This window comes from Saimiri boliviensis, chromosome 1, assembly GCF_048565385.1.
Source record: "Saimiri boliviensis isolate mSaiBol1 chromosome 1, mSaiBol1.pri, whole genome shotgun sequence".
Taxonomy (NCBI): domain Eukaryota; kingdom Metazoa; phylum Chordata; class Mammalia; order Primates; family Cebidae; genus Saimiri; species Saimiri boliviensis.
In genome coordinates, this window is record NC_133449.1 from 267,221,635 (window position 1) to 267,481,783 (window position 260,149).

The window sequence follows — 260,149 nt, forward strand, 5'->3', positions numbered from 1 at the left end:
ATAGGGAAGCCACTGGTTAACAGAAGTCGACTGCTGATAGGCGGGAATGGGAGTCCAATTGTAAGTCCCACAGGGACTGTGCTATGGTTTGAATGTGAGTAGCCCTCTACCAGATTCATGTGTTAGAACCTAACACTCAATGTGACAATATCAAGTGGTGGATCCTTTGAAAGTTGGTAAGTCATAAGGGTCCACCCTCATAATTGGGTTTAGCATCCTTATAAAAGAGGCTTAAAGAAGCCCCCTTGCTCCTTCTACCATGTGAAATCACAGCAATAAGTCACCAGCCCTTACCAGACACTGCATTTGCTGACACCAGTTTTGGACTTCCCAGCCTCCAGAATTGTGAGCAATAAGTTTCTTTTTTCTTTCTTTCTTTCTTTCTTTCTTTTTTTTAATGAGACAGAGTCTCGTCCTGTTGCCCACACTGAAATGCCGTGGTGCAATCTCGGCTCACTGCAACCTCCGCCTCCCTGGTTCAAGTGACTCTCCCGCCTGAGCCTCCTGAGTAGCTGGGATTACAGGTGCTTGCCACCTGGCCTGGATAATTTTTATGTCTTTAGTAGATATGAGGTTTTGCCACATTGACCAGGACAGTCTCAGTCTCCTGACCTCAGGTGATCCACCTGCCTTGTCCTCCCAAAATGCTGGGATTACAGGTGTGACCACACCTGGCCAATAAGTTTCTATTATTTATAACATACCCAATCCAAGGCATTTTGTTATAGCATCCTGAACAGACTGAGACAGCAACAAACAGGGTTTTGCAAGAACAGCTGCAGATACAGAGTTTATGGTAAAATGGTAAAATCTCTTAATTTAAAATTTTTGACCCAAACAATTTTAGATCAAAAAAAAAAAGAAAAAGAAAAAGAAAAATCCATGAGCTTCATTCAACTTCAATACTATAGCTGCCATTCATGGCCTCTGCTTTATATATAAATGAAAACATTGTAACTCAAACTATGTGGTTGGCTTAAATTGCAATGGAAGGGTTAAAAGTTAACATTATAAAAAATATGAATTCCTGGAGGATTTGTGTAGTTGATGAAGATGGTTGTTCTTTCCTCTTAAGAAATGAATATGATAAACACCAGAATAATTTTGAGACCAGCCTGACTTCACATTAGAAGTGTTATATCCCATGATGATCAAAGACTTGTGGCCTTTTAAATTCAGGAAGGGAATAAGTCAACTTACTCAAGCAAAGACATAATTTTTCCTTAACCTGAAAGCATTAAATAGATTAAACCAGTTTAAATGCTGCATGATAGAAGACACATTCTACAACTGCAGGAAAACAAATCAGTGTCTCCCAAATACGCTTGAAGGTGGGTCCCGTGGATCTCCAGGGGCAGCACTAAGTTCTGCCATACCGTGTAAACAATGAGAGATGTTGTGTGCCTTTCAGTCTGAATGGAGTGTGGTGTGTTGCTCTTGGCACCACATCCTCCCCATGCAAGAAGTTCTGGCACACAGGATTTCTGTGAATCACCTGATCTGCCCTTGCATTATTAGTCAACAGGAGGCAAAAGATACGGTAAAGAGGCCAAGGGAATAATCACCCTCCCATTTAACACACTAATCTGTTTCTCTAATGGGAAATGTCAAGGTAGAAACTAGCTTAAACTCACCCTGTTTCTACCATATGGAGCAAAAGTTAGTTTCATGATTTCAGCCAATAAAGGAAGTGCACAGGTCTGGAAGAGGGCCTGAGAAGGGCCAGGAGGTGATGATGGCCATGGTTTCTTTGGCAGGAACTGACGATGCACCCAGCCTGCCAAGCCTCCCGGCAGCTGCTCTGCTCCTCTCAGCCCTGCTGGTGGCTTTTCTTCCTCCATAAGGAAACAATTTTTCCAGCACGCCATATGCTGGCCAGAGAGAATCTACCTTCCCATTAAAATTTTTTAAAAATAAAGAACAGTGGATAAAAGGTTAATTTCTTAGCTTTGGTTTCATCTTTTTCAGTTTCTAGCTAGGTCACCAGCACTACTGATGCTTTATTCAGAGGGTGTGAGTGATGAGGTTTTATTGCCTCCAAAAGCACCTCTACTCCCTCTGCTTCCTGCCTCCCACCACTCACTACCCACCCTAACCACATGCTGGGGAAAAAGGGAAACTCTGGAATAAATGGATGGCTGAAATAGAAGTCAGTGGGATGGAGAGCTCCTGTATGTGGTGACCTGAGTCTGCGTTTCTGGCCTAAAAAAGGTCAACCGAAAGGAACAAGGTCAGGAGGCAGTAGCTCAATAAGAAAGATAAACAATTTGTTCCTCTGCTCCTCCTCCTCCCCTCCGCTTCTCTCCTCCTCTTGCCTCCTTTCCCCTCCCCTTCCCCCGTTTCCTTCTTTCTCTATTCATGAACATTGAAGATTAATGTATGTGTAATACCTGGGAGAAAAGAGCATTTGAGAAGCATATACTCACTTCACAGGTGGCCTATCTTGGCCCTTTTGGTCCCTATGAACTGGATTTCCAAGGTGTCTCTGGTTCCTCTTTTGCCTAAACAAGATCCTAACCCTAGCCACACCCCACCTTGGGATGGCATTAAGTGGAGCTCCCCTGTGCCTCTGGTCCTGGCTGGAAACGCGTTCCACAAAACCCCCAAACATTTCCTTGTGACATGAGTGAGCAGAACACTGCTGTGACTGCAGGGACTTCATTGTCATTACCAGCAACTCCTTTGGCTCCAGAGAGGACTGCAGGTTTACAGAGCAAACCTGCACAACACCCTGTAGATGGCAATATAGGAGGCATTGTTCTCTCAGAAGCATGGCCCTGAGGCTGGAAAATGTCCTCTACCTGTTGCATTTTTTCTGTGTAGGAAGTGTAAGAGAAGGGAGCAAATGACAAGCAAGAGGCATGGCTGGCTCTGACCAGGCTCCTGCTTTTCATCTGAATTTTAAAAGTGGAATTAAACAATAATAAAGATAACGCTGTAGAAAATCTCTTTAATGGCACATGAACCCATCATGTCAATATTTTTTTTAATGACTGTATTGTGGGAAGGCTGTGTTTTGATGCAGGTGGAAAAGCCAGCTCAACCCTGATGTATAGAACACAAGGACACTGGCAAGCAGATGCTATGACTGAAGCCATGCTGTAGCCAGGCTGGTCTCTCACTCAGCCACCCACAGAACACCTCGTGGGTTTGCAACTTAGCTTTTCAGATATATACAAAGGATCTGGTTTCCTCTGGCTCAGAAGGAGACATGACTGGAGGCCTCTGTTCCACAAAATAAATTTCCAGTGTCTGTCACTTGCTAGACAGCCAGAGAAGCTATGATGCCATGGGAACTGTTTTGCCTGGGCCCAGTTTTGTGACCTGGGAACAGAAGGCTTTACTTCTTTGGGCCTTGATCCCCAAGTCTCTAAATGGAGAAAATTAATCAATAATGGTCAAATATCACAACCTAGAGTGAAAATCACATTTCACTTTAGGACTCAAAATAGGTATCATATGTATATTTTTATTTAACTTAATAATTATAGTTTGCACATTAAGTAAGTGCAGTGAAATATTTTCTGCAACAGTATTATCCTTATTACCTGCAGTATACTCGGATTTTTTTGTGTGTTTCTCTAACTCTTTAATGCTGGTAAGGAGCCATTAAGTTAATTTTATGATCTGTTGAATGGATTACAACTCGCAGCTTAAAATCACTCGTTTACATCACTCATTCATTCAACAAACACTTATTAAACACCAACATGTGCCAGGTTACCAGCGACCATTTTAAGTTCAGCAGTGAGCTAAATGGTAAAAATACCTGTCTCATAAAGTTTACATTCTGGAAGAATGTATATATATAATATAAATAATAAGCTATATAGCATATTATCACATGATACAGTAGATAATATCAGTGCTTCACCCACATCCCTGGACCTCAGCATTCTGGTGCACTCCCTGCTATTTCAGGGACCAGCATCTGCATCACTTTGCCTTAGATCTTTTTCCAAAGTTACAGAATGCTTATTTGCCCACCTTGAGGAGAAATGCCAGGAAATTAACACTCCATTCCCAAACAGCCCACAGTCTATGATTAGTGGAAACTGGCATGTAAATATCCCAGCTCCTTCTCCATTTGAATGGAATCACTATAAGACATCTCCTGAATAAACCACTTACACTTGAAATCCTGGCACAAGGTCTGGTTCTGGGGAAACTCAAACTGAAAGAAGGTGATGAGTGCTATGATATAGAATAATAGGACAAGAGTACAGTGAGGGCCATGGAAGGTCATTTTAAACAGGAAGGCCAGGGAAGTCATCACGGAGAGGAAACAAGTGATATCTGTAAAAGGACCTGAAGGAGGCAGGAAAAGAGACGTGTCAATATGGGAGAGAGGAATGTTCCAGGCAACAAGAAGAGCCAGTGCAAAGGCTTAGGGGCAAGAGTAAGTAGACCAGTGCTATGAACTGAATGTTTGTGTCCTCAAAAAATTCATATGTTGAAGTCCTAATCCCAAAGATGATGGTATTTGGATGTTGGGTCTTTGTGTAGTAATTAAGTTTACATGAGTTCATGAGGGTAGAGCCCCCATCATAGGATCAGTGCCTTTAGAAGGAGATGAAGGATACCACAAATCTCTCTTCCACGTGACGATACAAGAAGGAAGCTGTCTGACCACACAGAGAGCCCTCACCTAGAACATAACCATGCTGGCGCCCTGATCTCAGAGTCCCAGTCTCCAGAATTATGAGAAATCAATGTTTGTTGGTTAAGCCACTCAGTCCATAGTATTTTGTAATGGCAGCCCAAAGTGACTACAAAAACCAGTGATATAAGCAGGGAAAGACAGTAGATTCGTGGGAGAGGTGATCAGAGGTATTTGGTACTATGACTACACATTAGCGATTGAGGGTTGTCACAGCTGGAAATCTCATTCAGAAGTACATCTTTTCACTGAAAGTCAAGACATGTGGTAATGGCAATCAGAGAAACTGAAAGAGATAGCAGTATGCATGCACTGCGTGTGAATATTTCCACAGCCTACCAACACTCACCTGTGATTTCATTAAATTAAGCTTTCTGTATTAACTTGCTGGTTTTCCATTATTAACTAACTCTTATTGCTCCAGGGATATCCTGTAGCTTTTACATTTCTAAGCATTTATTGATCTTACCTTTTTAAATTGCTCTTCCTAACATAATGCAAGACTTTTGGCGTCACTTTCCCCATCTGAAAGATGGCTCCACCCAGCTCTGCCCACAACTGACACCAACATTTCTGTTTTGAAAAGAGCTGAACTATTCCTTTTGCTGGGATCAGGACAGCAGTAAGAGTGGTAAGGAGACTGAGAAATAACCTTTAGCTTGTCACTGGGAGAAGAGGAATCTCCCTGCTTTTCTAGAGTCACATTTTAGAGAGGAGAACCTTCCAGGCTAATTCAAACAAAGAGCCCGTTTTGGCTTGAATTATTTCAGTTATGAAGACTCACTGTTTTGCAAAATGGTGATTTTCATTTTCAAGTTCCATTGATTATAGGGTAAAATCTCTTCACTGGTTTTCTTCTACAATGTTTACAGTTTTTAGTGTTTTCACCTCTTTGGTTACATTTATTCTCAAGTATTTTCTTTCTAGGTTATTGTAAACAAGATTATTTCCTTAATTTCTTTTTCCAATAACTCATTACTAATGCATAGAAATACTGATTATTTCCAGTATTTTGAATTAAATTCCAACAAACTTTCCAAGCAGTTCAGAAGAAACATCTTTTTTGTGTGACAATCCTTTATGTGACTGAAGAAAACCAGCCTACTTTGCCTTCTTTTTTCTGCATCGGATGATACTCAGGTCTACAGAACATTTGTATGTGATGAGATTCCAACACTTGGACATAACTTTGATGACTGGCCTGTCAGCAACAGTATGAACCAGAAAGGTAAGAGCATGCCTTACACAGTTCTAAGTGCTTTTAGTGTCAATTACCTCATGTTACTCTTGAAGCAGTCCTATAAGGTAGGTACATTTATGATTCCCATGTTATACATAGGGACAGAGGTGAATAATTTGCCTAAGGCACATAACCAGTAAGTAGTGAAAGTAGACACTCAGTGGCCAGTCTATTTTCAGCACTCCTGTTACTTACTACCACTCTACTCTGCCTCCTCTGCACTAGCAAACCCATGTCTCATTGGTGCCAGTCCAGACAAAGACTCAGTTCTTTTGGGTCCCAGTCCAGTAATTTTTTCCTCCATATCACATTATCTTGAGTCCAGATAAATCGTCCTTGGGAGAAAAGAGAGGAAGCTTAGGGAGAGAGAAGTAGGAGGAATCAAGTTCCCACATCTAAATCCCAAGAAGAACTGTTGAGCTTTTGCTTCTGTCACTAAAAATAACCTTCCCTATTTGTAAATTAAGTTAGAAAAATAAACATTGGCAAAGACATCAAAGCAGCCTTACTCTAGAAAAGACTCTGGGCTTCTCCCTAATTCCCACACCTCAGGCACCAGTGAAAATAAAGCTCAGTAAAGTCTTCACCTTGAAGCAGGAAGGAAGCAATCACCTCCAGCCCCGGGGCCTTGTCACCTGAGGCTGTTGAAATGGTGAAAATTCAGTGGTGAAAGCTTCCTTTGTTTAGTGTTTTTTCTTCTCAAACTCTCCCAAAATATCTAAGAGGAGCGAATACTTTTAAACTCATTTTATGAAGCCAGCATTACCCTTATACCAAAGCCAGATAAAACGATGAGGAAACAAAACTACAGGCTAATATTCCTGATAAATAAAGATGCAAAAATCCTCAACAAAATACTAGTGAAACAAATTCAGCAGCACACTAAAAGGTTCATACACCATGATCAAGTGTGCTTTATCCCTGGGATGCAAGGATGGTTCAACATTCACAAAGCAATGGATGTGATGCTCCACATTACCAGACTGAAGGATAAAAATCACACGATCATCTCAACAAATGCAGAAAAGGCATTTGACAAAATCCTTCACCCTTTTATAATAAAAACTCTCATCAAACTAGGAATAGAAGAAAAACACCTCAACCACATATGGCAAGCCCAAAGCTAACATCATTCTTAATTTGTGAAAAACCGAAATGTTTTCCTCTAAAATCAGGAAACAGAATGAGGATGCCCACTCTTACCACTTTTATTCAACATAGCATTAAAAGTTCCATCCAGAAAATTTGGCATGAAAAAGAAATTAAAAGCATCCAAATCAGAAAGGAAAGAAAGTAAAATTGTCCCTATTTGTAACAGGGACATCATCACTAATCATCAGAGAAAGGCAAATCAGCACCCTAATGAGATATCAGCTCACATCTGTTAGGACAGCTATTATTTTAAAGATTCAAAAGATAGCAATGGTGATGATGTAGACTAATTGGAACGATGCACAGTGTTGACAGGAATGCAAACTGGTGTGACCACTACAAAAAACTGGATGAAGTTCTTTAAAAAATTAAAAATAGAGCTACCATGGGATCCAGTAATCATACTACTGGGTCTATAGCCAAAAGGATTGAAATCAGGATCTCAAAGAGATATTAACACTCCCATGTTCATTGTGGCATGATTCATAATAGCCAAGATATGGAAACAACTTAAATGTCCCTACATGGATGAATAAAGAAAATGTGGCATGTGTATACAATGGAATACTGTTCAGCCTTGAAAAAAAAAGAGAAAAATCCTGTCATATGTGACAACATGGATGAACCTGGAGGATTTAATGCTAAGTGAAATAATCCAGTCATAGATGGACAAATGTTGCATGATCACATCTATATGAGGTTTTCTAAAATAGACTCACAGAAGCAGAGAGTACAATGGTGATTGCCAGAGGCTGTTGGGACAAAAGAAAGGGGAATTTTGTTCAACAGGTGTAAAGTTTCAGTTATGAAAGATGAATAAGTTCTAGAGACCTGCTGCACAACATTGCATCTATATTTAACAGTACTGTAATGTACACTTACAATTTTGTTTAGAGGGAAGATCTCATGTTAAATGTTCTTATCACAATTTAAAAAAGAATATTCACTATGTATCAGAGACCTCATTAGAAATTTATATGACAGTATGTTCTCAGTCATGCGATTCTTCAGTGTTACAATCTGGTAAGTAGAATTCGTGACAACAGCTTACCCTTATATCTCGTCTAATAAGTTAGAGTTGGAGACGCACATAAATTTGAGTCAGTTTCCCCAGGTGCCATTTGGAGACTTCAGGAAGAACATACACTTTACAGCCACTTGGGATTTAGGAAATCTGGCACTAGAGCAGCACTTCTCAAACTTTCATATGCATATAAATCACTTGGCGATCTTGTTAAAATCAGATTCTGATCCAGTGGCCTTAGGGTGGAGCCAGGGGTTCTCATTTCCAGCAAAGTCTCAGGTAGTGCTTCTAGACCCAGCTCTGAGTATCGAGGCAATAAGAGTCTTCTGGGAAAACATATCAAATACAATTGCCTAGGCTTTTCTTCCCCAGAGACACATATTGAATAGGCCTGCAATGGGGCCTGGAATTTGCATTTTAATGGTCACTTCATGTTATTCTGATGCACAGCTCTGTTTGAGAATTATGGCTCTAAAGCAAAACTCTCTAAGAAAGAAGTATATGCCTAGGTAAACACATAATCCAGTGAGTTGAAGAATGAAAATAATGTAATAGCTATTTGGGCTATTCTTTCTAAGAAAGGAAGAAACTAATCTTTACTGATATTTATTCGCGTTTATTTATTTATTTTTTTTCCTAAGAAAGAAACTAATCTTTACCGAAATTTAGCATCGGGATTGACAAGAGTACCTTCACTGAGTTCTCAAATTAGCTCGACACAAGTGCCGGAAACTACACAAGATAATCTCCAGAATTAGAAAGAGTTCAGCAAACACACAGGGGTTGCCATGGTACCTCCACTGTTTGATTGCCTTTTATGTGCTACAGGTTTTCATCAATGTAGTTTATTTTATAAAAGCAAGACCTTTAGAACATAAACTTAACAAAGCAGGGAGTGAGTACAAAAAGGCCTGGTAACACACAGAAGTTTCCTGTTTATTTCATAAAAAAGTAGTAAAAAAAAGTTGCTGGATTTAATACTGAGTTGTCCATTTCCTTTTACAAAAGATAATTGTTCCCAAAATGTAAATCTCAAATGCATGATGCTGAGTGAAAGAACACTGCATACTGTGCAATTCCACTTACATGGCAGTCTGGAAAACGGAAACCATGGAGAAAGAACAGATCAGTGGTTGCCAGGGAAGGGGTCGGGAAAGCGTTGGGCTACACAGAAGCATGAGAGTATTTTGTGGCGGGTGGGGGTAATGAAACCATTTTACACCTAGACTGTGATGGTTATATGACTTTTTGCGTTTGTCAAAGCTCCTAGAACTATACACTAATGAGCATGAATTTTATGGCAAGTTATACCCTAAAAACATTCACTTTAAAAAAAAAGTGAATAAGTTTTGCTGAACAAGAAGAAAATTTCTACCACTTTTTGTGTAGTGTATATTTTCAGCCATAATAGGTGTTAATATTAAAAACTAAAAATAAACTAAACTTAGAACCAGATCTTCATCTCATCCTGTCTCAAAGTGTTAAGCCAACATCTTTAAAAAAAAAAAAACAGGGAATGCTGGGAAGATGGCCACCTAAGAACAGCTCAGGACTACAGCTCCCAGTGAAAGTGCAGAGGGTGAGTGGACGCCGCATTTCCAGACGAACTCTTATTGCCCACAGACCAGGAGATACCCAGGCAGAGGGGTCGCCAGCATCGCAGTCCCAGCCGGTGCGGCTGTTTTGGCCCCCGCGGGGCTGATTCCGCCCGCGCGGCTGCTGTGACCACGCCCTGTTGCTGCGGTTCTCCGTACAAAAGCCACTGGTCTGGGAGCCCTCTTAGCTGGCGAGCAGAGCCCTGAGACGGCAGAGTTGCCCATTCATCTGAAATAGCGAGTCAGGCCAGGAGATTCCTAGGCAAAAAATCCGCCAGGAGCCGGCGCCGCAGTTCGAGCCGACTCCGTGAGTCGCAGCACGGGAGATCCCGGCGCCTTTTCAACAAGCGACCAGAACGCGGGGTCGTTCAACTTAAAAGAAAAGACTCTGAGTCAGGGAGCCAGGTGATCAGGCTCGGTTGGTCCCACCCCTCCACCCCCAACAACAACAAAAACAAAAACAGTAATTGGAAACCCTCTGGGTTGAGCCCTCCAAACCAAGCACAGCTGAACCGGGACGGTCGGGCTCCGTGGGGGAGGGGCTTCCGCCATTACTGAGACTCTCCACCGCTACGGAGGCAGGCTGCCGTTGCCGAGGCAACCCGCCGTTGCCGAGGCAACCTGCCACAACAGAGAGAGTCCGCCATAACAGAGGCGGGGCCACCATTGCCGAGACAGTTCTAACTACGCCCATATAAAAAGGACTACAGGGAAGAGCTCAGGGCAGCTGGGCGGAGCCCATAGCAGCTCAGCAAAGCCCCTGCGGGCAGGCAGTGGCTAGGCCTGCTGCCAGTTGGGCGCGTCAGACCTGAAAGAAAAATCAAAAAAAGGCAGTAGTGCAACGGAAACTCATAAAGCTCCAACTCCCTGGGACAGAGACAGACAACAGGTGGATAAACCCACAAAAATGGGAAGAAACCAGCGCGAAAAGGATGAAAACTCCCGAAACCAGAACACCTCTCCTCCTAAAAGGGATCACAACTCCTCACCAGCAAGGGAACCAGACCAGATGGAGAAGGAGGGTGATGAAATGACAGAATCAGACTTCAGAAGGTGGGTAGTAAGAAACTACAATGAGCTAAAAGAACATGTTCTAACCCAACGCAAAGAAAATAGGAACCTTGAAAAAAGATTGGACGAACTGCTGATGAGAATGGACAGCATAGAGAGGAGTATAAGTGAATTGATGGAGCTGAAAAACGCAACAAGAGAACTTCGTGAAGCATGCACAAGCTTCAACAGCCGAATTGACCAAGCAGAAGAAAGGATATCAGAGGTCGAAGATCAACTCAATGAAATAAAAAGAGAAGGCAAGAACAGAGAATAAAGCACAAAAAGGAATGAACAAAATCTTCAAGAAATGTGGGACTATGTGAAAAGACCTAATCTACGTCTGATAGGTGTACCTGAATGTGATGAAGAGAATGAATCCAAGCTGGAAAATACTCTTCAGGATATTATCCAGGAAAACTTCCCCAACCTAGCAAGGCAGACCAATATTCAAATCCAGGAAGTACAGAGAACACCACAAAGATATTCCTCCAGAAGAGCAACCCCAAGGCACATAATTGTCAGATTCACCAGGGTTGAAATGAAAGAGAAAATGCTAAGGGCAGCCAGAGAGAAAGGTCGGGTTACCCACAAAGGGAAGCCCATTAGACTCACAGCAGATCTCTCAGCAGAAACCCTACAAGCCAGAAGAGATTGGGGGCCAATATTCAACATCCTTAAAGAAAAGAACTTTCAATCCAGAATCTCCTATCCAGCCAAACTAAGCTTCATAAGTGAAGGAAAAATAAAATCCTTTGTGAACAAGCAAGCACTCAGAGATTTCATCACCACCAAACCTGCTCTACAAGAACTCCTGAAAGAGGCTCTACACATATAAAAGAACAACCAGTACCAGCCACTCCAAAAACACACCAAAGGGTAAAAGAGCATCAACACAATCAAGAAGCTGCATCAACTAACCAACCAAACAGCCAGGTAGCATCAAAATGACAGTATCAAATTCACACATAACAATACTATCCCTAAATGTCAATGGACTAAATGCCCCAATCAAAAGACACAGACTGGCAAATTGTATAAAAAGCCAAAACCCATCAGTGTGCTGTATCCAGGAAACCCATCTTACATTCAAGGATACACAAAGGCTCAAAATAAAGGGATGGAGGAAGATCTACCAAGCAAATGGAGAGCAAAAAAAGGCAGGAGTTGCAATTCTCATCTCTGATAAAATAGACTTTAAAGCAACAAAGATCAAAAGAGACAAAGAAGGACATTACATAATGGTAAAAGGATCGCTGCAACAAGAAGAGCTAACGATCCTAAATATATACGCACCCAATACAGGAGCACCCAGATACATAAGGCAAGTTCTTAATGACTTACAAAGAGACTTAGACTCCCACACAATAATAGTGGGAGACTTTAACACCCCATTGTCAATATTAGACAGATCATCCAGACAGAAAATCAACAAGGATATCCAGGACCTGAACTCAGACCTGGAACAAGCAAACCTAATAGACATTTACAGAACTCTCCACCCCAAATCCACAGAATATACATTCTTCTCAGCACCACATCACACCTACTCTAAAATTGACCACATAATTGGCAATAAATCACTCCTCAGCAAATGCAAAAGAACAGAAATCATAACAAACAGTCTCTCAGACCACAGTGCAATCGAGTTAGAACTCAGAATGCAGAAACTAACTCAGAACCGCACAGCTTCATGGAAACTGAACAACTTGCTCTTGAATGTTGACTGGATAAACAATGAAATGAAGGCAGAAATAAAGATGTTCTTCGAAACCAATGAGAACGAAGACACAACATACCAGAATCTCTGGGACACATTTAAAGCAGTCTCTAGAGGAAAATATATAGCAGTGAGTGCCCACATGAGAAGAAAGGAGAGATCTAAAATTGACACCCTATCATCAAAATTGAAAGAGCTAGAGGAGCAAGATCAAAAAAACTCAAAACCTAGCAGAAGACAGGAAATAGCTAAGATCAGAGCAGAACTGAAGGAAATAGAGACACAAAAAACTCTTCAAAAAATCAATAAATCCAGGAGCTGTTTTTTTGAAAAGATCAACAAAATAGACAGACCACTAGCCAGATTAATAAAAAAGAAAAGAGAGAATAACCAAATTGATGCAATAAAAAACGATAAAGGGGATATCACCACAGATTCCACAGAAATCCAAACCATCATCAGAGATTATTACAAACAACTCTATGCACATAAACTAGTAAACCTGGAAGAAATGGATAAATTCCTGGACACCTGCATCCTCCCAAGCCTAAACCTGGAAGAAGCCAAAACCCTGAATAGACCAATAGCATGGTCTGAAGTCGAGGCAGCAATAAAGAGCCTACCACCCAAAAAAAGCCCAGGTCCAGATGGGTTCACAGCTGAATTCTACCAGACATACAAAGAGGAGCTGATACCATTCCTTCTGAAACTATTCCAGACAATCCAAAAAGAGGGAATTCTTCCCAAATCATTTTACGAGACAAACATCATCCTGATACCAAAACCCGGCAGAGACTCAACAAGAAAAGAAAATTTCAGGCCAATATCCACGATGAACATAGATGCAAAAATCTTCAATAAAATACTGGCAAACCGATTGCAACAGCATATCAAAAAGCTCATCCACCATGATCAAGTAGGATTCATCCCGGGGATGCAAGGCTGATTCAACATATGCAAGTCCATAAACGTAATTCACCACATAAACAGAACCAAAGACAAAAACCACATGATTATCTCAATTGATGCAGAGAAGGCTTTTGACAAAATTCAACAACCCTTTATGCTAAAAACCCTCAATAAACTACGTATTGACGGAACGTATCTCAAAACAATAAAAGCTATTTACGACAAACCAACAGCCAATATCATACTGAATGGGCAAAAACTGGAAGCATTCCCTTTGAAATCTGGCACTAGACAAGGGTGCCTTCTCTCACCACTCCTATTCAATATAGTACTGGAAGTTTTAGCCAGAGCAATCAGGCAAGAAAAAGAAATAAAGGGTATCCAAATTGGAAAGGAGGAAATCAAATTGTCTCTATTTGCAGATGACATGATTGTATATCTGGAAGACCCCATCATCTCAGCCCAAAATCTCCTGAAACTGATAAACAACTTCAGCAAAGTCTTAGGATACAAAATCAACGTGCAAAAATCACAAGCATTCCTATACACCAGTAATAGACTTCAAGAGAGCCAAATCAAGAACGAACTGCCATTCACAATTGCTACAAAGAGAATAAAGTACCTAGGAATACAACTAACAAGGAACGTAAAGGACCTCTTCAAGGAGAACTACAAACCATTGCTCAACGAAATAAGAGAGGATACAAACAGATGGAAAAACATTCCATGTTCATGGTTAGGAAGAATCAACATCGTGAAAATGGCCATACTGCCCAAAGTAATTTACAGATTCAACGCTATTCCCATCAAGCTACCAATGACCTTCTTCAAAGAACTGGAAAAAAAACACCTTAAACTTCATATGGAACCAAAAGAGAGCCCGCATAGCCAAGTCAATTCTAAGCAAAAAGAACAAAGCAGGAGGCATCACACTACCGGACTTCAAACTATACTACAAGGCTACAGTAATCAAAACAGCATGGTACTGGTACCAAAACAGAGATATAGACCAATGGAACAGAACAGAGGCCTCAGAGGAAATACAACATACCCACAACCATCTGATCTTCGACAAACCTGACAAAAACAAGCAATGGGGAAAGGATTCCCTGTTTAATAAATGGTGTTGGGAAAACTGGCTAGCCATGTGCAGAAAGCAGAAACAGGACCCCTTCCTGACACCTTACACCAAAATTAACTCCAGATGGATTAAAGACTTAAACATCAGACCTAATACCATAAAAACCTTAGAAGAAAATCTAGGCAAAACCATTCAGGACATAGGTGTAGGCAAGGACTTCATGACCAAAACGCCAAAAGCAATGGCAACAAAAGCCAAAATAGACAAATGGGACCTAATCAAACTCCACAGCTTCTGCACGGCAAAAGAAACAGTCAGTAGAGTGAATCGGCAACCAACAGAATGGGAAAAAATTTTTGCAGCCTACCCATCTGACAAGGGGCTGATATCCAGAATTTACAAAGAACTAAAGCAGATCTACAAGAAAAAAACAAACAAGCCTATTCAAAAATGGGCGAAGGACATGAACAGATACTTTACAAAAGAAGACATACAGGAGGCCAACAAACATATGAAAAAATGCTCATCATCACTGGTCATCAGAGAAATGCAAATCAAAACTACATTGAGATACCACCTCACACCAGTTAGAATGGCGATCATTAAAAAATCGGGAAACAACAGATGCTGGAGAGGATGTGGAGAAATAGGAACACTTTTACACTGTTGGTGGGAATGTAAATTAATTCAACCATTGTGGAAGACAGTGTGGCGATTCCTCAAGGACCTGAAAATAGAAATCCCATTTGACCCAGCAATCCCATTACTGGGTATATATCCAAAGGATTATAAATCATTCTACTACAAGGACACGTGCACACGAATGTTCATTGCAGCACTGTTTACAATAGCAAAGACCTGGAACCAACCCAAATGCCCAACGATGATAGACTGGATAGGGAAAATGTGGTACATATACACCATGGAATATTACGCAGCCATCAAAAACGATGAGTTCACGTCCTTTGTAGGGACATGGATGAACCTGGAAACCATCATTCTCAGCAAACTGACACAAGAGCAGAAAATCAAACACCGTATATTCTCAATCATAGGTGGGTGTTGAACAATGAGAACACATGGACACAGGGAGGGGAGCACTACACACTGGGGTCCGTTGGGGGGAAATGGGGGAGGGGTGGGGGATGGGGAGGTGGGAAGAGATAGCATGGGGAGAAATGACAGATACAGGTGAGGGGACGGAAGGCAGCAAACCACACTGCCAAGTGTGTACCTATGCAACAATCTTGCATGTTCATCACATGTACCCCAAAACCTAAAATGCAATAAAAAAAAATAAAAATTAAAAAAATAATAATAAAATAAAATAAATAAAAATTAAAAAAAAAACCACATACTTAATCACATTATTCTCATTAAAATTTTGATAACTAATAATTTTCAGGCCTAATTGGTTTTATACTGTTAAAAATAAAATTATTATATTTTATTATTTTAAATAATTTTGACTTTTATTTTCTTTTCAGGAGGTACATGCACAGGTTTGTTACATGGTTATATTGCATGACATTGAGGTTTGGGGTACAAATGACCCTGTCATCAATGAGCACAATACCCAATAGGTAGTTTTTAGTCCTTGCCGCCTTCTTTCCCTCCCCTTCTAGAATTCCCCAGTGTCTATTGCTCCTATCTTTACGTCCATGCGTACTTAATGGTTGGCTCCCACTTATAATAACAAAAATGAGGTATTTGATTTTCTGTTCCTGTATTAATTTGCTTAGGTTAATGACCTCCAGCTGCATTCGTCTTACTGCTAACGACATGATTTGGGAGGTTTTTTTTTATGGCTGTGTAGTATTCCATGGTCAAATTTTTGTTTCATCTTATCTCATTCTTTAAAAATTTCTACTTGCATTCATTCATAATACAGTAGTACATGTATATAATTTATGACTAAAACTATATATGTATTTGGAAAGGCATGGTAAAAATGATTTTACTGCTGAGATGATGAACAGAAAAGTTTGGAGGTCACTTCTCTAGAAAATAACTCTTCAAAATTTAATGTACATATGAACTACCTAGGGATCTTGTTAAAATACAAAGTCTGATACAGCAAGAAGTCTCTCACCAGACCAAATGCTGGCACCTTAATCTTGGACTTCCCAGTCTCCAGAACTGTGAGAAATAAATTTATGTTCTTTATAAATTAAATAAAAAATATGAAGTCTGATTCAGATGGTAGGGGTGGGGTTTGAGATCCTCCATTTCTAATAAGATTATGATTAATCACAATCTAATAAGTTGAAATCATTTGTTGTGGTTTAAACTAATTATCAATTCAATTCACTCTAATCCCTTTTGGGTTCACTCATAGGTTAGGCCTAGGGTTAAAATGATAATTAGTATGATACCAATGCACCTGGCTTTAAGACAGTACTTTGAATAGCAGGACTCAGACCACAGTAGCGTGAAGACATCTATGCAGCCATTACAGAGACTAAAAACTGCTGCATTTGATTCAACAGGCTCAGTTTTCCCTCTTTGAGTCTGGGAGACATGAGTTCTTATCAGTCAAAAGGCCAGCTCTCTTAGCATCTTCCCATGGAGCAAATGATGCCCATTCCCATGCTCATAAAGGCTGGTTGTAGTTAGGTCACTGCTTATCCACCAGTGTGGATTTCCTTAGATGGAAGGACACGTTGTCTAATAATAGCAGTGCCTTATATCTACACATGGTTTATAAGTAACCAAATGTCAACTCATATAAGCCTCACAATGATATTTGGAGGTAGAACAAGGCAGATGTATTATAAACCCATTTGCAAGTGCTATGTGACAGAAGCAAGCACAGTGCCTTCAGAGTTGGAGTGATCAGGCAGAGCTTTAAGAAGAAAGTGTCACGGAGTCTGAAGATCAAGAGTGGGTAGGGTTTTTAGATGAGGGGTGGGAAACAACATTCCAAGAAGAGAGGATGGATTCAGACACACTGTAGGTATTTATTGAGCTACTACTCTAAAGCTCAGTGAAATCAGCAAGAGTAAAGATGTTCTAACTTCATTCTGTGGGAAGTAGATGCCATTAAAAATTTTTAATTCAGGGACTAATGTAATCAGATTTACCATGAAAGCATTTGAGTTTGATATAGGCAAGATTGGTGAAGGTGAGTCCAGCCAGGGGGCTACTGAAGGGGAAGAAGTAAAGAATGATGAAGACACATTGAGGCAATAACAGTGGAAGGGGCAAAAATATTTAAGGACTTTGTCCTAATTGGATATGGAGTGTAATAGAGAATACTGAGAGTTGAATTCATGAAAGAAAGCTTCCATATTTCAAGGCCCATAAACAACTGCATGCCCTTTGACCAAGTTAAGCCTCACCTGGAATTTTAGAAAAAGAAAATTAATTCCCCAAATGCAAAATTTCTTTCTACACTTCCCAAACTATGTTTATTACAGCATTATTTACAGGAGTAAAAATTTGAGAACAATCTAAATGTTCATAATACAGAACGATTACATAAATTATTGTGCAAAAAGATTATAATGATATTGTAAGATTAATTTCAAAACATTGAAGGATACTTTTTAAAAGACCTAAATAGATATATTTCCTGGATGGGAAGAATTAATGGCTTAACAATATCAATTTTTCTCAAATTAATATATAAATGTAATGCCAAAGAAAGATTTTGAATTGAACAAATGGATCCTAAAATTTTATGAAAAAATAAATATATTGCACTTATTAAGAAAATTTCAAAAGGAAAGTGACAGTGTGCTTGCAGTAACAAGTATAGTATTTTTATATTTATGGTAATCAAAACTGTATGTTTTTGGCATACAAATAGGCATCTCAAAGAAAATAATGTCCCAAATCCATATAAATATGTATCAAAATGTAACACATGATATCTGGCAGTAGAAACCAATGAAGAAATTATGAATTTTTTAATAAGTGGTTAAAGAATAGTTAACTGGGCATTCAGGAGAAAATTAAGTGTCTACTTTATATAATAATTAAAGATCAATTTTTAAAAAAATTTAACAGTATTAGTTGCAAAGAAGCAATACAAAAAACCCAAAAGCTGTGGTAGAAAATAACTGACAGATTTGAGTACATGGTTAAAAACTTTTGTGCAATGCAACAGTCCATAAACAAAATCAAAGGAAGCGTGGCAGGCACAGAGAAATATCTGCAATACATTGAACAAAGCGTTAATCTGTTTAATAATAAAAGACACGCCAAAATTTAATTTTAAAAAATACGGACCAGTCGTGGTGGCTCACGCCTGCAATCCGAACACTTTCGGAGGGCAACACGGGTGAATCACGAGGTCAAAGAGTTCTAAACCAGCCTGCTCAACATGATGAAACCCCGTATCTACTAAAATACAAAAGGTGGTGGGTGCTTGTAATCCCAGCTACTAGGGAGACTGAGGCAGGAGAATTGCTTGAACCCAGGAGGCGGAGGTTGCAGTGAGCCAAGGTTGTGCCACTGCACTCCAGCCAAGGCAATGGTCTCAAAAAAAAAAAAAAAAAAAAAAAAAAAAAAAAAAAGTACATCTCAAAAGAAAAATAGGCATAGGATTGAACAGCAACAACATAAGAGAAAAAGTCAAAATATAATAAGCACATGAACTTGACCTTCAAAGCAATCAGAACACTGTGAATTAGAACAACAATGAGCTATCATATTTTGCTTATCAGACTGGCAAGATAAGATTGATAAAGTCCAGTGCTAGCAAAAAATGTGAGTAAACATCATTGGTAGGAGTGGACCTCATAAACATTTCTGGAAAAATTTTGGAGGTTTGCATGAAAATTCAAAATGTTCCTACCCTGTGACTCAGTAATCTCACTTTAGGGCTTTCTCCAACAACATATTTGGAGAGCAATTTGGTAGCTAGCTATCAAAATTTTAATGTTCGTTCTCTTTGAGCCGACCAGGTCATTTCTTTTTATTTTGTTTAATTTTTAATTTAATTTTATTTTTTGGAGACACAGTCTCGATTTGTTGCCCATGCTGGAGTGCACTGGTGCTATCTTGACTCACTGCAACATCCACCTCCTGGGTTTAAGCAATCCTCTGGCTTCACCTTCCCTAGCAGCTGGTACTACAGGCAGGCACCACCATGCCCACTAATTTTTGTATTGTTACTAGAGAAAGGATTTCACCATATTGGGCGGTCTGGTCTCAAACTCCTGACCTTAGGTGATTCACCTGCCTTGGCCTTCCGAAGTGCTGGGGTTCCAGGCAGGCGTGAGCCATCATGTCTGCCAACCAGGCCATTTCTAAATAAGGTACATGCAAAGATAATCCTAGCAGCATGTCTCACAATAAAAAGCTGGAATCACTAAAGACCTAACAATGGAAGAATGGTAGAATGAATTACAAACTACGTAGCCATTAAAAAGGATGAAGTAAATCTATAGTTACCTAGAATATGTGATTTCATTAAGCTTAAAAGAGATAAGTCACAGAAACTATTGCATTTTGAATTTTTAAAATATTTGCATATGCATACAGAGACATGACTATATCCACATATAAAAAAGGAGACAATCACCAATATGTCAATGGTGGTTACCCGCCAGATGGGATTAGATGAAGGAAGGATGAGTGATTTGGAAGGACTATATTTTACTTTATATATAGATAAAGATGTAGATTTCTTTTTAACAGTGCTAGGATTTGGGGTAGTTTCTGACTCTTTGGATATTTTCTGCAGTTTCCTATTTTTTTTCTAAAGAAAGAAATGTGGTTCTCCCACACAAGGACACACCATTCTTTGGAGGACCCTTAGGTTAATCTCAGAAGGAGCCCTAGGCTGCTGTTGCCCATTCAATGCCCCTTTTCAGCAGGAAGTAGCCAGAAAGAGTCATTGCCCAAAACCCCCGAACAGCAGTTAGTGTGATATTGCCACGAGGAGGAATGTGGTAGGAGTTTTTTAGAAATTATTTTAGGCAGACAGAGAGGAAAAGGGGTCCTTGGGAAGTTTTCATTTTTTAAAGCATCTCCAGAAAAGTTTCTGGCAAAGCTCAGTCTTAAAACTAGGCTAACAACCTTTGATATGCAAATGCAGGCTTTCTTGTCCTTGCCCAACTTATTCCTGGCAACATGGTCGTCCCCACATATGTGCGTAAAACATTATGGTGTCCCGTATTTACGTATTAAAAAACTAGGGTGGGAGGGCCAGTTCTTTTTCGGGCTACATAAATGACATACCTAGTAAAACCAATTCCCTGAGCCCTATGCAAATCAAACACCGCCTCCTCCAGTCTCTGCATATATACCTGGCAGGTGTCTGTGGCAGGTGGGGATCTCTCCTCTTTCGGCTTTGGAACCTCCCCAGTGCCCCGGCTCTGTCTTTGTACAGGGGAAGCCTCTTTTTTCTTCCTTTTCCCTTCCTTCTTGCCCCTTCTTGCCTATTAACCTCCTTAAAACAACAACAACAACAACAAAATGTGGTTCTCAAAGAAGAAAAATGAAGTAGCAGTGACCAAACTTTTCCTATTTGCGGAGGAAGAGAGAGAAGAGCCACGCGGAAACCAACAGCGGAATGCCACAGACAGAGGGGAGCCAGGGGACAGCAGGGGCCTGGAAGCAGCACAGGAGAGCTTCAAGAGGAGGAAGTGAATCAAGTTGAATGCTGCGGAAAGCCCTGGAGAGCCCTTCCAGAGAGCAGCCAGTGAGTGGTAGCGATGAAAGCCAGGTGCAAAAGGACTCAAGGGAGCCATTTCCCACGCTGCCTGTGCATCTCTGTACAAAGAAGTCAGAGCCCCATTCTAAACTTCCTGCATTAAAAGCTCTGCAAGTGACACCCAGACACAATACATTGTTTTGTTTTGGTTTTTTATTTTTTATTTTTTATTTTATTTTTATTTTTTTGAGACTGAGTCTTGCTCTGTCACCAGGCTGGAGTGCAGTCATGCAATCTTGGGTCACTGCAACCTCTGCCTCCTGAGTTTAAGTGATTCCCCTGCCTCAGCCTCCTGAGTAGCTGAGACTACAGGCACCCACCACCATGTCAGGCTAAATTTTTGTATTTTAGTAGAGACAGGATTTCACCATGTTGGCCAGGATGGTCTCGATCTCCCAACCTCATGATCCACCCGCCTCGGCATCCCAAAGTGCTGGGATTACAGGCGTGAGCCACCACGCTTGGCCCAGACACAGTACATTTTAAACACTCAGATGATTCTTGTTTGCAGCCGACATTAAGAACCAGTGAGTTAAGGCACTGAGAGGGTAGTAAGTCAGGAAAGCTGGTGTGTGTAAGTCATTCTTCCACTAAGTTTGACAGGTAAAGAAATAAGTGAATTAAATTGTAAAGCCATCAAAAGCGTCAAGGAAGACTCAAAGAAATTGTGGATTGAGATAAAGAAGTCTGTGGGGCAGAAAAGATTAAATATGCAAGAAAGGTAGAGGAAAGGAGAAGGAAAAAAAGGAACTTAATGTTTCTAGACTTTGTTACGTGGCAGGCATTTTACCTATGCTATCACCATTAGTACTCCTTTGACTGGATTTTTGAGATGTATGTTACTATGTCCAGTTTACATGAGAAATCAAGAAAAGCAAGGACCCAAGCCTGTGCCGCTGCATCAGTCTGAGAAGGAAGGTCTTGGAGGAAGTGAACGAATATGGAATCCAGGACTCAGCTGGGGGAGTCAGCTTGGAAAAAAGGACAAACATGTCTGCCGAGACTGAGATACAGAAATGAATTAGAGGAGGACATCAGTATAAAGGCTGGAGCATATCAATGCATAGAGAGAAGGAGGTAATAACAGAACCACTGTGGGGCAGAAAGGGAAAAAGTAGAGGCTCACTGCAGACTTCATCATCTCAGGAAAGCTGGGGCAAGGTAACTCACTGACCATGAGTACTGGTGGCTTTGGGACCGTGCCCGTGTGCTGCACAACAGAGCAGAGAGCCAGCCCTGCCCTTCTTATTAGCAAGGTATGGATTACTCAATTGACGACCAATCTGTAAGCCAGGAGTACAGACAAGGCGAGTGGAAACCACAGGGAGGAAAAGCCAAGTCCCTGTCTTTGGAGCTGACAGTCTGGAGTTACCCAGAGTGATTTTCTGTTTCACTAACTGTTAAATTAGTCTGATTAGAACAGAGTGAACATTTGCAATTACAGAACTGAGCGACCCTTTGCTTTGCAAAGGTCACATAGAAACATTCTGCCACTGAGGCTCTCATGTTGCCCAGTGGTTCTGAAAATAAGTAGAACTTGCATTTTTTCATGGACACCCATGAGTGAAGGTAAACATATCCTAATCATCACGGGAAACATGTGCAGGCTGCGCATGAAAGATGCTTCTCCCATGAGCTAGCAGAACTAGGTGGCGCCTATGGTTTAATTGTACAAGAACATGTTATTGAGCAGAAGCATTAGGTTATTATGCCTATTCAGGTGTTTCTGGGCTTCCAATCCAAAAGGATCACCAAAGCATTATGGGATTTTCAATGGCTTCCTGTGGTTTGTCAGATGCCCACTGCTAACTGTGACTTGCTGCTTATTCCAGAGTGGCAGTCAAATCAAAGGGAAAGCCTCCTGTTTCAATTAAAAAAAAAAAAAAAAAAAAACCGGCTGGGTGTGGTGGCTCACACCTATAATCCCAGCATTTTGGGAGGCCAAGGCGGGCTCATCACCAGGTCAGGAGATCAAGACCATCTGGCTAACACTGTGAAACACTGTCTCTACTAAAAATACAACAATTAGCAGGTGTGGTGGCACATGCCTGTAATTCCAGCTACTCCAGAGTCTGAGGTAGGACATTCGTTTAAACCTGGAAGGCAGAGGTGGCAGTGAGCTGAGATCACGCCACTGCACTCCAGCCTGGGCAACAGAGCGAGACTCCGTCTCAAAAACAAAAAAACTTCAATAACCTTTGTTTAAAATATTTCCTTGGTGGCCCTCTGGGTTACATAACAATTGGATGCATTAATTATTAGTGCATCAAATGACACCAACACCACACATATTCAGGAATAACTATTTGATTCAGGCAGCTGCTATTTGTTTCAGTACTGTTAAATGTGAGGTTTTTGTTTTTGCTTTTATTTTTGTTTTTGCAAGAGAAAAGTCAGTTGTGTGTGATTTCAAGAAAAAGATAAGTCAGAACAGCATGCAGCTCCATTAGAAAAGATAAATTCTTTATTTGTGGAAAACAAAGGAAGTGAGGCTATTTAGGTACCACCAATGTTTATGTATTATATTCATATGGCGGAGAATAAACACAGTGCCCTGGAAGTTTTCGCTTTAGGTATTAAAACAAGAAAAAGAAAGACAGCAAAACGTTCCTGGGTCACTGACTATCTCCTTTTGCTCCTTTCTGACTCCCCAGGCAAGGTGCAATTCAAATCCCTGGATAACCTCTCAAATATTGTCAAGCTGCTGTTCAATGTTAAGCAGAAATAAGGAAAGAAATTTGACACGGATACACTCCACATCTTGGCTGCCTGGGAAAACAGCATCTTTGAGGTCATTCCACTCACTAAGTCATTTTTATTATTGTTCAGTCTGTCTATTTTCTAGTAGAGTCTCAATGAAAGATGTGTAGTCCTAATCATGCAAAGCTGATCTAGGGGGGATCAGTTGTTTCTTCTCATCTTCACAGGATTTGGGCTCCCCCAACTACCTCCGTCGTCTTGTAAAACTGGCTGGCTCTGGACGTTTTGCATGCTGAAGAAAATCACTGTTTTGCCTCCAGCAAGGAACATAAATGTTGCAACACTGACTCCTCCTCTCATGAAGAAAGAGTGAACAAGTGCACCGAGTTGAGCTTCTTCTCACAGAGCCACCGGGCTGGGGACAGCGGAGCGGAGGCTGAAATCCCCAGACGCCAGTCTTCTGGGCTGGGTTTCCTGCCTTACTCGCTCCTTCTCCCTCTTTCTGGATCTTACCGACCGTTCGCCAAACAGCTTTCCACACAATGGAGCTCCACGTCCTCGTGCAGGAAGTGCTCACCGGCTGATTTGGCAGACTTTGGTCCCCGGCAAAAGTGAGTACCCACGGCTAGCTGAGGCTGCCTCCGACGGCGCGCGGCGCGGGCGGCCAATGTCCGGGCTGCGGGTTCGAGGCCCGCGTGCGGAAGGGGAGTGCGGTGGCCGCGGGCTGGGGCTGCTGGAGAGAACACCGACCAGGGGCCAGAGCCGACAGCCGGCAGGGAAGCCCGGGATCCGACCGCGGCCCGCCGGGCAGCCCCTTCTCAGATGAGCTAAAAAATACTCTCAGGTGCTTTGCCTCCACCACTGCCCCTAACCCCAGCTTTTACAAACCGCGCGCGGCTCGTATTCGTCTTTGTCAAAGGCATCTTCACCTGCATCCTTGAGCATGAGTTTCGGCGTTGATTGTGGGAGTCTGAGACTGTAAAATATTTGCGTCAAAATATGAAGAAAAGAAAAATAGAGCGGGGAGGAGGAAGGGGCGCAGACAGGTGCCGTGATGACAGCCGAACTCAGAACTCAGACTCAGCCACCAGAAGCCGCCGCCGCCGCAGCAGCCTCGCGGGCATCCGGCGAGGAAAGTTCGGGGTTAGCGTTCCTCACCCGAAAGGTGGTTGCTCCTCCCCAAAGTCAGCGGGGGTCGGGGCAGGTGAGCAGAGGCAGACGGACCTAGGCCGAGGAACTGCAGCCTGCGAGGCAGCTGGTAGGAGAACAGGCTGGAGGACGGAGGAGGGAAGGGAAGAGGAGGGTGAGGAAAGTCAGGCAAACTCAGGTAACTGGAGGGCCGGCCCGAGTGCTGCGGCCGGGAAAGGCGAGGGCTGGAGTTCCCGGCTCTTTGAGTAGAAAACTATCCTTTTAGTGACCTCTACCTGTATCTTGGGGAAGCAACCCACACTGCCCTAAGAACAAGCAACATAGGGTTTTTTTTATGATCGGACTTGATAATGGTTGCAAATCATTATTATTAATCTGGAGGGATCACTTTGTCTTCATTTGTCAAGTTGACTGGCAAAGATTTCCCACCTGAAGTCATGCTTCTTGACCAAGGAAGTGCTAATCTCAATCCTGACCATTGGCTGTGCAAACTTGGGCAAGATACTTACCCTCTCTGGGCTTTGATTTTTTCTGCAAAGTTTAGGAAATTAATTATTTATATATAAACATATATATAAAAGTTTAATGAGGTAGAAATGCTGAATAGCACAAGAGAAGAGAGATGAAATTTTTAATTTCAGTGGTTCTTAAAATTTGGAGGTTGAGTTTTTAATTTCAGTGGTTCTTAAAAATCCTATTGAGAATTAGCTGCGAGCCCTCTCCCCAGGGGAAGAAGGCATGTATAACATGTACATAAAACTTTACATCCACTCCCTGACAGTTCGTGGATGCTCCCTGAAAGCCATGCCTGAATCTCAGCTAGCAATCCCTTGTTCCTCCTCCTGCATCAAGACCACCCAACTGACACCTTACTGGCGGTTGGGCTGACTGTGGGAGTAATCCACAGCCTTCTTGGGGGTCTGGAGTCAGCCAAGCTGCTGAAGGAGACAGCTCTCCTCTCATGGATGAGCTCCCCACATGTTCTCTCCAGGGTTCCACCAGCCTCTGCCTCCAAAGGACCCCCTCCTCACAACTCTTTTTAATGACTCTCCTAAGGTGACAGTCCTTACCCCTAGAATTTTCAGTCCCATCAACACTGGAGAGCCATTTAAAAAGGATCACTGGCTGAATCAGAATGCTCTTCAGGTCACCTAGCTCGATGTCAGGGAGCCAAGGCTTTGTTTGAAAATGAAGCACTCTTTGCTTCCTGAGGCATAGTATGAGTAGGCAGCCGTATTCTTTTGGACCTCTGTACTTTGCCTTTAGGGGACTAAGGACTCAGATCTCTGGGGACCTAGGTGTTACACTAGCAGTGCCAGCAAGGTACAATCAGAAAACACCCAGGGCTTTGGAGCCCAACAGACTGAGCCTGGGTTTCAGATCCTGACTCCCACACTAAGCAAGTCACTGAGTTTCCCTGAGCTTCACTTTTCCTATCAGCACAATGAAAATAATGCTGCTTTTTTTTTTTTTTATGTTTTTTGGGAGAATAGAAATACTATGTATCATGACTAGCCCATAATCAACAACAAATTGTTATTATTAATATAAATGTTCAATTGTTTCATGCTTTTTAGAACGGCTTACTCTCTCCTATGGGGCTTACATTGGTACAAGAATGAGTAAAATTAGTTCTGGTCTAGCTACGCTCAAAGAGGAATGGTGGGCTCAGAATACAGAGTCGGATTGGCTGTTCCAGTTGTGCAGTGTCAAGTAGAGCACTGTGTATTGCTATCAAGTAAAATATGTCCAGACCGGCACGGACACTTGACCTATCTGTTCTCTTTTGACCCATAACCTTGAATACAAAACAGCTAAAGCTGTGCCTGTTGCTAAAAACAGCCAGGCATGGAAAGAAGTCGTGTGGCAATGTCCATCTTCAGAAACTGTAGAGAGAAGTGTCTCCATTGCCATCTTTCACAGCTTGGTGCAGATTTAGCCAGCTCAGCATATACTCTCTTCCCATGGGGTTCTGGTGCTTCCGCTGCAAGTGGTCAGATGACGTAGCAATTAAAGAAGGAAACATCGGAACCTTAAAAGGAAATTGGATATCCACAAAGTAGTCAAAGATCTCAGTATACGTTAGTGAGGTATTCCTGCATGCAAAGACAACAATATTGATGCCTACTATTTATTAAGTCTTTAAGACGTACTAAGCACTTTCACGCATTGCCTCAATTAATTCTCATAGCAAGATTGAAGGGTACGAGTTATCATTTAAAGCTTTACCAGTAAGGAAACTGAGATGTAGAAACCTACGTACAGCCCCCTCTCCCCGCATCTGCCTAGCTCGGAAGAAGCAGAACCAGGATCCAAGCCCAGGTCTGTCTGACTTTGGCACCCACTCTTTCCACTACCCAGTGCTCCCAAGCTCCCCAATATCAGAAACTTGCATATCACCTGCATTAAGATTCTTCTAAAAGGCAGGAATAGCCAAATCTATAACCACTAAAAGTGGGTGATTTTAAGTGGTGTGAACATATACTTGGCTTGTGATACATATTAACAGGTAGCAACAACAAGGTCACTTATGACAGAATAACATTCCTGACCCTTCCCAAGCCCAGCCATAACACAAGATTGGCAATACCTAATGTTAGCAGGTGAAGCTGGCCCTCTGCCACCGACTTCCTTGGTAATCCTTTTAATTTAAACAGAGCTCTGAAATGTTCATTCTCTACCACCTTTAGAATCAGAACACTACTTACCTTTACCTCCCTGTGCTGAGCATGTTTTCATTCATTTATTCAACAAACATTTGCCCAACTCTGTTTTGTGCTGGGTACTTGATGGCACAGTGGGGAATGAGGCACATAGGATCCCAGCTCTTGTGAAGCTTCTATGCCAGAGAGAGTGACAGAAAACAGTTGGGTGAAAAAAGACATAAATAAAATCATTTCAAATACTGACAAATGCTATGAAGAAAATAGAGGCTGAAGGCTAGACAGTGACAGAGCATGGGAGCGACTTTCAACAGCGCAGTCAGAGAAGACTGCTGTACCAAGGTTACCCTTGAACTTAAACCCGCATTTTCAAAAAGGAAGCCAGCCCTGTGAAAGTCTAAAGAAAGGGCTGCCTTAGCAGAACTCTCAAGAGAAAGTTCTTAAATTGAAGTAAACAAAGCAGTAGAGCTTAAAGTCTAAAGATGGGCCCTTTTGAAGTTGAGTTGTATATAGGGGGAATTATTGTTTAAATGCCTATTCTGCTATTAGGCTATGCTGCATACTCTATATTTATCTTCCCAATAATCTGGTGAGTTCGCTGTTTTTGTTTTTATTTTACAGTTGAAGAAACCAAGACTCTTCAAGGTTAAGGAGCCAGCCCAAGGTTACAAAGCTGGTATTTGAAACCCTTAGTCTATTTCACTCCAAAGCCCACAACTATTTGCTAAGACAGCATGTGACCTTGGAGATAATGTCTTTTGGAGAAAGTGAGGGAGCCAGTAGAAGGAGAATATCAAAAGTATATTAAGTAGCTAAATGCTGACAATGATTTCTCTCTGATGTCCCACATTCCAGTAAGTACACCTACACCTGAACTGTCCAATACAGTAGCCACTAGCGACATGTGCCCGTAGAGCCCTTGAAATGTGACTATTCCATGTCGACACATACTGTAAATGTAAAATATACCCCAGATTTTAAAGACCTAGTATTCCTCCAAAAAAGTAAACCATCTCAATTTTTATATTGATTGTATGTTGAAATGATAATATTTTAGATATACTGGTTTAAATAAAAGACAATAAAATTAATTTTACCTTTTTCCTTTTAATATGTTTTAATGTGGCTTGATAGAAATGTTTAAATCACATATGTGACTCACATTTCCATTGAATAGCGCTGGTCTAGACTAATAAGTTAGTAAATACATGAGAGGAACCTTTTCCCCCTTCCTCCAAACATAACTTCTTCCTCTATTCTTGTGTCAGGCTCCTTCTCATCTGCTCCCATATTCAGTTATTTGGTGAAGAACTAGAGAAAAGAGGTCCCTCTTCCTTCTTTCTCACCCTCATGCTGCTGGCATGCAGGTGATCATTTGAAGTCTGTCACACCATATCACTTTGGGATCTGATAAAATTGACTCAGTGATTATATTCATCACCAAGACCAATCCTCTCACTAAGGAAGATCTCAAGAGGCTTTCAAACATCTGACAACCAAAGGCTCATTTTAAATCTGGATTTAAAGTTTTACCTTTAAATCACTTCCTAATGTATTGTCTTCGTCGTTTTGGGCACTTTGTAAAATCAGATGAGGAGACTTTCATGTTTTGTGCAAAGTTCATTAAATAAGTCATCTCATGCAGTGATAAATGTTTCTCCCTGTCCTCTTGTTTAAAACAGCATGAATAAAAAGTAGTCCCAATTTCCAGAAAGGTTACTCCAGTGACATCACAAAAGACCAATTTTGGTTTCTTTTGTCCACTAGCTAAAGTGACCCTCAAATTTATCAGTGAAGTAAAGATATAATTTGTTCCTGTAATTTCATTTATTTTAAAAAAAATAAAAAAGAGTAGTCAGATTCTGGTATTGTTGGAGAAAGCCTTTGACTTGGGAGAGCAAAGACCTGGATTCTACTTTTGTCTACTCTACGGGTTTGCATGTAACCCTCTCTCTCCCTTCTTCCCGGCAACTTTCTCCTTTACTTCCTGTAGTAAGTTTAGTGTTGATGAGACAATGCCACAAAAAATGCTAATGGTGGAATGTGCTGTACAAACTGGCCATGGTTATGATTGATAACCTGATTACAAATGGCTTCTCTAGACATGTGCCTGCAGGGAGGAATTGCCTTTGTGTAGCTGGAGCAAAAACATTATGTAAGATTCTCTTGGAATTCAAATCTGGGGGAAATGGCAGTAAAGAAGCTGACAAGAATGAATCTTAGTGCATCTGTCACTGGTAAACTGAGTTCTTTCCCTAGTCTGTATCCGTCCCAGAGAGAGAACACCCAATTGCAAAAGGGAAAGCTGGTTTTATTCACTGGCCAGAAATGAAAAATGAGAGATCTCTTGCTCTAGAAAATCACCTAGATTTTCTAAAGCTGGAAGCCATAGGATTGTGAGGAGTTAGATGTAGGGCAGGGAGCTGTGTAAACACGTGCAGGGTGGAAGTCCAGAGGCACAGGCACAGATAAAGAGAAAATGGCGGCAGTTTTCTTCCAGCGATGGGGAGCCCGGCATTGCAATGCTTTAGTGACGTAAACAGAACAAGGGGTGGCCAGTTCTGGTTTGCACCGGTTTCCTGCAGGCCTCTCTGTTTGGCAAAGGATCACCAAGCTACTGAGACATCCCAGGCCATCTGGAGTTCTTTAAGCAAGCGTATCTATAGATAAAGAAACTAGGGAAGATAACAGTTTAAGAAAATAATGAGCTTTCCCAGCTATTTCTCTAGGGCTGCCCTGGTAACATTTCTATATCAACAGCAACACATATTTTTCAGCATTGTTTAAGCCAAGAAATCTATGCTATAGTCATGGGAAAAATAGAAGAATAAAACATGGTTCTTGCTCTGGAGAAGGATAGTTCCTAGTTGGGAAGATGGACAGAAGGATAAAAGACCAGTAGCATGAAAAGAACATTTTCTAAGTGTTTACACGAATGATGCAAACAAAGTTTTGCAATTCCAGAGGCCAGCATGCCCGTAAGCTTTAAAGTACATTAAGAAAGACCAGGTAGCAGATGGGCATTGACGGCTGGAAGCCTAAAGACACATGGAGAGAAGGAGACAGCCACCTCAAATAAGAAAAAAAAATGCACAGTGGTGTGGCAGTGGAAATGTGCATGGGTTGGGTGGTGCGTGATATGGAAAAGAACAGTTGGCTTAATCCAGTAGCTCCAGATCTGAGCTTTACATCAGAATCATCTGGGAAGCTTTTAAAAATTATGGATGCCTCAGCCCCACTCCAGAGCTTCCATATAATCAGTTGAAGACTGGGGCCTGGTCTCAGTGGTGTTTTTGTTTGATTTTGTTCTTGTTTCTGTCTTAATTTCCCAGAGTATTTTAATGTGAAGCCAGAGTCGAGAATTACTGAGCAAAAACCAAGATTTGTATATCATAATCATGGGAAATAAAATGAAAGGAGTAATATTTTAAAGGAGATTAAATGGGCAACCAAGAGTGTGGCCTTTACTTTGTGGAAATTGTGCATACACATACATTTGTATGTAGTCTTTTAAACTCGCAGGTAATTCCTCGTGGTGATTCTATCTATGTGGATGACGTGGCTGAAAGCCTTTGTAACCAGCTGCCTACTCTTGTCCTCTGTGTACTTTGGGGGTGCCCTACAGTGAGTCCTAGCTAAGTGGGGCACAATGGGTATCTCACAGGTGCTAGTTTCCACCAGGCTTTTTGCAATCATTGCCAAGAGCTGTATTACCATGCCTGTTAGTGCCCACATTCGCGATTTTGTAAGCATCTGCGATCTTCCCTCACCTCTCCAACTTTACAAATTGAGAAATGGAGTTTAATTCCTTGCCTTGGACCAGGAGACTAGCTGGTGATAGAGGTAAAATGAGAATTCTCAGAGAGGTGAAATTAGGATTACCAGCCACTGAATTCCTCATATCTTATTAGACTCCCAAAGTGAGTCCACCCACTCCCCTGTTGATGTTAGGATGCTATTTCTTACATGAATGAATTCGTGTCACAGATCAGTAGATGAAGATGACTGATGTACCAACTAAGCTGCCAACACTGTGATTATCTGCATGTCAATAACCCATAGGCAGTCATAGCGGTCGGTCCCGGAGCCCCATCCCTGATGGCTGCAAGCTCTCAGTCTAGTGAAGCTTGGCCTTGCATATTTACAGTTTATCCACACTCTAAACTCTGGGAAGTGAAGACTCTGATTGCCATTCCTGCTGCTCCTAGCTCCACACTTTCTGGCTGTTCTGATTTTTTTCTTCTCTGAAGCTCTTATTCACTGAAAGGATATCAGCTTTTTGCTACAACCCTGAAAAAAGAAGAGACAGCCCAGCATTTTTAACATTTTTAACAGCTTCAATTTTTTTTTTTTTTTTTTTTTTATGAGCTGAAGTCTTACTCTGTTGCCAGGCTGGAGTGCAGTGGCATGATCTCGGCTCACTGCAACCTCTGCTTTCTGTCAAGTGATTCTTCTGCCTCAGCCTCCAGAGTAGCTGGGACTACAGGCACGCACCACCACACTCAGCTAATTTTTGTATTTTTCCTAGAGACAGGGTTTCACCATGTTGGCCAGGATGGTCTTGATCTCTTGACCTTGTGATCCACCCATCTCAGCCTCCCAAAGTGCTGAGATTATAGGTATGAGCCAGTGTGCCCGGCCAACAGCTGCATTCTAAAGAATCCTCTATACATGTTGGGAGCTTCTGGTTTCACTGCCAATGGTGAGACTGGAGGTGGGGGTGGGGGTGCTTCTGAAGGACACTGTGGGGAAAAACCAGAGTCTTGGCACTACTGACTCTTTAGACAAGAAGATAGGTCAATTTTTACCATTCCCAAATGGTTGGATTTTCTTTTCTCTGTTTCCAAATCCCTTATTGATTTAAAAGAGTCTCCAAAAGCTTTAGCAATAGCAAAAAGCAAGCCTCTTAAACACTGTTCCTCCACACTGATTATACATGAGAATCACCTTCCACTGAATCAAGATTCTGGGAAGGGGCCTGGACATTTGTATTTATTTACAGTTCTCCAGGTTTATAATGTGCATCCAGGGCTAAGAGCTACTACAGGCCAGCTATGATCCAAATCTTAATTACTTACTTATATTTCTTCTTTTGCCTTGTTTTAGAGTCTCATGACCCAGAAAACTATCGAACTCTCTTTTTGTTGAGTAGCAATTTCATCATTCTGTTCTTTGAAAAACATGATTTTGAGCATAATTTAAGTTTGCTACTTCTGTAGAGAGACCTCACACTCAGTAGCCTCATTACTACAATTTTCTGTGTGCAATTTAGAAATCAGATTGCCAGACGCTTGCTAATTAATTATGACATAGAAAGATAAAGGTTAAACTTTCCTGCCACCTATATATTAGGTTTCCCAATTGCTATGTTGATCTTTAGTTAACCAATACTTGCTTTCTTGTCTCAGCCATTTTAATGCCAATTAACTCCATTCCTGTTCACACCCTTAATAAAAAGTGTAATTACAGCAGTAGCCTCCAGGGACTGTTGTTGGGTAGGCTTTACCAAGGTAAATTGGCCAAGAACTAACTCATCTGTGTAACACTCTCTCAGACCCTGGAAATCATTTTGGTCGTAGAAGCTACTTAATGTCAGAGTAGGCTGGGGTACTTATGGAATTGGATTTGGAAAAAGCCAATTCCAAGTCATTCTAAATGTGGAAGAACCTGTGATTTCAAGAATGATTCTGGAATCAATTATCCATGGTCCAGTTAAGTCTGAGACATCAATCCTTCTCAGAAGGTTGTATTAAGAACAAAAATAAACCGGATTTTTGTATTAGATTTGATGGAAGAGGTTGGCAGACAGAAGATGATGTAGCACTTTTAGTTTTCTGGGGTGCTAAGATTGAAGGATTAGGAGAAAATAAGAAAAAAAGATTGCAGAGAAGAAGGATGGACAGAGGCCTCCTGTTAGTCAAGTATCATGGGCATCAGAATTTCTTTATTCACTCAACTAATGTTTATGGAGGTTCTGCTTTGTTCCAAGGATCCATTATAGGAGTTGGAGTTACAAGGATGAAGTTCCACTCTAATGTAATTTACATTCCAGTAAGAGGAAACAGATATCCACGCTAAAAAAAATAAATAAATAAAACCCAATAAATAAGTTATTACTATGAAAGAAATGCAATGAGGTGAAGGGCATCGAGTTTGCTGAGGGCTGCTTTCAATAGCTTGTATGACTTGCCCTGTCTGAGGAGGTGGCCTTTGAGCTAGCACATTGATACTAAAGAGAAAAGCATGCGGAGAGCTGGCAGAAAGAAGGCTTCAGGCAGAAAGAACAGCAAAAGTCCTAAGACTGGAAAAGATCCGACATGTTCAGGAAAAAGAAAGGAGACCATTGTGGCTAGGCCTGAGGTAAGAAGCAATGAGAGACAGGTGGCAAAAGAGCAAGGAGGGCCCGAGGTCACGGGGTGGAGTTAGGCGGTCAAGTGCTTTGAGAACTTAACATCCTAACTTATTGGGAGGTTTTCAGCAGGGAAGGAACATGGTTGGCATTCCCTTTTAAAGCTCTTCCAGGCTTTTGTGCAAAGAATGGCTTGAAGACTGAAAGCAGAGTGCTGTAGCAGGCTGATCGGAAGTACAAGCAAGAGGGAAGGGTGAATCATGCCAAGATGGCAGCAGGTGAGGTGGAAGAGGTTGGACTCAGGATGGAACTTGGAGGTAGGGCCAGAATGTCTTTCAGATGAAGGGGGCCAGCGAAAGTGCTAGAAAACCTAGTCCTGTTCAGATGATTGTGCCTGTCCGAGATGACTGCTCCTGTCCTACTCTAGCTTAGACTACTTGTTTTGAACCAAAATAGAACAACATCTAGTGCTATTTAAAAACATTAGGAATTTTAACTTTAACTTGTTTAAGCAGAACAAAACAAATCCCTGCCTGGGGAGAAACTTCTGTTTGCTGCTTTTGCCTCTTAACCATAAAAATTTCATCCTGTCTTCTAAGACAGTTGTGATGGCTTTTGTTGTTTTTCATTACTGTGCTTTTTATAAGTGCTGGAAAGGTCACATTCGCAATGCTAGTTTTTATCTTTTCCAAGTGTTTTGACACCGTGGCTGTGTTTACCAAGGCCTTCCTGCTGTCAGGCGTTTACACGGGGCTTTCTACAGTTGGTCAGTTTCTTCATATAAATGCTAATATAATCACAAGCATTTAGTGAGCACTGACTATATGCCAGGCCTTGTTTTAAGAATTTCATGTTTTAACTCATTTAGTCCTTCCAGCCACCCTTAATAATAAAAAGTGGGTACTCTTATTATTATTTTATAGATGAGGAAACTGAGGCAAAAAAAGAGGTTAAGTCATATGCCCAAGATTACACAGCTGGTAAGGGGTAAAGCCAGGTTTTGAACTGAGTCTGGCTGTAGAGCTCTGAGTTCCTAGCCACTATGTTGTGCCACTTTTCTATATAATTGAAGCTGTCACCTTCAGAAGTAGACTTGTTTCTCCTGCAAAAACACCAGGATACCACTAGGAGGCACTAAAATTGGGCAGGGCTTCCAGGAGTGGGACTGGTGGAGAGATGGTATAATCTAGAGGCTGAATGATCCAGCCCCCTCCAGGAAGGCCTCCCGTCTAAGCCATCTGCCATCTGCCATCTGCCAAGGTGAGATGATAAACCCCAACCTAGGGAGCTGGCTGGTAAAAATTGCCAATACAAGAGGAGTCTTGATGAAATGCCCCCCTTCTCCTCAAATCCTTTTTGGTTAAATATTTAGCAGAAAGTAAGGGTGAATATGTATTAGATATAGATATGTCCTGAGTGACAATCAAGTCATTTAAAGATCAGAGCAATTAATGGCAGTTATGTGATCACAGGGATGAGTCTATCACATCCCTCAGGGTTTGACTCATTGAGTTTTATTTTACTCTTAGCAACTTTTCTGATTTTAATTTTCAAAGGACATCATTGAAACCATAGTACTGTTCATATCTGTGACTTTAATTTTTTTATTTATTTTTATGCATGGTTTAAAATCCACTTCATTTATTTAAAATTCAAAGATACAAATGATCATTCATAAAAAGATGTCTCCCTCTCCTTCCTCCAGCCTTTACAAAAATATACCATGTATGTGAATATGGGCCAGATACCCTTTTAAAGTTATCTCACATGTGAGATGCTATGACTATGTGAAGCCGGAGCCTAGAGACTATTGCTGATCCCCCAGAATTAGCAGCAGTGACTCTTGCGTGGCCCTGGAGCTTCCTTTCTAAACTCTAATATATTATTTAGTGTGGCTATTTGGGGATGAACAGCAGTATTTTCAGAGAAAATTATAGAAGAACAAATAAAATTACACAAGGTGCACACATCTGGGTATTGGTGGGCATGTACTTTCAGTGGTGAGTTTACAAATAATCTAGATAGAGTTAAGTATCAGGTTAAGAGTCCTGGGATCTAAGCCTGCACAGGTTCAGTCTTCTGCAGGATCTTGAGAATGTTGGGCTTCACCTAGGCCCCCAATACTGGTGTGTACATCCACTTTCAGGAGGCTAGAGGTGTACGTTTCTCCCTGCATTCATCTCAGGTCATCACAGACCTCGGAAGTTTCTTAGCAGAAGATGGTTGGATAGATTGGATGTCTAGAAGGATAGCTGGAGTTAAACATCAGTCAATCAATGGAGTTAGATACTCACTGAGATTCAGGAGGAGGATGAGGGAAGGCAAAACTTGTCACCTGAAGGGGAATTCTAGAATGTACTCATTCCACTCATGACATTACCTTACCACCTTCATTTATCACCTGATGTCAAACACAGACTTCTTGGTCAAGACCACTGTGCTGTAAGCTACCTGAGGGCAGGACTGTGATTAATTCTCCTATGTATACCCTGCCCCAGCACCTAACAATGTCTTTTGAATTGGAATGTTCAATAAGTGGGTTAAACTTTTGAAGCTGAATATTTCAAATAATCACAGATTACAGATGGTTAAAAACCAAGTCCTTGTCAGCCCAGCTAGTGCCAAACAAAATGACTGTCCATGTCTCCTAAAGAAATGAAAGTTTTCTAATGCAGGTCTGGACTCAAAACTGTAAGGTGCATACTGTCTTTGATGTTGACCTATGTCCCAGCTTGTCCATGGTCATCTCACACTAACGACCACTTGTGTGTGTGTGTTTCATTTAGAGGACCACACGGAATGGTATGCTAGGACCAAGGAATAAGTTTACCTGCTTATTTCACTTCTCTACTGTCATCCTACTCTGTTTCAGGAAGAATTTCTTTTACTTCTACTTACCCTGCTAAGATGCCCCACATAAGCCCTCAACTCCTTTTCTTGTTCCCCTCACACTTTATTGTCTGTTTTCCTGTCAGACCCCTTCCTCCTCCAAACTGAACCTTCCTAGAATATACCAAATAACTCAGTAAACCATTCAGACTACTATAGCTCAATAAAAGAACACTTCCAGAATTTGCATTTTAATAGCAGTGGTTCAACCCAAAGTCTCCATTGGTGGAAACGTCAGTGTGATTTAGGTGATAGAAAGCCTGTGGGAACCTACAATAGCACCTTGTAGTAGCTTCTTCTGGTGCCTGTGTAATACCGCAATTTCCAGAAGCCTTGTTGATATCCAGCAAAGTGAAAAGAAATCCTTCAGTTCCAGAGTTCTTACTTCTATTTTTTATTTTTTCCTTTTTCTTGAGACAGAGTCTTTTTCTTTATCTGTCACCCAGGCTGGAGCACAGTGGTGCAATCTCAGCTCACTGCAACCTCTGCCTCCCAGGTTCAAGCAACTCTCCTGCCTCAGCCTCCTGAGTAGGTGAAACAACAGACATGTGCCACCAAGCCCAGCTATATATATATATATTTTTTTAGTAGAGACAGGGTTTCACCATGTTGGCCAGGCTGGTCTTTAACTCCTGGCCTCAAGCTATTCACCCATCTCAGCCTCCCAAAGTGCTGGAATTACAGATGTGAGCCACCGTGCCTAGCCCTTACTTCTATTTCTAAATAGCAACGGCTTCCACTCTTCCAATGACCCGAAATTTGCCCTGGGGTGAGAGTCTTTTGTACATCTTACAAATGAGAACTTTCACTACAATCAGACAGACAACCTAGATCACAGCTCTAATTTTCCAGGGGTGAAGCTGTGGAGCAAGTGAGTTATCTCTCTGTCTTACTTTTTTGTCTGTAAAATGAGGCTACTAAAACATACATTCCAGGGTTGCTGGGAGAAGAAGACAAGACAAGGTATGGCTAACACTTGGCACCAAGGAAGCACACAATTCATGGGAGTCATTACTATCAGCCTCACCAAAGAGTTCATGATTTAGCGGGGGACACCAACAAATGGACAGTCAACAGGGTAGAACGCTAAGGGCATGGGGCAAGTGTTGAGTCTGAGCTCAGTGCAAATTAATGAGCATCAGAGGCCCTAAAACATCCTTGACCACTCAGTTCTATTTCACAGCCTTCTTACACTTCGCCAACAAGCCAGCAACATGCTTCTGGTTGGCAGTCCTTATAAAAGAATTAACCTTCTGTAGTCAAGTCTGAAGCTCATACTGCTTACCACATGACAGCCAATAACACAGGGTATTGGGGCAAGGAAGATGACTTTATTTCAGAGAGCCAGCACACCTAGAAGATGACAGACTGATGTACTAAAAAACCGTCTTAAGTTGATAGATTGTTATCCTCCTTTTTTTTTTTTTTTTTTTTTTTTTTGAGACAGTCTTGCTCTGTTGCCAGGCACCATGCTAGAGTGCAGTGGCACTATCTCAGCTCGCTGCAACCTCCGCCTCACGGGTTCAAGCAATTCTGCCTCAGCCTCCCGAGTAGCTGGGACTACAGGCATGTGCCACCACACCCAGCTAATTTTTGTATTTTTTAGTAGAGAGTGGGTTTCACCATGTTGGCCAGGATGGTTTCGATCTCTTGACCTCGTGATCCACCCACCTCAGCCTCCCAAAGTGCTGGGATTACAGGCATGAGCCACCGTGCCTGGCTCAGGCTCCTTTTATGTTAGTGGAGGAGGGAATAGAGATGGGGCTAAGGTCCACAGGTGACTAGTGCATCAGCAGGGATCTGAGGAGGTTGCAGAACTTCTTTGCTCATGGTCAACTGCTTTCCAGGTTGACTTTGTTTCTATAATCTTTAAGATGGCATTGTTATTTGTGTACATACTTTCTGATCCCCTCAAATGTCTGTTTCAAAAGGGAGATGGTCATTAGTTTTAAAGTTAAACTATAATCTAAATTCTTTCCATGGTTAGCTTGGCCTCTGTGCAGGAATGAACAAAGGCAGTTCACTTGTGAGGTTAGAAGCAAGATGGAGTCAGCTATGTGATATTTCTCCCACTGCTAAACATCTGTGAAAGAGCCTCAGGCTCTGTGTTTGTAACCATGGAGAAATTAATGCCTGCATTCCTGGTCCTTTTGAGGGTGGAGGAAGATAATGGTCGAGAAACTCCTCATCTATAGTTGATCCTCAGTGAGTTTTTCCCTTTTCCTGTGACATTGCTTATGTCTTTGGTTGGTTCCAGCAGTGCGTCACACATGAAGGAAAGGCAATGGAATGATCACAGATAGTTTGTTGATTTGTTGCTTTGTACATTCAGCCACAAATGGCACACTTTCAAGGCCATTGTTCTTGCCAACTACTTACTGAAGAGCTAGGTTATGAGCCTTTGGAACCCAAATCTGATAAGTATGGAGGAAAACTCCTCAAGGGAGATGAAGCTAGATTAGCAGAATATACTTTGTCCATTTGTCCCACATTTGATGCCAGCAGGCAAACCAGAGCCAGCTGGGCAGTGTACGATTCCCAGAAATGAGGAAAGGGTAGAATCACCTGTTCTTCCTCTAGCAAAACCAAGGCAAATGGAAGAGCTCAGAAATATATCAGCACCATTAGCAAGAGGCATCATGGGGAAGGCTGGAAAGGTACTGGGGAAAATCACATTGCCAGCCAATGCATAGCTGCCCGCTGGAGGAGAGAGTCTGCAGGCACGCCTCAGCCTGGACAGAGGCCTCCAGGACCGGGGCTGGGCTCTGCAGGAACTGGGCCTCAGGCACTGAGGTCTGAAAACCACCCCAACAAAGCATGTCTGTTTTCATCTGTGAGAGATGAAATGATATGGGTTTTGTGACTCACTAAACCACTGGGAAGGCCAAACAATTACGAAAGCAAGAAGCCTAGCTTCTTCTAACCACATGGAAGGGCCCTCAGACCTGAGCAGCTGTGTGCCACTTGTCAGGGGTCCTGCACCAAAAGGAGCAGTGAGGTTTAGATGCTTGTTATTACTCATTGTTCAGTTTTGGTTCTGTCTATTTATTTCTAATTCTGCAAACATTGTGATTAGTGATGTAGAAAGGAAATGTTCATTTGTGAGCAAAGTGTGTAGTAAAAATTCAATAGTGAAATTCTGAGGAAAAAAATCTCTAAAATAGGTAAAGAAACAGCAATAAAATGAGCTCCAAATATCTTGAGTTGTATTGTTAAGGTGAGAATGAGTAATGTAAAGGAAATAATGTAAAGGGAATGCTTTGAAATCTAAGGCATAATCCAAGTATGACAACCTAAAATGTGGATTTCTTTTAAAGTAGAAATCACATGTAGCTTTGGGAAATCATCAACTGAAGCATAAGCTATGCTTACGGATTCTTGCCGAGTTATGACTAAGACTGATTATGTGAAGACTTGGCAAATACAGGTACAAATGAAAAACTTCCCACAGTGGTATTGCATGGGGATCTCCTTTTACAAAGTGATCATTGATTGGGACTTTTTCACTAATATTCCTTTGGAAGCAATGAATTTTAGATAGGATATGATTATTGCACAATGTGATAGGTAGCTCTGATTATTCAATCAGCTAGGGCATTATTGGGTGGCAAAGCATTAAGCTACTCTGGAATCTTCTGTGTAAGCAGGCAGCTGCTGTTGAGACTTTCTTTTCATGGGTTCTTTTGCCTAACCAATGGCTAGCATTCAGTGGGAGTAGGGTAATGACGCTGAACACTGTTAATGACAGTTGAAAATGAAATGCATTAATGAATCTCATACTTGGACTTGGCTGCTGAGCCAGAGCCCTGTGCTTGAAGAGCTTAATCATGATGCCTCAAAATTAGATCTTGACCCTGAACTGCTGTGGCTTCCTCCCACCCTCAGTTTTGAAAGAAACTTTAAATTCGATAGGGGATTCAACGTTTTACGTGTTTCGTTATGCAAAATGGGAACAATAATGTCCAAACAATGGAATAGTTTTCTATATTGTTCTTTTCATTTAGGAGTATAACTGACATGATTACCAAAGTCATGTTATGATACAGGTATACAAATTAATTTCATCCCGGGGGACTTCACTGGAGGAAACGAAAGGAAGTCCCTGTTTGTGAAGACTATGATTTTGGTTTCTTTCTGAGTAAAGCACTGCTAATCTCTTTGGTGTACAGGAAAGTGTGGTATTGTGTTCTAAAACTCAAAAGCCACAGACTTTAATTTCAACCAATCTTATGACATCATTTTGAACTTCTGAGTTTCATTTCCCAACAATTTCATGTTTCTTAGTAGGTAGGGAGCCCGGAATTGAAAGGCATCAAAAAGAGCTAAATAGAATCAGAAACCTGCTAACTCACCAGCTTTCTAAAATTCAGAAAGTATCTTTAACTTGATTGCCAAACCTCCAAAGACTTGACGATCAAATGACTGGTTAATGAGTATTTTTTCAGACTGTTTACATGATCATCAGAAATTGGTGTACTGGCCAAAATTGTACACCTACCAAGAGCTGTTATCTAGAAAACTTAACGTTCATCTACTTAATGTAGACCTCAAATATTAAGGATGTTTCTAATATATTCTAGTTTAGAGTCAGCAATACTTTTTGTAACCAGTCAGATAGTAAATATTTTTAGGCTTAGTGGGCCATATAGCCTCTGTCACAATTCCTAACCTCTGCCCTTGGCACACAAAAACAGCCATAGACAATGCATTAATGAATGAATGTGGCTGTGTCCCAATAATACTAGACTCTCTTAATGCCAAGTATTTATCTGCTAGAACAACACAAATTAATTTATCTCCAAATCTGTTTAACCTATTAACATTTTAGTCGATATTACATTAACATTTTATGAATCTGTTGCCATGTTACACATGAATTTATCTGAACATTTGGTTAATCCATGAATATGCACTTAATACTACATCATGAGTCTGTTGTCAAGTCAGATATGAATTATTTTTTAAAAACTTTCTTTATTATACTTGCAGTCCATAACAAACACATCTTAAAGTAGCAAGTATCTTAAGTTAACTGTTGGGTTACATAGCAGACCCTCTCCCCTTTTCTTAACTCTTTCTGTGACAAGGAGTTTTATGTTATTATAGTATTGGGAATTAAGTCTATTTATCCTGTCCCTATCTGTCTTCATATTAACCATATTCTGCTATAGCTTTGATATCTGCAGATAGAATAGTTCAAATTTTCCTGATTTGTCCTTAAACAACCTTCACTTCCTCATCCCCTTGAACATTTTATGCCTCCGTCACTGAGTCTCTTCAAGCTTTGTGAATCCTTGAAATGCAGTGACTAGGCTGGAACACAGTGTTCCAGGTTGGTCACATCATCTCTTCCTAATGATGCCCTGTTGTACCCTTTGACTATGGCAAGGAATAAACAAAGTCAGACTCATGAAAGTGGGGAAGGAATTGAAAAAGCTCAGAGAATTTAGGGGAGAGCAAAATGGACTACAGGAAAAGAAAACACTGACTTTTGCAAAATGCTCTAAGCTGGCTACAAATGCATTCCATAATTCTTTAAACCTTAATTGTGACCACAATTAAGCTTTCTTGTGTGTGGGAATAAGAACAAAACTAACATCCTTCTTTGTATAGGAATAATCCTGCAGTAATTTAGAGTCAAGATCTCTAGTTAGGATGGGCGCAGTGGCTCAGGCCTGTAGTCCCAGCACTTTGGGAGGCTGTGGCAGGTGGATCGCTTAAGCCCAAGTAGTTTGAGACCAGTATGGGCAACAGTGAAACCCTGTCTCTACAAAAAATATAAAAAATTAGATGGGCATGGTGGCACACACCTGTTGTCCTAGTTCACTTGAGCCTGTAAGGTCGAAGCTGCAGTGAGTCGTGATCATGCCACTGCACTCCAGCCTAGGTGACAGAGTGTGACCTGTCTCAAAAAAAAAGAGGGAGAGATCTCTAGTTAGAGTTTGTCTCTGATGGATATCAACCATGCAAAGAGTTTACACAAACCACATTCCTTCCATGGGATGAGAAAATCTTGGATATAATTAAGCATAATGAGCTAAATAACTCTAGACTGAGCTTTGCTCCTTCTGATCTGGGAAGATTTACCCTGGCACTGAATTCTCTCCTCTACTCTCCTGACTCAGAGAAAAGTTTACATGAATTTAGTGAGATCAGTTATAGAAGGAACTGTGTATCATTGAAAGTCCTGTACAGAAGTTCAAATTAAATTATATCATAGTCATCTTTGGGAATGATTTTGCAAAATTCATAAAACAAACATCGCTGAAACCCTAAGACACATTGTGCTGGATGCTAAAGGAATAATTTGAGCTGAGTTGTCTCTGCCTACACAGAGCATATACTATATTGAGGAAGGAGATCACAATCAAGTTCAAGTGCATTTATAAGTATTGTAAGGACAAAGAAGAAGAGATACATTATTCCGTAAAAGAATAACCCTGTCGAAGTGATGACTGATTCATGATCAAAATGGGAAAGTAAAATTGCCTCAGTACCTGCAAAGGCACTGAGGTGGGAGGGAGCATGCCAGTATAGGGAAATGAAGAACCCCAGTGTGGATGAGCCAAGTTGACCAAAACATAAGGGCAGCTGGAGAATGAGAAGACCAGGCCCCGGGCTCTCAAGGAGCAATAGAAAGGCTTTGGGGCATTTGAGGTGGAGGGATGGCATGATCTGTGCATAGTTTTTAAAAGAAACATTCAGGCTACTCATCTGAGAATATTGTGGGAGGCCAGCGTAGATGCCTATAGATTTATACAGAGGTTAAGGCAGTTGGTAAGAAGATAAACAATGATGGTAACTTACCTAGCATGCTTTTTAGAAGGCAGCCCAAGCCCATGTACCATCATGGCACAGTGAATATGTGGAAATGAATATTGTACCGCACAGCTTGATTGACACTCCCCAGTGACTTTTAATACTGTAGAATCTCTGGCACATACTTCAGAAGATGAGAAAGGAGTTTTAATTAACCTCTGTTTAGGAACTCAATAGACATAATTATCATTAACATCTACTTGGTATTTCATCTCCATAAATTATTTCCAGTGATAAAGCTAGTTGGTTTATCCTCCAGGACTGTTCAACTCTGAACATGGTCTTAAGTACTCTTTGGATTTCTTCGAAGGTTTGTTTTTCATTTTTGTTGACTACCTCTCTACTCATTTTGCCCCCAGAAAAAGAGTAGTCATTTTTTTTTATCAGTGAAATCTAAGAAAGGCTTATTTCATTTGGTACTTGAAAGAGATGGAAGAATGTAACTTTACATAAGAATATAAATGCCAGCTGTCCGGCATATTATGGAATAGATTTCTAAAGTTGCTGAAAGGTTAGGAAAATGGATTCTTGTATAAGCTTAAAATTTTTATAATTTTTTTTTGGTGTTTTAGAATGAAATAAAATTGGTATCATCCACAATCTCATTACCCAGAAAAAGAAACACTAATATATGGTGAACTATTTTCCTCTCTCATTTTTAAAAAGAATCAGGAATAGATTGTATGCATATTTTTCAAATTCTTTCTAGTTCATGTTATATTTGTATATAAGTAGTAATACATTATTCCTGAAGACTTGCTTTTTAAGCTTATATGCCATTCCAAACTTGTTAGGTCTAAAATAATATTCATTTTCATCTCTTTGATTACCAGGTATAATTGATTTTTTCATATACTTACTACCCTTCATATTTCTTCTTTTCTGGATTTCCTTTTTATGTTAATTATCAAGATTTCTATTTGGCTCTCAACATTTTCTTAATTTTTTTTATCATTAATAGATATTTTTAAATTCTTAATTTTTAAAAAATAAACCCTTTTTATTTTAAAGACATCAATCTATTTTCTATAATACTTATTATAAATATTTCCCCAGTTTGATGTAGGTCTTTTAACTCTATTTGAAGTATTTTTGACAAATTAATACATTTTTGTGGCTTGAAGTTTGTTCATTTTTTTCTTTTGTGATTACAGTTTAGCTGTTGATTCAACAGATACTTGTTGAGTGTTTTGTGTTAAGCACTAAGTGAGACACTAGAGGTAAGACAAAAAAATGAGGTAGAGGTAGTTTTGCCACTTGGAGATTATAATTTAATGAAGGCATAGACAAACAAAACCAAGTCATTATAAAATAGTATATTACAAACGATGCAAGAGGAAATACACATGGGAAGAGGCCTCTGATCTGGACCTGAGGGGCCTAAGGGAAGGCTTCTGGAAGGAAACAACTTTCTAGTTGAGAATGAAGAGAAATGGCAATATGAATTTAGAGAGAGAAGATGGTATATGTGAAAGTATTGCTCAGTGCCCTAAATGTTTAAAGGCCCTCTTTGCCCAGAACATGTAGTGTGGAGTGTGTGTGTGTGTGTGTGTGTGTGTGTGTGTGTGTGTGTATGTGTGGTGTGTGTGTGTGTGTGTGTGTTTGCACATGTGTGTGTGTAGGGGCAGGGCGGGGTGGTGGTCAGCTGTGAGCAGGAGACTCCTGGGGAGGCTGCGGTTGTCCAAGAGAGAGAGATGATGATGTTGGGCAGAGGATGTGTTAAATAACTCATCCCTTTCCATTGGACAAGCAGTGCTTCAGTGTACACTAAGTTTGATTCATAGCATACTACATCTTCCCAATAATCTATTTAGTTTTATTGTTATATCGGTTCTTGGGCCAGCACCACACTGGTTTTGAGTTTAATGAAACATTTAAACTGATAATGAATGCATCCTCTCATCACTTTTCATTTTCAAAATTAATTTATCTATTCTTGCCAATGGGTTCTCCCAAATAAACTCTAAAATGATTTCAAAAGTCACAAAAGTATACATGTGTGTATGTGTGTGTGTAAATACATGTATATATGTGTATGTGTGTTTCTACCAACCATTTTTCAGTTTTGGGGAGAATAATTTAAGATGTTTTTATTCAAGTTGCTGTCAGTAAATATTTTATATTACATGACCTCTCAATACACACACACACACAGTCCCCCATTGGTAATTTGATTGGGAATTATTAAATCAGAAGAACAGATATTCCTTTTAATATTGAGTCAGCCCATTAAGAAACACTGAAAGCTTTTCCACTTACTCCTTTTATACTTCATTTTAAGTCTTCATAGTCTTATTCATATAGGTCCTGCATATCTCTTAATGGGACATTCTTTTTTCTTTTATAATTTTGTTTTTTGTTATGAATGAATTTTTATTTCATTATCTTCTCTCTGGTATTACTGGACTACAGGATACATATTAATGCATGTATATTTACTTTGTATCTGATTATTTAACTGACTGTAATTAACTATAAGTGTTTATAGTTAATTATAAAAGTTTATAATCGTATTGTCTTTAAATAATGATAATTGTTCTCCTTCCAATAATTGCATCTAATTTTTATTTTCTGTCTTATAGCATTGATTGTAACTTCTAATATTAAATAATAATGATAATAGTGAGCATCCTGTCAATATCAATTTCAAGAAGAATGCCTCTTATGCAACATTTTTTAAGTGTTATGTGGAAGCTAATAAAATAAACTTGGGAAAGGCTTCAAATAAAAATTCTTTCTCCCAGGCATTCTTAATTCATATTAACATATTAAGATCAGATCTGGGTCCTTGAGGAATTGCCACACTGCCTTCCACAATGGTTGAACTAGTTTACACTCCCACCAACAGCGTAAAAGTGTTCCTATTTCTTCACATCCTCTCCAGCATCTGTCTCCAGATTTTTTAATGATTGCCATTCTAACTAGCGTGAAATGGTATCTCAATGTAGTTTTGATTTGCATTTCTCTAATGACCAGTGATGATGAGCATTTTTTCATATGTTTGTGGGCCTCATGTGTGTCTTCTTTTGCAAAATGTCTGTTAATATCCTTCACCCACTTCTGAATGGGCTTGTTTGTTTTTTTCTTGTAAATCTGATTTAGTTCTTTGTAGATTCTGGATATCAGCCCTTTGTCAGATGGGTAGACTGCAAAAATTTTTTCCCATTCTGTTGGTTGCTGATTCACTCTAATGACTGTTTCTTTTGCTGTGAGAAGCTGTGGAGTTTGATAAGGTCCCATTTGTTCATTTTGGCTTTTGTTGCCAATGCTTTTGGTGTTTTGGTCATGAAGTCCTTGCCTACACCTATGTCCTAAATGGTTTTGCCTATATTTTCTTCTAGGGTTTTTATGGTGTTGGGTCTTATGTTTAAGTTTTAATCCATCTGGAGTTAATTTTAGTGTGAGGTGTCAGGAAGAGGTCCAGTTTCTGCTTTCTGCACATGGCTAGCCAGTTTTCCCAACACCATCTATTAAACAGGGAATCATTTCCCCATTGGTTGTTTTTGTCAGGTTTGTCAAAGATCAGATGGTTGTAGACGTGTTGTGTTGCCTCTGAGGCCTCTGTTCTGTTCCATTGGTCTATATCTCTGTTTTGGTACCAGTACCATGCTGTTTTGATTACTGTAGACTTGTGGTATAGTTTGAAGTCCAGTAGTGTGATGCCTCCAGCTTTAGAAATAGAAATTCCATTTGACCCAGCAATCCCATTACTGGGTATATATCCAAAGGATTATAAATCGTTCTACTATTAGGACACATGCACAAGAATGTTCATTGCAGCACAATTTACAATAGCAAAGACCTGGAACCAACCCACATGCCCATCAATGATAGACTGGACAGGGAAAATGTGGCACATATACACCATGGAATATTATGCAGCCATCAAAAACGATGAGTTCATATCCTTTGTAGGGGCAGGGATGAACCTGGAAACCATCATTCTCAGCAAATTGACACAATAACAGAAAATCAAACACCACATATTCTCACTTATAGGCGGGTGTTGAACAATGAGAACACATGGACACAGGGAGAGGAGCATCACACATGGGGTCTGTCGAGGGGAAATAGGGGAGGGCAGCAGGGGGTAGGGAGTTGGGCAGAGATAGCATGGGGAGAAATGCCAGATATAGGTGAAGGGGAGGAAGGCAGATAATCACACTGCCATGTGTGTACCTATGCAACAATCTTGCATGTTCTTCACATGTACCCCACAACCTAAAATGCAATAAAGAAATAAAATAAAATAAAATAAAATAAAATAAAATAAAATAAAATAAAAATATCAGATCTATAATAAAGAGATGAGTTCAACTGAGTTTAACCCAGTATTTCTAAAATGTAATGTAATTGACTATGTATTTGTCCCTCATTTAGAAATTTATATCAGTTATGACAGTCAAAATTATAGTAACTTGATCTTTCTTTTTTTAGATAAATAATTTTGATACTTTCTTGTCTTTTCTGTTTGATCTATCTTTTGCCATATGGACTATGATTTGGATTTACTTTTAATTTTTTTCAATAATTTAGAAGCTAGTCACCCTTTTTTTTATTTCTACAAGTAATTACACTTAAGGTTTTCAAAACATTTCTACCCACATTTTTATACTTACCAAAGTTAAAGACATGGTCATACAATTTTCTAATCAACTTCAAATGAAATGGTATCTTTGAATAACCCCATCAAAACAAATTTAATTTAATCCATTTTACTTTCTTCCAACCTTTTTTCAGTTATTTGTAAGAATAATGTAACATTTTTTATTCAAGTTACTGCCAGTAAATGTTTTATATTACATGACTTCTCTTTTGTGAGTTATGTGATCTGTTCAGCAACATAATCCATTTATAATACATTTCTGAGCCGTTCTATGGCCATGTGTTTTCTGTGTCCATAGCTATTGTCTTTTTATGCCATAAATTTCTCATTATTTTACTTTTTAATTTTAATATCTTAAGATCCACCACCTTTTATCCTATTATCCTTTTCAGGCATATAATGTAGTTCATCTACATTTTCAAAAGTACCTGATTCTGTTTCCTATAGTGCCAGTTTTAACCCTGACTGCCTTCAATGGACAAATTAGCACTATTATTTCATTTTTGGCTCCTGTACAACCCTTTTTTATCTAACCCAGCACTCTTTTCCTTCCTTACCTTTATTTCATAAGGGCTACCTGTCCTTTTCCTCAGTATTTTCCATTTCAGTTAAAGATGAGAAACAGTTTTCTGGCATTGACATTGAGATGATGTTTCAGTTTTCTTGTTAGGCAATTTTTTTCACTGTCTAAGCTACTTATTTTTCAAGATTACTCATCTAGGAATGAAAATCAATCTACTTAGATCCAGTATTTGTGAACACTGAGCATATGTGTTGTGTTCTTAAAGCTGTTCAATATGTACTAGGCTATAAATGTTCTGGCCTACAGCTGGAGGGCAGAATGACATGTCCTAGTTCAATATCATCTTCTAACAGGAATGCTACCGATGTAGTTTTCTGCACTGAGATAGGATCTTTTCTTCTTCCATTGCCTATTACCCTGCAGGCAAAATAGAGAACATAAAAAGTTACGCTCTTTGGTATGTTCTTCTTTTAGAGCTTTTTCTTTCTCCCAACACAATCCTGATAGTCCTTACTTGCTAGATGTGTGTTCCAGGATTCAGTTCATCACAGCCCAGTCTTCAAACATTCAATTTCATTGTTTCCTGAGAGTTGAGATTTTTATACAGATGTAGAAGGGATACTCTGCTTGTTTTAAAATGGTTCTAACTGGCAGAGCAATAGCCAGTTTTTAGGAAAGGAATGAACTGTCTCTTTACTTTATTTGAAGAAGCTAACAATTTAGTTTTGTTTCCAACAGCAAATAATATATGGGCAGAATAATTGTAATTCACAGTGACATGGGTAATGTTAGTCGTAACATGTCATCCAAGTTTCTGGCTATGGGCTAACTGTAGGTCTTGGAGTTTGGTATTATCTAGAATTTGCCTTTCCCTCCTCCCCTACCTCTTATCTTTCAGCATAGTTGAAGATTGGAACTTCTTCCCAGAAATCTAACAAATATCTTCTTAAGTCCTTTCCGGTTTTAAGATTTTTATCATTCTACATATTTTTCCCATGAATCTTGGTTGAATTTCTCATTCAATAAAGTCCAAGTTAGTATGAGCAACTAACATGTTTCCCTATTTTACATACATACAGAAATTCAAACACGTAATGAACACTCTTGGCAGCCTGTAGCATTTGTAAATGCTCTCTCACCATGAAAATTCTTTAACAGATAACCAAGTGTCCTGGGGAAGAAGGGTGGCAGGAAACTTGTTATGTTTGTGTCCCTTTCTTCAAAGAGTGATTAAGTATGTGTCTCCAATGATGTGATGTTATCATCTTTGAGTATCACTTGAATTCAAGTCAATATTTAGTGAAACCCTATGATGTATCAGGTGCCTTAATAGAAAGACAACATAGAGATGCATAAGAAATGATCTTTGGCAGTGGGTAATTTGAGGTCCTTCTTCTGCCACTACTGTTGTCATGTATAAGGCTGACGGCTTGAGTCTTTGGAATTTTCTGAAGATTCTCCCAGGTTGTTCAAAAAATCTTTTGATTCTCACAAATTTATTTTTTCCTATTTCTTAGAATTATGGTCTTTATAGCTACTAAGAAATCTTTTGATTCTGGAATTAGATTGCATTATTCCACTGGGGTATAGGATTGGTAAGGTAGGTGTGTCTTGAAATAATAATACTAAATAACTCAGATGCTAAGGCTGAATCTTCAGCACAGTTCTTAAGGTATCCTGTAAGTACCCTCTGCCACTTATTAGAAATCCCAAAGCCTGCTCCCTTAGGAAAGAGGCCCATCCTCATCATGAGTTGCAAGACATAGCTAAACAACCCATCTTCTCACTTGAGTATTACATATTCTCAGGCCAGGATACTTTCCAACTCAGGAGTAAGATAACATTACATTCTGATCTTCGTGTGTGTATGTGTGTGTTTTGTTTTGTTTTCTTTTGAGGCAGAAATTTTGGTCTTATCACCCAGGCTGGAATGCAATGGCACAACATTCTGATCTTCTTTTGAGAGAAAATTTTTATACAACTAGCTTTTGAAATACACATTCTTTTAAGTACCATGAATATATTGCCCCTTACAACAATATTTCTAAGAAACACACATGTCCTTCCCGTGATGATTTTTCTTGTTACCACCAATAAAAATTAGAGCTGTGTTGTTTTTGTTGCTGGGTTGTTTTATTTGTTTGTTTCTTTTTTTGGTGACTACTGTGATCCTCAAAAAAATCAGTCTGACTTTCTCAATCTTGATTTGCAACACCAAGGATACCAAACAAAGATAATGGTTCAATGAGAGAAAGCTCAACTACCTGCCAAAAATATTGAGTACAGTAATGCTGAGCTTTTGGTAAAGGCTCAAAATTCTTATGCTTTCTCACTAAATAAAAAGAAGAACTTTGCTACTAGGAAACCATATTCAAGAAATAAGTTAGTTTCATTAATGCTTTGCTTCTTTACTATGAATTATTTCTCTGTAATGCATGTTTGACAAGTTACTAGCAAAGCTGTGTTACATGAACACAGAGACCCATCAGATCTGTATTCACACCTCCAACCACTGGAGTTTCATTAAGTAGGTTTCTCTACCCCTCTACTTCAGATCACAGATGAGAAGAATGATGTTGGGTCCAAAGTTCTGGCATAAAAAATGATGTCTGCCTTCCGGTGATGATTTCAAATTCAGGGTAATAATTCCATCTGTCTTTCCCTGGCCATGGTAGAAAGCTCAAGAAATATTGGTTCCTTGTTTCTTTTCTTCCATCCAGTTGGTCTTTCTAATTACACACTCAACACAATGTTCTGCTGAACAAGACATCTGCTGTACCACTATCACACCGATATAACAAGATATTTAAAGGTACCTAAAGAAGTTTAGCCGTATTTTGCCAAGATCACAAGTTCTATGGCATAAGAATTCATCCACTTCTCTACTGCTTGTAGAAAAGGACAGCTCAGTCTTTCTGAAAGAATTGCTCTCAAGCAAGAAAGCACTGGAGGTAACATGTTGACAAGGTGGCCTGGTGATTGCTGTTTCTTTCAGAGCCAGATGAAGGAAATGACCATCTCAGGCATTCTCCTCTCCCCAGTGTCCTATGGGAACAAGATTTATCCAGACACAGCAAACCATGAGAAGTAATCAGGGATTTATAATCTGTCTAAGAACAAGGCTAGTGGGGTCATTATGCAACATGCCCCCATTTGATTGTCAGAGGACAGATACTCTATTAACAAAGGAATTTGCACTGATATTTTCAAGGGCACATAATGGAATTGCCATTTGAATGTTTTTCCAGGCTTTCAAAGGACTGTAAGAATGGCCTAAGGCTAAGTTACTTTCACGTCTTTAGTGAGTCATTATATTACTGACAATAAAGTATGTTATAACTTTATTTTAAGATGCCCTCACATATTTTTCAAAAGCAGAAAGGAGACATATTATGATCACAATTCTTAAGAGCCTTAATGAGAAAACAGTAATTTAATCTCTCAGTTACTTAAAAATAACTGTTGCTCACCCACTATGTGCCAGGCTGTATACCAGGCACCAATATGAAAAGGTGACTATTCTCCACTTTCTCTAAGCACAGTCTGATGGAGTGGACAGACATAATGTAGCCATGGCCAGAATGGGGAGCAGTTAATGAACAAGTAAACAGTGAGTAGGGAGGGGATTCTGTGAGAGAAAATAGTACAGAGTGAGTTGCACACGCCTGATATTTTGGGCAATTGCAAATAGTCTGATGAGCAAAACACAAGAAGAAGAAGTGACAGCAAGTATGGAAAATGTAGGTAGGTGTCAGATTGTAAAAAGCTTTGAGTACTGTGCTAAATGGTTTGATCTGTGAATCAGGTAGAGGACTTGACTCATGTCTCTTGACTCGGCTAGATTGCATTTGTCCTTCCAAACGCTAATGGACACCACACTGAATTTGATCAAAGATCTCTCAATGGAAATATGTAAATTGCCTGTAAGAACTAATTGGTAGGTTCTCTTACTATCATCTCCCTCTCACAGATAAGGAAACTGAATTATAAAGAACTCGAGTAACTTGTTCAAGATCACATACCTAGTTAGGTGATCCTAGACAATCTGGCTCCAGAGTCTCTAGTCCTAACTACAACACGTTAGCCTCTCTTTACCTAGAGGCCTTTATGCATTTGTCTGCATTCTACTGATGCTGTCATTGGTAAGTAAAGATTGCCCTCCAGAATAGGTTAGATATTGCTCAGTCTGAAACTGAAAGATTAATGTCTGCGATAACAGAGGTCTTGGGGTCAAGGAGTCAAGGGAATTCAACCTATCATGTCTTCAAATAGCCATTTCTTTACCAATTTTTGGCAATTTGATACCAGATATCTGGAACCAGGCAGCCTCACCCTGTTAAGGGTAAGAAAAGAGTACTAAAAGTATCTCCAAAAATATTAAAGGATATGACTGAGACCTCTGAGATGCTCTAAAGATTGCAATTGTGCTAACTACCCAAGTTAATGGCTGTCAATCTAAGAGAGTTATTATGTGCCTGGTAAATATTGGTGGTTTGGTTTTGTTTAAGTCTTCATGGAGAAAATGGAAAAGACATTGGAGTGTCCAGTGAAGCCAGAGCAGGACAGACAGGTCCTGCAAGTGTTTCTTTAGATGCACTGATATTTATAACCTCCAAACAGGCCTTAAGGCTGTCTTCTTACTTTACACTTACCAAAAGGGGAAGATATCATTTTCCTTGGACACACAAATAATAAATGTACTCTCACAACATCACTCGAATGTTGTGGTTTTACAAATATACCATGTTTTAAATAGCTGTAGCCCTCAAATTCCTTACTAGAGATCAATATTTGTTGGAATTTCAACATCAAAAATTTATTGTGTGGGAAGAGAAGGAGGAGGAGTTACTCCAAAGGCTAGAACCAGTATCTATACCATACTAACAACTCTGCATGCATTATTACTTTTAATCTTCATAATTTTGATTCCTATCTTTATTGTCACCATTTAATGAAGAAGCTAGGATTCAGAGGGCTTAAGTGACTTGCCCAAAGTTACACAGCTTGGTAGAGACAGAATTTGCCACCGAACCTGTGAGTTAAGCCAAAGAATTTGCTAGTTCCATGCAGTTAAAAATTGGAAGGAAAAAGCAGAGCCTTATGAATAGAGTGCCGAGGAAGAAGAAGGAACAACCTGCAGTAAAGGAAAGATCTGTGTTTGAATTCGAAACCTGCTTCCATTCATCTGTGTGATCTTAGGCAAATACGTTAACTCCTTAAACCACGGGATATTTATAAAATGGGACTGGTGCTATTTGGGCTGATATCTTACAGGGGAGGGTACAGTCAGGCCAGGCACACCTAGGGTCTCTCTGACCTGGAAAGCCCTATGTAAAGACATGGCACCATTCTTAGTGTTAGAATTAAAACTACATCCCTGGTGTACTGACACCTCACAGCAATACCCAGAAACCCTGAGCTCTTCCTTCAATCCCATAGTCCTTCCTCAGCTGCCAGGACAGCTTGGTTAAGAAAAGCCTTGTTCTTGAAGAAAGAGAGATAGATGTCCATGAAATTCTCTCTATTTCCTTGCAGTTTCACATTAAATGAAATTAGGGTGCCCTTCACAAAGAATATACATTTGAAAGCCCTCCCACTGGCTGCTGGGCAAAGCAATTGTCAGTCAACAACCCAAGTTGATTGAGTCTCTGCTCTCAGAGTTTTTATATTCTGAGAATGACTAGCTTCCTTCTCTCATCCTAGAGCAAGCAGAGCTTTCAGAGGGCAGGTTCTGGGGCAGTGTGAATTGATAGAATTGATTTGCTTTTGTGTCCAAAGTCACGACTATCAGGAGAGCTGCCATTTACTAACTACCTCCTTGATATTAGATGTATAGGACAGGCATGTTAACTGTATTATTTCCAAACCGCTGAAGTCTGTACAGTATTTTTTTTAGGTGAACTTTTTATTTATTAAGGTTGACTCAAAAGAGATAGAGATCTAAATAGCCCTTCTCAATCTTGGCTGCACATTAGAATTATGGAAGTAGGAGGAGTTTGTTTTAAAAATAAAACCTTAACCAAACTAAACTAATTTATGCACATACTCCCAGATATTCTCATTTAACTGTTTATGTTGAGCATGAACATAAGCATTTTTGAAAGAAATCTCTAAGTGACTGTAATATGCCCCAAAACTTAAGATGATTTCTATAAGAAATATCTTTTAAAAATTGAAAAAGCTGTCTAAGAGCTTTATCCTAAAAAGCACCAGGCCCACTGTTACAAATTCCTTTCACAATGCAACTCCCATAGTGGATGTGATCTCTTTTTTTTATTATTGTACTTTAGGTTCTGGTACACATGCAGGTCATGCAGAATTGTTGCATAGGTACATACATGGCAAGGTGGTTTGCCGCCTCCATACCCCCATTATACAGTATTTTTATCCCCAGTTTACAAAGGAAGAAAGTGAGGCTCTGTGAGACATGCCAGAAAGAACATGCTCTAAACAGCCAGCTCATTCCAAAGTGCTACTTTGTTCAGCTCTACCCCTTTTCTCTTGGCAATCATCAGAGCCACTCAAGGCTTAGAGGATCATGCTGGCAAAAAAGAAATCTTGTATTTTCTAAAACTCACACCCACACTTTGGAGGGTGCAAGACTGAGATCAAACCCAATTCCCATTCTTTTCTTTATGACAGTTAATCAGAGGATTTTTTTTTTTCCTGTCAGTTCTGCTTTTCTATTTAGTTGTGATAATAAATACATTTTTTGAATTTTTGATACCTTGGGGTAAAATTTGGAATCTGTGGAGGAAAAGAGAATAACAAAATGTTATGGGAATTAATATAAACTATTAATTTTCTTTCTCCTCTACACATTTACAATCACTTTATCTGGGGATATCAAGTAGGTTATGTTGTTAACTATAGTACTAATTTAATAATCTGATTTTATTTAGAGAACTATAAAAGATAAAACGTAAAGGGGAAACATTTTAGATGATGGATTTTCTTTCCAATTTCCAATTTTTGAAGAAAGATGTGTTTTTAAAAACTTTTAGGCCAGGTGCAGTGGCTCACGCTTGTAATCCCAGCACTTTGGGAGGTCAAGGTGGGCAGATCACAAGATTAGGATTTCAAGACCAGCCTGGCCAACATGGTGAAACCCCATCTCTACTAAAAATACAAAAATTAGCTGGGCCTGGGGGCGGGCACGTGTAATCCCAGCTACTTGGGAGGCTGATACAGGAGAATTGCTTGAACCCAGAAGGTGGAGGTTGCGATGAGCTGAGATCATGCCACTGCACTCCAGCCTGGGTGACAGAGCAAGACTCCATCTAAAAAAATAGAAAATAAAAAACTTTTAAAGAATTTCTCCTACATTTCACTCCCTTTAAGGTAAATTCATAGCTGTGAAAATGACACCTTGGAAACATTTCTGTCACAATCATAGGAGATAGTGAGAATTATCAATATTCTTAGCCATATAGCATCATAAAGTAGATCACAGTCGTTTCTTTCAGAAAATGACGTTTGTTTTTCAATCAGATGTATTGTCTGTCTCACAATCTAACTGCTTTCACATCTGGAATATCTTAACTGAAAATGTCCACAGCATTACACAGCCTGGCTCACGGGGAGAAAAGAACTAGGGTACACATCAAATTCTGTCTCTCACTCGGCTGATCTGCGTTTCTCATATAGCATTTCCTTGTGCTTAAGAAGAGCTCGTAGATTTGGGAACTGCTTGAGCCTCTGTAACCTTCTGGTGAAGTTGAGAAGCTCAGAGCTGCATTTCTATGCATTTTTCCTTGTCTTTCCTGCTTTGGAGGAGAAGCCCTGCAAGAGCTTCCTGCCAAGGGACCCTGCTTTCTCAGCAGTCAGCTCCGGAGAGCCAGAAATCCATCTTTAGCTCATTTGAACTTGGCTGTTAATCATGCTGTGGTTGTGCTGTGGTTGTCCTTTAAGAGCAAAAGCTTCATGGAGAGCAGATCAGCTGGCTCTGGGGACGGTTTCAGCTTCTTCTTGTAGGTGGATCATCGGCTAACAGCTTACTGAGAGAGAGTTGAGGACATGGGTCTAAAACGCTGTCAGAGCTGCTGTGAACACGGTCCAAGTGACCAATTTTATGACCCAAACCAGGCAGACATAAAGTGTTTTCTAGTGGTGAAGGAGCAGAGAGAACAAAGACCAAGTGGTCGAAACCTATATATATATATATATATATATATATATATATATATATATATATATATTTCAGCAGCTAACGTATGTTTCTGTTTAGAGGACTGGTATCTCCCATTTAACCACAAATTACAAAACATAAGATCGAATAAGATTAAATGTCCAGTTTACTAAATAGCAGAGCAAGGAAACCAAGGTCAGGAATTCAGACTCTTATGTCTGAGGAAAGAGAGCGGCAAAGAGACAACACTGGAAATGCCAATGTCCATTCAATGGAGTAGAAAGAGGCTGCTGCAGGCATCCTCAGAATCTCGCCTTTTGTCCAGTGCCACGGAACCCCGGGAGGCGCTCTGCTTTGCAGCCTCACTGGGAACTGGGGGAACGCTCCGTAGAGTCAAGGGCATGTTATAATAAAGTGCTCCATTTGTTTACTTTGGCAAGCGGAAGATGACTTTACTAAGTGATACTCTGCTGGGGCTCAGGGCCAGCACCACTGGAGTAGGAAAAGGGGGCCCTTCCTGGGACCAGGCTTCTCAATCTTCCTGCCCTCAGCATTGTACTCGGAGCGGCCCTGAGATGTCAACAAAAGGACGACGAACTGAGTCAGCAGTGTTAGCAACTGGCTAAAGTAGAACGGAGCTGCCCAGAATGCTGCCCTGTCACTGGGGAATCTCGGGGAAGCTGAAAGATATTGTCACAGGGATTGAAGGGCTGGGGCTGGCTGGAGGAACGATGCCATCGGCATCTACGTGGCAATACTCGAGGACTGCCCCGCCTTTGTCAGGGCAGGCATCACAGGCGGTTTTCCCTCTAACCAGGATGGGCGTCGCTCCTTGAGCTTGCCAGTCTCACCTCTCCTCATGCCATTGCATGTCCAAGGCATGCCCTCAGGGGACAGTGCTGATCCAGGGTGGCAAAGCCAGGTGGGGAGAAAACCCTGAACCGCATCCTCTCAGAGCTCTGCTGCAGTCGGGACTGTACTGAGGTGCATGCTCGGAGCAGCAGTCGCTGGTGGGGGAGGCTTCCTGGGCAAGTGGGTCTCAGCCATAACCTGAGGGTCCTCTCTTGGGGATGCTGCCAGTTAATTGGCTCATCTTCAGCCCCCACCCAAACTTAGGCCTGTAGATTCATCAATTACTGTATCAGCCTCAAGGACTAAACAGGTGGGAGGAAGGACTGGTGTGAGTGACAAAAGCAGCGGAACTGAGGAGTGTGCTGGCACTTGTACAAACCCAGCAAGAATGACATCTGGCTGAGTCTCAGTCATTCACCTGAGCACCAATCAGGGGTCACTCCCAGATCTGAGCAGTGAGGGAAACCTCCCATGGCGGGTAAGCCTGCACTTGGGTAGACCTAGGGGAGCCGCCAGAAAGAAAGGAGTTGGCCCTGTAGTTGATTAAGGTTCAGAGAAAGAAAAACAAAAACAGAAGATGATCATAGTTTCAGACACTCCCAATGAGCCTGTGACCTCCCCCCAATCCTATAGCCAAGCACGTGGGTGGAGCTGGCCTCACTTTCCCGTTCTCCCACTTGTGACTTTTGATTCCACATCATGGCTAAGATTCTTGGCAAACTGGATTAAACCTTGTATTTAAAAATGAAAATAAAATAAAATGAAAAACAGTTGAGGACAGGAGAAAATGGTTTCCAAGAATCTACACTTCTCTTCCCTGAAATGGAATGAATATTGTGCTCCCCTCAAAATTCACGTATTAAAATCCTAACCCCCAATATAATGGAGCCTTTGGGAGGCTTCATGAATGAGGTTAGTGCCCTTACAAAAGGGGTTCTAGAGAGCTCTCTCACCTTTTTCCACCATGTGAGGTTACAACAGGAAGTCAGCAGTGTGCAAATCAGAAGAAAGCCCCAACCAGAACCTGACCATGCGGCCACCCTGACCTCAGAATTCCAGCCTCCAAAACTGTGGAAAGTTAAGTTATGTGGTTTATAAGGCACCTAGTCTAAAGCACTTTATTATAGCACTGACCTGGTTAAGACACTCCTGAGGCCCATTCCTTTGGGAAAGATCTTGATTAGCCTTCACCTAGCCCAGTTTGCAAACATACTGATGTGTGCTTCCCATGGCAATCTTCACACAGCAGCCTGGGAGACAGAGGAGGGGATTCCGGCCGGAGCAATCTTCCAAGAAGTTAGTTCCTACTAGCCAAGCTTCTTGTCTTACTTTTGCTCATTGAAGGTCCCAGCCTGTCCCCTGCCTAATCGCCTGGCTGATGGACTCAGGCTTTGTAGAATTCCTCTAAGAATCCCAGTTGGTCTTATGGATCCCAAAATGTACCCGCTGTCCTAGAAGCCCCCTTCTCTAACGACATCCAGATTCTGAGCAAGCCGACAGTGCATGCATGAGAATCTTTCATACAATAGGACTATTTTGTATTCCCTTTGCTTTTTTTTTAATGTTATTTCCCCTCTTCACTCCCTTTCCTTTTATCTTACCATACACATTTGTTACCTCCCTGCCTGGAAAGCCTGGTGTCAGCTCCCTGCCTCTTCACAGCTTACAGGATTGAGTCCAAACTTGCCAGCTTGGCCTTTCATGGAGTGCAGGTTTAGCACAGGACTGCCACAGTGTCAGAATGAACCACTCTCCTGCCCTTTACCATTGCAAATATTTCTCCTTATTTTATTTTATTTAGGGAGAGCCGGTATTTCGTAAGAGTTGATGGACAACTTTTCTTACAAACTTGAGAATTCACATTTTTGTTCAAAATTAGTTTTTCCATTTTGTTTAGAGCCTGTTAAAGATTGAGGTCCTCTCTCTGCCCCTTCTACTCCCAGCCAAACCCAATAGACACGTGTGAGCAAGTTGTGCCCTGACCCCAAGTTCCAGCCCCTGGAACCATCTGACGCAAAATGTGTCCTTGCGTTTTCCAGCAAGGAATTGCCTTGCCTACAAAAATACTCTGTACTTTACTATGCAGATCAATGATTAACAGTGGGCTGTACCTTTCACCACGTTGTAAAAGGGTGACTGGGTAGAGCCACAGCATTCTCCTTGTCAGTGTAGGAAATGCAGAGGAGGATGTTACCTCTGGCTACTTGCCGCTAAGACTCCTAACAAAGATGAGGCAGGCTCCAGCCAGAAGTGGGGGTGACGTGTCCAACTGCCTGAAGGCCACAGGTGAGAGACTCAGGCCCCCTTCCTCTCTTCTCTGTCCGTTCTGATTCTCGCCTTTCAATCCCTCTCACCTATGATTGGGAATGGTCAGGGGTGGGGTGTGTTTGGGGTATCAGTGGTAGTAAAAAGGGTCTTATGGGCAGGGCCATGTTGAATAGGAGATGAGCACGGAGACCACGTGTTAGACCCCAGGAGTTCCACGGAGACAGTGTTGCCCGGGCCTGGGATCGAAGATCAAGAGGGTGGCTCAGTAACACACTGGCCCGGTCACATGACAGACCAGTCCTTGGAGTGAACTGGGAAACAAGGAGGCTGCTTTGGCGTGGAGCTGAGAACATCTCCCGATCTCACTGGAAGGCGGAGAGAAGCCGCCAGGGAACCCGCCACAGCCTGTGCCAGGATGACATTCAGGGTGAGTTGAGATGATTTTTTTTAACAAACTTCATTTTTTGCAGCAGCCTTAGGTTTACAGAAAAATTGAACAGAAAGTACAGACAGTTCCCATTATACCCGTTTTCCCCCACAGAGTTTCTTCTATTACTAACGTCTTACGTTCATGTGGGATATTTATCATGATGAACCAATGTTGATATATCATTATTAACTAACAAGTCTGGAGTTTGCATTTGGGTTTACTTTTTGAGTCGTATGGTTCTATGAGTTTTAACAAATGTAGAATGACACTTATCTATCATTACAGCATCATACGGAATAGTTTCACTTCCCTAAAATCACCCTCCCTTCCTTCCTGCAAATCCCTGACAACTGCTGATTTTTTTTACTGTCTCTATACTTGTGCCTTTTCTGAAATGTCATATACTTGGAATCATGCAGAATGTAGTCGTTTCTGACTGCTTCTTTCACTTAGCAATATGCTTTTAAGGTCCTTCCATGTCTTTCCAGGGTTTGGTAGCTACGCTCTTTTTAGCACCTAGTAGTAATACTCCATTGTATGGGTGTGGTGCAGTCTGTTTATCCATTTGTGCAGACTTTCCATCAAGATAGAAGGCATAAGCCATGGAAAGGGTGGATGAAGGGAAAATGGCAAGGAACATAAGACAAAATAGAAGCAAGAGGAGGAAGGTTTTGGAGAAGTGGGAAAACAAGCTAGAGAGATGGGCACACAGGCCTAACCTGGGGTAAGGCAGGGCCTTGTAACCAACACTCAGTGAGAGAGGCAGCCCCTCGCTGACCTGCACAAGGCCTTTCCTGATTTTATAGACAGAGTGTCATGAGGGCAGGAACCATATCAGCTTCATCCTGAGAGCCCAGCACTTTGTAGGCATCTAATAAATATTTATTACTCCAATGAAACCTTCAAAGTCTCTTCTAAAACAGCAAGTTCTCCCAGACACCAGAAGGTAAGTGGCCTAGCAGACCCTGAGCCAGTCATCTAGGGCAGGTGTGAGCTAGCTGCTTATTTGAACCCTCCATGCCACAGGGCAGCATCAAGCTTGCCTGACACACACCTCCTCATCCGGGAGTGCATCACTTTGCCAGCATCTGTGCCTGGCTTTGGAGATGCTCCATAGACAGAACCAGAGCCACGCTGCAGGAAAGCAGAAAAACCAAAGGAGATGCATGCCAATCTAACATGCTAGATAAAAACAGGCGTTCTTGCCTCAGTAAGAATCCAGCTCTCCATGCACTCATCTTCCAACCCAATCACAAGGCATCAGAATTAGACCATCTGACCTCTATGTAACAAGAAGAGCAAGCAGGGTGATTTGGATGCTGTGAGAGGAAGATGAGGTGGCTGTGCCCTCCAGATGTTTACCTTTGGGAGGACAGAACATCTGTGCAACAATAGCAGTAGCTCCCATGCTCTGGTGTGAAAGCCCAGCCTGAGGGGTGCAGCTAGCAATCTGGGTGGTCATGGGTCGCTCTCCAGAGGGTCTGACATAAAGATTGCAGGACGAGCCAGGTGTGGTGGCTCACACCTGTAATCTCAGCACTTTGGGAGGCTGAGGCAGGTAGATCATGAGGTCAGGAGTTCAAGACTAGCCTGATCAATATGGTGAAACCCCGTCTCTACTAAAAATACAAAAATCAGCCAGGTGTGGCGGGCACGCCTTTGTAGTCCAAACTACTTAGGAGGCTGAGGCAGAAGAATTGCTTGAACCCAGGAGGCAGAGGTTGCTGTGAGCCAAGATCATGCCACTGCACTCCAGCGTGGATGACAGAGCGAGATTCCATCTCAAAAAAAAAAAAAAAAAAAGAATACTGCAGGACTAACAGGAACCTGCCTGTCAGAATTTACTAGCTCCGTGGTGCCCTCCAAGCAAAAGAGCTTATTGGTCAGACCTGTGTCTTAAAACCAAGGCCTCCCAAGGCATGGTGTCCATTTTACTTTCTCTGGATGAAATGAAGAGAGAGAATGAACCCAGTAAGACGATAGAGTGCTTTGCTTTGGATCTGTTCATAGCCTACACGTGTTTGTGCTTACACAAGCTGCACAGTCAGCACAAGGGTAGAGAGTTTTTGAGAATTTCTTACCTAAGAGAAAGAACTTGCGGGCTGCTTTGCTCAAAGGTTGTTTTTCAGTGTGGGGCTTATCTACGTCTTGTTCCTTGTCCCCACTGCTGTTTGCATAACTAGCGGAGTTGAGGGTCACTGTAGACAGACACAGATGGTAGACATGGGGGTGGCTGGGCAAGGAATAGCTGCCTCGACACTTTAAAGTCTCCTAAATGGCCTCTCTGAAAAAGAAGGACATGTCCATGGGGAGAAGGGCCCCATGGTGATTCCGTTGCTCCTAATGTGCCAGGCTTAGACTCTTCAAACCACAGGAAGTGGCCCAACAAGTTCCATGTAACTGCAAATGCAAGCAGGAAAAAACCGTACTCAAATCTCAGCACAGCATCAGCCTTAGGGACAGCTCGTCTTTCCTAACGCAACAGCATCTGGCTGCTTCTGCTGCACCTGGATGTCTTCAGGGCAGTTTGTGCACACAGAGGCCCCCACGTAGACCATTAAGCTCTCCATATCCAAAACTTTCTATGTGAAAGATACAGCATCTGTGTCTCACAAGAATCTGTTTTCTTGGGGCATCTGCTATTTGGGAGCTAACCAAAACAGAATTACCATCTTATTTTCTTGCTCATTTGCACTCATGTTTATACATGGAAGAGGCTGATCCTGAATATTCAGGGCAACATCCAGCATTTGGTAGCAGTGGAAAGAAAGAGAAGAGAAAGCTCTGGACTGTGTTCCTCTGTCTGGGAATGTGACTCTCACCTCCCAAATCCTCTCCTCCTCTCGTTCACACTTTTTCTTCCTGACTTTCCAGAACCCTTTTTAGGCTTAGCTCCTTTTATCTTACCCTACACACTTCCTTTCTACCCACCCTGCACTTCTCAGCCATAGACGTTGGAGCACATTTAATATGCTGGAGTAGGGCTGGGCACAGTGGCTCACACCTGTAATCTCAGCACTCTGGGGAGGCCAAGGCAGGCGGATCACAAAGTCAGGAGTTTGAGACCATCCTGGCTAACACGGTGAAAACCCGTCTCTACTAAAAATACAAAAAATTAGCCAGGCGTGGTGACATGTGCCTGTAGTCCCAGCTACTTGGTAGGCTGAAGCAGGAGAATTGCTTCAACCCGGGAGGCAGAGGTTGCAGTGAGCCGACATTGTGCCATTGCACTCCAGCTTGGGCAACAAGAGCAAAACGCCGTCTCAAAAATAAATAAATAAATAAATAAATAAATAAATAAATAAATAAGCTGGAGTCCTTAGGGAATTAAGAGGTCGGGGAGAGAGGAGGGCACAGAGCTGAGGATGGCATGCAGAGGTTAGCACTAGCTCATTCACAAGAAGCCCTGGATTTCCAGGGGCATTAAAGAACGGGTGCTCCTGACAAAGGGTAGAGCCGTGCCCTTACTCTTTGTAGTGTTGAACTGTGTGTCATTCATTCACTCATGTATTCTCTCAGCATTGGAATTGAGCACCAATTATGTAACAGGGTAGGCCTTGGCAGTACAAAGATGAATGAAACATAGCCTTTATCCCCAAGAAGTTTGTGGGTGTGACAGGCACATGGACCAAGGATGGTAACATCAAGCATGATCAAGTTGATGGTTCTGAGGGACACTCGAACCATGGGCCTGCATGAGAGGGCCTGGAACTCAACTGGGCTGATCTTGGAAGAATTCCTCTGGAGTTAATGCCTGAACTTGAAGGTAGAAATGGAAGGAGAAGGGCTCTGGGTACTGTGTTCCTGGCAGAAGGAACCCACTGCAAGGGCAGAGGCACTGAGGAAGCATGGTGGTCACTGGAAAACAGGGGTTCAAGTAGCTGGAACCCTAATGGTACAGCCCAGGGAGAAGTGAGACCCGAGGTTGGGTGGGAGCAGAGCCAAATCTCTGTATCCAAACCTTTTTATGTGAAAGATGCAGTGTCTGCATCTCACAAGGATCTGTGTTCTTGGGGTGTCTGTTATTCGAGGGCTAACCAGAACAGAATTTCCAAAGATGGACTTTGAGGCCAGTTTGCAAGGCTGAGGCTATGAACTACGGAAGGTCTGTCAGCAGGAGAGATGTATGATTTGATCTGCATTGGCAGAAGGAAAGTTCTGGCTGAAATGTGCAGAGCAGTTTGGAGGGAACAAGATAGATGACGTAGAAAACCGGAGGCTGTTAAAATAAAATAGGCTGGAAATGACGTTCCTCAGAAGTTTCTTTCTCCCTGCACACACACCTGGCCACCTCAGACTCCCTATTCGAGGGGAAGGCAGGCTGGGGAGAGAGCCTTCTTGAAAATAACACATCTGTTAATTGCATCATTTCTGTGTAGTCAATGTCTACCGAGGCTTTGTTTTGGTCACCGTAGTATAAAATCCTGATCATGTAAATATTTCCTCCTGATAAAAGTTCACTGTGTGTCTATCACCGTACCAGCTTCCTTACAATATTTGCTCATCACCAGGTTTAAGGACCCGGCTGTGTGTCTCTTCGCCAGAGCCTCTGTTGGAAAGAAGATTCCTCTTTGGTTAGAAGTAGATTCACAGTGGCCAAGATGCTCTAGCATAGTGCAGCAGAATAAGACGGGCTCACTAGGGAAAGATCATTGACCCCTAAAGAGTACACTTACTCTTTTCTGATTATGATAGAAGTATGTTCAGATTAAAAATTATTTCATATATACCCAGTAATGGGATTGCTGGGTCAAATGGGATTTCTATTTTTACGTCATTGAGGAATCGCCACACTGTCTTCCACAATGGTTGAATTAATTTACATTCCCACCAACAGTGTAAAAGCGTTCCTATTTCTCCACATCCTCTCCAGCATCTGTTGTTTCCAGATTTTTTAATGATCGCCATTCTAACTGGTGTGAGATGGTATCTCAATGTGGTTTTGATTTGCACTTCTTGTGGGGCTGACCAATGATGATGAGCATTTTTTCATATGTTTGTTGGCTTCTTATATATCCAAAGGATTATAAATCATTCTACTATAAGGACACGTGCACACGAATATTCATTGCGGCACTGTTTACAATAGCAAAGACCTGGAACCAACCCAGATGCCCAACGATGATAGACTGGATAGGGAAAATGTGGTACATATACACCATGGAATATTACGCAGCCATCAAAAACGATGAGTTCACGTCCTTTGTAGGGACATGGATGAACCTGGAAACCATCATTCTCAGCAAACTGACACAAGAGCAGAAAATCAAACACCGCATGTTCTCACTCATAGTCGGGTGTTGAACAATGAGAACACATGGACACAGGGAGGGGAGCACTACACACGGGTCCGTTGGGGGGAAATTGGGGAGGGACGGGGGGGTGGGGAGATGGGAAGAAATGAGAGATACAGGCGAGGGGAGGGAAGGCAGCAAAGCACACTGCCATGTGTGTACCTATGCAACAATCTTGCATGTTCTTCACATGTACCCCAAAACCTAAAATGCAATTTTAAAAAATCATGAAAAAAAAGACTGCGTTTTAAACACACACACACAAAAATTATTTCAAAGAAAAAGCATCCGATTGTTTAGGCCAAAGCAAATCTTTTTTTTTTTTTTTTTCTGGGGCAAAGTCTCGCTCTGTCACCCAGGCTGGAGTGCAGTGGCACAATCTCAGCTCACTGCAACCTCCACCTACCTAGTTCTAGTGGACTAGAACCTTCTCCTGCCTCAGCCTCCTGAGTAGCTGGGATTGCAGGTGCTCACCACTATGCTCAGCTAATTTTTGTATTTTTAGTAGAGACGAGGTTTCATCATGTTGGCCAGGCTGGTCTTGATCTCCTGACCTCAAGTGATCCACTCACATGAGCCTTCCAAAGTGTCAGGATTATAGGTGTGAGCCACCATACCCAGCCAGAATTACTTTTAAGAATGCAGTTAAGAGGGCACATTCTGGAGCAGACTGTCTGCCAGGTGTTAGCTGTGGGGCATTGAGGCACAACTTAATCTCTTTGTGCCTCAATTTTCACACGTAAAATGGGATGATTATATTGTCCCCTGTACTGGTTTACTGGGGCTGCCATCACAAAGTACCACAACTGGGTGGCTTAAACAACAGAAATGTGTTGTCTTCCAGTGCTGAAAGCAGAAGTCCAAAAGCATGGTGTCTGTCAGCAGGGTTGGGTCTCTTCTGGGACTGTGAGGAAGAATCTGTACCACGCCCGTCTCCTAGCTTCTGGTGGTGTGCCTGTCACCTTTAGTGTTGCTTGGCTTGCAAAGCATCAACCAACCTCTGCCTTCATCGCCATGTTGTGCTGCCCCTGAGTGCATGCATCTATGTCCAAATTTCCCTTTTTTTTTAAAATAAGAACACCAATCATATTAATTAGGGCTCACCCTCATACTCTCATCTCAACTAATTATATCTGCAATGACTCTACTTCCAAATAACATCACATTCTGCGGTACTGGGTGTTGGGACTTCAACTATGAATTTGGGGTGGGAGGGCACAATTCAACCCAAACGTTACCTAATAGAGTTTTCATTGAGAATTAAATGAGTTAACTCCTGGAAAGCTTTTAAAACAGCGTCTGACATTCGGAAAGCTCTCAGTCAATGTTAGCTTGTGCTGGATTTGTATTAGTGTGGCCTTGCCAGTTTTTGGTTGGTCAGGGCTTAAGCCATACCAGGTATATATTTTGAATAATACTCCTGGCTAAAAGGTGCATGATGAGAAGGAGTAGACACAATGGGTTCTGGTTTTTCTTCCCTGTTCTCCAAGCTGTGTACACAGAACCATGCAAGTTGCCCCAACCAGGGGAAAAAACAACTGCCATTTCTTTTAAAGGGGAACCAATAAAGGTCTGTCCTAATGAGCCCACAAAAGCAAAATTCTCCATGTCTGTCACTCACTCAGTGGGCTGGGGTAGAGCCTCCATGCTGAGCTTTGGAGACAAAGCTTCTCAGAGAATGTGCAACAGGGGCTGATCCCAGGTGCCCAAGGAGCCGCTGACATGTGTAAAAGTGTTTGCTCACCTCAGTTCACCTTAGAATTGGTCCTTTAAAAAATAAATACAGTATGTTGATCTTTTGTGTGATGATTAAACAAATCAGATGGCCCAAAATGAATTCCAGGTAAAGAGGAATAAGAGAAAATATCAGAAGGTAAGCTGCTGAAATTAGCAAGAGCTGGACCCGAAGAGCCCGGCTTTCCGGGCATTGCTACTTTCTTCCTAGCAAGCTCCTGATGGTGCTTGGTGGCTGCTCCAGGTGATTGCAGTAGCAAGAGATTAAGGAGACAGCACCTGCTTGACAAAAATGGTTGCTGAACACAATCAGCCAAAGTAAAATTGAGCTGCAAAGGGAAAATGATTAGGGATATACAGGTACCACTGAGGGAGATACCGGAAGGATTTGTGTCCACAGAGAGGTTTTTGTGGGGCTGACTTTGCTGCTGACCCACTCACCACAGAAGCATAGACTCCCTGACTTCCAAGGCCAAGGCAATGCGCTGCTTAAACGGGGGCTCCTGTGCTCCAGCAGGAAAACCCTGGACCGGGAGGCAGGACTCTGATCCTGCTTCCCCAAAGCTGCGTGGCCTTAGACAAGTGGTTTGACCTTTCTGGGCTCAGTTTCTTTGATTTTCTCTATTATTTGAAGGGCTTGGGGTCATGGAAATCATGAATTCTTCACACTGAGAGGAATCTTCGGAATCCTTTTTGTAGATAAGGAGCCTACAGCTGAAAAGTTCAGAGGCTTGCACCCAACCGCAGAGCTAAATGAGGGGCAAGGAACCTAAAACTTCTGCGTTTCAACTCCCACCTGGGACACATTTCTTCAGTAATAGTGAGCCCTTATCTGCTGACAGTGTTAGAATGCTCACATTTACTCCCCATAACACTTTCTTTCTCTCTCTCTTTTTCTCTTTCTTTCTTTCTTCTTTCCTTTCTCTCTCTTTCTCTTTCTTTCTTTCTTCCTTTCTTCTTTCTTTCTTTCTTTCTCTCTCTCTCTTTCTTTCTTTCTTTCTTTCTTCTTTCTTTCTGAGACAGAGTCTCGCTCTGTCACCCGGGCTGGAGGTGCACTGGCACGATCTCAGCTTATCACAACCTCCACCTCCTGGATTCCAGCAATTCTGCCTCAGCCTCCCTAGTAGCCGGGATTACAAGCATGTACCATGACGCTTGGTAAATTTTTGTATTTTTAGTAAATATGGGGTTTCACCACGTTGGCCAGGCTGGTCTTAAACTCCTGACCTCAAGTGATCTGCCTGCTTCAACCTCCCAAAGTACTGGGATCACAGGCGTGAGCCACCATGCCCTGCCGACACCCTTCTGAAGTAGGCGCTCTTATGCCCATTTTACTGATCAGGAGACTGGCTTGCCCAGGATCCTGCAGCTGCCGAATGGAAGGGCCAGGACTTTGCTGGTTTGGTGCTCTTCCTGCTACACACCAGCTGCCTCCAGTCTCCCTTCGATAATCCCAGCCACATGCCACCATGGGTGCTCTGGTGTAGGCTGGCACCAACCCCACCCAGCAAGAGCCAGGATCTGCTTCTTGAGGGCAGGCAGGTTTATAACACTGGTGTGTGCAGAAATGTAGCATTCATCTTCCCAGTGTAACTACTTGTAACTACTTTTCAGTGAATCAAAGAGATGTTTAAGCAAAAACATTGGAAAATCTGTTTAATCAAGGGTGGAGCAAGATGAGTTAGCCAGGGCCGCCCCGGTGCAGGTGGGGTGGGAGCTGCCTCTGCTTCACAGTGACGTATTCATACTGGCTCCCCACCCTTTCCTTTGCCCCATTATCTTTAGTTAAAGGACCAGGCGCACCAGAACACAGGTGCCCTGAGCAGCACCAGCACCTCTCAGGGTTACAGGGAAGAGCCGTTTCCTCTGGGTAAACGGAGGCCTCCATAAGGCATAAATGCCTTCTCTGAGTAAAGAAGATGTGCCCTCTAAGATCTCTCCAGGGTGAATCTAGAATAAGTTGTAGTCTAGATGGCTCAGCAGCGCTAGCCAGTGTAACAGTTAAGTCTTGATGAACATCAGGTTAGTGTCACGCTGAGGGAGGACCTCAAGGAGAGGGAATGTGTACGTGTTACAACAGCACATCCAATAGAAGTAGCATGTGAGCTACAAATGTAACTTTATATTTTCTAGCAAAAAAAAAAAAATTAAAGAAACAGGTGCAATTAATTTTAATAGTAGATCTTATTTGTTTCAATGTATCCCAAATATCACCATTTTAATGTGTGATAATATAGTTATTAGGGAGGTACCTTCCATTCCCTTTTTCATACAAAGTCTTTGATACTCAGTGTGTATTTCACTCTGACAGTGCACCTCAATGTGGTGCAATAGGCAAGGGTCTATGTGGTACAATGGATCCCGTGTCCAGTGTACACTTAAAGGCTATTGATCCATATGTGGCAATTGTCTCCTAGATAGATGAGTCCAGCAAGGCTCAGTGGGTCTCTGAAGTCTCTTTCCACCCTGACCTTTGACAAATTGGAGAACACTCATATAATTGGGAACACTTTTACCTTGCTCCCATAGTCTGAATAGAAACAGATCCAGCAGAATATAATCACGACTCACCCTCCTGCCCACTCCCTCCCCACAAGCAATCAACGGGCTGGTCTCAGATAAAGGCACCTGGTCAAAGTTGGAGAAACGTGCTCTAGTTCCTGGTAGAGGAACTACTAGGACCATTCTCAGCAGTACGTATGTATAGATAGAATTCCTGCCTTCTACTTATGTGACTGTCCCTGCTCAGAGATCCAGAGTTAATTATTAACAAACTCAACAGTGAGCCAGAGCTAGGTCTTGCTGTAAGGCTCCTGTGTTTTTTAGAAGTATATTGCCATGGGGACTTTGTCCCCATTGGGTTCCTCCTCAGGAACCCAAGACAGACACACAAACGTTGAACCCATAATTTTAGTTAGAAAAGACCCAAGCCTAGAACCTCAGGGAACTCATTTGGAAGCTTTTTCTTTTTTTTAGGAAAGTTACCTTTCCTATTTGACATCTAAATCAAACAGATGTTTGGGGAGAATAAAAGCACACTACCTTAGAAGGAACTGTGGTCATCCAGCCAGACTTGTGGAGTATTTAAAGAGAATTTCATTCATCACATAAAATAACTCTAAATAATGGTGAGCTCTTAGGAGACTTGATCTACTGGCTACGTATGCCCACTATGAAATTAACACATTCTGGAATTTAGATGGAAGGAATATGGAAACTGGTCCTTCTCAATGTATGGCTGAAGCATCAGAAATGAAGAGAAGGGCCAAGTCTGGGGAGCAAGATTAAGTACTCACAGGCCAGTGGGCTTCCTCCCGAGGAGAGCTGAGAGCTAAAGGATGCTTCACAGTGTCCTACAAGTTGTCTTTCCAGCAGTTGATATTGTATTTATGCAAAACAAAACTCTCCTTTGTTGCTATAATCTAGAGGTGGCCTTTGGCTTAACGTGCCTAAATATTATCATTCTAAACCAATAACACCTACATTTGTTGAGCATTTTCTATATGTGTGGCACTATGCCAAACTTAACTACCCCATTTCCTCATGTGTAACAGTCAGGTGACTTCACAGCTGCCTTGTGGATACTTGTGTTATTTGGAAGATTGCATAAATACATGTAAAATGCTTAGAACTCTATCACCCCATTTTACCTACAGCTTTGGTGAGTGCCTGCTTTGGCCAAGTAGAATCATGCCCTGTGAGATGAGGAGGAGGATAAGAAACAGGCTGAGTTGACCTTACAGGTAGACATAATAGATGAGGGTCCATGTAGTGCAATGGATCCAATGCCCATGCCTGATTCAGTCATTCTAGTCTGGTAGGATTGTCTGGTTGGTTGTTTTTGTGTGTGTGTGTTTTTTTTGTTCGTTTGTTTCATGGTTTTCTTGAGACAGAGTCTCGCTCTGTCACCCAGGCTGGAGTGCAGTAGCACAATCTCATCTCACTGTGCAACTTCCATCTCCCAAGTTCAAGCAATTCTCCTGCCTCAGCCTCCCGAGTAGCTGGAACTACAGCCACACGCCACCACACCTGGCCAATTTTTTTGTATTTTAGTAGAGACGGGGTTTCACTGTGTTGCCCAGGGGGGTCTCGAACTCGCAAGCTCCAGCAATCCACCCACCTTGGCCTCCTAAAGTGCTAGGATTACAGGCATGGACCACCGTGCCTGGCCGGTTTTTGTCTTGAAAGTTTAAGGGTCTCCCACTTAAATGCGAGTACTCTTCTGAGAATGACCTTTTAATTAGCTAAATATCACAAATTATCAGGAATTCTCAATTATCAGGAATTCCAATTATTCCAATTATCACAATTTCATTATATCATCCCAGGAATCCAAAAGAACAAGGTCCTATAGGGAAGGGCAAACCTTCTGATGCCTTAGAATTCAGACCGTAAGTATGAACAGTCATTTGACATCTAGTCTGATCACTATGAGTTACTTCTATACAAATAAATTCAAGTTATCACAGGGGTTCTTTCTTTCAGTTGGGCACAATACTTTGAAAACTCTTAGGTTCATAATGAGTAACTTGGCAAAAGAAGATGGTAGGGTCCTTTAAATACCATACTTGTTGTGGTTTTCTCACAGAGGCACCAGCCTATAATTCTGAGGTTTCAACACTCTGCTCGGTTGTGGGTTATCTAAATCAAAACTATCACATGCCCACATGTGCATCTGCAGCCGACCACAAATGATTTAACAGGACCAGATTTCACTGGAGCTCTGTGGCCCTTCTCCCAGTGTGAACTGAAGGAAAAAAGCCTGGAGCCTAAAGGACTCCCTTTTCTGTGTCCTGGAAACGGTTGGCTTTGGTTAAGTCAATATGATGGATTCGTTGAGAAGGAGACTCAGGACCTGGGATCATGCCACACTCTCTGGCCCCAGAAGGCACACTACAGGCTGCAGCTTTGTTGGAGGAACTGAGGCTTAAGGCCAGGACATATGAAGAGCCCTGTACCCAGTTCTGTGATGTCTTAATACCTTTGGCAAGAGACATCGGCAACTCACCGGGTGTCCAGTGGGGGGCGACAAGGAAACGGACTGATGAAACCAGAGATTATTTCCCATAGAAGAGAAAAATCTCGAAGGAACGTGGTGGCTATCTGCTGTTTAATGGCCTGTCATATGGAAGCAGGAGAAGGAGATTCTTCTTTGCTCCAAGTGACAAAACTAGGAGCAGTGAAATGAGATTATAAGGTGGCCGAGTTTTTCTAGCAGTTGGAGTTCTCTGCAGTGAGTTGGTGCTCTGCAGGGTGGTGCCTTCTCTGCATCTGATGTGTTCACACCATCGCTGGGAGTAGGGACCGCAGCAGCTGAGGAGTTGAAGAGGGAATACTTTCCACTGGGTGGGAGATTGGGCTGGAGAATGTCTCAGATTGTTGCTAACTATGAGTATGGTTTTATTATTATTATTATTAATATTATTATTATTTTGAGACAGAGTCTTGCTGTGCTGCCTAGGCTAGTATACTCAGCTTCTAAGAGCAAGTGGGAAGACAAAGATCTCCTGAGTAGAAATACTCCTTAAGTCATCTTTCCTGAAATCTTAGTTTGCAACTGAGTCACAAAAATCTGGTTTCAAAAAGTTAAACTTGGAATAATAAAAAGACAACCCAATTTAAAAATGGGCAAAGTGATCTGAATAGACGTTTCTCAAAAAATGTATACAAATGGCCAGTAAGCACAAGAAAAGATACTCATCATCATTATTAACTAGGAAAATGCAAACAAAATGATAATAAGTCACCTCTTCACACTCACTAGGATGGCTATAATAAAAAAAAAAAGACAGGCAATAACCAGTGTTGGCAAGGATGTGGAGAATTTAGAACCCTCATACCCTGTTGGTAGATATGCAAAATGAAATAGCCATTTCAGAAAACATTTTGGCAGTTCTCAAAAGGTTAAAGTTCATTTCTCAAAAAGATAACATTCTTAGGTGAACCAACAATTCCACTACTAGCTCTGTGCCTGCCAAATTGAAAACAGATACTCAAAATTACTTGTACATGAATGTTCATAGCAGCCCTATTGACACTATTCAAATATTTGAAAACAATTCAAGTATCCATCAATGGAAAAATAGATAAACAAAAAGTGGTAATTTATACAATACAGTATTCAGCCATAGAAAAGAATGAAGTACTGATACATACTAGAACATAGATGAACCTCAAAAATGTTATGGTAAGTAAAGGAAACCAGTCAAAAAAGACCACATACTTTATGATTCCATGTATACGATAGATCCAGAATAGAGAATTCCATAGAGACAAAAAGTAGATGAGTGTTTGCCAGAGGCTGGGGATAGGAGGAAATGTGGAGTGACAGCTAATGGTTAGTTTCCTTAGGTGGTGATAAAAATGTTCTAAAATTGATTGTAGTAATGGATCTACAGTCTTGTGAATATACCAAAAACCACTAAACTGTACACTGTGAAAGAGTGAATTTTGTGATATGTAAATTATATCCTAATTTTTAAAATAAAAAGAAAGTTAAACAATGTTAAACTTGGAATTAATGATGTTTTTTTTGAAGCCGATTTGTAACTACTGAAATTAGTCCTTGGTTTTTAGAAAAGCCATAAAAAAAATTGTAAGTGGGAGATGTTATAAACAAAGAGATGGATGAGTCACAGAAAATTGGGAGAGAAACAGATGATAACAAGAAACAGTACAGAGAGACTCAATTGAGTTTTATGAAGTCACTCAAACAGATAAATATAGGGGCGCCATGTGCATGCACATGGGTGTATATGTGTATTTACATCTAATATACATGAAATATAATATGTAATAACTATATATTCACACTGGAAAAATTCTCAAAAAATATACCACCAATGTTAACAATAGCTGTCCCTGTTTAGTGGGATTTGGGGTGACTTGGATCCTTCCCTCTTTTGCTTCTCAGTATCTTCTAACTATGTGCAGTGATCACTGACAGTTGAACAATAACAAGAAGAAAGTGAGTGTGGAAGGATGTTGCTAGAGAAAGTGTATTCTTGATCAGATGGAGGAAGTGGAGGCAGTTTGTGAAGTCTTCCTAATGAATAGTATCCTATTCGAGAAGACCAGTCTTTGCACTGGAGAAAATGCATAGACCAGGGTGGGCATCACTTGCAGAACAGTTTGGCATGGGACTACCTCTGAAATGCTAAGGCTTAGAAGACTTATTCTTAGTAACTCTCCAGGCAAAGTTTACAAAAGTCCTTTTCCTCTTGTTTAGCAGATTCTCCCAAGGGATCTACGTCTACACTCTCCATAAGTCACTATATACTGGACTAGCGCACATCTATCTATTCATCATTGTATTAGTCTGTTCTCATGCTGCTGATAAAAACATAACTGAGACTGGGCAATTTACAAAAGAAAGAGATTCAATGGACTTAGAGTTCCACGTGGCTGGGGAAGCCTGACAGTCATAGTGGAAAGCAAGGAGGAGTGAGTCACGTCTTACATGGATGACAGCAGGCAAAGAGGGAGAGAGCTTGTGCAGGGAAACTCCTGTTTTCAAAACCGTCAGATCTTGTGAGACTTATTCGCTATCGCAAGAACAGCATGGGAAATACTTAACCCCATTATTCAATTATCTCCCACATGTCCCTTCCACAACACATGGGAATTATGGGAGCTACAAGATGAGATTTGGGTGGGGACACAGAGCCAAACCATATCTTTCTTTCTTTTCTTTCCTTTCTTTATTCTTTCTATCTATCCATCCATATATTTATCTTTAATTGAGATATGTCTACAAGACAATCGGTACCTAAAAGTATTGAAAATTTACTTGCTAAGTCACAATATAACTTTAAAACCATCCTTATACCTAACATTATCTGAGCACATAACATTGACTAAGTGAGACCCACCCTTGCCTCTCTGAGCTTACACTCTTGTCCAGTGTGAGCCAGAAAGAGTTGGTCCAAGTAGGGCAAGTTCCATAGGCTTTGTGGTACTCAGGGTGGGCATCTTATCCATTATTTCCTCTTTGAAGCTTCAAGGCAGAGACAAGAAATTCATCCTGAAAGAGTTCACAAGGGTAAAGTCAAGGTGGTTGGTCCCCAGACAGGTCATAGGAACAAGGTTCTGGTCATACAGTAGGAGTCAAGGAGCCCAAAGAGAGGGACCTGAGAGTGGGGCAAGTGGGAGGGATTCATTGCAAAACTAGGTGGAAGACAGGGAGTGATGGTGGATAAGACAAAGGGCAGCATCTACATTTAGGTCTATCATCAAGCTAGAGAATGTTCACAACAGTGTTGTTTGAAAGAGAAAGGCATGGAAAAATCTTCGTCGTCCATCAGCAGGTATAAACAATTTAATTATAGTGTTTTCAAATAGTGAGATTTCCAGCAGAGGAAATTAATAAACCAGAGCTGCATGTGTCAATTTTGAAAATAAACATAAAAACTTACCTTTTAAAGGAATGCTTATAAACAATAATTTCTTTCACATTCATTTCACAATTTGCTTACTGAAGTATCAGTATGTCTTTCAATTGGATGTGATGTGTTTTGAAGAAAGTTGCCAAATATAAAAGAGAAACAGGGAAGAATTTAGCTCCTGAACTGGAAGGTCACTCTTGCCAGAATCCTTGGAGGAGGGCAAGGTTTTGCACTTTGTTTGCCAATTCTTTCCTTAAATTAAGTGCCCTGGACTTCAGGTCAGTCTTCCCCTTGAGCTGTTAAATTATTCTGCCAGATTCTTTCAGCTGAGCTGTGCAGGGTCCTGAAGACCTGCTTTGGCTTCCTCTGCACCAGACTGACTCACTCCCCAGGGAACAAGATCAAGGCTGAGGAAGGGAAAAAGCAGGGCATGATAATGGACCCTATACTCAAAATAATAATTCCATTTTCTCCACCTGTCATTCCACCTTCACAGTGAAGCTTTTCTGGAATCTAAGAGGCTCTTGTAAAAATGAAGCCACTCCTGGGAGGTGTTGAATTTTATCAGCCAACATATATGTGGGTGTCCCTGGCAAGGTAAATTATACCCACAGATGGGCTGGGTTAAGTGGGAGGAGAGTGAGAGGAGACAATTAGAATCACAATGTAGAAGCAGAGGGTGGGAACAAGATGTGCTTTGCCAACGAGTCAAGTTTTCTCAAGGCTAAATTTTCTAGAAAACATCTTAAGAACAATTGCAACATTAGACAAAAAGCACACAAACCAAAACAGAAAAAAATCTGAACAGCCTAATTATCAGAAACCATCTACTTATCCATATGGTTAAAAAGCCAAAATAAATTTATTATATTTTTCACAGAACCGTTTCCTAGGCCGGAACTCGTTTCTCCTTAAATAAATACATTAACACTTTGCTCAGAACAAATAAAGTCCCCTCTAAAACCCTAGAAGACAAAGTACATCAGTAGTAAAAACAGACACCGAGTCTCCACCGTGGCCAGAGATAGCAAGTCCTGGTGAGAGGAGAGAGCTCATGCTGCTGTATCAGCAGGGAGGATGGATTTCTGCTTTCCACAGGGTATGGTCCCTACAGGAAACAGGACGATTTGACAGGGGGGCTTGACAATGGAACCCTTTACAAAGGTGTCAGTAGAATATTCAAAACCACAAGAGAATTTAGTGTCAGGGCTAGCAACTGTAGGGTTCCAGAACCAATCCATGTCAGAAGGGTCAGAGGGCAGGACAGTCACCACAACCCTAGAAGGGAGAGTTCCATAGAAAAGGCCATCTCTAGGGAAGCAGTGACCTTCAGTCAGCCCAAGGTGACAACCAGGCAGCAAGGAGATGAGTACTCCCAGCCTCACTCCTTCCCTTCCTCCAGCCTCCTACGGAAGATCCCTTGTGGGTCAAGTTCATCCTGGAAATGAGAAGGCAAAAGAGCCCCTGGATGCAGTCCACGGAGTTCAGAGCAGGACGCAGGGCAGGAAGGGTTAAAACAGGAGAGGCAAAGCGAGGACGCTGGGCACAGCAGGTCTTCCAGCTCCTGGCCCTGTGGCCCTGTCATGCCTACAGTCGTTATGCTTCAGCCTGAATGTTCGCTGTGTCCTGCTTTCAGCATTTAAGATGCCTCCGAAATAAAGAGGCTGCATCAGGTCTCATAGGACGTGCTTACATTTTCTGAAACCATGTACCTTGCACTGTTAACCTCTTCATCAGTTTACAGGTTCTAGGAGCTAACTTCACAAAGCCGCCCCAGCCCTTCCTGTTAAACAACCTGAGTGCTGTGGCTGGACAAAGAAAAAAAAATACTTTCAATATTGACATAAGTTATTAAATATGGAGTTCAGCTTTGCTCTGGTTTAAGGAGAACTGGTGCTTCAAAATATACACTCAAGTGAGATTTTTTTGCATCACAAAATTATAAGTGTCCACTTTTTCAAAAAGTAAGGTTTCTTTAAAAGATATCACCTAGAGTAGAATTAAGGACTATTCAAAAAATCACAGTGGTCCCTAGGCAAGACATTTTGAGAGATGAACTTAAGCAGGCCCCAGACTCATGTCTTCCAGGTCCTACAACCCAGACATGCCCCACCATCCCATACAGGAAAGTTATCCAAATACTTCCTGTTCCAGTCGGCAAATTCCACTGCCCCAGGCTTCCAGATTTCCTCCACTGCTGGCTTAGCCTTCTTCCTAAACCCCCTCTCCATAGTGTTCTGGGCCCCATTATAATGCCAGCAATGAAAGCATTTCCTTTCCCCTGTCTAGCACAGCCAGGTACATCTGTTCCAAGTGGTCAGTGCCTAGAACAGATGGGCTGCTAAAGAGTTTCACCATCACCTATGCTCACACAGGAGTTACTGAGGTGATGGTCCTCACCTGCGGAGAAGAAAACAAAGGCCACTCTCTAGGAGCCATTAGCTCATACCTTGCCCTGGGCAGGTTCAAGTTTTAGGAATCAACAGACTGAACAACACCTCTATCCAATGGTAAATTTCTCTGGAAATGAATCCAAAAGCCTTTCTAATGACAGATATGGGGACTTTCAAGTTGTTGCATATCAGCAAGGGTTGCTGTCATGATTTGTTTACTCTTTGACTCCCTGGTGTGGTTCTTTTGAGATCTTGAAGTGTCTGCTGCGGTAATTACGGCAGGATTTTTCAGAGTGATTTTAGCATCAGTTAAAGAATTATTGTTCATCACTCATTGATTCTATCACTCAACAAGTTATAGGGGTAAAATAGGATCCTACTAAAACACACACACACACACACACACACACACACACACACACGCACAGGGAAAAACAGCAAACAGAAACAAACCAGGAAAAAGGAAACTAAATTCAGCCTCCAATACTGATAAGCAATTCTTTCCTATCACTATATTTTAAACCTTTCTCAGAGACAGTACTTTGTCCATTTGTTCAATACTTTATTCTTAGTGCCTATTACAGTGCTTGGTACATAGTTGGCCCTCAATGTATTTTTAATTAATGAATTGATTAAATAAACTAGACTCAGGCTTTGACCCTTCTGCTAAATCTATGCTTACAATAGATGTTTTAGGGCATATTCATATTAAATTTTGAAGTCAGACCATCTCATTTTGGAACTTATAGGCAAAGGGGCTTTCATTCTTTTTTTAGAGATAGGTTCTTGCTCTGTCATCCAGACTAGAGTGCGGTGGTATGATCATAGCTGACTGCAGCCTCAAACTTGCTGGCTCAAACAAACTTCCCACCTCAGCTTCCTGACTAGCTGAGACTACAGGTGCACCTGGCTAATTTTTAAATTTTATTTATTTATTTATTATTTATTTTTGTAAAGACAGAGGCTTGCCACATTGCCCAGGCTGGTCTGAAACTCCTGGGCTCAAACTATCCTCCTGCCTTAATATCTATTTTGAAACAAAGAAAATAATGCTAATGAATAAAGAGTCCTAGGAAGAACTGTCCTCTGCTCTTGATGGTCCACTGACTAACTCCAGACTTAATAGTGACCCCCTTCACTTAAGGCACGTGATAAACTTCTAATGATGCTTGAATTCTATTTTCACCAGCAGGATCAATTATTTTCCTCAGATTCAAATTTTGCAACTGAAATGCACAGTGTACACACTGCTGCTTCTATTGCCGCACATAGCATCTATTTTACCATTTCCATTTGGATGATTTCTTACATTATGGATTGTGAGATCACAATAATGTGTGCTCAGTGAAGTCTCTTGACTAAACCAAAATTTACATTTTTATAAACCTCCATGAAACAGCTTTATTTAGTAAGATACTATAATGGTATGGCAAAGAAATTAAGTGGTAGCTTCTGAAAGAAATAACTTCCTCCATCTGAGAGACTGAGCCTCATATGAAAGCAGTAGGCACTACACAGGAAATTCATGCTGTAGATAAATTTGGAGAGGCGCCTGGGGTATTTGCATTATAGAATGCTAAATGCAGACTATGCAGGAAACCAGCCACCTAAGGAGATCTGTATGGAAGTAGAGAACCTTCCAATACTATTTACTATTTTAGTAAATAGTAAGTGGTATTTACTAAATAGTAAATTTGGCTATTTAGTAAATATTAAGTGATGTCCAAAAGACATATAATTCAAAAAGTCTAAGGTAAGAAACAAGATAAAAGCTAACTCTAGTGGGTGTTGGTAAATCAGTTGATTGATTAGAGGTCTTCCGTAGTATTTCCTCATAAGAATAATTGCTAAAGTTGTTGTAGTGACCGCACAGATTGCAGTGGTCAAACAAGACAAACTGTTGAAGTCATGAAGGGATATGCAGTATGACTCCTTGGTTGACCTTTTGGTAGGAATACAGTTCACATCATCTTGAAGTCATGGCTTCAGTATTAATTTATATCTTTAGAATGCCTGCTGTTCCATCAGCATCTTCTTGAGATTTTCTGGGCCATTCTCAGAAACCAGAGTTAGAACGCAGAAATCAGTCTTATTTCATTTTGACCTAACTATTATTATACCTGGATATTTATAAATCTGAAATATATTTTTGCCTTACTGATAAACCAATAAAAAAGAACTTGAATGTCTCATAAAATAAGGCCTTTCCACAAGCCACACATACCTAGATTATGGATAACAGAGCTAAATGATCAGGCATCAAGTCTAATACACTGTCAATCTATGTTTGACAAGCATCCATGTCCTTGCCTTGAGTCATTCAGTTCTTGGTTGTTCTTGCGGAAATAAAAGTCTATACGAAACCTAGCATTAATGAAGCTGATATGAAACTAATTAGCTGCCATGCTACTGCAGGAAAACAGCCAGTCATCATTTAATGAAAGATTGTCAGTTAAGCACCTGGGAAAAAAGATTTTCTCTGCCCCATAATCATCCAGCTTCATGAAGATCCTGCTTTCCAGATTTGAGGTGTGGGATCCCTATTAACTTATAGCCTAATCAGGAAATGAACAGAAAGATCTTGTACTGAAGTCCTATATTAGTAATATATCAAATGAGTAAACAAAAATACAAAATTAGAACTTGTAACATCATTTTATCAGCTCTGCAGTATGTGAAATCCATGATGTACCTGCACCATAAATAAAACAAGATCTTCAGACTTCCCAGGGCTATTCAATTCTGTCATGTTTTTTGTTCACAAAGAACAAGCATTGCTTAGCCTTTTCATTGCTCCTCTTGAAATGAAACACTTTTACTACTATTCACTTCAAAATATTTTTAAATTTCCATTGTGATTGCTTCTTAGACTCATGGGTTTATTAAAAGTATATTTGTTTTTAAGTATTTAGGGATATTTTAGTTACTTGTCTGATATTGATTCCTAACTCAGTTTCACTATGGTCAGAATGCATATTCTATATTACTTCAATCCTTTGAAATTTGCTGAAACAATGTTATGATTCAGGATATGGCCTATTTTAGTGAATATTCCATGGGTACTTAAAAGAAACATACATTCTACAGTTGTTGGCTGCAGTGTTTTATTATATAAATATCATTTAAGTCATTTGTTAATCATGTTGTAAAAATCAGCTATTCCCTTATAATTTTTTATTTTCATGTTTAATCATGTATAAGAATGGTGTGTTAACATGTTCTATGAATGTGTATTTGACTATTTCTCCTTTTAGTTCTGGAAGTTTTTGCTTTGTATATTTTGGGTCTATGTAATTAGACAAATGTAGATCTTTATTTTGCTGGTGAATCGACCCTTTTATAATTATGATGTGCCACATTTATATTTAATAATACTTCTTGCATTAAGTTTTACTTTATCTGATATTATGTAGAACTCTACCAACTTCCTTTTGGTTAGTGTTTTGATGGTCTTTTTTAATATCTTTATTTTCAACTTTCTTGGTCCCTATTAGACTATTTAATCCATTTACATTTACTGTAATTACTGGATTATTTGAATTTAAACTTACCATCTTAATATTTCTTTTTCTTGTGTCTCACCTGTTCTTCGTTTCTATTTTAATATCTGCTTGCCTTTATAAAAGTTTTAACCAATGACAATTTTAAAAATATTTCCATTTGTTTTCTTCTGTTATTTTACTAATTAGACTTCAGTTGTAACTCACTTAGTGGTAACCAAGGGATTATAGCATCCATTGTTGACTCATTACAGTCTACTTAAGTTAACTTAGCCCTTTAGTTAGCATCATTTCTGTCTTCTGTACTACTGTTATGCATTTTAATTCTACATGTATTATTAAAATCACAAGATATTATTATTGTTGTTCTGGTTTTAAATAGTCAATTTAAAAAATTTACCCTATATTTACCCTTTCTGATTAACATAATTTTTTCCCATATTACATGCTTCCATGACCATGTCCTTTCTGCCTATAGAACTCCTACTAATATTTCTTTTAGTTCAAAGCTGCTTGTATATATTTTCTTAGTTTTAGTTCGGGCTCAGTTTCTGTAGTTCTCTCGTCCCTAGATTATTGACTTTCAAGACTTGGTCATATTGGCAGCCCCTAACCCAGCGAGACTGTCACAAATCCCAGAACAGTTTATTTAATGCCACATCTATTCTTGTTCCAAAAATTGGCAAATGCCTCAAGGAGAAATGAAGAAAAGCCAGTATGAAACTCACCTCAATCTACTTCCCTTTTCTCAGGGATCTTGGTCCTTCTCATTGACCAATTTCTTTAAATTTTAGGTGATAGATAGATAGATAGATAGATAGATAGATAGATAGGCAGACAGACAGACAGACAGACAGATAGATAGATAGATAGATAGATAGATAGATAGATAGATAGACAGGTGTTATTTTTAGCAGCAGCATTAGTGTGAATAGTATAAAATAAGCTACTCCATCTTTGCTAGAGGTAGAAGCAATTTATTCTTAGAGAATAAGTTTGTATAGCATTGAATTTACCATCATAGCCATTCTTGAATGTCAGGCCAATTGAACTCCCAAGACTCTCTAGCATGTACAAAAAAACAGAAACAACTGTTTCTTATCATACATTTAATAATGTGTATTTGGAACCAGCTTAGCCACAAACTTACAGACGATTCTAAGATAACAGTGATTACTATTCAAAAGCAATATAATCCACAGGGAAAGCAAACATAGTCAATTGATAAAGAAGTTATCGCTTATTGCAACGATTGTAAGAGTTCTGCAGTGTGGCCATTACATGTGTGCCTCACAGCTTATATTCATTGCAGGCTTCTTTAGAAAATTTTTATCTAAGAATAAGTCTACCCTAATTTTTTGTAGAGTATCAGAGCTTTGTCTCATAGTTGTCTTCAAGATTGAAAGGAGAATATTTAATACTGATTCTCTGAACATCTGCAATAATGTATTCCAAAATCTTGGCTGCAATAATGTATTCCAAAATCTTGGCAAAATCAGTCCAAAGGCTCAACCATTAAAGCTAATTAAATTACCTGGTTGACTCTGGGAACTACCAAATCTGAATGGATGTAAGAAAGGAAGAAATTTGAAAAATAAAATAAAATAAAGATTATACAGTTGAAAAGGCAAGATATTCTCCAGTTATGAATTGTTTTCCCCAAGAGTGTCTCTTATGAACATTGTCATTACAAAATCCAGCTGTGACATTAAACAAGCCCTACTATCCAAAGCAGAGTTGACTGTGGTTGGAAATTTATTCCAATATTGAAAAGATGTGAAAGGACTATAACACATAACAGACAATCTAGAATTGACTGCTATGGGACATGACCATGAAGCCTTAGAGAATAATTCACATTTATTTTGAAGTACTATTGTGAGACAAAGTAAACAAAAAAAAGAATGATTATGGAGGGCGCAACCTTAAAGTATCTCCAAGCATGTCTTGTTCTGTCTCAAACCTTGGCCTCAAAAGTCAAAACTCTGTATCAGTATTTGCAACACATGAATGTTAAACAGTCTCATTTCTGACTATGGAACTAAGTGTAGTTATGTTGTGTGTAAGGAACATGAGGATAGAAACCATTACTGTCAACCAAATGGTCATGTTGGACATGTTTGAAAGATTGTCTGAAAGAGCTTGTCCATGGAGACTAACCATTAACAAGTCCCGGCTTCTTCTCTCCTAGCATGTGAATTTCATGTTCACCAGCAGAATTCAGTTCTGCTGAAATAGTCATGGAACAGTATTGTTTTAATTTCTCAACCTTTTCAACCATGCATTTATAAATATTTATAAGACAAATAAGACTATGCCCTGCATGTAATTCTTTCAGTATTTACTCTTCACATATTCTTCCATAAGAATTAGCCTCTTCCGTAAACTCTGGCGCTGCCCCATGCTAAGATGGTACTACTGTAAATAAGCCCGAATCACTACATTCCAAAGGCCAATGGGTTACCCAGACATTATTTGTTTATGATCTAAAAAGATAAGCCCATAGAAATAAATCAGCTTGAACAGAACCATCAGAAACTCGCTTCAACAGCCATTTGAAATGAAATATGTGGTTCTAATTCCCGAGAATGCCTAAATAATCTTTGTGTAAAAGAAGAAATCATTATTCCCATACAATAGCAATTTTTTGAAGGGTGTAACTTGGTATCTCTTTGCCTGTTGGTACAATGCAGAGAAACTGTTCAATGGTGAGCCATTTGGTAAAGAATGACAGAATTAATCAGAGAGTCCCTGTTGTGTAGCTACATGGAATGCAGTTGTTCACTATTGGTATTTTCACCCCCTTTGAGTTCTTGTTTGTTTTTGTTCCTAGGTAGGATGCTGCAGTGATTTGGGCAGAGCAAAGTAGTAGTTGTAGGAAGAGAAGAATACCTGGGAAAGTCATCCAGAGTAATTTTTGATCCCATGAAAAGACCAGCAGAATTCTCCTTTAGTCTCTTAAGTCTTCACATGGGAGAACTGCTTAAGTAAAAACGAATTTGGGAACTGTGCAGTTATAAATGTAAATGTGCTAAGGGGACTCTTTATTTCCCTTTCCCTCATAAGTGGACCATCCTCAACACAGACACTCAAACCAGAACTTCGGGAATCATCCTTAATTACTCTCTTGCAATCTTATTAAATCTTATTAGCAAATCTTATCTTTGTCCCTGAAATACATCTCGAGTCTCACCTGTCCTCACCAGTTCCAACTCTGCCTAATCCTGGCATCAGCTCTGAACTGGGCTAAGTTCTCCAGCAGCCCGGTTCCACTGCTTCTGTTTTTTTGTTTTGTTTTGTTTTGTTTTGTTGTTTTGGTTTTTGGTTTTTTGTGTGGTTTTTTTTTTTCCATTCTTCCTCTCCACTCCATTGTACACACAGTTGCCAAAATAATATTTTAAAATTGATTTCACTAACTAAAATCCTTGTGGCTTTTCAGTGTACTTAGAAGAAAATCCAGACTCATAGACCCTGGTGCATGCAGCTCCTACCTGCCTCCCCTTCTTGTACCAAACTCCATTTCTCATATACTGCAGCCATGCTTGCCTCTTCAGTATCTCAAGCAATCGAAGTGCTTTCTTGATTTGGGACATTTTGTCCTTGTTATTTTCATTGCCTGGAATGCATTTTCTGAGGATCTCAAGCAGTTGACTCCTCTGCATTTTTTAATGTATAAACTTTACAGGGTTCACATTCAGACATCTTTTCCCTGAGTACCCTTAGTAAAATGTTCTTGGCTTCATTGGGTATTATTGGAACTTACCACTGTCAATAATTATTATGTTTATTACCAGGTTTACTTGTTTCTTCCTGTGTCCTCCACTAGATTGTAAGCCCCACATATCAGCTAATTGCTTATGTAAGTTTTCATTCTTTATATAGTCTTTGAATAGCAATCAGGTGCTTAGTAAAGCCACTACAGCAAGTGGCCAAGGACACATGGACAGTTATTTACATTCAATTCAATCTGAAGAATTATTCCAAGCAAATTGACATGACTGACAGCTCAAAATAGCTAAAAAATATATCTAGTTCTATCTCAAATCTCAGCTTCAATAAGCAGGCTTTCAGCCATGTGTTTTCAGTATATGAATTACCAGAGTCTCCTACCAAGTACTCAGTAGTGTGTCTACTTTAACCTGGTACCTTTACTTGGTTTGCATTTCATCAGCAGCCAAGTCCATCTATTTGTCACAATGTTTCTAGTACACTGCTTTGACATAGTTAGCAATCAATGAATACTTGATGCTTGTATGCATGAATGAATGAACTTCTCAGGAACACTAGGGCCAGAGAAAGTTGATGTTTAAAAAGCTAGAAAATGTGGCACTTGAGGATTAAGGAATTAACATAAGCCTTCTTTGATATTATAACTGAAATCTACTATTCAATTTACATGAATGATTTCAGCAATAGATATACTTCCTTTAGGCAAACACCTCTCCCTGTAGCACTTGCCACGTCTCTGACCCTTTGCCTTGCAAATTCCACTCTGATAATACCAGCAGTGAATACAACTTTTAAAAGACACTGCTCTTCCTCCTTCTACTGATGTTCTAATGTAAGCCTTTCTTTTATGAAGCCTGAATGTACAGTTCACTTGTCACTATCTCGCATCTCCTAGCTGCTCCTCAGGAAGTGGCATTCCTCTGGATTTGCTGAGTCCTAACGTTCAGGCAAAGTAAAGCCCACATCATTCTGGCAGACTTTCAGGAAGACTCAGGGCCTTGTTATCTGCTAGTGCAAATCATACCAAAGTGTAGTAGGACTTTCTCCTTAGTTCAGCTAAGAGCTAGGTCCTTGTTGCACAGCCATGAAAAATTAGGCTCACAGATGATTTGAAGGGGGAGAGAAAAATGGAATTTATTGGGAATAAAGTGGAGGGGGGAGAGAAACAGGGACCCTCTGCAAAGCCAGAGTCCCTGCCGGAACACTTCTGGCCTCACAGACTGAATCCAAGGTACCACCCAGGAAGAGGAAGGACCAGGCTCCTCCCTGCTGCAAACTGTGCCAACTTCTGTTGCCCCATCCCAGTGTGTGTTCCTCCCAGTATGCAAGCTGGTTGGAGTTATCTGGGGACCCCTTTTCACCTGGCTGTCTCTAAAGGACTCTCAGTTGCAGAGTAATATGTGATTCAACAAGATCCACAGAAAGAAAACACAGGCAAATTCACTCAAAATGTTCATTGGAATAGATCAACATACTCCCCTTCCACCCACATGGCAATGATTTTTAAAACAGTGAATCATTTTATTTACAAGGGGTCACATTGGAGATGGGGTAGAGGAAACTGCTCAGGAGACCCAGAGAAGAGGCATGTGAAGAGGTGGACCCTGGATCCAGTTCTGCAGCCAGTGTGCTGCTCACTCAGGCCAGTTGCTCCCCTCCAGAGCCCCCCACTCTTCATCTGGGGTATGAAACAGCTGGACCAGCTCATCTCTGAGATCCTGCTCAGCTCTGATTCTCTTTGTCTGGAGAAGCCTTGCATTCTGAGACCATCGTCCTGAGGAGAAGTCTCCTCGGAGGGCATGTATGTGATTACATACTTAGTGCTCTCACATAGTTTCATAAGAATCCAGTAAAATTCATGGTTATGCTACCTTTGTATTTCTGCTTATTTGAATGGAAAATCCTTGTACATATTTCCTCAAAATATGGATGAAAAGTATACAAAATATACCCTAGAAGCCAAGAAGCTCCTTTGGGTAGGAAGACTGTTGAGCCCTATGAATTTGAGCTACTCAAACTTTGTGATTTGTTTTTGGAGCCAATCTTAAATATAAAATATTTTTTGATCTCGCAGAGAGGTAAAATAACATTGAAGCTTACAAAACAGTAATGCTAAGGTAGAGAGATTTTCTTGTGTGCCACACTTACGTTTTAACCAGAACTTAATTCATCATAATCATTGACAAGCTTTTTGTTACTGGAAAGGGTAAGGGTTGGCAGGTCTTGTGACAAATGTTAGAATTAAATGCTCAGGATTTTTCTTGATGCACAGGACTCACTGGAAAAGCAGCAGCTATTTATTGTGACTGTGAATCACGTCCACAGACGAATACGATTAGGTGCTAAATCCACAGCAGCTTGAGTTTTTCAAAGCCTTGGAAAATTGGCTTTAAAAAGTATCACCTGACAAACCTCAAGCTTTTTCTGTCTCACAAGAATTTTGGAAAAGATCTAAGGTCAATAGTGTTTTAAGGCTCACAAGGAAAAGAATCTATCACTTGCAAAATTATCTTCTCTGCAAGTTTTATTTCTCAAATCTGGGCTGCCAAGCGTGCTAGCTCTAGCCAGATCTTCATTAGCCGAGCCAAGAGGCCAGACGGGGCATTTATCCAGATAATGCAAGCCAGCACTACCCTCTGAGAAAACAAAAAGTAACTTACCTGATGAAGCAAGAAACCTCACCAGTTAGGCCAGATTAATGCGTTTTTTGTGACTGGCACCATGATCAGATATTTTCAAGACAACGCATTTGGCAAGTTGGAATATATTCATCTGGGTCCTCTGATTTTTTAACTCACTTTGATTCTGTGATTATGGCCACAGTTTTGAAAATAAAGTCATGTGGATAAAGTGGTGATTTTAGAGATCAGGGTGCCTCATAAAGCAGTGATGCTGTATACTTTTGTAGAACGAAGACCCTGCCTAGGCCCCTTTCCTAGCATTAATCTTTGGTCATGATGAATGTGCTCCCAACCATCCAACCTATTCCTTTGCAACCAGGCTTTTGCAAGATCAGATAATTTTTAGAGTTGAAATGAAGTTACCAGCTCTAAAATAAGGTACAACAGGAGGGAAGTAAGGCTGGACAAGAGTTAAATCACTTTCTAGGGTTGCACAGGTGGCTGGGCATGAAGCCAGAATGACAATTCTGGTTGCTTTTCTTCATTGTATCATATGCTTCTCTGATGTCTTCCAAGGGATAGCAATGTAATCAATAGCCCTGGAAGAAAGAACTTTGCAGAGAAAGGGTCAGCAGATGATGTTTGTAACTCTCTACGTAGAAATAATTTTGTTTTTGCAGGTTAAATGGCCTCTATAAAACGTAACTGCCCAATGGGTTCTTCCTGCCCACTGCACAAAGACCACAGCATGGCAATAAAGAGTTTAATTGACACCAGGTTGGCCACACCATGTGAGAGACAGAGTTATTACTCAAATCAGTCTTATCGAAGGCCTGTCGGCTAGCGGTTTTTAAAAGACAGTTTGGGGGAAGAGGTGGGGGTGGCTAGGAAATGGGTGCTTGCTGCTGATTGGTTGAAGCAGAGAATAAATCATAAGGGGTCAAAGCTATCCTCTTGAGCTGATTCACTTACAGGTGGAGCCATCGGGGTGGTTTGGCAGGTCCAGGTGAACCTGTGTGCAAGTGGAGCCATCTGTGCCAGACAGGCAAAAATCTGAAAGGATATCTCAAAAGGCCAATCTGCAATAGTGATGTTATCTGTTATCTGCAGGAGTAATTAGGGAATTTGCAGATCTTGTGACCAGCCTACACCTTAGCGGAATTCAGGCTCCTCTCCTCCCCAAAGACTGAGGGTTTCTCATAGCTTCACAAAGATAGCTGACTTTGAGGGAAGGGCTATTATCATTTGAACTATAACAGAAAGGTCTTCCAAAGTTATCTTGGCCTAAGCCCAGGAATAATTAAGGCAGCTTGACCACTAAAGGTAAGAGCAGGGATGGCTAGATCAGATCTCCCTCACTGCCGTAATTTTCTCACTGATTAAATTTTTCAAAGGGATTTTCACCAACTACCCGACTCTGTCATTGTATCATGAAGGCAGTCATAGATACTTTGTAAAGGAATAGGCATGGCTGTGTTCCAGTAAAACTTCATGAATTAACACTGAAATAGAAATTTCATACAATTGTGACATGTCACAAGATATTTCATTTTAAAATGTTTTCAACTATTCGAAAATGTCAAAATCATTTTTTAGCTTGATGGTGAACTGGAGCTGGTCCAGAGCAGTAGTTTGCCTGCCTCTGTTACAGAGTAACACAGCTCAGCCCTTGAGAGAATTGCTCCTGTACCATGGGTAATGCTCTTCCTCTCCGGCTCCTTTCCCCGTCTCAGTCACTTTTCCTCTGCAAGAGTGTTGTCACATTAGACTGTACAATTGGGTCACTTTTATAGTTCATCTCTAACATGCCTTATTTAATAAAAGTCATTCTAGGTATGACTAAAGTCCCAGGGCTAACTTAGAAGAGGACCGAAGAGAAGTCCTCTGACAAATGCAGACCCAGCCACAAATGCCCGTGATATTGTCCCAAGTATTGGTGGCTTGGGTTGCAATCCATAACAGAAGAGAAAAGAAAGTACAAATGTTGCTTGTTAACATAGCTTTAGTGGAAAATACAGAAAATGCCCTAAAACCCCATACCAAGATCATGAACTAAGCTGTTACAATGAAAGGAAGTACTTGGGTTTCTATATAAACAACCGCCTCAAGGAATTTGCCACATTCCTTGGGTCTGCCTGAGCTCTGGTGGCACAGTGCTTGGACAGGCCAGACTTGTTTGCTAACTTAACATGCTTGCTTAACGGCCAAGCATTCCCTTGAAATTCAAAGACTTTCTGTCCTGCTGACACTATTTATTTGTCTCAGTAGAGTGGAGGGCTCTCTGGTGACACTCTAGTTTTTTCTGGGTTATAAGCAGATGCAGGTCTGTAGTTTTTCTGACTTCGATGGGGGCAATGGGTCTAAGCCAAGAAGAAAATGCTTTTTGCCTTTTTTTTTTCTTTTCTTGACTGGAGGACTCTCAGAAGAAAAGAGGGAGCCGTAATGGTTCTCTGGAGGCCAAGAGAAGGCCAAAAGATGCCAAAGCAGTTACTTGCCACAGTGGTGACTTTTGGCTGGAGCCAGTGCAGGGTGAAGGGCTATGAGTGGGTCACTAGAACTGTAATCCAGATCCCTTCCATGAGGCCAGGAACTCTGACTCATATTGCTTTTTCCACACTGTAGAACATGAAACCCCTCTCAATCACTTACGCTGGTTCAGTGTCACCTTGTTATCAAGCATTTTTGGTTGTAAGTGTAACTCAAACAGACCTAAACAAAAATAAATCCATTAGCTCAAAAATCTGAACTGTGGATTGATCTTCAGACATAATTGCATGCAGTGTTTGAGCAGCAGCTACCCTCTCTCTTTCGCTTCCTCTCTCTTATCTCTGCTTTCATCTGCGTTGACTTCCTGCTCTGACAAGCTTTCTCCATGTGGAATGAAAGGTGGGCTCCAGCTTTTTCAGGTTCATAAGTTCCTTGCAGCTCACAATCCCAGAAGGAAAGAGATTCTCTCCCAGAGTCTGTCTGCATAAAAAGAACCCACTGTCCTTGCTTGAGTTGTGTGCTCACTCTTGGACTTAGCAATGAGTCCAGAGGGGCTTGGGTACACTCACTGGCCAGCAAGGGGCACATGTTCATCCCTTCATTGGGCAAGGTAAGCCTGTGGGTTAACACTCCCACTAGAATCATGGGGGAGTGAGGAAAAGGAAGTTCTGAAAACAAGCATGTGGGACAGGCGTAAAACTCAAAGCTGTGGACTATGCTAGTAAATTATTCTTGTCTACTTAATATGAATATGGCTTTTATAAACAGTAAGCAAATCAGAAGCCATACTGTGACTCATCAGTTATCCTTAGACATTTCTGGATTCCTTCTTCATTCCCCAATCATCGTCTTTCCTTCCTTTCACTGGGTTATAACTGGAAATAACACAAGCCAAAAAGACCCTCTCCTGCTCGCAATACACACATGGTCTACTTCAGGAAGGTAAAAAATAAACGGCAGGCATACAAGCCATTGCGGTAGACTGCGACGCCTGCTCAGGGTGCTGGAGGTCTACCTTTCATGGATCAAAGATGACAGGAGTAAGAGCATTCATCTTCCTCTGCTAGTGTGAGAATATAGATAGTACAAAGACTTGGATGCCATTGCTAACATCCCTGCCAGCCCCGACTTTGAGAAAAGAACCACCATTTTCAGCACAATCCACAGGTTCTCTAAATACTCAAAATGTGAAGCTAGCGGATAAATTTGGCTTATAGAGGGAGCTTCATACCATGGGGAGAAAATAACAAGAAAGGAACAAATTTTTAATTAATGTATTAATGGAAAATTAATCAGATTTCTCAGCTGGGAAGAAGGTATTAGCGAGAACACACACAGAAAAAGTATTTTTAAGGTGCCCTTTAAAGGCTGCCAAAACTCACGAAAAGTAGTATTAAAATATGAAGACAGATGTCTTTTCAAGGAGGGAAATTTTAGTTCCAAGGATAAAAGGGAATTTTATTTCTTTGTTTTTTCCCTTGCCTTTTCAGGCCTTTCAGTGACTGAGGAGATGAGGGTGTGTGTGCTTAAAGCAGATGCCTGAGTGTCTTGTTGGGACTTCAGGTTTCCATGAGTAGAAGAAGGTGTTGAATGAATGAGGACCTACGGCCCTGTCCAGTATGGACATGCTGTGACCCTGTGCTGAGCTTCCTCATCTTTGTTCTGTACTTATATTGGATGTGGCATAAGTAACCCTGAAGAGCCATCAAACTCAGCTCTGTGAAGGGAAGGGGGCAAGTCCTCCCTGGAAGGGGTTGACATCAACCGGGAAATGGTGGTCAGGATGGATATGGTAGCATCTATCCCTCAGCCCCCTTGAAATATCCTGATGCTCACTACTCCCAAAATCTAGGCCTTCTATAGGAAGTCAGCAGGATATTGTGCTGATAATAAATGTGGACCACCAGTAGGTTCTGCCCCCAGACCTGGTAAGAAGTGCATATTTCAGATATAAGATACGGCTCTGGCCTCAGACATACAGTTTCCATCAAGGAAAGTTTTGCAGGACCATCTGCAGGAAAAGAACAGCCTGGTATTGATGTGTCTAGGGACAGAATGCTCAGGCAGGACAATAGCTTCCTCAAGTCTTGTGACTATACTCTTTCTCCCAGGACATCTCATTGCATTCCCAATTTAGCTCCTCGTTCAGAGCTAAGCTCATGGTCCAGAGCCTGAAATAGTCCATGAGCTTGGCTTTGAATTAGGAGCTAAATTAAGGATGCAACAAGACATCCTGGGAGAAAGAGTAGAGTCACAAGACTTGAGGAAGCTTTAGTGAAAAGCAGACCCACCTAGCATGTGTAATTCTTCCATGAGGTTTCATCTCACAGTCTGCATGTCTTGGAAGTGGGTTCAGGGCCACAGGGGCAGGAGCTCTTGGAACTCAGAATGTTGCCTAGAAGTTTGGAGAAGAGAAATCCCTTCCAACCTAGGTCAAAAGGCAGAACTGATAAAGGACTCGCACACATGATAACTTTGAGCACAGTAAGCTGAGAGAGCAATCCATGAAAGACATTTGAAGAAGAGCATTGTAGACAGCAGGAACAGTAAGTTTATAAGCCCTGGCCTCAGGAACCCCTGCCTGGTATGTTCAGGAGCATCAAGAAGACCATACTGGCCAAATGTGGTCCATATAAGTGTGGGGAAAGTGTTGGTAGGAGGTGATTTCAGAGGGATGCCTGAAGGCCAGATCCTGAAGAGTCTTGTAGGTCATTGTATAACTTTGACTTTTACTTTGAATGAGATGGGAAGCAGTTTTGAACAGAAAAGTCATATGATTTAACTTGCATTCTGAAAGAAGTATACTGGCTCCTGTGTTAAAAATAAACTGAAGGGCAAGGAGAGAGGCAGGGAGACCCACTGGGAGGCTAATGCAGACATTTATCCAGGCAAATATCACTTAGACCTAGGTGGTTCAAGTAAGGAAAGTGAGAGGAAATTGCATTTTTTAAAATCTCATTTAAAAATAGAGTCAACAGGATTCACCTTTGGGTTGGATTGGAGTAAATGAGAGAGAGAAGGAAATCAAGGATCATTCAAAGGTTTTTGTTGTTGTTGTTGTTGTTGTTGTTGTTGTTTTTGTTTTTGTTTTTATCCTGAGCAACTGGAGAGATGGAGTCAACAGTTTAACTGACTTAGTTATTTGGTAACATGGCAGTAAACATAATTATAAACTATATTACAGGTGGTAATCAAAATAAGCACCCAAATGATTTGGAATATGGTAAAAACAAACATTACCAAGTAAGGAAGATGAACTTGTATTGTTCTGCCCATGTAAGCAATCTGTAAAAATCTGTGCATTTATATAGTTTTTCCTTCACTAATGTTTACAGCTGGAGAAAACTTTGTGAAATCATAAATTATCTTTTGTTTGAATTTCATTTTAATAATGAGTTAGAAATATCTTTGTAAGCCATTGTACCTTTTTTCTAAAGCTAAGAGCCTAAAATCACCAGGTCACAGTCGAATAAGCCCTGGTCCTAGTTTCAAGCCTTGGGAGTGACTCATTAACATTGGAATCCCCAGCAGCTCCTTTAATCCTGTGAATCCTCAATTTCTACATCTTAAAGATGATGGTTACCCATTTCATCAACTATGAAACAGCATCCAACTCCCAGGTATCATTAAGGATGAATGCTTCCATTTTTAACAGCTTTGTCAAACAAATATTTGTTCTTACAAGGGCATCATAACTCATACCCTTATTCATTATTCTTCCTTGCTACCAGTAGTTTATAGGTTTTTTGAACTGTGGCTTGTGTGATCAAAGAGGTGAAACCAGTTAGCACAATTGGTTATATTCTGAAATTAATGAGGTGCTCTTTTTGCATGTGTGTACAAATTGGCTTCATCTGTTTCTTGGCCACACACCTCACCTCAGCTTCACAAATGAGTAGAATTGATTACAACATGAATCAGGCAAGAAAGTGTAGATCCATCACTGTTATTGAGAAGGCAGTTCAAAAAACAAGCATTCCTGCTGGTAGTCAGTAACATTTCTTTTTTATAAAAGCTGTAAAGGTATATTTATATATTCATATGATTTAATATTTTTTATCTTTAGCTTTTAAGTTCAGGGACACATTTGCAGGATATGCAGGTTTGTTACATGAGTAAACATGGGCCATGGTGGTCTGCTGCACAGATCATCTCATCACCTAGGTATTAAGCCCAGCATCCATTAACTATTCTCCCTGATGCTCTCGCTCCTTTCACCCCCTCTCCCAACAGGTCCCAGTGTGTGTTTTTCCTCAAAATATGTTCATGTGTTCTCATCATTCCTCTCCCACTAATAAGTGAGAACATGCGGTGTTTGGTTTTCTGTTCCTGCATTAATTTGCTGGGGATAACAGCTTCCAGCTCCATCCATGTCCCTGCAAAGGACATGATCTCATTCCTTTTTATGGGTACATAGTATTCCATGGTCTATATGTACCACATTTTCTTTATTCAGTCTATCATTAATGGGTATTTGGGTTGATTCCATATCTTTGCTATTGTAACAGTGCTGCAATGAACATATGCATGCACGGATCTTTATAATAGAATGATTCATATTCCTTTTTTGGATATGTACTCAGTAATGGAATTGCTGGGTCGGGTGGTATTTCTGCCTCTGGGTCTTTGAGAAATTGCTACACTGTCTTCCACAATGGTTGAACTAATTTATACTCCCACCAACAGCAAAAAAGCATTCCTTTTTCTCTGCAACCTCACCAGAGTCAGTAATATTTCTACATATATGAAGGACTTGACCTCAGATCCTTTATGATTATCATAAATACATAAATAAATGAGTGAAAAATAGGAAGGACAGAGTGATACTCAATAACTACAAAGTTAGAAATGTGTCAAAAAGTATTTAGGCACTAAAATAGTTGAGAGATCATTTTCCAAGTCTCCAGGAGTTTCTATGCCTGAGTTATTTAAGCATCCAGTGCAAGCTTTCAGAGTCCTTGCTTCCTCAAATATAAAACAAGAATTTAGACACCTTTACTTCTCAGAGGACTTTAAGCTTCAGAGTTCTATAATTCTATGAGTTTTCTACCTAGAAACTATTCCTTCCATTTGATGTAGGAAATATATTCACATATATTTTATTTAATCTTAAACTTTGGTATCTCATTTTGGTAAGCTACAATTATTTGAAGCTGTTAACATATCTTCTGAGATCTGAGAAAATTATCAAAACCAATTAAAGGAATCATCTGTTTTGTATAATTGGTTTTAAAATCTGTTCAGTGGGCTCTTTCTGGAACCAAGGAACCTCGTTACCAACAGACTTTGCTGCAAGTAGGGCAACCTGGGATGACATTTGGGATTGAAATTCCTCTCAGACTTGACCAAATGGGCATCCATCATTTTTGGGTCTAGAGGACCGCACTCGGGTAAGGCAGCTGACTTCCTGTAGCCTTGCAGAAATAATAATGGTGTGTGAGAGAGAGAGAGAGAGAGAGTGTGTGTGTGTGTGTGTATGTAATGTGTGTGTTTACAATGGTGGGGAACAGTTGGCAGAGTGATGAGCAAGAAATGGGAAAAGACACTCATCAAAGCAGTAACCTACCCTGAGCTAATCAAAGAATTTCTTAATTTTCTTAGAATTTCTTAGAATTTCTTAGTTCTAGCAATGCTAGCTGTGTGTATGAATCATTGGCTAGCAAATCACTTCCTCCATTCACTTGTTATATAATAGCAATCATTTTAGTGTCACTGACGAAAGCTCAGAAGGAAATTACCACTTCCCAGCCAGTTTTACATATGGCTTTTGTGAGGAATAAGGCCTTGAAGATGAGAGTCTAGGGCCGGGTGCGGTGGCTCATGCCTATAATCCCAGCACTTTGGAAGGCCGAGATGGGTGGATCACGAGGTCAAGAGATCGAGACCAGCCTGGTCAACATGGTGAAACCCCATCTCTACTAAAAATCCAAAAATTAGCTGGGCATGGTCATGCACACCTGTAGTCCCAGCTACTCGGGAGGCTGAGGCAGGAGAATTGCTTGAACCCAGGAGACGGAGGTTGCAGTGAGCCGAGATCGTGCCATTGCACACCAGCCTGGGTAACAAGAGCGAAACTCCATCTCAAAAAAAAAGAAAAAAAAGATGAGAGCTAAATCTTTGGCCCACAGACCTGGACAGGCAGCTTTCAAGCTGATCATTACATATCTTTTGAGAGAGACAATCTCAGATGAATTGGCCTTGGGGGCAACACAAGACAGCAAGATAAAAGAACATTATAAAGCCTTCACCTAGAATCCAAAATTGTAGTTCCCTCAGCAAGTTATCAAGAAGCAAATTAACTGGTAGATTCTGTAATCCAAAGATTATTTAATCTGTATAGCTTTGTATTGGAAGGATTGCTACTAATCATCTTTTTTATTAAAATATAATAATGATAGCCATCCTTTATTAAGTGCTCATGTTATACCAGGCACTTTGTATACATGATTTCCCTATTCAGAAGAACCCTGAAGGATCATACTATTGTGTCCATATCAAAGAGAAGGAAATTGAGACATTAAAAAGTTATTTGCTTAAGGTTAAACAGTATGGTAACAGAGGAACTGTGATTTAATTCCAGTTCTTATGGATAACAAGTTCCATGCCTGCCAGTACCCTAGCCTGCATCTGTTAAGTCATGCGATACTTAGGCAATGTACACATCAACAACAAGGGCCCAGTACAGGGGCCGTTATCCACTTCTCTTCATTTTGCCTGGCTTGTTGCTGTGAGAGAGAAATGAATGACATGAAATGATCATGTATATCATTGTCTTCAGAGGAGGGTTAGTTCCTTGCTCTGGATTGTTTTTTTTTTCTTTTGTTGGAATATTTACTTTGACTTCTTGGCAAACTAAAAATATGCATGTTATATTTTCTCTAGGGTACATGACTCCCAATATATTGTGAAGAATGAAACTGGCCTACAAAGTTTAATTAAGAAGCTGTGAACTAGACCTTACTCAGCTAGTACTTGTACTAGTGTGGATTCATGGTGTTCATTTGTCTTTAGAGGTGTAGAACCTTGAAAGTCAGCTAATTCATTACTATTATCATTGTGTACAATATTGGCAATCTTCTTCTATGCTAAAATTTTGTGATAATTTGAAGGTGAGAGGGAGCAATATTTCCTAAGTCTCTCAATCTACATAGCAATATCTGAAACCCGCATCTAATATGGTAATAGTGTAGACACCACCTATTCTGACACATCAATTGTCCCGCAATATAAGCCTCCCAGTTTTATTCATGCATCTTATCATGCATCAATATCCTTTAATATACCATTTATTTCCTTGAGGCACAGAGGGATACAGTTATTTGCAGAATAAATCTTGCCGGATAAAATAGTAAAAATTGCTATGCCCCAGTGACTTCAGCTTACAAAAGCTTACATACATGAATGAGACAATGGAAATTTGGTTTATAGTCCAGGAGAATGGATCACACAGATTACACCTGCATAAATTCTCTAGAATGGTGGTACCAAAGAAGACATTAACACCAAAAAAACCTGAAAATAGTACTTTTCATCTTACTTTGTTACATACACTTTGTGAATTTCTGAAAAACACCTTTCTATTAGGATGGGATAAATTATGGTGTGGTAACAAACCAGCTCCAGCAGTTTGTTCTTGTCAACTAGTTGCTTTATAACAAACAACCCCAAAACTTGTTTAAAACAGCAATCATTTTTTTGTACTCACAAGTTCTGTGAGTCAGGAAATAAGACACAACACAGTGGTGACATCTTATGTCTGTTGTGTAATGTCTGAGTTCTCAACTGTGAACACTGAAATGTCTTGGGAAATGAAATAAGCTGGAGGTTTCCTTACTCATATTTTTGGTGCCCAGCTGAGATGACTCAGATCAGCTGGGGTCTTGACAAACACACCTATATGTGAACCCTCACAGGGGCTTGGGCTGTATTGTGGCTGCATTCTGAGAGGGAGCATGCAGAGAACAAGAATTCCGAGACAATGGATGCTCTAAGAGAAACTACTCAGAGTCATGGTGGTCATGCAGCATCACTTTTGCCACCCTGATCAAAGGGGAAGAGAGAACAGACTCCACCTGTGGATGGGAGAGTGTCAAATTCACACCGAAGTTGTATGCAAGCTATTATTGGTCATCTGGCTCATCTATTAAATATATCCTCCTCCATGCATCAACTTACAACAACAATGGTTTATTTCTTGCTCAAAGTCGGCTGTGAATCTAGACAATTATCCAGAGCAGCTGTTCTTTTGTTGGCTTAGCAATCCAAACTGCTGCTTCCATTTTACAGCTTTTCCACAACCACCATTGCTATGAGGCAAGAGTAGTGTGGAGGTTCACACACTACTCTCAGAAACCACCAGCTGGAAGGGACTTAAGTCACTCTTGCTTATACTTCATGGCTCACACAGCCATGCCCAAATCCAGTAGAGCAGCAAGGCCCTCCTGTGTACCCAGAAGGGTAGGAGAGCCAGAAAAATATTGGTAAATAGCAATATTGTTTACCATAGCCTCAGAGATATTGCCTGGATGGTGAAACCCTATAGTTTCCCTCATTGCTGATGTTTGCCCTTTATCAAATCAGTTTCATTCCTTCATCCATCCAACAAAGGTGTTTTATATGCCTACTATAAGCAACAATCAGTAGCTTGTTCCTGGAGGGAATGCAGCTGCTCCGCAAAAACAACATGTCATTTACTCTAGAAAACTAAACTTTCAGGTGCTTTGTCATTGATTATTCTGGGGAGAAATGTCTCTTTCAGCTCGTACTTTGTCCTGTCCCCTCCAATGCATGTGAAATAAGACTTTTTTTTTTTAATAGGTAAGACTATTCTTACCTCCTATGGTCCCACTTTATGGTTTTCATATACTACGGTCAGTCAAGTATCTATTATATGTATTTTAATATCTTTCTAATATTTATCATATATCTTTCCCTTTGTAGGCCTTAACTTTATAACCCACTGTTAAGCATGCAGCTGTATTTTCAGAAAATGTAGATAATTTAATTCAATACTGCACGGCAATTAACTATCTTATATATTAAATCATTTTAATCCAGCTTAGAGTTATCATGCATAGTTAGTCTGACAGCATTATTCTGTTTGTTGTTGTTTTAAAGGAAATTTATATAGCAAGTCTGCAAAAAGTGCCTAAGTCGTAGGCAGAAGGGCTCTGTTTTCCAAAAGCAGAGCCCACCATTGCATTTCAACAGTGACAAGAACAAAAACCATCAGGAGCTGTTTGGGGCCTGTTTGTGTTTCTTCAATCAGAAAAAAATGTGTTTCTAATGGAAAACTGTGGACTGATCCTCACTCTGTGGTAAGAAAGAATAAAGAGGAAGAAGTGGGCTCTATGATAGATGGAAGCAAGAATACCACCTATTTAAGGCTAGGTAGCTGTCTTCCTGGATGATTTTGGCTATGTAGAAAATCACTTTTACTCTTGATTAATCTGTGCACCAAATCATGCTATGAAATGTCCCACTGAAAAGGTCTAAATTATTGATAATTTGGGTCAAGTTCTTACTTAAAGGCAAATCATAGTAAATGCAATGGCATTGATCGGAGGCACACACTAGAAATATTGTAGTATCTTTAAGATGTGTTTAAATAAACAAGTAGATGACAAAACTATAAATTAGGGTCACTATAGCTCTTTAGCAGAGATTCTTACATTTTGAAGTGTATCCAAAATAACAACAACACTTATCAGAAATTGCATAAGAAGCTTAGTTGTCTGCTACTCTATCACGGTATTCTATATTCTATATATATATCACAGATGAAAACTGGATATTTATAGGATTATTATCAAAGGTTTTAATTTTCTAAAACTATACAGCTTCCTTAGGTCTTCCAAACTAGGTCAGACAGTTACTCCTCAGATCTGGAGTATCACATTTGGCTGAGTTAGAAGAAATAAAGAAAGATGCTATCAAAACCACAAGCAAAACAGGTAATAGACATTCTGATAACTTTAACTCCCACAATAATAAAATATTGGGTCTTTTAAAGTGGGTCAGATGTACATAGAGCTGCATACTGATTATACTAAAATAGTTACTAAGTAACTCAACATTTTGATTTCCAAGAATTTCAGTTACATAAATGATGAACTTTCTTTATTTGGTGCTTTGGAGTCCAAGGCACTATTTTACAGCATTCTTTTAAAACTTAAGAGGGATCATCTGTCCTCAAAAATAAAAGAAATTCTGTGTATGTGTATATATTTTGCATATATAAAATTTTGAATCTGTATATACTTCCAAGATCCCTTAGAACTTACATGGTACCTGTAATATGTTTCTTTTTTTATACTTAGGTACGAATCATGTTATTGTTATATTTAAAACTAGGAATTAACTTGTTTGCAATATCTAATTTTTATAAAATGTTGAGTTTTTAAAAGTCTATTAAAATCAAGATTTGAACTATTATAAATGCTTTCAAAGATTCTTTCATTTCTGAGAGAAGGAAGGAATTAGTATTTATTGTGCATGTACTTTGTACCAGGTGCTCATCTACAGTTACTTAATCCTTGCAACAATTGTATCAGGTAATGCTGTTATTCTTCTCTTACAAATGAAAAATCTAAACCTTCTAAAGAAGAAAGCTTGTCCAAGTTGGTATGACCAATTAGTAGGGGAGCTTGGATCCCACCCCAAATCTGCTCAGCATCAAAACTCACTCTCTTCCGTCCTTGCTCCTTCTCGGCTCACATAGTAGCTTTCAGCAAACAGTGCTTATCTACCCCAGATAAAATTAAGCCTTTTGAGGCAGGAGGGGAAAGGCTAGAAACTGAATCTTCTACTCCCTTTATTGGCATCATCCAAGCACAAAAATCACCAATTCTCAAAAACCCTACACTCCAACTTCAGCCCAAATTGAATGGTCAAAATATCGTTGGTACGTATGGACTAATTAATCCACATCTAAAAATTGATTATACAAAGTGAACTGGAGATTGAAGCAGTTTTCTAGATAATTAAGGCAAAAATAACTGCAATTTTTTAAAAAGACAGTTTGAAATATTTAGAAGGGTAGATTGCAAAATTATCCAACTCAGGGAACTTAGCCAAAACAGCTCTAAAATTCACTGCCTTACAAATGAGTATAAAACTTAAACCTATGATTAATTCTCTGTTGTTTTTCTATCTCTATTATACATATAAATATATTTTACATATTGTCCTCCTGAGATTTCAAGAGCAATTTTCTTCTAATTCTATAGTGAATCTGACACATCTGTCCTGCGACAATCTTGTTATCCATTTGATTGCATAAAAAGTACCATATGAATTTGACAAACCGTTGTTTTTTGTTTTTCTTTTTTGCCACATATTATTGTCTATTCTTTTTTAAGCACTAGAATATATTTGTCCATGTATAAACCAAGGATTTTATGAAAATCAATAGTACTTTGAGTTTCTTCTGTATTCTGGTTCGTTTAAATTGTGATTGTTTTAAGGTTACCACTCTTGTTTTAGGATTTATTCTTTATTTTGAGGCCCTGATTTTTACAAAACATTTTTCTCAACTAATCCCAAGAAAATTGGACAATCACAGTTTTTAACTATCAGGAGTCCCATTACCATTTGGTCCCCAGTTAAGCTCTGTCCCGCAAGACATAAATTGTCTGATTATCAATTCCTACTTTGAGTGAAAATTGGTTGAATGAAATGAAAATACATTTCATTTCAACAAAGCAAGAAATTTGCTGTTTAAAATTGTGTTTTTATAATTCCTGAGATGGAAATAGTAGCAGATCCCTATGAACGTAAGAAGGCATTTCATGCTTCCAGAAATGAGGGGAGACGTGGCAATGATGTTGCTCATGCACAGTTGAAAGCAGCAGATCTCCAGGAAAGTTGAGGGATATGGTAACTAGCTTCACAACAGTGGGTCTCCCAGAAACAGGACCAATCACAAACATGACCATTCACTTTCCCAGCTGTGGCTGTTATTCCACTACTATTCTAGCTGGGTTGATATTTAAGAAATTATGAAACATAAAATTGTATAACTAGTCATTTACCTTTGGTAGGACAAAAGGAACTGACCTCTAATAATGGCTTGATAGACGGGACGTTTCGTGGAAGAGAGAATGGTGCTCAGATCAGCATCCTACTCTCCTCCTCAACATCCTTTCCCATTCTTGGCCCTGGAGTTTAGATAGGATTAGGGTGTGTGTGTGTGTGTGTGTGTGGTGAAGGGGGTAGATTCCTGTTCCCAACCCAGTTGGATAGCTCCACTTCCATCTTCCTTGCATCTTCTCCAGCTCATTTGCAAAAGAATGAAAGAAACCTTGCTCCATAAAGGTTTAGAGGGCTAAATAAGAGCACAAACTGGATTTTCTGAAAACTGATCTGATTGCCTGATGGATTAAAGAGTCACTCTAGCAGAAGCATTTGTCTCAGAAAACTACTGAGGTTGTCTTTCATCACTCTAAGTCTAGACATTCTGAGGCCTCCATCCTTTCCTGCAGAGAGAGGAATTAAGTCTCCACATTTCTAAACCATGACCATCTGTGGGGTGCCCCACTGTGTTCCTGACTTCTGTTCTCAGAAGGAGTTATAATGATGACACATACAGGAGGGAGACATGGAGGTGTTCCCCAGCCCTCAGTTAGGAAATAAGGAAGCCACCCATATACTGAACACAATAGTCCTTAGGAAAGGGCTCTGTTAAAGTGAGTCTCTTCTTCAAAGTGGAAAGCCCTTTATGGGAGAAACTTAATCAGCAGTATGATAAAATGATGCACACATTACAAGGAGAGGAACGTCATGAAGAAAATAACTACACTCAACAATACACTTACAAACCCTCCCTGCAATTGATCTGTTTGGATGCCTGTTTCTTGCTACACTGTGAGCTCCTTGGGACCATGAAATTCATTTTTTTAAATCTATATATGTTCTCTATGATATCCCCCACCCTGAGGGCTAGTGTAGTCCTTTCTAAATAGTTGTTACTAAATATGTCAAATTAAATGCCTACAATGACTGGTTGGTAGAATCTGATTCTGGAAGTGACCAAGCAGGTCTAGTTTCATAAGAATGCCATCATCATGGATTTTGAGGGTCATGACAAAGTTGCACTAGGATGAAGTACTAGGATTTATGGAGGTTCTTTGTCAACCAGTTCACACCACCAGCAACTTAAGGAAATTGTATGTTGTCTGTTGGGAACAGCCCTGCTTAAAGTAATTAGCAAGGACAATTAATTTGTCCTAATTAATTTGGAGAGAAATCTCTCTCTACTCAACAGCATTTAGATACCCTCTGCATTAGCCATGTTTTGAAAACCTCCAATTGCCTGAGTTACTGATAGACAAATAGAAATGCAGACTATTTTGTATGCAGTTCTGTGAAGAAGTTTCTAACAAGAGAAGAAAGGTGTTACTTTGAACTATTAAGCTTTTGGTTGTTCTTTCCTTGTCAGTGCACATTTGTTGAGGGCCTGCCATGAACTAGGCCCTTGGCAAAGTTTTAGAGATGTAAAGGTAAATGCAGACTCCTGTGTTAATTGTCATATGGGCAAAGCAAGCATATTTTCTAAGTTGCAATAATGCAACAATGGTGTTATATACAAAGTAGAACAAAAGCATAGAGAAAGCCATGGAAATGCTCAAGACAAGTTCAAAGAACCTTCTAACATATGGCATGCCACAACAAAGGCCTCAAAGAGTGCATTTGGTAAGAATAGGCAACCTCGAAAGAGTCATCCAATCCTCAGGTTCTGTAGAGTAGGGACTTCTTCCCTTAGCTGGAAAGGAAGCAGTTACTGGTGTGCAGTAGACATAGATTAGGGGTTGTCCACTTTTTCTTGCAACAATTCATTGAACAGAAGAGAGAAACATATCTCTTGTCTTCATTCTTCTTTCATTTAATCACCCTCAGGACAATTGAATGCTCCAGCAATAGATGATAGAAAAAACAGATAAATATTTCTGTGCAGTCAGAAAGCTCCTGTGCCCTTTTCCAGCATAAAACGTTTATGAAAATCGATTTTCAGTGGCTGCTGAAGCAGGCTGATGTGAGAACTAGCTTTCCACAGCTCATCATATTCACTTCCGGATGATTTGACAAGGCTGATATTTCATCAAGAATACAAAGGAAGATGAGCACCATTCTCCTAGTGTATTCATTACTTGTCTCACCCCTATGGTAAATAATATGCATATGGTAATTTGAGAGACACAGTGTTCCCATTGCTCTTTTTTATTCCCGGAACTCTGGCTGTCTTCTCTAAATGCTGCAAATCAAAGGCAAAGTTACCTTGTGCGTCTGTGGTCCCAGCTACTCAAGAGGTTGAGGTGGAAGGATCGCTCTAGACCAGGGCTTGAAGTGCAGCCTGGACAACACAGTGAGACTCTATCTCTTTAAAAACATTGCCTAAAAGTTTGGCCAGGTGCAGTGGCTCACACCTGTAATTGGAGGAACTTTGGGAGGCTGAGGTGGGCAGATCACTTGAGGCCAGGAGTTTGAGATCCTGGCAAAAATAGCTAAATCCCATCTCTACTAAAAATACAAAAAGAAAAAAAAATAGCTGAGGATGGTGGCTTGCACCTGTAATATCAGCTACTTGGGAGGCTGAGGCATAAGAATCACTTGAACCTGGGAGGCAGAGGTTGTAGTGAGCCAAGATTGTACCACTGCACCCAGTCTGGGTGACAGAGCAAGACTTCATCTCGAAAATATTAAATTAAATTAAAAATAATTTGTTTTTTTAAATTTGATTTTATTCTCACTTTCTGGTACTCGTTTAACACATAAATTACATTATCTCTGTGTTTACCTGCATTTCTAAGGATCACAGCCCCTTTCAATTGTTCACTTACTGTAGAGTGTTCTACAATGCCCCAATAAAGATTCAATCATTTGTTCATTTACAAATATCTGTTAAGCACCTACTGTGTGTCAAGCACTATGCTAAATCTTAAGCATGAAATAAAATAAAGAAGCATCTGATTCAGGGACTGGTTGTTTTGGGGTTTTTTTTGTAAGCTTGTTGAAAATATGTGGCATACAAAACAAAAAAGAATGTAAAGTCGGTGCCTTAAATAGAAATGTATTAATGATGAGTGTTAGAGCTAAGAGAAGGCAAAAGTCTACAGAACACATGATTTCAATTAACAGCAGTGAGTAAACTGTGAGCTGGAAAAAGATTATGATCGGCCCATTAATTTGTTGTTGTTGTTGTTGTTGTTTTTTAATTGTTCTTGTCATACTCATATTATTCTAAGGCCCATTACTTTTAGAAAGAAAAGCTCTTTTATAAACTTAGCAAATTAAAAGCAAATGCATAGCTCTGTTTTCTTAGAAATACGTGACTACATAAACATGTTTTACTGAGGGTAGGACTTAATATGTGTATCGAATTGTCAGAATGTACAAGTTCTTTGTCATCAGTAATTATTTCATTCATTCATTTAATAATTTTTTTTTTTTTTTTTTTTTTTTTGCTGCTATGGATCAATTAGTCATTGCTATAAGCATAGGGCATTAAGAGTCCTGCCCTCCTTGAGTTTACATTTAGGTGAGAGGACAATGAAAACAAATAAGTGAACAAATATACCAGATAATTAGAAACTGCAATACATGCCATGAAGAAAACAAAAAAGGTTTGTGTGTCTGTAAGGAAGTACTTTGCATAAGGTGATCAGAGAGAGTCAATCATGCTGCTAGGGCAGTAATGTCAGACAGAAATAGAACGTTTACCTATGGTTTCCAGAAGATAGTGCTGCCTGGACAGAAGCAGTGTACAATCATCTAAATCAGGAGTTTGCAAAATACAGCCCATAGTCTGTTCGCATCAAGTTTTAGGACTGTTTTTGTAAATAAAGTGTTTTGAAACACAGCCAGACCTATTCTTTAACATATTTCCTATGATTGTCTTCGTACTGCAACAGCAGAGTTTTATAGTTGCAACAAAGACCCTATGAGCCACAAATCTGAAAATATTTACCATCTTGCCCTTTATAGAAAAAGTTTGGGGACTCTGGCTCTAAGTTGCCTATTTGTATAATCGTAACTTTTTTGTCTTTTTTATTTTGTTGTTTTTAGACCTTTACGTTCACACCAACCATTTATAGAAACTTTGTTGAAATATACCTAGTGAAGATAGCTGACATTTATTGGGTGAAATTACGTCCCAGACACTCAGGTACTTCACATGAAATACATTACAGGTAATGCCCAGAACAGTCCCATATGGTAGATGCTAGAATCACTCAAGCTTATAGATGAGGAAAATGAGAACACAGAAGTTAAGTAGCTCACACAGAAAATAAATGGTGGAGCCAAGAGTGAAGACCAGACAACCTGGCCATAGCACTGTTCCAAACGGCCTTTGTCATTTAATATTCTGCAACCTCACCACCATAATAGATACCACTGCTTAAAACTGCCTGTTCCTAATTTGCATAAGGAAGCAAACATCTTGCACTATCTTGCACCAAAGAATTTAGAATTAGCGTTGGAGCCAGATTTTACTGTTATTCCTTGCTTAGCATTTAGAATATGAGGGTTTCCAAGTAGTTTCATCTCCAGCTTCATTGAGAAGCTTTAGGTAGATAATTGGTGCTTTCAAGAATGGTCCTGCCCACACTAGCAATCAAGACTGTTTCTTTAGATATTTAAAAGTACTCATTATTAAATTCACTAAATAATTCCACAGCCTTCTTTCTCCTTTGTCGTGGCTGTAAGATATGCCACTTGAGCAAATACTGCCTTTCTTTTTCTCCCCATTTCCTGAAGGATAACTTCAGCATCTCCATCTAAAATTGCCAGATGATTCCACAAAAATCCCAGATATGCTTGGTACAACCATGTGCAAACCACCTGAAAAGTCCATTTCAGAAAGCCTCAATTCTGCAATATTCAGTTCAACCTAGGCACTACACACTTAGCCCCAGCCCTGATTCTATATATGTGCTAATTTCTGTAGAAGATGTCTGTATTTCTTTGTTTGGCCATCCTATTCACTTCTAAATAGGCTGAAGAGATTTGCCGAAGGTTGGTATCAGCTTCCAAATGTCACTTGTGCTTAAACATTTTCACACCCAGGGAAAAAATTAAACATTCAAGAATTGCCATTTTTTCTAAGACTGAGTGTGGGTTATGAGTAGTTATTGAGTTATGACACGGTGCTGAGCAGTACCTAATCACACATGTGGGAAGGATCCCTGCCCTCAACAGAGTAGAGGAGATAGGACCCAGTTAAGAGAAAATGAACATGTAATGTAGCAAGTGCTGTCATGAATGCAGGATGACAGAGTGGTTCCAGGGACATGGCATCTAATGAGGAGTTGGGAGTGGAAGGGCATAGTCCAGAAAGGCTCCCTAAAGCATAGATTTAAAAGGTCAAATTGACCAGACTTAGAGTGTGGAGAGTGTGAGGTTATTCAAGGGTAACCTGTGATTTCATCACTTACGTTTTGTTGAGCTATTAGCCTTTTTTCAGTATATGGTTCTGGACACACCTGAAGTTGATACTTGTCTGTTCAAACGGCCACAAATTTTTTCATTTTTCATGGGTGCTTTTATGTTTCAAGATAGCAAGAGAACCAATCTTTGCTCATTTTGCCAGTAACCAGCTGTGGCATTTTGGACAAATTACTTTGTTCAGACTCAGTTTTTTCACCTCCATAAGGATATTGAACAAAATGATTTCTGTGGTTCTCTCCACCTCTGAAATTCTATCTTTTAAACCATGTCCATTTCATAGTGCTTTTATGACCCCCGTGGATTCATGTGGCATTTCCCAATTTTGAGCCTTAGAATATTGTGTCTGTTAGAATTGTGTCACACCTTGTGTCAGTTACCAAATCTATTTAACCAAGGACTTAAGCACAGCAGGGGTTTGTTTTTCTCAGGTATTAAGGAATACGGAGGTAAGCAATACATGAATGATGAAATTGGCAAACAACAGTGTTAGGGACCCAGACTCCTTCTGTCTTTGTTCTTAGTCACCCCTGATACAAGATAGCTGCCCCACCTCCAGGTTCAAGTCTGTGCTCCAGGCAAGAAGAAAGATAGCAAAAAGGCAAAATCAAGGGCCAGCTGAATTGGTTTAGTTTGAGAGAGCTTTCCCAGAAGTTCTTAGTGGAATTTATTTAAATCTTATTGGTCAGAACTATGTCATAGCCCACCCCTAGATGTAGGAGGGGAGGCTGGAAGATGCTCTTTTTTAGTTGAGTACATTGATATATTAAACAAAATGAGGATTGTACCAATAAAGAAGAAATGGAGAAGGGATATTAGATAGGCAACTGGCATTGTTTACTGAAGGTTATTCAGATGTAACATTCAAATTATTTAAAAGAGTTCTGGCATAGCCACTGGTCAATCAGAACAGACACTGGCCAGCATGTTGTAGCCCGCTGAATGGCAGCCCTGATGTTTTTTTGCTTTGCATTATAGTTACTGTATATAGTTGTCATCTTTCTTCCCCCCACACCATAAGACCTAAGTCCATCAAGGACAGGATTACACTTTGCATACATTCTTTCTAGCCCTCAAGAAAGTGGGATTCATACAGAGTAAGTGTTCACTTCTGTGAAAGAGAATTAATTGCTGAATTATTCAAATTGTAATCCGGGGATGAGACAGCCCAACAAAGAAGTGTTCAAATTGTTACCTATTCTATTTTCTCAGGAATGAATGACTCCTATGAATGGTGGCTGTATCTTCCAAAATTCCACCATTGATTATAAAGCTGGCCAATAGATAGGGACTTTGAAAGTTGCTCAAATCTCTTACAGCTACTTAAAAGGATTATTACAGACTTAGAAAAAGTACTCCCTGCAGTGAAAAGCTTCAGGCACAGTAGAGTTGAGAAGCCCTTTTTCTTCATTTATTACATGAATAAAACTAATAAGGAGCACCCCAATAATCAAATCAAGTCAGTTTCTTAAAGACTTGCATCTGGTTCTTCCAGCCTATAATGAACCTAATAGTGTACTATGTCTTTTCACTCAAATGTTGAGTAATCATAATGCTCAGAAGTTGGGATGGAGCATTAAGGTTAATTTAATTTTCTTACATTTTATTAATTTTCTTAATTTAATTTTTTCTTTTCTTTTTTTATTTTTTTATTGCATTTTAGGTTTTGGGGTACATGTGAAGAACATGCAAGATTGTTGCATAGGTACACACATGGCAGTGTGATTTGCTGCCTTCCTTCCCCTCAGTTATAGCTGTCATTTCTCTCCATGCTATCTCTCCCCACCTCCCCACCCCACCTTCCCCTCCCCGTTTCCCCCAACGGACCCCAGTGTGTAGTGCTCCCTTCCCCACATCATTCTCAGCAAACTGACACAAGAACAGAAAATCAAACACCACATGTTCTCACTCATAGGCGGGTGTTGAACAATTTAATTTTTTAATTGAGGTCAATTAAAAAATTCATCTGTTAATTCTAATTCTTTTAAAAATTATATTTTAAATGTTTGTGGTTTAATTTTCACCAATGTAATTATTTCAAACACTTTATATTTCTTTGCTTTGCTTATTTCTAAATGATATTTTAATGTCTGTATTTTTTACTTGCTCTAATTCTCCAGCTTATTCTCCATTCCCTCCATATCTTGAATTGAGATGCAACTTTATCCTAAATTATTTGGAGTATTGATAATGGGCTACCAAGAAAAAATTACATATATGCATATCCAATTTCCAAACTGGCTTTGGTAAGACCTATCTTTCTGAGAAATTATTTCCATTAAAACACCTCTCAGATGCAAATTATTCTATGGAGTAATAAAGGTTAGTCTATAATGGGCACTTTGTTTCCTTATTTTATCTTTAACCTCTTAGTTTGATTCCTTTTAATATTTCAAGTATGTGCTTACATCTATCATCTTCTAGGAAAACTTCTATTGTTATGTTTGTATCTGGATTATTTTATAGTATATGGATTTTTGTCTGTCTACCACACATCTTCAATTCTAAGAGGAAATTTTTTCTTTTTTTATAATTGTCAACCAGGATTCATTTTATTATTAGCACTTGTTGAAAATTATAGAGCGGCCTGGTGCAGTAGCTTAAGCCTATAATCCCAGCACTTTGGGAAGCCTAGGTGGGCAGATCCCTTGAGGTCAGGAGTTCGAGACCAGCCCTGGCCAGCATGGTGAAACCCTGTCTCCACTAAAAATACAAAAATTAGCTGGGTGTGGTGGTGCATGTCTGTAATCCCAGCTACTTGGGAGGCTGAGGCAGGAGAATTACTAGAACTCAGGAGGCGGAAGTTGCAAAGAGCTGAGATCATGCCACTGCACTCCAGCCTAGGTAATAGAGCAAGACTCCATCTCAAAAAAGAAAAAGAAAAAAAAATTATAGGGCTAATATGCGTATTCGAATCGCCTATAGATCAACTGCCTACAAAATTTATCTTTTAACTGCATGGAAAATATTCCCTCCCCTATATAAAATTTCAAAAAGCTGTATTTTTTTCTTTGCTTATTTTTTTTTTGTACCTTTTGACCAATATCTGTCCTTTCCCCTACCTCCCCTCCCTGAAAAGATCTTTTTAAATACATTTTACTATCTTTGAAGTTGGAATACATCCTATAATTGTTGGCATACCATACTTTAATTGGAAGATTTTTTTTCTTGGTTGTAGATAAAATAATGGCAGCAGATAAAATGATTGAAAGCTCCTTAGATACAATGAAATAAAGTAATCTCCAACAGTGACAGTGTCCTTGAAGAATTTCTGAATGATCCAGGAACCTGCTCTGAATCATGCATTGTTTTTGACTGGTGCACTATTGTATCCTGACCAAAATGAAGTTTAAATCTTTGAAACTGGAAAATAAGACAGAATAAGTATATAGATATTCTTCCTTTTGATTCTCTACACAGGATGTTTTTCCCAACCACAAATTTGAATCTCACTGACTTGTGCCTTTCACATGACTACTAAAACCAAAATGTCCATCCATTGTAAAGCATGTCCTGTTTTCCATAACTTCCAATCTCTCCACAGCTCTTCCATCGCAAACAGCAAAAAATCAAAAAATAAAAAACTTCCCGACTGCCCATCTCCTCAATGAAAATGTTGTGGTTTCACGATGATGACATTTTCTTCAATTGTGGCAAAATACACATAACATAGTATTTACCATCTTAACTATTCTTTTTTTTTTTAATTGTGTATATTTAAAATCAATAAATTTTTATTCAAGGAATTCCATATTGTGATTTCTTCCACTGTCCATCAAAGTCACTTTAGATCCTCTGAGGCCTTTTATCCGGCCCCCCTGCCGCACTTCAGGAAGGGGCACCTCTTTCATTGGTGGTCAGTGAGAGGAGCATGGTATGTGGCGGCCCTCCAACAGTCTGAGGGACAGTGAACTAGCCCCCTGTGTAAAAAGTCTGGGGATGCCTGCTCTAAAGAGCTGCAAGTTAGCCCTTTTTAATGAAGCTGATGCTTACTTTAATCCAGCTGTCCTATCAGCCCATTAATTTATTTTGGCTTCTGTCATCTCCTTTTAATACAGATATACTGATGAAGACTTCAGAATTCACCAAGAATCTTTGGGATCTAATTTATTCAACCAATTTACTTTAGGGTCCTAGAAGTTGAACTTTTTATTGTAAGTGGTGGATCTGCCTGGTTCTCAATTTGACACCCTTTCAACATGAATGAGTTCAAATCATATTCATTCCTATAGAAAGTACCAATTAAAGATTTAGAAAGGATACCACATTTCTAGTTACTGAAACAAAAATCCAAATAAAAATTTAAGATCTAGTTTATAATATAACCATATCCATCTTAACTATTCTTAAGTATCCAGTTCAGCAGTGTTAAGTATATCAGATTGTTGTGCAACCGTCTCCAGAAATCTTTTCATCTTGCAAAACCAAAACTTCCATGATATTTTTTAAAAGGTCATTCTTACTGAAAAATTCTTGCATGGAATTGAAATAGCTCATCTCCAGCTCTTAGCTGCACAGTGCTTATAATTTTTGTCAAACGTTTTCAAATAGCTCTAAGCCTCAAGCCTGAGAGTTAGCCCTAACCCAGGCCAGACAGGACCATTAAATTTTTAAATATTTTTTCCAAACTCTGCTCTCTTCATATGTGTATAAGAACAAATGGCTATTTTAGTCTATAAAATGAAATTAATGAAATTAAACATTTTAATATTTTTTGTTTTGAGATGGAGTCTCACTGTCACCCAGGCTGGAGTGCAATGGCGAAATCTTGGCTCACTACAACCTCTGCTGCCCGAGTTTAAGCGATTCTCCTGCCTCAGCATCCTGAATATTGTAACACTTTAATATTTCAGAATGTTTCCTTCTGGTTGACTCCCACTAAAATGCATGTGTCCTTCTATTAAAGGAGCCAAAGCACTACAATCTTCATTTCCATATCTCTTTTCTTGTCTTGTCGAATGCTTCTTTGACAGCAGAGAATAACCTTTCACGGTATGCAGTCAAATGTGTAGATGAATCAGATAATCATACCCTTGTTAAAGGAAGAGATTGTTCTGAAATATATGAACCAATGGGAAGACAGAATTTGTAAGACAGGCGCTTTCTTACTGGATTTCTAGAAACCCTAGACCTTTCTGGCGATGCCTTCTAGCATGTCCACAAAAGACAGGAGGCCAAATGGCTGAGACTCACTGCATCTCCTTCTGGGCCCCTTTCAGCTTCTCTTTTCTCTTTTCTATTTGGAAATCCCCCATGAGATTTTCTATAAGGAAATGAAAGTTATGCTGCTTAAGAAAAGGTCTTGAAAAGTGGAGAAAGTTCAGACGTATTTAAACAGACCTGGATTCAAACTACAGTCCACTTACAACCCATGTGGTCTTTAGACCAATCCCTAACCTTCTCCAAGCCTTGTTTTATGTATGAGTAGAATTAAGATAATAATATCTACTGTTATCTCTGAGTTACTGTAAGGATTAAAAAGTAGTATTATTGCATGCATCCTCACTCTCAGTAAATGTTTGTTGATAGCATTCTGCATTAGAAATTGCAGAGTATTGGGCCGGGTGAGGTGGCTCATGCCTGTAATCCCAGCACTTTGAGAGGCCAAGGAGGGCAGATCATGAGGTCAAGAGATTGAGACCATCCTGGCCAACATGGTGGAATCTCATCTCTACTAAAAATACAAAAATTAGCTGGGCATGGTGGTGCATGCCTGTAGTCCCAGCTACTAGGAAGGCTGAGGCAGGAGAATCACTTGAATCCAGGAGGCAGAGGTTGCAGTGAGCCAAGATCCTGCCACTGCACTCCAGCCTGGCAACAGAGGAGTGAGACTCTGTTTCAAAACAAACAAACAAACAAACAAAAACAAAAAAGAAAAGAAATCACAGAGTACCAGACATAATTGAAGCATCACTTTTTCTCTTTTTCTGTCTCCTACTCATCTGCCTCTGTTATAGGAGCTCAGGAAAAAGTAGTAGCTAGGCTTCTTTTTTCTTTTTCTTTCTGTAAAGCAATAGTTCTCAAAGTGTGGACTCGATACCAGCAACATTAGCACTGAGTCAGAATTTAATAGAAATGCCAAGCGTCAGACCCCAACCCAGACCTGTGAACCGGAAACTGGGAGTGGAGATAGCAATCTATGTTTCAAGCTTTCCAGGTGATTCTGATAAAGTTTGAGCGCCACTGTAAAAAATCGAGATTCAGGTGGGCTAGCCAGCTAAAGTGGGAGCCGGTGAGATTGAGGGTGGGCGGAGGTAGTCAGTAGCAGAGACGAAACGAACAGGAATTGGGCCTCTCAAGGACAGGAACCAGATCTGAGGACTTCTGCAGCTACAGCTGATGAGTCTTAACCCTGATGCTGCCTCTCCCATGCCTGATTCAGTCAACTTCTAGGGCAGTGATTCTCTCCGGGACAATTTTTTCTCCCAGGGGAATCTGGCAATGTCTGCAGACGTTTTTTATTGTCCTGACTGGGGAGTTGCTACTGGCCTCTGGTGAGTAGAGTCTATGGGTGCTGCTAGGCACCATACAATGTACAGGACAGCCCCTACGACAAAATATTATCCAGCCCCAAATCTCAGCAGTGCTGAGGCTGAGGAAGCCTCCTCTAGAGATTGTCCTCCCAAGGTGCTTGTCTCTCTTTTCTTCACCGACTAAGGCTTTACTTTGAACCCAAGAAATTCTTCAACAGCGTTTTGTGAACCCTGTGTGGTTCATACATGGGCCTCAGAGAGTCCACAAACTCCCAAAAGCTTGCAAAATTCTGTTGTTGTGTATGAATTTATTCTGCATGTTGGGGAAGGGAGCTTTCATCATATTCTTGCGGGTTGTATTCTATGTTCATCCTGCGTATGATTTCCCTACCTCACATTTTCTGCTCGTTCATCACTGCCATTTGCCACACTGCTGTTTTTCTATTTCCTGACTTCTCAGCTGCTTCTCACATTGCTGCTTTCTTATCCTGGCCATATTTCCCAGCTTGAATTCCCAAGGTAAGGAATCTGATTATCCTGCTCTCTCCTATTTGGACAAAGCTTCTCCCACCAGACAACGACATAGGCCCCTGGCCTTCCCACACCACAGCTGCCCTGAGTCCGGGTCGGGTCCCCACGGATGAGGAATGTCAGTGCGGAGTCAGTGTCACCCAGAACAAACCATGGCTGCCCAAGGCCGGGCGCAGTGGCTCATGCCTTTAATCCCAGCGCTTTGGGAGGCTGAGGTGGGCGGATCAAAGGTCAGGAGTTTGAGACCAGCCTGACCAACACAGTGAAATCCTGTCTCTACTAAAAATACAAAATTAGCTGGGCATGGTGGTGCATGCCTGTAATCCCAGCTGAGGCAGGAGAATCACTTGAACCTGGGAGGCAGAGGTTGCACGGTGAGCTGAGAGCATTGCACTCCAGCCGGGGCGACAGAGGGAGACTCCGCCTCAAAAAACCATGGCTGCCCAAGGCAGGCTCCCTCAGGAAGGGCACTGGCTGAGGGAGTCATCGTGATTGTCGTATCTAACGAAGACGGTCAGAAATCCCAGGGGTTGGGTTCTGGCCAGAGAAGCCACAACGCAGTCTGGAAAGACAGGAAGATAAGGGAGTGAGTCAATCTGAAACTCCAGGGTGTGGCAAGGACACACAGACCCTCAGAAGCCTAAGAGGAGGTTTTGCAGAACCACGAAGAAGTAATAACTCAGGGATGGGAAAGAAGGGTCAGGGCTTAAGGCGGTGGACATAATCAGGACAGAACAGGCTGAAGTGCAGACACAAGAGCAGGTCAATAAAAAACCCAGCCGATCAGCAAAGGTGAGGCAGCTGGGTCTCCCTCTGGCCGCCTCTTCTCCCCTCCTCTCTCACCAGAAGCCAACGCGTACAAGCGGGTTGGAGAGGCTGCGGGTGCTGGGCAAGTCGAGGAGCAGGACAGGAGGCAGGGTCTGGGAGATCTGGGCTGTCTTACCTGGTTCTCTCTGCATTCCATCTCTGTCTCTCCTTCCCTTCCTTGTGCCTTTTCCTTAGCTGATTTCCCTAGGACAGAATTATTTTCTTTTTCGGACTGAATGATAAAGAAGTATTTGTTTCCTAATTCTTCATTTCAAAAGCAACAGGATAGAACTCTCTAAGAAAAAACAACACACATCTCTAAATGACATTAAATTATATTTGTATTTATGTGCTCTCGAGTGGATTGTTCTACTTTCAGTCAGTAGATTTAAAAGGAAAAAAAAAAAAAAGTTCCTCAGTTCGAAGTTATAGATGGTTTAGATGACTGGGCTGTGCTATACCAGCACCAAGAAATATCTAGAGCAGTGGTTCTCAAACTTTGTTCCACGTTAGAATTTCAAACCTCAGGCGGCACCCCACTCCTTCAGAACGTCTAGGGATGGGAGCCAGACAGCCATAGTTTTTAAAGTTTCTCAGGTGATTCCAATGTGCGTCGCTGAAGACCTACTGTCTCAGAGATGGTTTTAATAAGGCCCTGATGCTTGCTTGCTTGCTTGCCACTTTACTTTTCCTCAAATAGAATGTAACAAAAAACACCTTTTTTTTAATTTTAGTCAATTAAATGAAATCCCATTTTATCGAGGTTGTGCTCTAATTTCATGCCAGAAGACGGCCAGCCAGGTCCTTGCTTCCTTCAGTCGGAATAGCAGACCAGCACTTCAGCATCCCGTAGTCAAGCAACGTTTTTTTCTGCTGATGAGTGGTTGTTAGTTTAATCTTCAACTTTGTAACTTGGCGTTTTAATTTATCCAAACACAACTTTGGACCCTGGAGATATTTGGACTTCTTTGCCCCTCCCTTATTCACCAGAGTGAGCAGAAAGCAATATGGTCTTGACAGCACCAGACCTTGGTGTGCTAATCCAAGGAGAGAGGAGCCGTCAAGCCGCTCAAGCAACATCTCAGCCACTCAGTAAATTTTTCAAGAGCTCACCCAAGTCCCAATCTCAGCTTCCTGGTTTCTTTTCGTCTTTATATGTGAAGGATTTTGTTGTTAGTCTGTTATTTTTTGTTTTTTGTTAATTTTTTATTTCCATAGGTTTTGGGGGAACATGTGGTGTTTGGTTACATGAGCAAGTTCTTTAGCGGTGATTTGTGAGATTTTGGTGTACCCATCACCCAGGCAGTATCCACTGAACCCAATTTGTAGTCTTTGATCCTTCGCCCCCTTCCCAACCTTTCCCGCTGAGTCCCCACAGTCCATTGTATCATTCTTACGCCTTTGCATCCTCACAGTGTAGCTCCCAATTCTGAGTGAGAGCATACAGTGTTTGGTTTTCCATTTGTTGTTCATTGTTTAATAAACTTAATTGAAAAGACCAGGCTACAGTAGCTCAGTCGGGCCTGTTTCTGAGTGCGGTCTGTTTTGCTGGCATATTCTCATGACCACTTGGCAAAAATGAGAGTGTATCATTTGTTTGCTCCCAACAGGTGTATGGGAGCAACAGGTAGCCCATAGATTCCTCATTTGTTTGTTTACAGCCTTTAAGGAGGGAAAACATCCTGTGAGGAAGGGATCTGATTGAAGCCTGCTTAATCTGATAGGAAAAGCTTGAAACCACAACTTAATGATGGTCTTCAAAACTATGACAGGTCAGAAGGAAGAATATTCAATCTGCTTGGTCTCTATTTCCATGGAGGAAGTGAGCTTAAAGTGCAGTTAATTGGGAATAGAGTGAGCCAGAGACATTAAGTTTGGAATTAAATAATAAATTGGGCTGCAAAGCCTATGGCATCTCCATTCCTAAAGAGTCAGTCTGCTGTGGAATGGGAATCATAAATGGGGGGCTTACAATTCTACTTTGGTCTCCAACTCACCACGTGTTACATGGCTTTTCAGGGCCTGTATTAGTCAGCATTCCCCGGAGAAGCGGAACCAATAGGATTATATGTGGATATATATGAGGGCAGATTTATTATGGAAATTGACTCACATCGTTATGGAGACAAAAAGTCCTCTTACCTGTCATCTGCAAAGTGGAGCCCCAGGAAATCCAGTGGCATAATTCAGTCTTATTCTGAAGGCCTGAGAACCAGGAGAGCTGATGTTGTAACTCCCACTTCAAGGCCAAAAGCCTGAGGACCAGAAAGAGGCCTGATATAAGTCTGAGAGTCTAAAGCCCTGAGAACAGGGGCTCTGATGTCCAAGGGCAGGAATAGAAGGATGTCCCAGCTCAAGGAAGGAGAATTTGCACCCCCTCCACGTTTTGTTCTATTCAGGCCCACAGTGGATTAGATAAAGCCCACCCACATTGGTGAGGCTGGACATTCTTTACTCAGTCTACTGATTCAACACCAAGCGTACTGGGTGTTTCTCCCAGAAGCACCCCCAGAGACACACCAGAAATAATGTTTTACCAGCTATCTGGGTACCCCTTAGCCTTGTCAAGTTGGCACAAAATTAACCATCACAGGGCTTCAGCATCCTCGTCTATCAAATAAGATGTTGAGCTAGATAATTCCCAAAGTTCCTCATTACATATGAATGTCCTATGTTATTTAACAATAGGACATGTAGCCTTCTGCCATGAGAAGTGTAGGTACTAACAGAAATTGTTCCTCTGAGGTCCCTTCAACTTCAACAATTTAGAGTAATTCACCAATGTGTTTCCTATTTTGAGTAGAACTAATGTGTTTCTTATTTTGAACTGAAAAAAAAAAAAAAAAACTCTATCCAAATTAGATGCTACTAAGAAATTAGTAATTCTGTTGGATGTGAAAAGAATACTGGTTACATAACAATATAGTTATAATTGCTAGAGATACATACTGAAATAGGTAGGCATAAAACAACATGTCTGGCATTTGTTTTTTTTACAAAATAATATATGTGCCGATTTCACAAGATTCCTTTTGGGCTGGAAAGGTTTCTGAATATGGTATCTGTGTTCTAGAAAGAGGAATCAGGGGCCTAGAGTATACAGACGTTGATGGTCTTAACTGTTCTGGACACAAAACCAAGAGACTAGAAGCTTTAGAGGCCACAAAATGCTTTTCCTAAAGACCTGGAACATGAAGGTTGAATTTATCTTTTTCTCCTCCATGTTTTATGGCTAGGTTGGTAAGTGGAAATCAATTTCCCCTGGATAACATAGAAGTCCTGAGAGAGATAAGTGACTTTTCTGGGGATACATGCTAATGACAACATCAAAGCCAGAGTGAGGATTGAACGTGAGGCGCTAAGACTACCTCCCTCTACTCCTCCTTCCCTTCCTGCTGGGGAAGTGCCAACGGTATAAGTATCCTTTTGGCATTATTTGTCCTCTAAAGTTTCTGTGTCTGTTCAATATCACTTTATTCATACTTAAAGCTCTTTCTAGTGGTCAGAACTCTCCTTTAAAGAAAGAATAACAAGACATCATAGCAGTGAACTCAGAACACTACCACTGGCTTTTCACAGGACATTAGCAACTTTATCACTGGAGTGGGGAGGGATGCTTGTATGGTAGATACTCCTGACAATGATAACTTGACTTGAGCCTACCCTGAGAAGGACCCTGTGAGGCGGATGCACCCAAATGTATGTTCAGAGTTCCAAGCTAAAGAATAAGAAGTGGCCATCCCAGAGATCCATTCCTTATCTATGAGGAACATCTGAGTCCCAGGCCATCCCAGGTGGGCCATACAGGGGATCAGAGTCCTTTTTTGGGGGTTAAATGAAGGTTTAGGCTGAGGTTGCTAGGGGGAGGGTGTTAAGTGAAAATATTGCATAAACTGCAGGCCTTTTGCAGGCAGCTGTGGTTCTTCTTACCAGCCTGCCGCCACTGGACCAGCAGTTCTTCTGTCCAGTCCACCACCACTAGACTCTCCCCTGTATATCAGCCCCCAGTAAAACCCCAATGTCTCATTTTCTGGCTCTGGTTCTCTTCTTCAGCCTCTTGAACCTGGTGCCGTCCCCTTTGGAGTTGATAGGGATTCCGCATATTGCTGCTACACTAGAGTAAACATGTGCTGTCCCCACATTAGGTCGACCAAATGCCATACCATCAACTTTTTTCACTGATTAAAAATACTATTAAATTTTAAATTGGTTCCTATAAGAAGTTGCAGAAAAGGCATTTATAGGCAAACCCAGCTGGCTCACATATAAATCATCTGAGTTAGTTTATTAGGGCTGACATCGCAAAGCACCACAACTAGATGATTTAAAACAACAAAAAATTATTTTCGGACACTTCTGGAGGCAACAAGTATGGAATCCAGGTTTCAACAGGGCCGTGCTCCCTCTGCGACTCTGGGTAGTCCTCCCTTGCCCCACCCCGGCCTCTCACGGTGGCAGCACTCCTCGGCATTCCTTGGCTTGCAGCCGCGTCACTCCAGTCTCTGCTGCTGTTTTCTGAGGTGTCTTCCCTGTGTGTCTCTTCTCTGTCCTATAAAAACGCCAGTCCTGTTAAATTAAGGGCCCACCCCTCTCCATTATAACTTCATCTTAACCAATTACATTTGCAAGGAACCTACTTCCAAATGAGGTCACATTCTAAGGTAGTGGAGGACTTCGTCGTCTCTTTGGGGAGGACGCAATCAACCCATAATACCATCCAAACAAATGACATTTTGATAAGGTTTCCATTTTTGTCCTCTGTTGTGGTTAGATTTTTGACTTTACATAATTTAGAGCTAAAAATTTACTTCCTATCTGAAGAGTGATTTTTGACAAGAAGATTGAGATAAGAGCCCAAGTTCTGTGGCCATTGCTTGCCCTTTCAGAATCATGTGTCCCATCCTGCGTGCTACGTCCCAAAGAAGCCACATGAGCAGATGCTGGCAACACAGGGACGGCTGCGTAGACCGCAGCTTTGAGTGAAAGGGACTCATGACTCAACCCTGTAGCTTGCTGTTGCGATGGTTGCCCCACCCGTCCCAACTCCTTATTCTTCTTGCTTTGCTGAAACCACAGCTGCCTTGAATCGAGCCAGTTTGATGCTGCCACAGATGTGCTGTAAACCAAATCAAGCCACGCCAAATAAATCCAACCACCGTCAAAAGCAAGTTATCCAATTATTGTTTTCTTTGCAATGGGGAGGGGTCATAAGGGCCTTGTATATCCCAGGGCAAATATCAATCTGCCCTGAAGAGTCAGCTTACCAAGGACTAATTGGCAAACAGGTTGGAGCTCAGGAGAGCTGCACAGACTGGTTGTTGAGGATATTCGGTGCCAGGAGCAAACCCCAGCAGGCACCCTTGGTAAATCTGGCAAGCTCTGCACCTTCACCCTGTGCATTCGGAAGCAAGCATCCAAACTTTGGCTTGCAACATGCCCAGGGTAAGTCACTTGGCTTCATGGATTCTGGGCAGATTTCCTTGTGCCACAAGCTCACTTCTCTTTCTCTGCTTCAGGACTAGGTCCTTTGAGGGGATAGCAGAGAAAGTACGTTTGTGGAATCCATGCTCTGTGCCCACTCTCACCCCACCCCCACCCCCGGCTTGGCACTTTTAGGAAAGTGGGAAGAAGTAAAATTTCTCTGTCACTGGCAGAGGATGGACAGTGAAGGGAAGAAGAAGAAAATGGGAGAAAGGAGAAATAGGTATCCAATGGGTTAAAAAAAATTGATTACAATGCTTAAAACTTATCACTGTAGTGATGATGTCTCTGAATGATAGAGAGGGTGAATTTGGCCAAGCTTCTGGAATCTTCTCAGACTTGAGGTCCGCTCCACACACAGTTAAGTTTCAACCCCATGTTTGCTGTGGTTGACCCCTTGACCTTTGTGTAAATCCTCCCAACTGTGCTAGGCCAGCGTAATGTGGAGTAAGGGTTCTGTCTGAGTCACACGGCTCCGCAGTGGCTGGTCTCCTGGCCAATACCTTATGGATGCAGGAAAGTTGAGCAGAGAACAAGATTCCCTCAATATTTAGAAACTAGATGGAGATTTCAATCCAAAGGATACAATTTACCCATCACCTTAGTTGCTTTTACAGTAAATTGAGCAAGTCAAAAACACTAAGAGAGTTTTTTCTCTTGATGCCTAAATGCCAATCACAATTTTTCTTAGTTCTCTCAATCGGCATCCTGGTTCCTGTCTCACTCCTACTGTAATGCACACTTACAGAAATGAAAGCTGCCTACATAACCACTACCAGCATCCAGAAAGGAGAGAATTCAACCATCTCTTTTTATCCCTGCCAGTTTCTGCTTTTTATTCATTAACAAATGACTCTGGTTCCCTTTTCAGTGAAGACCCACAGAGGCAGAAGACCCTGATCTGAGTCAGTTCAGCTCTGATTTTGAATGCTGACTGGGTGCTCAGCAGTAAGGGTTGAAAGGAAAAAGAGGGAATATGGAGAAGGAGGCAGAGATGGAGACACATTTGAAGGTCTGGACTATTTGTGCTTGATAAGCAGAGAGCCAATTATCTCTGCAACTCCAGCTTCCCAGCAGTCAAATACTTGACGGGCAGGTTAAAAAGTGAGGAGGTGAGGACAAGATTAATTATCAAGTCTCAGAGGAGGTGGATGAAATGCCTTCTTGTTCATTGCTGTTTATTCAAAAAGAGCTGCTGAACATGAAATAATATTATCATTTCTGCAAGTAATTAGGGGAAATAACAAGCTTGTACTTTTTAAGCAGCTTTATTATGATATACTTTATGTTCCATAAAGTTCATTTGTTTAAAGTACAGCCAGCCCTTTGTATCCACAGATTTTATATCCATGAATTCAACCGATCAAGGATAAAAAAATTCTGAAAAAAAAGATAATACAATAAAAATTTATACAAAATTAAAAACAATGTTGTAGAACAAATATTTACATGCTATTACATAGTATTCACATTGTATTAGGTATTATAAGTAACCTAGAAATGATTTAAAGTATATGGGAGGATGTGAATAGGTTGTATGCAAATACTACAACATCTTATATCAAAGGCTTGTGCGTCTGTGGATCTGGCATTCTGATATTCATTAGATCCACAGATGCTCAAGTCCTTGATATAAGATGCTGTAATATTTGCATACAACTAATTATACATGGAACCAATCCCCCATGAATATTGAGGAACAACTGTATACAATTCAATCGATTTTAGTATATAGATGCTCCTCTACTTACAATGGAATTAGATCCCAACAAACTCATTGTAAGTTGAAAGTTAAAAATATTGTTTAAGTCAAAAGGATGTTTTCAACTTATGATATTTTCAACCTACAATTTATCTGGACCTAACCCCATCAAAGAGCATGTTGAATGCCTATCTCTTTTGCACCATCGTAAAGTCAAGAAATCATGGAACTATAGTAAGTTGGAGACCATCTGTATTTACAGTTAGGCAACCATCACTACGATCTAATTTTAGAACATTCATCACCCCAAGAAGTACATGTTAGCAGTCACTCTCCACTTCTTTTTCTCCCTGACCCCCAGTCCCTGGCAACCACTTATCTACTTTCTGTTTCTACATATTAGCTTTCTGGACATTTCACCTAAATGGAATCATACTATATGGGGTATTTTCTGTCTGGCTTCTTTCACTTGTGGTATTGTTTTATGAGGTTTATTCATGTTGTAGCATGTATCAGTACTTCCTTTTTTTCTATGGCTGAATAAAATTCAACTGTAGGATTATACCACATTCGTATATCCATTCATCAGTTGATGGATAGCACACCAGTATTTTAATTAAACAGCAAAGTGCCGTGATCCCTTTAATCTGGATTATACACCTTTTTAGCTGTATATGAGTTACTAGAACCGTTCCTGATCTTAATCTCTTAGATTTAAGGTATTTAGTATTGAGAGCAAAAATTATTTCTATTTGAGTTTGTGGAGAGTGGGTGTTTGCCGGATGATGTAACAGTGATAGCACGATAATGTCATGATATTTACATTTGTGTTTTTCAACTATCTTAATAGAGTGGGTGTGTATTTAAGGCTCTACTCCTCCCTTCTAATGACATACTTTAGAATGACTACAGTTATCTTAATGGCATGCACTTGGAATGCTGCACCTGCAGATGTATGTTCAGCTGACAAGTTTGCAGGTGAGTTTCACACTATAGCAGGTGTAGGTCTGCCAGCTATAGCAGGTCTTCCAGGGGTCTACTGGCCACATGGTCCTGTCTATTTGCATCAGAGTTGTCCTTCACAGCTTCTAGCTTAAGTATGAACAAGAAGGCATGGAAAAGAGGGGGAATTGGGAGCAAGGAGTTCTGCAGGTCTTAGAATTCTTTCTGGGATACATATTCAGGCACTTCTTACTCCAGGTGGCAAAACACTGCATGGCCATTCTTTCATGGGGTGTAGTGGCCAACTGAAGGCTCTACATCCTAGCATGACCATCTCCTATCTTTTGGACATTGAGCCAGTATTTAGCCCATCTCTTTCTCATCAGCAAGTGAAGATAATAATGGTTCTTATTTCCTAAAGATGCTTTGAGGAGTCCCATAATTCCTGGCACATACCAGATATGCAATCAATGTTAGCTATTAATAATCATTAGGATATATTAATTACTTGCTATTTCCTAGATACTGTGTACACTCACAATAATCCAGAAAGGTAGCTAAAGGTAGCAATAGGTATTTCCACTTTATAGCTGAAGAAACAAGACTCAAGGAACTTACATGTCTTCTCAAGGTCACAGGGCCAGATAGTAGCACAAGTCATATATAGATGCCTTTTGGTCTGATTCAGAATCTTATACACATCCAGTGAACGATGCTGCCTATATGTAATGAATCAGGTGGGCCAATATTCACACACAGTAATACACACAAAGAAAAAACTCCTTCAGTATTTTAAAATTAAAATGAATGATGGATGCAATTGGGCTACTTTGGAAAATAATGTCACCAAAACCGATGAGGGGGGAACAAAAGTGAGAACCTGGGATGAAGCAACTGGAACAAATTTGGGCCTTAAGGAATCTCAAACTGGAGCATACTATTTGGTCCAATGTTACCATCTTTCCAGCTCCAGAGAGCCAGATCCCCTGGCTTATGGACCAGAACAAACTACACATGATCCTCTCGAGCTAAAAAATGGTACATCAACTCATTTCCATCAAGTAGAGAATGAGTCTATTGTGCCCATGCTGATATCTCAGTTCTCAACGTAATACCTTGAGATGTTCTCATCACCAACATCACTCACCTACCCACTGCACTTTTAAATTAGCCTTATGAACAAATGAGTAAACAGAAGCAGTTTATCATGCTTCCAAGTGCAGCTACCCCTGAAGAAGGCAGCTTTGGATAGCAAAACAAACAATTAGATTGAAAAACAGAAGTGTCAGCCTTGACACATGCTACTAATTTGCTGCTTCATGAGGGTCATTTGCTGTGTTGCCCAAGAATGAGGGAGAAAATAGTTCAGGGTCAAGGCATTTAGATATTCCCCAACCAGGCTGATGTAATTGGAAAACTGAAACAGATCTCCTGCTAACATTCCCCTCTCAACATTCTTCCTGATTAATCAGTGTAAAATAGGAACAGTTTGGCTACTGATCTTAAATAATCCTAAGCCTTGGATACTAAGACCGGGAAACATTTATTCTCTTATGAGTTTAGGTTTTCTCAATTGAGATTAACAAGAACATAGAAATTTTCCACTTTAATTAAAAGAGCGTGTTCTTTTTCCACTCATGGTGTTAGTGGCTTCAAATGCTTAAAGAACCTTTATGGATAACCACTCCTCATGGGGATTAAGAGATCAGAACAAAGGTAGCAGTTTAAGAATGTTCTTAATATTGCAATCAATGGGGGATTATTTTTAAACCATTTCCTTCAGAAGTCTAAACAGTGTCTTTTCATCACTTGGAGGTATTTTTTAATCACTGGTTACCAGTCTACTTTAAATTATTAGTGGAGACCCAGCTTGTAAATGCCCCTTACCATCAGGGGAAAGATGAATTTGCACTCGTGGCCTCTGAACTAAACTAAGCAGAAAGCCATTTCGTTCAGGTCCACTGCTGGTGGCCACCTCATCCCCATGTCCAGCCCATCATTGTCCCAGTCAAGATGATTGTTGGCCAATTTCTGTAGACTCACATCCGTGCCACAGTTACCCACTGGACTGGAACAACCGCCTCTGTTTAAGTGATCCTGGTTTGGTTCTCTTGTGCTTGCAAAATCCAGCTCTAAACGTTACTATTGCTTGCTGGCCAATCAAGGAGACTTGGACTTCTCTTCTTTTTAAATTATCAGTAGTGTTATTTATTTACCTCCAAAAGGATTCCAAGTAACCCTCTCTAGATAGGGATCTGCTAATAACCAGTACTGTGACCTTGGCAGGTTGTAACAATAACAAAACTTATGACTTTTCAGAGTGTTTCACTGTTACAAAGCACTTCCATATACCTTCTCTTGTTAAAGTTATTACCTTTGGAGAATGCCAATTGACTGATACACTTCTGATAAAGCTAGCAGGTAAAAAACGTTTTGGGAAATAAGGGCACTGGACAAATTCAGGGGTAACCTTGTTAATCTATTGACTGTTGAACCTAGAATTTCAATATGTTGGTTCAACTCTGGTTCCCAGAGAAGTTCCCATCGTGGTTATTTGTCAAGAATGATGAGAGATCTGAAATGCCAAAAACAGGGGCTCAGGGTGGGTATGCTGTCAAAAATTCATACAAGGAACTTCTTATATTAAAGAAATAAATTAAGGAATTTCATCTGGATATCAGTGTCTAGAAAAGCACCTTCAATTTTCCCCAGTAGATTACTGTAAGAATATGTAAACTCTGGACTAGGCATTATAGGCTACAGATGAAATTGTAAGCCTCCTGCCTCCTAGAGTCATAGCAGTTCAGAGTTGAAAGTCCCTTTTCTGGTCTTGTATCCCTGATCCAAGTTGCTAACCCCTCTAGGATTTTACGTTGTCTCTGCATAAGCATCCACCATGATGAGGAGCTCACTTCCTGCTAGAGTGGCCCATTTCATCCTTTGCCATAGTAATCTATTGACTGGCGGGCCTTAAAAATTAAAAAGTTATTTTGCCTTGTTTGTTTTATCTCTGCCCAGTCATGGGCAATCGGAATGTCCAGTGAGGAACTCCTCTACCATTTTACTGCACCCAAATCTGCCTTCATGTAATTTCCATCAGTTGGAAGGTCTCTCTTCTTGTGCCTTTGGGTATGTTTTGCTGATGAATATGGCAGCCCTGAATGATTTCAGAAACAGGGCACAAAGCTCCTGAGAGCTAGTACTTTGTCCTTCCCACTCTTAATTTCTCCTTGTCTTCTATATTATCTGTATCTCTCCCTTTTCCTCTGACATCTGCACCCAGCTCTGTTATAATTCTTTTAGAAATTAACACAAGCTCCTACATAGAAGGTAGAGGAATTGTGTGAAAAGTGGAGAGGAACTTGGTCCAAGCCTTGACAAGTTTCCACCTCCAAAGCCTCATAAATAGTATTATTTCTCTAATGGGAAATTAGAGAAATAATACTATTTATGAGGCTTTAGAGGCAGAAAGGTAGGAGGGGGCAGGAGGGTAGAATGACAGGCTGTAAGTATTTATTGTAAGCTTCAATGTACTATAAAACTACTGAATACTTTAACAGTAAATTCTAAAAGACCTCAAGCATCTTAGCTCCTTGTTTTACATTAGAACATATTAAACAGAGAAGCAGCCTGACTTTTTCAGGAACCACGGGACCAGTTAGAGTTAGAAACAGAACCTAGATTTTCTGACTCACAATCCCTCGCTCCCTCCACTGTCTCTCTGTTGAACAATGAAATCAATAACATCAACCAGGCAAGGGCCCTAGAATAGCACCCAACATGTATTAGGTGCTCTATAGGCTGAATATGTGAGTGAACAAATCAAAATATGAATGACCAGGACTCGTTTTCAATGATGATATTACATAGGTTCTCTCCAAATGTCACTTACGTTTTTAGTCATTCTTTAATTAGCTCCCTATTTAAAAGCTTGGTTCTCAAAATATACTTATGAAGATTAAATGAAATAAAGCATTAAAGGGCTTAGAAGCAATGTCTGACAGCTAATAAATGTCAATTACTGTCTTTCTGTTTTCCACCCTTTTTTTTTTTTTTTTTTTTTTTGAGACGGAGTTTCGCTCTTGTTACCCAGGCTGGAGTGTGGTGGCGCGATCTCGGTTCACCACAACCTCTGCCTCCTGGGTTCAGGCAATTCTCCTGCCTCAGCCTCCTGAGTAGCTGGGACTACAGGCGTGCGCCACCATGCCCAGCTAATTTTTGTATTTTTAGTAGAGACAGGGTTTCACCATGTTGACCAAGATGGTCTTGATCTCTTGACCTCGTATTCCACCTGTCTCAGCCGCCTCCCAAAGTGCTGGGATTATAGGCGTGAGCCACCACACCCGGCCTTCCACCCATTTTTAAAAGTAAGATGCTGCTGATGCTGTCAGGACTCCCTAATCTGAAATCACTTTACAATCCACTAGCGAAAGGAATTCTGGAATTGCAAAAGGATTACTACTATTTGTCAGTTCCTATCCTTCACCTGTAACTAGGCCACCCACACCCACTTCTTGTAGTTGGCACCCATTAAGACACAAAAGAAATATTGCATTCTTTGGCTTCCTCATCTGGGCTTGTGTTTACTCCACCCCTGACCTTCGGGCACTGTCTCCCATTCCCAGTCAGCACTTGCCTATTGGCCCTGACAGTCGACTTGACTTGACCCTATTTGACCCTTAGTGCTCTTACTCCCTCTGTCTCACTCTCAATCAAGATTTTGTAATTCCCCTTTGGCATCTCCACTCCCACCTACCCTGGTAGCTCTACTCCTAAACGATGCCCATTCCTTTGACTCAAGTTGATGTGTTTGCTTCTGCTCAAGTTCAGCCTGCCCAAAAAGAGTAATTCCGAAGTGCTTTATTGGATAGACTTCTTTTTCATTCAGGAGCTCCACATGCATAGCTACAAATTGCCATGTGTAATCTCTATCAGTTGCCAGAAATGTTGACGATTTCTTTCTGAATCTGAGTTTATCTGACAATTTGTCAGGACTAAAGACTAACCTTGGGCTAATGTCAGTCAATAAGAAAGAACTCAGGAACAGAAAACCAAACACTGCATGTTCTCACTTATAAGTAGGAGCTGAAAGATGAGAACACATGGACCCATGGGGCAGCAGGTTGGGGGGAACAACACACGCTGGGGTCTATCAGTTGAGGTGTGGAGAGCAAGAGCATCAGGAAGACTAGCTAATGGATGCGGGGCTTCATACCTATGTGATGGGTTGATCTGAGCAGCAAACCACCATGGCACATGTTTACCTGTGTAACAAACCTACAGATTCTGAGCATGTACCCCAGAACTTAAAAGCTGAAGAAAAAATTAAAAAAAAAAAAAACAAGAAATGACTTTGGTAAATTCATCAATTAGGATCAATTAGGATTATACCTGTGGTTCTGGTGTATACAAGAAATATTTATTATCTTTTTAATCTTCATGTCTTGTGATGAATTACCATTTCTTGACTAAATTCATCAATTAGGATTATACTTGTGGTTGTAGTGTGAACAAGAAATATTTATTATCTTTTTACTCTCCCCGTGTCTTATGATGAATGACCATCTATTAGCTTCTCATTTGTTAATTGTGTATCAACTCCCACTTTATTCCACCCAAAATAAGTTTCTTCAGAGCATGGACTTGACCTGTTTGTATCCACAGTTCTGTCATTGGCACCTAAAATTGTACTTGGCAAATGGTAGGCAACCAGTTGGTATTTGTTGAATACTCAGTGAATGAAAGAATACATGAATGACTGGGAAGTAGAATGGAATGGTGGTTGGAGCAAAGCCTTTGTCATCAAAGACATCTCAGCTCAGGTTTTGGATGCTACTTCTTAGCTGTGAGACTTCTCTGACCTTCAGTTTCTTCATCAATAAAATAGGTAATTATAATATCTACCTCATAGATTTTGGGGAGTATTCAATAAGATAATGCATGTAAAGTTCTTAACATGATAGCTGGCATATTTTAAGAACTTGGTAAATGTTGTCTATTATTTTCAGTGAAAATCCTCAAACGTTGAAGCTTATCAGAGGTAATTGAATTATTTTAATATAACTGGCAGTGATGATTGTACTAAAGACAAATTAGCATAATCAGTCTGTCAGCAAGATTTGATTTGAGTCCAGTTGACAAAAAAGTGTATTGGTCACACTCACCATATTTAAAGCACTATACTAGGCTTTCAGGAGTGGGTGGGGTACAAGGATGGATATGACACAGCCCCCTCCCTCTAGAAACATAGAACTGACAAGACTTACCATGTGTGCACTGTAAAGTGCTGAAGAGATGTAAATATGAGGCAGTGTATCTCCCACATCATCCAATTTACTTTCCATGATCTGGAGGAAATTCTTCTAAAACACTCAGTCTCTGCTTTGAACCCGTACAATGACAAGAAACTCACCAACTCATGAAACAGATGATTCTCTTTGGGAACAGTAATCACCACTAGAATGATCTTAAAATTATCACAAATCAACCACCCCATGATTTTAACACATTGATCAAATTTCTGCCTTCTGGGAGCCTCTAGAATAAATTCATTTCGTACTTTTCTATCAGAGATCAGCAAAGTAATGCCTGCAGGCTAGATGCAGCCCATTTATCTCTCTAAATAAGAGTTTCATTGGAACACAGTCAAGCTTATTTATGTACATGTTGTCTACAGCTGCTTTTGTTCTACAGTAACTGAATACTTGGAACATTTCAGCCAACAAGGCTGAAAATATTTATTATTTGGCTCTTGAAGAAAAACTCTTTCAAATTCTGCTCTATGTGACGGAACTTGAAGATAAGCAACATGCTCTTTCCTAAAGTGAGGAGCAGGGAAATGAGCATAGGATTGCAAGTGGGAGCTAATGGAGAATTCACAGAACTAAGTAATACTATCACCTCCCCTGTTCTGGATGCCTTACTTCAGATAATGTAGCCAGAGATCAGATAGCTCTTTGACTGGCACACAATACTCAAGTGTATAAAAGACAAAATCTGTAAGTTATTTGTCCCAGAAGCTTCTACTAAATTATGTCTCCCCATCACCCCATCATGATATAGCTTTGTGTTAGGAATTATATTCAAAATCTTACATCTTTCTTATTTGTCCAGAGCCATCAGGCATAATTTAGTACATATTCAAGGTCAGACAGAAAAAGGATGGCAGTCACAGCTAGGATTTTGAAGAGAATGTAGAGACTCTTCATCTGCCCAGTGGTAGAGTTAGAAGAACAAGGGAATTTGTCACCGCCCCACCCCCCATCTGCATAAAGAGGAATTGCCAGGGCCCAGTGATAGCTGGAGTCATGACTACTTAGCAGGACTTACCGTAGAAGAAACACAGCCATGGCTAGCCCCACTCCCTGAGGCAGGCAAGGAAGGAGGGAAATTGATACCCTGGCATGCCCATCTCCATGTTCTACCTACATTGGGTAGTACCCTACTTGAAGCTGGAGGCACAGGAGTCAGAATCACAGGGCACAGAGCAGGTAAAGAATAGGTGTGGGAGCCAGGGCAGAGATGACAAGGGCTAAGTTGTGGACCAAGCATTTCATTAATGCTGAATGAATAATAGATGAACGGATCAAGTGGGCCCAGGGCCAGTCACTCAACAAGTATTCATTGAACAGCAGAAACCATCGCTTTATGCCCGCCTGCCCCGAAGCCCTCACTGCTGCTGTCCGCTGCCCCAGACCTCCAAACCCCAGCACAACCCTTGTCCTGGTTTCCCAGTCCCTCGCTGGCCCCTCGGGGTTTCTGTCAAGAGTGTAAAACCAGTCTGGATCTTATTTGGGAAATGACACAATGGAACAGAATTTGTTCTGAACAGAGAAAGACAACTCTAATCAAAGAGAGAATTTTAAGTTCTAAAATAATTCTTAGAATCTAAAATTTTTTTAAACAGAAAATTTGGTGTCACTATACCCTACGGAGAAAAATGAGTGGCTTCTAAGAAGCATGCCCCAGATGTCTGTGTCACAGGCTCTGGATCCATCAGGCCCCTCCTTATTAAATGCTTCAGGGCTGGCTTTCTTATGTGCAGATGCTCTTGTCACATAGTAGCCTTTGATTGCAAAGACTCCCAGTCTCTTGATTGATTATGCCAACAGCCGGAATGTTGACAAAGTGATGTGTGTGTGAGAGATAGAGGGTGTTAATGGCATGAGGCTGCTGGTGACCATCCATAGCTTCCTGCCAATCACCTCCTCCTCTGCCCATTGAGTCAGCATGGAGAATATTCAGCACTGGCTTCCTTGAGGAATATTGAAGATTCTGGATTTCGAAGACTTAGAGAAAGCATTGTTTGGTCTGCTACTCTGGTTAGATTATTTGTCTTTGCTTGGAATGGGTAAGATAAAATTGAGCATTAAACTAGGAATTGCTGTTCATATATATCGAAGCCTAGTTTAAAAAGTAGCTGTGGGCTGGGCACGGTGGCTCACACCTGTAATCCCAGCACTTTGGGAGGCCGAGGCAGACAGATCACTTGAGACCAGGAGTTCGAGACCACCCTGGCCAACATGGCAAAACCCCATATCTACAAAAAATACAAAAAAAATTAGCCAGGCATAATGACATGTGCCTGTAGTCCCAGCTACTTGGAGTGGGGTTGAAGGGCGGGGGTTGAAGTGGAAGAATCACCTGAGCCTGGGGAGGTCAAGGTTGCAATGAGCCTGTGATTGCACCACTGCCCTCCAGCCTGGGAGACAATGTGAGACGCTGTCTCAAGAAAAAAAAAAAAAAAAAAAAAAAGCCATAGACCTATGCAGGTCTATTTGCATTCAAATCCTGAAATCATTTTTTTTCTTAAATCTATAACTCTAGTAGTTGTCCCTTCATGCCTCCCAGACACAGGCCAGTCAGTCCAGAGTCTGAAAGTTCTTATACGAGACCTAGAATTCCCAATTCATCTGTGACTCTGTCAGAATATGTTAATAGATTTCATTAAGGTCTCCAAAACCAATTTCATGAAATCTAACCCCAACTAGAATGACCAGCAAAATTTGAGTAAGCTCTGTAGATTAGGTAATAATACCGTATCGACATTAATTTTCTGATGTTAATCATTGTACTACATTTGTGTAAGATAATTGTCCTTGTTCTTAGGAAAACACACTGAAATATTTAGGGATAAACATGCATCATGGCTGTGACTAATTCACAAATAGGAAAAAAGTAACTTTTATATGCAGAGAAGAAAGATTATAAATCAAATATGGTAAAATGTTAACAACTGGTGTATGTAGGTCAAAGGTATATGGGTTTGTTTGTTTTTTGTTTTTTGTTTTTTTTTTTTTTACAATTTTATGACTTTTCTATAAGATTAAAATTACTTTAAAATAAGGCTGCCAAAAAAACTAATTCCAGAACACTAGAGCTGTTCATGCCTATCACTGAGGTGCCAATGTTCAGCCATGCTACATACTGCAGAGTGAGCCAGAAATGGAATCTCCTGTTTCGTCATCTTTGAGCTAAAATGAATCATTTTCTCTTTCAGCTAAAGAACTCTCCTATGTATGGAGGCAAACACTGAGGATGCTTTCCACATGAACCCTGAAGTTAAGGGGGACTTACTTACATGCCCCTCAGTCACATCACCGATCTGCCCTACTGTCCCTTTCATCCAGGGCAAGGGCTCAACTATCTTAGTTCACAGAGAATATCATCTCAAACAAGTCAATGTCTACACTGGCACATTCTGCCATCTTCAAAGACTGTTTTAATCTCCTGAGCCTGTGCAGTTCAGAAAACCTGATGTTCATCCTTTTCTCTGTTTTTCTCAAAAAATACCAAAGCTTTTAATAGCTGATATCTCCTAGTGGTACAATCATGACAAATTTTTATTTTCTCCTTGTAGTGTTCTGTAGTTGAGAGATTATTAACAGTGACTGTGTTACTTTTATTATCAGAGACTGTGTTGCTTTTATTTTCCTAAGCAACTCGACATAAATTCTTGCTACAGCTTTCTGGACCCCATAATGTCACTGCTGTGTCTTCTTCCTCCCAGCCCTCATGGCAGGACTCATATATGACAGGCTCTGGATCTTCCCCCATCTACCAGCGGCAAGGAAACCCTAGGCTGCCAGGACTACCTAGCAAATAGATCATGAAGTATTATGACTCGATTTTACAGATGGAGAAACCAAGCCCCCCGACTTGCCTCTGTCTATACTACAGTCAAATGGGATCTGGACCCACTGAGATGAGCTCCACATGTACGACATTGAGGCTGTACTCTCAATTTCAGAGAAAGTGAGGGAGCCAGGAAGATAGGGAACTGACGAGGTTATTGGTTGAAGAAAATTCTAGGCAAAATTTTCCTGGGATTTCCTGGGACAATCTAAGGGTTGAAACATTGAAACATAATAGCTCCCTGAGAGCCATCATGCTGTCTTGGTGTCAAGAACTGAGCCTGAACTTTCCCTCTGGACGAAGGTGTCTCAAACAACACTGTGGACATTCTGGGTCGGATCATTCTGGGTTGTGGGGTGGCTCTGTGCATCGTATGATGCTTCACAGCATTCCTGGTGTCTCCCACTAAAGACCAGGAGGACACCACCCCACCTAGGTCTAACAACTGCTGTTGTCTTCATACAGGTCCCAGGAGGACAAAACACCCCCCAACACAAGTAACAGTAAAATAATGTTTCCAGGCTTTGCCAAATGTCCTCCGGGAGAGGACAAAATTGTCCCTACCAAGATCCACTGCTCTAAGTTGCCTCAGCCCAGCAGGAACTTTTGTTTTTCATGCAAACTGACTGAAATTTATAGTGTTCAGAATAAAATTAGCAAATACTTGCAGGAATGTCATCAGTCATCAAAATGTTCTGGGTACAAGAGCACCCCATAGCATAATAGCCCTGCTCAGGAGCATCTGGTAGGTAACATTGGAAGGGCTGAATCGACCCATTCAGACTTCTCTGAGTTGCTTTCTCCAGTCTTGGCTTCTACCCCTTGATGCCAAATCCCTCATGCTATTTGCTGGAAGGAAAGTAAATGAGGGAGAACAAGGCAATGCTGAATCCTGAGTGCACCTTTCCTTTAAGAGTTTGAAGAGTCAGGAAGCACCAGTAGACAGAGCTGTGTTGCAAAGCTCTGGGGAAATTTGGCTACTACTTTGCATTTATGTGTGTATTCATTATTCATAGACATGTATTCATAGGCAACACTTTTTGACAAAATATTTGAGACATAGTCTCCACTTCGCTTTATATAATTTTAACTTTTTACAGCAAATGGGTCACCATTCTAAACAGTGGCTGAACCAGAAATCCTTTTTTAAAAAAAGTTAACCAAATAGTATAGAGTAGATAAGGTGGTGGTAGCAGATTTACCTGTGGTATCCATTGGCAAACCAAGGCCCTAAAAGGAAATCCCAAAGCCGTAGGGTTTGTACACACACTTCCTACTCATCTTTAAGTGCCCCTCCAGGACCTTTTATTCCCCTGATTGATCTCCCCCTGGTCCCTGCATCCAGCTTCCATTATTTTCCACCCTTTACCCAACCTGGTGTTTAGATTACAAAGATACTTCTGATTCCAGTGGATATCTTGAAAACACAGGCAGGAGCCTGAAAGTAGTTACATGGTCATCCAAGAGAAACAAAAACACAGCTCAGTTTCAGGGTGACAAGAATATCCAGAAAGCAATATTCATAAAAGAATTCCAGGGGGGAAAAACTTCCTTAAAAGAGGGGATTAAAAATTAAGAGTAGAATTGCAATTCCTGTCCAAGACTCGACCAAAAGTGCCGCAGTCTATTTGCAGCCTTTGATCTGATGTCTGGTCTCTTTAACTTAACTATTAGCTTTCCAATCCTGTCCCAGTTGTAATGATCACTCCCTAACAATCACTCCCTTGGGCCCCATACTCACCCAGGGTGGAACAAACTGTCTCTCTGCCTGGCATGCCAGATTATTTTGCAAGAGCTCAGACATCCCTCAGGCTCTGCCCATTCCAACCCTCCCACCTCCAGCCCTTTCCCAGGCTCCAATCCACACATGTCTGCCTTTAACTCTCTCCAGACTGCAAGAGGCTAGGAGGACCTTAGAAGCAGCCCAGGGTACTGGGGAGGATGTGCCCACCCATAGGGTGTGCTTTGAAGTTCATTTAAAGCTCTATACTCATCATCTTTTCCCCCACCACTTACCTGTTAGAGTTTCTCAGATTCCTATCATTTGAACCTCTGCTTTGACTAAATTGTGGCATTACTCAAAACCTTGTACCTAAGGGAATAAGACTTTAATTTGTGGATAGCAATTTGTTTATGAGATTGTCTTGCTGGTGCTTCTCTAAGAAGAGGGCCTTGGGATTGGGACACAGGACAGATGCATTTTTACTGCAATGGAGAGACTGGAATGATTGGGATATTGAGCTCTAGACCTATACTGTCTGATACACAAGCCACTACCTACTTAGAGGAATTTAAACATACATTAATTGAAATTAAATAGTATTAAAAATTCCATTCCTCCATCACCCTGGGTACATTTCAAATGTTTGCCAGCCTCACATGGTTTGTGGCTACCATTGGGCAAAGGACATCCACTGGACATTTCCATAGAAAGTTCTGAACAGCATGCCTTGAGCTGGAGGCTGGTACTTCCAGCAGAGAGTTCTGGAAAAGAGATGCAGCCCAACATCACCAGCTCTGTGGGCAGGGATAGAGAAGAGTAGAAGGAACCAAATTCCAAAAGGAAAGGGAGCCAAAGGCTCGGCGCAGCCCTGAGCAAACACGCATCTGCCCCACCCAAAGCTCTTTATGTTAACAAATGGCAAGAAAGGAGCCACTGGGGTTGGCTTTGTCGCCCATTTCCTTCATTGGATGGCCTCTGAGTTCTGTGGGCTTCTGATGAAGCAAAAGACCTTATCCTGAATCCTGAGGCAAGAGGGACTCAGAGTTTCACTCACAAATGGGAGCCTCTGGGAAATCTCCACCCTGGTGACACAGGGAGCCAGGCAGTCTCCCAGAGCCCACTTGGAGCAGTGAGTTTCCAGGTCAAAAGACATTTCAAGGAAGAGGAGCATCTCCATCTGAAATGAGGCCTCCACTCAGAGAACCTGAGGAACCTGGAGGGTTCCAAGGAGCAGTTGTAACCCCAACTGCAATTATGTTGCTAGATAAAGAGCCCAGATGCTTTGAATGAAGCAAGATGATGGTGGAGCATTTATCACACCTTGCCAATAACAGTGGTTCACACTTTGATAACACTCCGCAGCCATGTGGCACACTTGCACAAAAATGTCATTTATTTCATCCGCACAACAGTTGACAGAGGAAAGCTGGGCACATGTGACCCATTTGACACTTTATATTAAAAGAAACTCATGCTCAGAAAGAGGAAAAGACATTCCAAATTTAATGTGGCTGGTGAATGACAGGACCAGCTCTAGAAACCATCCATCTACTCTGTCTCTCTCAAGTGATGAGGTTACTTGGTTCTTGTGCAAGACCCTAAGTATGTCAACTGCAAAGTGTGCGCCTGCCCCATGGATCATGCAGCAAAGTTAGTTCACATCCAACTCCAAGCTGACAACCAAAATCGTGGAGACTTCTGCTAGGCCTCTATGGCAAGAACATTTTTAAACTAATCACAGGCAAAAGGCAAGTGAGATCCTGGTCAGCTCAGACTGATACCTCCACACCGCCTGGGGCTAGATGCCTGATACCTAACGAAACTGGATTCTGTGGACAAAAATGAAGGGAGAAGTGGGTGTTGGAGAAGCAACCAGCAGTGTCTGCCAGACCCAGCTATATTCAGGGCTACGATAGAGAAAGAAGAGGGGCTTTCTACTCCTCCTTCCCCTGAAGCAGCCTCCCCAGGGAACCCCTCCTGGCCTCCTCGGCCAGGTCAGATTCACCTGCCATTGGTTCTCATGGTACCTCCAGGGCTCCTTCTTAGCACTTGCATCACTTACACTGAAATGTGTTATTAGCTCCTCTCTTCAGGAGACTGGAAGTACTATGAGGGTTGTTTCAGCACAACATTGTATTTTTTTGGATCCTACTCATTCATCATAGATGCTCAGTTGATATTTGTTGAAGGATTAACAGAAGGGTAGGTGTGTAGATTGATGAATGGATGGTTGGATGGATGGATGGATGGGTTGATGGATAAATGGATGAGTCGGTGGATAGATGGGTGGTGGGTGGATGGATGGGTGGCTGGGTGGTTGGATGGGTGGATGAATGAATAGGTAGCTAGGTAGGTACATAGATAGATGAATAGGTTGATGAATGGATGGATGGATGGATGGATGGAGGGATGGATGGATGGAAGGACGGATGTTCTAGCCACTAAATAGGTCAACCCTACATTTTGTGAAAATACATTGAAAAGAGCTGGATTGTGGTTTCTCTCCCTCTTCCCCACAGGTTGCCCTGGGAGTATAAATTGTCCCACTCCCAGACCAGCCTAGCTAAGGGCCTTGGCCATTATCACTGTGGTTGGACAGGTGGCTTTTCTGCTAAGAAAGGGCTGCTGAGTGATGCTGGATAAAATGGGGGGGAAAAAGAATGAATATAAGCCAGTAAGAGAAACAAGCAATTATCTTGCTAAAGAGCCCAGATGTTTTGAATGAAGCAAGCTTGAAAGACCATATTGTTCATGAGAAAAGGTGACGAAATCAGGTAGAAACAGTGTATTTGTACAAGATGGAGCAAAGTGATGGGGGAGAGAGGCACTTTGGGACTAGTAGTAATGTCAGGAGGTGGCAGGGATGCTCAAACTCCTGGCAATAGGCAAAAAAGTGGGGGTTTCACCTTGAGCCCACCTGCCTTTCAACTTCCAGATCCTCCTGCTTTCTCCTCTTTCTCTAACCTCTTCCCCATTTACCACTCCTTCAACTTCCACTTCCTCTTCCTTTGCATGATAAGGACTAGCAGAAGCCCAGGAACCAGAGTAAAACAAGCATCCAACTTCTCAGAGAGAGCCCCACTGAATTTATTAAATGCCTTTTTAATAAGATGACCCACCCTTCTTTGAGGCACTGAGAAATGAGTTTTCCCACGAAATTGCCCACTTCTCAGAAGTATAATGCAAAATAATGGCTAAATGCTTCAGATAACCTTAAGATAAACACAGTGTTGGAATTCAGAGAAGTAGGGGGAAACAAGTGAGCAGGCCATAAGCATCAAAAGCTGTTCAAAAATAGCCAGGTGCTGAGGCTCACACCTGTAATCCCCAGTACTTTGGGAGGCTGAGGTGGGTGGATCACCTGAGGTCAGGAATTCAAGACCAGCCTGACCAATATGGTGAAACCCCATCTCTACTAAAAATACAAAAATTAGCTGAGTGTGGTGGTAGACACCTGTAATCCCAGCTACTCAGGAGGCTGAGACAGGAGAATTGTTTGAACCTGGGAGGCGGAGGGGGAGGTTGCAGTGAGCCGAGATTGTGCCACTGCACTCCAGCCTGGGTGACAAAGCAAGACTTTGTCTAAAACAAAACAAAATAAAAAGCTGTTTATATCATTAAACACAGGCTGAGGAGGCAGGGCACAGGCTCAGCCATTCACCCTGATTAGCATAGGTAGGTCAACCATCAACAACTGCTGAAAATTTTGCTACAAACATACAAGTAATTTCTATCTTCTACCCTAGTAGGGAGCTTTTCCATGTATTTGTACCACTAAATGCCAGGTTTTCATTAGGGAGTTGTTTTTGTAGTGTTAAATTTTTAATTGGGATTTTCCTCCTCAATTACAAAAGTAATACCTTTTTATTTTATTTTATTTATTACCAAAGTAATCATGTTTTATTTTAGAATCATCCTCCCAGAGACAACTACTCCCAATATATATGGGAAATATATATATATATATATATATATATATATATATATATATATATATTTCTAGTCTTTCTTCTGTGCACATATAGAGAGATGTATATTAGATTGGGATCAAACACATCTACTTTTTGTATTCAATTTCTTTTTTATTTTCTCCATGTTTCTATATCATTGGTTCATCACATTATTTAAAGATTAAGTAATATTTCATTGTATGACTAGAACATGATCTAGCTAAACAATCCCTTAAGATTTGATATTTAGATATTTTCCCCACGATTCTGTTTTTATAAATAGCAAAATGAAAATAGAATATTGAATTCTAGCAGTAGGAGGGTGGGATTCTCTTTATACAGAATTGTTTTTGTTTCTATACATTTGGGATACATTTCTAGAAGCCCATTTTGTGATTCAAAGTGTATCTACATTCTTAAGGCTTTTAAAATATATTACCCTAAAGGGATACATGAATTTATAATCAAAAGATAAAATGTCTGTCCCACCTTTACCATCGAGCAGCCAGAAGTGTTTACAAACCCAATGATACCGTCCTAAAATCTCACTGGGTTGGAAAGAGAATGAAATAAAATATTTCATATGAAAATACTTTGAAAACTAAAATTGCATGAAAACGCCTGTTGCCATTAGTATCAATTTTTAAACCATCCAAGGTGGAAAAGGCATTACCTCCCTCAATCACATATTCCAATGATTAACAACTCTTTAAAGCATAAAATTCTTACTAATTGCCCTCTGACTACAGCTAGATCACATACATTTCATTTATTCAGAACCATTTATTGAGCACCTACTATGTATCCAGTTTTGCATTAAGCATGCGTGTTGGAAATGGGTTTGTAACATCAGGAGCAATCCACACCGAGACAGTGGATCACACAACAAGGCTAGTTCACTTCCCGCAGGAAGGGTGTAACTCACCAGCAGTCTGGCCAGGAGAGCACACCTGAACAAAGGAGAGAGGGACATCTATAACTTTCATAACCTGACTCAGTTGCCCTACTACTGTGTCCAGTTTCCATTGGCCGAAACGGGACCTCACATTCTATGCTTGACCCCATTGGCTAAAAACTTGGAAATTTCCTGAATAGATAAGTGAGAAAGAAGACAAGGAAGAAGGCAAGGAAGAAGAAGCAGCTAGTGAGGAGAAGGTCAGGAGGGTTTCCAAATAAGGAATGGCATGCACCAGGGTTTGGAGCGTGCCCAGTTCTGTTCAGACATTCTGGAGCGAGTCAAGGTAGCAGAATTAAGACACAGCTGATTTAGAGAATATATATACATAGGTATATATTTATTCTAACAGCGGATAATGACCATAGAGAAAGAGATTGTAACTCCTTATAATGTAATCTAAGATATACACTTGGAGAAGAACTTTCCCATCTCTCACAATGGGACATACAAAAAAAAATGCACAGAGTAATGAGCTTCAAGCCTGGGATGGGGTAGGGGTTAAAACTAAGGCACAAACACTCACATTAGCCCAGGACTACATTGAGAGTGGATCATCTGTATCACCGTCTTTCACCTCCACATCCTGTTCCACTTGAAGGGCTTCAAGGATAATAGCATGCATGGAGCTGTCATCTCGTGAAAACCATGCCTTCTGGAATTCCTCCTGAAGACATGCCTGAGGGTGTTTTACAGCTAACTTTTTTGATTAAGTAGAAGCAGTACACTGTAAAATAACAAAAGTATAGTATAGAAAATACACTAACCAGTGACATAGTATTATCATTATAAAGTATTATGTGCTGCACGCAATTGTATGTGCTCTACTTTTATATGACTAGCAGTACAGTAGATTTGTTTACACCAGTGTCACCGCAAACACAGGCATAATGCATTATGCTATGATGTTAGAAAGGCCATGACGTCAACTAGGCAATAGGAATTTTTCAGCTCCATTGTTATCTTATAGGACCACTATCACCTAAGCGGTCTACGGTTGACAAAGTTTGTCATTCAGTGCGTTACTGTATATTATTTCTACACACTTTCAGTGGCCACCACTTGATCACCTGGCCTGATCTAACTATAGGGGAAGCAATGAAGTAAATTTAACTGTGTGGCCAGAAAAGAAAAGAAAACCAAATTCTGATGGACACCTGATGCTTTTACGATTCCTATGAATGGATTCCAAGGTTCTAACTGAGATGATAGGGAGAGCAGGAATCAGAGTGGGAAAATACATTTAACAACATTCTTGAGACTTTCTTCTTAGACTTGTCAGTGTTCTCAGTTGTGCTCACCCTCAAGCTCCAAAGATTCTCCCAAAGGCATTTGGCCAAGACACTTCATTTTTCCAGGCCTCAGTTTCCCCCTGTGTCAAAGTGAGGGGTTGAGTTAGAATACCTTTCAAGTCTTTGGGACCCTTAAAGATCCAGAATCCCATGATTCCAGAACTCCTGATGTTCCCTTCCTCCTGAGACAACCAAGCAGTGCCAGTAGGCCAATAATTTGTTTTTTAATTTTAATTTTCCTTCTCACCTTCCAAGCCTGAGTTTCCAGATGTTAAAATATAACAATAGACAAAGCTGTTACTAATACAATAATGACTTTTTATGGCAGAGTAAAGTTATTTTGTGTTTGGATGAATACCACATTCACACACATATATGAGATACACAGAGCTCCATGTGTGAAAAGATCATCTTGTTTGAACAGTCTTGCAAAACATATGTTCTCCTCCTACTCTTGCCCTGTATTAGTTTTGCAATTAGTAACAAACAACAGTGACATCTCCGTGGCTTATAACATCTACTCTTCGTTCACTTTACATAAGGGCTGTGAGTCAGCTGCAGGCTGTCTGTGGCTCTGCTAGAATTGGCTGGGTTCAGCTGAGCTCAGCAGGGTTCTACCTGTCTTATTTTAAAAGCCAGACTGAGGGTATAGCCGCTATTTGTGACATCCTAAGGGCAGTGGAGAATAAGAGCAAGGAGACCTGAGCCAAAGCCCCCAATTGCATTTAAGCTTCAGATTAAACACAGCAAAAAAACATCACAACCATTCACATCCCTTGGGCCACAGCTTTTCACATGGCCAAGTACAAAGTGATTGAGGTACTCCTTCACAGAGTGCTTGAGTACAGGGTAGGGATATGTAATCCTTTTGCTGGGAGGAAGCAAATAGTTGGGGGACAATAACCCAACAGATCACAACCCCAATGGCTCTATCTATCAGGTATCCCCAAACTTTTCACACAGGGGGGCCAGTTGACTGACCCTCAGACCATTGGAGGGCCGCCACATACTGTGCTCCTCTCACTGACCATCAATGAAAGAGGTGCCCCTTCCTGAAGTGCGGCAGGGGGGGCGGATAAATGGCCTCAGGGGGCCGTATGCAGCCCGCGGGCCGTAGTTTGGGGACGCCTGCTCTAAGTTCTAAATACAACATTTCCCATAGAGAGGAAGCCACTCTGCCCTCTCCACTGCGTCTTCCTTTCCTGCCCTTCTCGGCATGAGCTCGGGCTCTAAAACGAGCTTGATAAGAATCATCTAAGTGCTTGTCAAAAATGCCCCTTCCTAGGCCCTCCTTCCAGAGATTTTGACACATTCTATCTGAAGTAGGTAATGGTGCCCGGAAAGGATACCCCAGGAATACCTACTACTGTTGAAGAGCTATCTCTGGTTCCCACAGCCTTGGGCATCAGAGCTGCCTTTGGGTTGGGGGAACATGCTGAGTAAGCCATTGTCAGGAGGAGGGCTGCCTTAGAGGACTCAGAAGCTGCAACCCTAAGGTCCTCTGAGCTGTCCCCACTCCTCACAGCCAACATGGAATTTGTACTTCTAGAGCTCCTTGAAGGTAGGGTCATTACACCTTTGAAAGTGTGATCATGTCCAGGCATGGTGCCTAACACCTGTAGTCCCAGCACTTTGGGAGGCCAAGGTGGGCAGATCACCTGAGGTTGGGAGTTCGAGACCAGCCTGACCAACATGGAAAAACTCCATCTCTACTAAAAATACAAAAAATTAGCCAGGTGTGGTGGCACATGTCTGTAATCCCAGCTACTCAGGAGGCTGAAGCAAGAAAATCTCTTGAACCCAGGAGATGGAGGTTGCAGTGAGCCCAGGTTGTGCCATTGCATTCCAGCTGGGCAACAAGAGCAAAACTCCGTCTCAAAAAAAAAAAAAAAAAAAAAGAGAGAGAGAGAGAGAGAGAAAAGAAAGTGTGATAGTTAGCACAGACCCCAGAGATCAAATACTGAGTTCCTCTTCCTCCATATACAACTCACTAACTGTGTGACCTTGGACAACTCACAGACCCTCTCTGGGCCTCAGTGCCCTCCTCTATTAGGAATAATAATCATACCCACAACTCAGGCTTGTTGTGAGGGTGAAGTGGGTTAACAAAACAGTGCCTGACATGCAGTGGATCACAGGGAAACATTTCACATATGATAGTATAAATGTTTTTATATATTTATAAGTGTGTAAGTATATTCTGTACAAGGGTTTGCTGATTTCATTGCCACACAGGTCTGAGAACAGCAGAGGCTTTTGAGATAAAGTTGCCTCCTATTAGAAGTGTTATGCATGGAGAACATGCTGCGTGAGCTGTTACCAGGAGGAAGGCTGCCTTAGAGGACTCAAAGGACTTACATGTTAGGTGATAGCACATAAGTCAGTGTTTTTCAACCCTGGCTCCAATATAGAATCATCCAGAAAGTATTTTTTTAAATGCCCATATCTTCCAAGTTGGCTTCAAATAATTAGCTTCATTTCTGCGACAATTAGTGAGAATGTCCAGGGACAGAGCAAAAGAATGAGAAATTTTCAGGCTGGGCATGGTGGCTCAATCCCAGCACTTTGGGAAGCCAAGGCAGGCAGATCACTTGAAACCAGGAATTCAAGACCAGCCTGACCAACATGGTAAAATCTATCTCTACTGAAAATACAAACATTAGCCAAGCAAGGTGGCACAGATCTATAATTTCAGCTACTCTGGTGGCTGAGTCATGACAGTCACTTGAACCTCAGAGGCAGAGGCTGCAGTGAGCTGAGATCATGTCACTGCACTCCAGCCTGGGTGACAGAACAAGATTCTGAGTCAAAAAGAAAAAAAGAAATTTTAAGACACTCCTTAGACTGTAATGGGAATCCTTGATTAAAAACCAGTGATGTCTATAGAAACATAATGTATGATTTATGGGTGTTTTTTTGATTGTTAGTAACTAATTGATGGTCTCATGAGGGACTAGTTCCTCTGATAATCAGGCCAACATGGATTTTCCACCATCTGTCCCACATGTGCACTGGCCAGGGGGAATTAAAACTCATCCAATTCCTATTCTTGCCTTTAAGCCAAAAAGGCTGCTTAAAAACAAGCCTCCCTGTGATAAAAGATGTTGCTGGGATGAGGATGCTGTGGTGAGTGAGTGGAGTTAATGTAACTGGATTTGGAAGCAATACCTCCAGCCACGGGGAAGCATGGGTGTTCTGTGTTATTAAAGTGACTACAGTGCAAAGGACTGTATATCGGAATCATTTTCCCTGATTAGGTTAGAAGCCAAGAGGCGGTTCTTTATAGTATCCCTGAGTGGCCCGAGGCCTGACTCAGCTCTGCTTTAGGCAAATGCTATCTCTGCTGATTGTCTGCCTCTTACCAAATGCAGCCACCACCAGGCACAGCACATGCGCTCCTCTTGATGATCTTCACAGAGCGCAGAGTCTTCAGGAAGTTCTTTCCTCAGTGGAACCTTTGGGGTTTCTAGGAGAGGAGCAGGGGAATATCTGGAATCAGATTTGAACACTTTATGGCAGCCTCTATACTCTTTCTAATTACTTTCACCCAGTCATGATGTTCTGACTAAACTGCCAGATTGTAAAGTGATAAACATTTCATCTAAAAGTAATTCACTGTGGAAAGTTCTGGATGTTTTCACCAATAAGTACCTCAAAACAGAGTACGAGATGGAAACCTCAAGAAACAGCAAAATGTAAACTGGATAATTGTTCTGATAAAAAATAATAATGAATGACCACACGAGCAAGTGTCCTGCTGTGGACTGTCATAGACAAATGTGTAGATGTGCTGCCTGGACTGTGGGCAGAGGAACATTCATTGTAGGCACATGTGTGTGTGAAGCTAGTTATTGGCAGAGCAAGAACAGCTGGAACCTTCATCTCCCTGCCTTCCGGCTAGGATTCTCTTAGCACTATATCCCAAGTTTTCAATGTCTTCCTGAAAGAGCAGCTCCCATATTCTTCTTAAAACTTCTTTAGATTCCCCTGTCAAATACTGAAATCTACACTGACTGTAAGTCCAGTAATTGAAATACTAGCATGGGACCAGTCTTTCCATATGCAAAGTTTGGTTCCCATATCTTAGAATCTTGTTCTGTTTTTTTTTTTTTCACCTTTGGGGATTCATTTATTTATTCTACAATCATTGACTGTTGACAATGGGCAGAGCTTGTGTAACAGTCTTAATCTTTAGCCTGGTATATAATAGCTAATCTCTACTGTTCCTCTTCCCCTCCAAGCACATTATGACCTTTGTTTTCCAGATTAAGTGTTGGCATTCTATACCAACACTTGGAAAGAAAACCCCAACTTCTTGCCGGGCACGATGGCTCATGCCTGTAATCCCAGCACTTTGGGGGGCCAAGGCAGGTAAATTGCTTGAGCTTGGTAGTTTGAGACAAGCCTGGGCAACACGGCAAAACCCTGTCACTATAGAATGTACAAAAATTAGCTGGGTGTTGGTTGGCTCGTGCCTGTAGTCTCAACTACTCAGGAGGCTGAGGTGGAAGAATCACCTGAGCCCAGGGAGGTCCAGGCTGCAGTGAGCAGTGATCATGCCGCTGCACTCCAGCCTGGGCAACAGAACAAGACCCTGTCTCAAAAAAATTTAAAAAGCCCAACTCCTGGAAATTAAATGGCACTTGATGTGAGGTTTGCTCCCTGTTATGTTAGCCTCGGGCCATCTAGCCCAGGTAGGACAAGGCAGGTAAGGAAACCCAGCGGCCGAGGACCCAGAAGGAAATACCTAACACAATGCCTAATACTGAAAACAATGAATGAACGTATTCAAAATTTGTTTGCAAGAAATGAGACTTTTTGTTTTTTCAGGACAAAAAAAGGGCACTTAAATTTAATTTAGTTTACTGGGAGATACAGCAGGCAGCACATGGTGGTTATGAGATTCACAGGGCTTCCCTGCTATTGAGTCTTGATCTGTCTCAGCAAAACCCGAAGTTTGCCAAAACCTGGAAACAACTCAAATGTCTATCAATAGTAGAATGAATAAATGAATTATGGTATTTCATTCAATATAACATGAATGAAAATGAATGAGATGAAATGAAAATAAATTATGTAAAAGTACCTGTAACAACAAAGATGAATCCTACAACAATATGAAATGAAAGAAGCCAGACACACACTCAAAAATGTATGTTGTATGATCCTATTGATATAAAGTTCAAAGGTAGGTGACATTAATCTGAGAAGCTGGAAGAATGGTTTCTTTTTTTAAATTTTTTTATTGCATTTTAGGTTTTGGGGTACATGTGAAGAACATGCAAGATAGGTACACACATGGTGGTGTGATTTGCTGCCTTCCTGCCCATCACCTATATCTGGCATTTCTCCCCATGCTATCTCTCCCCAACTCCCCACCCCCCGTCAGACCCCAGTGTGTAGTGCTCCCCTCCCTGTGTCCATGTGTTCTCATTGTTCAACACCTGCCTATGAGTGAGAACATGCGGTGTTTGATTTTCTGCTCTTGTGTCAGTTTGCTGAGAATGATTGTTTCCAGATTCATCCATGCCCCTACAAAGGACACAAATTCATCGTTTTTGATGGTTGCATAATATTCCATGATGTATTGGTGCCACATTTTCCCTGTGCAGTCTATCATCGATGGGCATTTGGGTGGAAGAATGGTTTCTGTCAAGAAGGAGTAGGTAGAGATTGGGTGGAGGCACAAGTTGGATTCCCAGGCTGCTATTATTGGTTAATCTCTTGAACTGACTGGTAATATAGATATATTCTCTTTGAGAAACTTCACTGAGCAGAATACTGGCAAAAGTGTCACTTAATGATAGGGGTAAGTTCTGAGAAATGTGTCAGGAGATTTCATTGTTGTGCAAACATCATAGAGTGTACTTATACAAACCTAGACCGTACAGCCTACCACACACTAGGCTATATGACATAGCCTATTGCTCCCAGACTACAAACCTATACAGCGGTTACAGAACTGAATACTGTAGGCAATTGTTACAGAATGGTAAGCTTTTGTGTATCTAATTATATCTAAACATAGAAAAAGAACGGTAAACATACAGCCTTATAATCTTATGGGACCACCATCATATATATGCAGTCTGTCATTAACCGAAATATCATTATGTGGTGCATAATGTCGTATGTATGATAGTGTGAAATTCAGATGTTGGATTGGGCCCTGATCGATTATCCAGGAACTAAGCTTGCAAGAACTAAAAAGAACCTCAGAATCCCTGCCTAGCATGGTAGGTCCATTTCTGGAGTCAGGGAAATTGAGTCAAAAACCTGAGCAGAAGGTTGGGGCAACAGATACAATAGGGCAGGACAGGATGGGGACTGTGCTCAGGGGGGGTCACTGGATACCAGTCTTGGGAGTAAGTTCCACAGAGTGATGGGGCTGAGACTGCTGGCAGGCAGGATGGGCTCAGGGACTGCATCGGCCAGAACATACAGGTGAAGTCTAAGAGCGGGTATTACAGAGGATGAGGGGTTGACAGTGGGGAGTGGCGTGTTGGGAGCTCAGATCCAGTTTATTTTTAACTCTCATGAGGCCACACTGCCTCCTCTGCTATGGCCTTCCCTTCCTAATATGGATAGTACCATCAGCCCAGGCCATGGGACTGTGACCCCAATTTTTCATATGAAGAGACTGGCTTTAGTTTCTCAAAAGCCCAGGCTGCTGGGCCTTTTTCTCAACTGTTGGCCTCTGTGGAAGAGACTTGGCTTAATGGAAAGGTAAATGAAGGGAGGCTTTTGGAAAGAGAGAGCCTAAACAGGGTCAGCACTGATGCCGAGCAGCATGAGGGAGAAGGGACTTTCCTTGGAGTTTACCCCACAGTTGGCCACAGAGTGGTGGGAAAGCATATTTGAATAAGGTAAGGGGAGAAGCAGAAGGATAAGAGAGTCTTTGAGGATGGGTAAGCAGGGAAGCCAAGGCAGCTAGCCACAGGCAAGGTGTGGGGCTGCAAACTTGCTACAAACCTGATCTGCGGATCCACCACCTGCATTTTTAAACCTCAGTCACAACCAAGGAGCTGCTGAGGAGTGAAGCCTAGGAAGATAGTCCTTGGGCTGTGTGGGGCTGACTTTTTGCTAACTGAACTACAAATACTTGGAGCCATTTGCTGCTCTAACATCTTAAAAAGATGAGGACCCTCATTGGATGTTACAGTCTCAACTGGGAGAGAATAGGAAGGGCCATGCCTGCCCATGTTCAAGATCTTGAGAGCAATACGGAATGGACTCAGAGAGACAAAACCTAATTTATCCCCAGCTTAGAGTCTGCCAGCCTTTAAAAAAAAAAAAGTCTGTCAGTAAACAGATGTGCCTAGTACTGAGAAGCATCTCCTTGTGTGATCAGAGTTAATTAACATTTATAGCATAGCTCCTTTAGGAGTGAGAAGTTGTGATCATCTTTCTCTCTAAAGGTTAAATTACCCCCATTGTGTTTGCCCATCTGGGAAGAAAAATGCAGGATGAGTTGGGAAATCATTGTTAGGACACCACTGTGAGTATGGCTAATTTTCTGGCATGGAGGTTTTAGGCATTAAAATGTGCATCATAGTAACCAGATTCCAGGATATGTCTCAAGAAATCCCTAAGGGAAGGTTTTTTGTTGTTGTTGTTCATTCACAGAATGCTTCCTGAAGATATTATTACAGGAAAACTTTATTTAGAAGAGTTTCTTTGATCCTGCACTAGTACATGAGAACATATAAGCAGATGACAATATCTAATATCTGCTCCTACCTGACCACTCTGCTTCCCATCCCAGAGTTTCTTCTGCGAAACACATGGAGCCCTGCTTCAGCAAAACTCTCTGGATAGCACCCAGCCTCACCAGGAAGGTCTGATTTATAGCACGTTGATCTTAAGCATGCTAGTGTGATGCCCAAAAAAGAAAAGAAGTTTCAATAAAGGAATATTATAGAAAGTCTTCAGCCAGTGGGTAGAATCCCATCTCCAAGCCAGGCTGAGATCACCAGATCACCAGGATAAAGAACTGTTTTGGGCTATATGACCATAATGAGGCTGGATTCATGAGATCAACAGTGTTTGAGCTCCTTGGGCATAAGTAGGTCAGTAACTGAGAAAGCCTCTCTCACCTCTGGCTCTCCTGCTCCTACTCAGAACACCACAGCCACTCAAGGCTTCATGTTGCTCACCTTGGGTCCCCCATCATAGACTTCACACGGGATGATCTCTCAGTGGCTCTCAGGTTTCCCAGATGTCTTTCTCTCATAGGCATATGACTGACAATCTACTAAATCTCTGTACCTCCATTTGCTCACGTTAAAACCTGTACCTGCACACAGGGCGGTTGTGATAACAAATGAAATTTACATGATTAAGGTACTTACTTTGCCCAGTGTCTGCCCATAGTTGATGCTCTAGAGGTCATAGGCATTATTTTAAACCCATTAGGAGCCTTTAACCATTTGATTTTAATTAGATGACCCTCAAGGGGGAGATGGAGGAGGTGATTTAGAAAGTGCACCATGGGTGGGCATTTGTTTGGAAGGAATCTTGCAGGAGCAGGTAAAAGGTCCCCCCCAAAAAAAACAAAATACAGTTCACCTCACAGGATCCACTGCTGGGCCAGGATCCTTTACTGAAGCTGGAGCCTCAGATTCAAAGAGATACTTGACGATGCCCGGGTGTCCAGTCTTTACTGTGGCTGTGGTTCCTCCTTTTCTGAGTATGTCCCACAAGGAGCCATAGCAAAGGTTGGTCTTTTAGGGGCTTATCAAACACACCCAGACCTTTCAAATGCCCCAAGATAAGCAGCTTTGACCCTGAATGTTCTTCCCTTGATTTAAAAAAAAAAAAAAAAAAAGAGAGAGAGAGAAATTTAAGCCATGCGTTTCTAAGAATTTACACTTAGTTCATCAAATCTATTGTTTTCTGAGTTGTTTGAAGTCCAACAAGACTAATGAGCCATTTTTTCCAAATGTCTTTAGAAATCCTTTTTTCTTAGAAGGACATTTTGAGGCTTTGAAAGCTGTTCCAAGGGTAACAATAATAATATTAATAATATATTGCCCCAAACTCCCAACCCCTGCAGGTTCAAAATTTACTTAATACTCTGAACCCAAGGGATTTAAATTATTACCAGAGTTTATTATCTTTTGTTTATGGGCCTTTCCAAACAGGAGAAAGAAACCACGTGGAGGTTCACTGGAGTTCATCGTGTGATTTGCCTTGCGGTAATGCATATATCCCAGAAGACTTCCAGCGTGAACCTTCAAAGCCTCCCTAACTCAGTGGGATCAACGTGGTTAGGTTGAGATTATACTGAGGGTACTGGCTTTTCAGCCTGGAGAATTTTTGGCTGATGGACCAGGGCAAGAGCCCTCATAGAAGGATTCTCTCGTAGGATATACAATCTAAGTTATGTAAGATTATTGCTATATTGTTAGGTGGATATGGGGTGGAAAGAGAACAATTTTTCTCTGGGCGTGTGCAAAGGAACTGACTGACTGCCTTGGCTCCCCTTGAACTCTCTACCTTGTCATCTGAGGACCTCTGGTGGTGGAATTTTTCCCAGTGTGTGTGAATCGATGTTTCATGCCAAGCCATCCAACCCTGTTACATTTTCCTGCATTCCTTTCCTCCTGTTTTGTCATTCACATTAAGCAAGGAGTAACAATCAGTTGCAAACACGCAGAATAAAGTGGTGGATGGCTGGCCAGACTGTCATTTCGCAAAAGTTACCTGGTGCCTTTCTCTTCCAGTGAACCTCTGATACATTTCCTGTAGCAAGAGAAGGTAGCCAACATGAAGGAAAATGTGGCATCTGCAACTGTTTTCACTCTGCTGCTTTTTCTCAACACTTGTCTTCTGAATGGTAAGTAAGAGACTATCATGCTCTCTTTCATTGCCTGGGGTGTTTGTCAACAGAGCCCATTGCAGTCTTCTTGCAATGCTATTATGAAAAATGAAAATGCTTGCATTATGTGCTATTAAATTATTTGCAATAATTTTGCATTAAAGTTAATGAGAAAAATTAATGCAGTTAGTGCAAAATCTTGTCACTGTGCTCTCTGCCTTCTGTCCTCATTCCAGGGATGTAATGAAACAGCTCTGAAGACAGGACCTGAGTTCTAATCCAGGTCCTGCCAGTTTCTAGCTGCGTGAGCTAGAGCCAATTACCTAACTCCCTGGGTTTCCAAATTTTTAAAGTAAGGATAGTGATGTTTCCTCTACCACAGATGAAATAATGTATATGAAAAATCTTTGAAAAACCATGATGGGATATAACAGATTGCTGTTACATGGTGGGAAGCAGGTACAGCCAACTCTACTATCTGTGCTAATAGGAGAAATGAAGTCCACAGCTAAATGAGAGGATGGGTGCCTGTGAATATACACTTCTGTATGTCAACCCTTGTGCATTTCTGGGTGTGCAGGCTTCTGTATGTGCCTGTGTAGATATTAACTTTTCCATATGGACCTGTTTGCAAATGCTTCTCTGTCTGAACCTGTACGTGTATACTTCTGTGTATGTCTGTGTGTGTGTATATCCATATGTGTACACTTCTCTGCATGTACCTGTGTGCATACCAGTATATATTTCCATGAGTATGCACCTGTATGTATTTCTCTGTGGGGGGGGGGCATGCAGGGGGTGTGCTTTTGATGTGGGCCCTGTGTGGGCAGCTACATACCTGTGCGTGTGGTACCTATGTGGTTTTCTCTGTGTTTCTGTGCACTGAGAAAGTCCATTAATTTTAATTTATTCCTCTAATGTAGATGAAAGAAACATGTGTCTAATTGCAATTTTACAAATCTACCCTCTTCTCTTGAGTCTCCTGAAGGTACTATTAATAAACAATAAAATAAGAAGAGAAGCTTTCAAAGAGAGAAAAAGGGGAAAGCAGAGGTCAGAATGACCTGCAAGAGAAACTCTAAATACTCAGGAAATCAATGATCACCCTGATTAGCTTCTGAGTGCACTCATTACTGAACCATAGGGTTTGAATGTTTTAAATAAGCTTTTCTTTCTACTTCACACGCTTCTCCCCACTCATGACAAAAACAAAGCAAAACAAAAACTTGCATTCTTACTGTGACTCCCAGCAACAGCTTATCCTAAATAAATTGTCCCTAGAGGATGAACAATGTTACAAATATTGGCAGAGCCGCCCCAGGCTGGCACGGGCAGATTTCAGCAGGGCCTGTGAGCGGGACGTTAGGTGAGCTCCAGCTGATACTACTAGCCTGTTGTCCTGGGATCCAGCCTGGTGTCCTGGGATCCAGCCTGTGTCCCACAACATGCCATTCCACTAAATCTCTCTTTCTGGCCAGCTCTGCCTAGAGACCCCTCTTCCCATCCATTTCCCCCTGCTGAGGTCTCCTCCTAACTTACTGTTTCTGATCTGGTGCTCAGCTAGATACTCTGGTCTTGGAGCCTGCATGAGGTATAGGGGAGAAAACAGAGAGAACCCCCAGAGGTGCTGGCCCACCTCTGAAAGTGCTCCTCTCTGTTCCTGACATCCCGAACTCAATACTAGAGCATCTAGCTATACAAAAAAGAGGACCAGCTGAAGTCATAGAGGTGAGCATGGTGACTTCCCCAGCCCCACAGCATCAGGGCAAACTCCCAGGCTCTGCTGTCCCTCTTTGAACCTGACATCCAAGCAAGAGAAATGGGGGCCCACTTGCCAAGAGCTTTGGGGATTTGGCAACTAAAAAATTCTATATCCTTGGTGTTGTATTTTCACGCCACCTCACTGAGGCCTTCAAGAGTCCAACCTGGAACTAGGTACAGCTCTTAGATAACAGTGGTTGCTCAGAACCAGGAGAGGAGCTGGCCACTCTCCTACACCTTACCATACCTCCTATCCCAAAAAGATCCATCGAATTATAGTGTTATAGACCCTGTGAGATTACAAAAGGGCAACACACTCTTCAAGCCCTATGAATCCAAAGGAAGCCTTTTGCAACCTCACCACAAAAAAAGAAAAGGAAAGAGAAAAAATCTAAGAGAAACGAGGACTAAAAACTAAGATTCAGGAATGAGGATGGAGTGGATGAGAAGAGAGATTGTGAGTCTGGGTCACAAGATCAAAGCTGAATAAAATCAAGAAAACGTGAAGGGAAAGGAGAAAGAAAGGAGAAGATGGGGAAAGAGGAAGGGAAGGACGCCCAGATACAGGGAGCTTCCGCAATGCAGTAAACGGACAGAAGGTCAGGAACAGGTTGAGTTCATGTGTGGGGTTGGCAGAAAGATGGAGATTGGTGAGCAGGGTGGATAAGTGCCAGAGGGTGGTGTTTTGGCAGTGTTTGTAGGTTGCTCATACCTGGGAAGGATTCTTTGTATGATCCCCTTAGAATGAGAGGGTATCAGCTTTACAGACCTCATGGGATTACAAAGGGCCACACACTCTTCCATCCTTATGTGTCTATCTTGCATTCAAGGTTCATTCTTTGTTGAAATTTTGCAGTTAGTCACCAGCCCTCACGTAGGCTATTGATATCTCCATCTCAAAGTACACACACACACACACACACACACACACACACACACACATACCACAAAGCTCTCTAAGAGCCCTGCCAACATCAGGGCAGCCCACAGAGGAGTGTTGCTGGATGCTGATGCTTGGCATTTCTGAGCAGCCACCCTAGGTCTCCTCACCCCGAGACTTCATCACTGGCTTGGGTTCCATCAGTCTGTTCTGCCACCAGCAGAAGGATCAAATGGTTAAACGGACCTCAATATCGATGCAGTGGCTTCTGTCTTTTCCTAGGACAGTCACCTCCTGGGAAACCTGAGGTCTTTAAATGTCGTTCTCCCAATAAGGAAACGTTCACCTGCTGGTGGAGGCCTGGAGCAGATGGAGGACTTCCTACCAATTATTCACTGACTTACCACAAGGAAGGGTAAGAAGTTTCCTTCTCTCCTGTCAAACCCCACATGAGTATTTTCATTCTCCAGGGCAAAGAAACACTGGTTCTGAGTGACAGCACTTCCCTGAATTTCCACCAGTAAGGTTCATACCACTGGGGAAAGGGGAGTCTAAGGTCTTGTGCCTACATTGTCCTATTAATGTCTGTTAAGAGCTGTGTCAATATACATAAGGTAACCAGCCATAGCAGTGCAATATCAGCAATGTTTCAAATCCCTGTCACAGCTTAGGTTGTAGCCTCAGGCCTCATATAAGTGTTTCTTAAGTGCTAGTTAATCTTAGGTGCTCATCTATAAACCTTATGCCATTTGTAAATTTTTTTTTTTTTTTACTAAACATGTCACTTTTGTAACATAAGACAGTCATGTGAAGTGGCACCACGTAATCCATGATAAACATGGTACAAGGTTTTCAAACTTGTTTTATGTTCAAGAAAAATAAAGAACCTTGTAGGGAGAAGAAAGTGAGGTTTTTCCTTAGGAGATTGCTGATCCAAGAGCCGTGATCTCCTGGAGGACATATTTGGACCTAAGGTTGCAATGAGGGCTAAACCAGATCATCTCTGTGCAAGCATTTTGTTACGTTCACAGTGAGACCCGCCTGGAACTCCTGGGAGAGCTGCACTCTTCTTCAAAAAGGAAAATATTTAGTTGCTGGTAAAGACAGCTGGCCCACTTTCCGATGCCTGCACTTTGTTGTACACAAAACTGTTATTCCAGCTGAAGTCCAAAAGGGCATCATGTAAACAGATTTCAGGAACTCAAATACAACTGGAATTGAACAAGCCTTTATACCTGTGTAGTGTGTCTTGTGCTGAGGCTCCTAAGTCTAAATGTGAGCAGCCTACTAAGCCACTTGGACCTGAAATACCTCCTTTCAACATCACTTCACTTTATTGCTGACTTGGTGCAGTCTGAAATGGATCAGCATCAGTTTTTGTGCCTTTGGACCCTTTTTTAAACAATGAAATGTAATTCAACACACATGCGCAAAGCTGCTGCATTGTGCTTTGCACCCCATGTGTGGACAGGTGAAAGTTCCAGTTCCCTGAGGTGACCCCATGGGCATGACCTGGGTTTGGTGGCGCCCTGGTCATTGAAAGCTCAAGTGTTTATCAGCAGGGAATATATATCCCAGAGCCCACAAGAACACTTACAGAAGGGAAGGGTTGATAAGAAACAGAATACTTGAGGCCCTAAAATAACTTTTCCAGCATGCTCTTCTTTCTCTCACTCTCAGCTGAAATGGGAGGAACACGGAAGCCTGGGGAACCATTCATCAGCTCTGGGTTTTGCGCTTGAAATTTCTGATACCCAAAGGCCAGTGGTATTGATCTACGAAGAAAAAACTAGATTTGCTTTATCACTTTCTTATTCATTCCTAATGCGTTACTTATTTCAGAGAGACACTGATACATGAATGTCCAGACTACGTAACCGGTGGCCCCCACTCCTGCCACTTTGGCAAGCAGTACACCTCCATGTGGAGGACATACGTCATCACAGTCAACGCTACTAACAAGATGGGAAGCACTTTGTCAGATGAACTCTACGTGGACGTGACTTACATAGGTAAGGGGGAGGGAAATGGGTGAGGAATTTGTTACTCCATTATGCATTAGACAATAGTCAGACTCAGTGTGAGTTTTCTTGGGTTTTGGATGGATCCCCCACCCCCAAAAAGGATGAGAAAATTCACAATATGCTTGTCAACTGAGCATTTCAAATCACTTTTTATCAAAGCGTCCATGACACTAAGGCTGGCACTTGGGATCCTTGTGTTCCTGTGCTTTCCCTTGACCCTCATCCTCTTGCGCTCAGCACAAATGTTCTATGTTTGCTTCCCTTGCCAACCCTTCTATCTTGCCCTTCCCTTGTAATCAATGTTCGCTTCTTCCTTAGCAAGCTGAGATTTCTTTTTATTTCTTTTCATGGAAGACAGAACTGCTCCATGAAGAAGAAGCTCTTAGAAGGGTTCATCTGGTTCTGCATCCACGGCAGTTGCTCCCATTGCTCCACAACATGTATATGTTGTATACATGTGATATGTATACACACACACACACGTATGAGTTTGGGGCAAAGCAATGGGAGCAATTGCTGTGGATGCAGATACACACACACACACACACACACACACACACACACACACCCCATTTGTAATTTTTTTTACTAAACATGTTACTTTTATAGCTTAAGAAGATAATGTGAGGCGGTACCATGTAATCCGGTACCATGTAATCCTTGACAAACATAGTGTTCAAGAAAATAATGTAATGTAAATGTTAAAAACTACCATTGTTCTGTGTGTGCATGTACACACACACACACAGAGAGAGAGAGATTGATTTTCACCCCTGCATTTACTGGTGCTGCCAAGGTTGCAGGAAGGTCATCTCCAAGCTGAATGGGAAGCTCACTGGCATGACCTTCCATGTCCCCACCACAAATGTGTCGGTCATGGACCTGACCTGCTGTCTAGAACAACCTGCCAAATATGATGACATCAAGAGGGTGGTGAAGAAGGGAAGATGTTCAGGAGAGCCCCATGATTGTTGTACTACAGTTGTGCAGAAGGACCATTCACAGTCTTCTTTGTGGAGTGATGGCATGGACTGTGGGCATGAGTCCTTCCATGATGGATGATAAATGTTATGTAAGTGTGCTGTGTGTGTGTGTGTGTGTGTGTGTGTGTGTGTGTGTGTGGTGTGTGTATTGCCTTACCCTCAAGCGTTATAATATTTGAAGGCAAAACAACAAAAGCAAGAAATGTTCTGAAATTAGCAACTGTTTTAATAAATGTGATCCATAAAAAGAGTTCACTGAAGAAAAGTAGTATGTTTCAAAAGAGAAATGAACAAATGTATATGCAATTCTCATTGATTCTGGAAAACAAACTCTCTGGTGAAAGAATATGTTGGACCATATTTTTCAAAGTAATAAGTCTCCACAGAACTCTTGTATAATCCTGCAGCCTACAGCGTTGTGACAGCCCATGGAAGTTCAGTTTACAGTGGATGGTACATTTTCTGACCCTTTGGCTCTTAGCCAGTAATAACCTGTAGTACAGAATGACATCACTGGCAGATAATTGCTTAGAAGTAGAATTCTTTGTGGTTGAGTAATATTTAATTATAGTGAAAACACTTGAAAGCTGTGGTTCTCAACTGGAAGCTGTTTTTGCTTCCCACAGGATATTTGGCAATGACTGGAGACTTTTTTTTATCACAACCTAGGAAAGTGGGGAGGCAGGAGTATTACTTCTATGTGGTACATAAAGCCCAGAGATCCTATGAAGCGTTCTACAAAGCGTAGGACAGTCTCCTGCAACAAAGAAATATCCAGTCCAAAATGCAAGTGGTGCTGAGGTTGGGAAAGCATGCTCTAAAAGAAACATCTTGAGCATTTGAATTGAATTTTTGTACAATTTTTTTTATCAGAAGCATTGCTTGGTATGCATTTAACTTAAAATATTTATTAGCTGCCATTTGTTTAGGAAATATATTCAAAGTAATCTTTCTTAGGTATTTACTCAGTAACATACCAGTTTAGAATTGATGGCAATTGTTTTTTGGTACGGGGGGACTTTGCTGATGGTACAAGGCAAGGTGGGGCTCCCTAAGCCCCCACTCTTCAGGGGGTCTGCTTGAAAATTGTGAGGGGAGATTCTCAGTGTGGTGGGGGACTGAGTGCGATAGGGATTCCCCAGCAGCTGAGGGCCTCGCTCTTGCTCTTCTGCCTCCGCTGGGGCTGGTGATCCCACTCCTTGGAGGGGTCTTACTCCTTGGAGGCCATGTGGGCCATGAGGCCCACCACCGTGTTGCTGCAGCCTAATTCGTTGTAATGCCAGGAAATGGGCTTGACAAAGTGGTCATTGAGGGCAGTGCCAGCTCCAGCATGGAAAGTAAGAGTAGTGGGTGTCACTGTTAAAGTCAGAGGAGACAGCCTGGTGCTTAGTGTAGCCCAGGATGCTCTCAAAGGGCCCTGCGATGCCTGCTTCACCACCTTCTTGATGTCATCATATCCGGCAGGTTTTTCTAGATGGCAGGTCAGGTCCATGACCAGCGCAGTGGCAGGGACATGAAAGGCCATGCCAGTGAGCTTCCCATTCAGCTCAGAGATGACCTTGCCCTCAGCCTTGGCAGCACCAAAGATGCACAGATCATGTTCTGGAAAGCCCCATGGCTGTTGCCCCACAGTTTCCCAGAGGAGCCATTCACAGTCTTCTCAGTGGAGTGGTGATGGCATGGACTGTGGGTACGAGTCCTTCCACAATGGGTGGCAAATATTTAAATGTTGGTTTTTAGGCAAATGTAGGTCATAATGCCAAGTATACTATAGTTACACTCACTCTTTCCCCATCTGGTACAGAGATTGATTTAAGGAAATAATAAAGGAATAGAGAAAATGTCACTGACCAGCAGGACTAAGACTGGAGTGGGGCAAGCCAGCACCCCAGCACCTGAGTCTTAGGAAGGTACTCATAGGGGTTGTAGCCACAGAAGCCTACTAGAGTAAATGCCTCCTTCATTTTTCCTTTTTTAAATTCCTACCAGCAGAAGCCACTTTATTTATTTTTATTGTGATAAAAAAACAAAAAACACAAATCCACCATTTCAGCTATTTTATAGTATGCAATGGAATGACATTAGTTTATTACAATATTGTACAACCATTACCACTGTCTAGTTCCATAACACGTTTGTCTCCCTCAATGGAAACTTCACATCCACTACTAAGCAGTTACTTCTCATTTCTCCCTTCCTTAACCCCTGCCAACCACTAATCTGCTGTCTGTTTCTAGGAGTTTGCTTCGTCTGGATATTTCATGTATATATGAAATCAAATATGTAGCTATATCACATATCTTTTTTTTGAGATGGAGTTTCACTCTTGTCACCTAGGCTGGAGTGCAATGGCACAATCTTGACTAACTGCAACCTCTGCCCCCTGGGTTCAAGCGATTCTCCTGCCTCAGCCTCCCAAGTAGCTGGAACTACAGGAGTGCACCACCAGGCCTGGCTAATTTTTTGTATTTTTAGTAGCGAGGGGGTTTCACCACACTGGCCAGGCTGGTCTTGGACTCCTGACCTCAGGTGATCGTCCTACCTCAGCCTCCCAAAGTGCTGGGATTATAGGCATGAGTCACCATGCCTGGCCTCTACCACATTTATTATCTGTTCATCAGCTGATGATTTGTTCACTTTTGGCTATTATAAATAGTGCTGCTATGAAAATTTACGTACAAGATTTTCTTAAACATCTGTTTTCAATTCTTTCGAATCTATATCTAGGAGTGGAATTGATGGGTAATATGGCAAGTTTTACTTTTTGAGAAACTTGCAGACTGTTTTCCACAGTGGCTGCACTGGTTTGCATACCCACCAGCAATGTATGAGGGTTCCAATTTCTCCACATTTTCACCAACACTTGTTATGTTTCATTTTTCGAATTCTTGCCAGGCTGATAGATGTGAAATGGTATCTCAATGAAGTTTTGATTTGCATTTCCCAGAAGGCTAATAACCTTGAGCATCTTTTCATGTGCTTCTTGGCCATTTGTCCTTCCTTGAATTTTGTATCCTATGCACTTCACTCACCTCAACCTAATCCCAGGCCTGCTCTCCAGCACCTGACATAAATGCAAAGCCTTACAACCATGGTAGAGTGAAATGGTAGAGGCTGCTTCCTCTAAGTCGTATAGTTATGGGTTCAGATAACACTTTTACCAAATATGTGTCCTTAGGCGAGTCATTTTCCCTCTTCTAAGCCTGTTTCCTCCTCTGTAAAATGAATGGGAACAGCAATTCATGCAGTTGTTAGAGGATTATAAAAAATGATGCAGAGATAGTATTTTTTACAGTCCCTGGCATGTAGTAAATACTCGAGAGACATTAGCTATTATTTTGCTAATGGGAATTCACTAAACATTTGTTGAATGAGTGACTGGACCAATGGACTGTTATGAAGTCACCGAAAGGATCATTGGTCTCTGTCATCGTGAAAATTATGGGGATAGCTATGAGACTCTAGCTGATGGAAAACGAGAACATGCAGAGAATGAAATCCCAGCTGCTTAATATTCTTTCCAACTAAATCTTATCTGTATGCACAAATATGGTTGGTCACATACTAAGAGGTAGAAGACCAGAATCCCTGGTCTTTGGGGGCTTATAGTACAGTGAGAACAGTGAGATGATAAATAGGAAATGGAATTCCTGATAGAAAATGGTAAAGCCAAAGAAAACATGCAAGCAGTGCGTGCTACTGGACTTTGCTGTATTTCCACAGTTCAACCAGACCCTCCTCTGAATGTGGTTGTGGAAGTAAAACAGCCAGAAGACAAAAAACCCTATCTGTGGATTAAATGGTCTCCACCTACCCTGATTGACTTAAAAACTGGTTGGTTCACGCTCCTATATGAAATTCAATTAAAACCCGAGAATGCAGAGGAATGGGAGGTGAGTGATCCATATGCTTTTTGAAGGAACCGTGGCCTTTGGCAAGGATAAAGCCCTCACAACTGAAAACAAGTTGTTCCTCCTAATTATTGGGTCACCATGTTGGCCTCCAATGCAGTTATGACTCACCCAGATGTGAAAAGTTCTTCTCCCCTCTACTGGGATTGATGGGGGCTCATCTTCACAGCTCTCCTCAGGCTAGTTTCTTGCACTGCAAAGACATTTGACCAGGTTTCCAAACTTCCTCCCTTAATACATTTTAGATGTAGATCCTCATGAGAGTACTTAAATGGCACCAGATAGGAGGGGGGAATCTCAGTCATAGTCGATGGCTGTGTTTTTATTTACTTTAAAATACTTCAACCAGGCCAGGTGCAGTGGCTAACACCCATAATCCTAACACTTTGAGAGGCTAAGGCAGGTGGATCATCTGAGGTCAGAAGTTCAAGACCAGCCTGGCCTACATGGGGAAACTCCATCCCTACTAAAAATACAAAAACTTAGCTGGATGCCTGTAATTCCAGCTACTTGGGAGGCTGAGGCAGGAGAATTGCTTGAATGCAGGAGGTGGAGGTTACAGTGAGCCAAGATGGTGCCATTGCACTCCAGCCTGGGCAACAAGAATGAAACTTCAACTCAAAAAAAAAAAAAACAAAAAACGTTGTGCACAGTAGCTCATGCCTGTAATCTCAGCACTCTGGGAGGCTAAGGCAGGTGAATCACTTGAGGTCAGAAGTTTGAGCAGCCTGACCAACATGACGAAAATCCATCTCTACTAAAAATACAAAAAATTAGCCAGGCATGGTGGCGATTGCCTGTGATCCCAGCTACTCAGAAGGCTGAGGCAGGAGAATCGCTTGAACATGGAAGGTGGAGGTTTCAGTGACCCAGGGTCCTGCCTGGGTGACAAGGCTGTCTCAAATAAATAAATAAATAAATAAATAAATAAATAAATAAAAAAATACTTCAACCTAGAGAAATAAGTAAATTGCAGGCAGTACAATATTCCACCTTTACATACTTTAGTATATGCCTCTTTAAAAAAGGTACATTTCTGAACATAGCCAAAATAATAGGATTACACATAAGAACATTAATTAAAATTCCTCAATATCATTTAATAGCCAGTCCCTAGTTTAATTCCTCCCAGTGCCTCCAAATCTCTTTAAAAGCTACTTTGTCCAAACCAGAATCCACTCATAGACCACACATTGTAACTGATTGTTATATCCCTTCAGTTTCAGTGCAATGGGAAGACCGGGCTCCTTGTCCCCTACAGTATCCCACCTTCTACATTTCTCTGATCAGTTCTTTGTCGGGTCATTGAGCTAATTTCTCTATGTCTCCATTTCCTGTAACCAGACTTGATTAGATGTAGGCTGAACAACTTTTGCCAAGAGTTGGCAAATTCAGAGGTGATATTATGTACACTATATTGTATTTAATCAGATGTCAAAAACTATCTGGTTGACCCATTGTAAGTGACTAAAACTGGTCCCTGAATTGGGGAGATGTCACACTGATCCCTTGATTGTAAAGTCATTTTTAATTTGTATGCTACTGCTTTACCATACATGAATGCCCAATTCTCTTTCACGTCGTGTCTTTAACACCAATTTATTATTGAATCAGTTATTGTATTAAGGTTTAAAAGCTAACAATTCTTTATATTAACTAGTTGTTTTTCATAAAGTGGGAGGAATGGAATATTTGACTTTTCTGAAGTAGAGTCCCAAATGGAAAGATAGAAAACCTGTTAAATTTTTGTGTGAATAATTTTAAGAGGAGGAAGAGATGGGGCTAAGACAGTGGAGCAATGACAGCTGGAAATTCTCTGTGTGTGATTGTTCAGCCTAACTCCACTGTAGTTTATTTTTTAGGGAAAAACTCTCTTTCTTCACAACAAATGTCAGAAGTGACTTCTGTTTTCCTTATTCTACCTTAGACCCATTTTGCTGGGCAGCAAACAGAGTTTAAGATTCTCAGCCTACATCCAGGACAGAAATATCTTGTCCAGGTTCGCTGCAAGCCAGACCATGGATACTGGAGTTCATGGAGTCCAGAATACTCCATTCAGATACCTAGTGGTGAGCATCTTGGCTCTTTTTTACTTATGTCCCTAAATATGTTTTAAATGGTATATTTGCATATAATAACTACTAATAGAGAAACAACTTTGAGCCTTAGCCAGAATAGGAGAGGTGGGTTTATAAACTTTCTGCCCAGTACATAGATTTTGAAGAGCAGCATTTCTCCCTGGATTACTGCCAGTGGAGAACAGTTTTAGGATAAGGCTACAGACATGGGCCTGGTGTCTCACGGGGCTTGATGGTCAGTCATTCTGCCCCCACCATCTGCCGCATTCCTATCGTTTAGAGGATTTGGTCAAGGTCATCATCTAGTCCTTCTGGAATTTATAAGGCATTACCCTGTCTCGAAGGCATGAACCGATACTCAGTCTCTGCTATGGATTATACTTCAGTCTCTTAGTGAAGACATGGGATATAAAACAGACAGCTCCAGCAAAGCATCTTAATTCAGTAACTTCTGTTCTATAAGGGAACAATCCACCTTGCATTTTTAAAATGCCTTATAGCTTACAAAGGCTGTACCTTGTTTGGTCCTCCCAACCCTCCCAGGTATTCAGAGAATATGATTATTGTCAAGAATTAAAAGTGAAAAGGTCGGGCATGGTGGCTCATGCCTATAATCCCAGCACTTTGAAAGGCCAAGGCAGGTAGAGGTCAGGAGTTCGAGACCAGTCTGGCCAATGTGGTGAAATCCCATCTCTACCAAAAATGCAGAAAAAATTAGCCGGGCATGGTGGTGTGCACCTGTGATCCCATCTCCTTGGGAGGTGGAGGCAGGGAAATTGCTTGAACCAGGGAGGTAGAGGTTGCAGTAAGCTGAGATCGTGCCACTGTACTCCAACCTGGGTGACAGAGCAAGACAGCCTGAAACAGAAAAGTGAAGAAAGTAAACCTCAGGAAAGTGAGGGGTCTTTCCCAGAGCGACACGGCCAAGTCTAGCTCTTCTAACAACTTGCCTGACCAAAGTATTGGGCTTTCATTGGCTTGGCATACTGGAAAGGGCACTGAACTGCAAATCAGGCGTGCTTCTAGTCCAGTTCTGCCTCTTACTTAACAAAAGCACAGGATCTAGAGGCAGAAAGCCTGAGTTCAAATCCCAGCCTGCAACACTATAGTTATATGGCCATTGGTAATTCACTCTTAGATTCTCAGTTTTTTTATCTTTTGTAACAAAGCAACGTAGGCAAAGAGCTTAACACCATTGATGGCTTTTAGTAAGAATTTAATTAATGTTAGCTTTCATTATTATTACTACTAATGACCGTGTGACCTTGGATTTCCTCTTTAAGGATCAATTAAAAGAATATGTGAAGGGATTTTTAAATTTGTAGAGTACTATAAAATATATGCAGCATATTAATATATTAATAATATTGGAAAGAAAATAGCCCTGTCATGGATGCTACTTTGGATTGCTGTTCAAATCAAAAAATATATAGATGGAGGAAAACACTCTCGGTTAAGAGTTTCACTCATTAGGTTTGTTTGTTTTTAATGATGCTGTGTGTGATCAAAGCTTTCTGACTGTTTGTTTTTTAGAGTTCACCATGAACGATACAACCGTGTGGATCTCTGTGGCTGTTCTTTCTGCTGTCATCTGTTTGATTATTGTCTGGGCAGTGGCTTTGAAGGGCTATAGGTACTTCACTGTCTCTGAACTTCTTCTCTGCCTCATGATAGTCAGGGATAATGGCAAAAAGAATAACACAAAGATGATAGATACCTATAGATAATCCAAGCACCTCATTTTAGCCATCAGATGTAATGTGTCTGCCTATTAAAAAAAAATCTTTTATCACTGCTAGAAAAAGTAGAAAAAACATTTTAGGCTAATGTTCTTTCTATGAAACAGAAATTGATAGTTGTAAAACAGTAAAAATGTGGCAAGAGTAGCTAAAATCAAAAGTAGCAAATAGTCCAAATAATCCACTAACTTCAAAATCAGCCTCCTTAATTAGCTAGAGCTAATTTTATTATAGGACTGTGTAATTTTATTTTCATCATTGATTGTTTCATGTAGCTGTCAAACTCTAAGTCCTATCTCTACCACAATGCATATAGCAGCTATTATACTCATCTTTTAAAAATTACAGTCAGAAATGAGTCATTTAGCCAATCTCATGAATTATTTTATAGCATGGCGACCTGCATCTTTCCGCCAGTTCCTGGGCCAAAAATAAAAGGATTTGATGCTCATCTGTTGGAGGTAAGGACAAGAGGCAAAAACTCCAGTGTGACTCACTGCTTTGCAATAACTAACTCTACACTCGTACACACAGTCCCCATCAGGTCAGCCTGGTGGTTTCAGCCAGCCTTTTCGGGCTGTCTCTCCTGGTCAGTATGTGTGTTAACAGAAAGATGTGTGAAGGATGAGGGTACTTACTTTCACACACTAAATGTCAGAGGGCAAGGAGACAAAGTCAAGAAAACGTGGAAACACGTAGCAATGCTTGCTTGATTTATCTGGTTGACTCATAAGCATAGAGATAAACATGTTGTATAAATAATCAATTTAGAAAGAGAGTGAATATTTTGATTAATGCAAAACAAGGACCACTCCCCTAGCCATATGTGGTAAAAGCTTCTACTTGAATGTTCTTTATGTAAAGCCATAGTAACAGAATATCCTATTGCCATTATCTCTTACTTTGGGTACTCAGTTGAGATCAGATCAGTACAGTGGGGCCATCTGTTTGCCAGGGCCCATTTAGGCTGATGAAAGAGGGAATTAAATGGTGGGTGTTTTGAATGAAAAGAGGTTAAAACATTTTAAAATTTTTCTCCGAGTTGAAATATATAGTTTCAGTTTGGCTTTTAGGCTTAACAATGATGTATAGATGTATATAAAAGCAACTAGCTGTACTTTAAAGCAAATACCACTTGACCCAGCTGCTCTGGGTCTGACAGTGTAAAAATAGAAGTGATGCCGAGATTATATGGCTTATCTGTGTTCACTTCGGTTGCAAATATCAGAGCAGGAACTAGAGCCCAGGCATCTGGGTTCCTGATCCAGTGATCTTCCTCCACTATCCAGAGCAGCATTGACCTGACAGAACCAGCACGAATGTCTCAACAAACTAAATTAGCTGCTGTCCAGCCCACAGTTTAACGTGCTAGCTTAATGATAAAACAGAGACTTAATGATAAAATAGTGACCTTTGTCTCAAAAATATATATATTAATATTCTTAACAATATTACCTCTAATCTTCAAAAGATCCCTCCCAGATGGGTAATATTAATATTACTTTCTACCTTTTAAAAATGGAGAAGCTGAGGTTCAGAGAACAGCTTGTCCAAAGTCACATACCCTACAATAAGTAATAAAGCCAAGACCTAGGTCAGTACCTGACCCAAGCCAGATGATAAGAAAAAAGAGGGACGAATGAAAGGAGGAGGTGGGAGGAGAGAGGAGGGGGAGAAGAAGGATAGAAGGAGAAAGAAGAATAAGAAGAGATGGGAGAAAATATGGAATCAGGAGATAAAGGGAGAATAGAAGGAGAGAGCAGAAGAGTAGAAGAAAACAGTGGTTCAGGAAAAGGAGAAGGGAAGGGGACATAAGGAGAGAAGGAGGAGGAACCACGGAAGGAAAAGACAGGAATCCACTTACTATTGCCAGATAATAGAAAATCACAGAAGAAGTTAGGGGGCCAGAAACCACACCTCTGCCAGTGGGCCACAGTGTCAGATGCCTGTGCGAGCACTGGGTTTAGAAGTTTCACAAACTTTTATTTTATAGTTATCTGTTTATTATTATATGTGTATATACGACTTGCCCACTAAACTCATTACTATTATTGCTTGGAGAGAGACTAATTTAAATATCCTGAGTTGACTTAAAGAAAAATATCTGCTGAATGATATCCAGAAGGTGATTCTAGATGGCCTGGCACACAAATGTCTGAAGTTTGAGATCTTCCTACCTGCTTGTGGCAATGAAGAGATACCACTTAACAGGGATGCTGATTTGAAATGTTCTGAAGCTAACAGCCAACTCTTCTTGTGCCTGTGTTTTCATAGAAGGGCAAGTCTGAAGAACTACTGAGCGCCCTGGGATGCCAAGACTTTCCTCCCACTTCTGACTATGAGGACTTGCTGGTGGAGTATTTAGAAGTAGATGACAGTGAGGACCAGCATCTAATGTCAGTCCATTCAAAAGAACACTCAAGTCAAGGTATGAAACCCACACACCTGGAACCTGACACTGACTCAGGCCGGGGGAGCTGTGACAGCCCCTCCCTTTTGTCTGAAAAGTGCGAGGAACCCCAGACCAGTCCCTCCACATTCTGTGCTCCTGAGGTCATTGAGAAGCCAGAGAATCCTGAAACAACCCACACCTGGGACCCTCAGTGCAGAAGCATGGAAGGCAAAACCCCCTCCTTTCATGCTGGTGGATCCAAATGTTCAACATGGCCCTTACCACAGCCCAGCCAGCACAACCCCAGATCCTCTTACCACAACATTGCTGATGCGTGTGAGCTGGCTGTGGGCCCCGCAGGTGCACCAGCCACTCCGTTGGACAAAGCAGGCAAAGATGCTTTAAAGTCCTCTCAAGTCAGTAAGCCTAGAGAGGAGGGAAAGGCAGCCCAGCAGAAGGAGGTAGAAAGCTTCCATTCTAAGACTGACTGGCTGTTGCCCCAGGAGAAAACCCCCTTTGGCTCCGCTAAACCCTTGGATTATGTGGAGATTCACAAGGTCAACAAAGATGGCGCACTATCATTGCTACCAAAACCAGGAAATAACGGCAGCCAGCCTGAGAAGCCCAAGGATCCTGAGAACAGTAAGGAGTATGCCAAGGTGTCCAGGGTCATGGATAACAACATCCTGGTGTTGGTGCCGGATCCGCACACTAAAAACGTGGCCTGCTTTGAAGAATCAGCCAAAGAGGCCCCACCGTCACTTGAACAGAATCACGCTGAGAAAGGCCTGGCCGACTTCACTGCGACACCAAGCAACTGCAGGCTCCAGCTGGGTGGTTTGGATTACCTGGATCCCGCATGTTTTACACACTCCTTTCATTGATAGCTTGACTAATGGAATGATTGGTTAAAATGTGATTTTTCTTCAGGTAACACTACAGAGTACATGAAATGCTCAAGAATGTAATCAGACTGACACTACTAAAGCTCCCAGCTCCTTTCATGCTCCATTTTCAAACACTTGCCTCTTTCTGCAACAGCTGATTCTAGAACAAATCATTTTGTTTCCTAACTGTGATTTGTAGATTTTCTCTTTACTATTAGTTATAAAATTGTGTTTGATGAAATAAAAGCACACTGCTTAGTATTCATGAGGGACAATGCCAAGGGGTATATCCTCTGGAAAAGGCTTTCATGATTTGGCATGGGACAGATGGAAATGAAATTGTCAAAACTGTTTACCATAGAAAGATGACAAATAGGTGGAAAATGCCTTGAAAATTGCTTTTGAAAAAACAATTATATAACCTTTACGCTCCTCTTCCATTTTATTAGGATTACCCAAATATAACCATTTACAGAAAGAATGCATTCCAGAACAAATTGTTTACATCAGTTCCTACACCTTACTGACACATTGCTGACAGGCGAGTCAGAAACGATGCCTCTAATTTTTTCTTAAAATAGTTTAAATATGTTAGGTATGGATTTTCTTCCCCTGAATTCTATTTTATTCTAAAGCCTCTTTAGAATATGGTTTGGAAATTAAAATTTTCTTACACAAGGGGCAAATGAATTTCATGTCAATCCTTTTAGGATGTTTTCCTGTTTCATTTCAGCATGACAGATAATTAATTATACACCCTAGTCTTTTCTTAGTGAAAAAAAAATTCCTAAAGACTAACTTTAAAAGAAAACCACAGCAGGATATTAATGTAATTACTGCCTTACTGTATATACAAATTCTACTTTAATATAAACCCATAAGTTTAACAATGTATTTTTGAAGACTATTTTTCTATCACTTAGGTAAAATAAAAGACTCTTTTCTATTTTCCCAGTACAGCTGTTTATGTATTCAGTGGGTACAGTATTTTTCTGCTCCAAGGTTATAATGTGTATTTATAGTACATAGTAGTATATGCAGTTCCTGTTTGTGGCGTAAAATGCCATACCAACCCAAAGCCCACTGTGAAATATAAAGTGAATGACAAAATTCAGTTTTCAACACAATATAATATAGTTTACCTGGTTGTTTTAATCGCAAGGACACTTTAAGCAACAACTACCAACAAAAACCACCTAGGGATTTAGAATTCTTCACAGACCAGAAATTATTTCTCCTTTGAGTTTAAGGCTCCTCTAGGACTCCTGCTCATCAACGGGTGAATCTTCCTAAAGCTACCATAAAAAGGGAGAGTGATGATTTATAACAGCTGTTTGAAAGAGAGAGATTTTGTTTTTGTGAGAAATCTTGGACAGCAAAAAAATATTTTTAAGCAAAACCAGGAGTTAGTGTCTCTCTGAAGTAAATTCATCTGCAAAATCTTGGCAGACACAGAAACAGAGCTCATATCAGAAGTGTCCAAATAAAAGTTCTAGGAAACTAGGTATTTGTAGAGCAATGGGAACAGCTCCAAAGGTCAGAGTATGGTAGTGAGATTCTCCTAGTCAGTTCCAATGCCAGGCTTCCTGAAAGAAGTCAAAGCTTGGATTTTCATTTTAAAGGGCGCGTCCATGACTCATCTAACACCCTCCCTCTATTTTTCCCTTCACTTGATGGCAAATCTATTCTATATGTTCATTTACTAGCTGGACATAGAGAACTTGATCTCACCTCTGGGATTTAAACATTCCACCCCAACTAGCCCAGATTGATAGCAACTGGACTCAAAGGTCCCCCTCCTGTTAGAAAGGGAACACATTGCCAGCGTTTTGGGAATGGCAAAAGCAATAGACATGAAGCTCTATTTTCCTAATATATAAACAATATTATGTGAGTAAGGGAAGCATGTGGGAAAGTTGTCCAGGCTCATTCAGTCCTCTAGATCCTCAACACTTACACACTGTCTGAGAGCCAACTGCATAGGCATCACCTGGGCAGTGTTTGAAAATTCCAATTGCAGAATCTTAGGCCCTACCTCTAACCTAAAGAATCAGAATCTGCATTTTACTAAGATCCCCAAATGATTCAAGTGCACACTGAAGTTTAAGAATCACTGTTCTAGATAACCATTTCCACTAAAGGTTGTTTTAGTGTATAGAAACAATCCTTTTTTGGAAAGGACAGATCAAGTCTGTTTGACTTGCAGTGACCAACACTGCATGTACGAAGGCAAAAAAAAGAAACATGTCAATGGTTTAAGATTCACATTATGCTGAATCTTCTGTGAATTCACATAAAAGAATGACCTGCAAAAGTACACGTAAGTTCTGAAAGACCAAGGAATATATTCTATCTTGAGAAGCATTGACCAAAGGCAGTCACCCTCAAAGCCAATGCAGACTAAATCTTTCCTGACATAGTATATTCTTCTCTAAGAATAGAGAAGATATGTATCCGTCACTCTTATAGTTTGAAAACCTAAACATAAAAGTAATCTGCTTTTGACATGTAATTTTATATAATACATATGAACAAATGTTACAGCTAAGGAATTAAATCCCTAAAAAATACCAATTAGCCACTCATTAAGTCAAAACTTTAATTTGTGATCAATTAGCAAGCTATATGAATTAAGGTTTTTTTGTGATCTAGCAAGAACTTTTTCTGTGGTCTATCAAGGAGACAGCTGTTCACATGGAAGGATACCTATGGGGCAGGGGATGGTCAAGAGACCTAGATTCTGGTCCTAACTGCTTTGCCTTAGAGAGATTAATTCTGCTCTCTAAGCCTCAGTTTCCTCTGAAGATGTTGGACCAAATAATCTCTAAGGTCCTTTGAAACTGACTCCTTGATTCCATGACTCACTGAATGTTTTTCTGCAAAGATAAGTCCAATCAATGCCTTCTAAATTACACTAACAAAAAATTGCTCTTCATCACAGAAATACAAAGTAATCTTCAGTGATGTGCTTTCTAAATCATCACTTCCATTTGGTCTTAATATATTGCACTGCATTTTATAAGTGATATTGTGTGCAGAATCATATTCAAATATTACATGCAAATATATGTATAGAAAGAAAAGGCATTTTAAAAAGGCATGAGATTGAAGAGACATATTGAATGAGGCACTAAGCTTTAGAAAAATGATCTTTTACTGGATCAAGCCATACTCATTCCTTGCTGAATCCAACAGCCCCAAATCCCTTTTCTTATGTCTAGCTGTTAATTATTTTTCTCTCATCATCCTAGATTAACAACCATTGCACAGTTGGCTTAAGGATCCTTACACTCTGAGTTATAAAAAGTTGCATTTTTATAAACAAAAACCTAAATACTCAAGTTTTAAGGCACATGGAAACTGAATCCAGTCAGTGGGTGATTTGTGTAGCTTACAACCCAAATAGCAAAATGTTCCAATTCATTCTAACAGATATGTATAAGCACGAGTTAGTATGAGCCATGCCAGATATTAACAGATCATACATTTATTAGCTGTTTAACAGACTCTAAATTTTCCTAAGTGCCTAAAACCAATCCTGGTAGTCACTTAAGTGCAAAAGACTCACTTTAACTGGTTTGGTCTGAAGGAGTCAATCCTTTACTGCCTGTACAAGATCTGGACAGTTTTGCTCTTTGTCTTGTGATGAGCCAGCTGAGTGTGAAAAGCCTGTGAGTTATTGAGCAACCAGAGGCCCCTGCATTCCAAGGAGCAGTTTGGCTCTGGGAAAACTCTAACATTCTCTTTTCTGAAGTGTCCACCACTGCCCATCATTTGCAGAAAGACCTGGCCCTGCCTTTAGCAACTTCCCTATCTCCTTAGAGTAGACAAGAAAGAAACAGATCTGTGCACATTTTACAAAGTGCCTTCCTCTAGTCTGCTTTTTTTTTTTTTAAGTTTTCATTTTGCAAGGAAAAATGTGTTGATTAGAAAGTAGCATTTGCCTTGTAGGGATATATAGTGAGAGAGATTGATATACAGATATATGAATGAATGGAGAGATAAGAAGAAGCCAGAAAGGGCACAGCAAATGGTCTAAGGGCCAAGCAGCGAATGTTCAGTGAATGTTTATGGTTTTTTAATTGAATCAACACAGAGCTGTTGTGAATGTGTGACTTACTTTACCTGATAAGAAATTGAGTCTGACTGTGATTTTGGGATAAACCTGCCATCCTGTGATTTAAGACACTCCATACTAAAACACACTGCTACGTTTTTGAATGTCATTGGCTCGCATGCCTAAACCTGAAGAGAACAATGCATGCACATTGGAACTTTGCACACAGACAGAAAAATATAAATTACTTGGAATTACCATCCCAAGTGTTGCTAACATAGATGTGCCATTGACGAAAGTCTCATGTGTACTTGAGTGAACAAATTTCCTTTTCTACCTTTTTGTCTCAAGCCCAATAATGCTGTCACTAAGACAGTGAGTGAGCACTCAATGTCCAAGACTAAACCACATCACCACCACTAAGCAGGCTGTATGTCCCTCGATGAGTCTTTTAAACTCTGGCCATCAGGTTCCTTACTTGTTAAGCAGGTGAGTTGGCCTAAAAGGTTTCTAAGACCTCTGTCAGTTCTGTCTTTGATTCTCATTATCTAGGTAAATTCCAGGGTTTCAGGTCAAAGTCCTAGGTGCAGTGGAAGAAAGCCTTGCCGACATGCCCCTGGCCTGAAGCCATGAACATGTGAGACTGTGTAACAATATTTAACAGAAAAACAGAGATCTGTTCTTCCAAGTCAGATTGATATAACATCTTTACTTTTCCTTTTTCTTCCAAGCTTTACATAATTGTAGGGTTTTTACTCCTTCTCCAGAGCCTACTATTTTTTCCTAAGAGTAGCAACCATAGAATCCACAAGAAATGAAATTATTCATAAGCAATGACTTTGGCACTACAAAAGACTGAGTCAGAGTTTAAATCAGTTCCACAGATACCCAAGCCCAAGTTGAGGATCATAAGTATACCCCATTCAGAGATTTGCATGCTTAGAAACTAAGCCATGTTCATTAATGATTTAGTTAATTCAAAGGCCATTTATAAATCCATGCCCAGCCTGGGCAACATAGTAAGACCATGTCTTTACAAAAATTTTAAAAATTCCAGCCATAGTGACACATACCTGTAGTCCTAGCCACTTGGGAAGCTGAGGCCAGAGGATTGCTTGAGCCCAGGAGGTTGAGGCTGCAGTGAACCGTGATTGTGTCACTGCACTTCAGCCTTGAAGAGCAAGACCTTGTCTCAATAAATAAATAAATCCAAGCTATGTTGATGACTAGATACTGGAGGTCTTAAGGAAAAGCTTTAAAAATACAGAGTGATTGCTTCAGAGAAATCTTATTTATAATTATGATCTGAACTTATTCTATGATTAGCAAATATATCATCCAAAAATAAAACAGGAGTTCTCACCCCAGACTTTTATTTTGCAGGATGGTGACTTTTGGTCTGGGATCCTCATGACACCCATTTCAATAAAAGGAAAAGGACAGTAAAATAGGAGATAGGAAGTTTCCAGAGATTTGGGCATCTAAGGATTCCATGAAATGCTGAGACTAACCCACTAAATCCAATTTTTATTGGACATGGTAAATCTAAATCTGTTCAGTGTTTTGAGTTTATGTCTAAGAGAGGTACATAATTCACAACACTGTAGTGCTGGCAGCTGTTTTGTCCACACCAATTCCTTTGATTTAATGCTCTGATTTCAATTCAGAAGGTATTGAGACATGCAAAGTCTCAAAATAGGAAAAACCTATCCTGTTTATAAGATGTGGTCAATAAATAGACCACAGATAATCTTAATTAATTAACATTCTACTTGCTGCTGATTAAAAAGAAAAAACTTCAGCAACTGAAGTAGGACTATAAAAAACAAACTTTAATAGTTATGGTCAAATTATGCTTCACTTGGATAAAACTCAAAATGTAGTCTGAGGTTTTTTTGTGCACATTTTGCAAATCCTGGGGGAAACATGTTTTTATCATGTTATCTGAAAAACTATATGGCAAAGATACCTCTGAAAAACAATTTGTTTTATAAAATTCCTGAAAAGACAATTTTGAATTTTTAAAAGTAACTACCTCCCCTTTGTATCCTAATGTCCTTCCTTCAAAGCCGCTTATAGTTTAGAAATGAAAGGTGTCACGTCTCATGCTTTGATTGCTTTTCAGTGGAATATCTGATATATTTGCCAAGTGGCATTTCTGACTTTACAGTAACTGTTACATTATTTTGTACTATATTGCTTTATGTGGTTTGAAAATAGTATACACCACATTGAAATATGTAATCTTCATGTTGTGAAACTCATCACGTAAGACAAATGAAAATCATTACTTAATAACTTACAATCTATTTGTATGTAATTTCAACATGATTGTGTCTATGACTGTAAAACAAAACTGAAAAAATATGTAATATATTTCTGTTGAAACCGTGAATGTACTAATTTTTTTCTCAATCTTTGTCTAGAAGCAGGATTCTCTGTCATTCATTGTACAGCTGCTCTGGGGTATTACACATTTAAAGTACAATCCAACAGTTGTTTAAAAGTCAGCCTCTTGGCTCTGTTTCATGTGACTGCTGATGCCTCATGAGTGTTCTTTGCATAATGAGGCTTGCTTTTGTGTTTTATCATTCATTGTAAATAATTGAAGAGTCTCATTGGAAACCAAAGCAATCTAGAACCAGCCTGTTGGGTGACTGTGTCTTCTGTAAGCCATATTGAAGTGAAGCTATATGTAATAGCTTAAGATTCCATATTTTCAAAGCTAGCACTACCTCTGCTTTTCCTCTTTCCCTAGAAAATGCCAAGCAAAATTCCCCAACGCTAAGTGAGAAATTAGAAGTCACTGTTATAATTAAATTGCTGGGGTTGTTTTTGTTTTGGTTTTTTTTACACCTTCTAATTCACCGCTTTGCAGGGTTATGCAAGTTTCTGAATAACCATTCTTATATTTTTACATTTTATAAAAACTGGCTGCAAGAGGTTCCGAAAGAATGTGTCGTAAGTCATCAGATTAAAAACCCACAAAACAGTAGACTGCAGATTTTTTCCTAACTATAAGTCACCTTATAGTTGTCCAAAGCCGTGATAATGATATCTCTTACAAATTGACTTCTGTAACCCCCCTAGAAATAACTCTCTTCCTTATTTGGTTTTAGCCATCAAACATGGTATGATATGGGAAAAGTCAGCCATTTACAAGGAATAATCTTGTTTTGATTTTAAAAACTCATTTATATATGTAGTTATTGTAATGTCTGTTTTTTAGACTTAAACAATTGTAGAAAACTACAGTCATCTGATTTGTTATTTTGCATTTTTCATTCTGTTAATCTTTGCTTACGGCACATTGTGCTCTCTGTTTTCCATGGTTTTATTCATTTGTCTCCTTCTATTTTGAGGGAACAACATGGGTAGTTAAATCTTTGTCAATAGTATGGGAGATAACACTAGCTGCTATTATCGTAACATCTTCATTTTTACTGCATGCCAAAAACTGTGCTTGCCAAACAAAAATCTTAGACATCCCAATACAATATGTTCATTATATTCCTATTCACATCGTTATTGAAAATACCCAGCTCAATGCCTGGCTCAATAAATGTTTAATTCCCCTACCTACGCTTGCTCTATTTTTTTTTTTATTTGAAATGGAGATGAGCAAAATAATGTAAGCATGGCTGAAGCAATTTTTTGGACATTTCTTGCTGCTAAAAGATCTATAATCAGGACATTGTTTATGTAAGTTGGACCAAAAAAATCTTCCTCTTTATGTCCACCCTTCCATATGATTGCAAGACAAAATTTCCCTCCTTTACCTCATCCCTGTAACGTGGGAGGCTGAGAAAAATGAGGGGAGATGGAACCAGATACAAGGAGATTCAATAAGAGAAGCTTATTTAAATATTGTGAAATAAAGAAAGAGCCAAACCATTTTTTAAACCGGGGAATCCTTTTGAACAGTTATTATTTATCCATATTATTAACACCTTTTCTGACAAAATTCTTCAGCTGAAGTGTAAGTGGATAATCTTTTACTTTTAATGGATCTAGACCTAGAAAATGTCACTCACTGTTCATGTTTATACTGCAGAATTGTGAAATGGTGTGTGGATTTGCTTTACAAGTTCTTCTCTGCTTCCTCTTAATTCTCTAATGCCATGTCTTACAGAAGAATGAGAAATTTCTTTCTTACTTGAGTATCATGCTCTAAAAAACTTGGCTTCAGTCAAAGGAATGCTAGCTTTCCTGTGCTTATATTGAAGCCATCTGCCTTTAATTCTTCAACCCTCTTATATTTTTAAGGTACAAAATTTGAAATCTTAGTCACTAGACACAAGATGCATACAATTAATGATGAGCTGGAGGAGTAATATGTAGCTAATTTTTCAAAAGTATTGAATGTACTTTCCCAACAGAAAACAGAAATTAAATATTGCCGCATTTTGCCAGAATCCCATCTGAAACCTTAAGCTTGTCAGATTTCGTACAACCTACTAATCAAGTTTTATACATTCGAAATCTCCCTAGTTTTGGGGGACCTGGAAGATGCAACTTTCATTTCCATAGAAATTTGCAAATCTTGGGGTAAGGGAGCAGTGGGGGTACTAGGGAGAAGGGTAAGATATAGGATTATTGAAAAGTCCCCAAGAGGGACCTTCCTGACCAGAATATGCAGATAATTCCTGCTGGCTTTAACTTTGAAAGTTCCTCGAAACCATCCAGATGAAACTGAGCCTGTTTTTTGATATTGTCAGATGTATTCTACTTTGGAGGTTCCAACGCCTAAACTGGAATTCTTTTATTTACACCCTCTCCACCGTTCCCCACACCACCCCTCAATTCCTGCTGCCCCTGCTGATGCTAAGCATTTTTCTCTTGTTATGATCAGGTTCACATTAAAACAGATACTTACAAACTGACTTGAAGCAAAGATACTTTTATGAATGTGACAAAATATTTTCTTGAGAAAAGGAAAGAGGACATCATCAGTCAAATAAAACACCGTGTGGATGTTGATTGGTGAACACTGGTGTAAGAAAAGGAAGCTCAGGAATTTTTATTACTGTATTTATAAACGAGTTTGAAAGAATTTGTAAATGCCACTGGTACATTTTTAAGGTGACACATTTGCTTCTTATAAAGTTATTAAAAATTACAGGGTAAGCTTAAATGACATTCGCCAGTAGTTTTACTTTACGTAATCAATACTGATATCGTTGCTGAACTATGTAACTTTATGATGCATTTTGCAGTCCCTTTTCAGAGAAAATGCTTTTGCAATGGTAGCAATGTTCAGTTTAAATTGACTTAATAAATTATTATCTGAGCAATGATTTTTGGAGGGTCTTTATATATGTATGTGAAACATGCATTACATGAAAAATATAACTTGAGACAGGTTTTTTTTCTTTGCCACAATGAAACGCATCAGAATATATTTTATAAAAGAAGGGTGAGGAAACTGCATTTTAACTCTGGAAATAGAGTATACAGACACATGCTGAAACATTTATCTTAGGACACTCAACTGTGGCATTTTTTTTCAGGCACTAATTTCTGTGCTCATCTTTGAACACCTCTGGTTTTATTTTCCTACTTATTCTAAATCAAAACAGAATACACATTCCCCCAGGCTTTATTCATCTGCCAGACTCGAGCCTTGAAAATACAAGCATGCTTGGAAGCACTCAGAAGTTTCTTTGAACTTCTCCTGGGAACGACCAAGAGCAATCAAAAGGAGAGTTTCCAAACCTGAGATTCAATCAATTTTCCCAAGTTTCCAAACCTGAGATATAATCAACTTTCATTTGACAAGCCACAAATCTCAGGGCCAAAGGTACATAGTTTCTTTTGATCTTGTTTTCCTGCCTCGAATTATCCAATATCTTTGCTTAATACCAGCCGTGATTTCATCATCCATTTGTGATCTTCTCTTTATTGCATAAAATATTTCACAAGTACTTGAAAAATATATAGAAAAACATAACAAAGGTCATTTACTCACATCCAAATCTCATAAATTTTCATATTTTGGCTTGTGCTTTTTTTATTTAACACAGATTTATTTAACATTACAAATACCTTCATTTACATCCCTCAACAACCAAATTATCTCTCTTTTCAACAGTAACCACAATCCTAAAATTATTATATATCCTTCCCTGCTATTTTTACAATGCATGTATCTCATATCTATCTATCTCTAAGTAATATGAGCAATTACTTTGGTATTTATGAGTTTTCATAAAAAATAGCAGATAGCATTATGCACTTCGATTTTTTTCATTCAGCTTTAGGCTTTTGAGATACAAACAGCTCCAGCTGCTCAGCTGTATACATCTGTACAATCTACTAAGCTCCCTATTTATCAACATTTAATTTTTACTGCTTTATGCATACAACTGCTGTAGTTGTATACATACAATGTATTAGTCTCCCTGTTTATCAACATTTAATTTTCATTGCCATAAATGACAAAAGTTGTGTATATACCACTGTTATAGTTGTATACATACATACAATTTATTAATCTCCCTATTTAGCAGCATTTGATTTCCATTGTCATAAATGACGATGCAATGAGCATTCCTATTCCAGTCCCATTGGAATATGTGCAAAAGTTTCTCCAAAATATACACCTAGAGGTATTTATGGTTGGGTCATATAAAATGCGTATCTTAACATTTCCTAGATTCTGACAAATTGCTTCCTCCTAAAGTATTTTTACTGATGTGTACCCTTGCCATCAGTATAGTGCTTTCCATTTCTCTTCATCTTCATTATTGCCTGATGCTTTCAGATGTTTTAATTTTTGACAATTCAGTGAGCGTAAAATGAGGTATTGTTATTTTCCTTTTTATTTCCCTCATGAACCCATTTGTATCTGAGTAACTCAGGCTTTTCCTGCTTTTCTTTTATGCTATGGTCAGATTTATTGTGATTTTTTTTTCTTTCTTCTTTATGCTTTTCTAGGCTTGAGTTTGTTTAATAAAAGTACATATTATGGTAATCAGAATAATTTATTTTACTTTTAAATAAAGGAAGTATAACCTCTCACTTTTCCTCTAGAAGTTCTTCAAAAGTGCATTTGAAGAAAAACAGTGCTGTTTTTCTTCCCCACTCTAGGTGACCCCTTGATATTGGGTGCCTCTCACCATAAAAATCTCTAATCTTACAGCCCAAGAAAAAGCTCAAGGAAGACTATAGCCTGAGGTGTTCACAAAGGCAAAATTGACCACAGTCCAGTAGAGCCAAGGAGCATGTACCAGACTGCAGGACCTCAGCATCTTCTCCCCTCTGTCCAACCACAGGACAGGCCGTGCACCCCAGGGAGACACTGTGTGTCCTCTGGCCTCACTGACTTGGATTGCTCCTGCAGCAGGGGACCAGCCAGCTCATACGCCCACTCCATACTACCCCCAAAGCAGAATTGACTAGGAGCCGGAAACCTACACAAAAAGAAACAATGACTTTGAATGTAGCAAACTCCCTGTGCTTACCTAGTGCCTTCACCTCCTACGGGCATTAGGAGTGAAAGGTGTTTTGCAGGTGTTTGTGAAGGATGTGGCCAAGTCAGTTGTCTCCCCTCCAGAGTGATCCAAGGTAATGATATCTATCCATCCCCGCTGCCTTGACCCCCTGGTTGCAATTGCCTTTGTCACTGTCCCCCTTTGGCACTGCCATGTAAAGTGTGTGGTCCTCCATTGTGAAGCAGTGGGAAACCTAGAAGAGATGGACTTTTCACAACCTGGTTGCATCTTAAAAACACGGCTCTAACTGAAAAGAAAAAAAGACACATATTACATATATTTACATAAATTAAATCTGCAGTCACCCTAAACAATACACACTTTACAAGAATGTGTGCCAACCAAAGGATATATATATATAAACGTGCTAAGTAGTTGCTTATGGGGATTGACGGTGGGGGGAGGCCAGAGTGGGGTAAATGGGAATTTAAGAAATTAAAAATTTAATGAAAAGAAGGCACGCTAACACCTCAGCTCTTAACCTTTTGCCTTCTTCAGACACGTAAGAGGATTCACAGCTGTCCTGAACCTTACATAGCTATTTGGTACTCTCCGTTTTTCCTTGGAATGGCTCTTTCCCCATTGTTTTCTCCTCTCTTTCTCTAAGACCCCCAAAACCAATTCATGTATTCATTCACTTCATGCATATCCTCCTTCTTGCTCTCTTAGTCACATCCCTCGTTTCTCAATCTCTGACCCCTTCGACCATATCTTGATCCTTCTCCGCCCCCCAGGACCACCCTCCTGCAGAGAAAAGCTCACCCGTATGAACCGCTGATGGAAAACTGAACAGAACTAGTCAGATGACCTTGGCTTTACCTGCCTGCTTTCTTTCCTTTGCCCTTCTCCTCTCTTCTTTTATTTTCTCTCTTCTTCTCTCTCTCCCTCCTACTTTCACTCTCTCTTTGTTTCTCTTTTCCTCACTCTCTTTCTCTCCTCCTTGAAGGCACTGTTATAAAAATAGACAGCTCTGAGGTTCGCCTGAAGCCATGGGCTGTCACCACTCAGGATTCCCCTTGTAGAGCCACCTCCACATCTTAATCTCAAAGTCCAGCAGGACAGCAGGCAGTTAGAGCCTGACCTCTAACCTGCTTCCACAGGGGCTGGCTTCCTGAATGGGAGAGATGACTCTGGTCTGGAGACATTTGCCGAGACCCTTGTGCCTGGTCACCTCCACTCACAGGATCCTCGAGATGTGCCGTTTCCTGAGCTGTAAGTGGAAACTAGGGGGACACGGGTCAGCAGAGGGACAGCTAGAGGGGAAGGCTTGAGCTCTGGAGGCTGCTGCCTGGGATTCTGGAATGTTAGACCTGAATAAGGTCTTAGAGATGAGGCATGTAACACAGAGGTTCTCGCCCTGAGTCAATACCCCATTTTCATAGTCAATATTTTGTAATACTCCCTTTTTTTTTAAATGAAATTAATGGATAATGAAACCCGACTATACACAATTTCAACATGACATGCTATTTCAGCTGCAATATTTTTAAAAACCAAAAGAAGGTAATTCAAAAGAAAGTGTGACTTCAATTTACAGATGTTCAGGGATGATTTCTACTTTTTCTTTTTTGAGACAGGGTCTCCCTCTATCACCCAGGTTGGAGTACAGAGATGTGGTTATGGTTCACTGCAGCCTCAACCTCCCAGGCTCAAACAATCCTCCCACCTCAGCCTCCTAAGTAGCTGGAACTATAGGCACATGCTACCACACCTAGCTATTTTTCTTTTTTAACTTTTTGTAGACATGGGGTTTTACTGTTGCCCAAGCTGACCTCGCACTCCAAGGCTCAACCAATCCTCTAATTTCAGCCTTTCAAAGTGGCTCGGATTGCATGCCTGAGCCATTGCACCTGACCAGGATGATTATTTTAAAGTCATAAAGCATCCTCATGAATTTTCACCATGCCTCTAGGAAGTGGGACAACTCTCTCAATTACCAACAAGTGCTGTGATTTACCCAGCATCATCCCAGCCAGGACTTGACCCCGGGCCCTGCCCATCCACTCAGACTCTCCTCTCTGCAGCAGAAACAGAAAACATAAGGAGATGTGGGGTAACCAGACATTGGTGGCTTTATGAGTTATATCCTCTGTGCTTGTGATTTTTCACATGGATCTTGTTTCACAAGAGCCCCACCACCTCCCCGGCAAATTCCTTCGTGCAAACATGAGATTAAGCAGCTGTCTGCACATGTATGTGCCCGTTCTTCACAGGCCCTTAACAGGTGTAGGGGACCTTTTCCATTTCCCATCATGACCAACTTTGTCTTCATTTTCTCCTCATCTTTCCCTTTCACCCTCCTTCCTTCCCTTCCTCTTTGATTTCTTCCCCCTGAAAATTGCAATCTTTTGAAATTTGATATATGCATGGTGCTTTAAATGCATTATCTCCTTTTATCTTCAGCCAAACTTGTTAGTGAGTACTACTACCTCAATCCACAGATGGGGAGACAACAGAATAAGGAATATATAAGAAATGTGGTCAAAGGCAGAAACATGGAAGTGATAACTTGGGATTCAAAGCCAGGTCTATCTGACTCCAAACTCGGAGAGACTCTACCAGGCCCGCTGTAACCTCCCCTACCCTTCCAATCCTGTTTGGACTTCTCTTTTCCCTTATCATGAGTTTTTTACCAGAACATCAGTTAACTCCAATATTTTCTTAGAAGCAGGTAAAATTATACCCAGCCTTACACTCAGTGAGGAGGAAATTATGCTGAAAGTATCAGCTGCTGACCTAGAAATAGAAATGCCCTAGGCTGCCCCCCTCCCCTTTCCTACCCCAACCTCTGAGCATTGTGGAGCTGCACTGTGGAGCAGCAGGTGACCTAGAAAGGGCAGGTGAAGCCTAGGACCTAGAGATCTTGATCAACTGACTGGGGACTCCTTACCATCAGCCCAGCAGGGACACTACGAAGAAGCAATCTTGCAAAAACCACATCACCTAGACTTGAATGCCATGCTCATGACCTGGCCTTGCAAAAACCTTCGGGATCATTATGTCTGCTTTCTTATCTAATCTACCTAAGTCTACACCTGCCTCTGCTTGTTCATCCAAACACACACTCAATTAATATACATTTCCTGAGCACCTGCCATGTGCAAATACATTCAGGCAAAATATTTGTGCATCTATTACTCACCAGTGCTGCAGACTTAGCCACAATAGGCAAGAAAAAGCCCCTGCCCTGCCCATTCCAGGAGAAGATGGATGTAGACAAATAAGCAAATATTTTAAAATATATGTGTGTGTGTTTGTGTGTGTACATATGTATCCAGTAGAGAAACCATGAATAAAACCAAATCAGAAAAGGGAATAGAAAAATATAACAGAAAAAAATGTGTGTGTGTGTGTGTGTGTGTGTGTGTGTGTGTGTGTATCCAGTAGAGAAACCATGAATAAAACCAAATTAGGAAAGAGAACAGAAAAATATAATATCATAGAAAAAAAGTGTGTGTGTGTGTGTGTGTGTGTGTGTGTGAGTGTGTATACATATGTATCCAGTAGAGAAACCATGAATAAAACCGAATCAAGAAAGGGAACAGAAAAATATAATAGAAAAAAAAGTGTGTGTGTGTGCGCGCGCGCACAAATGTATCCAGTAGAGAAACCATGAATAAAACCAAATCAGGAAAGGGAATAGAAAAATATCCCAGCTACTCAGGAGGCTGAGGCAGGAGAATTGCCTGAACCCAGGAGGCAGAGGTTGCGGTGAGCCGAGATCGCGCTATTGCACTCTAGCCTGGGTAACAAGAGCGAAACTCCGTCTCAAAAAAAGAAAAAGAAAAATATAACAGAAAAAAAAAGTGTGTGTGTGTGTGTGTGTGTGTGTGTGTGTGTGTGTACATATGTATCCAGTAGAGAAACCATAAACAAAACCAAATCAGGAAAGGGAATAGAAAAATATAACGGGGAGAGGGGAGGAGCTGTTAGGGAGATCATCATGTTTTAACGTTGTTAGACACACAGAAATAAATAAGTCACAATTCTTGTGTAGCACCTACATAGTTACCGAACAGTATTCATATGCATAAAATGTTCAGCCTTGCTTACGCTTTGATCTGCATAGTCACTTTGGGCTGTGTATGCAAAGTTAGGGAAGCAATTTGTTTTCAATACAAAAGTGTGGAGAAATATCTCAGTGGTGCATTCTTTCCTACAGTTAGCTAATGACTGAAATGTATAACATTTGTGGGTAGCTGGGGTATGTGCTCCCATGTACCAATATCCTAATATATCCCTGCTCTCCCACAAAGGAAGGGGGACACAAAAATGCATCCGCCTTCAGCTGAGATGTTTCCCCATTCCTGCCAAGCCTATTTTAAGAAAAACTTTTAAATTCACCCTAAAGAGAGGCCTCCCATCTGCACCGCTCCAGACAGTCTTGCCACAGTCAGAACTGATTTAACACATGCCAACGACCAGGAAGAGTGATCACGGAGAATGCCTAATCCAAACCTGCAGGGAAGGAAGACCCACCTGCCTCAGAATCAGGAACGGGGCAGAGCTCTTGCTTGGGACAGCCACAACTACCCCTGTTCGCCTTCAGCAAACGGGCATATACTGAAAGGGTATGAGGGAAGGGAGGGAAGGGAGGGAAGGAGGGCGAATGGCTGAAATATTCGACAGAAGGCTGAATATAGACCCTGCACTCAAAGAAGCCAAGAAAGGGCAGGCGGGAGTAGAGTAACTTCCGGTAGGAACCGCCGCGTTTTTTTTTTTTTTTTTTTTTTTGAAACAGAGCCTCACTCTGTCACCCAGGCTGGAGGGCAGTGGTGCGATCTCGGCTTACTGCAATATCCGCCTCTGGGTTGAAGCAATTCTCCTGCCTCAGCCTCCTGAGTAGCTGGGATTACAGGTGCATGCCACCACATCCGGTTAATTTTTTTGTATTTTTAGTAGAAAAGGGTTTTCACCATATTGGCCAGGCTGGTCTTGAACTCCTGACTTTGTGATCCTCCCACCTCAGCCTCCCAAAGTGCTGTGTTTACAGGCCTGAGCCACCACGCCCGGTGGGAACCACCTCTTAACAGCTTCGCTGGGGGTAAGAAGGCACCTGGCATTCATCACCATCATCCTTTCTCCCAGAGCACACGTGAGACAGAGGGACCTCCACAGAGAGGGCTGTGAGAGAGCATGTCCAGAGCTGGATGATCCCCAACAGCAATGGCAAGGGCCTTCCGCAGCACCCTGAAGACTGCACCCCCATATGTGAAGGGAAAAGGATCACTCCAGAGTCCCCAAGCTGGCAGCTGCAGCACAGGGAAAAGGAGGAGAAAAAGTTTCTCCACCGACCAAACACTGCCCCTCAGGCATCCAAACCCCAGCACAGCTTCAGCAGGCCTCCTTGGGAGGTGGTACCTTAAACCCTCAACATTGGTGAGGGACTTCAAAACTGCCAAGGCTTCAAATTCCATCTGTCACTGCCTCCACTCTAAGGTGGATGGAGGATGAAATCTTCCTTTCCTAATTCCTTGGCTATCCTAAGTATCAAATGAGATTCCAAATGTGACAAGGTTTTTTTTCAAATTACCTAAGATGCTATATAGAAATGAAATATAATTAGCATTTTAGACCTGATGCAATGGTTCACGTATGTAATCACAACAGTTTCGGAGGCCGAGTCAGACAGGTCGCTTGAACTCAGGAGTTCGAGACCAGCCTGGACAACCTGGCAAAACCCAGTCACTACTAAAAATACAAAATATTAGTTAGTCGTGATGGCACGCACCTGTGGTCCCAGCTACTAGGGAGACTGAGATAGGAGGATCACTTGAGCTTGAGAGGTAGAGGTTGCGATGAGCAGGGATTGTAGCACTGCACTCCATGTAAGACACCATGTCTACTAAAAATAAAAAAGAAAAATAGCTGGGCATGGTGGCATGTGCCTATGGTTCCAGCTACTCAGGAGGCTGAGGTGGGAGAATCGTTTGAGCCTGGGAGGTTGAGGCTCCAGTGAGCCCTGATCACACCACTGTACTTCAGCCTGGGTGACAGAGGGAAACCCTGTCTCAAAAAAGAAAAATAGAAAGAAATCATCCCTGCGTATCTGTAAATCGAAGCCATACTTTTTTTTTTAATTTCTTTCCTTTGATTTTTAAAAATGTTGCAACTCAGATAGCATGTCATTATTTTAACACATTATATGAGCATTGGGCAACAGAGCCAGACCCTGTCTCAATAATAATAATAATTAGCATTTTAATAAATCACACTGTGTCCATTGCATATTTTCAAATATTTTAGAAAAAGGGTGAGGAAGCCCTTAATAAACACTCCCTCTTGGCTGAAAACTGGTTGTGAATACTGAAAACTGGTTGTGAATACTGAAAACTGGTTGTGAATACTGAAAAACTCTTTATCGTTGCAAAGAGAACTTTGCCGAGAGTTTCCAAATGCCAAATATTGATTTTTCTCACTTGCTTTGCCCAACAGTTTTTGTCTTTTCATATTATGATTTTGGGAATGAAAACAAAGTTACAGTGACCTGCATGCTATAGAACTCTGTGAGAAGCAGGCAGCTGGGAAATTAAAGCTCGCTAGTTACCCACTTGGCATGTATTATACAAGAGATGTTCTCCAAATTGAATTCCATCTTTCGACGTCTTGAGTTGCTCACATGAATTGAAGTGAAAATTGGGTAATTGGATGAAAATCATTAGCTGTCATCTGTTTAGCCCAAAAAGACACTATCCAATTAGTTAAAACAATAAGACAAAAACAGTACAAATACCTATTCAGAAATAAATAAGATTAGGATTAATAAAACTATATTCGAGTTTTGTTAATCCACCATCTGTGCCTTACACACACACACACACACACACACAGATATGCATGTACATATATCCATGCACATACACAATTTCCAGGAGCCCCAAAAAAGCTTGATGAACCCTCAACTCTTATGTAATCCTCAAAACACAGGCTGTTTGGAATAAAGAATGCATACGATGATCTAAATAGTTAGATTTCAATTTTTTCTGGCAAATAATAAAAACCAAGGCATATTTATTTCTTTCTGTCCATATCAATATTATTACTATTATTTTTGAGTTTTAGTTATTTATGAAGAGGGGTGATATGACAGTAATAGATTTTGAGGTATTATCCAGATTTCTTTCACTTATTGATTCCTGTTATTCTTCCCCTACTTGCTAATTACCATGTCTCTGTGTCTTCCTTCCTCTTTCTTCTCCCTTCCTCCCTTCCTTTCCTTTCTTCCTTGCAGAATTTCATGTGTTTTATTTGAAGCCAAGCCCTCACTCCACCATCATATGCTTATCACTTTTGTGAAGAAATGAATGAATAAGACTGCCTTGGCTGTTTAAAATTCAGTCTTTTCTTTATCGAGTCTTTCTCTCCAACTCCCTTTCTGCTCCAGCCTACTGTCATAATTCCTATAACCTTGGAGTCAAGAGTGCTTACAACCTCCTCAATGGGCAACTCCAATTTTGCAGATAGGAAAATGAGACTGAAGAAATGAAAGGATTTTTGAATTCTTAGAACACTCGGAATTTTTTTTTTCCCATCTCAGAAGAATAACAAATGCAGAGAGACACAATGAAAAGCTTTTTAAAAGGTGAAATTCTCAGAAAACTGAAGCTATCAAATTTTTTGGTCTTTTCTATGCATAGATAACCAAAAGCCACTTGCTTTTAAAGTAAGAGCAAATTAATGACATTAGTGCTTACTTGAAGCAGAAAATGAATGGGATCTCTTTGAATAAAGATATATTCAGAGCTGTTGCTTTCCATCTTCATTTAAAAACTCAATTGTTCATTATGTTTCTCAGGACTGTGACTTCATAGCCACGCAGAACTCTAACATTTCTTTCATGCATTCAAATCTTCATGCTGAGAAAGAGATGTAATTTCCTCGGCTCTCTCCACCTGAAAATTATCTGAATGTTGACCTTGAGTCTTCAAAAGTAGGAGCATCTTTCCTAGGAGTACTTACAAGGTCTCTAGACACCTCCTTCAGCTCTGATGTTCTGATTCCGTCATTCCATTCTACTGCTGCAGAGAGGCCAAAGTCTGTGCTGGCAGGGAAGGGTGGAAGTGGCTGAGGAGAGAGCAAAGCAGACTGCTGAGCTGGGAGTCAGAGGAGTTTTGTTCCTGTTCTTCGGGAACTCGCTTGATAACCTTAAACCCATTAATTTACCACTTTACGCTGGTTTTCTTATCTATAAAGTATGCATTTTCACACACACACACACACACACACACACACAGAGAGAGAGAGAGAGAGAGAAATGTAAGGTCCCTTCTAGCTCCAAATATTTAATGAATCTGGGGCAGTTTATCCCTGTTTTGTCATGGTCTTGCGTTGGCAGCCTTTGGGGGGAGTCGGGGGAGAGAGAGCAGGGAGATTTCATCTTCCGGGTCTATTTGCATGTATTTATTACTCCAGTACATCGTCTAACACCTGTCTCTCCTCAGTTCCTACAAGAATAGTCAACAATCATTAATTCCATGTACACTGAGAGCTAACCAGGTACCAGGCACTGGCTGCACACTAGAATTCAGGTACGAGGCAGCCTGGAGCCTAAAAAGCACCTCTGTTAACAGAGGACAGACTTTAACAACACATTGCACCAGCAGAAGTTTTGCCTACTGACAAGAGAGTCAACGTGGTGAGAGTCACATGGACAGTTTGCCTCAACTGAGCTCCCCAGGCTTGTAAGGTACTGCAGTAGATTTTTTTCCAGACTAGATTTGAGAAGAACTATCTTTTCTTTTTTTCTTCAGCAAACTCATGATTGAGACACTCAGTTTTTTAATCCAAACTAAAAGCTGATTTACATAATTTTTAACTAAAAAATAAAATGGTCTCAGCACCTTTATTTGGATAACTATAGGTGACTTTCACAAACCGACCTATGTCATGCTTGGTTGAGGATTCTAACTCACTTCACTTTCAGTAGGTGCTTCCTGGACATCAGCGACCAAGCTTGGTCTCCATACCAGGCCCAGAATGCCTCCATGTGACTTCACGCCTGAAAAATACCAGGTAAGATTCAGGGCTTTAGGAAAACCCAAAGAGGTGGTTTCTCTGGGGAGGTCTCAATTGATTATTTCCTTTAAAATGACACAAAAATAGCCCTGCCTGCCATTAAACTATCTCATTCCAGATATTGTACCCTCTAAGTCATTGGAAGCATCTGAAACCCTCTTTCTCCCCTAATGCTAGTATATGAATTGTTGTCCTTATGTGAAAGATAGAGACAGAGACAGAGGCAAAGAAAGAGGGTACAAGAAACAGTCTATACATGGTAATTAATATATGTATTGCAGGCGATACGCATACATTGGCTTTAAAATAAATGTTGTTCCTGTTTTAATTGACTTATGTGGCCATCTGACCTTCCTGAATCTTCCAGCAAAAATAATGAAGTTATATTTTTGTTCTCAGGCTAACAAAGATCGAGCTGGCATTTTCTCTCTCCCTTTCTCTCTCTCTCTTTTCTTGTTACTCTCTCTTTCTCTCTGTCTCTCTCTTGCGTACACGTGCACGCATGCACGCACACACAGCAACTTCTTTATTCTACATGATACTGACAGGTTAGAAATTGTGGAATCAATAGGTACTCATGAGGGATCCACAAAGAAGACAAATATAGGAGAGATATTCTATAATTAAAGATACAAACACGACCAGCACTTCATTGCATTTTTATGTTTTAAAAAACTACCACAACAATAATGACTTATTAGTTCAGACTAATTGCTTGCTTATTATTTCAGACATTTACTTCCAAAGTCCATTTTTTTCATAGTCAAAATCAATTCAAAGCCAAGGCTTTTCATTGATAGGTAGAAATTCCAGCCCTTTTCTCCGTATTTGACCTAGAAAGAGATTGAAAGACTCCTTAAAAGAAAAGGCTTTAAATTCACCTCCTTAAAAGAAAAGGCTTTAATTTCTTGCAAGGACTATATTGGGAATGTCCATTCACTTTTGAGCCTCTACAGGCCAGCAGCCCTCTGCTCCGTCCACTAGAGAGACGGGGCACTGTTATTCGTAGATTGACTGCTGTTGATCTTGTAAGAAGCGTATGGGTTTAAATCTTGTTTATCTACAGTCCCTTGGCTACAACCGTGTCCTGGAAATTCACAAGGAACATCTTTCTCCTGTGGTGACGGCATTTTTCCAGAAACCCCTGCTGCTCCACCAGGGGCACATGGAGTGGCTCTTTGATGCTGAGGGAAACAGATACCTGGATTTCTTTTCTGGGATTGTTACTGTCAGCGTTGGCCACTGCCACCCGTGAGTATCCTTGAACTCTGGCGATTTCTTTTCCAAAAGAATGCATGGAAAACAATTATGTTTGTGATTCTGAACTCTTGATTTACTTATCTTGTTTTAAAAAAAGTATCTATTACAGATTGTGGCTGACATACTCCCTGCTATTTCCTGAGTACAAAACCTTGAAACTCTACTTTTCCTTTTCTTGACAATGCAAGATTTTGATACTCTCATGGCACATATAGTGTGGCACGTACCATGTGACTGGAGTCTTGCTGTGTGTGTTTCTCATTAGCAACAGCCTTCCAAAGAGAGGGGCGCATTCAGGGAAGGGAAGGGAAGGGAAAGACAGGCGGCTATCAGAGAAACACGGGACAGCCTTGTCAGGCGAGGGCTGATGAGAGATGAGAAATAGCTTCTAGCCTGGGGATCTTCTTCATGGCCTCTGAGAGATGAAAGAGGAAAAGAAGAATGATAAAAGACAGATGCAATCCTAGCTGAAAATGTACCTGGAAATGTATGGATCAATTAATCTAGAGATTGCAGTGTTGCCTGTCCACTAGCCCACACAAATACCCTTGGAGCATTCTTGGTCTTTATGCAGCCCTCTCATTTCATGTCTGTTCTCTTTCTTTTAATAATCTGACCAGTAAAACTCACACGAAGTTAGGGTAAAGCAATAAAGCAGCAAGTCTAAAATAAACTGAATAGGTCTGGGTCCTTCTGTCAAAGCAGGAGGCAAAGAGTGCCCCCTCAGGCAGCTGTCAGGAGGTAAGGAGTGGGTGTGCCTCGGGGGCCCGGCCCTCATCTTTTCCTCCCCTTGATTTCTCCTACCCTCTTCCAACGTCAGGAGGCCATAGTCTCATGCAGAGTCCCAAGAAGTATCCAAAATAAATTTCAGATGCAATTTAAAACATAGGACAAACATGTGAAAGAAGTAGAGAAAATGGAGTAGAAAATGAGTTCAAACATTCTTGTTGAATCTTCCCAGTAACATGGACAGTGTTCCCTGGTAATGGGAAGCCATCTTCCCTTCCCCTCCTGTTTTTGGTAAACAATGTTTTTGTCAAGTGTCTCTTCTTTTCAAGAGTTTACTGATACTTCACAATTTTCTAAAATGAGTTTCATGGATCACCGATCGTAAGAGTTTCCATGGAAAAGGGTCCTATGAGAAAATCGGTTTGGGAAACACTTTAAACTGTATCTCCCTTCTGAAGAGAAACAGTGCACGTTAATCTATCATAGGTACTAAAATGTCCTACAGTAAAGAAATCTGTATGATCTGGTATTTCTCAAAATATTTACCCACTAAATTGATTTTTTCTGATGTGAAAGATATTAACAACAAACAAAATTGGTATGTAACAAACTTTAGCAATTAATATCCTTTACAGCAATTTCAGACATCTTGGCTTGTGTTTTCAAAGCCAAGTGAGGTTCCACAAATCTACCATCCTTAGTGGCTGTTTTCTCTCAGTGTGAACCTTCCAATCCTGTAAGGTTGGCCCAATCCTTCAAAGAATGTGACTTTATAGCTATAAAATGTTTATCCACACTAACCACTTTTCAGACTCAGATATTAGAATCTCCCTGCAGAAAAATTGTTAATCTTAGCTGGACATGATAGCATGCACCTGTAATCCCAGCTACTCAGGAGGCTGAGACAGGAGGATCTCTTGAGCCCAGGAATTAGAGGCTTCAGTGCACTATGACTATGCCTGTGAATAGCCACTGCACTCCAGCATAGGCAGCATAGTAAGAGCCCATTCCTTAAGAAAGAAAAAAAGGAAGGGAGAAAAGGAGGGAGGGAAGAACTATTGATCTTGCATACATGTGCTTGATGAATCTATTCTTCTTTAGAAAAATTAAGAACTCAGGCTTACAGCTAGTCATCTCTTTTTCCAAACTGTTCAAAGGATGGTTAATAAGAAAGTATAGTTAGAAGAAATTCTAAGCTCAAATTTCCTTCTAAACAAGGCATTTCTTTTCTAAAATCTCTTGTAATCACTGAGTCTCCTTTTGAACCCTGCTCTTGGTAAGGAATTCATTACTTCTTGAAGCAACACATCCCATTGCTGGACACCGTTAGTGGTTAAGGGAGTTTATTCTCATGTGCGGATAAAATCTGCCTCTTGAAACTCTTTGAGAAAAAAACAGTATGTTTGAGTCCAATGGCCAGTGAGTGCACAGGAGGGACGTGGCACGCAGCGCAAGTAACTCTGCTCTACTGCTTATCCAGGAAGGTGAACGCAGTGGCACAAAAGCAGCTCGGCCGCCTGTGGCATACAAGTTCCATCTTCTTCCACGCTCCAATACACGAATATGCTGAGAAGCTTGCCGCGCTTCTTCCTGAGCCTCTTAAGGTACAATGCTCTTCCTGCAGGAGCTAAATTTTATGGGTAGAAAAGAAGGTATGATGCTCCCAGCTCAAAGGGACAGGAGTCTTTTGATTCTAGGGGAGCTGCCCTAAGAAGCAGGAGGATGAGCAGGGAATTTAGCCTTTGCATTGAACATCTGTAGTGGTGATCTGATAGCTACAGCTGAAAGCAATCAGACCGAAGAAGGGAATGTATGAATGGCTGGTGAAACAAGCCAGTGTTCCCTTGTGTCACCTCTGAGCGTCTGCTTCTCTTTGATTGCCCTCCTCACCATATCTTTGCAGAAATCACTTCCCGGGAGCCGTGGGCCTTCTGATCTCATCTATGTCCCCAAGAGGTTTTTATCTCATTGCTCCTTAGCCTTTGTGCAAAGTTATTGCGTTTCTTTTACAAAAGTGGAACCATTTTTAATAAATGCCATTTGGTTCATTTAGTCCAAAATACACTTAGATATGTTTTTCTGCATGAACTATTTTTCGGCATCTGAAATGACTGATATTTTAAACTGAACTGAGACGTTAAAATGTTGGCCAAGATTTCCATTCAGGCGTTAAATGAGTTAATACATATGAAGAATCTAGAACAGTGCTCAGACCCAGGTGTTAGCTATTATTATTTTACCATGTTGTCTACATTACCTAGAATAGATGAAGAAACTTGGAAGAACTGCAACCCTCAATTCAGCCCAGATGTTCATGGAAGAGCAGAAGTAGAGAAGTCAGCAGAGTCACAAACACATGACTGCCAGTCCCTGAGTCCAGAGGGCACAGTTTCCTTTTATTCTCCTCATTCTTTCATCCAGGCTGAGCTGCGTTTTTTGTTTTTTTATTTGTTTACTTGTTTTTTCCTTTTTTTTTTTTTTTGACAGAGTTTCACTCTGTTGCCCAGGCTAGAGTGCAATGGTGCAATCCTGGCTCACTGCAGCTTCTGCCTCTGCAGTTTAAGTGATTCTCCTGCCTCAGCCTCCTGAGTACCTGAGATTACAGGTGCCTGCCACCACACCTGGCTAATTTTCATATTTTTAGTAGAGATGGGTTTCACCATATTGGTCAGGCTGGTCTCCAACTCCTGACCTCAAGCGATTTGCCCACCTTAGCCTCCCAAAATGCTAGGATTATAGGCTTGAGGCACCACACCCAGCTTATTTAATTGTTTTGGGGTTTTTTCAACATTTACACACAAAGCACAGTCCGGCTGGGACAACCCCTGGAGTTTCAGGGTCAGGAGTCCTGTCTTTTCCAACCCTTCAGAATCAGGTGAGCGGGTTAGGATCAGGAGCCAAGAAGCACAGTATTTCGATCTATCAGCTACTCCATGTGCCCCTCAGCAAGTCACCCCTCTTGGAATTTTGAAGAGCATCAAATAAAGCCAATGAAAGCCTGGAATGTTCCACAGCTGAAACAATCTCTCAGCCATTTTTGTACATCTAGCACTCAGCAGCTACTCCAGGAAGGGCTATAGAATTCACACAGTGTGGTTAAATGATGGAACTGCTAGGTAATCCGAGCTGCTCTGAAGGGAACTCTCCTTCACACTCAGAGGCCGCACACATGCCCTTCAGCAATTTTGAATAAATTAGGTAATAAGGAAATAAATTGTGAGGCCACTTGTCTTCCTTTCTTCTCCAGGTCATTTTCTTGGTGAACAGTGGCTCAGAAGCCAATGATCTGGCCATGCTGATGGCCAGGGCACACTCAAACAACACAGACATCATTTCCTTCAGGTAATCACAACTTGGAATAATCAACTTTAGTAACATTGACTTACCCCCTTCTAAATGGGTATCTTTAAATTGCAGCATGGAGTGGGAGAGAGGTTTTCTCAGGGATATTTTTCTAATTGTAAGTTTTAAGGTAGGATCAGTCAATTGAATTTTGTGACTGTGTAACTCCATCCAAGTTAGCCTGATACAAGATAGGGGGTCCCAACTGGAACAAACAGCTTGAAGTCCTCATTATGTCACAGATCCTCCTGTGGAATGAAAGAGAAACCCACGTGATAGTTTTTTAACTTTGAAGATGTGGCAGGGACCACGCCATATACCAAGCAGTAAATGACTGTTCCCCACCCTAGAAGATCAAGGTTCTACCAAATGATACCAGGCACATTTTAACTTCTGCTTATGATAAGGAGCTATCCACTTATTTCACAGTGCTAGCTGAACCCGTTTTTCACCTTTTATTCTCCTTAAGTTCAGAGGTTGCATATATAACCCTGTATATTTCTGCTTCTTTCGGTGACTCTTAGAACTGATAACTTAATAGATTAATTAATAAACCCTGCATGGCTGTATTAGCACTAAAAAATAATTAAAAACTAAGCATTTTGCTTACAGTTGCCTCCTTGGGTAATTGTATACAGCACATTTAAACAGACTCCCGTAAGGTTAATGTAAAAGGTAAGGGTGACTTACGGTAAAAGTTAGTGGAATGAAGAAATAGTCACATTTTTAACCTGTCTGGTCATCATTTCTGTGTGAATTCAAAAGAAGGTTTTACTTAATCCTTATGATAGTATATTTGATACTGCACATTCCGTAACAAATGAACATGCAGTTATTACAGGAATAAGGAAACATTTGCTATCAAAGAAATATAGCAATAAAGAATTGTGACTGATGTATTACCTAAATAACATTCCAGAATATGTCCTGGACATATGTATGTCCATTAAAAGTAATGGCAGAAACTGCAATTACTTTGGCATCGACCTAACGTAACCATTCTTTTGAATAGTCTTAATAGTCCTGAATCCTTGTTTAAAGGTGATTTTGATATGGGAAATTGTTAAAACTCATTTGAAGCTGACACTGTGTGACTAGGATTTGTTTCCAAAGAAACAAAACCTGTTTTGTTATGTTTTTGGGGGGGGTTTTGTTTTTTTGTTGTTTGTTTTTTGTTTTTTGAAACAGTTTTACTCTTGTTGCCCAGGCTGAAGTGCAATGGTGCAATCTCAGCTCACCGCAACCTCCACCTCCCAGGTTCAAGTGAATCTCCTGCCTCAGCCTCCCAAGTAGCTGGAGATTACAGGCATGCACCACCACACCCAGCTAATTTTGTATTTTTAGTAAAGACAGAGTTTCTCCATGTTGGTCAGGCTGGTCTTGAAATCCTGACCTCAGGTTATCTGCTTGCCTTGGCCTCCCAAAGTGCTAGGATTACAGGCATCAGCCACTGTGCCCAGCCAAAAACCTGTTTCTTATATGGAGAGCAAGTTGGTTTATAAGGTGTGTAAGTCCCTAAAGATATTGAACAACAGGTATATCACAGGAAATGATACTTGGCTTCCCAAGGTGACTACTTTGAAGACTGGTATTCATCGAACATATAATTTCTGGTATGTTTCAAAAAGATAAGTCTCGTTACTATAGAGTCATAGGGTAGGGCAAGTCCTAAAATGGGAGTTCTTGGACAAACGGTCTCCAGAATTCCTTTCACAGTTTCAAATCTATGTTTTCTAACAACAGTTAGAAAAGACTATTAGGTACATTTACCTGACATAGGCTTAGATGCATTCTTAGAAATCAGAGGTGAATGTGAATGATGTTCTATTTCACCTTCATAGCCTTCCTGGATTTTTCTCTTTTGTCCTACTCAGTGGACCAGGAACTTGACCCCATCCTCCTGTTGTTTCTTCTCTGCAGAGGAGCCTACCACGGGTGCAGTCCTTACACACTTGGCTTGACAAACGTAGGCACCTACAAGATGGAACTCCCTGGTGGGATAGGTTGCCAATCAGTGAGTTTGAAGATTTTTCTCTTGTTTCTTTAAAGACTGCTGGGTGTGTGAAGCAGTTGATCAGGTTTCCCTGGTATAAGGATTAGAAACTAATATAAAGCTTGTCATTAATCAGGGGCTCAATTTGACCTAATTGAATTGGAGACCACTTGAGGAAACCATTAGAAAGGACTTCTGAGTCTGAATAATAATCATAGGGTCTTAAAATTTATTTTGCTTTTAAGTAAAATCAAGTAAACTGCAAGGCTCTGAGAATCTTGAATACAAAAAATTTCTATGCAATCATCACTGCACTCACCTTCTGTTCTCACTCACTGTACCCACCTTTTCAGCATCGGAAGAAGATACCTAATTATTCTTATTCTTTCAGATGCCCTTACCCCCAAACCCTTGAGCAAGTTATTTCTAGGCTAAAATAGAAATCAATTTGCTTTGTAGAGTGCCCACGTAGCTGATTTCTAAGAAAAAATTATCTCTTCAACGCAGATCATTCAATTTTCACCTTAAGTGGGGGAAGAATGAGGGAGGAAAATTAAGAAGCCCTCTTGTCTTGATGGTGGCCATATGCTACCCCAAACTGGCTGCCTTGTGTTCATGTTTTGCCACACTGCTTCTTTTGTCATTTGCAGACAATGTGTCCAGATGTTTTTCGTGGCCCTTGGGGAGGAAGCCACTGTCGAGATTCTCCAGTGCAAACAGTCAGGAAGTGCAGCTGTGCACCAGGTCTGGCTGGGCAAGGGAGGGGCTCGTGGAGGGTGGGAAGTGGCCAAGGACTCAAATAAAGGCAGACCTATCCCTGAGGGAACAACTGAATTTGAAAAAACCGAAATGAGAAAAGCCAGAGGAAGGAAAACTGGAAAGTAACCAAGTTACTCCTCATTGAATCAATGTTTATGCCTGTTATCACTTCACTCTCAGACCATCTGTCTGGCCATGTAGGAAAAGCATCTCACGCTCTCAGAGCTAAGCTTTAAAAAAGTGACTGTCACCTGGTATTTAATTCAAGGCTTTCTATTAGCTCTATTATAATAACAATAACTCTAGTGTCAATTTTAAAAGAAAACAAGCTGGGCATGGTGGCATGCCTGTAGTCACAGCCACTGGGCAGGCTGTGGGAAGATCACTTGAGCTGAGGAAGTCGAGGCTGCAGTGAATCATGATTATGCCACTGCACTCCAGCCTGCATGAAAGAACACGCCTTGGCCAGGCACAGTGGCTCACACCTATGATCCCAGCTTTGGGAGGTGGAGGCAGGCAGATTACCTGAGGTCAGGAGTTTAAAACCAGCCTGGCCAACACAGTGAAATCCTGTCTCTACCAAAACTACAAAAATTAGCCAAATATGGTGGTGCACACCTGTAATCCCAGTTACTCAGGAGGCTGAGGCTCAGGAATTGCTTGAACCTGGGAGGCAGAGGTTGCTGAGATAATACCACTGCACTCCGGCCTGAGTGACAGAGCAAGACTCCGTCTCAAAAACAAAACAAAACAAAAATAAGAAATCAAGATGGGTGAGATTATTTACCAATCCCAATGTCCCAATGGAAGGAGGGAAAAGAATGGTTTTGGGGATCTCAAAACTCCAGTCAACAAGTTCCCCAGGGACTGCCAGCCAAAATGACAGCATCTGTCAAACACAAGACTGCCCTTCCTGCAGGCTGCTGACAAGCCTGGCAAAAGTTTTAAAGCCTTTCTCACAAGCAGAACTTCCATTTATGAATCGCATTTTTATTTGCATCCTCTACCTATGCCTAACAGGGGACAGAGGAGGCAGGAAACATCATCTGTTCCTTGCTAATCAGCAAGCCCTGCCTCTGATTTGTCATTGCGACCTTTTGAATAGCTGTTCCTTAGTAGTTCTGAAGGAAATAACTAGAAGCTTCAGCACAGTGATTTTTAATGGAATAGTATGAATCACTGGATTGAGAGGAAAAATACAAAACAGAAGTCTTAAAAGACAGCTCTGAAAGGAAGAAAATTCCCCATCATCTTAAAATTCAGATGAGATAATAGCAAAACGGGGGCAGGAGAATGAAAGAATAAGTACTGGAACAAGGCCAGATGTCATGCTCATGGAATTTAAAACCAGAAGGAAATGTAAAGCTGTAAACCACTTTAAAGATGAGGAAAGCGAGGTTCACATAGAGGAGACTGGAGGGCTAAAATCTGACCCCAGGTCTTCTGACTCCAAAACCAGTGCTCTCAATTCCCACAGCCATCCTCATCCACACCGATGTACCGTCAAGATAAACCCAAGCTGAAAAACCATTCCTGTTCCACTGGCCAGGACTGAGAAGGTACATGAAGTCAAGACATGGATTCCACTCTCAGCCCCGGCATCATGGTTCAGCTATGAGCAAAAGCGTCACCTTTTGCTTCAGTTTTCTCATTTGTAAAACAGAGACAGCAATATCTGGCTGCTGCCAACACCATCATAGCACTTCATGAGATAAGGTATAGAGAGTTTTTGTAGAGAAAGATGGACAGACTATAGCAATGCTTGGTAAAGCCATATTTGAATATTGTATCTGTACAGCATCAAGGACTAAAACCAGTTTGATGCACCTCCCAGACCTTGGTCTGACTGCAAAACCACCAGCACAAGCCTAGTAGACAGAGGCACTCGAGAGGTGATCACTCCCTTCTTTTCCTACTACACATTGCTTTTTCCATATATAAGAGAGACAGGCCCACTATAAAGCCTCCTAGAGGACTACTATAAGGCCTTCTTCTCTGCCTTCAGCCAATGTGACGATACTGGAAGTCCATGGTCATCTCTTTAGTGGCATCTGGAGGCTAAATGATAGTGACAGGCGTACATTTCTGCTCTGAAGTGTTGTCTTTGGCATATCTGAAGTCGGCTGTTTTCTTAATTCATATCTTCAAGGGACAATACTATTTATGGAAACTTCAAACAAGATTGGAGTATGAAAGAAGGACTCTAGCCTCCTTCAGTGCCTTTAGGAGCTGGGAAGTGTTTGGTCTTTGCTGTAAAACTGGAATATTCATGTATGTTTACAAAAACATCCAAACATGTACAGTTCTTTGACTACAGATGTTGCCTGTTCTCAATCCTCTTAAACGTATTGAAAGGAATACCTTAAGAGGAATTGAGGCACCAACGATGGTAGAGATTTTTCTCATCTCAGAAATAGGTTCCCTCCCAAAATAGACAGGGGGCCATTTTGTGAGTCTAATCTAGATGTTTATGTGGTATGTTTCTTTATCTTATTCCGTCTACCTCTCGGGATTTTTTCTTCCCAGGGGAAGTTTTCCAGGCCCCGAGTTTCAGATGTAACCCATGATGAGATTCATTCTTCATCACCTACTGCCCTCACCATGTTCCAAACCTGGTACTGATCATGTCTTTCTTCTTCTTTTGGAAGGCAAGTTTTCTTTGTCTTAAAAATTGCAGTTCTTTCTTGGCTCCTCACTCAGCATAGCTCTTTCTGTACCACCAGCTGGAATAAATTCTTCCTTTGCCATTCTGTTGTAGTATCCAACAGAATAGCCTCTCTTCACTCCCTTGGGGTTTCATGAAGACACCAATGCACCAAGCCTCCCTGCAAGAGTTACAGCAATCAGCGGATGCAGCTAGTGTGAAATAAAGTAAAAAGCTCATCACAGCCGGTGACTCTCTCCCTGCTGAGCATGTGGGCAGAGAGGGAGAAACACATGAAAGGTCTAGCGTAGGTTCAAGCAAAACCTTTTGTTGTAGTTCTGGCAAATTTAAGCTCCACTCTTTGATTTCTCTAGTGTAAATGGGCTTGTTAAATTTCCAAATTATGTCTCTTGAACATAGGTCTGATCCATCTTTTAGGGTCATCTGAAGCTGACTTGTCTTCCTTTCCTAATAAAAAGGGGAAATTCTCGAATTTTGGTTTCTAGAGGCACAGATTTATTTGTCTACTATATTCTTCCCATCAAAACAACACAAGTGATGCAAAAAACATACTTTGAGGGTTTGACATATTTGTCATTACTTCCTTTCTCATACCCTCAACCACCAACCTCCAATTAACCAAAGATATTAGGTACCTCTGTCAATCGAAGCTTCTGAATATCACATGTAACCTAACAATATGTTCGGGGCCAATTAGTATTTCCCCACTTTTAATCTGAAGAGCTGAGGTATAAAATATATTTATGCTTTGGTTATGATGGTGATTGCAGAAGGTTTCTATTCCTTCTGTTTAGCCCCCTGGAGACAGCGCTGCATTGATGCCTCTAAGCAAGCACTGGGATGGTATGGAGTGACCCCTCTCCCCAACTGCTTTCTCTGGCACTTGAGTTGGGGCTTTCCATCCCATCCACATCTTTATCTGCACTCCTTCTGCCATCTATGGCTATAAGTTTAAGTTCAGAGACTGCATGGTGCTGTTAGAACCAAATGACAGATGTGAATAAAAGTTTTGAAGGTTCAGTCATGTATGAATACAATTGATTTGGGACCTTTGTTATTCCAGAGTAGAATTTCTCTCTCTCTCTCTCTCTCATTCTCTCTCTCTCTCTCTCTCTCTCTCTTTCTCCTTCTCTCACCTTTCCTGCTTCCTTGGTGATTCCCACTTTCAATTTTGACACACAGATGGAAGTTTCTGGAGCTTGAGCAAGCCTGCTGGGCAATCTTCCCACTGTCGTCTCGTCCTCTCCCGTCTGTAGAATTCATGCCTGTGTGTCTGTGCGGTGAGGCTTGCAGCTAGCGAAGCATGGCAGAGACGTTTCTAGTATTTTTAAGCGGGATGGGAAAGTAAATATGATTACTACTAAGACAACTGACCTGGATGGACAGCTGGTACTGGTAACATGATAGCCTGGGTTTTCTCCAGTGGAAAATAATTTTTTAAAATCCTGGATAAAATGAAATGCATTCCCTTTAAAGCATGGATACAAGAAAGCATGAATTCTCAGAAACCCAAAGAGGTCATTAGGACACTGCAGCCAGCTTTGACCCTGAGAGCGTTTGTGTAACCTGGTAACCTTCAGCTTCCATGTTGATGGCTCTGTGGAGTGCAGGGAAGAGATGACGAAGTCCAGGGTCCAGCCAAAGTAAGGGATCTTATAGAAAACCCTCCCCTGCCACAAATCTGGAGCCCCCAATAGGCCACATCTTCATCCAAGTGTCAACTAGAATTAAACACACCACCAAAGACAACTCGTCACAGGTTAAAGGGCCTGCAAGCATTCTGGTGCTGAATGAGAAGTGAAGGGACTGGGAGGAACCAGCACTGAAACTCTCACCTGCAGGCCGGCCCTCCAAGGCTTTGCATTATGAATGCTCATTTCCTCAAGCTTGTAATGGAAAGGAATCTTAGACTAGTAACGCCCAGTGCGCTTGGAAGCTGCAAACTCAAACAGGCTCTGGAGGGATGTACCTCATTCTGGGTCTCAGAGAATTCTCACAAGTGAAATTCCAAAGAAAATAAACTGCTTCTTGTCAAAACTAAACATACAACGCACAAAACCCCACTATTAAGAAAAAGATCTGCAAGGATTTCAAATTAACAGAATTATCAGATTGACTATAACATGAATATGTTTAATGCATTTCAAGAAAAGCAAATATAAGCTTGAAAATATGTAAAAGGGATAGGGCACAGTGCAGAATGAGAGAGCAAATTTTGAAAACAAATATGCCTTCTAGTAATACAAAAGTAACTATTGAAATTTAAAACTCAGCAGCTGGGTTTGTCAGCAGTTAAGAGGCAGCCAAAAAGAGAATTAATGAACTAAAGACAGATCACTTGAACAAGGACACTTCACTGGTTTTCTCCATTAGAAAGACCTTCAAAAAATAACGAAAAAGAAGAAAGAAAGGCCTTCAAGTAAAATTGCTCAATGTCTCACTCCAGCCATAATTTCTACTACTTGTTAGTATTTTCTTCTTAATGCATTAAACGTTTACTGAGCACCTACGGTGTACCAAACAGCTTGCTTGGCCACAGAGATTTTAGAAATGAACAAGGCATATTTCCTGTTCATAAAAACCTCCTGATTACTGGGAGAAAGACCTGTTAAAAACAAGCATGGGACCAAGTGCCAAGGGCTGTGATGGATGGAAGTCACCTGGCTCTCGAGCATTTCTCTTTAGACTGAATTCTAATTGTTCTACAAACTTATTTACTAACTCTAAAGACAAAGACACTCTGTAGCTTTAAAATTGCACATCAGATTAAATGGCAATGAAAGGTAAATAGAGTTATTTTCAAACAGATGAAATCACTCCAATTTCATTTGAGTTAGATCCACTCATTTGAGAGGATGGGCATTCTTAGGTGAAACAGCTGTCTATACCAGCTCAATGACACTTTGGGACGTTTCTTTCCCAGATGGAAAGAATTGAAGTGGTTTGTTTATGCCTTTGTGGCTATCCTAATCTCCCTCCTTGAACCAAAGTAGAAGTCATTCAGACAGAATATTCCCCCTTCAGAAATGCAGATCCTCACCCCCTAGTTTACCATATTCTGAAGTCCGTGATTGGCTTACACTGTCTTTTTTTTTTTTTTCCTGTTTTTCTCCATGCTTCTAGATATCAGGCTCACATTTTCAAATGCTGTGGTTTGTTTTGTTGTTTGTTTTTTGCAGACTGCTGCCAAGCCAAAGATCAGTATATTGAGCAATTCAAAGATACGCTGAGTACATCTGTGGCCAAGTCAATTGCTGGATTTTTTGCAGAACCTATTCAAGTGGGTATATGAACCTTAGACACTAATGGAGCTAAATCCGCAATTTTCAGAAAAGTTTAAACTCATACATTCTAGAGAATTCCAAATCAATTAAGTGCTCACTGTGTTTCTCTCTCAATGCATTCTCTTGGTCTCCTTGCAAAAAAGGAGACACTGACTTTCAAATGACCTTTTAAAAACCCTCTCCTCCATTCCCACCAGACAGATGAAACTACTGAACTCCCAAAATTCTTAAGAAGGGAAAACCCTGGCTATTTTTAGCTGCTTAATAACATCCGCACTGTCCGAAGAACTCTCTTTAATCTCACCAAGTTCCTTTATTCTGTTTTCTAATCTCAGAAAATAATAAATGTTTGCATCTTTTGTCCAGAAGTTACGGTATAGAGCAGTAACTCCTCTTTTCACCCATAGTGGAAACTGCTCTACAGAGTGTTGTTAATCAGTCTGCAGTGTTATTATCATGATAATGATAATGATGATCTAACTTTTTTATATGCTTTGAAAAAACTGATGCTGTTATTATAGGTCTACTTAGTCTGGTCTTTTGCAGGGTGTGAATGGAGTTGTCCAGTATCCAAAGGGGTTTCTAAAGGAAGCCTTTGAGCTGGTGCGGGCAAGGGGAGGCGTGTGCATTGCCGATGAAGTAAGTGATACGTAAGAGTGCTATTCAGTGTAGTGGGAACAGGTGAGGCACAGACAGAAACCTAAACTTTCTCTGTGTTCCAGGCAGAAAGCTTCCACTCTGTAGATTCCCAAGTGTGCCTACAAACAAAACTTTTGCTGGTGGGCTGGTTGGTTTGCTAGTACATTCGCTGATCAGTTTAGCAAGTACCACAGAACTTAAATATCCAAATAGACATCTATCAAATAAGTTGCTAACGGGCATTTATTATACCGTGACTATATAATAATAATAGCATGTTATTATACCGTGACTCAATATATTTTTTTAATTCCTTTCTAGGGATTGTTTCAGGGGCTGACAAACCACATAGGAAATTTAATCTCATAACAAAGTTTTTTTGTTATTGTTTCTATTTGTTTGGTTTTCTTGAGATGACATCTCACTTTGCCCTCCAGGCTGGCGTGCAGTGCTGATCCTGGCTCACTGCAACCTCCTGCCTCAGCCTCCCAAGTAGCTGGAACTACAGGCATGCGCCACCTCGCCCAGCTAATTTTTGTACTGTAGTAGAAACAGGGTTTCACCATGTTGGCCAGGCTGATCTCGAACTCCTGAGCTCAAGTGATCTGCCCATCTTGGCCTCCCAAAGTGCTGAGATTACAGGTGTGAGCCACCGTGCCCGGTCCAATAGCCAAGTTTTTAATCTTTATTTTTGCCAGAATAGTATCTATCAACCTGGCAGCATATACCTTTCTGACAAAACTTGCCTGGAAATAATGTTTTTAAAATAATAATAGTAATCCGGCCTCTAAATTAGAAGAGTGCCACCCCTGCAGATACCGCCTTTGAAAATAGTTAACAAAAACTTGTGAAATAGGTTGAATTAAAGCAGCGTTGGTGGAATAAGCACACTACCTCCAAGGGCATTACTTTAATAGAAATAAAATTCATTGACTATGTGAGCGCTAGCCTGTGTGTTTTTAAAAGGGATTAATTTACTTATAACTACACCTCACATTAGAGCGTATCAGAGACAGCAGTCCTCTGTCTCCTGAGAATAGCTATGGAAATTAAAAGACCAGAGGATGATCACGAGGGCCACAGAAGTCCAGACTTACTGCTGGGTGACCTACCGTGACTGGACTAACAGGTGGTTAGACCAACCAAGGACAGGTGGAGAACCTGTAAGTATTTTCACACCTATTTCAGTCCAGCCATCATTGCTGGAATACATTGCCTCAACTAAAAATTTCCTACAGCTAGGCCGGGCATGTTGGCTGACACCTGAATCCCAGCTCTTTGGAAGGCTGAGGCGGGTGAATCACTTGAGGTCAGGAGTTGGAAACCAGCTCAGCCAACACAATGAAACCCCATCTCTACTAAAAATACAAAAATTAGCTGGATGTGGTAGTGCATGCCTGTAATCCTGGCTACTCAGGAGGCTGAAGCAGGAGAATGCTTGATCCCCGTGGGGGAAGGGGGTGGGGCAGAGGTTGCAATGAGCCAAGATCATGCCATTGCACTCCAGGCTGGGCAACAGAGCAAGACTCCAGCTCAAAATAAATAAATAAATAAATAAAAATTCCCTACAGTTGACACTGAGCTGCTCCATCAGCAGAAATGTTGCAATTTCTGCCTGTGCAGCCGGGTCTCTGTTATGCCCAGGCACACTGGATGCCCCAGGTATGCCACAGGCAACTCGGGCCAGCTTGCTCCTGCTGTGCTCATCCTCCCTCCTCCAACCTGCCTGCAAACCAATCAAAGTCCCGGCTGGAGAAAGTTAATCTGCTATTTTAAAAAGAAGACTACATCCAGTCAGTTTAAAATTAGCTACATCACTGAAAAGGATAAACTTTGGCCTCCAAATCGGCACATAGTGAAGCTGTCACAGTCAGACTAATTAAAGAGAAGGTAGGCTGAATTCGAAGAAAATATGAATTTTAGAATTTTCTGTCTTGTGGGTTTGTGACTTTCAAAAATGGAATTGAAAACTGTCTAACACAGGGTATCCTTAAGACGGACCATCCCAATGACTAGGTAAAGATAAGGATAGCTGGAACTTTCTGTGTACCTACTATGTGTCAGGCACTGTTCATAACATTTTGCCTGTATTAATTCAGTCCACACCTATCAATAGTTCTATAGTATGCCCCATTGCTATTATTCCCACGTATTAGTCCCTTCTCATGCTGCTGATAAAGATATACCCAAGATTGGGTAATTTATAAAGAAAAAGAAATTTGAAGGACACAGTTCCATGTGGTTGGGGAGGCCTAACAATCATGGCAGGAGTAGAAAGGCACATCTTACATGGCAGCAGACAAGAATGAATGAGAGCCAAGCAAAAAGGGGGTCCCCTGATAAAACCATCAGATCTCATGAGACTTCTTCATCACCATGAGAACAGTATGGGGGAAACTGCCCCCATGATTCAATTATCTCCCACCAGGTCCCTCCTGCAACACATGGGAATTATGGGAGCTACAATTCATGATGAGATTTGGGTGGGGACACAGCTAAATCATATCATCCCATTTTAAATATAAGTGAATTTAGGTCCAATGTGATTAAATAACCTGTCAAGCTTATGCCATTGGTAGGAATAGATCCAAGACTCAGACTCAGGCTCCCAAAACCACATGACTAGCCAGTGTATCAAGCTGCCCCTCCAAAATGACAGAGCATGGTATAGAAATACAAATCATGACAGAAGGGGAAGGAACAGAGGATGGAAAACCCTGAGTGCAGAGGGCCAGTTCTATCAAGGAGCAGTCTTACACAAGACTTAAACCAGTCTTTAAACCTCTTTTCTTTATAAATTACCCCATCTCAGGTATATCTTTATCAGCAGCATGAGAAAGGACTAATACATGGGAATAATAGCAATGGGGCATACTATAGAACTGTTGACCGAATTAATACATGCAAAGTGTTATGAACAGTGCCTGACACATCTTAATTAACAATCAGTGACATTCTTTTCTTTAAAATGTGGAATCTAGATTAAAGGTAGAAAACTGGCAGCCTCTGGGCCCATATTGGCATAGACTGAATTTGAGTTTGCAACTGACTGCTTTGGGCGGGGTGTGCACACCCATAGTACCCCCACTGCTTGCTGTTGCGACCCAGCCTGCTTCTCTCCCTACTGTATGCTCCTCATCTTAAAAGACATTTGAGTTTATCGACCCTAGAACGATCCACCTTGGTACTACTGTAAGAGTCTATGAAACTGATGCTTCCTCAGTGACTAAGATACTTCCTTAGTGACTAAACATGGTTTCTTGTCCTACATAATTCCACACATTTGTAACTGAGTCCAAAGCTTGTACCACTTGCTGCAAGACAGTCAGTAAGTCAAATGATAAGGTATTGGGGCAAGGAAGACAACTTTGTTTGGGGGAGCTAGCAAACCGAGAAGATGGCAGACTTGTGTCCTAAAGAACCACCTTAAGCAAATGTGGGTTCCTTTTATGTTAAGAGAAAGGGGAAGAGGAAGGAGGTTGAAGTCCATAGGTGACTGATGACCATAGACATTTGGGCCACAGCAAGGGTAAACGTCTTTGTCCTTGGTCAGGTCACAATACTGTTATATTTTTTTTTTTAAGACAGAGTTTCACTCTTGTAGCCCAGGCTGGAGTGCAATGGCAAAACCTCAGCTCACCACAACCTCCTAGTTTTAAGTGATTCTCCTGCCTCTGCCTCCCAAGTACCTGGGATTACAAGTGCGCATCACCACCGCTGGCTAACTTTTGCATTTTTAGTAGAGATGGGGTTTCACCATGTTGGTCAGGCTGGTCTCGAACTCCTGACCTCAAGTGATCCTCCCACCTTGGCCTCCCAAAGTGTTGAGATTACAGGCATGAGCCACGGCACCCAGCCTATAAATTTTTAATGTAACATTGTTACTTGTATGTACATCCTTCTTATCTCCTCAGGGATTCTTTTTAAACATCCTTGCTTGAAAGTTAAACTATAAACTAAATTCCTCTCATAGTTAGGTTAGCCTATATGCAGAGATAAACAAAAGCAGTTAACCTAAAAGACATCATCACAGGGGAAGGGTGAGAGCAAGCCGGTTAGGAGCAAAATGGATTTAGTCATGCTAGGCCCCCTTTTCACTGTCACGCATTGTCCAAGCAATCTGATTTTTCACCATTTATGCCATTTATGTATAATATTTAGATGGAGTGAGAAAGAAAGATAGGCAGGAAGACAAAATGGATGGATTTTCCATGAGCTCCTTTTATATTATCTCATTTGGGAAAATCAGTCAGCTGCCCAGAAGCTTATAAGTAGGAGGGAGGCAACTCAGGATTCCAGCCCAGATCTGCCTGACTCCTGGGTTAAGCTCTTCTACGTTGGTACCTATCATCTACTTCTAACCCCTAGAATTTGTCTTTGCTGCAGCAGCCAAGAGAAAGTAGGAAAATGAGAAAGGAATCTGAGAAGGAAGCTCACTCTTTTTTGTTTTTTGGTTGTTTTTTTTTGTTTGTTTGTTTGTTTGTTTTTGAGATGGAGTCTCACTCTGTCTTCCAGGCTGAAGGATAGTGGCATGATCTCGGCTCACTGCAACCTCCTCCTCCCAGGTTCAAGCAATTCTCCTGCCTCAACCTCCCCAGTAGCTAGAATTACAGGTGCCCACCACCATGCCCAGCTAATTTTTGTATTTTTGGTAGAGACAAGGTTTCATCATGTTGGCCAGGCTGGTCTCAAACTCCAGACCTCAGGTAATCCACCCACCTCAGCCTCCCAAAGTGCTGAGATTACAAGCATAAGCCACCATGGTGGGCCTGGAAGCTCACTCTTTTAAGTGCATGTTAGAATCAGCTTCAAGTGCCCACATCTCTAACCCCCTTTCTGCATTGTGTATATATGTGGAGAGAGACAGACAGGGAGACCGAGAGCCAGGAAGAGATCAAGGAGCCTTCGCCAGAAAGGCTCTGGCAGAAATGTACATGGAGATGTTTGAGTGGCTTTATTTAATCAGGCACTTCTGCCACCCTGTCGTTCATTCCAAAAGTGCTTACTAAATGTCTACTTTGCATCAGGCACTGTACTAGGTGTTGTGGATGGAGAATGGAAGAAGACACAGTCCCTGCCATCGGATATGTCCACTGGTGATAACAGTCCTCTATGAAAGTCTCTGACGGCAGCATGCCCAGAGTACCTTGAGGGGGAGTCTAAGGCTCAGGAAAACCTTCAGAAGCCAAGTGATGGCAAAGTTGGTTTTGAAGCACAGAAGTCAGTGAGATGAAGAAGTAGGAAGAGGGTCTTCTAGAAAGAGCAAACAGCATGCACAAAAAAAAAAAACTAAGGTCAACTTTTAGTCCAAATGACAATTTATAGATTAGAGAAGTTCAACCCTGAGTTAACTGGCTCTACTGGGTCCTCCTCATGACACAGTTCTCAGGAAGGGGAAGGCGTTGCTGGGAAGAGGGTGACTAGTTTAACGGGCTGGAGCAAGTGCCCCAGCTCCACTTGACTGACAGTAACCGCTGCTTCGTCTATCCTTCATCTGTCCTGGGCAGACCCAGCTTCTCTATTTTTCTACCCTGCTTTCTGATACGGAGGAGATGCTCATCAAAGATTGTTAATCACAATGATGTCTTTCATATTATTTTTATGACCCTCACGGAGCCTGTGACACGTTGCCATATTTCTACTTGACGGATGAGTTAGCAGAGGTTCTAAGGACTTAAGAAACATACCCAGAACTGCACAAAGCTAGAAAACCACTCGATATCTAACAGTTCAGGCACAGATTAAGTGCTTTGTCCATGATCCTACAGGATGCTGATGATAATGGCTGATGTTGGCCGTAATGAGAAGGAGGAGAAAGAGGAAGAAAGGGAAGAGAACAGAAAAGAAAACAGCATTACTTGAAGGGTTTCCAATGCTTTTGAATTTGTTTTTCCAGGTGCAGACAGGATTTGGAAGGCTGGGCTCTCACTTCTGGGGCTTCCAAACCCACGATGTCCTGCCTGACATTGTCACCATGGCTAAAGGGATTGGGAATGGCTTTCCCATGGCAGCAGTCGTAACCACTCCAGGTAGGACCCACAGGCATTTTGTGTTTGCTTCTGGGCCTTGCACATTGGGCTATAGTATAAAACACGTGTGTTGGAACCTGTATGGATTGGAAACTGCATGATGCATTTCCCAAGCAAATGAAAGAGAGAAACTGTCTGCCTGACTGTGAAACAGATCGAAGAAAGCCAGTCCTCCACCTTTCTTTTGGAGACAGAGTTTTGCTCTGTCACCCAGGCTGGAGTGCAATGGCATGATCTTGTCTCACTGAAACCTTTGCCTCCCAGGTTCAGGCAGTTCTCCTGCGTCAGCCTCCTGAGTAGCTGGGATTACAGGTGTGCATCACAATGACCAGCTAATTTTTGTCTTTTTAGTAGAAGCGGGGTTTCACCATGTTGGCCAGGCTGGTCTCGAACTTCTGACCTCAGGTGATCTGCCCATGTTGGCCTACCAAACTACTGGGATTACAGGCGTGAGCCCCTGCACCCCCATCTGAAGGCCAGCACTTTCTGATCTTGCTGTAGGGAAAACTAACTCTCCCATGCCTGCAATGAAATGCAGGGTTCCACCACACTATGGAGGTATTTGGAAGAGTGAGAAGGGGTGGAAAAAGGAAAGTTGCCTCTTCTTCTTATAAGAAAACCAGTCCATTGGGATTAGCTACAGCCCAACCCTCATGACCTTATTTAACCTAATTACCTATTTAAAGGCACTATCTCCAAATATTCAGGGTTAAGGCTTCAACCATATAAATTCTGAAGACACATAATTCAGTTCCTAACACCCATTATCAGGTGAATGAGGAGATGCAATTCAGTCCCTAACACCCACTATCAGGTGAATGAGGAGATGCAATTCAGTCCCTAACACCCACTATCAGGTGAATGAGGAGATGCAATTCAGTCCCTAACACCCATTATCAGGTGAATGAGGAGATGCAATTCAGTCCCTAACACCCACTATCAGGTGAATGAGGAGATGATGCAATTTCGTCCCTAATACCTGCTATCAGGTAAATGAAGCATGAATTGAATAGGATGCCATTTACAACACAAAGTAACTGTAGTCCAAACAGCATGATGAGAGATGGTGGACAGAAATGTGTCCTCTTTCCATACCTTCTATTTTCTCCCTCTAGAGATTGCCAAATCCTTGGCGCAATGCCTGCAGCACTTCAACACCTTTGGAGGAAACCCGTTGGCCTGTGTGGTTGGATCTGCTGTGCTTGAGGTTGGTTCCAGCTGCCACATTAACCTCACTCATTTCACAAATGACTCATAACCACACCATAAGAGTTATGAATTAACTCATTATCCATTAAAGTTAGATTTCCATTTATTATTCTATTTTAAAGATCTACTTTGGGTGCTTGAAGTATTGAATAAGAAATAATATAGCCCCAGCTACTCGGGAGGCTGAGGCAGGAGATCGCTTGAACCTAGAAGGCAGAGGTTGCAGTGAGCTGAGACCATGCCACTGCACTCCAGCCTGGGCAACAGAGAGAGACTCTGTCAAAAATAAAAAATAAAAATAAAAATAAAACCAGAAAGAAAGAAAAAGAAATAATATATAATAAACCTTACATACATGGGACACATAAGAATTTTCCCAGCCAGCTGGTTGCACTGGAATTTCTTTGTTATCTGGGTAGTGATTTATAGATGCTAACTGCTATCCTGGTAATTAGTTTCATGTTGAGCTTGTCTTGGCTATTTTTTCTTCCTTCCTTTTGTTGACTATTATAAATTGAATAACTAAGGAGACATTGAGTTCTCCAAGCTACAGCAAGAAAATTCAGCTGTTCAACCCTACACCATTGATTTAGCCTGGGATCTCATCTGTTAAAAAAGATTATTTTTTAATGTTCTTGCTAACATGCCTAATATCATTTGCTTAAAGAACTATAACAAATTTCTGGAAGAATGTCGAAGAAGTAAATGACGGTGGTTTTTTGTGGGGAGGAAAACTTGGTGACTGGGGACAAGGGGTCAGCAAGAGTCATTCTGTGTATATACTTTTATACTTGCTGATATATACATGGGTATGTCTATATGTACACACACATATACACATATTTATTTATATATTTATTAATTTATTTCAATAGCTTTTGGAATACAAGTTTTTGGTTACTTGGACGACTTGTATAGTGGCAAAGTCTAAGACTTTAGTACACTATCACCCAAGTAGTGTACATTGTACCCAATATGTAATTTTTCATCCCTCAGCCGCCTTCTACCGTCCCCCTTTCTGAATCTCCAATGTCTATTGTGTTTCTATAGCTTAGCTCCCATCTGTAAGTGAGAACACTTATTCGTTGCTGCAAAAGACATTATTTTCTTTTTGTGGCTGAATAGTATTCCATGGTGTGTGTGTGTGTGTGTGTGTGTGTGTGTGTGTGTGTACCACATTTTCTTTATCCATTCATCAATTGATGGGCTCTCAGGTTGGTTTCATATCTTTGCAATTGTGAATTGCACTACAATAAACACACATGTGCAGGTGTCTTTTTGTTATAACGGCTTTTTTTCCTTTGGGTAGATGCCCAGAAGTGGGATTGCTAGACCGAAGGGTAGAACGTTTAGTTCTATGAGAAATCTTCACAGTGCTTTCCACAGAGGTTGTGCTAATTTACACTCCCACCAGCAATTATACTCACTGATTTTTGACCGTGAACTTGATTTATCTATTCAAAAAAAATTTTTAAGTATTTTTAAATAAAACTAAATAAGTAAATGCTGCCCTTGCTAATTAGTTATCTTCAAATACAATTAAATCATGAGATGAGAAAGTATGGGTAGGAATGTGTCATTTACTTCACTTTGTAGACACTGCCTTTTTTTTTTTTTTTTTAAGAGTCTTCCTCTGTCATTCAGGCTGGAGTGCGGGGGCACAACCTTGGATCACTCTCCCTTCCAGGTTCAAGAGATTCTCGTGCCTCATCCTCCTGAATAGCTGGGATTACAGGCACATACCACCACACCCAGCTTGTTTTTGTATTTTTAGTAGAGATGGGGTTTCACCATGTCAGCCAGGCTAGTCTTGAACTCCTGACCTCAAGTGATCCACCCACCTCCCAAAGTGCTGGTATTACAAGCTTGAGCCAGCATTGCCAACTTCTTTTTAAAAGTGCTTTGTTACCTCAACCAATTTAGAAGGTAGAGAAGGTTTAGGTGAACAAACAGGTCTTTAAAAATAACAAGGTTTGCCTGGAGTCATGCAATTATTGCCAGGTAAATAAAAATATAGTGTATTTCATGTGTTTTGTCAAGAACCACAGGTGTTTGCTGTGAGTTGAACTTAGATAAAAATCCTTTTATATCTTCTGTGCCCTGACTCTGGGCTTAGCCAAAGAGGCTAGAACCCCAGACCAGGCCGCTTGGTCTATGAGAGCCTGTGTCTGGCTAAGAGCTGCTGAGCAAAGGTCACCATCTTCCAGTATGTGATATTGATTTCCTCAGAGCATTTGTCTTATACACGACTATATCCCAGTTCTCAGGAAAGCCTGGCAATAACAAGCCTCAGGATTACAGAATCTACATTTTCAACTGCAGTGAGACACACCTTTCATTTCTTCCTAAATTCTTACCCACCTCTGAAGGTGAGGGAGTTGGGGGCAGAGGCATGTCCACTCCCCTAAGATTTCTGTAGTCCTTGTGGTCGCACTAGACTTGTTCTGCACTCAGTTTGGTTGAGTTACAAGAGGGTCATGTCCAGCGACTGCTCCACGATTCTCAGTCAATCTTAGAACTTCTGTCATGTAAGGTCATCTGGGGCTTTCTTTCAACAGGTGATTAAAGAAGAAAATCTACAAGAAAACAGTCGAGAAGTTGGGACCTACATGTTGCTAAAGTTTGCTAAGCTGCAGGATGAGTTTGAAATTGTTGGAGACGTTCGAGGCAAAGGCCTCATGATAGGCATAGAAATGGTGCAGGATAAGGTAGGTGCTCATCTGCTCCTCTCTGCAGCTGCCGGGGGCCAGGAGGAGGTAGAGGGGGAAGCATTGGCTAAACTTCATTTACTCTCAGGGAGAGAGCGCACACAAACAGCAACATTTCAGCAAAGCCCTTTAGAGATTAGTAGAGAGTGTTGAGTATGAACAAAATGCTGTCAGATCATCAAGAATTCTAGAGGGATGAAGGAGAGCCTTTGGGAAAAGAAACCAGCATTATCCTTGCCATCCTAGGCAAAGCACAAAGGCAATGACTGAATTAGAAATACAGGGAAGGGAGGAAATTATTTGGGGAGGAACAGAAGGAAGTAAGAAAGAAGGGCCAGGAAAAGGTTATCGTGAAGATTTGAGGTGAAGATATTAAAGATATATTGGGGTGCTGGTGGTTGTTGTTGAGACAGAGTCTTGCTCTGTCGTCCAGGCTGGAGTGCAGTGGTGTGATCTTGGCTCACCGCAACCTCTGCCTTCTGGGTTCAAGTGATTCTCGTGCCTCAACCTCCCAAGTAGCTGGGATTACAGGCACGCACCACCATGTTTGGCTAATTTTTATATTTTTCGTAGAAATGGGGTTTTGCATGTTGCCCAGGCTGGTCTCAAACTCCTGACCTCGAGTGATCTGCCCACCACAGCCTCCCAAAGTGCTGAGATTACAGTCATGAGCCACACGTTTCATGTTTGTTTGTATCCTTACTTGCTTGTGAATAGATTTAATCTCCCAAGTAACCAGGGAGGAATGTTGCCCACAGAGACCTCTAACTCATCATAACAACAATTGAACGTAGCATCTTCCCCCAAACCAGAAATTTCTTTCAAGATCACTGTTTCTGTTTCTAACCCTGTACCATTTTCCAGTTACTCAGCCTCAATACCACAAAATGATCTGACTCCTCCTCTTCCCTTGTTTCTAATATCAAGACCCATTAACCCCTTCTCTGCCATGTGTCTCAAATCCTTCCCTGTGTTTCTATCGCAGTGTGCCCAACATGGTGAAACCCCATCTCTATTAAAAATACAAAAATTAGCTGGGCATGGTGACATATGCCTGTAATCGCAGCTACTCAGGAGGCTGAGGTAGGAGAATCGCTTGAACCCGGGAGGTAGAGGTTGCAGTGAGCCGAGATGGCACAGTTGCACTCCAGGCTGGGCAACAACAAAAGTGAAATGCCATCTAAAAAAAAAAACAACAAAACAAAACACTAGGTCCAAATCTACTGACATGGAAAGATGTTCAAGATATACTATAAATTATCAAAAGGAAATTGCTGAACATTATACAATGACTTTTTTTAAACATGCATATAGATGTATTTGCATTCATAGAAAAAATATCTGGTTCACACCATATGTCAATAGGAGGTGTCCCTAGGAATAGGATGGCCAGTGAGGACATGTTCTGTTTTACTTTATGCACTTCCAGAACATTTGAATTTTTTTCAAAGATTAATTTTATAATTCTTTAAACATAGATTCACCAAAAAAGATAAACATGAAGCTCCATTACACACTCATCCAGAAATTTATCTCTAGCATGCCCACTTCATTATCAAGCAGCTGGGGCACAGGCATGGGCACAAGGGCATCAGCAGGCTGCTCTGTGGCTTTAGCCTCAGCAGAGTTTCAGATCCTGTGTTTTTTTTCCCCTGGGGAAGGCATACAAGATGTTCAATTAGTCATTAGCAGTTGAAGCTAGGTAGGGATAAAACGGGCAAGAGAGCCAGGAGGGTGCTGGCCCAGAGCAAGATTAGGGTGAAGCCACACAGACTCCATCCATTCAAAACTGTCATGTTGGGCCAGGCACGGTGGCCACACCTGTAATCCCAGCACCTTGGGAGGCCGAGATGGAACACTTAAGGTCAGGAGTCCGAGACCAGGCTGGCCAACATAATGAAACCCTATCTCTACGAAAAATACAAAAATTGCCCAGATATGGTGGCAACACCTGTAATCCCAGCTACTCAGGATGCTGAGGCAGGAGAATCACTTGAGCCCAGGAAGCGGAGGTTGAAGTGAGCCGAGATCCTGCCACTGCACTGAATCCTGGGTGACAGAGTGAGACTCTGACCCAAAAAATAAAACAACAACAAAAGAACTGACCCCCACAACCCAACCTTCCCTCGGGATTACTCTCCAGGGTCCCTCTGGCCTCTCAACTCCTATTTAATGCCCTTCTAGTTCTCACAGTTTAGCCTAAATCATTTTGATCATCCCTTTCCAATCAATCGTAAGCAAGAATGCAAGATAGCATTTTGGGTTCAGTGAGAAGATTCTAGTCTTTCCCTCTCCCTCCCTATTTCTGATCTAATAGTCGAAATTTTGAACATGTATTTTGCTTATCTTAAGGCTTTAAGACAGACCAAAATGCGCATATCTTTCAAGGAGGCCCAGACTTACTCTGTTCTCAGCCAATGACATCTTACAAGAAATGGAGGATTGGGGAAGGAGCTGGATCTGGGGTTGGTGGGAGAAGGAAGTGGATGCCAAAGCCCCAGAGCGAGGGTGGGTAGGCAGTGCGCAGGAGGTAATGAAGCTGGGCACCCTCGAGGGGCCACGCCTACCTCACGACCCAGAGCAAGGCTCAGGTCTTATGCATCTAAAACCAGAGAGCCAGCCTGGTGCAGAAGCTCAATGGGGCTCGCCTATGGAGAAACAGGAGACCAGTGGCAGCGACAGGTCTCAGCTCTCATCGTGGGGAAAATTAGAGATGCGCTTAGCCCAGGCACCTGACGATCATTTTAAAAATGCAGCCGGCGCGGTGACTCACGCCTGTAATCCCAGCCCTTTGGGAGGCCGAGGCAGGCGGTTCACGAGGTCAGAAGTCGAGATCAGCTGACCAACATGGTGAAACCCGGTCTCTACTAAAAATACAAAAATTAGCTGGGCGTGATGGCGCGCGCCTGTAATCCCAGCTACTCCGGAGGCTGAGGCAGGAGGATCGCTTGAACCAGGGAGGTGGAGGTTGCAGTGAGCCGAGATCGCGCCATTGCACTCCCGCCTGGGCGACAGCATGAGGCTCTGTCTCAAGTTTAAAAAAAAAAAAAAAAAAATTCAGATGCTTAAGCTCTGCTTCAAATATTCTAATACGATTGGCCTAGCGTGAGACCCAAATACCTGTCGTTTGAAAGCCTTCTAGGTAATGCAGACACGCTGTCAGGCATGACATGGCTAAGTCAGAGAGAGATGTTTATACTCACGGACGCAAAAGACAGGAGATGTATAGAAAGGCTGCAAGTCAGCCCAAAATCTGACTCCACAGGGAGGGGACCTGTTTCTGGTGGCTGGGGATCTGACACAGCCTCTCTGCTCCTGAAGCACTTACCTTTCCTTAACCCTGGAGGATGCAATCTTGGGGGAGAGAGAGCAAGTCCCATTAGCAGGGAAAATGAGGACAAACCTCTCCTCCTCAGCTGTCCCCCTCCCCCCAGATCTGCTCAGGGAAAGCTCAGGCTGTTGGTGCCTTTGTGCACTTCTGAGCCATTTCCTGGACTTCCCTGGGGAGAACTAAGTGAAGAGTTAAGGAGAATTTCCATGTAAAACAGACTCCAAATTTAGCTATTAAGGAGTCAGACCCCCAAGGCAGCCGTTACCAAAGCTAAGATTCACTGGCTATCCCCGCGGAACTTCGTTTTGTCTCTTGGGAATTTGAGATGAATTGGGATTAAAAACAGAAATTTTTAATAACATTCTCCAAAAATCTGGTTCAGCAATTAGCAGCTTTACTTAATTACAGGGGAAGGAGAGGAGAGAGAGAAAGAGAGAGAGAAAAAAGAAGGGCATCGATGGCTGGAGGGTTTTTCTTTTTTTCTCCTCAACAAATAATTTCTTTAACTATTCAAACACAAAATAACAAGCATTTTTAAAATGTATTTACAGAAAAGCCGTCAGCCTCTTCCCCGTGAAGAAGTTAATCAGATCCATGAGGACTGCAAAAACATGGGGCTCCTCGTTGGCAAAGGCGGCATTTTTGCTCAGGTAAGAGAAATGCTGCTCTTTATTACTCTAGGTAGGAGTCTCCCCGTTGTCCTAATGCTGGTCCGAGTTTCTTCACAACTGTGCTGGGGGAACCCAGCCACACGTCATCTAGAGATGAAGCTCAGGCATGCCAAAAAAAAAAAAAAAAAAAAAAAAAAAAAAAAAAAAAAAAAAGTGTGGGTGGGGCAATGCAGCCTCAGGCCACTAGGAGGCGCTGAGAGAAAATGGTTTGGTCGTCGCCGCGGCTCTGTGGGGTAAAGATAGAGGTAGACGCAGGATGGCCAAGGCAGGCAGTTTACAGTACGGATGATAAGAAAGATCACCGTCATGCAATCAATAATTTGTCTCCTGTATAATTAATTCCAGCCCCTGTGAAAGCAATTCCTGCTGTTCTTAGCTCTGCCCCGGGCTCTGACTTGGTGACCCTGATAAGCCTTGGTGGCCTCACTGGCAGCCCCGAGTGACGCCTGTCGGAAAGATGGAAGACCACGTGGGCATAGCCCCCGTTGCCAAACTTGAAATCAGCCACTGCCAGTGTCCTTCACCCTTAGGCTGGGAGATTCAAAAGTCAAGCCCTCCCATTCCCTTCCTTGAAAAGCCACGCCCAGCTCTCCGGCCTCACCCTGCACTGCCCAAGGGCTGCTACCGCCGCTGTGAGTGAAGTGGGCTGCCCCTCAGTCCTTCACAGCGACAGGCCCCTCCCCAGGGATGAGCTCCGGGGCAGAGACTTAAGAGAGAAGATAGCTTTGGCTTCTCTCTAATTTCTCCTATCCTTTGCCAACTTGTTTTCCCATTTTAAACACCCCCACCCTTCCCAGTTTCCCTGCTCCATTCCTGCTTCTCACAATTTCAGTGGATACTGAAATAGCTACTTCCTGCCTCATACTTCTCAGAGAAAATTGAAACTATCAGGCAAAACCTCCATATAAACACTCATCCCCACATCTATTTTTACCTCCTGTGTTAGTCCACCCCGCCTGCTATCACCAAGTGCCATAGACTGGATGGTTTATACACCCCAGAAATTCATTTCTCATAGTTCTGGAGGCAGAGAAGTCCAAGATCAAGGTGCCAGCAAGTTCAGTGTGTGGTGAGGACTCTCTTTCTAGGCGGCCGTCTTTCTGCTGTCTCCTCACAGAGCAGAAGAGGCAAGAGAGCTCCCTGGGCCTTCACTAATCTCCACATGGGCTCTGCCCTTGTTTTATGTAAAATTTTGGTGCCACAAAAGGAGTAGCACTCAAATATAAATTTAAATTTCTCAGCAAGGCAAATTTACTTTCTGCAGAAACGATGCTCTCGTTAGCCATCTTGCCACGAGAGGGCACTGAACAAAGAAGGCAGGGCCATATATCGCTTCACCCTCCTGCTGTGTCCTCATTCCACTGGCTGAAACGGGACTTCACAGCCTATGCTGCACTCTGGTGGCTAACAACTTAAAACTTTCCTAAAGAGGTAAAAGCAGAGGAGAACAAAGGAAAAGAGGAAGTAATTTGAATGCTTAGAGAGGCAAAACTACTTCCAAATAAGGAAAAGGAATAAGCTTTGACCTAAGACTCACCTGGGCTTGTCCAGGCGCTTCAGGGCAAATACCTAGGTCAAAGCGTAGGAACTAAGAAGTACACTTATTTCTTCATTATAACTAACAGCTAATTTAAGACCATTAGCAAAAGCCTTAAAACAAATTAACCTTCGAAGAAACTATTATTTATTCGTAATGAACTAAAAGGAAAGTTTTGAAGAGGAACCTTTTATTAATTCTTATTTCCTACAGCCCTCATGACCTAATCACTTCCCAAAGGCCCCAGTTCACAAGACCATCACCTTGGGAGTTAGGATTTCAACATATGAATTCAAGGGGTAGAGGCACAAATGTCCAGATCGTAGCACCTCCTCCCCTGAAGGTTCCAGGAATGAGGTATTTCTCCTGTGCGAATTTGGGTCTTCATCTGTGCGCTTGTTTCTCCAAGTTCCCTCCACCTTCACTCAAGGAAACATCCCCATGTTTTCTTGCATCTTCAACTTTTCCTCAACTTCCTCTTTAAACAAAACACACTTAAAGTTCTCCCAGCCCAAACAACAAAACCAGTGAGCACTTCTATTGGGATGTACTCTGTGAGTTTTTTTCTAGTCCTGGTCATAAATATTTTTCTGTACAAATCAGATAGCATAATTTAATGATTATGAATCCTAAGACATGCAATTTATAAAGGCATAAGATACTTGTGTACTTGCTTATTATTTGGCAGAATTTGTTATGTGCTAAGGAACAGGTGTTATTCCGGGAACTGAAACTATTAGGTTGATGCAAATGTAATTACAGTTTTTCTGATTTTTTTTTTTAATTGCAAAAACTGCAGTTACTTTTGCATCAACCCAATACAATGATAAATAAGATCTAGTCCTTCCTTCATGGAGCTAGTGGGAGACAAAGGCCAATAATATAGAAAATTACAATACAATGTAGTAAGCTCATCTATAAATATTTTTAAAAAGGTATTCAAGGAGTAGAGAGAAGGGACTTCTAGGCCAGGCTTTCTGGCTAGTGGAATCTTAAATAATGAGATAAACAACCAAAGTGTACGTGAAACATGGCCAAGTACAAAGAACTAATTTTGCAGACCACATCATGCCGCACAGATGTGGCTGGCACAAAGGCTTGAGGCAGTCAGTGGAGCTGATATGAAGTCCTTCCTGCTTATCAGGCACTGTCCTAACACTTTGCATGAACTGACTCATTTAATGCTCCCAACAAGCCTGTGAAATAAGTACTATTATTATCCTTATTTTACAGATAAAGGAAAAGACACACAGAGAGGTTAAGTAATGACAGAACCAGGATCCGAACTCAGGCAGTCTAATTTCATAATCTGTCCTCTGGGGAGGGCAAATCTAAGGGACAAGACTGGAGGCAGGGGGTCCCTCTGGGAGCCAAGGATGGTGTTTGAACTTGAGCCATGGTAGTAGAGATAGAATAGACATTCTGAGGATAATCCTGGAAAATGCACAGAATGTGGATATGAAGAACAAGAGAGTCGAGGAAGAAGCTCTCATGTTAGTTTGGGGTGGGCAAGAATGAGTCCAGCTTTAAGCATCCTCCATTCAAGGTGTTCATGAACATCTCGCTCAATCTGCAGATGCTTCTTGACTTAGGGTTACATCCTGATAAACTCCTCCTAAATTGAGAATATTTTAAGTAAAAAATGCATTTAATACACCTAAACAACTGCACATCATAGCTTAGCCAGCAAACCACAAATGTGCTCAGAACACTTGCATTAACCTACAGTTGAGCAAAATCATCTAACAAAGCCTATTTTGTAATAAGGTGTTGAGTATCTCATGTAATTTATTGAGTACTGTACTGAATGTGAAAAACAGAAGGGTTGTATAGATACCTAACATACAATTTCTACTAATGTGTATCACTTTCCCATCATTGTAAAGTCAAAAAACTCCTGTCAGGAATCATCTGTAAAAGTCTGTAGTTCAGAGGCAATGACTAAAGGTCATGATCTGTGTGGGTCATCGGCATTTACGTGGTGAGATGAGGCAATCTCCCAGGAAGTCTGATGTCTAGATGAGAAGCTCAGTGAAATGAAGATAGAAACCTGCACAACACTGACATTCCAAGGGCAGGAGAGGCTGGGCGTGGTGACTCACACCTGAAATATCAGCCCTTTGGGAGTCCAAGGTGGGCAGATCACTTGAGGTCAGGAGTTTAAGACCAGCCTGGCCAATATGGTGAAACCATGTCTCTACCAAAAATATAAAAAATTAGCCAGGTGTGGTGGCACATGCCTGTAATCCCAGCTACTCAGGAGGCTGAGGCAGAAGAAATGCTTGAACCCAGGAGGTGGAGGTTGCAGTGAGCCAAGATTGTGCCACTGCACTCCAGCCTGGGCAACAGAGTGAGACTCCATCTCAAAAAATAAAAATAATCAAGGGCAGGAGAAGGAAAAAGCTGCCCAGGTAGAGGCTGAAAGGGTGGACAGGTATTAGAAGAGTAAGAAGAGTGTGACGTCATGGAAGAAAGAGAGAGGAGAGATTCAGGAAGTGGGGTGGGAATTCCAAAGAGTCAAGTGCAGAAAATGCCAGAGAGGATGAGGGTTGGAAGACGCCCAGTGGGTTCCACACTTGCAGGTAACTTTAGTAGAGTGGTGGCAGAAGATTGACAGGGCAGAAACCAGACTACAGCTGATTGAGATGTGAATGGGGGAAGGGCAAAGTAATAACTAATGGCCAGTAAGCACCAACAAGTCTTTTTAATGGTGTGGCTAAAAGCAGGAAGAAAGCATTTGTGAGATAGCTATAGGGGACAAGGGAGTCAACACAGCTTTGTATTTGGTGTGGTCTCGTTTGGAGTCATGAGAGCTTTAAGCCTGCTTGTTTATAGGCTAAGGGGAAGTTGAGGATGCAAGAGGACAAAGGGATGTTTCCTGGAATGAAGGTGATGGGAGAATCCAGGGTCAAGGGCATAGGTGGACAATTTAGAGTTGAACAGTAAAGGCATCTTGTTCTCTGAGGAAAAGTTATAAAAATGGATGTGGGAGCAAACAAGTTTACCTTGCCTGACAGCTTCAGTTTTCTGAGAAGTATGAGGGATGCTTGTCTATGAAATACAGGGAGAGGCGCAGGAGTTGAGTAAGAAAATTGAATGATAATGGTTTCGATTGAGAAAGGATGCTGACAGTAGACAAAAAGAGTTGGGAGGACCCACGGAAGTTGGAGACCCTGAATATCTAGCGGTGTTGCTCAGCCTAGCTGTGCGATTTTTCTCTAACACATCTCCGCCATCTAGATTGGAGAAAAGTCATTCAATAAAATCGTGTATTAGGGCCGGGATTGGCTGTATGAGTGCGGCAGAATAAGGGTGGAAATGCAGGCAAAATGAAGGGCACGTGCAAGCCCAGGTCAGCCAACGCTGTGCTCCGAGCTGGATGTAAAGGAAGGAGGAGACCTGAGTGGGGCGATAGATCTGAAGACAACAGATGAATTAGGATTCTGAAGTTTTCATGAAAAGGAGAGCTGTAGTGGGAATCAGACACTGAGTTACTCTTGGTGAAGAGGAGGCTCATGGCGTTGGCCATGGGTGCGAATGGATGCAGAGGGGCGGACATAAAGATTCTGGGAGTTGTGGCAATAAGGCAGAGAGAAGCGTGTTTGCTGGGTTGCACATAAGGACATGGAAGTCACCCTTGGAAGAAACGGAGTATAGAGAGGGACCTTAGACCTCAGTGAAGGTGTGGAAAGACCAGGGGGTAAATATATGACAAACAAAAAAGGGGGCAGAGCCAGATTGTACAGGGGTTTGTATGGAGACTGGAGGTGAATGGCCTGGATCCTGCACTGGGGGACAGAGGAGGATTCAAACCGAGAGAAGTATGAGAAACGTCCCAAACACTAGGTTTTGGATTTTTAGTTTAGTGCATTTTGTCGAAGTCATATGTGATTCTCTGATGATTTGTTTTTCCATTTTCTTGTGTCTTCTCAGACATTCCGCATTGCACCCCCAATGTGCATCACTAAACCAGAAGCTGATTTTGCAGTAGAAGTTTTTCGTTCTGCCTTGACCCAGCACATGGAAAGAAGAGCTAAGTAACATTTTCAGCAACAAAGAAAATCACAGATCTGAAGAATGTGCCGCTTATGTTCAAGGGTGAATTTGAAGAATTTCAGAACCACTGGTATCTGGAGAAAGCCTGCAGCTCTCCATGGGAGCTGGGAAAGACATGGTTGACTGCCTACCAGCCATATCTGTTAGCAGAGCCGGTATTATTTTGAGAACTCCACTATTCAGAGAAAAGATCTCCCTAGCTCAAAGAATAAATCCTAATTCGTTTATGTTAGGTATCGTAATTTGATAATTCCTCTTTGCAGTGATTGGTCTATGCATGAATATGTGATGTATTTTTGTCCAGTGAATTCTGAAGAAAAATATTTTGGTGAAGGTGGCTTCCGGGAAAGTTTTCTTCACACCTCACTCTTCAGTTCAAGGAGAGATGTCTTCTTCTTGCACTGAAAACACCGTATGTCCATGATGAGATTCCTGGCACCATGTCAGTCATCTTGAAGTCATGAGGAAAACCCTGTTTGCTGAGGTTGGAAGGTGGGTTGGAAGCCAAATGCTTAATGATGTCAGTGAATCATTCCTGGACCCACCCTACCTCAATACTGCTTGATATATGAGGTAATAAATTCACTGGACTGCCTATGACTTTTTAAATTTTTCACTATTACAGCCAAAAGCATCCTGAGAAATGCTGCAGAAAATACCCCGCAAGTAACGACAGTCTCCCTCTCCTTTAACTCCTTTAAAACATCTATCAGAGCCTTCTTTTCTTGTCCTGACCTACTACTAACATCCCACTCTGGTCTGAACCCTATTACTCCCGTTGCAATACTCTCCAAAACTATACTTTCCCAAACTGTAGTCATTAGAATACACACATGTATTTTCTCCATAGAGGCTTACTACTTGTCTTAGGTGTATTTTTCCTTAATTTGAGTTTTTTACTTAGATGTATAGTAAACTTTCTATAATTACAATAAATGATAAATCAATACTACTTGTCATAAGTAGAAAGTAACCATAAAAACAGAGTGAACAGAAAGCAATGTAATTCAGTTTTAGCAAGGTGCAGTTTTTGCAAATGTTCTCAGCCTGAGTGCTGTTCTTTCTTTGTTCAAAAGGGATATGAGAGAGTATTTGAAATGCCAGGCAAGGTGGTTCATGCCTGTAATCCCAGCACTTTGGGAGGTCAAGGCAAGTGGATCACCTGAGGTCAGGAGTTTGAGACCAGCCTGCCCAACATAGAGAAACCCTGACTCTATTAGAAATACAAAAATTAGCTGGGCATGGTGGCACATGCCAATAATCCCAGCTATTTGGGAGGCTGAGGCAGGAGAATCACTTGAACCCAGGAGGTGGAGCTTGCAGTGAGTGGAGATCGTGCCATCGCCCTCTAACCTAGGTGACAGAGACTCTGTCTAAAAAAAAAAAAAAAAAAAAAAAAGAAAGAAAAAGAAAAAAGAGAGAGACTATTTGAAATGTGTTAAAATATACTGACAACTGGGCATGGTGGCTCACGCCTGTAATCCCAAAACTTTGGGAGGCTGCAGTGGGCAGATCATGAGGTCAGGAGTTCGAGACCAGTCTGACCAACATAATGAAACCCCATCTCAACTAAAAATACAAAAAATTAGCCGAGTGTGCTGGTGTGCACCTGTAATCCCACTTACTCAGGAGGCTGAGGCAGGAGAATCACATGAACCCAGGAGGCGGAGGTTGCAGTGAGCCGAGATTGCACCATTGCACTCCAGCCCAGGCGAAAATGTGAGACTCTGTCTCAAAAAAAAAAAAAAAAAAAAAAAAAATACTGGCAAACAGACCTTCTCCTAAACAAACAGAATAGGGTCTGGAGAACTGAAGGGAAATCACTTTCTCAGCATGTGATTGAATACATATCAAAAGTTGTGTTCCAGTTTGAAGCTAATTGTCGTCGTTTTCCAAGCCCTCCCCACCATCAGGTGTCTGTTCTGCTAACACATCCCACACCTCACTGCCAGATTTGTTTCCATCAGGCATTAAGTGAAACATAGCATTCCCTGGCATAACATCTTCCAGCAGCTTGCCATTGTACCGTGGATGAGGTCAAAACCTTTAACAAGGAGCTCGTTGCTGTCTGGTATCCAATATCCAAATAGAGTAAACATTTAAATGTTCTGTTTGAGCACAGTAGAAATATCACTGGAATAAGAGTCAAATAACCTGAATTCTAAACCCAATTCTTCCCCTTATTTGCTGTAACTGACTTTGGGCAAAACTTTTAACCTCGGTTTGTTCCCAGGAGTGTAAATGTTTGCTCTTCCTACCTTCCAGAGTTGCCTTGGGAATAAAGTGACCCAATAAATGTAAAAGCGCTTTGCAAACCAATGACCTAGACCAATAGAAATGTCTTCCTTTCAAGCCACATTTCTTCTCTTTTCTTCACTACCAAATCTTTCTCAAGAGCAGTTTTTGTGCCTCACTTATACTTCTTTGCCTCCTACCCAAGTCCCAACCACTAGGATTTCATTCCTGTTTCTCATTCCTTGGCAAATGCCTTTTCAGAAGGCACCTGGTGACTTCTTTATAACCAAAACTTAATGTTTCCTTTTAATGGTCTTTCTGAACAACTGCTGCTTCCTTCATTGGCTTCTGCAGCGTGGTCCTTCTATCTCAGATGGCTTTCTCAGCCTCTTTTCTGGCAACTCCTCAACTACAAGTTTCTGTCCCAAGCTGTCTCTTTTTAATGCTATACTCTCTCCCTATAGGCAACCTTATCCACTTCTGGAATTTCATCTATCTTAACTATGCTGAAGACTTCCAAATATTTATCTTTAGTCCCAACCATTTTTTCTGAGCTCTAACTCCAAAATTCTAGCTCTCTGGACTCTGTCATTTACATGTCACAGGAACACTTCAAATTCAACAGATTTAACACAAACTCTACTAAATATAATATCTCCTCCAAGAATCCTTTTTAAATTAAGGGTACCCTTTTTCATCTCAGGCTCACAATGATTCATATCATTTCTCCCCCAAGTTAACTTTCTGCCCTTTATATGACTAAGTCTCAAGAATAACTTCTCTGACATTTTTTCCAGTATGACTCATTTATACCAAAACTGCCTTAATTTGGACCATCATCTCCCTAAACTATTTAAACAGCCTTCTAACTGGTATTCTGGACTCCTTCCCAATCCATCCCCTACATGAATACCAAAGTCATTTACTTAACAAATAAATATGACCATGTCTCTTGTCTCCTGAAGCCTTTGGGATTCCCTATTGCCCATAGAACAAAGTCCAAACTCCACCTATTATGGCATTCCAGAGTCTTCACAATTTGTCACCAAACAAGCTTTTTGAGCTTTATTTCCACCATTGTTTCCATGTCATGCACCTTAGTTCTTTGCTTCTATAGTTCACTCTCCCTGGAATGTTCTTCTCCTCTTTGCCAGTGAAAATTACAGGGTCAGGGAGATTGAACAAGAAAGTCAACACTTACTTTCCAGTTCTTCTTCAAAGCCCTCAACTTCCAACAATCCTTTTCCCCTAAGATAAAGAAAAAGGGAAGAACACTGAAAACACAATTTAGGATAAAATTTAATAAAATATGAAGAGGAAGCAATAAAACTCAAACTTAAAACCAGTAACAGCAACAACAAATGTCTGGTGAAGATCCCTGCTAGTGCCAGGACATCCTCTCCAGGAAGGAGGAAGCTGAGAGATTTAGTCATTCAAATAAATTCATGCAACATACTCCTTGTGGTTCCCTGGGTCTTACAGAATCTTGTATATACCTAACAGTATATCCTGCTAGTTTCCCATGTCCAAGGGACATATTAATGTCAAAGTCAGAAACGAAATTCCAAAAGGTAGCCAGGTCCTGAGTCTCTTCTTGACTATGAAGGCTGCATGGCTGTACTCCAGTTCCTGCTCATCAGGATAAACTGCAACTCTTTCTTGAAGAGCAGTTGAGGATTGAAGATGAGCAAGTCATCAGAGGCATGGGAGCAGGAAGGGCAAAAATTGTGCCCTCAGAATGCTTATGGCCATTCATTTCCTTCACTGGCTTATAAGCATAATGGATTCCTCCCTCTTTCCATTTGGAATCATGGGCTGGGGTTTAGCATCCCCATTTTTCTCCCTTCTTTTTTCTGCTCTTCCCACAGGCAGTGGGATGTGAGCCAGCTTACACAAGGCAAGGAGCCCACATTCTCACCAAGATTTTTAGAAATTTTTTTCTTGTTAAAACTATCTAAAGTGAAGATAATGAACACTCAGCTCGAGTAAACATTTTTTCACACAAGGAACAAATTGACAGTCAATCATGTGATTAGAATATGTATTAAAATGTTGGCAACTGTTTAAAAACACTTAAGATGCCAATGTACTCAGGAGGGCGTAATTTTTTTTTCCTTTTGTTTTTTGGAGACAGTCTCATTTTGTCATCCAGGCTAGATTGCAGTGGCACAATCTCGGTTCACTGCAATCTCTGCCTCCTGAGTTTCAGTGATTCTTCCACCTCAGCCTCCTACGTAGCTGAGATTACAGGCACGTGCCATTATATCTGGCTAATTTTTGTAATTTTTTAGTAGAGATGGTGTTTCACCATGTTGGCTGGGCTGGTCTTGAACCTCTGACCTCAGATTTTCCACCCGTCTTGGCCTCCCAAAGTATGAGAATTATAGACATGAGCCACTGTGCCCAGCTGGGAGTAATTTTTTAAAAGCCCATTATATCAAGCTTTGTTTATATCATTAGTAATAATAATTGTTATAAAATGCACCTATAAATTAGTAATACTCCTATAAATTAGTAATATTAACACCTATATTACTATTGTAATAATACAACACTAATTATTATAAAATAACACCTGTGATTTAGTAATATTTTATTATTAGAAAATACGATCCCATTTGTATTGTAACACTCCAGCCTTAACGGTGTAACTTTTAACTTTGTAGTAATTCAAGCTAATCTCAAAATGTATCTCTAAACTACGGGAAGATTTAATTCTTCTTCCACCTTTAAGTTTCACTTAAGTCTCACCTTTCTTTCAAGGAACAACAAAAGAGTAATAGAAAACATGGCATTTGCTACTTTCTATCAGAGTTTTGAGATCAGGAGCATTTTCTTTTACAGACTATGAGTATATACTGGTTTTACGGTGAGGGGGCTTATCACAAGCTTGGAATATTTCTGTGTCAGGGAGAATTTTTATGGCAGTGTTGAAATGTCACTGGGCAGAGGGGAGATTACCTTGAGACTGACATCTTTCCAGTCGGAGGGGGGTTATCTCAGGGCTGGCATCTTCCTGGTCAGAGGTGGGTTATCTCAGGTCTGGAATGTCTCTGGTTGGAGAGGGGTTTGGAATCTGTTTCTGGTCGGAGATGTTACTGGTTGTTTATGGTCATGCTGACCTTTGCCATTAGGCTGATGCCCTTTGGATTGAGGCAGTTTTTTGGTTTTTGTTTTTTTGTTTTTTTTGTTTTGGTTTGGTTTTTTTGAGATGGAGTTTCACTCTTGTTACCCAGGCTGGAGTGCAATGGCACAATCTCGGCTCACCGCAACCTCCCTGAGGCAGTTTTTGTTGAAGGTGAACTTTAGCATGGCAGTGCTTGTCCAAGATGGTGAAGCTCCTGCTCTGTCACTGTAGGCAGTTGTAACTCATAGCAAGTATTTGTATATTTAAACATATCAAAATATAAAAGAAATGCAGTCAAAACACAGCATACAAAATCAAGAATGGTACACTTGTTTAGTGTACTCACCGTGAACGGAGCTTGCAGGACTAGAAGTTTCTCTGGGTGAGTCAGTGAGTGCATGGTGAGTGAACATGAAGGCCTAGGACATTCCTGTACACCACTGCAGGCTTTATAAACACTGTACACTCCAGGCACACACATTTTTTTAAAAATTTTCTTTCCTCAATAATAAATTAACTTTAGTTTACTGTAACTTTTTACTTTATAAACTTAACTTTTTGTTAACTTTTTGGCTCTTTTATAGTAACACTGCTTAAAACACAAGTACATCGCACAGCTTTACAGAAACATTTTCTTCGTTTATATCTTTATTCTAGAAATTTTTTACTATTTTTAATTTTTTTAAGTTATTTTGTTAAAAATTAAGATAAACACACTAGGTTAGGCTACCCAAGGTCAAGTTCATCAATATCACTGTCTTCTACCTCCATATCTTGTCTCATTGGAACATCTTCAAGGGGAATAACAGGTATGGGAGTTGTCATCCGGGATAACAATGCCTTCTTTTGGATACCCCCTCAAGGACATGTCTGTGGTTGTTTTACAGTTTTAACTTTTTTCTAATAAGCAGAAGGAATATACTCTAAAATAATGACTAAAAGCATATATAAACAAGTATCATAGTAACTTATTATCATTATCAAGTATTATGTATTGTATATAATTGTATGTATTAGGCTTCTTTCAACAAAAAAAGTCAAACTGTAAAATATTTGAAGAGATTTATTCTGAGCCAAATAGGAGTGACCAATTACCCATGACACGGCCCTCAGGAGACCCCAAGAACATGTGCCCAAGGTGGTCATGTTACCAGAAAGGGGTCCCAATCCAAACCCTAAGAGACGGTTACTGTATGGTTCCACAAATACGAGTGATGTACCCAGAGTAGGCAAGTTCAGAGATAGAAAGTACAATACAGAGAAGGAATGGAGAAATTATTGTTTCTCCATTTATGGAGAGAAGAGGGAATGGAAAATTATTATTTAATGGGTACAGAGCTTCTATTTAGGATAATGAAAAAGCTCTGAAAATGGGATAGTGGAGCTGGTTGTGCAACATTACAAATGTGCGTAATGCCACTGAATTGTGTACTTTAAAATGGTTAAAATGATGGGCCGGCGTGGTGGCTCAAGCCTGTAATCCCAGCACTTTGGGAGGCCGAGGCGGGTGGATCACAAGGTCAAGAGATCGAGACCATCCTGGTCAACATGGTGAAACCCTGTCTCTACTAAAAATACAAAAAATTAGCTGGGCATGGTGGTGCGTGCCTGTAATCCCAGCTACTCAGGAGGCTGAGGCAGGATTATTGCCTGAACCCGGGAGGCAGAGGTTGCGGTGAGCCAAGATCGTGCCATTGCACTCCAGCCTGGACAAGAGTGAAACTCCATCTCAAAAAAAATAATAATAATAAGTTTTACAAGTTTTTTAATGTAAACATTTTTAAAGAATTTATTCACATATGGAGAATATTTCTTCCAATGAGGGCAGAGAAAAGAATTAATATAGAGATTTTGATTGTATAAATGAATAAAATGACAAAGAGATTTAGTTGTTAAAAAAAAAAAAACAGCCCCACTTCATATCTAGGTGAGAAAAAAATGTTCACTGTAGCACACACAGAAAGCTCATCTATTTTCTTCACGTGTGGGTTTCTTAAATGCCAGACATTTTGTCTTAAATCCTTCTTAGAACAAGGAAAGATACTAATCAATATATAAATGAGTATAAATACCAGCAAAGATGCCTGGTTCATGATCACTATTCAGCAAACATCCTAACAAAGTAGGTGGAGGATCATCTCCCTAAAGCGAGTTCTTTCATGTGTAAAATGAGCAGGTTGAACTAGATAGATGAGGAGTTTCCAATCTTTTGGCTTCCTTGGGCCAAAGTGGAAGGAGAAGAATGGTCTTGGGCCACACATAAAATACATTAACAGTAAGGACAGCTGATAGCTAAAAAAAAAAAATTGCCAAAAAAAATCTCATAATGTTTTAAAAGTTTACAAATTTGTGTTGGACCACATTCAAAGCCATCCTGGACAGTATGCAGCCTATGACCCACAGGTTAGACAAGCTCCAGTTAGATAAACTAAGGTCCACACCCACACTACCATTTTCCACTCTGATATTTTAAAGCAGCAGCAGGGCACAATAAGAGGACCTCAATATAGTCTTTCCTGGAAACTGCTGAAGTAAGTTCTTGAAGGTCTTTAAGCCCAGTGACTTGTTCAGTACAGATGCCTAGGGTCTCCTGAAGAACAGGCACGTTGCAAGTGACTGTAAGGACACCAGAATACTGCTAATGACAGGGGAAACTTGAGGAAATTTCTCAGATCTGGGAATATGGAAGATTTTCCTTGAAGGCAACAAATATCTTGGGCTTTTACTGAATGCTCCACAGCCCCAGGCACAGGCTGGGCACAGAGAAAACCTCAGCAAATATGTACTGGTGATGGTCGTTTGACATTGTGCCAGACAGTCTGCTCTTAGATTACATTGTTTTTCTTAAAAATAATTTATTTTAAGCCGGGCGCGGTGGCTCAAGCCTGTAATCCCAGCACTTTGGGAGGCTGAGGCGGGTGGATCACGAGGTCAAGAGATCGAGACCATCCTGGTCAACATGGTGAAACCCCGTCTCTACTAAAGATACAAAAAATTAGCTGGGCATGGTGGCACGTGCCTGTAATCCCAGATACTCAGGAGGCTGAGGCAGGAGAATTGCCTGAGCCCAGGAGGCGGAGGTTGCGGTGAGCCGAGATCGCGCCATTGCACTCCAGCCTGGGTAACAAGAGCGAAACTCCATCTCAAAAATAAAAATAAAAATAAATAAATAAATAATTTATTTTAGATTCAGGGAGTACATGTGCAGGTTTATTACATCAGTATATTGTGTTGTAGGGGTTCAGTGAGGGTGGTGGGAGAAATTGTAGGAGAAGAATGCAAACCTTCTCGGAAGGCTGAAGGGTCTTGCAAAAGGCTTGGAATGGAATTTGGCTAAAGGCAGCCAGATTCTTTTATCTGGTGACTGAAAGCTTAAGTTAGATAACAAAAGGGTGTAAAGAAAGTAATCTAGATAAGTTTACTTAGGCCCCAGAACCTGCCCTTTAATCAGCTGTAAGACTGCTGTCTCTGGAGAGGGCATTTATTCAGTATAGACTTAATGACAGAGGCTTTGAGTCAACACACTTATTATCCATTAAATATATAAATATATATTTATTATATCTATTTTTATCCACAAGTGTGTTGACTCAAAGCCTCTGTCATTAAATCTATACTGAATAAATGCCTGCAGCACCAGCTGGTGAGGGCTGCTGCTGCTGACTCTTTACAGCACCCAGTCTGTAAGCTGCCCTGACCCCTGGCCCACTCTTTCACTAGATATTTGTGTCTGATTGCATTTGTTCATCTGTCACTAAGTCAAGGTCTGCAGGTCATACCAGACATTGTGTGACACTGAGGTTTGCAGTATGAATGATCCCATCACCCAAGTAGTGAGCATAGTATCTAATAGGTAGTTTTTCAGCCCTTGTCTTCTTTCTCCCCCATTTAGTAGTCCTCAGTGTGTAATGTTCCCATCTTTATATCCATGTGTTCCCAATGATTACATTTTCACCCTGTGATGAAATTCATAAGTGCCAAGTGCCAATAATAAATGACCAAGATGAAAGGAAACTTTTGCTTAACAAAGTTACTACTAATTTTTTAACAGTGAAGACTTAGCTCATTTTTTAAGGTTTGCTAGCTAATTGTTTAATGTTTTTGTCTGATTTTTAAAACCACAGGAGTTAGAGAAAGACATGGGAAATGAAAAAAAGCAAGTTATGAAACAGAATGTATAGGATTCCATTTTGAACTAAATTATATGTGGTATTGGATTAAAACAATATACAAGAAAAACACCAGAAAGTTAGCAGTGGTAGCCTTTGGGCTATAAGGACTTCTTATGTCATTCTGTTACTGGGAAAAGGGGTCTCAATCCAGACCCCCAGAGAAAGTTCTTGGATCTTATGCAGGAAGGAATTTCAGGTGAGTCATAGAGTGCAGTGAGAAGAGATAGTTTATTGAAAGATATAGAGTAGGGCATCTTCAGAAAGCAAACAGAGGAATGCGTCATCTTTAAGTTTTGCTTATATGGGGGTCTTGTCAGTGTAAAAGCTAAGCTAAGCTGTGTCTGTATGCAGGTGGGCAGACAGTATGATTTATTATTCTATTGATTATTATTTTTATTATTCTATTGATTTCAAGAAAACTGTCCTTGACATTCTACCATGTAAATACATCAAAGGATAACTATAACTATCTTGGAAGCATATACTGCTATGGGTATTGGGACATCTGGACTTTTTGCTGTTGTAGGAGCATATCCTTGTAGATATCTTTAGGCTGTTCCCTCAACTATAAACATCTTATGGGTCATGACTATGGGTCATGACTGGCAAGGAATGTGCCTTCTTATTCTCAAAATGGAGCTAAACTTAAAATGACATTACTCTGTCTCTCCTGCTTCCCTAACAATTCCTCCCTATATTTGCCAGTGTGTATTTTTTTCCTATGTATCTTGATTGTTTTCAAGTATACAGTTCAGTGGTAATAAATACAGTTACATCATTTTTTTTCTCTTTATTCCCCCTTTCCCCTTTCCTTCCCAGGCTCTGGAAATCACCAATGTACTCTGTATCATCACAAGACCCACCCTTTTTAGCTTCTACTTATGAGTGTGAATAGATAGTATTTGTCTTTCTGTGCCTGGCTATTTACTTGACATATGGCCTTCAGTTCCATCAATGTTGCTGCAAATAATAGGATTTCATTACTCTTTATGGCTGAATAATATTCAAATGTGCATATATGTCACATTTTCTTTATCCATTCATCTGTTGATGAGCACTTAGATTGATTCCATAGTTTGGCTATTACCAATAGTGCTGCAATAAATATGATAGTGCAGGCATCTCTTTGACATATTAATTTCCTTTCTTCTGGATATATATGCAACAGTGGGATTGCTGGATCATTTGGTAGTTCTATTTTCAGCTTTTTCAAGAACCTCCTTATTGTTCTCCATTGTGACTGTACTAATTTACATTCTCACCAGCAGTGTCTGAGCGTTCCCCATTCTTCACATCTTCACCAGCATCTGTCATTGCCTGTCCTTTTGGCATAAGCAATTTTAACTAGGGTGAGATGATATAAAAATTTCTAAAATTCCAACATAATAGATTCACTGAAAAACATATAATGATATTTTTAGGATCCCTCCCAAAGAGCGAAAACTTCAGAGTGAGGAGGACATTACCTCATTCTCCCCTGAAGTATCACTGTGTTAATACTGATAGGATGACAAAGAATTAAACTTCTGGTTAATTAAATGTTAAAGAAAATTAAGGCTGGGTGCAATGACTCACACCTGTGATTCTAGTACTTTGGGAGGCTGAGGTGGGTAGACCACGTTGAGGTCAGGAGTTTGAGACCAGCCTGGCCAACATGGTGAAACCCTGTCTCTACAAAAATACAAAAATCAGCCGAGAATGATGGTGAATGCCTGTAATCCCAGCTACTCAGGAGGCTAAGACAGGAGAATTACTTGAACTCAGGAGGCAGAGGTTGCAGTGAGCCAAGATCACACCATTGCACTCCAGCGTGGGTGACAGAGTAAGACTCCATCTCAAAAAAGAAAAAAAAAAAAAAAGAAAGAAAATTATACTTGGGTCAAACAAGCTGAAGTTTTTATTTGAAAATGGACAATAGAGTCAAAACAGACAAGGACCTTCACTAAGTATTTCTAACTTACCTCTTTCCCTCCAGTGCTGAGTGATTTCATGGGCAGGCTCTTCAGCACAGACTCTGCAGGGTCTGTCTGTGAGGTTACTGTGTCTGGGCGGGATGTGGCATTGTTGGCAGAATGACACTGTGGTCATTCAAACTGCTCAGTTTTCAAAGAGGGGGCTCAGGCCCCAATGAGAGGAGCTGTGGGGGTTGTGTTCCTTTTGTTTGTTTTTTATTTTTTTGATTAAGGCATAATTTATGTAAAGAAAAATGTATCCTTTTAAAAAAGTGAACAGTTCTTCAAGTTTCAACAAATGCAAAGAGGCATGTAACCATGCCCAATTCAATAAATAGAATAAAGTTAAGACTTCTGAGATCCAAGATGGCCAATTAGGAGCAGCTCAGGCTTGCAGCTCCCAGTGGAGAGTGAGTGGACACCACATTTCCAGATGGATTTTTGTTGCCCAAAGATGAGCAGATTCCCAGGTGGAGGAGCCCCACAAGTCACCAGCATGGCTATTTTGACCGGCGAGGTAGTTTTGGCCGGCACGGCGGTTCTCTGCACAAAATACACGAGTCTGGGTGCCATTTTAGCTGGTGATTGGAGTTTCTGGGATACAGAGTCACCCATTCAACTGATGAAAAAAGGAGGACTGAAACAGGGAGCCAGGCCAGGAGATTCCCAGGCAAAAAAGCACCACAAATCTCAGCGCGGCTGTTGTAGCCAGAACAGTGGGTCGCTGCATGGGAAATCACACAGATCCCAGCACCTTTTCAACAGGTGACTGGAACACTGGGGACACAGAGTCACCCAATTAACTAAGAAAAAAGAGCTCTGAGGCAGGGAGCCAGGTGATCAGGCTTGGTTTGTCCAACCCCCACAAAAAAAAAAAAAAAGCAATCCAAAAGGCTCTGGATTGAGAATTTCACAGCAAGCACAGCTGAACCCAGGAAGGTCCAGCTCCATGTGGGAGAGGCGTCCAGCATTACCGAGGCAGTCCACCACTACAGAGGTAGTCTGCCATTGCTGAGGCAGCCAACCATTACAGAGAGAGTCTGCCATTATAGATGTGGGCTGCCATTGTCGAGGCAGTTCTAACTATACCTGTATAAACAGGACTGCAGGAGAGTTCACACGGCAGCTGGGCAGAGCCCACAGCTGCTCAGCAAAGCCTCTGCAGGCAGACAGTGACTAGGCTGCCTCCTGGCTGAGCAGGGCAGCCCTGAAAAAAGCCAGCAGCACAACAGAAACTCATAAATAAAGCCCTAAATCCTCTGAGCAGAGCACTTGGGTAAAAAACAAAGGAGGGTTATGAGTTCTGCTGCAGCAGACTTAAACATACCCGCCCAGCAGCTCTGAATGAACAATGGAGATCATAGCTCAGCATTTGAGCTCCTGTAAAGGACAGACTGTCTCCTCAAGCAGCTCCCTGACCCCTATATATCCAAAGAGTCACCTCATAAAGGAGAGCTCAGAATGACATCTGGCAGATATCCTTCTGGGACAAAGATAGCAGAAGAAGAAACTGGCAGCAACCCTTACTGTTCTGAAGCAGCTGCAGGAGATCCCCAGGCAAGTAGGGCTTGGAGTGGACCTCAGCAGTCCTACAGCAGAGAGGCCTGAATGTTAGAAGGAAAACTAAGAAACAGAAAGAAATAACTTCATCATCAAGAAACAGGACGTCCACTCAGAGACCCAATCTGAAAGTCAAAAACTTCAAAGACAACAGGTGGATAAATCCACAAAGATGGGAAGAAACCAGTGCAAAAAGGATGATAACACCAGAAACGAGAATGCCTCTCCTCCTACAAGGGATCACAACTCCTCACCAGCAAGGGAACAAGGCTGGATGGAGAATGAATGTGATGAACTCACAGAATCAGGCTTCAGAAGTTGGGTAATAAGAAACTTCTCTGAGCTAAAAGAACATATTCTAAACCAATGCAAAGAAACTAAGAACGTTGAAAAAAGATTTGACAAAATGCTAATGAGACTAAACTTAGAGAGGAATATAAGTGAATTGATGGAGCTGAGAAACACAACACAAGAACTTCGCAGAGCATGCACAAGTTTCAACAGCCGAATTGACCAAGCAAAAGAAAGGATATCAGAGGATGAAGATCAGCTCAATGAAACAAAATGAGAAGGCAAGATTAGAGGGAAAAAAAATAACAAGTAATGAACAAAGTCTTCAAGAAATATGGGACTATGTGAAAAGACCTAATCTACATTTGATAGGTGTACCTGAATGTGACAGAGAGAATGAATCCAAGCTGGAAAATACTCTTCAGGATATTATCCAGGAAAACTTCCCCAACCTAGCAAGGCAGACCAATATTCAAGTCCAGGAAATACAAAGAACACAACAAAGATATTCCTCAAGAAGAGCAACCCCAAGGCACATAATCTTCAGATTCACCAGGGTTGAAATTAAGAAGACAATACTAAGGGCAACTAGAGAGAAAGGTTGGGTTACCCACAAAGGGAAGCCCATCAGACTCACAGCAGATCTCTTAGCAGAACCTTACAAGCCAGAAGAGAGTGGGGGCCAATATTCAACATCCTTAAAGAAAAGAAATTTCAACCCAGAATTTCATATCCAGCCAAACTAAGGTTCATAAGTGAAGGAAAAATAAAATCCTTTGGGAACAAGCAAGTACTCAGAGATTTCATCACCACCAGGCCTGCTTTACAAAAGCTCCTGGAAGAGGCACTAAACATAGAAAGAAACACCAGTACCAACCACTCCAAAAACATACCAAATGGTAAAGAGCATTGACGTAATGAAGAAACTGCATCAACTAATGGGCAAAACAGCCAGCCAGCATCAAAATGGCAGGATCGAATTCACACATAACAATATTAATCCTAAATATAAATGGGCTAAATACCCCACTCGAAAGACACAGACTGGTAAATTGGATAAAAAGCCAAAACCCATCAATGTGCTGCATCCCGGAAACGTATCTCACATGCAAGGATACACATAGGCTCAAAGTAAAGGGATGGAGGAAGATATACCAACCAAATGGAGAGCAAATAAAAGCCAGAGTTGCAATTCTCATCTCTGTTAAAATAGATTTCAAACCAACAAAGATGAAAAGAGACAAAGAAGGACATTACATAAGGCTAAAAGGATCAATGCAACAAGAAGAGCTAATTATCCTAAATATATATGCATTCAATACAGGAGCACCCAGATACATAAGGCAAGTTCTTAATGACTTACAAAGAGACTTAGACTCCCACACAATAATAGTGGGCGACTTTAACACCCCATTGTCAATATTAGATCAACCAGACAGAAAATTAACAAGAATATCCAGGACTTGAATTCAGACCTGGTGCAAGCAAACCTAATAGACATTTACAGAACTCTCCACTCCAAATCCACAGAATATACATTCTTCTCAGCACCACATCACACCTACTCTAAAATTGACCACATAATTGAAAGTAAATCACTCCTCAGCAAATGCAAAAGAACAGAAATCATAACAGTCTCTCAGACCACAGTGCAATCAAGTTAGAACTCAGAATTCAGAAACTAACTCAGAACTGCACAACTTCATGGAAACTGAACAACTGGCTTTTGAATGTTGACTGGACAAACAATGAAATGAAGGAGGAAATAAAGATGTTCTTCAAAACCAATGAGAATGAAGACACAACGTACCAGAATCTCTGGGACACATTTAAAGCAGTGTCTAGAGGAAAATATATAGCAATAAATGCCCACATAAGAAGCAAGGAAAGATCTAAAATTGACAAGCTACCATCAAAATTGAAAGAGTGAGAGGAGCAAGATCAAAAAACTCAAAACCTAGCAGAAGATGAGAAATAATTAAGATCAGAACAGAACTGAAGAAGATAGAGACACAAAAAAACCCTTCAAAAAAATCAATAAATCCAGGAGCTGGTTTTTCAAAAACGTCAACAAAATAGACAGATCACTAGACAGATTAATAAAAAAGAAAAGAGAGGATAATCAAATAGATGAAATAAAAAACTATAAAGGGGGCCGGGCGCGGTGGCTCAAGCCTGTAATCCCAGCACTTTGGGAGGCCGAGGCGGGTGAATCACGAGGTCGAGAGATCGAGACCATCCCGGTCAACATAGTGAAACCCCGTCTCTACTAAAAATACAAAAAATTAGTTGGGCATGGTGGTGCGTGCCTGTAATCCCAGATACTCAGGAGGCTGAGGCGGGAGAATTGCCCGAACCCAGGAGGCGGAGGTTGCGGTGAGCCGAGATCGCGCCATTGCACTCCAGCCTGGGTAACAAGAGCGAAACTACGTCTCAAAAAAAAAAAAAAAAAAAACTATAAAGGGGATATCATCACAGATTCCACAGAAATACAAACCAGCATCAGAGATTACTACAAACAACCCTATGCACATAAACCAGTAAACCTGGAAGATATGGATAAATTCCTGGATACTTGCAGCATAAACCAGGAAGAAGGGAAAACCCTGAATAGACCAATAACAAGGGCTGAAGTTGAGGCAGCAATTAAAAGCCTACCACCCAAAAAAAGCCCAGGTCCAGATGGGTTCACAGCCAAATTCTACCAGACATACAGAGAGGAGCTGGTACCATTCCCTCTGAAACTATTCCAAACAATCCAAAAAGAGAGAATCCTTCCCAAATCATTTTATGAGACCAACATCATCCTGATAAAACCCAGCAGAGACTCAACAAGAAAACAAAACTTCAGGCCAATATCCATGATGCACATAGATGCAAAAATCTTCAATAAAATACTGGCAAACTGATTGCAACAGCATATCAAAAAGCTTATCCACCATGATCAAGTAGGCTTCGTCCCAGGGATGCAAGACTGGTTCAACATACACAAGTCTATAAATGTAATTCACCACATAAACAGAAACAAAAAACCACATGATTATATCAATTGATGCAGAGAAGGCCTTTGACAAAATTCAACAGCCTTTTATGCTAAAAACCATCAATAAACTAGGTATTGATGGAACGTATCTCAAAACAGTACAAGCTATTTACAACAAATGAACAGCCATTCATACTGAATGGGCAAAAACTGGAAGCATTCCCTTTGAAATCTGGCACTAGACAAGGATGCCCTCTCTCACCACTCCTATTCAATATAGTATTGGAAGTTATAGCCAGAGCAATCAGGCAAGAAAAATAAATAAAGGGTATTCAAATAGGAAAGGAGGAAGTCAAATTGTCTCTATTTGCAAACCACATGATTGTATATTTAGAAGACCCCATCATCTCAGCCCAAAATCTCCTGAAACTGATAAGCAACTTCAGCAAAGTCTCAGGATACAAAATCAATGTGCAAAAATTACAAGCATTCCTATACACCAATAACAGACTTAAAGAGAGCCAAATCAAGAACGAACTGTCATTCACAATTGCTACAAAGAGAATAAAATACCTAGGAATACAACTAACAAGGAACGTAAAGGACCTCTTCAAGGAGAACTATAAACCACTGCTCAATGGAATAAGAGAGGACAAAAATAGATGGAGAAACATTCCATGTTCATAGTTAGGAAGAACCAATATCATGAAAATGGCCATACTGCCCAAAGTAATTTACAGATTCAATGCTATCCCCATCAAGCTACCAATGACCTTCTTCAAAGAACTGAAAAAAAAAAAAAAAAAAAAAAAAAAACCCTTAAACTACATGTGGAACCAAAAAACAGCCCGCATAGACAAGTCAATTCTATGCAAAAAGAACAAAGCAGGAGGCATCATACTACCAGACTTCAAACTATATTACAAGGCTACAGTAATCAAAACAGCATGATACTGGTACCAAAACAGAGATATAGATCAATGGAACAGAGCAGAGTCCTCAGAAGCAACACCACACATCTACAACAATCTGATTTTTGACAAACCTGACAAAAACAAGCAATGGGGAAAGGATTCCCTGTTTAATAAATGGTGTTAGGAAAACTAGCTAGCCATGTGCAGAAAGCAGAAACTGGACCCCTTCCTGACACCTCACACTAAAATTAACTCCAGATGGATTAAAAAACTTAAACATAAGACCTAACACCATAAAAACCCTAGAAGAAAACCTAGGCAATACCATCCAGGACATAGGTGTAGGCAAGGACTTCATGACAAAAACACCAAAAGCATTAGCAACAAAAGCCAAAATAGACAAAGTGGACCTAATCAAACTCCACAGCTTCTGCACAGCAAAAGAAACAGTCATTAGAGTGAATCGGCAAAAAATAGAATGGGAAAAAATTTTTGCAGTTTACCCATCTGACAAAGGGCTAATATCCAGAATCTACAAAGAACTAAAACAGATTTACAAGAAAAAATAAATAAGCCCATTCAAAACTGGGTGAAGTATATAAACAGACACTTTGCAAAAGAAGACATACATGAGGCCAACAAACATATGAAAAAATCCTCATCATCACTGGTCATTAGAGAAATGCAAATCAAAACTACATTGAGTTACTATCTCACGCCAGTTAGAATGATGATCATTAAAAAATCGGGAGACAACAGATGCTGGAGAGGATGTGGAGAAATAGGAGCACTTTTACAGTGTTGGTGAGAGTGTAAATTAGTTCAACCATTGTGGAAGACAGTGTGGTGATTCCTTAAGGGCCTAGAAATAGAAATTCCATTTGACCCAGCAATCCCATTACTGGGTATATATCCAAAGGATTATAAATCATTCTACTATAAGGACACGTGCACACGAATGTTCATTGCAGCACTGATTACAATAGCAAAGGCCTGGAACCAACCCAAATGCCCATCAATGGTAGACTGGACAGGGAAAATGTGGCACATATACACCATGGAATACTATGCAGCCATAAAAAACGATGAGTTCATGTTCTTTGTAGGGACATGGATGAACCTGTAAACCATCATTCTCAGCAAATTGATGCAAGAACAGAAAATCAAACACTGCATGTTCTCACTTATAGGTGGGTGTTGAACAAGAACACATGGACAAAGGGAGGGGAGCATCACACACTGGGGTCTCTCAGGGGGAAATGGGGGAGGGACAGTGTGGGGTGGGGAGTTGGGGAGAGACAGCATGGGAAGAAATGCCAGATATAGGTGATGGGGAGGAAGGCAGCACATCACACTGCCATGTGTGTACCTATGCAACAATCTTGCATGTTCTTCACATGTACCCCAAAACCTAAAATGCAATTTAAAAAGTAAGAAAAAGAAAATAAATAAATAAATAGAAAATTTCCATAACCCCCCAAAATGCTTGTGGGCCCCTCTGTAGTGAACCCCCTTCCTCTGTCCCCAGCCCGAGCAATTGCTGATCTGTTTTTATTGCTATAGCCTTACCTTGTCCAGAAGGTTTTCTGACTTCTTCCCTTCTGTTCCCCATCAGCGACCCCATTCTGTTACAATTTTCTGTCCTGATATCACAGATACATCTAGGAACCTCTGAATTGCCCAATCCAGTGGGCACACATCAGTCCTACTCAGCTTTTTTTCTTAACTTTTTCTACAGCCTTTGGCACAATTGATTGTATTTTTCTTATTGAAATTCTCTCCTGCTTTGGATTTCATAATTCTATTTTTTTCTAATTATCTGACTATTCTCCCTTGGTGTCTTAGGCCTTTTCTGTTTCCAGCATTGAAAATCAGTGTTAACCAGCATGGCAGACACTGGTGATTACCTACTCAACAGCCTTATCCTTTTATTCCTGTTCCCACTTTTGTTCAGGTATCCATCCTAAGGGGAGGTTGCCTCATACCCAGCCCCAGGGGCAAATCCTTAACTATCATGGTAGTCTCATTTATCTCTGGCCAATGAGATGTAAGGAGAAGGCTTCTGGGGGTGGAGTGGAAAGCTTCTAGAAAAGACACTCCACTTCCCTTCATACCCAATTCCTGTTTAAAAAAAGAGAAATGGCTAAAGTTATTGTTATACTGTGATATAATAAGAAATACACATTTGGTCTTCATCCCTGGTTCCTGGCACAGAGCTCCTGAAACAGTTATAATTTCCTAAGTGATAGAGTGCTAAGAGCACCCTTTTTTCCTATTATTTGGTCTTCAACTCTAGTTCCTGGCAGAGAGCTCCTAAGTCCCTTGGAATTTCCTAGGTGATAAAAGCATCTTTTGTCTTAATGAGGTGGCTCTTGGTGTGTTCCTGGATGGCTTCAGGATGGAAGCTGGTCACCAGAAAGACCAAGCCATCATTAGAAGTTTAGAGCTTCCAGCTCCATCTAAATCCTCCAGGGAGGGAAGAGGGGCTGGAAATTAAGTTAATAAATTGATCTTGGCTGCATGGTTTGGCAAAGTTTGCAGAGCTTCTAGGTCAGTGAACACACCCACATATTGGGAGAGTAGCACACCCCGGCATGGCAGAACAGAGAGAAGAATCCACCTGGGTCCCTGATGACCCTCCCAGTGGCACCCCAGCTCCACAGGGGCAGAAGCTCCCACACTCTGGACGCTTCCATGCCTTGCCTTATACACCTCTTCATCTGGCTATTCATCTGTATTATTTATCATATCCCCTGTTATGTAATAAAACAGTAAACTTATTTCTCTGAGTTTGGTGAGATGTCTTAGCAAATTATCAAACCTGAAGAGAAAGTTGTGGGAACCCCCAAATCGTAGCTAAGTTGGACAAAATTGAGTAACCTGGAGACATATTACTTGCAACTGGTATCAAAAATTGGGATCAATCTTGTGGGACTAAGCCCTTAACCTGTGGGGTCTGTGCTAACTTCAATGTCAGGAGTGAATTACAGATGTCTTGTTGGTGTCCAGATAGTTGCAGAATTTGTTGATGTAGAAAAAACCCACATAGTTGGTATCCATGAGCGTGTAGACAATGTGAGTGGGCAGATGGGAACTGAGTTTTTTCCTTTTCAGTTATCCTGCCCTTGCTTTCCAGAATGGAGGCAGGTATCTTGTGGTTGTGATGGGACAAGTCTGGTAAAAACCCACATGCTGAGCATGGCAGAACAGATGGAAGAATCCACCTGGGTCCCTGATGACATTCCCAGGCCACCAAATGAATCATGCCGGAACTGCCCACTTTCAGACTTCTTGTTACCTGAGACTGAAAAGCCTATAGCTTAGGCTATTTTAAATGAGGAATTCTGCTACGTGTGTTCGAAAGCACCCCAGTAGCATTCTTCCACTCTGTTCTCACTCCACTCCCTGCCTCAGGGATGCCATTCAGTCATGTGACACCAAGAATGCCATGCATGTTGATCACCTCCAACTCTCCTTCTCTGTCCCAGGCCTGCCTCCTGTGAGTACCTTTCTCCAGATCCACACACACAGGACTGCCCACTGCATATCTGCAATAGACACTGACCTGGACCCCACAGATTCTCTTTCAAGAAAGGACTTGTTGCCCCAGCAGCAAGGGGTGTAGTCAGCAGATGCCTCCAGTTGTCAGCTCCTTTAAGAATTGCCTCAAGTGCAGAGAGCAGCCTTGCCCAAGTTCACATCCTTCCCAAGATGATCCAGCCAGGGCCATACAGCCTCAGCCATCTCAGCTTATCAAAGGACAATGCTGATGAGTCATCTGTCAGAGCTCTCATTGGGCCAGGACTGCCACCTGGCTTCTTCCTCTGCCCAATCTTGCTTTCTTCCTTTCCTTTCCATAGGCTGCTTCCAAAAAGACTCCCTAGTAATCTGCATGCTAACTCCCTTCCAGAGTCAGCTTCTGGGAGAAACCAACTTGTAACAATATCTTCTCCCGAATATTCTTCAGGAACTTCAACCCAACATTTGCAAAACTGAACCTACCTTCTTCACTCCCATTCCCTTCTACTACCCTCACTAGCTGTACTCCTTCAGTTAAACCACCCAGATCCAAAACCGAGGAATCATTTCTTCCCTTCATCCTCCAAATCTCAATGGCCTCCAGGTACTTTCCATTCTATTTCCTTCATATTTTTCAAATCATTCCTTAATCTCTGTCTACACTGTTTTTGCTTAAGTTCAAGTCATCATTTGTCACCATGATCAGTGCCCCTGACTTCTCTATCTCTAACATTATCCTCTTCCCATGCATTCTCCACAACAGAGGAATTTTTCTAAATTGCAAATCTGATTTTCATATATACTACTTAACAATTTTTAGTGGTTCCTATTGATTATAGAATAAAATCTAGTATCTTCACATGGTTTACCACTTTGTATCAGTTTGATTTCTTGCCCACCATTTCTCACTCACAGCCCTTTTGTCAAGGCAAACCAATCTAGAATGGCTACAATGAGCTATGCTGTTACATCTCTGTGCTTCTGTACTATTGCTTGTTCTAAACCTGGATGCTGTTCCATCCTGTCCTCACTTAACCTGACTCATCAGTCAAAACCGATTTGGTAGCTAAACTGAATATTATCAATATCCAGATTGTTTGTGCTTCAAAAGAAGGACACCATCAAAAAAGTGAAAAGATGACCCAAAAATTGGGGAAAATATGTGTAAATCTCATATCTGATAAGAGACTTGTATTTGGAATATATGGAGAACACTTAAAACTCAATAATGGAAAGATAAATACCCTCCAAAAATGGGCAAAAGATTTACAGAGATATTTTTCCAAAGAAGATACATGAATAGCAAACAAGGACACAAAAAATGGTCAACATTATTAGCCATCAAGGAATCCAAATGAAAACTTCAGTGAGATACCACTTCACATCCACAAAGATGTCTATAATCAAAAAGGTAACAATACATGTTGGTGAGGACATAAAAAAATAGAAACCCTCCTACATCACTGATGAGAATGTAAAATGGGACAGCTGCTTTGGAAAACAGTCTGGCAGTTCCTCAGATGGTTAATCAGAGAATTATGGTATGATCCAGCAATTCCACTCCTAGGTATATACTCAAGTAACAAAACATATGTCCACATAAATAGATATATAAATGTTCATAGCAGCATTATTCATAATAGCTAAAAAGTGGAAATAACCCAATGTCCATCAACTGAAAGGTAGATAAATAAAATAGTGGTATATCCACACAACAAAATCATACTGGTAATAAAAATGAATAAAGCACTGAGGTGGTACGACATCAATGACTCGAAAGCATTATGTTAAGTGCAAGAAGCCAGTCACAAGGAATTACATAATGTATGATTCTATTCATAGGAAATGTCCAGAATTGGCAGAATGATAGAGAGAAAAAAAAGTGTATCAGTGGTTGCCTGGCACTGAGGGACATGGGGATATTAAGGGGTGCCAGTTAAGGAATGCAGGGTTTTTTGGGGGGTGATGAAAACACTTTAAAATTGACTGTGGTGATGGATCCACAACTCTTCTTTTTTGAACCTCCGCCTCCTGGGTTCAAGTGATTCTTGTGCCTCAGCCTGTCGAGTAGCTGAAATTACAGGAATGCACCATCATGCCTGGCTAATTTTTATATTTTTAGTGGAGATGGGGTTTCACCATGTTGGCCAGGCTGGTCTCAAACTCCTGAGCCCCAGGTGATCCACCTGGCTTGGCCTCCCAAAATGTTGGGATTACAGATGTGAGTCACTGCACCCAGCCTCACAACTCTTTAACTGTACTACAAGCCATTGAATTAGTACACTATGAATGGGTGAACTGTATGTATGGGAATTATATCTTAATAAAACTGGGGATTTTCTTTGGCCCAGCACAGTGGCTCACACCTGTAATTCCAACACTTTGGGAGGCCTAGGCAGGGGGATCACCTAAGGTCAGGAGTTTGAGATCAGCCTGACCAACATAGTGAAACCCCGTCTCTACTAAAAACACAAAAATTAGCCAGGTGTGGTAGCCCATGCCTGTAATCCCAGCTACTCAGGAGGCTTAGCCAGGAGAATCGCTTGAACCCGGGAGGTGAGCCGAGATCGTGCCATGGCACTCCAACTCCAGCCTGGGCAACAAGAGCAAAACTCCATCTAAAAAAAAAAAAAAAAAAAAAGGCTTTTCTCTGTATAGAAACATAAACTCTCTCAGTATCTCAGTTTGGATGCTCTCCCACCCCCAGGCTTCCCCAGACTCTCTCCCTTGCATTTACTTCTCCCTCTCCTCCACTTTCCATGGCTGGGGTAAGGCGCCCTTTCTGTGTTTTCATGGGGCACTGTGACCTCCTCATTCATCACAGGGCTGTTTTCCTTCAGGCGAGGAACTCCTTGCAGCCTGCAACCCTATCTTTTATCTTTGTGTTCTTACAGCTAAGCAAAGCGTGCCTGGCACAGAGTAGATGCTCAGTAAGAATGTGCTGAATGAATTTATATGAGTAAAGAACCAATTGATTAATCAATATGTTATTTATGGAGCTTCTACTATAAACAAGGTACTAAGAGTGGTTCACAAATGCTTATGGGAACAAATCAATGCTAAGCACAGGAACCATGTTCAAACTCAGTGCATAATATGGAATCCTTTGTCTCCATGTAGGAAGCAAATGTTGCTGACCCAGCACCTACCTGTACCTTGCTTTATCTCTACAGATATAGAGAAACACCTGCTCTGATCCTGCACTTTTTCTCACTCCTTGGAGAAAGTAGCTAAGGCTCACATGATGTAATGGGAGATACGAATGAGGGCAGAAAACAGTACAGGAAAAGAACACACACTGAAAACCAATTTCACACCACACATCATTAGGCCTTTGCACCAGCAGAACTACATGGCATAGCACATAATGTACTTTAAAACCTGCAAACTCATCAGGAAGCCTGGTAGATAATAATTCAAATTTATTATGTGGTTTATATATACCATAGAATACTATTCAGTCACAAAAAAGGAAAAAAAATCATGGCCTTCACAGCAACCTGGAAGGAATTGGAGACCATTATTCTAAGTGAAGTAACTCAGGATTGGAAAACCAAACATCCTATGTTCTCACTCATAAGTGGGAGCTAAACTATGAGGATACAAAGGCATAAGAGTAATACACTAAGGCCAGGTATGTGACTCACGCCTGTAATTCCAGCATTTTAGGAGGCCAAGGTGGGCAGATCACTTGAGGTCAGGAGTTCGAAACCAGTCTGGCCAACATGGCAAAACTCCAACTCTACTAAAAGTACAAAAATTGGCTGGGTGTGGTGGTACATGCCTGTAATCCCAGCTATTCAAGAGGCTGAGGCAGGAGAATCACTTGAATCCGGGAGGTGGAGGTTGCAGTGAACTGAGATTGCACCATTGCATTCCAGCCTGGGCAACAAGAGCGAAACTCCAGCTAAAAAAAAAAAAAAAAAAAAAGGATGAAAAATTTCCAGTGGTGACAAAAGAGCATTAAATCAAACTCAGGGGCCCTTCTGAGCACAGGCCCTGGGTGACTGTCTGCATGGGTCGCATGCCATGAAGTTGGTCCTGTCTGCAGAGCTGGCTCAGAAAGGCCATATGGCCTCTTGATAAGAAACAAAAACCTAAGGGTGGGAGTGCTCAGATTCCACATTCAACATCCCCTGTTCTGCAGAATCCTCTCGATCCATTTGTTACCATGGATACCACCTAATCTCCTGCCTGACTGAAAATTCAGGAACCTTCCTCTAGTGACTCTCTTTTTACTCTGTAGCCTCAAAAGGGTTTATCTACAAAGCCTCTCCTCGCCTCCTGGGGTCCCCCTCATTTCTCTTGGCCACTGGAACAAAAGAGCCCTTTTACTAAAGCTAAGCTAAGTTCCTAGTTCTTCATCTTGGGAGGTACAGGTTGGGGCGGGCAAGAAAGGAAGCAAAGGAGGGAGACTGATCTCTCTTAGATGCTCTTGTTTACCCTAATGGTTCGCTTCCCAGCATCTACTCTCCTGCTTCTTCCTAAGACAACTGAGATTTTGCTCATGTTTCTCACTAAGAGATCTGGGATTTGGCTCGGTGTTCCCCAAAAGACTCAGGAACAGCTAACTCTATCCCTACCTCCAGGGCAGGTTCCTGGATACTCTAAGCCAATGATAGCAATACCATCCCACCTGTGGAAGTCAGTCCTCCTGGGGCATTCCCATGGCTACTGGTATCAAAGGCCCTGTGACTCAAGTTGGCCCATTCAGACTGAAAGGATGAACTTTCCATGATGAGTGAAGAGGATTTTTTCTCTCTCCTGCCCTCTCTCTCTCTTTCCGTGCCCTCCCCCAACCCACCACCAAGCCCCCTCCTCACAGTGTGAGAGGACAATATTCTGTTCCAGTTGATACTGGTATCCGTTTTTTGACCATGAGGGAAGGCTGCCGAGGACAAAGGCAGCACAGGAGACAGGGAGGACAGATATATATTAGCAGACAAATGGAACTGGAACCCCCACGGATTGCGTCCAGAGCCTGTACAATTTCTAGATTGACTGTTTTGGGAGATAATACATTTCCTTATTAACTAAGCTCATTAGAAACTTTGTTTCTTGCATCCAAAATGTCATATTTGACATAGCTGCAGACAGAATTCTGTCTCAGGTTGACTTATTCACATATACTCCATGAACATTCATTAAGCATCCTTATGTATACATCAGGTCCTACGGTAGATACAAGGATTAGATACGCTGCTGTCCTCACAAGTTTGCAGTCTGGTACAGAAGTCGTGACTTACACACATGAAACGTTTCCTGACAATGAAAAGCAATATATGCTTTTTCAAAGTTTGTTTTGAAATTTACAGTAATACATGTTGTCTACCTCTTCTACTCCTGTTCCTGAGATGCAACCATTCACGAGTAGGTTTATCCTTCTAAAAGCTTCAATGTCTTCCTCCTGAGGCAGCACATGGTAAGAATTAAGCGGTAAAGGAGTTTAGGGAAAGACAAACTTACTCAGGCTGAGGAGATATTAGGAAAGCTTCATGGAAAAGGAGTCATATAAACACTATTGCCCTCAAGCTCAGGTAGCAGAAGCTCTGCTCTGGTCTTTGTAGAGACAAAGAGCATGACACCCCAAAATATGCCATTTTGGCATATTGATGACTTTGAGTTAAGGGCACTTGAGAAACAGCAGGTGCGAGAATGGCGTTCTGATCTTCCTTTCTCTTCCTCAAAGCAAGAGATGAAGCTCTGTGTGAAAGGTACCCTCCCTGCGCAGGAGGAAGGAAGACACTCTTATCCTCAGAGAAGGGGTGTCAAAGCTGAGAGAGAAACAGATACCAAAAAACAACAACAAAAAAAAACAACAACAACAACAACAAAAAACGAAAACACTTATCAAACTAACCTTTATCTGCCTAGTGACTTTTCCGCAATTAACTGTTCTACCCCAAACCTCTTTGTCTTGTCATGTTTTCAAACTTTTTTTTCCCTCGTTTCAAGCTTTAATCAAAGCTTGTATACAAGATTACTTTATTCCTGCATCTTCTCAATTGTTTCTTCCTTGTATTTGCCCTTTTCCTTTCCTACTTGGCGAGACTTGGTTTTCCGTTCAAGGATCTTTTTGCGGTCTTTGTCCAGTTTTAGCCTAGGGATAACCACCTTGCTGGGGTGAATGCCTACGGGGACAGTTGTGCCATTAGCCTTTTCCCGCTGCACCCGTTCAATGTAGATTAAGTATTTCTTCCTGTAAACCTGGACTACTTTGCCAATCTGCTGACCTTTATAGTGTCCTCGTACAACCTGAACTTCATCATCCTTTCGGATGGGCATGGATCACATGTTGTACTTCTGTCTCAGCTCTTTGGAAAGAGGGGAAGACATAATCTTCCTGCGAAAGTGGGAAGGTGCATTGAAATGCCTTTTGCGATTCTTGCTTCGGTCGGAAGTCCCAAAGGGACTGAACTTCATTTTGGCAGCTCCCGCTTAGGTGATGGCAGCAAAAGGGAAGCCATGTTTTCAAACTTTACTACTCTTTGTCCAATCCCCTACATAAGCTTTCAGCCCTAATTGCTTCTTTGAGTCTCTATTTTTCTTTTGAGGGCTCCCATGTACAGATAAAAATTACTAAATAAAATATGTATGTTTTTCTGTTATCCATCTGTCTTATGTCAATTTAATTCTTAAGCCTAGCCAGAGACCTGAATAAGAAAGGGAAATTTTGCCTCCCCCAGAGTCCCCACCCAGCCTTTCCTTTGCCATGCCCCTTTCTAGGAAACAAGGAATTCACAAGGCCCTGTGGTTTAAACCACAATCCAGATACCCAGATACCTAGAATTGCCTGCCCACATGGCTCAAAGCCCACTTGCAGGGCCTACATGGGTCTTCCAGGTAATTTTCTGTTTAAAATCAACTGTGCCATATAACATAACAATTAGAGGGGCGATATTTTAATCATATTCATGAGTTCCAGGACAAGAACTCTTAGGTGGGGGGAATTTTTAAATTTTGCCTACCACAAGAATAAAATTCTAAAAATAACCAATATGTGCAGCTGGTATTGAATTCCAAAAGTACAAAAGATGGCACAGCAGGGGTCTCCAGCGCTTATCTCTTCTCCCCGTCACCGAGTTTACCTCACTATGGATAGTCACTGTTAGTGGTCCTTCAACCACCACATTACACAAATACATCATGCTTTTTTAACCTTAATACTATATCTTACAAATCATTTTGTAGCTGTATCATAACTTATTAGCTATCCATGAGTATTTAGGTTATTTAGAATATTTTTCTTTTACAAAAAAAAAAAAAAATGCTGCAATTAAAACCCTTTTAGAGCCAGTCTGTGCATGTCACTGGGGGACCTGGAGATTGATCTGCCTTGACTGCCACCACCAGCACCCATGTACCCTTTCCAGGGGTCTAGAGACAGGCTCATTCTGCTCATGCCACCACCTGTGCCTACAATCTGGAGGCCTGGGGTTAGTCCGACCCTATCCACCACCACCAGCACATGCATGCACTGTCCAGAGACATAAGGATGGACACACCCCAACTGCCACCAGTACCTCCATGTGCTGGAGACCAGTACACCAAGCCTACCACTGCCACTGCTGACATATGCATGTACTGTATGAGGGTTCAAGGGTTGTCCTCCACCAAAACTGTCACCACCCAATAGGTGGCTCATGCCTGTAATCCCAGCCCTTTGAAAGGCCAAGGTGGGGGGATCACTTGTGGTCAGGAGTTCAAGACCAGCCTGGCCAACATGGTGAAACACTGCCTTTACTAAAAATACAAAAATTAGCTAGGTGTGGGTGTGTACATCTCTAATCCCAGCTACTAGGGAGGCTGAGGCATGAGAATCACTTACTGGGACAGAGGTTGCAGTGAATTTCTAGATTGCACCACTGCACTCCAGCCTGGGCAAGAGAGCAAGACTCTGTCTCAAAAAAAAAACAAACAAACAAACAAGACCCAACTACATGCTGCCTACAAGAAACTCATTTCACTTGTAAGGACACACATAGACTGAAGGGATGGAACAAATATTCCACACAATGGAAACCAAAAAACACACAGGAGGAGCTACACTTTTATTAGAAAATAAAAGGTTGGGTGCAGTGGCTCATGCCAGTAATTTAGGAGGCCAAGGTAGGAGGCCTGCTTGAGCTCAGGAGTTTGAGACCAGCCTGAGCAATACAGGGAAATCCCATCTCTACAAAAAATAAGAAAATTAACTGGGCATGGTGGCACATGCCTGTGGTCCCACCTACTCAGCAGGCTGAGGTGGGAAGATTGCTTGGGTCCAGGAGGTCAAGGCTGCAGTGAGCCATGATCATGCCACTCCACTCTAGCCTGGGAAACATACTGAGACCCTGTTTCAAGAAAGAAAAAAAATAGAGAGAGACTAAGTAAAAATAAAATAAAAAGAAACAAAGAAGGTTATATTATATATATCATTATATAATGATATATATATATATAGGTAGATATTGATGGTATACATATATATATATAGGTATATATATTGGTATATATTGGTATATGAGATATATATATATAATGATATATATTGGTATATAATGATATATATATACATGTATATTTAAAAGATCACATATAATATTATATATATCATTATATATAATGATATGTCATTGTATACAATGATATCATTGTAAATATATATGTACCAACACCAACACATCCAAATATAAATAACAAATATTATTAGTGCTAAAGATAGACTCTAATATAATAATAGTTGAAGAAGTCAATACCTCACTTTCAGCACTGGACAAATCATGATGACAGAAAATTAGCAACAAAAATGGACTTAATTTGCACTAGAGGCTGGGCATGGTGGCTCATGCCTGTAATTACAACACTTTGGGAGGCCAAAGAGGGAGAATCGCTTGAGCCCAGGAATTCAAGACCAACCTGGGCAACACAGGGAGGCCCTGTATCTACAGCAAAATTAGTAGTTTATAAATGGATAATTCATTTTAAGAAGGGACAAGATGGTGTTGAAAATGAAGCCTGCAGCAGCAGACCTTTCACATTAATGTGCAAGGAAAAAAATTCATCTTGTTGTGCGCTATTTGAAGAGGACCAGCAATTAACAGAAGAAATGATAGCCAACACCACAGACATCTCAATTGTTTCAGACTTCAACCAATTCTGACTGAAAAATTAAAATTGAACTAACTTTCACCAGATGGGCACCAAAATCATTAATTTGTAATCAGCAACAAACAAGAGCAAAGCTTTCAATAGAATTTTTTTTTAAGTGGTATCAAGATACTAAAGCATAGCTTCAAAAAATTATAACAAAAGATGGAACATGGCTTTCCCAGTACCATCCTGAAGATAAAGCACAATCAAAGCAGTGGCTACGAAGAGGTAAAAGTGCTCCAGTCAAAGCAAGAGTGGACTGGTCAAGAGCAAAGGTCATGGCAAGTTTTTTTTGTTTTGTTTTGTTTTGTTTTTTGATGCTAAAGGAATTTTGCATGTTGTCTTTCTGGAAGGCCAAAGAATAATAACATCTGTTTATTATGAAAGTGTTTTGAGAAAGTTAGCCAAAGTTTCAGTCAAAAAATGCCCAGTATAGCATCACCAGAGAGTCCTTCTCCACCACAATGCTTCTGCTGATTTCTCCATCAGATAAGAGAACTTTTGTTTCTACGTAAAATCATTAGGCATACACCTTACAGTTCTAATTTGGCTCCTAATTTTTTTGTTTGCTAATCTTAAAAAAAAAAAAAAAAAAACTAAAAGATATCCATTTTTCTTCAGTTAATATTGAAAAAAATACTGCAATGAAATGGTTAAAGTTGCAGGATCCTCACTTCTCTAGGGCTGAACTACATGTCTAATAATGTCACTTACAAAAGTGTTTTGAACTGGATGGAGACTTTTTTTTCTCTCTGTCACCCAGTCTGGAGTGCAGCGGTGTGAGAGCTCACTGCCTCTGCCTCCTGGATTCAAGTGATTCTCCTGCTTCAGCCTTCCGAGTAGCTTGGACCGTAGGCACACACAACCACATCCAGCTACTTTTTGCATTTTTAGTAGAGATGAGGTTTTGCCATGTTGGCCAGGCTGGTCTCATACTCCTGGGCTCAGAGACCTGCCTGCCTCGGTCTCCCAAAGTACTGGAATTATAGGCAAGAGCACCATGCCTGGCCAGGAAGGACTTTATTTTGAGAAATATAATTTATATATTATCTTTTAATTCCATTTTTTTCACAAACTTTTTGAGGTTTCCTATTGTATTATTAGGCCACAAAAAAAGTCAAAAAAAATTTAAAAATTGAAATCATACCTAATGTTTTCTCAGACCACAACAGAATAAAACTAGAAATTAGTAACAAGAGGAACTTGGGAAACTATACAAACACATGGAAATTAAGCAACATGCTCTTAAATTTTTAAAAAATTATTGCAATAAATGAAAATGGAAATGCAAAATACCAAAACCTATGGGATATATCAAAAGCAGTGCTAAGAGGGAAGTTGTATAGTAATAAAAGCCTACATCAAAAAAGTAGGAAAGGACCAGGTGCAGTGGCTCACACCTGTAATCTTAGCAGTTGGAGAGGCTGAGGCAGGTGAATCACTTGACGTCAGGAGTTCGAGACCAGCCTGGCAAACATGGTGAAACTGTCTCTACCAAAAAATACTCCCCCCCAAAAAAAAATCCCTAGCCAAGTGTTGCGGCACGCACCTATAATCCCAGCTACTTGGGAGGCTGAGGCTTGAGAATCAGCTGAACCCGAGCAAGCAGAGGATGCAGTGAGCTGAGATCGCACCACTGCACTCCAGCCTGGATGATGGAGTGAGACCTTGTCTCCAAAAAAACAGTAGAAAGATTTCAAATCTGCTGTCTCATTATCAAACTCATCAGCCTCTCTGGAAGTGCAGAAGGACAATCCACTGGCCATGGCAGCTGCTGTTAAATCCTTCTACAGTGTTTGTAACAGGACTGGCCAATCTCTGACTGTACACTCACTGGTACAGAGAGCTCACCACATGCTGACACCAATTCCATTGTTGGATGGAACTGTTGGGAATTCTGCTTCACAATAAGCTGAGACAATTGTAACCTTTGGATTCACAAAAGTGTGAGTTCTTAGTTTGAAAGTAAGTATCTGAAGAGATCTATAAACTATATACCACTTTCTCTAAATGCTGCATTTCTATGACCTTTTCCTTTTCAGAAATCGTTAGAAAAGACATATTCCCTAAGTAACATTCGAATGATTTGCAGTGCAAAAAAATAATTTGAGCCGGGCGCGGTGGCTCAAGCCTGTAATCCCAGCACTTTGGGAGGCCGAGGCGGGTGGATCACGAGGTCGAGAGATCGAGACCATCCTGGTCAACATGGTGAAACCCCGTCTCTACTAAAAATAAAAAAAAAAAAATTAGCTGGGCATGGTGGCACGTGCCTGTAATCCCAGCTACTCAGGAGGCTGAGGCAGGAGAATTGCCTGAACCCGGGAGGCGGAGGTTGCGGTGAGCCGAGATCGCGCCATTGCACTCCAGCCTGGGTAACAAGAGCGAAACTCCGTCTCAAAAAAAAAAAAAAAAAAAAAAAAAAAAAAATAATTTGAGCCTTTTCTATTATCAGAAGGCATTTGGTATCTAAAAGGACATCACTGATGTGGGGCCCTCTAACTAGTTTTAACGGCAAAGTGATTATCTGTAAAAATGTACTGAGCCTTCTAACATAATTAAGGATCCCTTATCCTCAAGACAGCTTCTAACTTTAGCCTTTAAAAATTTTCTTCCATTTGAACCAGAAAGAATTTCATAAATGCAACAGTGTCTTTTAAAAAATATAGTACAAGGCCAGGCACAGTGGCTCAGGCCTGTAATCCCAGCAATTTGGGAGGCCGAGACAGATGGATTGCTTGAGGCCAGGAATTCCAGACCAGCCTGGCCAATATGGTGGAACCCTGTCTCTACTAAAAATACAAAAATTAGCTGGCATGGTGGCACATGCCTATACTCCCAGCTACTTGAGAGATTGAGGCAGGAGTATTACTTGAACCTGGGAGGTGGAGGTTTCAGTGAGCCCAGATCGTGCCACTGCACTCCAATATGGGCAACCGTGAGCCCTGTCTCAAAAAAAAAAAAAAAAAAAAAAAACAACCAGTAGTACAGGATCAATTTAATCACTGATTCCTCACCAGATTACTTCATTGTTGGGATTCTTTCAGAAAACAAAGTGAACAGTTAAATGAAGCAAGAATACTGTGAGATTTTTGAAGTAAATAAAAGCTAACAATTATTGAATGCCTACTATGTGTCAAGCACTGTGTGCACATTTAAGACTCTAATCTTCACAGTTCTGCCAGATTGGTCTCACTTAGTTTTACAATTTTTTAAAAATTGTTTTAAGAGTTTAAATGACTTGCTTAAAACCATGTTAACACAAGACTGGAATTCAATGAAAGATCTGAGTTAAACACCCATATGCCCTTGACCCTAGACCTCTCATTTAGGTAACTGTACACATGTGGAAAGATGAATGAATCAGGATTTGTTATCTGTGACAGGTCAAAACAGTAGTGACTTCAGAAACGTACTTTTCTTCTCTCCAGTGCGGAGGTACAGCTGCGGGGCTCCTAGAGTCCCTCTGAGGTGTCAAGGGTAGAAGCTCCTATGCTTGCGTTGTTCTGCCCTCTGTGGCTTCATGATCCTAGTTAGGGGCCAGAGGTCCAGCCATTACCTCTTCATTTTAGCTGGCAGAAGGAAGGAATAAGGACATGTCCCAAACATTGCTCCGGTCACTGGTCAGATCTGATTGCAGGGGAGGCTGGGAAAGTAATCCTTATATGCTGGGTGGCCTTGCACTTACTTGAAAATCAGAGTTCTAAAAAGGAGAATGAGAGAGGACCCAAGATGGCTGACTAGGAACAGCTAAGGACTGCAGCTCCCAGTAAAAGCACAGAGGGCGAGTGGACATCGCATTTCCAGACAGATTTTTATTGCCCACAGACCAGGAGATTCCCAGGCAGAGGAGCCCCACGGGTTGCCAGCGCAGCTGTTTTGGCCAGTGCAACCAGTGCAGCTACTTTGCCGGCGCTACAGTGGTTCTCCTTACAAAATACGCTGGTCCGGGTGCCCTTTTAGCTGGCAATTGGAGACCCGGGAAGGCAGATCGCCCATTCATCTGATTTAAAAAGGAACTGAAAGAGGGAGCCAGGCCAGGAGATTCCTGGGCAAAAAAAAACTGCCACGCATCTCAGCACTGCTGTTACAGCTGGTGCAGTGAGTCTCCGCACAGGAAATCACACAGATCCCAGTGCCTTTTCAACAGACGACTGGAACACCTGGGAGAGAGTCAACTGTTCAACTAAAAACAAACAAACAAACAAAAAAAAAAACAACTCTGAGTCAGGGAGTCAGCTGATCAGGCTCGGCTGTACCGACCCTGACAAAACAAAAAAACAAAACAGCAATTGAAAACGCTCTGGGTTGAGAGTTTCACAGCAAGCGCAGCTGAACCTGGGATGGTCCAGCTCTGTGGGGGAGGGGCATACGCCATTACCGAGACACTCCACCACTACAGAGGTAGTCCACCATCGCTGAGGCAGCCCACCATTGCCAAGGCAACCCACCATTGCCAAGGCAACCTGCCATTAGAGAGAGGGTCCGCCATTACAGAGGTGGGCCACCATTGCCGAGGCAGTTCTAACTACACCCATATAAACAGGACTGCAGGGAAGTTCACAGGGCAGCTGGGTGGAGCCCACAGCAGCTCAGCAAAGCCTCTGCAGGCAGACAGTGACTAGGTTGCCTCCTCGCTAGGCAGGGCAGCCCTGAAAAAAAAAAAGGCAGCAGCACAACAGAAACTCATAAAGCCCTAAATCCCTGGGACAGAGCACTTGGGGAAAAAAAAAAAAATGAATTTATGAGTTCTGCTCCAGCAGACCTAAAAGTGCCTGCCCAGCAACTCTGAATGAAAAATGGAGTTCACAGCTCAGCATTTGAGCTCCAATAAAGGACAGACCGTCTCCTCAAGCAGCTCCCTGACCCCTGTATGTCCAAAGAGGCACCTCATAAAGGAGAGAACAGACTGACATTTGGCAGGTATCCTTCTGGGACAAAGGTAGCAGAAGAAGAAACTGGTAGTAACCCTTACTGTTCTGTAGGTGATGCAGGTGATCCCCAGGCAAGCACGGCCTGGAGTGGACCTCAGCAGTCCTACAGCAGAGGGGCCAGACTGTTAGAAGAAAAACTAAGAAACAGAAATAACTTCATCATCCACAAACTGGAAGTTCACCCAGAGAACCAATCTGAAAGTCAGCAACTACAAAGACAACAGGTGGACAAATCCACAAAGATGGAAAGAAACCAGCCTAAAAAGGATGTAGACATCAAAAACCAGAACACCTCTCCTCCTACAAGGGATCACAACTCCTCACCAGCAAGGGAACAAGGCTGGATGGAGAATGAGTGTGATGAAATGACAGAATCAGACTTCAGAAGGTGGGTAATAAGAAACTTCTCTGAGCTAAAAGAACATGTTCTAATCCAATGCAAAGAAACTAAGAATCCTGAAAAAAGATTTGACGAAATGCTAACGAGAATGGACAACATAGAGAGGAATATAAGTGAATTGATGGAGCTGAAAAACACAACACGAGAACTTCGCGAAGCATGCACAAGTTTCAACAGCCGAATTGACCAAGCAGAAGACAGGATATCAGAGGTCGAAGATCAACTCAATGAAATAAAATGAGAAGGCAAGAATAGAGAAAAAAGGGCAAAAAGGAATGAACAAAGTCTCCAAGAAATGTGGGACTATGTGAAAAGAACTAATCTACATTTGATAGGTGTACCTGAATGTGATGAAGAGAATGAATCCAAGCTGGAAAATACTCTTCAGGATACTATCCAGGAAAACTTCCCCAACCTAGCAAGGCAGACCAATATTCAAGTCCAGGAAATACAGAGAACACCACAAAGATATTCCTCAAGAAGAGCAACCCCAAGGCACATAATCGTCAGATTCATCAGGGTTGAAATGAAGGAGAAAATGCTAAGGGCAGCCAGAGAGAAAGGTCAGGTTACCCACAAAGGGAAGCCCATCAGACTCACAGCAGATCTCTCAGCAGAAACCCTACAAGCCAGAAGGGAGTGGGAGCCAATATTCAACATCCTTAAAGAAAAGAACTTTCAACCCAGAACCTCATATCCAGCCAAACTAAGCTTCATAAGTGAAGGAAAAATAAAATCATTTGCGAACAAGCAAGTACTCAGAGATTTCATTACCACCAGGCCTGCTTTACAAAAGCTCCTGAAGGAGGCTCTACACATATAAAGGAACAACCAGTACCAGCCACTCCAAAAACATATCAAATGGTAAAGAGCATCGACACAATCAAGAATCTGCATCAACTAACGCACAAAACAGCCAGCTAGCATCAAAATGGCAGTATCAAATTCACACATAACAATATGTGTGGATGGACTAAATGCCCCAATCAAAAGACACACACTGGCAAATTGGATAAAAAGCCAAAACCCATCAGTGTGCTGTTTCCAGGAAACCCATCTCACATGCAAGGATACAAAGGCTCAAAAAACCCATCTCACATACAAAGGCTCAAAATAAAAGGATGGAGGAAGATTTACCAAGCAAATGGAGAGCAAAAAAAAAAAAAAAAAAAAAAGCAGGAGTTGCAATTCTCACCTCTGATAAAATAGACTTTAAAGCAACAAAGATCAAAAGAGACAAAGAAGGACATTACATAATGGTAAAAGGATCAATGCAACAAGAAGAGCTAACGATCCTAAATATATACGCACCCAATACAGGAGCACCCAGATACATAAGGCAAGCTCTTAATGACTTACAAAGAGACTTAGACTCCCACACAATTATAGTGGGAGATTTTAACACCCCATTGTCAATATTAGACAGATCAACAAGACAGAAAATTAACAAGGATATCCAGGACTTGAACTCAGACCTGGAACAAGCAAACCTTAGACATTTACAGAACTCGCCACCCCAAATCCACAGAATATACATTCTTCTCAGCACCACATCACACCTACTCTAAAACTAACCATATAATTGGAAGTAAATCACTCCTCAGCAAATGCAAAAGAACAGAAATCAAAACAAACA

At 41.1% G+C, this 260,149-nt stretch overlaps 2 protein-coding genes and 1 pseudogene across 11 annotated transcripts; 2 read left to right on the forward strand and 1 right to left on the reverse strand.

The window, feature by feature from the left end:
• The first annotated feature begins 23,937 nt into the window (after positions 1–23,937).
• PRLR (prolactin receptor) lies at positions 23,938–176,155 on the forward strand. 9 transcript variants are annotated; one of them, XM_074386625.1, is made up of 11 exons: positions 56,987–60,059; positions 60,200–60,468; positions 151,189–151,242; positions 151,771–151,883; positions 154,789–154,921; positions 156,349–156,518; positions 161,237–161,406; positions 163,352–163,493; positions 165,036–165,135; positions 165,633–165,702; positions 167,516–176,155. In XM_074386625.1, exons 4-11 carry the CDS (start codon positions 151,814–151,816, stop codon positions 168,515–168,517), a joined length of 1,857 nt encoding a protein of 618 aa, XP_074242726.1. In that variant the 5' UTR covers positions 56,987–60,059; positions 60,200–60,468; positions 151,189–151,242; positions 151,771–151,813; the 3' UTR covers positions 168,518–176,155. The 9 variants fall into 9 exon arrangements, with proteins under 9 accessions (XP_074242732.1, XP_074242726.1, XP_003925979.1 ...); XM_003925930.4 differs by lacking the exon at positions 151,189–151,242; XM_074386628.1 differs by lacking the exon at positions 151,189–151,242 and having other exon boundaries at positions 60,215–60,468.
• Positions 176,156–181,073: 4,918 nt separating this feature from the next.
• On the forward strand, positions 181,074–223,892 carry AGXT2 (alanine--glyoxylate aminotransferase 2). 2 transcript variants are annotated; one of them, XM_010336681.3, is made up of 14 exons: positions 181,074–181,282; positions 188,997–189,082; positions 190,152–190,336; positions 192,555–192,678; positions 194,322–194,416; positions 196,337–196,430; positions 197,060–197,153; positions 203,013–203,113; positions 203,664–203,756; positions 209,653–209,785; positions 210,901–210,992; positions 213,553–213,702; positions 217,585–217,683; positions 223,175–223,892. In XM_010336681.3, exons 1-14 carry the CDS (start codon positions 181,186–181,188, stop codon positions 223,280–223,282), a joined length of 1,551 nt encoding a protein of 516 aa, XP_010334983.2. In that variant the 5' UTR covers positions 181,074–181,185; the 3' UTR covers positions 223,283–223,892. The 2 variants fall into 2 exon arrangements, with proteins under 2 accessions (XP_010334983.2, XP_003925982.2); XM_003925933.3 differs by having other exon boundaries at positions 181,078–181,282; positions 188,994–189,082.
• A 25,032-nt stretch (positions 223,893–248,924) lies between these two features.
• Positions 248,925–251,493, reverse strand: LOC141583526 (large ribosomal subunit protein uL24 pseudogene; annotated as a pseudogene).
• Between the last annotated feature and the right edge of the window lie 8,656 nt (positions 251,494–260,149).

Excerpts from the sequence above, each read along its gene's own strand:
- PRLR (XM_074386631.1), top strand. The coding sequence starts at position 151,814 with ATGAAGGAAAATGTGGCATCTGCAACTGTTTTCACTCTGCTGCTTTTT. Across the intron at positions 156,519-161,236 it reads CGTGGACGTGACTTACATAG|TTCAACCAGACCCTCCTCTG; the intron begins GTAAGGGGGAGG and ends GTATTTCCACAG. Across the intron at positions 165,703-167,515 it reads TTGATGCTCATCTGTTGGAG|AAGGGCAAGTCTGAAGAACT; the intron begins GTAAGGACAAGA and ends GTGTTTTCATAG.
- AGXT2 (XM_003925933.3), top strand. The coding sequence starts at position 181,186 with ATGGGAGAGATGACTCTGGTCTGGAGACATTTGCCGAGACCCTTGTGC. Across the intron at positions 189,083-190,151 it reads TCACGCCTGAAAAATACCAG|TCCCTTGGCTACAACCGTGT; the intron begins GTAAGATTCAGG and ends GTTTATCTACAG. Across the intron at positions 192,679-194,321 it reads TTCTTCCTGAGCCTCTTAAG|GTCATTTTCTTGGTGAACAG; the intron begins GTACAATGCTCT and ends TTTCTTCTCCAG.